The sequence below is a fragment of the Mastigoproctus giganteus genome, chromosome 13, assembly GCF_048544385.1.
Source record: "Mastigoproctus giganteus isolate SK-2022 chromosome 13, ASM4854438v1, whole genome shotgun sequence".
In the NCBI taxonomy this organism is placed as follows: Eukaryota; Metazoa; Arthropoda; class Arachnida; order Uropygi; family Thelyphonidae; genus Mastigoproctus; species Mastigoproctus giganteus.
In genome coordinates, this window is record NC_143587.1 from 53,739,960 (window position 1) to 54,028,317 (window position 288,358).

General features: G+C 37.8%; 3 protein-coding genes across 4 annotated transcripts; 1 reads left to right on the top strand and 2 right to left on the bottom strand.

Moving 5' to 3' along the window:
* Positions 1-13,234: 13,234 nt before the first annotated feature.
* Positions 13,235-54,752, bottom strand: DCTN6-p27 (dynactin subunit 6). 2 transcript variants are annotated; one of them, XM_090388167.1, is made up of 7 exons: positions 54,627-54,752; positions 49,616-49,680; positions 46,178-46,283; positions 43,900-43,976; positions 24,856-24,903; positions 20,488-20,630; positions 13,235-13,515 (listed from the first exon to the last, which is right to left on the bottom strand). In XM_090388167.1, the coding sequence occupies exons 1-7, from the start codon at positions 54,647-54,649 to the stop codon at positions 13,426-13,428; spliced, it is 552 nt and encodes a 183-aa protein (XP_090244293.1). In that variant the 5' UTR covers positions 54,650-54,752; the 3' UTR covers positions 13,235-13,425. The 2 variants fall into 2 exon arrangements, with proteins under 2 accessions (XP_090244293.1, XP_090244294.1); XM_090388168.1 differs by having other exon boundaries at positions 46,178-46,308; positions 54,627-54,656.
* A 6,128-nt stretch (positions 54,753-60,880) lies between these two features.
* Positions 60,881-120,141, top strand: Txl (Thioredoxin-like). Its single transcript, XM_090387996.1, has 8 exons — positions 60,881-61,124; positions 74,065-74,332; positions 76,499-76,621; positions 84,498-84,564; positions 92,127-92,220; positions 101,807-101,885; positions 106,463-106,567; positions 119,693-120,141. Exons 1-8 carry the CDS (start codon positions 61,030-61,032, stop codon positions 119,720-119,722), a joined length of 861 nt encoding a protein of 286 aa, XP_090244122.1. The 5' UTR covers positions 60,881-61,029; the 3' UTR covers positions 119,723-120,141.
* Positions 120,142-131,696: 11,555 nt separating this feature from the next.
* On the bottom strand, positions 131,697-222,100 carry LOC150076062 (glycine receptor subunit alphaZ1-like). Its single transcript, XM_090387246.1, has 9 exons — positions 221,925-222,100; positions 171,055-171,143; positions 153,632-153,699; positions 146,692-146,915; positions 142,884-142,966; positions 141,570-141,710; positions 137,015-137,229; positions 132,497-132,670; positions 131,697-132,295 (listed from the first exon to the last, which is right to left on the bottom strand). The coding sequence occupies exons 1-9, from the start codon at positions 222,098-222,100 to the stop codon at positions 132,050-132,052; spliced, it is 1,416 nt and encodes a 471-aa protein (XP_090243372.1). The 3' UTR covers positions 131,697-132,049.
* Between the last annotated feature and the right edge of the window lie 66,258 nt (positions 222,101-288,358).

Sequence of the window (288,358 nt, forward strand, 5' to 3'; positions counted from 1 at the left end):
GTGACCCCAATTCACAAAGGAGGACCAAAGGCTGACACAAGTAATTATAGACCTGTGATTTTAACTTTTGTTCCCGGAAAATTAATGGAGGCACTGGTTAAAGAAACACTGCAGGATCATCTAGACAAGACTTCAGTTATAGCTCGGACACAGCATGGTTTTGTTAAGGGGAAGTCTTGCCTGACCAATTTGATTGGATACTATGATGCAGTCACAAAAGAACTGGATTCAGGGAATAACTTTGATACTGTACTTGGATCTTAGAAAGCCTTTTGATACTGTTGCATATGGAAGACTGCTGCACAAATTGGAGCAGTGTGGAATTGGAGGCAAATTGCTGCTATGGATAAAGGGGTGGTTGAGGGGGAGAAGACAGAGAGTGGTAATCAATGGACACTGCTCATCATGGACTAATGTTATTAGTGGAGTCCCTCAGGGTTAGTATTGGGTCCATTATTGTTTTCTGTATTTATAAATGATATTGATGATGGTATATCAAGCTTAATGTCCAAGTTTGCAGACGATACAAAGGTTGGAAGGGTTGTCAAGGACACTACCGACACTATGCTGCTGCAACAGGATCTGGAAAGGTTGAGCAGATGGGCTGAGAGGTGGCAAATGAAGTTTAACATTGACAAATGTAAAGTACTACATATGGGAAACAGCAACCCCAGAGCAACGTATCAACTGTGGTACTACACTGACAGTGGTAGAGAATGAAAGGGACCTGGGGGTAGTTGTGCAGGCAGATATGAAGTTCTCTGAGCAGTGCAGACAGGCTGCAAGAGTAGCTCATGGTGTATTGTCAATGATATAAAGGAATTTTTCTAGCAGGGATAAGGAGGTGATTATTCCCTGGTATAAGGCAATGGTCAGGCCACACCTAGAGTACTGTATACAGGCCTGGAGGCCTCATTTCAAGAAGGATGTAGAGCTGCTGGAATGAGTACAGAGAAGGGCAACAAGATTAGTGAATGGAACAAAGGGGTGCTTTTACGAAGAAAGAAGTTTTGCAAATTACAGTGTCTAGAGACTAGGCACCAGCGAGGTGATCTGATAGAGGTGTATAAAGCCTTAAATGGTTTGAGCATGCTCAATGCTGATGGGATTCTTCCTCTTGCTCAGAATAATCACCTGAGAGGGCATAAATTCAAATTGAGGAAAGACAGATGTAGGATGACGTGCGGAAATTTGCCTTTAGCCAGCGGGTGGTTGGTTGGTGGAACAGACTTCCATCCCTTTTATGTTGATACCTAAATAAGTTTAAGGCTCAGCTGGACAGGTATTTCGAACGAACAGAGGGGTGAAGTGGAAGTGGTTATTTTTTATTTATATATATATATATATTTTTTTTTGGCTGATGTTGCGTAAGCTTGCTTTCTTGCATCAAATGCCTCTACTAATGCTAATGCATAAGACCTGTTTCCCCGTCCACAGAGGGTGTCCAGATATTAATGGTGGGGCAGTGTATGTGTTAATGACTTCTGTGATTATTACTTTAGAGGCATTCCATAATTCTAATATATTTGCTCTACCTCTGCAACGCAACCAATTCATAGATGCCACGTGGTGTTTTAAACTATCATAGTTCCCTTTCTTTATATTAAACCACGTGACTACCTTTAACTACTGCAACATCTTCCTTTATCTTCCAACTAAAGACTGCATAACTACCTGCTAATGGTTCCTGTACTGTAGGCTGTGATTTCATTTGATTTGTAAGTAATGATCAAGTCTGGAATATTCTTACCTGTAATATTTTCTCTAAAATGCTGGTTCAAATAATAATCTAGTTTATTTAAAAATTTTGTTCACCATGGTGAATTTCCTTTCCACTTGTTCAAATCGATTAGGAGCAAATTAATATCAGCCACAATAAGACACTCACACCTGTTCGCTCATTCCATCTGCAAATAGACTCTCGTCATACTCTTCTCAATCTTCTGGTCTGTATATTTACGCTCACACCTGTTTCCAACTACTTTGCACAACATAGATTCTATGCTGGCAGCAGAGGTGTATTGCTAAAAAAATAGTACCGGAACGCTCGTCAATTAACTACAAATAGTTACCTACGCTTTTCTCACTTGCAAAAGTAAATAAATCAAAGATTAGAATATTTGTTCAGTATTTATTTATTACTATTAAATAAAAATTTCAAAAGTAAAAAACAAAGACAAAAAATTAAAAATATCATTAAAAACAAAAAACTAAAACAAAAACTCCAAAATAATAAAAAAAAATACTGTTCAGAAGAATCATAGAAATTCCCATAGAGGATCGATTATGTATTCTTGTGTGACTGCCCTTTTTTGTTTGTTGGTCAACAGCAGAACGATGCGACTGCAACCAAGTTCGGACAAAAATTTGGATTCCATAATTCTAATGGTAGACCGTGTAGGCTAATAAACAACAAACTTTCCACATGTTCGACAAGAATACTGGATCTTTTCTCAGTTAATATTAAATTCATACTGCTGAAGCCACGCTCGAATTCAGAACTGCAAGCTATAATATTGTAATAAGTTTTTAAATGTTCCAAATCTGTGGGCACGCCACGACCACCTTTAGCTAAATGATCCCTGTAGGCATTCAAACATTTTGTGAAATATAAATTAAAACGTTTACAGAGAGATTTTATTTCATTTTCTCCAAATCCAAGATCAATTTCAGATGGCCATTTGCTTGGTACAAGAATTCGCAACTCTTTTATAATGTTTTTCGCAACTCTTTTATTTTGTTTTCTACATCAGCATGTTCGGGAGGCAACTAGAGGGAGTAATACTCTTGATTTGATTATCAGCAGTGATTCTTCATGCATTAAGAATCTGCAGATAAATGAACCACTAGGTGGCAGTGATCACAGTGTGCTGAAGTGGGATTTACTCAAAGAGGTAACTACCATTAGGGGTAAAGGGAAGGGTTATTGCTTCCGTAAAGGCGACTACGATGGACTGAGACAGTATTTAAATTCTATACAGTGGGACCAACTGATGATGTTACCAACAGCAAATTCAAAATGGGAAGCATTCAAAGAACTTATCTTGGAAGCTACTAATCTTTACATACCAACTAAGAAATATTGTTCAAGGTTTAGGCCAAAATGGATGTCAGATGAACTAATGAGGCATATGGCAGAGAAGAAAAATGCATGGGATACTTACAAATTAACACATGGCACACAAGCCTATGATAGATACAAGTTGATATGCAACCAAGTTACAAAGGAGGTTAGGCAGGCGAAGGCAGATTACGAGAAATCGTTAGCAAGGGATGCAAAGAAAAACAGCAAAGAGTTCTTTACTTATGTAAACTCTAGAAGGAAGGGGATGAATCAGATTGGTCCACTTGATATTGATGGGTCAACTGTTGATGATCCTGCTCATGTAGCTAACAAACTAAATGAATATTTTGCATCGACATTCACACATGAGGAGTTATTCAGCGAGGGGAATGCCAGAGGTGTATTCAACTCTAGCAGTAAGCTTCAGAATCTTGAAATAACTGGGAGTAAAGTGGAGGAGAAACTGTTGAAGATAAACACAAGAAAGGCACCCGGGGTGGATGGGATCTATCCAGTTATATTAAAGGAGGCAGCAAAGGAAGTAAGCAAACCCTTAGCCATAATTATGAGAGCTTCCTTGGACTCAGGGGAGGTACCCATAGACTGGAAATGTGCAAATGTGACCCCAATTCACAAAGGAGGATCAAAGGCTGACACAATAATTATAGACCTGTGAGCTTAACTTCTGTTCCAGGAAAATTAATGGAGGCACTGGTTAAAGAAGCACTGCAGGATCATTTAGACAAGACTTCAGTTATAGCTCAGACACAGCATGGTTTTGTTAAGGGGAAGTCTTGCCTGACCAACTTGATTGGATACTATGATGCAGTCACAAAAGAACTGGATGCAGGGAATAACTTTGATATTATATACTTGGATCTTAGAAAGGCTTTTGATACTGTTGCACATGGAAGACTGCTACACAAATTGGAGCAGTGTGACATTGGAGGCAAATTGCTGCTATGGATAAAGGGATGGTTGAGGGGGAGAAGACAGAGAGTGGTAATCAATGGACACTGCTCATCGTGGACTGATGTTATTAGTGGAGTCCCTCAGGGCTCAGTGTTGGGTCCATTATTGTTTTCTGTATTTATAAATGATATTGATGATGGTATATCGGGCTTAATGTCCAAGTTTGCAGACGATACAAAGGTTGGCAGGGTTGTCAAGGACACTACTGACACTATGCTGCTGCAACAGGATCTGGAAAGGTTGAGCAGATGGGCTGAGAGGTGGCAAATGAAGTTTAACATTGACAAATGTAAAGTACTACACATGGGAAACAGCAACCCCAGAGCAACGTATCAACTCTGTGGTACAACACTGACAGTGGTAGAGAATGAAAGGGACTTGGGGGTGGTTGTGCAGGCAGATATGAAGTTCTCTGAGCAGTGCAGACGGGCTGCAAGAGTAGCTCATGGAGTATTGTCAATGATATACAGGAATTTTTCCAGCAGGGATAAGGAGGTGATTATTCCATTGTATAAGGCGATGGTCAGGCCACACCTAGAGTACTGTATACAGGTCTGGAGGCCTCATTTCAAGAAGGATGTAGAGCTGTTGGAACGAGTACAGAGAAGGGCAACAAGATTAGTGAATGGAACAAAGGGGTGCTCTTACGAAGAAAGGCTTAAGTTTTGCAAATTACAGTGTCTGGAGACTAGGCACCAGCGAGGTGATCTGATAGAGGTGTATAAAGCCTTGAATGGTTTAAGCATGCTCAATGCTGATGGGATTCTTCCTCTAGCTCAGAAAAATCACCTGAGAGGGCATAAATTCAAATTGAGGAAAGACGGATGTAGGATAGACGTGCGGAAATTTGCCTTTAGCCAGCGGGTGGTTGGTTGGTGGAACAGACTTCCATCCCTTGTGGTGGAGGTTGATAGCCTAAATAAGTTTAAGGCTCAGCTGGACAGGTATTTTGAACGAACAGAGGGGTGAAGTGGAAGTGGTTTTTTTTTTTTGGCTGATGCTGCATAAGCTTGCTTTCTTGCATCAAATGCCTCTACTAATGCTAATGCTAATGCCTGAAGTTGAAATTCCTTCAGTAAATTCAGTAGAATCTGTACTAACGCTCAGCGTATGCTTCATATTATTAATAATACTGTTTAGAAATTGTTTCTATGAATTAATGTTATTTTGTTATTGTCCGTTAATGTTACTGAAAATAATTACATTTTTTCAATAGCATCTGAGGCTTCTAACAACTTTTTTTCCTTTTTGAGGATCTTTCAAAAATTCCAACGAATTGTACGATGAATCAATTTGTCTGCATATACCATTGTCGTATCTCTGTTGCTATGACGCAGAAAGAATCAATAGCTCAAACATTACATCATACATCAGGGCTAAATTTAGAACAAACTGTTTGGATGAAATTCGTTTATATAATCCGTTGAACACGGATTGTTCAGTTTTGTTTTGGTTATCTTTACTCGCATTTTCAAAATGATGGCATAAAGATGCAAAATTTTGCCAAACTGCTGATACGTTCCTAAAGGAGCTGGCCAGCCACCTTACATACCCAGATATAAGGAATGCAGAACTGGAATTTGGGAAGAACAATGTGTACAGAAGATAGATAGGTTAGGAAGGGAGGAGGTGTTATGCTGTTAATTAAAAAAAACAAAATCAAAAGTGCATCCAGTTGATATAGAAGAACAGTGCACTGCTGAGTCAGTTTGGTGTGACATAAGTACTGAGAAAGCAAAAATAAGACTAGGAGTGTGTTATAGGTCTAATGACTCGAATGAGTACAATGAACAATTGTACAGAGAAACAGAGTGGGCTAGTAAATCAGAATGTCTTATAATGGGGGATTTTAACTTCCCAGATATTGACTGGAACTTGTGGGTTGGTCACTCACACACCAGTAAGACTTTTGTGGATTTATTGGATGATTGTTTTCTGCAGCAGCACGTTCGAGAGGCAACCAAAGGGGGTAATACTCTTGATCTGGTTATCAGCAGTGATCATTCGTGTATTAAGAATTTGCAGATAAAGGAACCACTAGGTGGCAGTGATCACAGTGTGCTGATGTGGGATTTACTTAAAAGATATAATTACCATCAGGGGTTAAGGAAAGGGTTTTTTCTTCCGTAAAGGTGACTATAGTGGTCTCAGGCAGTTTTTAAATTTTGTACAGTTGGACCAACTGATGATGTTACCAACGGCAAATTCTAAGTGGGAAGCATTCAAGGAATTAATAGTGAAGCTACTAAAGGTTTCATACCTATTAAGAAATATTGTTCAGGGTTTAGTCCTAAATGGTTGTCAAATGAACTAATGAGACTCGTGGCAGAGAAGAAAAATGTATGGGATGCATATAAATTATCAGTCGACACAGAAGCCTATGATACATATAAGCTTTTCTGTAATCAAGTCACAAAAGAGGTTAGGCAGGCGAAGGCAGATTACGAGAAATCTTTGGCAAAGGATGCTAAGAAAAACAGTAAGGATTTCTTTACTTATATAAATTCTAAAAGGAAGGGGATGAATCTGATTGGTCCACTAGACCAATATTGATGGTTCGGCTGTTGATGGTTCGGCTGTTGATCCTGCTCAGATAGCAAACTGAATGAGTATTTTGCATCTACATTCACACATGAGGAGTTAAGGTTTGAAAATGCCACAAGGTTATCAAATTGTAACAGGGTGCTTAATGATTTTGTAATAACAGAACAAAGTGGGGGAGAAATTGTTAAAGTAAAACATAAGAAAGGCTTCTGGGGTGGATGGGATCTATTAGAAATCTATTAATTTTAAAGATCACTATTAATATATATTTTTAGTAGCAATGGGGAAAATATATATTTCTCCCTCCCCTTTGAGTATGCCATTGCTTCATAATATTAGGTGTATAAATTTAATGATTTTCTATTATGACATTTAGAAAAAAGTACCGGAACATCGTTCCGGCCCAACTACATCACTGGCTGGCAGACATCTTCTGAGTCAGCAAAAGCTCATTTTTGTGCTCAGGCTGCTTTTGATAAGAAGCATGACCACCAGGCCCTTCTATGGAAATATGTATTTTATGCTAAAACATGATCTGATGCAACGAGCACTGTAAAAACTTGTTTCAAGGAAAATAAAGGCCAACAACTCACCTGACCAATCTAGTGTCTGGACCTGAAACTGAATCCAAATAAAAATTTTGAAATGAACTCAAATGCCAGATTGTGGCCTGGGCAATATGACTGTCTACAGCTTTCCTGGTGACTGTACTGGAGGAATGAACAAATTCCTACTGTCTGCAAGGAACTAATCACAACGATTAATACTATCATTCAGTTGTTCACTAAAACATTAAAATGTGGTGGCCAAATACTTTTGGTAGGGTAGTATAAAGTAATCAAAATGATTACCGCAACTTACAAACACTGAAATTAAAGGGCAAATCTTTATTAAAAGAAATTTATCATAAGTATGCAATATACATACCCACTAAAGCATACAAAAGGTATAGAAAATTGTTTCTTCAACAACTGATGCACTGAAGAACATTTTAAAATTAATTTTCAAATGACCAGAAGTATGATAAACTGACTGCATTTAGGTCCTTGAGGTTGTCAGAGACATTCTCTCAGATATGCCAGACAAGCTGTACTTGCTACCTGGGAGTCTAAAATGCTGATGGAACTGATATTCGGGTGACACTCAAGTCAAGTGGACCCAATTTCAGCGAAGTCCAAACATTCTGTGGCAGCCAAATCCTCTGCGTGCACCGTCACAATGGTGGTACTGTTAGTACTCCTGGGTATAACCTCCATGCACAAGCGCATGGTGGGTGACCACCCAGTTATGAATCAATGTAAGCAGGGGTCGAGGTGTAGCGCCCACACCACAGGGAGGAATGCCACCCCCTCTGTTACCAGGCAGTACTACGTGGTTCTTTGTTATTTGGTTTTTAAGAGCATTAGCAACTAAGGCCATATTGCTCCGGGATATGCGGTGGTCATTCCCTGACCTTTCCGCATCCTCCATATTTGGTGGTGATGGGTTCGAACTCCGGTCTAATCAAGAAGCGTGTGCTACGCACTGCTGCTCCTTCCCACCTGGCTACGGAGGCGCCTACTAGGTGGTAGATGACTCTCATCAACCAGTGCAATACCACCACTTTGCTTATTGGAAGCTTGAAGTGGTGGAACTCATGTTTAGTCTCTAGAGCTAAGTTCCGGTCAACCCTTCCCCATCTCTTCCATCATGCAGTATGATTGATGACTTTTGAGGTTATGATGAACATCGTGGCGAGATCCAATCTTCCTTACATTTCGAGCGTACAGCTCTAAAATGGCGTTTGCACACCAGCCGCTGGTTAGTACACGGGACCGAACCTATTGGTAACTCTCTGGGAGGCTTCCGGATCAGTTAGTGTATAATCTTGCTACCTCTACTCTGCCAGATAGTGACTGGAGGGAGTCCGAGTAGTATGCAGGGGGTATTGTCGAGGCCACATTATGCCAAGGATCTGGATATATTCTTACCATGCGTATGCCATATCCAAAAGTTAGCATTAGCATTAGTAGAGGCATTTGATGCAAGAAAGCAAGCTTATGCAGCATCAGCCAAAAAAAAAAAAAAAACCCACTTCACCCCTCTGTTCGTTCAAAATATCTGTCCAGCTGAGCCTTAAACTTATTTAGGCTATCAACCTCCACTACAAGGGATGGAAGTCTGTTCCACCAACCAACCACCCACTGGCTAAAGGCAAATTTCCGCACGTCTATCCTACATGTCTTTCCTCAATTTGAATTTATGCCCTCTCAGGTGATTATTCTGAGCGAGAGGAAGAATCCCATCATCAAATTTCATTACTTCATACAGCATGTCCCACCCACCTTTTCTTACCATTGAATACACCATGAATTGCCAAATAGAGTAAGCTTATCTGCAAAAAGATCTAAACCTCCCAAACACTTCCTAATTCATTTCACCAATATACGTAGTTTATCCTAATCTCAACGATGTCCATTTCCACTTACAGTCTGCCAAACCCCATGTACTTTGTCTGACAGCATCTCTGTTATTGGTTGATTCAACTACTGCTCATCTCAGTTGCCCAAATTATTCGCTGTATGATTCCTTTCGCCTCAAAGGTGGTACTTGTGCATATGTCCATTCCGATATTTCCTGAGAGACTTGGTAATTTGGAATATCCTCTTTTCAATCTTCTCTGGCTTAAAATCTCTCTACCTCATGTCAAATTCATCTGTTGTCTCTACCATTCTCAAAATTCCACTAATCAATTGGAGCTCTTTGACTTCCTCTCTTTGCAACTTGACTTTCTCCAGTCCAACTTTCCTAACAGTGAGGTAATTTTCCTTTGTGATTTTAATGTTCACAACTCCAGCTGGCTTCCGTTTTCTAGTCACACCGACACAGCTCGTCGAGATGCCGAGGCATTTACAATTACTAATGACCTTGCACAGATTGTTCATTTACCTACAAGAATACCGGACAGTCCTAATCATACAACCAATATGCTTGATCTTTTTCTCACAAACAACCCTTCTAAGTACATGGTCGATGTGAGAGGTCCTTTAGGCACTTCAGATCACAACTTGGTGATTGTCTCTTCTCCAATGGAGTATTTATCTCATGGCTATTCCCAACCTCCTATTGTTTGGCATTACAATAATGCAAAATGGGATGACCTGTGAGATTTCTTTTCTTCTTTTCCTTGGTCAGATTACTGTTTCAAAACTTGTGATGTCAACGTTTGCTCAGATCGTGTCAGTGAAATTATTCTTGCAGGAATGGAATCCTTTATCCCACACTCAACTTTAAATCTTGTCCTTTATCTAAACCTTGGTTTTCCAATAAATGTGTTAAGGCTGTTCAAGAGAAGAATGTTGCATACCATAATTGGCTTGTTTCTAATTCTTCAGTTTCATTTTCTGCCTACACAAAAGCTCGCAACAATTGTAAAACAGTTATTAATCAGTCCAAACTAGAGTTTGAACAGGCTAAGAGTAGAAAACTTACTCCTTACCTTAACGGTAGCCGAGCATTCTGGTCTCTTGCCAAAGCTATTGGCCCTAACTTTTGCCCATCTCTGCTCTCACCTCTGTCCAAACCAGATGGTTCTGTTGTTACTTCAGCCAAGGATAAAGCTGACCTGCTAGCATCCCATTTTCCTTCCAACTCATGTATTAATGATCTTGGTAAAACACCTCCCAACCATACCCAATGCGCTCCATTCAAAAATCTCCCGTGGTCTTCCGTCAAAAGGATTTTGACAAATCTTGATGCTAAGAAAGCTCCAGGTCCTGATGGTATTTCTCCAATTGTTTTCAAAACCTGTGCTGCGGTTCTTCGTCGCCTTTTTTTCACTTTCTTATTCCAAAGGTGTTTTTCGTTCTGCTTGGAAATTTGCTGATATCCAGCCAGTTCCTAAAATGGGTGACAAATCTCTCCCATCCAATTATCATCCCATTTCAATTACTTCTACTCTTTCTAAAGTAATGGAGAAATCAATTAACCGCCAACTCTTAAACTAATTAGAAACCTTCCGTCTGATCAACGATCACCAGTATGGATTCCGTCAGTGTTGATCCACTGGTGATATTCTGGCTTATGTTACCCATTTATGGACTAATTCAATGGAAAAGTTCGGTGAAACACAAGCAGTGGCTCTTGACATCTCAAAGGCTTTCGATCGTGTTTGGCATAAAGGTCTTCGAAACAAGCTTCCATCTTATGGTTTTCCAACTGTTTTTGTAATTGGTTATCCAGTTTTCTCTCCGTTCACTCACTGAGTGTGATGGTAGATGGCTCTCTGTCTTCTAACTTCTCCACTAATGCTGGTGTCCCCCCAATGTTCAGTTCTTTTCCTCTTGTATATTAATGACCTTCTTCCTTTGACTGGAAATCCTATCCATAGTTTTGCCAATGATAGCACATTGCATTCTACTTTCCATTTTAAGAAACCTTGTCCTGCTCAAGCTTCAACTTCTCGAAAATCTGTTACCAATTCCTTAAATGCCGATCTCCAGGTAATTCTCAAGTGTGGCAAAGACAATTTAGTTGATTTCAATCCTTCTAAAACTCAGTCTTGTCTTATATCTCGCAAAAAGGATTTTTCTGCTCCTATGCTTATCTTTGGTGACACTTCGATTTCTAGGCAAAATGATATATCTCTTTTGGGGATTACCCTGACTTCTAATCTCTCTTGGCACAAGCACATTACGAATATTGCTTCGTCTGCATCTAAAAATCTTGGTTTTCTCTTTCGCTCTCGGCGTTACTTTTCTTTCAAACAGCTGTTCACTCTGTACAAATCGCAAATCTGCCCTACCATGCAATATTGTTCGCACATCTGGGGTGGTGCACCCAAAATTTCTCTCGGGCTTCTTGATTCCGTTCAGAAGAGGGCAGTTAGGTTAATTAATGATTCATCTCTAACAGAGTCTTTCCACTCGCTGTCTCATAGACATACTGTTTCTGATGCATGCCTCTTCTACAGATATTTCCATGGGCACTGTTCTGAATTTACTTCTATAATTCGAGCTCTCTCTTTCAAAACAGTCCGAACAAGTGCCGCCACCAGCCAACATCCATTTACTGTCCAACTTCAAACTCACAGAACCAACTTTTCATCTTCCTCATTTATTCATTCAACTGCCATTTTATGGAACAACCTTCCTTCGTACGTATTTCCTGAAAATTACAGTCTACATAAGTTCAAGTCTAATGTCAACAAATATCTTCTTTCGTCTTCTCAACCTCCAACCCAAGCTCGGTACTAAGTACTATAGGTTCCAATACCTCTCGTGTTTGGGGTTTAAATAAAAAAAAAAACTCATTTTGTGACATTCCAGTCTTAAAATACCATATACCTTTGTATAACAATCATATCTCAAGTTTGAAGCAGAAAAATAGCATGTAAATTTTTATCTTTCCACATAAGTTCAAACCAGCATTCCGTTAATTTGCAATTTAAAGAGTGCAACTGTATTCTATGTTCCTTAGTACTGAATTGTTGCCTTTTATTTTTATTCTCATTTGTAGCTGCCACACATATTCAAACTGAGAAGGAAAGTCACATATACTAGAAAACAAAAATTTAAAGATGCATGACTTTGTCAGTTACAACTTGGATGACAAGTAACAACTCCAACTGAATTTAGCAGCACACACGGCTGTGATATCAATTTGGTTGAGTGTACTTGAAAGTTTAATGGTTTAGTGTTTCTCACACACAAGTGGTGTCGAGAAAGCAGTAAAGAAATGCATGCTTACTCTGGCTAAGATTAAAGATCTAACAAGGAAATAGGATAGTGCTGAGAAAAATAGCAATGAAAAGCTGATAGTCCAGGAGGGATATGTGGATTGAAATCAGTAGTATAATTGTACTATTATAATGATCTGTAGAGATCATTATGATAGTACAAAGATACTACTGATTTCAAATGCCTTAAAATCATGCTATCCTGATATTTAAACGAATCGCACAGATTGCCAGAAAACAATATTCATTTCTAAAAGAGAGACTAATTTTTCTCTCCAAGTCATGTTTTAATAACGATCAGTTATAAACAAAACATTTCTTTCAGGCTATGGTCAGATGGCTGAAAAGCAACACTGAAATTAATAAAAACACAGCATCTGTATTTGCTCATCTGGCCATAGCCTTAGAAAAAATCTCAAGCTTTAGATTAAATTTGCAAATAAGCCATACATCCAAAATGTTTGATTTTCTTTTTCAATTTTTTTTTTCGAAAAGACGTGCATGGGTATTTGAAAAATACAGTATTTTTTTATTAAAGTGAAAAGTTTTTTTAATATAGTACCTTTCTTTTATTCCAAGCAGCTTGTTTTATTAGGTAATTGACTAATGGTTAAGCACCATTTATTTCTGTTGTACTGGTATTGCATTTATATGAAACAGTGGTTAACAGCTTGTGTAATTTTAACTGCAATCACTGGTTAATGTTTTATTCTTTTTTTTAACTGAAAATTTTATGGTTACAAAATGTTCACTAAGCAATGAAATAGAATTTTCTACTCTGTAGAAAGAATACAGAAACCAGATTTAAAGGCTTACCCTCTTTCTATTTATCCTAGAAATGGTAAACTGTGTACTGTAAGATTGTATTATATTAATCTAGCTGAAGAAGGGCAATGGTATTTACATATGGTATACATAACATTTTGAAAATTTCCAGCATAATATTTTCACTACTATTTTCAGTTACTATTTGCTTGCATTTAAATATTGACAAAAATAAATATGCACTGAAATAAAACGATAAAATTTCTAAAAGATCTATTCAACAAATTAAAAAAAATACATATTTCCAAGAAATAAATTAATAATAAAACAACATGTAAATCAGCAGTGAGGGGACTTAGTTTTCTTATTTTGCAACTTCCATCTTGCTAGGCTTCCTCAAATGATGATAATTTGGTAAAATTTTGGTCAAGAAATCTAGCTGAAGTGTCTGTGGCTAAAGGGGAAAAAAAAATTAAATTATATATTATTCATGTTAACAAGTCCAACAATGAAATCAAATCTAAAAAAAAAAAAAAAAAATATTTGTGATTTAATGTTAAATAAAAAAAAAAAAAATCACCAGCTTCAAAATCACTAAATCAAACAAAAATAAAACCCACAAAGTTTCATATATTTAATTTAGCCAAGTTTAACACCTTTTTCTTGCTACTTCGTACATTACATCTTTTTCTGTTCTGGGTTGTATATCATGAATTTAAACTCTTACTTTAATTTCCTTTTTCTTTTTTTTTACTGCTTGAGGTGTCTTATTGTCTTAAATATTGTCCTAGTCTTACATTCTAGATACTCCAATTACATCCAACTTCTGGTTTGGCTTAGTTGGTTAGGTGTTTTGTACATTTTCCTTTTGTTCCTGTTGAGTCAACCATTAACCACATGCCTGCAATATGTGCTCACAGCCATATATTATATATTTATCAGCTTTTGGCCTTAACCTCATAAATTTCGTTTCATTAAATTATTAATTTAATAAAATTTTATTAAATTCTTTCTAAATTGACCATTTTTTAATTCTTTATTTTGTGGCATGTGCATTGCATTAGAAACTCTATATTGTCATCTTTCGTGCAATCTTGGTCATTGCCTCTTGTAACGTGTGTGTGTGTGTGTGTGTGTATACAGGGTGATTCATTACCAGTGCAACAAACTTGCAGGAGGTACAAAGACGAATCGGAATCACATAGTCCGAAATTCCTTCGTCATGCGGTAGAGGACGTTGAATGAGAGGTCGCGTGAACAGCGATCCCACTGGAAGTCAGCATTTGCAAACTGGTTCCCGGGGCAGTAGGATGGACGAGTATTCAAACGTTGAACTGGCCGACATGCACCTAGCGCATGGAGCTGCGGACTGTAATGGGCGCACCGCTCTTCACTTGTACCAGGAATGTTTCCTGCACAGGCATGCTCCTCATCATACCATTTTAATCGTATGATGAGAAGGTTAAATGAGACTGGTTGTTTCACGAGAGGTACCATGAATCGAGAGCGAATGACGAGGATGCCAGACAATGAGGAGAATGTCCTACGTCTTGCAGAAAGCAATCCGAGTACGAGTACTCGAGCGATAGGCCAACAATTGGGTATTTCCCAATGCACTGTATGGAAGATACTGTCAACAAATCAAACGAGTTCATACCATCTGCAACGCATCCAATCATTGGAGCCTGCGGATTATCCACTCCGGAGGACTTTTGCTACTTGGTTTCTTCAACAGAAATGGTTCGCAAATGCTGACTTCCAGCAGGATCGCTGTTCACGCGACCTCCCATTCAACGTCCTCTACCGCACGACAAAAGCATTTTGGACCCTGCAATGCTATGTGATTCCGATTCGTCTTTGTGCCCCCTACACCTCCTGCAAGTTTGTCGCACTGGTAGTGAATCACCCTGTACACACACACACACACACACACACACACACACACACACACACACACACACACACACACACACACACACACACACACACACACACACACACACACACGTGTGTATATATATATAAAATATTTTGCTTAATATTGAAGACAATTCAAGAAGACAATACCAAGATGGATTTAAAGAAACGCAAGGGATAAAGTAAGGTTCGTATATAAATATATATATACAAAAAAAAAAAAAAAAAAAAAATTAAAATATATCCATAAAACTTATTGTTGTCTACCCACAATCTAGGTGATTTCAACTGGGGCCAACCACCCAGACAAAGCAAAAAACAACAAGGTCATTTCTGTAATGATTAATATTTGCTAAGATATATAAATTTAGAGATTAAGTAATTTGAATCTAAACTAATTAAAAGTAATTAAAAATTTTTAGAATCAAAAGAAAGATAATATAAAATATTAATGCAAGCACACATTGAACGTCGTTGACCCGACAGAGAACATAATTTAATAATTAAAATAAGAATAAATGTAAAGTATAAGGCATATCTTCTGTATCCAGGACATAATGTAGTAACAACAATAGTGTCATAAAAGAAATAACAATCCCTCTAGTGAGTTAATATACATGTGGTGACCCCAATGTGATGGATATGGTAGAAATAAATAAATAATTAAAATTAAGTTAACACAAAGAGAAACATGTGGATAGTAAGATGAATAAAACTAATAGAGTAGGCATAATAGAACTTCAACTCCGTGAAGGCGAAAATATAATAGTACAAATAAGAAGTAGATTCTCCTACATCCTCGGATTACCCTAATAATTTCGAAGAAATAAGAACAAAGAGTGTAGGACAGCTTAAAGACAATGCAAGATATAAGTTGTAGCTCGGGTAAGCCCGGGATCGCAAACCCGTTCCTATAGTAGGGCCCCGAGTTGAATTTGCATGTCACCTTAGTGTGAACTTAAGTATATACAACAGTGTTATTATAAAAAAAGATAAAATAACATAAAATAAGATAAAATAAATGATACACTATAATTTGCAGGCCAGTGGGTACAAGTTAACTTGTACCCATCAGCCATTAAATAGTGAGCACACCTCACAAACTCATTGGTTTGTTGTTTATGTTGATTTTTCTGGCACGTCAATGACTTAAGATCATTTTCTTCCACTATATGTTATGTCTGCAGGATGCATGTTTATGGACTGATTTGTATGTTGTGCAGGCTGAAAAATGGATATGGTAGAAATAATTTATTTCTACCATATCCATCATATAGGGGTCACCACATGTATATTAACTCACTAGAGGGATTGTTATTTCTTTCATGGCGACTATTGTTGTTACTACATTATATCCTGGATACTGTAGATATGCCTTATACTTACATTTATTCTTATTTTAATTATTAAATTACTTTCTCTGTTGGGTCAAAGATGTTCAATATGTGCTTGCATTAATACTTTATATTATCTTTCTTTTGATTCTAAAAATTAACTACCTTTAATTGGTTTAGATTCAAATTACTTAATCTCTAAATTTAATATATCTTAGCAGATATTGATCATTACAGAAACAGAGAACTCCTTGTTTTTTGCCTTCAGTCTGGGTGGTTGGTCCCAGACTCATTGACTCATAACATAAAGCAGCTAGCATGCTGACATTACATTACAAAGAGTGGTTGTGTTGCTCTTCATTTTCACTGTTTTGTCTTTTTTCAAATTTATCGGCTTATTAAGGGGGATAAATTTGAAGGATTTCAAGAACCAGCAGAGATCGTACAAAATGAAACAGAAGCAGTTGTTAATATTGCTAACCAACTGCAGCTTGAGGTTTCTACAATTGATATCACTGATCTGTTTCAAGAACACAGTGGAGAGCACACAAATTGCCTTCTTGAAAAGGCAAAATGTGAAGAAGCTGAGGAAGAAGATTTTAACAGCTGAAACTCCTGTTCGTTCCTTCATTCTCAAGGGGCTTGGAGTTACACATAGAAAAAGCAATTGAGATTTGAGTCACATTCAAATTTCAAGCGCACTGGCAAAAAGTTGCTAGAGATTTAAAAAATGCTTATGCATGCTTTTATGAAACTTATAAAGAGAAGACTGTCTTGGAAAAAAACGACTCTTGAAGCATTTCTGAAGGAAACAATGACTCCTTATGCTTCCAACAAACCAACGAGTGCTGAGCCAGCAATGAGTGTTGAACTAGCAATGAGTGTGCATTTTAGAAGATGATGATGAAGAATAAACATTTTTTAACATTTGTATGATATAAATAATTTCTTTATTATTATAATTTGCTTCATTTTAAAGGCTATGTTTTCATTTCTTTGGATAAATAAATCATTGTTTATGTATAAGCTTTCATTTTGTTGACCTTTATTTAACATTACTATGTAAAATTTAATTTTTGTGAATGTAACCCCTGTTTTGAACATTATATCTATGGGAAATAAATTCCCACTTTATGAGTTTTCGCTTTACGAGTGCATGCTAGGAGCAAATTAACTTGTAAAGTCGGGAACTACCTGTACTATATAAATATTGTATATATTAAATGCAGTAATAACCAAGCATTCAAAAAAATAATGGCTGTACTTTCAAAGAATAGTTAAAATTCACAATTAATATAAAGGATGATATACAAATTAAAATAAATTACCATGATGTGCACTCTAACATTTCAAAACAACAGAATCTGAGCATGCTGGTGAGAGCCTCTAAAGATGATTAAGTGATTGATAATCACACAAAGCAGATTGTAGAAAGCAGAATTTTAATTTTGTTTTCATGGAGGTATTTTGCACATAACTTCACAGCAGCATATATTAACATTTCCACAAAATAACTCCATGTGTGCAGGGTGTATACTGTTTGTTGCAATTCTTGCAATGAGCAGTATAATTTGTACAGTTTGAAAACTTCCTTAACAGAATATCATTTATATTAGAATTCTGATGAAATCTACAATCGGTGTATATGAAACATATCTCAAAGTTGGGTAACTCAAGGGATATCTGTAATATACATATGTGTATATAGCACAAAAATACCATGCAACAATGTAAGAAAATCATATTTTTTTATACAGATAAAATATTTCCTGTATTAAATATTATGACCTGAGCTTGAAGGGAGCAAAAAAATCTGCTGTGGGATTATGCAAATAATTATGCTTTATTAAAAATAAATGTTAATACACTGTATAGCAACATACACACATTAGAAATTAACTTTCAGAATGCATAGTCTTTATTAATATTCCCAAATGAGTATTTCCTTGGTAGGACTGATATGAGAGTTCTCAATTGCGGGTGGGGTGGCCTATGTCAACTTAATTTTTCAACTAAAATCAAAACATGCTACATGATTACTGCAGAACCAAAGCATTCCAGATTATGGAAATGATCCCATACTGATGTGACAAATAACATTTTCAGACATTAATTTAAACATTATCATTCATTATTCCATTAAATGAGCACACATCACGAAGTCATTGGTATGTTGTTGATGCTTTGGCACATCAATGACTTAAGATTATTTTCTGCCACTGTATATGTCTGCAGGAATGCATATTTATGGACTGATTTGTATGTTGTGCAAGCTGAAAAACCAGGAATAACTCAGGGAGAAACTTTATATCGTCTACTTGAGATTGGCTAACTACAGCTTCAATTAGAGAAGCCTTTAAATATTCCTCCTGTCATCAACGGGAATCAAACCCAGACTTCTCTAAATGAGTGACAACTAGCAAATTCACTATAATGTCACAGAGGACAAACTTGCTAGAAATACATTCTCTACTATTTCACTGCAGGAGAACTTAACTGTTTCTTGCAATATTCACCAAAATGTTTGTATCATCATATTTTAGTTGAATATCTAATAATACATGAGGTTCCTCATCATAAGTCTCTTCTGCTCACTTAATTTTTTAAAATCAAATTTGGAGAGTAAAATCTGTGGTGCATGTAATTATTAACATGTGTACAACAATGAGCAGTATAATTTGTGCAGTTTGAAAACTTCCTTAACAGAATTTCATTTATATCAGAATTCTGATGAAATCTACAATTGGTGTATATGAAACATATCTCAAACATATCAGAAGAAAAAGGAAATAAAGATTAAGAATACATAAAAGGCATTCAGTTGTTATTAAAAAACAGGAATGTTTTAGTGGAAGACAATGCTTACTTTTTAAAAAGTAAGCATTGTCATTGAACACAGTTTTGTTTAAACAAAACTGTGTTCAATGACAATATGATGGGCTGAATGATGGGAATTGAAAGACCAGCTGAATAAGTCTTCAAAACCACAATATAAGTATATATGATCACAGGAAGAGACAAAAAATTAATGTCTACTTATTCCTGAAAACAATGTACTGTTTGGCCTTTCTTTCTCACTGAACAGTGAATAGCAATGTGTTCTTGGACACGTCAGAAAGATCTGATACCAATTTTGAATTGGATGGAGCATCTCCATCCATTATCTAAACTGCATCATTTCAAGAATGCTTTATTATCATCATTATTATCATTATCAGCCATATGGTGCAAGGAAGCCTGAGGCTTTTGCTGCACCAGGCAAAAAAAAAAAAAAAAGAAATTCTGAGTTACCCTAAGAGAGAGAGAAGGGAATTACCAAGAAAGAGAAGAATGATGATATCCAGCTCAGGATCCTGGGTGTGCCAAGCCCATACTCACCAGATGTGAGCCCCTGGGGTTGATTGGTGTGGTTCCAATTCTGCCAATCTGTGTAGGGCCATTTTCATGATTGCCATCCTTCAGACTTTGCCCAACCAGGTACTTTTTTTTTTTTTTTTTTTTTAACTGAACAAGGCAATTTGTCTAGTTATGGAGATACATAAGGGAGAGGGTGTACAGAGTAAAAGTGAACATGTTGAATAAAACTGAAAGAGTGAATCAAAAGTTCCAGATATGTAAAAAGCTAAATTATGAAATGGATACATGCTGAATTTACAGTAGGCATTGAAACCAAACAATTATGAATGCCTATCATAATCGTTTAGTAAATATTTGCTACAATTTAATTTATTACTATTCCAATTCACTCAATATACATAAGGTATACCCATCGATAATTCTCAAATACCTCAATGTGTAATGTATAAAGATTTCTTTCATTAGTGTTCTGGTAATTATACTAATTTCTGGCAAAGATTTAAATTAAATTATTTTAAATAATAATTCAATATCATTTATTAAATCTAAGTTAAAGGTGTAAAACAAAAGAAATCAGGGTTGTTAATCTAAGCTGTACCAGTAATGGGAGAATGAAGTGCACATTTCAACTGCTACATATCCACAGCAACCACGAGATGCCTAAACAATGTTTGGCTGAGTTTTCAGCTAGTAAGGAAGAATCCACACCAAGAACCAAAGCTGTAACTACTGACCAAAGTGGCATTTTCTTCAAAAGTTTTACATTAAAATTTTCTTTTGTAAACAAAATAGTAGGAAATACTCAAAATCATACTCACTGCAGGCTTCTCTGCTTGGAACCTGCGCTTACAGTCTTGCCCAAATAGCACAGTATTTTCTGGAATAACTTCATTGCTAATCACTTCACACATGGCTCCAATCACACATCCTGAGGTTAACTGAACATTCCTACCCAACTTACCTTAAAGAAAGAAAAAATATAGAAAATGCAAACCAGTTCATAAAAAATAAAAAAAAATTCATAAAATTATTGTATATTGCATTCTATCTGACATTAGCTGATGGATGCAATTACACAGGTTTAGGCAAAAGATCAAACATTTTTTTATGGTACTATACACAATAGCAATAATTTTTTTAAATTCATAGAGAGCAAGCGAGTATCCATATTTTGAGTTATTTGCTGTTTAATGCTTGTAATCCATTACAAAGAGGCAACATTACTCTCTTTTAGCACTATCTATCACTCAGTGACCTTTGTAACTTAGTGCAGACTATTTGCAAATTACATAAACCAGTCAGAGTGTTTGTGTTAATCGGTGACCACTTTGACTTATGTTAAGAGACAGAAAAATGCTTAGTATGTGGGCACAGACAGAAAAATATACATTTGATTACAATTGCGAAATTTTTCTGTAGTTGTGTGGAATTAAATTATTTTTTGTGTGTGTAAATTAAGTCACTATCTACAAAATAATTGTGGAAGTAGCTTTAGGATCTTTCTTCTCATGTTCAATACTGCTTTGCTAAGTTAAAAAACAAAAGATATCAATTTTATCACATATCTCCATGTTCAAAATGAAAAATTCTAACATCCTGCAAATCTGTGTATGTTTTTTTTTTTTTATTATTATGCTTTATTTTAGTAGGTGAAATATTCTTTAGTATGTATAGTTCTGTATAATGCATTCCTTTCAACAGCTTCCATGTAATCACTTCTGTAAATGGAAACTTATTTACATGCAAAAAAAAGATTTACTTTATGACCAATGTAATATTTCCCAACTATGGGTGATGTCAAACTGGTTATCAGCTCACGAAAACAATGTATAACAAGCTCACATAACTGTAACTTGCAAGAGCAGTCTGCACCAAGCTATGAAGTTCACAGAGTAAGTGAGAGTACTAAAAAAAAAATACACAAAAGAGTGTCACCTTTTTTTGCATGAATTAAAAGCAAATAATATCCAAAAATATGGATACTATATCTTTAAAAGAATAGGTACAATTACACATAATAGACAACACAGCACTTATTTTAATGTACAGCTTGTATACATCACACTGTATTATTAGCAATGGCAGCAAAAATAAAACTTTACAATTCATTATTATGCACAAGAAATTGATTAAATATCTCCATAACACAACTGTTTTCTTTCACCTACTGACTAAATTCATGTATTAATCATCTATTCAATGTATTCTACCAAAACAAAAGTAGGAGATTCATAACATTTTAAATGAGATTTTAATCATGAAAATTCAGTATAATAATAATAATGTTCTTGTTTATACTCTGGCACGACCACCAAGTTGGTGGAGTTTACAATAAATCAATCAATACAAATATTAATCGTATTTAGTAGTCACGGGCTTGAACTCTGGTCCACTCAAAGAGCATGTGCTACTGCACTCATGCTCCTGACCGCTCAGCTACATCAAGAATGTTAATAAGAGTATTTGACTATAAATTTCTCTTTGACATGTTCACTGCCTTTATGCATATATGCATAAAACAGCAATAGGAGTGATGTGCACATCATTTTTAAGCACACAACTGAGCACCATAAACATAAAGGAACACGAAATTAACAATTACAGTAGAACTTCGATTGTCTGTCACCCTATTTACCATCAATTAACCCTACAACACCATAATGCATTGTGATATTGGCATCATGTGTCACTCAGTCTTTGTTTATAACTCACTGTATACGGCTGTACTTTAACCTCTTGTTTCATATTTTAATAATTTTTATTTAGTAAGCCCATTGAAATAACAGAGAAATGTAAGCGAGTAGTGTTGGGATTATTACAAAAAATTGAAATAATCAATTGTCTAGGAAAAGGTGAAAGTGCTACAAGTATAGCATTGGTTTATGGAATGGGAAGAACAACAGTAAATGAAAAAAGCACGATGCAGACAAATTTGAAAACGTGTCGAAAATGGAAACCACTGACGGTAATGTTAAAAGTCGTAAAACAATGAAGCTTGCTAAAAATGAACAATAGGATACTGTAATATTTCAATGGTTTGTTCAAAAACGTAGTCAAGGAATTCCATTGTCGGGACCTACAATAATCGAAAAAGCCATTGAAATCAATAAAAAACTAGGTGGAGATCCTTCATTCAAGGCTAGCATCGGAGGGTTGGATAAATTTAAGTTTTGCCATGGTATGCGAAAGTTGCTGATCCAGGGTGAGAAGCTAAGTGCAGATAGCGTAGCAATTTCTGTTTATCATGAAAAACTACAGAAGGAAATAACTGATTGAAGTTTGGTTAAAGACCAAATATACAACTGCGATGAAACTGGCCTTAACTGGAAGGCACCACCTCAAAAGACACTGGCCTCAATGACTGAACATATGGCACCGGGATAAAAGGTTGCATCACTATAATGGTATGTGCTAATGCCAGCAGTAGTCATAAACTGTCTTTGGTTGTTATAGGAAAACCAAAAAGGCCTAAATCATTTAAAAATATTAATTTAAATGCTTTGCCAGTTAAATATTTCTCACAAAACATGTGGATGAGTCAAGATATATTTCATGGTTGGTTTCATAAAATATTTGTACCATGTGTAAGATCACATTTGGCATCAAACAGTTTACCATAACATGCAATGCTACTGATGGACAATGCACCTACTCATCCTATACAGGTATGTGATTTAAAAAGTGATGATGGCAAAATATCATGCAACTTTCCCCCAGCAAACACAACATCTCTCATTCAACCGATTGACCAAGGCATGACTGAGAGTATGAAACATCATTATCGCAACATGTTCATTGAAAAACTTGTTTCAGCAGAAAATAAATTAGATGTGATACAGATTTGGAAAAGCTACACTATAAAATATGCAATTTAATGAGGTTATAAAAGAATCTGGAATACATTGTGGCCAGAAATATATTCAAGTGATACAAAAACCATTCCAAAAGAAACTGAAATTTTGCAGTTATGTTCGAATGTCCCTGGTTTTAAAAATAATTCTATGGAGGAAGTAAATGATTGGCTGGATATGGACAAAATGGACATCGGATGCAAAATTTTAGTCAATGAAATCGTGCAAAGAAAGAGTGATGACAATGATGATGTCCAAAATGCAAAATTCTAAATGGGATGATTCTGAAACTGAAGAAGAAAAAGCTGGTGCTGATGGAACAACAAACATAATTAGCCACTGTGAAGCTGAAACTATGTTGTCAAAGTGCATTGAGTGATTCAAGGTAAAAGAAGAAGCAGATGCTAAGCAAGTGTTACTTTTGCGTAAAATTCATAATGTTGCCTCCCAAAAGGCTCTAGGGGGAATGAAACAAAAGAAACTGGCTGACTTTTTTAGAAAAGAAATTTAATTATGTAATATTGTTTTCTTTTAATTTTTTTTTTATGACATTATTAGACCAATGTAATGTCAAAATATTAAAAATAGGTATGTATACAGATATCTGTACTATGATTTTTTGATGACTCGGTAAAAAATAAATAATAATTAAAGTTTAGTTAAATTTCATTAGGTTATGTATTATGTAATAAAATAAACAAGTTAAATGATCCGGTCTATTGTATGTATGTTTTTAATGTACATATTCTATTACTCGACTATTCGATTATCCATCATGGTCTCGGTCCTGCATCCTGACGAACAATCGAAATTCTACTGTACTCCATGTTGGCACACAGACTGAATGCTTTGCAATAATGTTTAGCTTTTGATGCCTTGGCATTTTTTTTTTTATTTCTTTTGTTTGTGTACATGAAAATTTTTTTTATAAAATTTTAAGATTTGTTCTGATTTACAACTCAGCAAAAAAGTGTTTTCTATTAACAATGAATTCCAAACTTAATTTTCGACCATTATGCATGAATTTTCAGAATGACGAGGATGTTAGAATGTTGATTTTTTCAGAACATTCCAAAAATTATGGCATATTGAACAAGTTCTCTCACATTTGAGTGGCAGTAAATGCGTTAAATAGTGATGTACTTATGAAGATTCATATTCTGATATTAATAAGGTTTTTACCGTACATATAGTCTTGACTGCTTGCTTGTCTACCAGGTTTTCACTGTATTAATAAGCACTTAATGTTTTTCAACCACTATAAGTAAATTTTAATAGTCTCAATTTTTTACAAAAAAATTAAAATATACATACACATTTTCTGTTTATACTTACATTTTGACTCCAAAACATTATTGTCACCAATTTTCAAAGCTTCACTATCTGTCAAGAGAGTTAAGTTTCCATTTTAAAGAGAAGGAAATAAGAAACTTCATCTTTTATTGACATAGTTGTACTTCTATTTAATGGGCACAAGCTTAGTAGTCAAAATCAATACACTGCATCAGTGGTTACCAACCTGTGAACTGCAGCACTTTGGTGTGCTGTGACCTTCTTCAAATGTGCCACCAGATTAGTTAATACTCCACTAGACATCATGACTTTGCCAAGAAAAAAATGTTTTATTCTTCATAAAGTTTAAACACAAAGCGTAACTCAAAATTTAACTAATGAAGAACAGAATAACCTTGATTCACAAGAGCATTGGTAACAATCTATATTTGTTAACATTTTAGTATTAGCAAATAATGCAAGAAAGCAAGCTTATAAAAGAATGAGCGGAAAAAAAAAAAAAAAAAAAAAAAAACCTCCCCACATCACCTGTCCATCCCCTACAATAGTCTATCTAGTTCTTCCTTGAATTTATTCAAACTACCCACTTCTGCAACAACAAATAGAAGTTTGTTCCAACAATCAACTACCCACCGGCTGAAGGCAAACTGCTGCAGATCTATCATCAATCTACATCCCCTCGTGTGTAGTTTGAGCAAGAGGAAGAACACTATTAGCATCGAGCTTGCTCAATCCATTCAAACCCTTGATGCCTCAATCAGATCACCTTGCAGGTGCCTAGTTTTCAGACACCGCAATTTGCAGAATTGAAGCCTTTCTTCATAAGACCATCATTTTCTTCCCCTCACCAATCTCGATGGTCATCTCTGCATCTGTTTCAGCAGATCAACATCCTAAAACAAGGCCTCCAGACCTGTATGCAGTATTCAAGATGAAGCCTAACCACTGCCTTGTAAGTGGGACTTTTGCTTACAATTTTAACATATATTTGACTAAACTAACTTCTAGCTACATCATAAATGCAATTAGAGAAATATCAACTTACATCATCTATGTAATGATATCATCCCTGTTCAAGACAGTACAGGTACAATGTCAAAAAACCAGATGTCCAAACTCCAGATATTTTTAAGATTGGGTTTTTTTTGTTGAATATTAGTAGTGGCAAATGATACAAGCTTACACAGCATTAGTAAAAAAAAAAAAAAATCCCATTACTTCCTCAAATCTATATGGAATACCCACTTCCACAACAGATAGAAGTTTGTTCCAACAATTCATTACTCTCTGGCTGAAAGAAAATTTTTGCACATCTAACCTCCAACAACCATTCTTTCTCAATTAAATTTATATCCCATTATGCGAGTTATCTGAGCTAAAGTAAGATGCCATTAGCATTTAGTTTACTCAATCCATTCAAAGCCTTAAACATCTTAATTAGGTCTCCTCACAAGTGCCTAGTTTTCAGATGCTGCAACTTGCAGTCCTTCTTGGTAAGAGTATCCTTTTTGTGCTACTGTCTAATCTTGTTGCTCTTCTCTGTACTCACTTCAACAGATCCACATCCTTCATGAAATAGTGCTAAACTAGTTAGTTTAGCACTATGAAGTGTGAAGCTACTCACTATCAGAGAGAGAGAGAGAGAGTAGTTCTGCTGGCTGGTGAATTAGGTCTCTGAATACGATTATATTTAAATCAAGTTAAATAATTAGCTTAATACTTCTGAGAACACAGTTGGCAGCCTTCTGCACGGTGCTCACTGTATGAATGAGCACATACTTTCTGCTATGTTTCTAACATAAAAAAAAAGCATATGACTTTATAAATAAATAACTGGACCATCTTATATTTGGAACATGAAGGGGTACTACTTCACTGGATCGAGTCAACACACAACTGCTTTGAATGGCAAAACATTCACAAAACTGTAATAATGCTATGTCCATTTAAAACTACAAAGGCAAAAGAAAAACAAGTTATGTGCGAGGAGATTATAACCAATGACTCCACATTTTGAATAAAACAATACCACAGTGTTTTTTGCACTAGATTTGTTTGGTTTTTTTTTTTTTTTTTTTTTTGCACTGATTGTAGGGCAACTAATTGTTCCAGATTAGAAACAAGTGGTCAGGAAATGAATTTTTTTTGGAAAATAAAAATGCGATTTTGTTGTGATTATTTCACAGGACTGAGTTCCTTTATAGTTTTCTCATTACAAAATTTTGACCATTCACCCAAAGGGATAAAAGAATAAACCAAAGTAAAAATAATTAGAGTTCATAAAGTTAAATAATATGCTAATCATGCAGAGAAACTGACAAAACACAGGTAATGTAGTGGTCTCTATTCATGAAGTTGCAACTGATTTGCCAAATGGGAAAGTTACTGAGGCTAGTGATTGCATTCTCCATTTGCCAGTGCTTGGATTTTGACAATTCCTGCTTGGTTAGATTTATTGTCCAAAGTTCAGAAAAATACAATAAAATTACAATATCTAGTTTATTAGGTTTAATTTTGCACTCTGCACTTAAGACATTGTATATTTTATTTTGTATGGATTTTAATCATCCAATCTGTACATATTCAATTCTTTTTTTTTTTTGGCCTGATCTTTACAAGTCATGTTCAAAATACAAGGTCTCCAAATTTATTTTCCATGAAATACACAAGGTACAGAAATGAAACAAGTCATTTTTCTATATAATCTGCAAGAAGGAATATATTTTTCACACCTTTTCTTCCAAGCTGTGACAGCTGTCAGAAAGGTTTGTTTGGAGGGGATGTTTAGGTCACTGATGAACAGCTAAAGCAGCTCTTTGTGGACTAGGAAAAGTTGTGCACCAGTAGATGAAATTGCTACAGCTATAAGCATTTTTGTTGCTCCATGCAAACTATTCTTCATAAAGATCTCAGAATGTATCAGCCAGTAATCTTCTACATCAGCTTTCTTAGGAACCAAAAGACATTCATGACAAGTTGTGTGAAGCAATGCTCACTCAGGATGCTTCAATGAATGGTAATTTCCTCTGTTCAATTGTAATGATGGATGAGATGCATATTCCACTTTTTAACCAAGAAACCAAGTGTCATCCAATGGAAGCAGGCTGAGTCACTTTGAATACACCACAAAAAGTTGTGTTGCTGAGAGTGCAGAAAAAAAATGATGTTACTGATTTCTGGAATATTGATGGAATAATCCTTGCATATTGTATTTTCACAGGCACTGCAGTGACAGGATATTCATATGAAGAGATCCTGAAGAAGTTTCTCTCAGCATTTCAGAAGAAATGTCTACACAGACTGAATCGCATTCAATTCCATCAGAACAATGATCTGCCCCATCATGTTGCCAAGGTGTGAAATTTTTTGTAAATAAAAACAAAATTGAGGTGATTCCACATTCATCACAATTGCCTGACTTTGCACACAGTACCTTTGGTTGTTTCCAGCGATGAAGAATGCTGTTTGTGGCAGAACTTTTCCTAGATAGTTGTTGGTGACTATTGTCAGGGAAACGAGGAATATGCTTTGTAAAAAGGATAGGTGGAACAGGACCAGGGTATGTCTGCCAGGGGCAAAGGTTGATGACGTTGTAGAGCGGATATCATCTTTTAAGGGTACAAAAGGTGATATAGTTGTACACATTGGCATTAATGATATTAAGAGTAGGAGACTGGCAGAATTACTTAACAAGTACAGGTCACTGTTGACAAAAAGCCATGAATTAGGGTTGAATTTGAAAGTGTCTGCAATCCTGCCTAGACACAATAGGAGGGAGTATATGATGAGAGCCTTGTTGATCAATTCGGCCCTGGAAAGATTGTGCAAGGCTCAAGGGGTAGAATTTTTTTCAGCCTGGTCTGTACTTGTTAACAGGAGACACTGCTTCTACAGGAATGGGATACACTTAAGTAGAAAGGATGCAAGAATATTTGCTGATGCTATCAAGGCAGTGTTAGGTGTTTCGGAAAACTGTTAGCTTAGGGGGATACAAGGACTAATAGATTAACAGTAGCCACTGGCAGAGGTGAAAGTCATTCTTGCACTGCTTCTATTGGAATGAGCAGCAGCCTAGAAAACAAGATTCAGGATATTTCAGAGACTGCTGGGAGTCATTACAGTACAAGTAAACACATGGGTTGTGTTAGGGTAGCTAAGAATAGGAACAGGTGCATGTATACTTGCATGTACACCAATGCTAGGAGTTTGGTAAAGAAATTTGATGTATTTGAGTTATTGCTCAAAACATCAAAGGCATATATTGTTGGGATATCAGAGACGTGGTGTCACACAGATATAAGGGAATGCAGAACTGGAATTTGGGGAGTACAATGTGTACAGAAAGGATAGACAGGATAGGAAGGGAGGAGGGATTATGATAGTAGTTAAGAAACACATAAAATCCAAGGAAGTGAAGCCAATCAACATTGCTGAACAGTGCAGTGTCGAGTCAGTTTGGTGTGACATAAGCACTGGGAGATCACAATTGAGAGTAGGAGTGTGCTATAGGCCTAATGACTCTGATGAGTATAATAAGAAGCTGTACATAGAGTCTTATAATGGGGGATTTTAATTTCCCAGACATTGACTGGAATTTGTGGGTTGGTCACTCACATACTAGCAAGGCTTTTGTGGATTTATTGGATGATTGTTTTCTACATCAGCATGTTCGGGAGGCAACTAGAGGGAGTAATACTCTTGATCTGATTATCAGTAGTGATTCTTCATGCATTAAGAATCTGCAGATAAAGGAACCACTAGGTGGCAGTGATCACAGTGTGCTGAAGCGGGATTTATTCAAAGAGGTAACTACCATCAGGGGTAAAGGGGAGAGTTTTTGCTTTCGTAAAGGCAACTACGATGGTCTGAGACAGTATTTAAATTCCATACAGTGGGAACAACTGATGATGTTACCAAAAGCAAATTCAAAATGGAAAGCATTCAGAGAACTTATCTTGGAAGCTACTAGGCTTTACATACCAACTAAGAAATATTGTTCAAGGTTTAGGCCTAAATGGATGTCAGATGAACTAATGAGACATATGGCAGAGAAGAAAAATGCATGGGATACATATAAATTAATGGGTGACATGGAAGCCTATGATAGATATAAGCTGGTCTGTAACCAAGTCACAAAGAAGATTAGACAGGCAAAGGCAGATTATGAGAAATCCTTGGCAAAGGATGCAAAGAAAAACAGAAAAGAATTCTTTACCTATGTACACTCTAGAAGGAAAGGGATGAATCAGATTGGTCCACTGGATATTGATGATTATACTGTTGATGATCCTGCTCAGGTGGCTAACAAACTAAATGAGTATTTTGCATCTACATTCACACATGAGAATTTATTCAGGAAGGGGAATGCCAGAGGTGAAGTAAACTCTGGCAGTGAGCTAAATGATTTTATAATAACTGAGAGGAAAGTGGAGGAGAAATTGTTGAGGATAAACATAAAAAAGGCATCCAGGGTGAATGGGATCTATCCAGTTATATTAAAGGAGGCAACAAAGGAAGTAAGCAAACCCTTAGCCATAATTATGAGGGTTTCTTTGGACTCAGGGGAGATACCCATAGACTGGAGATGTGCAAATGTGACCCTAATTCACAAAGGAGGATCAAAGGCTGACACAAGTAATTATAGCCCTGTGAGTTTAACTTCTGTTCCAGGAAAATTAATGGAGGCACTGGTTAAAGAAGCACTGCAGGATCAAGACTTCAGTTATAGCTCAGACACAGCATGGTTTTGTTAAGGGAAAGTCTTGCCTGACCAATTTGATTGGATACTATGATGCAGTCACAAAAGAACTGGATGCAGGGAATAACTTTGATATTATATATTTGGATCTTAGAAAGGCTTTTGATACTGTTGCACAAGGAAGACTGCTGCACAAATTGGAGCAGTGTGGCATTGGAGACAAATTGCTGCTATGGATAAAGGGATGGGTGAGGGGGAGAAGAGAGAGTGGTAATCAATGGACTAATGTTTTTAGTGGAGTCCTTTAGGGTTCAGTGTTGGGTCCATTTGTATTTATAAATGATACTGATGATGGTATATCAAGTTTAATATCCAAGTTTGCAGACAATACAAAGGTTGACAGGGTTGTTAAGGACACTACTGATGCTATGCTGCTGCAACAGGATCTGGAAAGGTTGAGTAGATGGGCTGAGAGGTGGCAAATGAAGTTTAACATTGACAAATGTAAAGTATTTTTACATATGGGAAACAGTAACCCTAGAGCAACATATCAACTCTGTGGTACTACACTGACAGTGGTAGAGAATGTAAAGGACCTGGGGGTAATTGTGCAGGCAGATATGAAGTTCTCTGAGCAGTGCAGACAGGCTGCAAGAGTAGCTCATAGTGTCTTGTCAATGATATACAGGAATTTTCTAGCAGGGATAAGGAGGTGATTATTCCCTTGTATAAGGCTTTTTGTTGTTATTTGGTTTTTAGGAGCATTAGCAACTAAGGCCATATTGCTCCGGGATATGCGGTGGTCATTCCCTGAATGACCTTTCCGCATCCTCCGTATTTGGTGGTGACGGGCTCGAACCCCGGTCTAATCAAGAAGCGTGTGCTACGCACTGCTGCTCCTTCCCACCTGGCTACGGAGGCGCCTCTTGTATAAGGCAATGGTCAGGCACACCTTGAGTACTGTATACAGGTCTGGAGGCCTCATTTCAAGAAGGATGTAGAGCTGCTGGAACAAGTACAGAGAAGAGCAACAAGATTAGTGAATGGAACAAAGGGTTGCTCTTACGAAGAAAGGCTTAAGTTTTGCAAATTACAGTGTGTGGAGAGCAAGCACCGGCGAGGTGATCCGATAGAGGTGTATAAAGCCTTAAATGGTTTGAGCATGCTCAATGCCAATGGGATTCTTCCCCTTGCTCAGAATAATCACCTGAGAGGGCATAAATTCAAATCGAGGAAAGACAGATGTAGGATAGATGTGCGGAAATTTGCCTTTAGCCAGCGGGTAGTTGGTTGGTGGAAAAGACTTCCATTCCTTGTTGTGGAAGTTGATAGCCTAAATAAATTTAAGGCTCAGCTGGACAGGTACTTCGAACGAACAGAGGGGTGAAATGGGAGTTGGTTTTTTTTTTTTTTTTTTTTTTTTTTGGTTGAAGCTGCATAAGCTTGCTTTCTTGCATCATATGCTTCTACTAATGCTAATGCTAGATGACAAGCAGCTACTTCAGTCACCACTTCAATTTGGTGTTTAGCCAGTGGACTAAACAAACCTCCAAAAAAATCTTCACAGTGGCATTTACAACTTGGAAGAAAAGTGTAAAAAATGTGTATTCCTTCTAGGAGAGTATGTTGAAAATCGACATTTCATTTCTGTATCATGAGTATTTTTGGAGAAATAAATTTGGAGGCCTTATAACTTGAATGCACCTTATATATCTCCCTTCTTATTTATTTAATGTTCTGCTTTAAAAATTAATGAAGTATGACTATTAATTGCATTCTTCTTATAATTTTGAATGTGCTGTGTGTTCAAATCCAGGTGATATCACAAAATATAGTAATATTTATGTAGTGTCTTGTGCAATCCTCTAACCCCATACAGTCATTCTAGAGTATAAAAAGACAATTTATGTTATGCTATCTCTGATCTAGATGTTCTACTGAACCATTCACACTTTTAATGTTAAGAATTGGTTTTTATCAGCCTTTTGGTCTGGCCAATGTATATCCATAGCAAAATAATTTCTTATTTCTTGTGTTTTTGTCTCCTTATTTTTATTTGTTTTTTGAATTTACTGGCCATTTCACCCATCATTTTAAAGCCAATTTCTATATTGTTCTGTTTCCCTATTCTTATGCTTTACTGTGTTCAATTTTTATAGTGTGAACTTCTGCTTCCACTGAAGAATGAGGCAGAGCATTGAGCCTTAAGGCTAGAACTTACATGTTCAACTTAGAGACAAATATTGTTACACATAGTTCTGCCTAAGCTGCTAATATCTTTATAAATTGTACAGCATCACCTGAAAAGGTAATTCCACTATACATTTAAAAATGTGAGGTGCAACCAGGACAGGTGTTCTGAATTTCATGACTTCTCAATAGTCACAGTGGTCTCTCTCTGAATAGAAACAACCTGCCAGCTGACACCAGTTGAGTTCTGCTATTTGCATTCTGCTGGACGGGTGGAAGGTCACTAAATCATCTTTTAAGCTATTTTGCTTGGGAAAGAGACAAAAATGAAATGAGGCAAGGTCAGGTGACTTTGGAAGATAGGATACTAAAGGTATTTTTTTTGGACCAAAACTCTTCAATGAAGAGCATGATACATGTGCATGCAGGTGCACTATTGTGGCAAAGAAACCATCCACAATTTTCACCAAACCTTTCCCCTTAACTAAATCACAAGTTACTTCTTCAAAATAGGCCTTATTTATCATCTGATTCCAAACAAATTCAAAATGAATGATATCCCCGAATGTCAAAAAACACTGTTTTCACATCTGACTGAACCAGTCATGCTCAGTTCATATGACTAGTTCAGTAATATGCCCACTCACTTGGATACTTTCTTATCCAGGAGAGTATGGTGACTTCACTATGATAAATGGAATTTTATATCAGGGTCATAGCCATATATCTGTTTCATCACCAATAATAATACAAAAGAGATGGAGGGCAAAATTAGGGTCCATTCCTACCTTCTATCCAGCTGTTAGTACACATTCCAACTCAGAACCATTTGATCATCATTCAGAAATCTTCAAAAAACTTTTCTGACATTCAATTCATGCCAATGTTCTTGTTCAAAGTTGTTCAACGTGACCCAGAAGAGATTCCCAATTCATCAGAAATTTTTTGGATGGTTAGTCAGCAATCAGAATGAATTTTTTCGTGTACTTTATAAACCAACTTCTTCACGTCTTGAGCTGAAGATTGGTCATCTTTGGCAGTTTGTCAGCTGATCTGAAAACATTTCAGCTACTGATAAATGACAGCCTTAATTAAGCAAGCATCACCAGATGCAATTCTTAACATTTGAAAGATTTCTCCTCCAAATGTTAAGATTCACTTCACTTTTCTCAATCTTCACATAAAACAAGCCCAGACATTGTTCCATTTTCATATTCGTTATGATTGTGATATAGATCTAAGATATGTCTCAACTACAACATGCATTATTCACTACTAGTTTGACAGATCAAGAAATAGCTTGAACCCAGTAATGTGGCAACTTCCTGCTCTATTTATCATTGGTCTCCTACCTCTATGCTTCTTTTGTAATAATAAAGAACTTTTAGCGCTTTTTGATCAGCCCTCATATGTATGTCTCTCAACCTTATATACACAGAGTGGCTGGTTTATTAGGTACACACCATCATCCATAGAATGATGGGATGAGCAGCATGTGTTTATTCCAAGCTATGTACGAGGTGCTACCCAAATGTTTCCGAAATTTGACACTGCAGTGTTACCAGGAATGGTAACACTGAATGCATCCTTTGGGAATTAGTATGCCACGTGGCGTCGGGCTGCATAGTCATTGAATATTCATGCACAGTTCTTTGGTGGTGTGTTTCGCGTAGTTTGTGATTGTTGTGATGGCTGGCGTAAGAGAGCAACGTGCTTGCATTGAGTTTTGTTTCCTTCTTAACGATACAGTAGCAGAAACCCATAAAAGTTGAAACAAGCTTTTGGTGACAATGCTTTAGGCCAGATGCAGACTGGTTTAACTGGATTACTGGTTTAACCATTTTAAAAATGGTCAAATGTCAGTTGATGATGATTGCTCTCAGCGTCCATCAGCCAACTCCACCCTGGGAAATGTTGCAAAAGTTCAGGCGGTGTTCCATGATGTCTGCAGGCAGACCATCCACAACATTTGTGGGATTGTAGGACTATCGCACGGCACGTGTCAACTGATTTTGTCAGACGAGTTGAACACGGGAAGGACTGCGACCGAGTTCGTGCCACAGTTACTGAGTAAAGACCAAAAGCAGCATCACACGGAAGTTAGCAAAGATCTTCAAGAATGGGCCAGGAATGATCAAAACTTCCTTTCTATGGTTGTCACTGGTGACAAGAGTTGAGTATATGGGTATGATCCAGAAACCAAGCAACAATCATCCCAGTGGAAGAGCCCATCTTTGCCCCAACGAAAGAAAGTCTGACAAGTGAGGAGCAATGTGAGGTCAACGCTGATATGTTTTTTGGACATTGATGGGATTATCCATAAGGAATTTGTCCCTCCTGGAGACCGTCAACTCAAAGTTCTACTGCAACATCCTGAGGTGGTTAAGGGAAGCCGTCCATCCAGAGAAGTGGCATGCAAGAACTGGGTCCTTCATCATGATAATGTGCTGACCCACACATCTCTCATTGCGGCACAGTTTTTGGAATCCAACAACATGACAATCATTCCCCCTTAGAACTCTGCGACTTCTTCCTCTTCTCAAGAACGAAAATCAAGCTGAAGGGTTGAAGATTTGACAGCATAGAGGATATCCAAACACTATGACGAAGAAGGATTTTCAAGATGCATTCAAATCATGGGAGACAGGTTGGGATCGGTGTTGACACTCTCAAGGGGACCACTTCGAAGGTGATGGTGGCGAATAAGACCCAGGGTGAGTCTAATTTATTTTATGAATACATTTCAGGAACTTTTGGGTAGCACCTCGTACAGCAGACAGCCAGATACCAAAGGACACATTGTGCACATAGCACAGAGGGTCAAGTGGCATCAGTGGTTCCCACAACTCTGCCAGATACTGAAGAACAGTGTCTCTGTGTGCATGCACAATTTAGTAAGAGAATGGGCAAAAAGCATTAACTAAGTTACTATGAGGACAGCATGACAGTTGGCACCAGATGTGCCAGTGCAACCGTCAGGGACAATGCCACCATGCTGGAGTATTCATGCATATACAGAAATACCAAAGATGGACCAACAACCATCCAGCCAGTTTCTTATGGTTGGAAACAGCCAGCTTTGTTGATGTGAGAGGCTGGTCTCTCACATCAACAAGAGCTGTGCAGTTCAACAGAATGGGCTACAATCTGTAAAATGATAATGCCACACAAGAGCAAAGACACTATTCCAACAGAGAGGAAAACAGAACAATGATAAAATTACATAAGAAATAAATTATATTACACAAGAGCCCAAGCTCATGACAACACACTACTGAGTGACAGTGCACATCTAAAGTAAAAATATCTTGGAGAATTTTTGACTCGGTTAGCTTCTCCCTTCCCTCTCCTCCCTATTTTGAATGAAGGGAACATCCGTATCATACACTCAAGACGGGGAAACAGGAAGATAGCATTCAAATAACCTTTGAAAGAGGAACTAATCAGAAAGTTAATGGTTCCAAATGTTTTATAGCTGATGCTGTCAGTTTTTGTCCTTGAAAAGAAAACTACTATATCTTGCTTGCTTTCATTTGTTTGCAGTGCTTTTTTTTTTTTTTTTTTTGTTTGCTTTTGTTATATATAATTTTGCACTGATTTTTCAAAATAAGCAGTAACATCATAAAGTAATTATTTATTAATTTACTTTATTAAAATTATTTTTATATATATATTTCACATTTAGAGTGATGTATGGTATGAGTAACCAAGAAAATAAATTATAAATATTCATAGAGTGTCTAAGTCCTTGATCTAGGTCCTTGAGGTTGTCACAGACATTATCTCAGATATGCCAGACAGCTGTACTTGCTACCTGGGAGTCTAAAACGCTGATGGAACTGATATTCAGGTGACACTCAAGCCAAGTGGACCCAATTTCGGCAAAGTCCGGACGGTCTGTGACAGCCAAATCCTCTGCTTGCACCTTCACGATGGTGGGACTGTTAGTAATCCTGGGTATAACCTCCATGCACAAGTACATGGTGGATGACCACCCAGGTGTGAATCAACGTAAGCAGGGGTCGAGGTGTGGCGCCCACACCACATGGAGGAATGCCGACCCTCTATGTTACCAGGCAGTACTAGGTGGTAGATGACTCTCATCAACCGGTGAAATACCACCACTCTGCATATTGGAGGCTTGAAGTGGTGGATCCCATGTTTAGTCTCTAGAGCTAGGTTCCGGTCAACCCTTTCCTATCTCTTCCATCATGCAGTATGATTGATAAATTTTGAGGTTATGATGAACGTCGTGGCGAGATCCAATATTCCTTACATTTCGAGGGTACAGCTCTAAAACGGTGTTCGCAGGCCGGCCGCTAGTTAATACACCGGACCGAACCTATTGGTAACTCTCTAGGAGGCTTCTGGATCAGCTAGTGTATAATCTTGCTACCTCTACTCTGCCAGATAGTGACTGGAGGGAATCCGAGTAGTGTGTATGCGGGGAGCATTGTCGAGGCCACGTTATGTCAAGGATCTGGGTATATTCTTACGACGTGTACGCCATATCCAAAAATTTCATTACTTCATACAGCATGTCCCACCCACTTTTTCTTACCATTGAATACACCATGAATTGTCAAACTAATAGAGCAAGCTTATCTGCAAAAAGATCTAAACCTCCCAAGCACTTCCTAATTCATTTCACAAATATACGTGGTCTCAGTTCTAATCTCAATGATGTCCATTTCCACTTGCAGTCTGCCAAACCCAATGTACTTTTTCTGACAGAATCTAAGTTATCGGTTGATTCAACTACTGCTCATCTCAGATGCCCAAATTATTCGCTGTATGATTCCTTTTGCCTCAAAGGTGGTACTTGTGCATATGTCCGTTCTGATATTCCCTGTCAGAGACTTGGCAATTTGGAATCTCCTCTCTTTGATCTTCTCTGGCTTAAAATCTCTCTACCCCATTGTGTCAAATTCATCTGTTGTCTCTACCGTTCTCCCAACTCCACTAATCACTTGGAGCTCTTTGACTTCCTCTCTTTACAACTTGACTTTCTCCAGTCCAACTTTCCTAACAGTGAGGTAATTTTCCTTGGTGATTTTAATGTTCACAACTCCAGCTGGCTTCCATTTTCTAGTCACACCGAGCCAGCAGATCGAGATGCTGAGGCTCTTGCAATTACTAATGACCTAGCACAGACTGTTCATTTACCTACAAGAATACCGGACAATCCTAATCATACAGCCAATACGCTTGATCTTTTTCTCACAAACAACCCTTCTAAGTACATGGTCGAAGTGAGAGCTCCTTTAGGCAGTTCAGATCACAACTTGGTGATTGTCTCTTCTCTACTGGAACCTTTATCTCATGGCAATTCCCAACCTCGTGTTTTTTGGCATTACAAGAATGCAAAATGGGATGACATGCGAGACTTCTTTTCTTCTTTTCCTTGGTCAGATTACTGTTTCAAAACTTCTGATGTCAACATTTGCTCAGATCGTGTCAGTGAAATTATTCTTGCAGGAATGGAATCCTTTATCCCACACTCCACTTTAAAATCTCGTCCTTTATCTAAACCTTGGTTTTCCAATAAATGTGCTAAGGCTGTTCAAGAGAAGAATGTTGCATATCGTAATTGGCTTGTTTCTAATTCTTCAGTGTCATTTTCTGCCTACACCAAAGATCGCAACAATTGTAAAGCAGTTATTAATCAGTCCAAACTAGAGTTTGAACAGGCTAAGAGTAGAAAACTTGCTTCTTGCCCTAATGGTAGCCGAGCATTCTGGTCTCTTGCCAAAGCTTTTGGCCGGAACTTTTGCCCATCTCTGCTCCCACCTCTGTCGAAACCAGATGGTTCTGTTGTCACTTCAGCCAAGGATAAAGCTGACCTGCTAGCATCCTATTTTTCTTCCAGCTCATGTATTAATGATCTTGGTAAAACACCTCCCACCATTCCCAACACACTCCATTCAATGCCTCCTGTGGTCTTCCGTCAAAAGGATATCAGAAGGATTTTGATGAATCTTGATGCTAAGAAAGCTCCAGGTCCTGATGGTACTTCCCACCTCTGGTATGGGTGTTGCAATTGTCCAATATTTTTTAATTGGCAGTATAAATGGCACAATCAAACTACTTTAAAAACTAAACAGGTACTGTATTTCTATGAAAAACCACCATGTAATGTCCTTCTCCAATTATATTAAATAGGTACTACTAAGTGCTATACTGTAAGTTGGTATTGCTTGTCACACAAAATGAATAATTTTATATGTTGCAAATACATATTAACAATGATATACAGTCTAGGAAATATGCAAAATGGAAAGAAATTGGTGTTTGGAAATTCCGTTATAATTTCCAAACACCAATGCATAAATCCAGCACCAGCAGTACTTCTTTTACATCCAAACAGCCTATTTACCTTCTATCCTTGTATAGACTCACACAGAAATATTCAAAAATACCAGATTTTTAATAATTCTAGATTTTGAGTTCAGATTTACGAGTTTTTACTTCAGTACAAAAAAACAATATTCTTCCTGACCTTTTAGTATAAGTATTAGTATACATATTTGCTATATAGTGAAAGGAAGCTACAGGCTTTTGCTACCTTGTCTCAAACAGTCATAATTTGCATAAAGTGGTGTTTACTTTTGCACAATTGCCCATATGTTGCTTTAGCTTAGCATTACAAAAATTGTTAGCTCACCTCTCACTTCAATTTTCTTTCTTCTTCAGAAAGTTCAAAATCTACCTAAAAACAACTGGTAGATGCAACAATACAACCACTGTTTATACTGTTAGAACAATTTGCATACTCCAACCAATTTTGGAGGTTAATATTAGTAATGACCGCATGGTGCAAGAAAGCCTATGGCTTATGCTGCACCAGCCAAAAAAAAAAAAAATCCGAACAAAACAATGATAAAAACAAAATAAATAAATAAATAATAATAATTAATAAAAAAAAAAGGAAATTAAACCTATCATCCTATGCGCTTCCCTTACCCGAAAGTACTATCCAGATGACCTTTGAATTTCCCCAAACTATTGGCTTCTACCACCCATGAAGGCAAGTTATTCCAGTAATTTATAACTCGCAGGCTAAAATAAAACTTCCTGCAGTCCAATCTAAACATTTCCCCCCGTAACTTGAATTTATGTCCCCTAGTTCTAGCATCATTTATAATCTTGAAAATTTCGTCCTCATTCATTTTACTGATGCCTCTCAGAGCCTTAAACACCTCAATCAAATCTTCTCTAAGGTGTCTAGTTTCCAAACTCTGCAACCCACATATTCAAAGTCTTTCTTTATAAGGATGCCCTTTTGCTGATCTCACCAGGCGAGTTACCCGTCTTTGCACCCTTTCAAGAAGCTCGGTGTCTTTCTTTAGGTGCGGTCTCCATACTTGAACACAGTATTCCAAGTGTGGTCTAACATAAGCCTTATATAATGGGATTATCACGTTCCTATCTCTACTTGCAAAAGTTCGATAGGACACCATGGGCCTTCCTTGCAACCTGTTTACAATGCTCAGAGAATTTCATGTCTGACTGTATCGTAACACCCAAGTCCCTTTCCTCCAGTACTGGGTTTAGTTGAACTCTACCAAGTGAATAAGTTATTTTGGGATTACTGTTTCCCAGGTGTAAAACCTTATGCTTTGTTGGATTAAAGCATAGCTGCCATTTTTCTGACCATTCCTGAAGTCTATCTAGGTCTCTCTGAAGAAGCTCAGCTTGACAGTGATCATTAACTACTCTACCAATTTTAACATCATCTGCAAATTTAGACATCACGCCCTCTATCTCTTCATCAATGTCGTTTATGAAAATTAAAAACAACAGTGGCCCTAATACTGATCCTTGGGGAACCCCCACTTCTTACATCAACCCAATCTGAGGAATAGCCATTTATCACAACCCTCTGCCTCCTGCCCTGAAGCCATCCTTCTATCCATCTAAGGATTTTCCCAGTGATTCCAACCTGTTCCAGCTTATAAAGCAACTGCTCATGTGGGACTGAGTCAAATGCTTTGCTGAAATCTAAATAAACAATGTCGAAATTATTCCCTAAATCCAGCTCGTGAGTGACCTTTTCGAAATAGCGAACCAGATTTGTTAAACATGATTTTCCCTTTACAAAACCATGCTGAGTATCCTTGAGAATTTCAATTAGATCCAAATGATCCTGAATTCCACCCTTGATCATTGCCTCCATGATTTTCCCTACTACTGAAGTCAGACTGACAGGTCGATAATTTCCAACTTCACTTTTAGAGCCACCCTTATGTATGGGAGATACATTTGCACTTTTCCAATCCCAGGAAATCTCCCCAGAGTCTAGTGATGCTCGCATAATTAGCCTCAATGGTTCAATGCACTCGCTTGCCGCCTCCCTTAAGATTATAGGGTATATTCCATCAACTCCAGGAGCCTTACTGGTCTCTAGGCTCGAAAGTTTTTTCATTAAATAATCTTGCGAAATTTCAATATCATTAATTACATATTTTTTAACTTCGCTCCGACAATTTCCCATTGCCACAAAAGGTTTTTCATTTGTAAATATCGATGCAAAATAACTGTTGAGTTCATCTGCAACGGCAGCTGGTGTATTTAATACTATCCCCTTTCCCTTATGTGAAGGTCCGATCTGGTTTGTCCTGCTCTTCTTGGCATTTATATATGTGAAGAATTCTTTATCCCCCCCCCCCTCTTTGCTCTGTTTGCTAGTGATTTCTCATAAACAGCCTTTGCCTGTCGAACCTTTTCTGTGGCTCTATTACACATCATCTTGTAGCAAGTATAGGCTTCAGTACTTTTTATTGCTCTGTAACCTTTCCATGCCACCTTTTTCTGCTCAAGTAATGTGGCAACTTCACTATTCATCCAACTTGGAACCCTCCTCGTGGAGTATTTTTTTAATGATATATATGCATTCAAGGCATCTGTGATTAATGTTTTAAAAGCGTACCACAGTCCAAATGTATTCATTTTCTGCACAATATCTACCCAGTTAATAGAGGCCATGTAGTACCTTAAGGCATCGTAATTTCCTTTTCTGAAATTAAAACCCATTCCTTTGCCTTTTACTTCTGCTACCTCTCTCGTCATTATCCATCGCAGAACTCTGTGATCACTTCCTGCTACTGGTTCCTCTACTGTCAGCCCTGTTATGTCATCTGATTCATGTGTGATGATGAGGGCTAGGATATTCTTTTCTCTAGTACTTTCCCTGACATGTTGATACAAATAACAGTCATCTAGTTGATTTAAAAATTTTGTTTCCCATGTCAAGTTTCCTTCCCATTTACTCCACTCAATCAGAGGCAAATTGAAATCACCCATAATAAGACATTGACGCTTACTTGCCCATTCCATTTGAATGTAGAGGCTTTTGTCATAATCTTCACAATCACCTGGTCTGTAGATTACTCCTACTCGCATTATACCTTTGTTTCCAACTATCTCACACCATACAGACTCTATACTAGCATGTGAAATGTCTGAATCCGGGAAAGCTATCGTCGCACTCAAGCTGCTTCTGATAAGAAGCATTACCCCACCACCCCTTCTATCTATCCTATCCTTCCTAAATACATTATACAAGCTGTACTTAAACTCATCATCCCCAATTTCCGGGTGCACTACGTCTCTGTAAGCCCTATTATATCCGCGTTACTTGTTTTAACCAGCAGTTCGAATTCGCTCATTTTATTGACGACACTTCTAACGTTACTGTATAAACAATTAAGATTTACTGTTCTTGTATATTTAACAACCCTAACACAACCCTTGAAGTTTTTTAGGCTCTCTTCCCTGATATTAGCTACCTGCTCACATGAAACGTTTCTGCCCCCAGAACATTTAGATAATACGTCCAGTTGGGGTAACAGATAAGAACTCTTAAGGTATGTGCAAGAGTTACTTTGACCAATATTATCAGATAAATGCGTGTCAGTATTACCCACATCCCCCCTAACTAGCAGTTTCCCTGAACCTTTAAGGTATCCTCAATAATACTGGCAAAAACTTTTGCACCACCTTTGTTTAAGTGTATCCCATCTCTACATAACAAATTCCTTCTACCTACAAGTGTGGGCCATGCCGATAGAAATTTCCCCCCTAAAGCCTTGCAGATTCCTTCAAGTCTTGAGTTAATCCACAAGCCTCTTAACATATAATCCCTCCTATCGTGTCTGGGCACAATTGCAGACACATAGACATTATGGCCTAGCTCGCGACATTTCCTCAGCATGGTCCTGTATTTTTCCAACAAATCGTCAGATCGTGTACATTTAATATCATTAGTCCCCACATGAATAATAATATTCTCTTTACCCCCTTTAAAATCTGACAATCTGTTGGTGACATCATCAATAGTTGCTCCCGGCAGACATACCCTGGTTCTACTCCACCTATCCTTATTACAAAAAATATTCCCCGTTTCTCTGATAATGGAGTCTCCTAATAAAACAATGTCCTTTTTAACCAGAGTAGTTTGCACTTGGTTTTTCTGTTTTGAGGCTCGAATCGGGTGTGCATCACTTGGTAGATTGCTGGAGTCTTGAGTCCCTGACGAGCTCCCAGATGCATTATTCTCGAGGGCAAGCACCCGTTTTTTCAGGGACTCAAATTGTTCCATCAGTGCACCAAATTGTAATTTAAGATCAGTGCACTCCTTACATCGATCACAAAGAAAAGAATCCCCAGGTGAGGTAGGATTAGTCACCAGGTCGACCTTGAAAAACATTCCACAGGTTCCACAATGGATTAAATCATTACTCACCCGTAAATCACCATCGGCTATTTATGTGTGAGTCACGATACCCTGTGACGTGTTTAAGGCAGATCTCGTAACTACCATTATAAAATTAAATAAATATCAATGAAAGTTAACTTTAAAAAATTATATCTATAATATTATTAAAATCAAACTGTTACAGGAAAGCCTATAACAAAATAATCCAACAATATCTAAATAAATCAAATATTTAAAAGCACTATCCAAAAGTAAACCACTTAACTGAGGAGCCCTGACTAAGTGCCAGGATGATACAGAAATGAATTAGTGGCTGATATAAAAAAAGATTACATGCTCAATCATTCTTATGTAGTTAAAGATGTTAAGTAAAATGAATAATATGCACAGATAATCTAATCAAGTAGGATAAATAAAAAAAATAAAAAAATAAAATGTTCATATGGTTTATGGAAAAAAATAAATGAAAATAAAAGGATACAACATCCTACTTCAAATACATTATTAGCTCCAATAACCACTGGAATTGCAGATTCTGGATGATTTCCATCACTGGTTCTTTGATAAAATAAAATAATTTAAAAGTTAGATATCATTTTTAAAGAATAGACAAAAATCAATGGACACATTCACCACATGTAGAGTAAACAATCGTTAAGAATTTTTATTAGAAATTAATAAACATACATACATTCCATGAATTTTAGAGTGTAGGTACTGTACAAGAAAAGCAGTTCCAAAAAAGGAGCTATAGGACTTTCCAATTTATACATCTATTACACATGGGATAGCTCCATTGGGTTGTAAAATCCAACATCAGTATATGTCAGTTATGTGTTATTAGTTTTGTTTGTATATCAATTGGATTGCTAGAGGGTGTTATGATTTCTAAAAAATTATATTGTTTGGAGTAGGTTCCAGAATATTTGACAGAGCAAATTTCTGTGAGTGACATTAACAAATTGACAATAAATTTTTTATTTCTCAGTGTTTAAGTTCTTACAATATGGCATTTCCTCAGAAAGATATGGTCTTGTAAATAGCCTTAGAACCTGCAAGAGTTAAATCTGCAGTGCTCCAAGGGAAAGTATACTTTTCCACTGGAGCAGTACTACGTAATAATTTAATTTTTTTATTTTAATTAATGCAATACTGAGAGCTTACACACTGAGATTGATGCACTACATGACAATGATCTCAGTGTGAGTAAAAGGTACCTAACAAATGACTGCTAGAAATATGATCTTGGGGACTTTATCTCTTGTTTAAATTTGCTCTTTTTTCATGTATTTTAACATGGAAAAAAAAAAAAAAAAAAAAAAAAAAAGGCGGGTCCTGATCTTACATGGCACTTCTCTGATCACATTGGCCATCATGCTAAATCAGTATCCTCCATGACATCATAGCGAGTAGTTTCACTACTTGTTACTCATTTGGAGAGGTTGGGTTTGAGTCCTGTTCTAGACTGGAGAAATTTAAAAAGGATTCCTCAATCAGAGCTGCACTTAGTCTGCGGCAGAGAGAGAGAGAGAGAGAGAAGAGTTTTTCCCTGTGACTTGTTCTGGGTTTTCAGTCAGACAACAATAACAGCTAAATTAGTAGTGATCAAATAACAGCTAAATTAGTAGTGATCAATATGCAACACTAGAGTCACAATGATTTTAAAAATGGCACATGGATATTCAACATGGTAATTTAAAAAAAAAAAAAAAAAAAAACCTTTGAAATTCTATAGTCTAGGAAGACAGAATTTGTATCTAATAATTTAAATTGGCTGGTAAAGATAAATGATTCAACAATAACTACATCGTTATCTGACTCATCATTATAAGATCATTGCCATGTAGTGCATCGATCTCAGAGTGTAAGCACTTTGCACTGCTGCAGTATTGCACTAATTAAAATTAATATAAATTACTGCTCCAATGGAAAAGTATACTTCCCTTTTTAGCCGTGCAGATTTAACTCCTGCAAGTTCTAAGGCTATTTAAAGACCATATCTTTCTGAAGAAATGCCATATTGTAAGAACTTAAACACTGAGAAATAAAAAATCTGCAGAAAAATTTGTGTTAGGTTTGAAAATTTGCAAAAATGTAGAAGAAAAGGCTGCTTTTATGCACTAAGGCTAAAAAGGCACCATATTGAAGTTTAACATACTCTTCTATATAACCATAAAATATTTTTGGGTGTTTTTTAAATAATAAAAACTTAGTTTTTATACTTTTCCAAAGTACTTAAAAAGTATATTCTAACTTCTCGGTTCATATTTAAAGGAAAAATTTCTAAAAAGCCCTGAAAAAGAGTATGGAACTTAACAGGTTAAAAAATGAACTCTTCAAAAATTCTGTAGAGAACCTGATTAAATATATATTTAATTACATAATTTGTTTAGGGCAATAGCCTCGAATTACGAAGAAGCTAACTAACGTATAGGTTGCTACAGCATCATGTTTATATGTAGCCAACTACTCATAACTACAAATTGGCATCATTTAAGTATATCTTATATTGTGAATGCCTTCACAACGAGTCGCCATGATATTGCACTACCTCAAATAAGTAACACAAACCTATATGTTAATATATATTTAATATATTTTCTGAAGTTGATTAAATTTCCATTTCCTTAAAATAATTTTGAACTATGAAAATTAAAAACTCCAAACTTGGGGAGCAAGGCAGAATATTTCATCTGAAATTTTTCAGGTGCATAATAAAGATATCAAAAAAAAAAAAGGACTAAATAAGAAATACTTACCTATTTACAATTTGAACTTGTTCTTCAATCAAATTATTTTCACCTATGATTATGGGCCCTGATTCAGCAATAATACGAGCTTTGGGATGGATGACAGTACGAAGACCTGCAATGGCCATACATTTTTGTTACTATACAAAAAATCTGAGGCTTTTATCCATGCTAGACCTTACTTTAATTCTTCAAAATATTCCTATACATATAAATGTCGATGTCTGTCATTGGATCTGTAATGCAAGTTCTTTTTCATATAAGGAATATCAATACCATTCCTTATATTTAATATTTTTATAAAAAAAACATTTGAATTCTTTAAGTTAATGGGCAATAATATGTAAGTTTACTACCCTAAACTTCGATAGCTACTAAGCACAAATTTATTCAAAAACCTTTCCACCTCCCTCTCTAAGATGGCTTTTATAATCATCTAATATCATTCTGCTAGGCTGTATTTCACAGCCTGACAGAATTATTTCAGTTTTAATTTATCAAAATTTAATATTGACTTTTAATAAAAAGTTATTACTCCTGCTTTCATTAATTTTCTTAAATAAAATCTGGTTTAAAATCTTTAAATTAATTATGCATAATGAAATATAAGTTTTCTTTCTTAATTTTAACAGTTATTAAATGCAAATTTATTTAGACATTTTCACCAACCCTAAGAAGTCAACAAATTTTTCATCAACCCATGCAACCAATAAAGGGTTAAAGGAGTGGAGCAATTGAAGGAATAGACAAAAGGAATGGTTCTTTATGGTAAAAAGAAATAAATTTTACTCACTGCTTTGAACAATCCTTCTAATAATTTTTTATTCCCAAAACACCCTCAGCATCTCCTAAACCCCAGAATAAGCAATAATGACTGACAGTCTCATTTTTTAGGGAATTTTGAATTTTGGCTGATTGATTACAGTTTGAGAAAATAACATTATTCTGCATTATGTTTTTTTGTCTTTACTGTTTGGGGGTACTACTGTCCCTTCACAGATTTTGAGTTCAGTCACATAGCTTCTACACTGATCTGTAAAATAATTTAAAAAAAAAAAGTCCCCACAGAGGATCTTTTTATTTTAGGTACCATGATGAGCCAGTAGCCAGAATCTGTCAAGTTTTGGGTTAAGCCACAATGTAAATATCATATAGTCCCCACATAGATATCTACACTCAAAGTGTCTAGATGTCTATGTGGGGACTTTATCAAAGCATTTAAGGTTCGAAATGCTTAAGTAAATTAAATAATAGAGATAACTTGTCTTCTGAAGGTGGCACAAACATAGGGCATATACTGAAATTAAGGAAGGATAGTTATAAACTGGGTATAACAAAATTTTCCTTCAGCCAAAGGATCATAAGGATCATTAGAGAAAATTACTAGCTTATGTAAATTTAAGGAACGACTTGCCAGATATCTGGATGAAATCATGTGATTTTTTTTATTTTTTAAGATGACACTAAATAAACCTGGCTTCTTTGACAATTTTCATTTAATGCAATACCGACCTTCTCTTTGAAACCTTTATGCAGAAAAACAAATGTTTTAAGTTTTTCTGCATAAAGGTTTTAAACTACAATATATAGTTTTCTTCTTCTTCTTCTTCTTCCAGTTTAGGGTTGATAATCCTTTATTTCATTAACTATATTGGTTAAATTTAGTTTTTCTTATACCTGTGTTTTAATTTTCATATAACCTTGTTATACCCAGAAAAGAACATAAGAATTTCACCTGCGCTAACTCCAGTCTCCATCTATCTTTGTTTCAAAACCAAATTTTTGCTTTTATACTTGCAAAATTTGTGAGGCAGAGCTGCTTTGTCTCACAAATGGCTGGTTCAGAAGACACACATTAGCAGCCCTACCACTGAACTTATTCTGCAAAACATTGGTAGCCTATCCAGAGGAAATTATTACTTACTTGAAATATAGTAAACCCCCGCGAATAGCGGGGGTTACGTTCCTGAGAAATTCCGCGAATACTGAGTTATGGCCCCCATAGTAATACAGGGGTTCTGTTCCAAAGTATGAAATATATAAGAAAAACTAGTCTAAAATTTTGTCTATGTATGTATTATATGTACCTTGATAATATGACTATGTACATAGACAGTACATAGTGAAATGCAAGCATAAGGCATCGAAATGAAAATAAGAAACAATTTAATATTAAATGTAATATTTATTAGAAATTTCAAACAAATCTTTCGATCCAGCGCCTTTGCTATAGCTAAAAAACATATCCCGCCAGTGCTATCACCAGTTTCACTAAAGTGTTGATAAAGGTGTTTTGCCTTTTCACGAATGATGAGTGAACTTAACGGAATTTTATTTTGAGTTCGGTCTTCTATCCACAGATTTAAAGCCTTTTCCATTTTTTCAAATTTAACATCATGAGTTACAGAGCAAATTTTTGAAGCAATTAGCGCGTTTTCACAGACACTATGGCGGATTTTTTTCTTCCGATTTCTTGATTGATCATACGGTTGACTCATTGATTTTATAATGTTTTGCCACTGACGAGACACTTTCACCATTAGAAATTTTGTCTAATAACTCAATTTTACTCGCTAATGTCATCACCTTCTTTGATCTTTTCACAATTCCCTTGTTATTCGTAGCAATATTTTTGTAGGGGTTAGAAAAGAATTTGTCCACAATAAAGTCAATTTCTAACGTTAATACACTCGAAAAAGTCTGTTTACACTAACACACTGCAAAACGGTAGATTTTTCACTTTTGTAAGCATATCAATTTATAAATTGATAAATTTATTCAATTTATAAGCATATAAATTAAAAGCAAACGACGAAACCTTCCATGACAAGCGCATAACACATACTGAACAAGGATTAGCGAGAAACATCCACGCTCGCGATTTTGCCACCCCTCTCCCCCACCCACTGAGCGCTGTTTTGACTGGGAAAGATGATTTTAGCCACGCCCATGTTTTTTATGGCGGAAAATGTTCACAGCGATTTAAAATTCACCTTTTTTTAGGTTTCATTTTATATTAAATCAGCGACCGCGAATACAGATACCGCGAATAGCGGGGGTTTACTGTATTCCCAAGATGAAAAATATATAATTTTATAGTTGTACTAGAGGGCTTTGCCCCCTGCTCACTGCACTTGCTTCTTTTGATAAAATAAAATACTTACAGAAGCTTTCGACATGTGTGTCTCTTCCTCTGCTATGAATATATAAATACGTTATATATGGAAATCAAGCATGGTACCATATGATCATGTTAAATAAACAGTGCGTAAGCATGCTTAAACAGAAGCTTGTTTTACCAGTGTAAAACAAGCTTCTGTTATGTATTTGTTACATATTACCACATAATCTACATCTCTCTTCTCCCGTTGGCTGAATAAATATCACTAGGAGGGAAATTATTTTAATGTATAGAAAGATAATGATATTTGGGATTGTAATACCTACCAATTGTAATATCTCCTCGTAATTCACAGTCCTTGCACACAATAGCACCAGAAGCAATTTTAATGCTGGAAAAAATTTAAAATTGATATCATGTAAGAAAAAAAAATATCAAGGCAAAACAACTTTTTTAGTCAAATAAAATAACACATGTAAAATCAGATAATAACATATATAAATAACAGCATAGAGAAAAAACATGAGTGGTATAAAATGGGAAAATAAAAAAGTGCTTAAATGAAGATACACCTGGGCATAGTTTCAATACCTGAAATCAGTTATGATTAAAGCACAAGCAAAAATTCCATAAATGACTGGTGTATTTTGAGGAAAGGGGAGAATGTTGTTAAAGAGTCTTTTCTCCATTATTTTGCCTATTCCCCCATACATTTGAACTAAAGTGAACTAACATATGGATTCATTCCAACAAAAATTTGAAATAGGAATTCTATAGGTAATTTTAATAAATTACACGTTAATACAAATGCACTTTTCGGAGAGCATGAAAAACAAGATACACTTTGTATTTCCCATGGTTCCTTCTTGTTTACTGGTGCAGTATTCTGGTATAGTGCACCAGGAACATGCATAAGCAATGTCAGGCTGATTTAGCTTTTCATTATTACAATAAATCTAGCATACTCAGGACCAAGCACATCCCAGATTTTTAAAAATTCTGGATTTATGAAGGTTATGCCCATAGCCAGTAGCTATGATCCCTATAATCTCAACAGAATGATAGCTGCCAACGTTAAGCCAAAATCTTAATCCATACTGCCAGACTGATCCAGTAAGTAACATACTTGCCAAAGAATAAAGGTTGCAGGTTAGAGTGCTGCCTCCAGTATGGGCATTGCAATTGTCCAATATTTTTAATGAGGTATAAACAGTGCAGTATAATTTCAGAAATCAAACCATCTTAAAAACTAACTATACATTATCATACTATTAAGTACTATACTATGAACTAGTATTGAATGTCTTATAAAATGAAGTATTTTATACATTGCAAGTACATAACAACAGTGATATACAGTTTAAGAAATATGTAAAACATGCAGAAATTGATGTTTGGAAATTATTAATGGAATATAATGCATACACCTGGAACCTGCAGTATTTTTTTTTTCAAGTCTTGCCAGGCTATTTTTACTCTGTCCTTGCATGGTCAACTACCCTCAAAAAAAATAATTATTGAAGCGATATGAAACTTTATATTTGCAATTTTGATAGTACTGGGAATTTTTTCTCAATTATAAAAAAAATGTAACGGTTGTCTTACAAATGTTTTCAAAAATTCATAAAAAACTACTACAGTCATACGATATTTCATTTCTATAACCCTTATGTATTTCTAAATCAATAAAAAAAAAAATTAATGAGAAATGTCTACTTCTGGCCATGTTACAACACTTCTTCAAAAGGTGTTAAAAATGCCACTTAGGTTCAAAAACTGTTTTAAAAATAACTGCTAACAAATACAAAAATATTTTTGGTAGCAATATCATGAATCCCTTCCCACGAGATTCACAAAGGTTCTCCTAATGAACTTTAACAGGTCAAACCAACTGTCTGTACCCCTGACTTCCAACCCTTCAAACACCCTCCCCCTCCAAAGCAGCAAATATGGTTGTAAGGCAGTTTGGCCAATGGATAGAGTCCATTATACTACTGAAATGGCCTGCACTATAGGAGCTTGAGGTTACAAAATGTCCTTATGACTTTTTTTTTTTTATCCTCGCCTTTTCCCATTATATATGGGGTCAGCATTTTTACAGTTTTTGGCAAGCAATTTTTACGGCCGGATGCCCTTCCTGACGCCAACCCTCACCCTTTATCCGGGCTGGGAATATGCGGTGGTCATTCCCTGACCTGTAGCATCCTCCGTATTTGGTGGGTACGGGCTCGAAGCCCCGGTCTAATCAAGAAGCATGTGCTATGCACTACTGCTCCTGACCACCTGGCTACGGAGGCACCACAAAATGTCCTTATGGCTACTTACATTATACTTATTTTTGTGTGACAAGTTAAAGGCTGAGCGACAGGACTGCAAAAGCAAAGCATACCCATGATTTTCAATGACCCTCTTTGTGATCTTCATCAACATTGATTAAATTATTTACTATGCCACGATACTATTAATTTATTTTGCAAAGAATTACACCACCAGAATAAATATTATATTAGTGACGTATGAGTGAAAAAAGAAGCTTTGTAATTTTTCTTTACATCAGTTCAAAGCAGCATTGCATACGAGGTGTGACAATAAAGTTTTGAGAATAATTTTGTTTCCGCAAAAGTGGCCACCCTGTAAACCGTTACGTCATCCCACTGTGTAGCCTGAACCTCCCCTCTACCTGCTGCAAATGGTAAACATCGTCAGTTGTTTCAGTCATTGTACAAGTTGGTTCATGTAAAGACGTGTTTGAGTTCGTTCTGTGTTACGTGAAAAATGGAAGGCAATTTAGAGCAAAGAGTTGTGATAAAATTTTTGATGAAAAGTGGCAAATCCTCAATGGATATTTATCAAAAGTTGACCAGAGTTTATGGAAATGATACCATGTTGAAACCATGCATTTTCAATTTGGAAAAACAGTTTTGAGAAGGACGTGAATCGGCTGAAGATGCTGAGCGTTTGGGGCATCCTTTAACAACTCGACATGACAAAAACATTGTTTGTGTGCGTGATCTTGTTTGAAGTGATAGGCGGTTAACCACAAGAATGATTGCCGAAAAACTAAACATTAATTGGGAAAGTGTTAAGATTAATTTTGACTGAAAATTTGTTGATTAGGAAAGTGTGTGCAAAGCTGGTACTGAAAACCCTCTCTCATGAGCAGAAAGAAATTCGGTGTAGTGAAGTAGTTTTAACTTAAAAATCGATCACAATGTTGCAGCACCCTCCATATTCGTCTGAATTGTCTCCTTGTGACTTCTCTTTATTTCCTCGACTAAAAAAAGCCATGAAAGGAATGCATTTTCAGTCAGTTTCTGAAATTCAGAGTAATGTAATGTGGGTATTAAAACAGATACCAGAAAGTGAGTACCAGAAATGTTACGATCAATGGATCCTACGCTGGAATGCGTGTATACAGTCTGAAGGGGAATACATCGAAGATGATGGACTCACATCTGTATAATTTTCAAAATAAATTTTTAAATGAATTATTCTTGAAACTTTATTGTCACACCTCGTACAATCAGCAGATTAATTCAACTCTCATAAAATTACTTATTCTGTTCCTGTGATTCTTCAGAGTAATTGTTACTGTACTTCATTACAAGGAGAGACATGGTGATAAAACAAGGATGTGCTATATTTGTAATGTGGTTTAGTGTTTTATTTGTTAATAAGTCATTAATTGTTATTAGTATCAAAAGTGCAGAGTGTAATTTAATTAGCATACTTTACAAAATACATTCATATTCATAGCAAAGTATTACCAGTAGCAAATAATGCAAAAAAGCAAGCTTATTCAACATCAGTAAAAAAAAAAAAAAAACAGCACTTCCCATATAACCTGTCCAACCTTTAAATAATTTATTGCATTCTTCCTCAAATATTTAAACCACCACTTCTGCTGCACCAGATAGAAGATAGTTCCAACTATCACCTACCTGCTGGCTGAAAGCAATTTCCACACATCCTTCTCAATTGTGCACCCTAATAAGTAAGGATTGAGTAAGTTAAATACCATCAGCATTTAGCTTACTCAAGCCTTTCAAAGCCTTAAACACCTTGATCAGACCTCCTCACAGGGCCTAGCTTCCAGATACTACAATTTGCAGAACCTGAAGCCTTTCTTTGAAAAAGTACCTTTTGTTCCCCCCCCCCCTCATTAATCTTGTTGCCTTTCTCTGTACCCATTCCAAAAGATTCACATCCTTCTTAAAATGAAGCTTCCAGACCTGTATGCATCTCAATAGCTATCACTGAGAAGATATTCAGTACACTATAAAATTGTTGCTTTCAATCATGAATTAGTATCAGAATGCAACAGTGCAAGGTAGCAGATAAAAAATATTCTTGTTTATACTCCGGCATGACCATCAGGTCAGTAGAGTTTACAATAACTCAATCAATACAAATTGTTAATTGTATTTAGCAGTCAGAGGCTCAAACCCCAGTTAACTCAAAGAGCGTGTGCTACCGTACTCATGCCCCTGACCACTCAGCCACATCAGAAAAAAAAAGAAAAAAAAAAAAAACTTATCCAAACACTCATACCTTTTCCATCACCAAAAGGGGACTGAACTTGCTCACATTTTTGGATTGGCCTCTGGTCACTCTTCTTTGAATTCTCAAAGAAGAGTGACCAGTCTCACCACAGTCTTATAAAGAGGAGTGATATCCTTCTCCACGTTTGAAAAGATAAATCATTGAAAAATCCTCTTGTGTAAAATACAGTTACCATTGGTATCTTTTATAGCTCCCCTCACTCCTAACAATCATTGAATGCCATGCACCAACCTTATAAGGGACACTTATTACTCCTGAAACACTGTTTTGCTACAGGCAGTTCAAATGCACAGGTGAAACTGGAAGAATCTTTTCCACTATTAAACAGCTTCCTCTGAAGAAGACTGAAGGCAACTTCGAAGCTGATGATCTTTACCACCAGAACGTTCAGCTTTGGAAAATAATTTTGAACCATACAGTTCAATTAATTCCAAAAACACTAACACAACAGCTGCATTGATCCTACCCCACACAACCCCTTTTGACAACCGACAACTAAACACTTCACAATCGCAAAGCGAACTGCCAGCTCAATCTTCTTTACTGAAGCGGCACCCGAGCTTCGGTACTAAAAATGCTTTTAATACACCCCCCCCCCCACCACCACTATTTATGAGACTTTGTTTAATTAAAGTTATAGGCAAAGGAACAACTGCTGGTGCGTGATATCTTCCACTTGCCACATCAGCATAGCAGATGATTAATCGAAATGTTTCATTCGTAAGAAATATTTCTTTCTTGTCGCATATAGTAAATTTAAAAATAAGCACTTACTTCCCCTTGACAGGAGTCGCCATGTTGCATGATATTAATTAACCTTACTTCCTCTCAAAAAAAAAAAATTAAAACCACAAAATACTATATGTATATTTAAATACTAATATGTTCACAACAGTGTTTACTGTAATTGTATAAAGCTAACCCTAGCACACCCTCTAGTGGTAAAACCACTAATAACAGTAGTAGTAGTAGTGGCTTGTGATGCAAGAAAGCAAGCGTATGAGCTTATGCAGCATCAGCCTAAAAAAAAAAAAAATCACACCATTCCCTCCAAATGCCTGTCCAGTTCCTCCTTAAATTTATTCAACCTATCAACTTCCACAACGACAGATGGAAGTTTGTTCCAGCAATTAACCACCCGCTGGCTAAAGGCAAATTTCCGCACATCTGTTCTACATCTGTCCTTCCTTAATTTGTTCAGGATTGCGCCTTTCTAGAGTTCTTTGTAGGTGTTCAGTGGGAGAGCTATTGCAGCTAGGCTGTTATCTAGGTTCTTTGGCACCATGCCTGTGGTTGATACGATGATCGGGATGGTCGTTACTTGTTGCATATGCCACATCTCTTTGATCTCCTGTCTTAGATTCATGTACTTCCTGATTTTTCCCCATGTGTTTTCTGCAGGTTGCCAGCATTGGTACTGCTATGTCAATCAGATAGGTAGCCTTTTCCTTCTTGCCCACAAGGATTATGTCCGATCTGTTGTGTAGGATTGTCCTATCCGTTATTATGGCGCCGTCCCAGTACAGCTTGTGGGTTCGGGTCTCTAGTACTGACTGGGGTTCGTACTTGTAGTACAGTACACGTTCTTCGATCAACTGGTATTTCCTTGCTAGCTTCTGATGTATTATCCTGGCTAGCTGGTCGTGTCTATTAGTGTACTCAGTCTGCGTGATCATCTTGTATCCCGCGATAATGTCTTGGATCGTTTCTGAGGCCAGGTGGCATCGTCGACATGTGTATTCGGACACTCCGGGCTCCTTGGCGATTTATTTTCTATAGTTCTTGGTGTTGATTACCTGGTCTTGGATGACTTAAGGCTCAAACTAAGCGAGGAGTCTCTTCCTGGCTGGGAGGAGACTCCTCGCTTAGGTTGAGTGTGGTATACCGCTTGTCTATCTTCCTTCAGTCTTGGGGAAGAGCGTCACGTTCCGCTCGTGAGCCATGCATTAGAAGTACATTTATCTATGTCATCTTGATGAAGATCATTGTAGTGTCTGCCCTGGAGCGTCTTCTTTGCCCATCTTTCTAGCTTCGTTTGTGCCTCCTGGCTTGGAGGAGACTCCGCGCTTAGGTTGAGTGTGGTATACCGCTTGTCTATCTTCCTAATGGCCTGCTGGAGTAGTGCTGTGTGTTTCTGGAAGCAATACTTCAGGTTAGCAATCGCTGTCTTTTGTTGCTCGATGAGGTCTCTCAGGCCCCTTCCTCCTTCTTTCTGGGCAATTTTCAGTCTCTCCACGGGTTATTTCTGTGGTGTTGGCGGCTCTTGGTCATCATTGTCCTTATCTCTCTCATGATATCGTCCAGCTCGGTGTTAGTCCAATCTATGACCCCAAAGAAGTATGTTAGTACTGCAGCTGCATAGGTGTTTACGCTTTAACTGTGTTCCCTCCCTTGAATTTTGCTTTCAGCATGCTTCTGAATCTCTGATGATATTTTTCAGTCAGGCACTTCTCGATTTCCTTGTGCTCTATCTCCTGAGCCTGCATCATCCCCAGATATTTGTAGGCCTCTCCCACTGCCATGGCTTCGAACTCTTTACCAGTCTGCAGCTGGTAGTTTCGGTTTACTAAATTTCCCTGGTGAAATCCCTGGGTCTTCATTAGTCTAAACCAAATTTAATCCTAATATCATTGCTGAATTCTTCGGTGTTCTGGAACAGTTGCTGGAGCTGCTTCTAGTTTCCCGCATAGAGCTTGATGTCATTCATATACATTAGTTGGGTGAGGGTGTATAGGCTCTTCCTTCCTTCTTTGATATTATATCCGTACTTGCTTCTGTTGAATATAGTGGATAACGGGTTAAGTGCTAGACAGACAACAATAAGCTCAGGGCATCTCCCTGAAAGATTCCTCTCCTGATGGGGATTGGGCTGGTTGTGATGTTTTCGACTTTAATGGTGGTACTCCATTTCGCCATAGTATCTCCTAGGAAGTTTATCACTCTCGGATTGGCTTTGTAGATGTTCAGCGCCTCTATTAGCCAGCTATGAGGCCTTGCGGTAATCGATGTAGGCGGTGTACATGTTGCGGCGCTTCTTGTGTATGTATAGTCGTCGTGTACCATTGTTCCTTTGGTTATGTAGCCGCTGAGCCCCTAATGGGACCCAAACGCTGCCCACACTCTGCCCCGTGGCGGCAGACCATGTACACCAGTGTTATAGCTATTTACTCTGGTAGTCCTGCTATCTTATATCCTGAGATTTCAGTGGCTAGACCCTAAAAAAAAAGCTATAGTTAGCGGTCAGCCAAAACGAGTACTGGTTATGTGATTTTATGTTATTAAGTTTTTTGGGTGTAGGGCTTAAGCAATTTAGAAATGATTCAGGCGCTAGTTGTAACTTAGAGAAGGGAGGAGACTGAAGGGTGGGGAGAAACACAAATACGGGGTCCATAGAGAAGATGACCGCCAAGTCAGTAGAACAGGCCCAAGCCCCACCATACGGAAAAGTTGGACAGCAGAGGGAGGAGACCAGGGGTGACCCTTCCCCCCTTCCGCCCATGGAGTGGAGGCAAAGGACCACACAAGGGAGCGTGGTAGATACACCACCAGCAGCAGCTGAGCTGTGCTGGTGGTGTATCTACCTGGGACGAAGGTCCTGTCCTGGCCAGTGTCAGCATCCCTCACTATGCCGGCTACGAACAACAGCGAACAGCATAACGTCAGCAAGGATTACTTTGGGTTCCATAAAGTTCCCATGGCCATCCTTCTATCTGGTGGAGAGGCTGGAATAGAACATGCAATTTATATCATTCGCTCACACATCATTGTCCTTTTTTTATATATTTTCAAATTGAGGAAAGACAGATGTAGGATAGATGTGCAGAAGTTTGCCTTTATCCAGCGGGTGGTTGATTGGTGGAACAGACTTCCATCCTTTGTTGTGGAAGTTGATAGCCTAAATAAATTTAAGGCTGAGCTGGACAGGTACTTGGAACGAACGGAAGGGTGAAATGGGAGCGTATTTTTTTTTTTTTTTTTTTTTTTGGCTGATGCTGCATAAGCTTGCTTTCTTGCATCATATGCCTCTACTAATGCTAATGCTAATTTTATATTTTATAGTTTTTTTTTACCTTACATTTCAAGGCAACATTTTATAGTTTTTACTTTTTACAAGTTTTATCCCTTTTTTTTGTTGTTCCATTTATCCATCATTCTCATTCACATCAGGGGTGTGCTGTCAATTTAAAACAAAGCAATAATTAAACAAGTAACCAATTTAAAGAAAGCTCACACTAATTTAAATCACATGCAAATAATCAAATTTAGGAGAATATTTATCTGTCTATCTAATTGAACAATGAAACAAACCCACACACATTTAAATAACAATTATACGTACTAAATAATACCAAAACGTTTTTAAGCAAACTTCCTATCGTACATTTACAATCTGCTTTCGACATTTATACATTCAGCACACTCTATTTCTTGCATTCATTCACTCGTCCAGTCACACACTTTTTCACTCTTACATTCACACAACCCATTTCACTTAGACTCCTCAGTCATTCCCTCAGCAACACACTCCGACTCATCCTTTACTTTTACACGACAAATTTCACTCAATTTCCACATTTACTCTTTCAGCTCTCACCCTTTCTCACGCATTCATCCCCAGAGTCAGACATTATCATTCATTCACCCTTCCTAGTATTTCCTTTCATACTCTCACCTTTACATTCACTCCAGTTCTCATTTATTCATCCCCTAGCATATTAGCATACTTCAAAAACATTCATTCATACTAGCATACTTCAAAAACCTGTAGCTTGCTAGTTTTTTTTCTAGCTGACAGGTAACCTTGGCAGCATGTCTATAGCAATCTCTTTAAAGTCCTTTCCGTGAGTGTTGTCAAGTTAGGGAATTCAGTCTACTTTGGTCTGATGTATGTTATGATGAGGGTGGTACCAGCCTGCCTTTATTCCCATCAGTCACATTTAGTTATTTTCCTACCTCTATGGTCCTCAATGAGCCAAAGAGTTACACAGAGGCAGGATTTCAAATCTATAATTTCTGAGTCAATTCAGGTATGTTCAGTCACGTGGAGATTTTGTCATTCACTGAGCATGGAGATGGAAATGGATTGGTTATATATTTGGTCTACTGATTTGGTACAGGGACTAGTTGAATAGTTGAAGAACCTGTCTCTGCAAGTTTCGACGGATTTCAAAAATGTTTTGAGCATACTTGGTGAAGGCCTTGTAAAAGGCCTCATCCATGATTTCAACTGCTGTATTAAAATGCCCGTGTAGTCCTATAGTATTATACATTCAATGCAAAAACAATACCATACAAGTATTGTACATATAGGTGAAGGGAGCAAGGCTTTTACTGCATCAGACAGAAAAAAAAACCCATCTATATGTAATCAGCCAGTCAATCAGTATTCGTTTATTGACTTTATGCGATAAGCAAATTTGTCTCATCTTTCCTTATTAAAAAGTATAAGCTGGGAACACACACATAGAAAGTTGTACTTTCATTAACTTGTAAAGCCAAAGATAGCAGCATGGCTCAGATTGACAGTAGTGAATGGATTTGGACTATACAAACCAAATCAAGAACTTGGCAAATGCCACCAAGCTGGATTAAGATGGTTCTTTTAGTATGTTATGGTAGATAAATACCATGAAAATGCCATTAAAACTCCTTCAGAGATATTGAGGTCCCGCATAGAAACAAAATACTCTATTCCTGTTTAGTAAAAATCGACAGAAATCGAAGTTAGACCTTACTAAATGGCTCATAAGGGGTGAAAAAGCTGTAGAAGGCTTATCAAGCACTGAAGGACTTAAGGACATTATTATTATTATTATTAGCCATATGGTGCAAGGAAGCCTGAGGCTTATGCTGCACCAGTAAAAATAAATAATTTCTAAGTTACCCTGAGAGAGAGAAAGAGAGAGAGAGAGAGAGAGAGAGAGAGAGAGAGAGAGAGAGAGAGAGAGAGAGAGAGGAATCACCAAGAAAGAGAATAATGATGATATCCAGCTCAGGACTCTGGGTGTGCCAAGTCCATACTCACCAGATGTGAGCCCCGAGGGTTAAATGTGAACACGTGTCGCATTACTGAAAGAAACAATACTGTTTTAGGGTATTAATTATCGCACAAAAGTACTTGATTTGGTGAACAACAAGAATTATGGAGATTCGTATAGCATATGGATGTCTACTGATAATTTATTATAAATCAACAGGGATTACCTTTATTTTATATATAGGAAGCTTCTTCACAAACTGGTTCACAAAATTGATGTCGTGAGGAAGTGAGGATGGCGATATCAATTTTGTGAACCTAGTTCACAAAATTGATATCGCCATCCTCAAGAATTATTAGCGAGTAGTAGTAGTAGTAGTAGTAGTAGTAGTGGTAGTGGCACATGATGCAAGAAAGCAAGTGTAGGAGCTTATGCAGCATCAGCCAAAAAAAAAAAAAAAAAAAAAATCATCACGCCATTCCCTCCAAATGCCTGTCCAGGACTAGGAGAGTTGGAAAAGAAGCTGCCTATATCTACTATAAAGGTAATCCCTGTTGATTTATAATATTATAAAAAATAGGAATTATCTAGCACTTAATAGCTCTCAATTATCAAATCTATTGATAATTTATAAAAGTTAGTCTATCCTCTTTAGCACTATGAATTTGTAAATGTTGATACTTTGGTAGTGCAAGATATGTTTTTGGGTTTGGTTGATATTGATTGACGTTTTCTTTTTTTATATATCATTGAATCATTCATTTACAGAGAACATGTAGTTTTAATAAAATTAAAATTGCCTTTAGCCAGCGGGTGGTTGGTTGGTGGAACAGCCTTCCATCCCTTGTAGTGCAGGTTGATAGCCTAAATAAGTTTAAGGCTCAGCTGGACAGGTATTTTGAATGAACAGAGGGGTGAAGTGGAAGTGGGTTTTTTTTTGGCTGATGCTGCATAAGCTTGCTTTCTTGCATCAAATGCCTCTACTAATGCTAATGCTAAAAGGGGGGGGGGGGAATGGTAATTTTAGTTCATTCAAGAGTCGCTTCTCAGTGGTGGTGCTATGGTAGCATGCGCTTATTCTCTAGGACTGACGAGTCATGGTTACGCCGTATAGGAATTGTAGTAATTGAGGCCGGTATCCGGTAAAAGCGGGAGTGATTTTACGTTTATTTTCTGTGTGGGGTATTTTCTGTGTAATTATGCCAGTTATAGTCATTCCAGATGATTCCAGGTTCAATGCTGAACTTGTTCATGCCGGATCTAAATTAGTTCTGGTAGATTTTATGGCGAGCTGGTATGTATAAGTAGTTATATTTATAGGTCGAATCATTGATGTTATATGCAGAAATCATAACTGTTATAGTAAGCAGAATAGTATTGTGTGCTTATTTTAATTTCTAATATATTCGCCTACTTACTACGATCTTTGTAATTGTTAAATACTTTTCTGTAGGCTTTATTTAGATGTGTTATTTTGTTATTGTAAAGCAGTCGGTGCACTTGCGCCAATACTTGACATATTGATTGACATTTTATTTTTTTCACACGTGCGTTGTAATTCACTTCATACATGTCCAGTGGCGCATCATCCTGTGGTGCAGTTGCCCCAGGACCTGAGCTAGGGGGTAGAGAATCAAAGGTAACGAGAAAAGTGAAAGTTGGATAAAAAAAATCGCGTTCCACCAGGACTGAAGTACACGATGATGCACCACTGATTAAAGCAGACTTGCGTGATTTCTGATTGAACCGCAGAGTGATTTAAGCGTTTTCTTTGGGATAATTTCAGTGCATTCATAATTAAACTAAGGTCACTCCCGGTTTCATTGAAATTCGAATATAAATCCATAAAATTTTCTTTTAATTTTGTAAACCTTCAGTAGGGCGTGGCTTGCGTAAGTTCTTAAAATGTCAATTGCTTTGGTTCGATGCCGTTGCGCATAGCAATGTTTTCTAAACGAAATGCGATTTAACTTCTAATGCGATTTTCTGACTGGATGGATATTTAGCAAGTAAAAATTTGTGCGAATTAAGAATTTTAAAACAATGCTTATACAGATTCTGATCACCTCGCGGTATTTGTGTGTAGTTTTTCTTATCACAATAAAGATTATATTTATTAGCTCATCTTTGGAAAATACAACTTGACATGAAATTACATTACATGGAACTAATGTAATTGTTCAGTTAAGTTTAATCGTTTATCCATTACTTAATTTATATGAAACCTGATCCGGCATAACTTGAGATATAGTATTATAACACTGTAACTGTATGGTCTTGCTATAGTGTTATAACTCGAGATTCTTGGCTTCATAACATAAATTGCAATATTGTATGCTCATTAAGATTTTAACGAAAAGAATATATAAAATTCTTGTAAAATATATAAAATACTTAATATAAAATTTCATGTTAAGTATTTAACAAGCATTAAAATTGTCTCTTTACTGAGGAAGGTGGTTATGGAGCAGGCTAATAGAAGGGATTTTTGCATCCTTTTGCTGGGTTTTTGAAAGCTTGCTCACATAAAGGCTATATCGGTAGTTGCCCTTCTTATTTTTCTTGTAATGCTTTCTGTAGTTGTAGTGAGCAGTTCTGTTAATTCTTGATCTTATGGTATCTATTAGGATTATCTTGACCAGAGATGACCAGTATGTCCAAAAACATCTCTGAGTGATCTGGATTCAAATAACTTAGGTTGTTATACTCAGTCATCATCTTCACCTCCCCTCATAGAGCTTATTGTTGAACTTCTTTTAAGTACTAATTAGATAGTACTTCTTCATAAGAAGAAAGTAATCCCTCTGAGTATCCTTAATGCCTAACTCGTCCACGTAAATTTTTTGATCATTTCTGAGGTGGTGAGTTGATGAATAAGAACTGGGCTAGTTGTAAATTAATGTTGGAATAGCTTGAACAGGAGACCAGGGGTTCCAATTCCTCATTGTGTATTGCTCCCAGTGGTTATAAGGGATCTGTTAGTCTTTATAAGGGCCAGTAATAATTAAAGAATTCTGCTTACGCTGTTTGTTGAACTACATAAAAAATTAATAACAGAGAACCAGTTGCAATTGTGCTTATCTATGGCACAAAAGGAACTGAAGTATAAAGGGTTAAGGCTGCATTGGAATATTGTCCTTGAGAAGAGTTGCTGCTCTGCCGACTCACTAATTGCATTGCAAACATATCTTTCTCTGGAATGCAGGTGTGCCACTACCAGTCTTTTGGCAATATATCAGGTTCCTGGAAAAGGCGGAGTTGATTGACATTTTTTGTAATATTTTGTGTATAGTTACTTAGTGAGTTGGTAGGCCAGTATGGTTTCTAACTCTGTTTTCAGTGAGAATTGTTCTGTTGTAATTCTGTCTGAGGTGAGAAGTTGCTATCTATTGTAGTGGAGGGGGATGCATGTTTTCCCCATTTCTGTTGATAGTAGATGCATTTTCTTGAATCAGAGCAAATTACTTCCTCTTCGGCTAAGCTTATTGGATTGTTTAGATTAAATTTGTGATTCTCTATGTACAAATGATATGCAGTGTTGTTTATGTGGATGTCTCCTTTTTTGCATGTTTTCTGGTTCTTATTTTCAGTTTCCTGTGTTTGACTCGTGTAGCACTGATATGTTAGTCTATATACATTGTTCCATGTTTCTGTTGGAGAGGGAAACATTATAGGATGCACCTTGGTTTAGGGTTGGCTTTGAAAAATATTTTCATTTTGTTTCCTAGTGATTACTGTCTCATTGAAATATGGGGGTGAGGTTGGTATGGAAGAGTGATGGGTGATCGTTTTGTGATTTCGTTGATATATTGTATTTGAAATCATTCCTCATGGAATTTGAGTCATATTTTTGAGTTTTTTCCAAAAGATAACTTTTGTAAGTTGCAATCAATTATACGTTATCAAAACTGTTCTTGAATATGTGTTTGTTCATGATATCGGCCTTCAGTTTGGCATCATTTGAAAAGTTTCAAACAAGAATTAACTTTATAATATTAATTGCTTACTTCAACCTTTACAGAATTTAATGAGTTATTTTTTAAATATGAAATTAAGTAATTATTGTATTTATCTAAATGACTGACATTGTAAATCAGGATGTTATGAGCAACATAACAGTTGAACAAATAGTGTAATAGATAAAACAGTTTCATGCATGTTTATTACTCCAGGTATATTTATCAAATCCAGATGTCATTGTTTTTTTCACTAATTATTCCATGATTCTTTTGACAGAAAAATTGAACAGAGTGATATAAACAAGAAAGAAAATTTGTTGATTAAATAAACTAACTACTGAATTTTAAAGTGGAACTTTATTTTTGACTTTATTTACTCATATCTTTAATCTGGTATTAAAATATTTTAGAAAATTTTACTTTATTGAAAGATGTTTGAGGTTGCCTATTATTAAATGTTAGGATTTAGTACTATAGTTACAAGTTTAGTATTCTTTATATATAAAAAAAAAATCAGTATGCAGAGTAATACTTTAAATCTTACCCAGTGATACACCAGGTTTGGTTGATTATGACATTGTATTGTCCAGATTTAACAATTATTTATTGACATGAAAGGGTATAAACCAAGTCTTAAAAATGGTTTGGGCCATCCATGCCTTTTTATTGTTTTCCATAGATATAGCACTATGTATTTGCAAAACCTGGTGTGTTTTCTATATAAAACTTGTATTAATAGAGAAAGACAAGTAGCCCAGTATGTGATGGTCAATAAAACCCAATAATACTTTTCATCTAAGTGAACTGACCCTATTACACCCTGCATATCTTCTTTCTCCTTCCACAAACTTTGGTAAGTTTAGGGAAGGAGAAAGGAGATGGCTTACAAAATCTTCATTGACTTTTATTCTTCTTTTCCATGGTTGAAATAATGTTATAAATCTCCTGATCTAACATTTTCTCACATAGTATAATTGAAATTATTATTGTATGAATGAAATTCTAAATAATCATCTTTTATCTGAATCATGGTTTTTCCAAAAAGTGCACTGAGACTGTTCTGGATAAGAATATAACATATTGTAATTTTCTTGTATCCAAATCTCCAGTTTCATTTTCTGCTTACATTAAAATTCATACCAGTTGCAAACAAGCTATTAAAGAATCTGAACCTGATTTATTGGTAGCTTGTTTAAATAATCTGAATCCCCTCCATAGCTATTATCCATAATTTCTCTTTATCTATATTTTCACTTCTGCTATATCCTTGCAGTTCTGTTGCATCCATAGCTAACTTAGCATTAGTGTCAATAGTGAAAAATAATGCATGGTAGTAAGCATATCAGCCAAAAAAACAAAATAAAAAATTCATCCATATATCCCCTCCAACAATTTGTCTAATCCTTCCTTAAATTTATTAAAACAATCAACTTTCATGACATCAGATGGAAGTTTGTTCAACAATCACATACCACATGGCTGAAAGCAAATTTTTGCACATCTGTTCTGAAACCATCCTTTTTAAATTAAAATTTGTCTTTTTATATATGTTTTCCAAGAAAGAGTAAGGATGCCATCAGCATTTAGCTTACTCAACCATTCAAAGCCTTAAATGACTCAATCTGGTTCCAAGCAGGTTCCTGGGCACTGTAATTTGCAAAACTTAGTCTTTCTCGGTAAGAGTACTCTTTTAGTCCCTGATTAATCTTTTTGTTCTTTCTCTGCTCATTCCAGCAGATATCCATATCCTTCCTAAAATAAGGCTTCCAGCATGTATGCAGTACAGTAATACCCCGAAGTTACGCGGTAGGTGGGTCCGACGAAAATCACGTAAGTCGGGGTACAACTTTGCATATAAATACATATAAATTTTGCTTAATTGGGACCAAGGACTAACAAAAACACTAGTTTAGAAGAAAAATATTAATAAAATTGCAGTTCTTTATACATATTAATACAAAATATGTATTAAAAAAACAAATGACTTACGTTAAAAAGTTATTTCGATGTCGATGGCTTCATAAAATCTAACAAATTCGTCTGATGACACAGCGCGTTCTTTTTTTCCCGCAGAATTTCTTCGTAGCAAGCTAATAATTTTTTTATTCCTTGCTTTGTAGCTATAACGCGTTCTTCGTTGGAGTCTGTTTTCTAAAATTTTTAAGCCCTTTACAATTGAGCCCTTTTCAATTTTCAACCTCTCAAGTTTGCAATTGTCATGTGCTTTTCGCCGTTGCTTCGTTTAGGCCTGTAGCACGTGCAATATCACATGGTCTTTCATTTCGCTCAAAGCGTTTCACAATTTCATATTTTTTCTCTATCGACAGAGGCGGACTGGCCATAAGCCTTACCGGGGAAACCTCGGTGGGCCAGTGTGATTTTGGCCATAAACCATAGTATGAGGCCACTATAAATTTTCCCGGGTAAGAATTTTTGATCCAGTCCGCCTCTGTTTATCGATAATTGCTTTTCTTTTTCTCTCTGAATCTGCAGTGTCTTCACCAGGACGCTTCCTTTTCACACCTTTTAATTAAGTATTTTACTCATTTTTAGGGAATAAAGCACAATTACAAAACGAGGAGGCACGCTTGATATGCATAAACAAAGCTGCGCGCATGTAGCAACTGAATAAACAACACCATAAAGGCAGAGATACACTATTAACACCTCACATTTCTAGGGGTTACTACCATAAAACAATAAAAATCCAGTTGCGTTTCTGCTAGTGAAATCTGTTATAAACTGGTAGTAAACTCGATCTAATTGCACTTGCGATTATACCGATAGCTGGAATTGTGTTGGTTTTTACGTTATTATGGTGAAATGTGTTTCCCCTTCACTGATATAAAAAACAGAAAAGCAGCAAAGTTGAATTTTGTTCATCTTTCGCTCTCATTCTCCGCCGTCGCACCGTATATCGATAACATATGAAAAACGACCTTGAAGATAGTGGGTGGCAGCGTTGCCAAACGAAAAAATCAAGAACCGCGTAACTCCGAGTTCGCGTAAGTCGGGGTATTACTGTACTCAAGGTGCAGGCTAACTGCTTTATACAGTGAGATGGTCACCTTGTTCCTGCTGGTAAAATTTTTGTATATCACTGACAGAACCCCATGAGTTGTGTAGCAACCTGTCTGCATTGCTCAGAGTATTTCATGTCAGACTGTACAATTACCCATAGGTTTTTTTCATTCTCCACCACCTTGAATGTGGCACCACCAAATAGTATATTATTCTGGGATTACTGCTACCCACATGCAGTACCTTACATTTATCAATGTTAAACCTTAGTTGCTACTACTCAGCCCATCTGTCTAACTTTTCTAGATTGTGTCGCAATAGTATGCCTTGATTTTTATCATTAGCCACCCTGGCAACCTTTGTCATCTGAAAACTTAGAAATTAAGCTTGATACGCTTTCATCAGTATTATTAAGAAATACTGAAAACAGTAAGGGTCCAGCACTGAAGCCTGAGGGTTTTCACTAATAACATTAGCCCAAGAAGAGTATTGCCCATTAATAACCACTGTGTTTTCTGCCACTTAATCATCTTTTTAACCATACCAGTAACTTGCTCATAGCACATATTCTTCCAGTTTGTACAGCAGTCTTTCATCTGAAATAGTGCCAAAAACTTTAGTGAAATCTAAGTATATATGCGATATCAAAATTATTTTTTGACTTATTAGCATCTTATTTTTCTTTCAGTTCTTGCATTTACACTGATCAGCAAAACATTATGACCACCTACCTAATATGACCTCCATGTGCAGACAAAACAGCTCATACCTGGCAAGACACGGATGCTACAAGGTTTCTAAATGTGTCTTGTGGTATCTGGTACCAACACGTAACCAGCAGATCCTTTAACTCCTGTAAGGTCCATGGTTGAGATGCTGCAGATCAGAGTTGCGTTTCCAACACAAACCACAGATGCCCTGGCATTGGTGCATTATCCTGCTGAAAGACAGCACCGCATGAAAGGGTGTACCTGGTCAGCAGTGATGTTCAGGTAGGTGGTAGATGTCAGAGTGCCCAGCACATGGATGACTGGACTCAGGGTATCCCAGCAGAACATTGCCCAAAGCATGACACTGCCGCCACCGGCTTGTTTTTGTCCCATGGTCCATCCAGGCACCATCACTTCTCCAGGTAAACATTGCACACGTACCCGGCCGTCCACATGGTACAACAGGAAACGTGATTCATCGGGCCAGACGACCTTCTTCCAATCACTCAAGGTCCAGTTTCTATGCTTGCATGCTCATTGTAGGTGCTGTCGCTGATGAACTGTGGTTAGCATGGGCACTTGGAGCAGCCTGTGGCTATGCAGCCCCATTTTCAGCAGGGTTCGATGTATACTGTGTGTTGTGACACATTACTGCCGTCACCAGCATTCCAATTACCAGTGAGTTGAACCACAGTCACCTTTCTGTTGCCACGTACCATCCGGGAGAGCCTTTTCACACCTCGAGCATCGATGAGCCATGGTCGTCCAACACCTCATTAGCGGTGTGTGGGTTTCCCCTCCTCGGACCACTTTTGGTAGGTACTAACCACAGCTGACTGTGAGCACCCCACCAGCTGTGCCATTTCGGATATGCTCTGACCAGCCGTGTGGCCATTATAATTTAGCCTTTGTCGAACTCACTTAAGTCCGCTGCCTTTCCCATCTGAAGAACAAGAGTAACACTGATTTACGGAGCTCAGTATCAGGTGTTTTTTATACCGTGTCCTGACCCATGCATGCACTGTAGTTCACCTGCAGTTGCTTCAATATGCATAACAACTCGCTAGTCATAATGTTTTGGCTCATCGGTGTATATCACCTCCAAACAAGAATGGTGAAGACTGAAGGATCTAGATTGAAATATTTACACCATAATCAGAAAGATGGTTTATGGGTACATCTAGTTCTTACGCTGGGTACATCTAGTTCTTTCTAATTTGTTGGTAATGACCCTTGTGAACAACTTGTAGATGTGGGACGACAAGCTAATTGGTCTATAATTTCCAATTTCTGATTTATCTCCTTTCTTACGCAGCAGAACTATGATTGCATTATTCCACTCCTCTGGTGTGACACCTTTGCTAATGCATTTTGTGAAGTCTTGCCAGTTTTTGTGTCATGTCTCTTCCTCCCAATTTTAACAGCTCTACAGTAACTTTATCTTCCCCTTCTTTCTAATTCATTTTCTTTAATGTATGTTCTTCCTCATCAGGAAGGATATCAGGTATGTCATATGTGTTACTAATTTGTGATCCATCTTCTCCACTGCTGGCATCATTACCTCGCTCCTTGTATAATTCTTTATCGTAATCTTCTGCTTCTGGTGTTTTTTGTACTGTGTCCCCGCACGCGCCATAGTTCACCTGCAGTTGCTTCAATTTGCATAACAACTCGCTGGTCGTAATGTTTTCGCTTATTGGTGTATGATCTTGACAGATTTTTTCCACTTTTCTGAACACATGCCATTCAATGATGCATGCCTTGATTTTCCAATAGAAAGAGCTTAGAATCCAGAATAGTGCAGAGCCCAAGAAGGCTCTAAGTCTGTATGGCATTTTTTACACATTTCTTAACTTCTATTTTTGTACCCAACTTTTTATACTCTTTTAAACCTACTTTTTTTTTTTTTAATCTATCATGCTGAACATATTTCATCTAGTACTCTTCTTAACTTAATTGATTATTTTTTTATTCTGAATGGAAATTTGCCAGTATCTGTCAGTTCCTAAAAAGGCAGAATTGCTTCCTCCAGTCATCAGTTCTGTTGTATTTTTTGCAAAGCTCTTTTGCAAAGCAGTTATGAAATTCATCATTATCTCTTATACTATCTTATTACCTTCCATTTATTTTAACCTTCAGCCATATGGATTCTGTCAGTGCCAATCCCCAAGTATCTTGACTTATATACTCATCTTTGGATAAATTCCAGAGAAAAGTTTAGAGAAACTTAAGCAGTAACTCTACATTTTTAAAGCATCAGATTATTTTTGCATGAAAGTTTTCAAAACTCCACTCATTAGTATTAGTAACGGCCGCATGGTGCAAGAAAGCCTATGGCTTATGCTGCACCAGCCAAAAAAAAACCGAACAAAACAATGATAAAAACAAAAAATAAGTAAATAAATAAAATAAATAACTAAATAATAATAATTAATAAATAAAAAAAAATAATAAAATAAAATATAAATAAAAAGGAAATTAAACCTATCATCCTATGCGCTTCCCTTACCCGAAAGTACTATCTAGATGACATTTGAATTTCCCCAAACTGTCAGCCTCTACCACCCATGAAGGCAACTTATTCCAGTAATTTATAACTCGCTGGCTAAAATAAAACTTCCCGCAGTCCAATCTAAACATTTCCCCCCGTAACTTGAATTTATGTCCCCTAGTTCTAGCATCATTTATATATATAATCTTGAAAATTTTGTCCTCATTCATTTTACTGATGCCTCTCAGAGCCTTAAACACCTCAATCAAATCTCCTCTAAGGTGTCTAGTTTCCAAACTCTGCAACCCACATATTCGAAGTCTTTCTTCATAAGGATGCCCTTTTGCCGATCTCACCAGGCGAGTTACCCTTCTTTGCACCCTTTCAAGAAGCTCGATGTCTTTCTTTAGGTGCAGTCTCCATACTTGAACACAGTATTCCAAGTGTGGTCTAACATAAGCCTTATATAATGGGATTATCACGTCCCTATCTCTACTTGCAAAAGTTCGATAGATCATCGATAGAACACCATGGGCCTTCCTTGCAACCTGTTTACAATGCTCAGAGAATTTCATGTCTGAACGTATCGTAATACCCAAGTCCCTTTCCTCCAGTACTGGGTTTAGTTGAACTCCACCAAGTGAATAAGTTTTTTTGGGATTACTGTTTCCCAGGTGTAATACCTTACACTTTGTTGGATTTAAGCACAGCTGCCATTTTTCTGACCATTCCTGAAGTCTATCTAGGTCTCTCTGAAGAAGCTCAGCTTGACAGTGATCATTAACTACTCTACCAATTTTAACATCATCTGCAAATTTAGACATCACGCCCTCTATCCCTTCATCAATGTCGATTATGAAAATTAAAAACAACAGTGGTCCTAATACTGATCCTTGGGGAACCCCACTTCTTACATCAACCCAATCTGAGGAATAGCCATTTATCACAACCCTCTGCCTCCTGCCCTGAAGCCATCCTTCTATCCATCTAAAGATTTTCCCAGTGATTCCAACCTGTTCCAGCTTATAAAGCAACCGCTCATGTGGGACTGAGTCAAAAGCTTTGCTGAAATCTAAACAATGTCGAAATTATTCCCTAAATCCAGCTCGTGAGTGACCCTTTCGAAATAGCAAATCAGATTTGTTAAACATGATTTTTCCTTTACAAAACCATGCTGAGTATCCTTGAGAATTTCAATTCGATCCAAATGATCCTGAATTCCACCCTTGATCATTGCCTCCATGATTTTCCCTACTACTGAAGTCAGACTGACAGGTCGATAATTTCCAACTTCACTTTTAGAGCCACCCTTATGTATGGGAGATACATTTGCACTTTTCCAATCCAAGGGAATCTCCCCAGAGTCTAGTGATGCTCGCATAATTAGCCTCAATGGTTCAATGCACTCGCTTGCCGCCTCTCTTAAGATTATAGGGTATATTCCATCAACTCCAGGAGCCTTACTGGTCTCTAGGCTCGAAAGTTTTTTTCATTAAATAATCTTGCGAAATTTCAATATCATTAATTACATATATTTTTTAACTTCGCTCCCACAATTTCCCATTGCCACAAAAGGCTTTTCATTTGTAAATATCGATGCAAAATAACTGTTGGTTCATCTGCAACGGCAGCTGGTGTATTTATTATTATCCCCTTTCTCTTACGTAAAGGTCCGATCTGGTTTGACCTGCTCTTCTTGGCATTTATATATGTGAAGAATTCTTTATCCCCCCTCTTTGCTCTGTTTGCTAGTGATTTCTCATAAACTGCCTTTGCCTGTCAAACCTTTTCTGTGGCTCTATTACAGATCAACTTGTAGCTGTTATAGGCTTCAGTACTTTTTATTGCTCTGTAACCTTTCCATGCCACCTTTTTCTGCTCAAGTAATGTGGCAACTTCACTATTCATCCAACTTGGAACCCTTCTCGTGGAGTATTTTTTTAATGGTATATACGCATTCAAGGTATCTGTGATTAATGTTTTAAAAGCGTACCACAGTTCAATTGTATTCATTCTCAGCGCGATATCTACCCAGTTAATAGAGGCCATGTAGTACCTTAAGGCATCGTAATTTCCTTTTCTGAAATTAAAACCCATTCCTTTGCCTTTTACTTCTGCTACCTCTCTCGTCGTCATCCACCGTAGAACTCCGTGATCACTTCCTGCTACTGGTTCCTCTACTGTCAGCCCTGTTATGTCATGTGATTCATGTGTGATGATGAGGTCTAGGATATTCTTTTCTCTAGTACTTTCCCTGACATGTTGATACAAATAACAGTCATCTAGTTGATTTAAAAATTTTGTTCCCCATGTCGAATTTGCTTCCCATTTACTCCAATCAATTAGAGGCAAATTGAAATCACCCATAATAAGGCATTGACGCTTACTTGCCCATTCTATTTGCATGTAGAGGCTTTTGTCATAATCTTCACAATCACCTGGTCTGTAGATTACTCCTACTTGCATTATACCTTTGTTTCCAACATATTGTCTACCTTCTGTATTTTGCAGTTGCATAACATTTTCTGTTTTAACAGGCACTACTTGCGTTGACAGATAACAAGAACCAAAGCTGTGGCTCTCCGGCTTTCGATGAAACAGACGAGAGGAAGTGGTACTGGCAAGACTCAGAATTGGACACACTCATCCTACCCATCTGTTCCTGCTACTGGGAGAAGATCTGCCACAGTGTTCATCCTGTGACAGTCAACTTACTGTTAGGCATTTTCTCTTTGATTGTTCCTTATACAAATTTGATTGTCCCTTTGTATTCAACCATACAGTCAAGCACTTTTCTTTAACATATTCAGTGGTATATTTCGACTAAATAAACTATGAGCAGACACAATTTGGACTCAGTAGCCTTTGTGTTGTTAAGCCAAATAACAACAACAACAATTGACAGATAACACTGTTTTTTAACTGCTTAGTTAATACTGAAGTTCCCCAAGGTTCCTTTGCCCATTGTTTTCCTCCTATATATTATGACCCATGCCCCCTTATGTTGAATGGAAATTCTATCCATAATTTTGCTGATGATAGTACAATAGTTGCCACTTTCCAGTTCTACAAACCCTGCTCTGCATAAACAGCAATAACATCTCAAACATACACCACCTTTCTGATTTCCAGGTAAAATTATCTGGAGGGGTGAAGAAAATTTAGTTAATTTTGTTCTAAAACCCATCCTGTTTTATTTTTCACAAACCAGTCTATTCTTCTTATGCTCATCTTCAGCAAAGTTGGATTTCTAAGCATGATCCCACCTCTTTATTGGGAAAGCTCTCTCTTCTAACCCTTCCTGGTATATAATGTATATTGCTTCCTTTGCATTGAAAAAAAAAAAAAAAAAAAAATTCTTTAATTTTCACTTTCAATCTAAACGTACTTTCTTCCTAAACACCTATTGATGCCGTAAAATCACAACCCTACCTTACCATTGAATACTGTTCCTATATTTTGAGTTGTTTCCCAACTCTTAAAACTCCTTCACTCTATCCAAAAAGAGCTAATTAATAATCCTTCACTTACAAAATCACTCCATTGGTTAGCACACAAATGTTCAGCTTTGTTTCATGTATTTTGAACAAATACTTTTTTTTTTATGTAAACCCCAAACACGAGAGGTATTAGAACCTTTAGTACTGTGCTTGGGTTGGAAGTTTTATATGTTTACTGTTTCGAATTATCATCTGTAATTCCACCTTTGTCTTTTGAACAACTACAAATTTATTTGTCAAAATTCCATTTGCTCGAATCAAACCTAACATATAGATTTCAAACAGCATCTTTCGTGTTTTGGATCATCTTAAAAATGTTTCTCTCTCTCTCTCTTTCTCTCTCTCTCTCTTTCTCTCTCTCTCTTTCTCTCTCTCTCTCTCTCTCTCTCTCTCTCTCTCTCTCTCTGTATATATAAATAAACAATATAAATTGAAATAAGCTCACTGTTCACTTATAGTATATAATAAACAAATTAAGTAAATAAAAGCAAATAAATATATATATATATTTATTTATGATTATTTTATTTAACAGTATTATAATTTTTTCAAGGTGTGGACCGTGTCATCAAATAGCACCGTTTTTTGAAGAACTTAGTAAAAAATATGCCCAGGTTGTTTTTTTGAAAGTAGATGTAGATCAGTGTACTGAAACTGCAGCATCTCAGGGAGTAACAGCAATGCCTACCTTTGTATTCTACAGAAATAAAGTAAAATTATGTCATGTCCAAGGTGCTGATACTCATGCACTGGAAAACAAGTTAAAAGAACTAGCAGGTGGTGATGGTGATGATGTTTCAGAGAGTGGGGTACAAGGACATGTAAGTTTTTTCCTTTTAAATGCTGTATAACCTTAACACTGAATTATAAGTTAGTTTAATGAGTTAGGTAGGCAATACTGATCAGAAGATCATTTTTGCTTCACTGGATATTTGTTTCCCCAAGATTTTTTTTATATTTTCTTCATTTGTAATATGGCTTTGCCATTGTTGCTTCTATCTGTTTCATTTATTTTTATTACCATTCTCATTTCTGAATATTTTAATTTTTGATCAATTCTTTTATTTTTTACCCAGTTCTTAGATCATTAAGTTAAAGATTATTATAAACAACTGATTTTTGTCTTTCACAATTTTTTTTTTTTTGCTTCAAATAAAAATGTTTAATTGTCTTCCTACACTTCTTGCTTTGTTTCATATCTTAATTTTTCTATTGTTATTTTATTGTTTATTTCTCTGTCTAATTTTCCATCTTCTTTAATGACTGTTCTGAGGTTTCTACACAAAATTGCTAATTTGTTCCAATTTTTGTTTATTTATTCCACACTTACTTTTCCTAACAGTATTATCCACATATAATAATAAAAATAATGTCATTGAATTTTATCTTATACACTGTGGAGTGAAAGTTTTGTTAACTTCCACATTTAGCTTTATTTGTCCCTTTTATAAGTGGTCCATTAAAATTATAAAAAATGGTGATAAGGTTCAGGCCTACCTCATTTCAAGTTTAGCCTTAAACTATGTTCCAGTGTTTCCTTCAATTCTTACTGCAGATTTGCTATTTTTATACAAAATTTTTATCCCCTTAAAAGATTATCCTCTATGCCATTTTTTCCTAAAATTTGATAGAACAGATTTGTAAGTACTTTGTGATATGCTTTTTTTCAAGAACATTTAATCCTATACTATATATAGGTTCTTGTTACATTCTCATGGCTCTTCTGTAATTTGTCTTATGAATATTTGGCCTCCCCTGTTTAGCCTAAAACCTGACTGTTCCCCAAGAAGCTTAAAACAATATTTTCGATACTCTTTTCTAAGATACTTGCATAGCTCTTACCTGGTATACACTAAATGAATGAAATTCCTCGTAATTTCCACATTCAGCTTTATTTTCTTTTTTATATATTGGTATATACGTCTGAGGTAAAATTTATGCTTTGGTCCAGTCATTTTAGCATTATCAAAGGCACATGATGCGAAAGCAAGCTTATATAGCATCAGCCAAAAAAAAAACCCACTTATTTCACCCATCCACTCGCTCCAAATGTTTGTCAAGTCCTACCTTGAATCTATTTAAGCTATAAATTTCTACAACGAGAGATGGAAGAACTTGGCCTTCAAAAAATGACACATAATGTTATAAAGGCATTGCGATGCTATTTTGCCCCTGACTTTCAGCATTTGAGGTCTAATTTCATCTACATCTGCCATTTTTTTTTTTAATACCTGATATTTTCTGTGACTTTTTTCCCCCCCCAGATTTCCATTTGTTTTTTCCTTGTTTTTCACTGATGTCTTTAACACCTTCATTTAGTAGTTTAACAAACTAATTCACTAAAGATATTTTGAAATATAGAATTATTGGATTATTAGATATATTTACTAGAAATTATTTATAATATATATTATTTTCTCTAAGGGCATCTTTTAAGTTCTTTGAGCCACTATGGTGTTTTCAGTTTCTTGTCTTTTTAGACTTCTCCACACTTTTTTTTTTTTTTTCTATTTTTACAGCTTATGCTAAAATTCTGTCTTAAATTTTTGCCAAGCTTCATCTAAAGTCATATTAGCTTATCTGCCAACTCTTCTGATATGATCTGAAGTTTTCCAATAAATTTAATTTTCTTCCCTTATTATTTATTTATTTTTTTAATTACAGGTTACAGAATATAATTACAGAATATAATAACAGTCATTAATTTGGAAGAAAATTCTGGAAATGTTTGTTCAGTGAGTTTTGGAACATTCCATGTTCTCTATTAAAAGTATTCCATTTTTCAGTTTATTAATGTTGGTAATTATGTATTAGTATAAAGGGTTTTTATGTGAGCTTTTCAATTAGAGAAATTAAAGTCTTACTTTGTTTGTACCAGAAAACTTGGAGTTCTTAACATTTTCCACTTTTTATTTTTTTTATTTCAAATAGTGGTTTAATTGAAAATATTAGACTTAATTTAATTTGTGTTATGTATGTCTCTTTAGGTTGATCTCATTACTTTTATCAATAAAACTTCCTGTGAATGCCTAAATGAAGCTGATGACCATCCGCTAACTGGTTGTCTTTCTGCAGGTAGTGGGTATTTGGAATCAGACTGCGATGAACAGGTAAGTTAGGAGCAGAAAAATTAACTTATGTGATAATGAAATTAAAAGTTGAATTAGTTCGTGATTGATTTATTTATTCTATACATTCATTCATTTATTGTATAGTTAAATTTATTATTTATTTATTTCTCCAGTGTGGCAAAGAAAACCTAGTTAACTTCAGTCCTAAAACTTAGTCCTGTCATATATATATATATATTGAGTTACCCTGACTTCTAATTTCTCTTGGCAATTAGCACACCAAAATGTTGTTTCCTCTGCATAAAAAAAAAAACTGGGTTTTCTTTTTCACTCTGGCATTACTTTTCTTCTAAAGAACTATTCACTCTGACATTACTTCTTTTCTACAGAACTATTCACTCTGACATTACGGCACATTATAGCCAAAGCAGCTTATGTGCCATAAAACCCCCACAACAAAACAAAAACAACTCTGACATTACTTCTTTTCTAAGAACTATTCACTCTGACATTACTTTTCTTCGACAGAACTATTCACTCTGTATAAATCTCAGTTGTTCCCTACTTTGGAATATTGTTCCCACATCTGCAGTTATAAGTCCCCCCCACCCCAACCTTGAGAGTATTCTCAAGCTTTTGACTCCATTCAGAAGAGGGCAGTTGTGTTAATTAAAGTCTCATCTCTTAAAGCTCCAAGCCTGTCAAGTTAGTTTAAAATAAAATGTTTAAGGGCAAAGGCCTCATGCTACGAGGTAGAATGACTAACATGTAGGTTAGTGCAAAAACATCATTTTAATATAGCTGTCTACCAAAGTAGTTTAATTAATTAATTAAATTGGCATTGTTTTGGTTATATCTCATATTGTGAATGCCTTCACAACGAGTTGCCATGGTATTGCACTACCTCGAATAAATAACACTTCACCAGTGGAGAAGACTACTTATTTATTCTCAGTGGATACAACCACTCAGACGGCACCGCTTCAAAGCTTGTTGGCTTCTCTTCGGTGGGTGGGCAGGTACCCTGGTGTTTCAATAGTGAAAACCCAGTTATGAAGTATAACTTTACAATATAAAGACTATAAAATATTTAAGGGCAAAGGCCTCATGCTACGAGGTAGAATGACTAACTTTAAAATGATGCTTTTAGACTAACCTACATGTTAGTCATTCTACCTCGTAGCATGAGGCCTTTGCCCTTAAATATTTTATAGTCTTTATCACTGCACACCATTAGGCATCTCTCATATTGTGAAGTTATACTTCATAACTGGGTTGTCACTATTGCAACACCAGGGTACCTGCCCACCCACCGAAGAGAAGCCAATAAGCTTTGAAACGGTGTCGTCTGGGTGGTGGTATCCATTGAGAATAACAGTAGTCTTCTCCATTGGTGAAGTGTTATTTATTCCACAACAAAAGATGGAAGACTGTTCCACCAACCAACTACCCGCAGGCTAAAGGCAAACTTCCGCACATCTATCCTATAACTATCTTTCCTCAATATGAATTTATTCCCTCTCAGGTGATTATTCTGAGCAAGAGGAAGAATCCCTTCAGCATTGAACTTATTCAACCCATTCAAGGCCTTATACACCTCAATCAGATCACCTCACAGGTGCCTGGTCTCCAGACACCGTAATCTACAAAACTTAAGCCTTTCTTCGTAAGAGCAACCCTTCATTCCATTCACTAATTTTGTTGCTTTTCTCTGTACTCGTTCCAACAGCTCTACATCCTTCTTAAAATGAGGCCTCCACACCTGTATACAGTACCCAAGGTGTGGCCTGACCATTGCCTTATACAAGGGGATAATCACCTCATTATCCCTGCTAGAAAAATTAATGTATATCATTGACAAGACACAACCCTTGCAGATTGTCTGCACTGCTCAGAAAACTTCATATCAGCCTGCACAATCACCGCCAGGTCCTTTTCATTTGCCACCTCTCAGCCCATCTGCTCAACTTTTCTAGATCCTGTTGCAGTAGCGTACTGTCATTAGTGTCCTTAACGCCCCTGCCAACCTTCGTATCGTCTGCAAACTTGGACATTAAGCTTGATATACCATAATCAATATCATTTATAAATACAGAAAACAACAATGAACCCAACACTGAACCTTGAGGGACTCCACTAATAACATTAGTCGACGATGAGCAGTGTCCATTGATTACCACTCTGTCTTCTCCCATTCAACCATCCCTTTATCCATAGCAGTAATTTGCCTCCAATGCCACACTGCTCCAATTTGTGCAGCAGTCTTCCATGTGCCCCCTTCAAAAGCATTTCTACGATCCAAATATATGATATCAAAGTTATTCCCTGCATCCAGTTCCTTTGTGACCACAGCATAGTATCCAATCAAATTGGTCAGGCAAGAATTTTCCTTAACAAAACCATGCTGTGTCCAAGCTATAACTGAAGTCTTGTCTAGATGATCCTGCAGTGCTTCTTTCACCAGTGCCTCCATTAATTTTTCTGGAATAGAAGTTAAACTAACAGGTCAATAATTACTTATGTCATCCTTTGATCCTCCTTTGTGAACTGGTGTCACATTTGCACATCTCCAGTCTGTGGGTACATCCCCTGAGTCCAAGGAAGCTCTCATAATTATGGCTAAGGGTTTGCTTACTTCCTCTGCTGCCTCCTTTAATATAACTGGATAGATCCCACCCACCCCAGGTGCCTTTCTTGTGTTTATCTTCAACAATTTCTCCTCCACTTTACTCTCAGTTATTACAAGATTCTCTAGCTTACTGCTAGAGTTGAATACACCTCTGGCTTTCCCCTCGCTAAATAACTCCTACTGTGTGAATGTTGATGCAAAATATTCATTTAGTTTGTTAGCTACCTGAGCAGGATCATCAACACTTGACCCATCGATATCAAGTGGACCAATCTGATTCATCCCCTTCCTTCTAGAGTTTACATAAGTAAAGAACTCTTTGCTGTTTTTCTTTGCATCCTTTGCCAAAGATTACTCATAATCTGCCTAATCTCCTTTGTGACTTGGTTACAGACCAGCCTATATCTATCATAGGCTTCCATGTCACCCATTAATTTACATGTATTCTATGCATTTTTCTTCTCTGCTGTATGTCTCATTAGTTCATCTGACATCCATTTAGGCCTAAACCTTGAACAATATTCCTTAGTTGGTATGTAAAGCCTAGTACCTTTCAAGATAAGTTCTTTGGATGCTTCCCATTTTGAATTTGTTGTTGGTAACATCATCAGTTGGTCCCACCGTATAGAATTTAAATACTGTCTCAGACCACCATAGTCACCTTTATGAAAGCAAAAACCCTTCCCTTAGTTGTGCAAGAATCACCTTCAGTGATTCTTGCACAACGTCTATTAGAATAAGTAGCGAAGGGTGCTGGGGGTTTCAGGGACTGATAGCAGTCATCATGAAACAGGTGGGTATATGGGATGTGTCAGGATAAATAGGAATAGGTGCATGTATGCTTGCATGTATACCAATGCTAGAAGTATAGTAAATAAATTTGATGAATTTGAAGTGTTGGTCAAGACATCAAAGGCGGATATTGTTGGGATATCAGAGACGTGGTGTCACACTGATATTAGGAATGCAGAATTGGAATTTGGGGAGTACAATGTGTACAGAAAGGATAGACAGGATAGGAAGGGAGGAGGTGTCATGCTGTTAATTAAGAAAAACATAAGATCAAAAGAAGTGCATCCAGTTGATATAGATGAACAGTGCACTGTTCAATCAGTTTGATGTGACTTAGCACTGCGAAAGCAAAAATAAGAGTAGGAGTGTGTTATAGGCCTAATGAGTACAATGAACAATTGTACAGAGAAATAGAGTGGGCTAGTAAATCAGAATGTTTTATGTGGGGTTTTAACTTCCCAGATATTGACTGGAACTTGTGGGTTGGTCAATCACACACTAGTAAGACTTTTGTGGATTTATTGGATTATTGTTTTCTGCAGCAGCATGTTCGAGAGGCAACCAGAGAGGCTAATACTCTTGATCTGGTTATCAGCAGTTATCATTCGTGTATTAAGAATTTGTATTAAGTGGAGTCCCACAGGGTTCGGTGTTGGGTTCACTGTTGTTTTGTATATTTATCAATGATATTGATGAAGGTATATCAGGCTTAGTGTTGAAATTTGCAGATGATACAAAGGTTGGCAGGGTTAGTAATGGCAGTGTGCTACTGCAACAGGATCTAGAAAATTTGGGCAGAATGGTTAAGAAGTGGCAACTGAAGTTTAACCTTGGCAAATGCAAAGTACTGCATATGGGTGGAAGTAACCCCAGAGAAACATACCGACTGTGTGGTACTACACTTAAGGTGGTAGAAAATGAAAAATACCTGGGAGTAATTGTGCAGTCAGATATGAAGTTTTCTGAGCAATGCAGACAGGCTGCCAGGGCAGGTCATGGAGTTTTGTCAATGATATAAAGGAATTTTGCTAGAAGGGAAAAGGAGGTGATTGTCCCTCTGTATAAGGCAATGGTCAGGCCACGCCTTGAGTACTGCGTACAGGTCTGGAGGCCTCATTTTAGGAAGGATGTAGATTTGCTTGAGCGTGTACAGAGAAGGGCAACAAGATTGGTGAGAGGAATGAAGGGATCCTCTTACCAAGAGAGGCTTAAGTTCTGCAAATTGCAGTGGCTGGAGACTAGGCATCTGCACAGTGATCTGATTGAGGTGTATAAGACTTTGAATGGGTTGAACACGCTGTATTCTGATGGGATCCTTCCACTTGTTCAGATTATGAACCTAAGGGGGCATAAATTCAAATTAAGAAAAGATAGATGTGCAGAAATTTGCCTTTAGCCAGCGGGTGGTTAATTGCTGGAACAAACTTCCATCTGTCATTGTGGAAGTTGATAGGTTAAATAAATTTGAGGAACTGGACAGGCATTTGGAGGGGATGGTGTTTTTTTTTTTTTTTTTTTTGGCTGATGCTGCATAAGCTCATACACTTGCTTTCTTGCATCACATGCCACTACTACTACTACCTCTTTTAGTAAATCCCACTTCAGCACACTGTGATCACTGCCACCTAGTGGTTCCTTTATCTGCAAATTCCTAATGTATGAAGAATTACTAATGATAATCAGATCAAGAGTATTACTCCCTCTAGTTTCTTCCCGAACATGCTGATGTAGAAAACAATCATCCAATAAATCCACAAAAGCCTTGCTAGTGTGTGAGTGACCAACCCACAAATTCCAGTCAATATCTGGGAAATTAAAATCCCCCATTATAAGACTCTGATTTACTGGCCCACTGTATTTCCCTGTACATTTTCTTATTATACTCATCAGAGTCATTAGGCCTATAGCACACTCCTACTCTCAATTTTGATCTCCCAATGCTTATGTCACACCAAACTGACTTGACACTGCACTGTCCAGCAATGTCGACTGGCTTCACTTCCTTGGATTTTATGTGTTTCTTAACTAATAGCATAACCCCTCCTCCCTTCCTATCCTGTCTGTCCTTTCTGTACACATTGTACTCCCCAAATTCCAGTTCTGCATTCCTTATATCTGTGTGACCACGTCTCTGATATCCCAACAATATCTGCCTTTGATGTTTTGAGCAACACCTCAAATTCGTCAAATTTAATTGCGAAACTCCTAGCATTGGTGTATATGCAAGTATACATGCACCTGTTCCTATTCTTAGCTACCCTAACACAAACCATATGTTTACTTGTACCACAATGGCTCCCAGCAGTCTCTGAAATATCCTGCATCTTGTTTTTCATGCTGCTGCTAATTCCAATAGAACTAATGCAAGAATCACTTTCACCACTATTGTTAATCTTTTAGTCCTTGTATTCTCCCAAGCTAGCAGTTTTCCGACCCACCTAACTAATGCAAGAATCACTTTCGCCACTATTGTTAATCTTTTAGTCCTTGTATTCTCCCAAGCTAGCAGTTTTCCGACCCACCTAACACTGCCTCGATAGCATCAGCAAATATTCTTGCACCCTTTATATTTAAGTGTATCTCATCCCTGTAGAAGCAATCTCTCCTGTTAACAAGTACAGATCAGGCTTAAAAAAAATTCTACCCCTTGAGCCTTGCACAATCTTTCCAGGGCCAAATTGATCAACAAGGCTCTCATCATATACTCCTTGCTATCGTGTCTGGGCAGAATTGCAGATGCTTTGAAATTCAACCCTAATTCACAGCTTTTTTTCAACAGTGACCTGTACTTGTTAAGTAATTCCACCAGTCTCCTATTCTTAATATCATTAATGCCAACGTGTACAACAGTATCATCTTTTGGCCCTTAAAAGATGTTATACGCTCTACAACGTCATCAACCTTTGCCCCTGGCACACATACCCTGGTCCTGTTCCAACTATCCTTTTTACATACCATGGTCCCCGTTTCCCTGACAATAGAGTTCACTAGTTCCTATGGGACCAGGCATCTGCCTTGGGGGTTGCGGCTGTGTTGCGTGATGATCAAGTGAGTGCAAGTTCTGGAGTTGATGTGGGCAGCTGAGAGCTTAGTGGGCCCCTCAATTTAGATTCTTCGAGGGCATCTACCCTGTCCTTCAAGCTCTCATATAGGCCCATAACAACACTGAGTTGTCGCCTGATTTCCTCACACTCCTTACATCGTGCACACACAAAGACATTTCCCTTGGCAATATCATGTCACATACCTGATTGCTCCACAAACATCAAGCAAGCAGTGCATTTTAAAAGGCTGTGTTTCAGAGAGCAACTGCCCTCCCTCAGTTCTCCCCTGAGCCACAGCACTCCCATTAGCTTGAGCCTTTTGCTTTGCTGCTCTGGTCTGATTGTCATGATTTCAATTCAATTTCAATAAAATTTCAATATCAGTCCCCATCCACCTTCTACACATCTAATTGCAGTGTGACTAACTTAATGGAAATTATACAGCTTGCAATAAAATTATGAAAAGGCTGCTCATTTATCACTGGAAACGTGAAATGACTTTGTAATTAGTTTCTCTGGGTGTTAAACTGTCCTAAAAAAAACGCAAAAAAAAAAAAAAAAAAATCTGTTTTATCTAATAGGAGATACTACTGGTAATTTTCACTTTCAGCATTTGTGCTTGTATTACATTTTACTAAAAATATACTTTAGAGTGCTGTGTTTAACTGCATGTATACAATGTTAAATACATAATATGTATTTAACATTGTATATTGTAGTTCAGTATACAATGTTAAGTACATAAAGAGTTTAAAATATTTTTGTTCCTGCCTGTTTTTCCTCTCGAAAGGTGATACTTCATGAAGTCACAAAGTTTTTAAGATTGCGATATGAATATGTAATTTGAATGTCTAGTGTCAAATTTTTGTTTGTAAGGTTGAAAGGTCATAAATCAGATTTTTATAACCTAGAAGTTTGCTGCTTTTTCCTAATGAGTTGAAGGCTTAGTAAGTACAAAATATAAAATCCCTTGAATCTGTGTTAAATAATTGTATGATCCTTAGATTAGATGGTAGTTTTTGCTTCACGCCTCCGTAGCCAGGTAGGAAGGAGCAGCAGTGCATAGCACATGCTTCTTGATTAGACCGGGGTTCGAGCCCGTCATCACCAAATACGGAGGATGCGGAAAGGTCAGGGAATGACCACCGCATATCCCGGAGCAATATGGCCTTAGTTGCTAATGCTCCTAAAAAACCAAATAACAACAACAATAACAGTTTTTGCTTCAGTAGAAAAAATAGAAAATTAACTTCTTTTTTTTTTTAATGTTTCAGGAATTATTTACTTTTAAAGCACACAGATTGACATTTGGTTATGGAAATCACTAGTACTGGGCTATTCAGGACTATTGACATTGATATTTGTTAGTATTTTTTTTTTAATAAATAGAGAATTTATTGACCATTGATCTTAAAATGTATGACCTTTGGATTTTATTTTTTTTTTCCAGCTAATTATATCACTTGGGTTTAATCAAGCTGTGAAATTACACTCCTTGAAAGTAGATGCTCCACAAGGTAATGGTTATATAAATTTACACACACACAAACTAATTATTTATATTTTTTTGCAGTTTGAATCTCAAAGGGTTTAGTGAAAGTTGTATTTTTTGAGATTTAAATACATTGTATGCTTTGTTCTGTTAGTAATAAAAACATTTCATTGAAAACCACACAGTACAGTTTACACAAGCTTACACTTCTTGGTTAAACAAGGAAATTATGAATATAAGATGACTTGTTAACTTAACAAAAAAGGCTAAAGTTCAAGGTTGTCTTCTTACATGGAGTGAGCCTCCTATTGGACATTCACAGTAATCTAGACTTTCTTCCTCAAGAAATAATTCATATGTACATATGACAAAGAAGACAAAATGCAGTTGAAATAAACAAAAATAATCGATTATTTTGTAAAAGTGAAAAGTCCAGTTTTATGAAATGTTGAAAAATATTTAGTTGAAGTTTTCAGTTTTTCATTAGACTGTTATCTGTGGCTGAATGACTGACTGCACTGGCTCTGCTGGGAGAGGAACATGCTAATATGACATTTGAACTTGTTCATTGAGTCACATAATATACTTCTGACATAATGTTTTCTCTGCTGTAATATAGTGATATTTTGAATAATTGATGAGCCAAAACAAAAACATGCAAAAATTAATGTCATTGAAAGGGAAAAGTCTACAAACGATAGCAGCCCAGAACAAAAGAACAATGGCTTAATGGAATGGGCAAGGCAATGTTTCTTATATGACTAATAATGTATATATCAAATGAGGGTTATTAATGTTTATCAATTTTGTTAATTTGAAATTATAATTTGTTAGAATTAAATGATTAACTCTGCTACATGTTGTTATTTCTCACATCCCACAATCATCCACCAAACTGGAATGTGAAGTAGCATAAACTTTAAAAAAGAAAAACTACTGTTTTTTTATGGATATTATGCATCCAGCTTTTGCTTTATACAAGTCATTGATGAATAATTACTTTATTAGTTACTCCTCAGCAAAAATGCAGCTCTGTGCATTATATCAATGTAATAATGGCTGTGGAGAGACATTTTTTGTGGTGAGCTGAAGCAGCTGCTGATTCACAAAGTCTGAGATTACAGTAAATGGATAATAAATATATATTTGGATATCATTGATGGGAGGAGGAGTTAACATTAGAGAGCACTGACTAGGTGAGGCACGAAGGATTATTAGTTATCCAGTAAGTATCTTGTAGCCACGAATGATGGCTACCTGTCTGGAATGGCTTAAAGCTGTACCCCTCTAGTTGATATGCCCAATTCAAATCCAACATCAGGTACTGGTGAGTTTTGTACACTAATCAGATTTTTGGGGGGGGGGGGCAAGAAATAGTTTAAAATGGGAAAACTTCAGAATTTTATTCTTAATTTTGACATTATATTAAATAAGATTGAAAAAACCCCATGAAAAATGACAGTTTGGTTATCTAAAAAAAATTCTCAATTAACTTATAGCCAGATCATGGCTTAATAAAGTGGTTGAAATAAAATAAAGATGAAACCAAAACTCTATTATGGAAAATTAACACAAGAATGGGACTTTGAATTTAGCGGCCATAAAGGATTTTGTTTACATTAATGATGCAGATTGGAAGCAGATGCCATTCTGGAGGAATATTAAATAACAATCCCATTGATTGTCTAATAAATATTTTAATTTTTCTGTTTTTGGTGAACAAAATATACCTATACCCTCTTAGTTAGTTAAGGGGTTGGAGTGAACAATAAGGAATAATCTGGTTATTGGGGATGCTACCAGTTGCTGAGGACAGAAGTGGTTGGATTGGAACAAGAACTTCAGAATTTTTTGGAGTTGATGTGACATCTTGGAGGTTTATCCATTGGGAATGGAAGGTAAGGTTTAAGACCCTGTCTCTCTTTCTGTTTATTTGTTGAGATCATTTCTGAATGAAGAAGGCATCAATATATTCCACGGTTGACAGATATGAGTCTGTGGCTTAGATCATCATTTCCCAAACTGTGTTCCTCAGAACACTGGTGTTCTGTGAGATTCGAACAAGTGTTCACTGAAGAATCATAATTAATAATTTAAAAAATAATAGTAAAATAAATATATTTTGCATATTTGTAGCATACACTACTTTTGTATCATGATTTTTAACATAATTTTTTTTCGGTTATTAATATACTGGGATAGACTAATAATCAAATAGATTGCAGAACACTTTATTTTGGCAGGCTTTTGCATTGAGAAGTATGTGTAGAGGTAATGACATCTATGAAAAAGTAGCAATGCAGTGATCTAATATGCCATTTGTATGCAATTTAGCCTGGAGTACACTGGTTGAAGGAGGGGGGAAGCGAACCAATATTAAAACGAGAAACAAGTACTAGTAGGGCAACTGTGGTTGATGAAAACGAACACAATATTATCGCACTTCAAAGTGAGGATGAACAATCGCAGCCTTTTGTTCCCCAAAAATCTGAAGTGAAAAAACAGGAACCAACTAATAAAAGACCAAAACGAAAGTATAACGATAGTATAACAATTTGAATTTTGGCTTTACATAGGTTGGAAATAAAGATGCTCGTGATGCACGGTGTGTCGCATGAAATAAAATAAAGTTTAACTTGGTTATAACGAGCACGGAAATAATGAGATCACAGCTGTAACGAGCAAAGAGCCATAATGATTTTAATTTATGCATATTCCCATGCAATCACTCACTGTTATAATGAGCGTACTACATGGATATACCGAACAAATTTTGGTAACTATGCAAACATTCTTAATTGCTTGGGTAGTCAGAAAAATCCAATTCTTGGAATAGACAAAAATGAAAAGGGCAACTTAGCTTTATGACCTGCATTGGATTAGCAGCCGGTTTATGACGTTGTCCTCTGGGGACTGCATTGGCATTCCGCTTGTCGCATTATCCTATTTACAGATTGTCTTGTATTCACTCAACCATAAATTTATTTCAGAACTCTTAAGAATTTTCTATGCTCATTTTATCATTTTAAAGTAAAATCAGTTAGAAACGAACCCTTCCTTCGGAAACATGTCTACTAACAAAAGAAAGTCTCTCTCTCTCTCTCTCTCTCTCTCTCTCTCTCTCTCTCTCTCTCTCTCTCTCTCTCTCTCTCTCTCTCTCTCTCTCTCTCTCGATTCGTGAAAAAGTCAAAATTATTTGCGAGTTAGAATATGGTGCAAAAAATGTTGAAGTGTGTAAAGTTTTCTCTGTCCTCTTCAAATGTATCAACATTGTGGACGAATAAAGACGTTTACATATCGACACTGGAAAAGAAAATAACCGGGGGAAAAAAAAAAATTAGAATGTGTGAGGTTACAAACATTGAGGAAGCATTACTTCAGTGGTTCACCACACAAAGAAGTGCTGGATTTTCAATTGATGGTCTGATCTTGGGCTCAAGTGAAAAAATTTGCTAAACAATTTGGACGCGACCATTTTGTGTGTAACAAAATTGTGTAACAACAGTTGGCTGGATCGATTTAAAAACCGACATAACATCGTTTATGCAAAAATTAGTGGAGAATCTTGATCTGCAGATCCAGTAATGACAAATAAATGGATCGACCACGTTTGGGCAGAAATCAGGAAAGATTTCAATGATGAAGACATCTACAGCAGTTGTGCTACTGCAACAGGATCTAGAAAACTTGAGCCGATGGGCTGAAAAGTGGCAACTGAAGTTTAACATTGACAAATGTAAAGTACTGCATATGGGGAATGTACCAAATGTGTGGTACTACACTTAGGGTGGTAGAAAATGAAAACGACCCGGGAGCGATTGTTCAGTCAGATATGAAGTTTTCTAAGCAATGCAGACAGGCTGCCAGAGCAGGTCATGGGGTATTGTCAATGATATACAGGAATTTTGCTAGCAGGGAAAAGGAGGTGATTATCCCTTTGTATAAGGTAATGGTCAGGCCATGCCTTGAGTACTGTGTACAGAGTTGGAGGCCTCATTTTAGGAAGGATGTAGAGTTGCTTGGGTGTGTACAGAGAAGGGCAACAAGATTGGTGAAGGGAATGAAGGGGTCCTCTTACCAAGAAATGCTTAAGTTCTGCAAATTGTGGCTGCTGGAGACTAGGCACCTGCGAGGTGATCTGATTGAGGTGCATAAGGCTTTGAATGGGTTGAGCATGCTAAATTCTGATGGGATTCTCAATCTGCCTGCATAGATTACGAACCTGAGGGGGCATAAATTCAAAATGAGGAAAGACAGTTGTAGAATAGATGTGCGGAAATTTGCCTTTAGCCAGTGGGTGGTTAATTGCTGGAACAATCTTCCATCTGTCATTGTGGAAGTTGATAGATTAAATAAATTCAAGGAGAAACTGGACAAACTCATACGGATAAGTTTATACTCTTGCTTTCTCGCATCACATGCCTCTATTATTACTACTACAAAGCCGACAAAACAGGACTTTTTTATAATTTGACACCTGACAATACATTTAAATTCAAAGGGGGAAAATGTGTTGGTGGAAAAAAAATCAAAGGCTCGCTTGATGGTGCTCGTATGCGCAAATATGACAGGAACTGATAAAAAAAAACTGTTATCGGAAAATTGTTAAAACCTTGGTGTTTAAAAAACGTAAGGAAACTTCCTGTGGATTACACTACAAACAAGAAAGCTTTGATGACTTCAGATATTTTTCGGCAATACATAAATGATCGGAATAAGGAGCTATTCAAAAAGACTTGGTTTTGGGTTTTTTTTTTTTTTTTTTTTTTTTTAAGGAGCATTAGCAACTAAGGCCATATTGTTCCGGAAATATGCAGTGGTCATTCCCTGACCTTTCTGCATCCTCCGTATTTGGTGGTGACGGGCTCGAACCCCAGTCTAATCAAGAAGCGTGTGCTACGCACTGCTGCTCCTTCCCACCTGGCTATGGAGTTGCCTGCCATCCAAAAAGAAGAAAAATATTTATTGTTAGGTGATAACTGCCACGTGCATTCCCCAGATTCAAAATTTGTCCAACATTAAGCTAGTGTTTCTGCCTCCCAATGCGACATCAATTTTTCAAGAGTTTGAAAGGATTTTATACAAGATTTCTAGTTCTACATCTGATCAGTCAAAGAGAACAGAAACTTACCAAGTCTATATCGATATTGGATGCTATAAATTTATTGAATGATGTGTGAAACAACATTACTTCGACAACCATATCAAATTGCTACAAGAAATTGAAATTAAATTCAAATGAAATTTCAATTGTAGATGAAGAAGATGGAAACGAAGAAAACAACTTAATGTTATCGGAATGGTTTCTACGTAAGAATGTTGTAGGTTTTAATACAGATAACATCAACGAATTTTTACGAGTCGATGACAACTTAACTAGTGGTCTTCCTACAGAGAGTGACATTGTAGATGCTGTGCTCAATAATGATGATGGTAAAGACAATAATTGTGAATATATGATGACAACTGAAAGTGAATCAAAATCAGTGCTGACAATCTCACAAGCTGAAGGTGCAGTGGACACAATTTAGTCAATTTGTTTTAAGGAACTGAGGCAAGTAATGAAATTTTTAATGCGTTGAGTGTTTTAAGGGGAAACTTAGGAAATATCGAAGTGAAATTTTTAAAACAAGCATCAATTTTAAGATTCATAAATAAAGACTAATTGAAATCCTGTTTATTATTAAATAGTATTGTTTTTAATTACAGAGAAATAAGTATGGTTTTAAAATTACAGACAAATGAACTGTGTTTAATGTTAAGTGTATTGTAGTTTATACAAGCCTATTAATACAAATAATATGTAGGTATATAGTTATATTATTTTTTTCTCTCTAATATTTCTTTTGTTTCTTGAATCTCTTTTTATCAAGTTATTGAGAATTTAAAAAAATAGGTAGATTTAACTCATCACTGATATAAAGTGTTCATTGTTTAATGGCCCCAGGGGTTTCCCCATCTCTGCTATCACTGATATAGCGAGTAACAGTTATGACAAGGAAATTGTCGGTCCCTTGATGCTCGTTATAACCAAGTTCGACTGTATTAGCAAACAGTTCTTTGGCTCCAGCTAAACAAGTGTTCCGTAAATATATAGTGAGACAGAAATGTTCTGTGACTAAAAAAGTTTGGGAAAGTCTGGCTTAGATAAAGGGCACAGCCTTCATGACCTTCATTTATCGAATGTAAGTGATGTTATTTGTTTCTCCTGAGATTGTTGTGGGACTGCATAATAGGTTTTATAGAATTGTTAGTTATTATGTGTAAATAGAAAATCTCCACTTTATACTGAATGAGTAATTTTTATTGAGACTTTAGAATAACATACTTTAAAAAATAAAAAAATATATAGAATTGCTGCATTCAGCCTTATAGCAAACTTGCTTCTTTTCAATGGTTTAAGAAATTCACACATTTAAAATATAATTAAATGTTAAAAGCTTTACCTAATTCTGTATTCTTAGTTTTAACTAACGAAGTAAAGCACATATATATTTATTTTTGTAATATTTGAATATGTTTGAAATATATAAGGACAGATTAAAAAAGCATTGGACTATACCTGCCATTTATAGTCAGAGATATTTTTGGTCTTGACATTAGTTTCTTTTTCAAAATATCATCGTTGACACTCTATGCACTATATACAATGGCTCAGTAATGTTTCCAAGACCCATTGCAGGCCATATTTCAAGAGTGTTTTTGAGTATAGCAGCTGAGGCATTTTTCACTCACTTCCACACTATTTGTGAATTTTCACCCATGTAAATATTTCTTCAAATTGGGAAAAGCCTAAAAATCAGAAAGAGCCAGGTTTTGAATGATATGGCTTCAAAATGACTTTTTTTTTTTTTTTTTTTTTTTCCCCTGCAAAAGAAATTTCAGTGTTTCTTCAGTTCTGGCCGTTTTTGAAATAGTCCTACGCAAATGCACTCACAATGTGTTAACATAATTACGATCCATTTATGGCTTGATTTCCTCGGAGAGAGTGCTGTAAAATTATTCCTTTAGTGCCAAAAAAGAGAATCAGCATTAATCAACATAGAATCCATCATGCATTACCGAAATAAACATATTCAGTTCTTGAATATGTTTGTTTGCAGTCATTTAATTGATATTAACTTGAATTAATTTATAATTATGAAATTACCTAATTGAATGAGATAGAGGCCTCCGTAGCCCAGTGGTCAGGAGCGGGAGTGCAGTAGCAGACGCTCTTTGAGTAGACGGGGGGTTCAAGCCCCTGACTGCTGAATACGGTCGATCTGCCAACCCGCACTGGACCAGCGTGGCAGATTATGGTCCATTTCCCTCAGCATGAATTGTTGAGGAGGCTTCCATCCTGCAGTGGGTTGACAATGGCTGCACTTTACCTTTTTGAATGAGATAATGAACATTTGTGGTAAAGTTATGAGAATTACACAAGTTAGCACTTGAGATGATTCAGCCTGTATTGAATTTCTTATTTTTCAATAGAATTTTAATAAATAAGGATTTCTTATTAATCATTAGTAAATGGAGCACTAGTTTTCAGTTGAATATTGATAGTTTAACATAAAGGTCATTCTGTTTTTTTTAATATAATAGATATGGGTCCAAAAACATTAAAATTATTCATCAACCAACCTCGAACACTTGATTTTGATCAGGCTGATGGCATGGAACCTGTGCAAATGGTTGAGTAAGTACTGACTTTGGTAACTTATTTTTAAGTAATAAGTCTATGTTAAAAAAAAAAAAAAAACTCTCTCCCAAAATCTTTTCATGTAGTAATTAAATTTTGTTAGATTTATAATGCATAATTATCTTTTAAAACAGTTAATCTTGTTTTAATTATAAACTGATCGGGCATTAAGTATCAGTTTTAGACATCAACCATACAAATTCTTTTACTGAACTGGCCAAAAAAAAAGGAAAAAGTAGATTAAGAAAAGAGGGAAATTATACAGTTCCCTCCTTGCATAAGTAACTATCCAGTTGACCTTTGAATTTCTTCAAACTGTGAAGACTCAACTACCTGCAGAGCAACTTGTTCCAGTAATCAATACCCACCTCTCTGGCTAAAAGAAAACTTTCTATAATCTAGTCTAAACCACCTCCCCATAATTTGAATTTATGGCTGCTAGTTCTGAAATTCTTTATAACAGTGACTACAGAACATACTGCAAATACATGCCGCACTGAGAACCAAGCATGGCCAGTACACACCAGTCTACACAGATGGGTCTAAAACTGGCAATCACATTGGTGCAGGAGCATTATTTCCCAATATTACCATATCCAAGAAACTCCCTACCGAATGTAGCAGCTGCAGAACTCTGTGCTGTCTATATAGCCTTAAATTACACTCTCAACAACCATACTGCACAGTGTTATATATACAGGCTCCATTAGTGCTATCCAAGCTATACAACAGAATATGAAGAATGATAACCCCTTACTTAGACAGATCTAGAATACTCTTAAGTTAAACCAGAAGAAACAAGTTCTCTTTTGTTGGAGCCCTGGTCATGCTGGAATTGCGGCGCCTCCGTAGCCAGGTGGGCAGGAGCGATAGTGCATAGCACACGCTTCTTGATTAGATCGAAGTTCGAGTCCGTGACCACCAAATACGGAGGATGGGGAAAGGTCAGGGAATGACCACCACATATCCCCAGAGCAATATGGCATTAGTTGCTAATGCTCCTAAAAAACCAAATAACAACAACAGCTGGAATTGCTGTAAACGAACATGCCAACCTAACTGCCAAAATTAGTACTGATCCTCTAGATCAGTCCTTTACTACACCTGCATCTGACTATAAGTACATTATACAGAAATGATGTCTTGACCAATGGCAACTCATCTGGCAGAATCAAGCCAGTAATGAGCTATTCAGTATTAAAAAAGGTTTCAAACCATGGAAATGCAGTACAGGAACTCCCCGACTTAATGGAAATTCGACTTTACATAAGTTTTTGCCGGCTGGTACAAACTTAAAAAAAATCATGGAAACGTATTTTGTGTCCCTTAGGAATAAATGGAGGTATCATGAAAGTATTGTAATGTGAACCCAATAACACATTGTTTTTTTTTTTTTTGTAATTCATTCCAAGTCCTTGGAAGTTGAAAATTTCACTATATTACTAAGCTATTTATCTCTCTAAAAGGTCATATTTATAATGGAAATTGCACTACACTTTCGTCATTATCATATGGTTCCCATTATAAGAATCAATTTTGAACGCCTTTGTGATATTTTTCTAAAGCAAGTTTCTGGAGGTCACGACCATAAAACAATTTGCACTTTCCGATTTATTGGGCTTTTATGTTAGTTCATCTAATTATAAACGGGTAGTAAACTCGATCTAATGCCATTTTTGATAATACCAATAACTGCAATTGTGTGGATTTTTATGCTGTTATGGTGAAATGTGTTCCCCTTCACTGAAATCTTCAATCATATAAAAAACAGATCTTCAGAAACTTCCTTTCATTCCTATTTACGTATTACAATGATGAAGGGAAAGCGACCAACGAAAAGTGCAAGTGGTGGTAGTCCAAGGAAATGAAACAAAATTGATTTAGAAATGAAGATGAAAATGATTAAGAAGTACAAAGCAGGACAAAGCTTGCCATCTGTTGCAAGGGAATTAGGTCTCGTTGCTTCAATAGTAAATACTATTTTAAAGGACAGTGCATGTATAGAAGAACATGTCAAAGGATCAATGCTCTAAAGATCAACAGCGATCACAAAACAGCATTCAGGTGCTATATCGAAGATGGAATAGCTGTTAATAATATGGATGGAAAATCAGATTCAGAAGTGAGTGCCCCTGAGTATGTTATGAAGTTGCCAGTGCTGATTCTGTAGCTGCAGAGAAATTTTGTGATGTGCTGGAAAATATTATTGATGAAAGCTGGCTATTCAATGCAGCAAATTTTTAATGTTGGCAAGACTGCTCTGTATTGGAAAAAAATGCCGGATCGAACATACATTGCCAAAGAGGAAAATTTTTTATTTTTTTATTTTTATGTGAACCCCAAACACGAGAGGTATTAGAACCTATAGTACTTGGTACCGTGCTTGGGTTGGAGGTTGAGAAGACGAAAGAAGATATTTATTGACATTGGACTTGAACTTCTGTAGATTGTAATTTTCAGGAAATACGTATGAAGGAAGGTTGTTCTAGAAAACGGCAGTTGAATGAATAAATGAGGAAGATCAAAAGTTGGTTCTGTGGGTTTGAAGTTGGACAGTAAATGGTTGTTGGCTGGTGGCGGCACATGTTCGGATTGTTTTGAAAGAGAGAGCGGGAATTATAGAAGCTAATTCAGAAGAACAGTGCCCATGGAAGTATCTGTAGAAGAGGCATGCAGCAGAAACAGTGTGTCTATGAGAAAGCGAGTGCAGAGACTCTCCACAGAGAAGAATCATTAATTAACTTAACTGCCCTCTTCTGAATAGAATCAAGAAGCCTGAGAGAGGTTTTGGGGGCACCACCCCAGATGTGGGAACAATATTCCATGGCAGGTCGGATTTGCGATTTATACAGAGTGAGCAGCTGTTTGGAAGAAAAGTAACGCCGAGAGCGAAAGAGAAAACCAAGTTTTTTAGATGCAGAGGAAGCAATATTTGTAATGTGCTTGTGCCAAGAGAGATTAGAAGTAAGGGTAATCCCCAAAAGAGATATATCATTTTGCCTAGAAATTGGAGTGTCACTAAAGATAAGCATAGGAGCAGAAGAATCCTTTTTGCGAGATATAAGACAAGACTGAGTTTTAGAAGGATTGAAATAAACTAAGTTGTCTTTGCCCCACTGGAGAATTACCTGAAGATCGGCATTTAAGGATTTGGTAGCAGATTTTCGAGAAGTTGAAGCTGATTGAGCAGGACAAGGTTTCTCAAAATGGAAAGTTGAATGCAATGTGCTATCATCAGCAAAACTATGGATAGGATTTCCAGTCAATGTAAGAAGGTCATTGATATACAAGAGGAAAAGAGTGGGGGAAAGAACTGAACCTTGGGAGACACTGGCATTAGTGGAGAAGTTAGAAGACGGAGAGTCATCTACCATCACCTCAGTGAACGATCAGAGAGAAAACTGGATAACCAATTACTAAAAACAGTTGGCAAACCATAAGATGGAAGCTTGTTTAGAAGACCTTTATGCCAAACACGATCAAAAGCCTTTGAGATGTCAAGAGCAACTACTTGTGTTTCACCGAACCTTTCCATTGAATTAGTCCATAAATGGGTAACATAAGCCAGAATATCACCAGTGGATCGACACTGACGGAATCCATACTGGCGATCATTGATCAGATGGAAGGTTTCTATGTAGTTTAAGAGTTGGCGGTTAATTGATTTCTCCATTACTTTAGAAAGAGTAGAAGTAATTGCAATGGGACGATAATTGGATGGGAGGGGATTTGTCACCCTTTTTAGAAACTGGCTGGATATGAGCAAATTTCCAAGCAGAAGGAAAAACACCTTTGGAATAAGAAAGTGAGAAAAGGCGGCAAAGAATAGGAGTAGGTTCAGGAGCACAGGTTTTGAGAACAAGTGGAGAAATGCCATCAGGACCTGGAGCTTTCTTAGCATCAAGATTCATCAAAATCCTTCTGATATCCTTTTGACGGAAGACCACAGGAGGCATTGAATGGAGCGTGTTGGGAATGGTGGGAGGTGTTTTACCAAGATCATTAATACATGAGCTGGAAGAAAAATGGGATGCTAGCAGGTCAGCTTTATCCTTGGCTGAAGTGACAACAGAACCATCTGGTTTGGACAGAGGTGGGAGCAGAGATGGGCAGAAGTTGCGGCCAATAGCTTTGGCAAGAGACCAGAATGCTCGGCTACCATTAGGGCAAGAAGCAAATTTTCTACTCTTAGCCTGTTCAAACTCTAGTTTGGACTGATTAATAACTGCTTTACAATTGTTGCGAGCTTTGGTGTAGGCAGAAAATGAAACTGAAGAATTAGAAACAAGCCAATTACGATATGCAACATTCTTCTCTTGGACAGCCTTAGCACATTTATTGGAAAACCAAGGTTTAGATAAAGGATGAGATTTTAAAGTGGAGTGTGGGATAAAGGATTCCATTCCTGCAAGAATAATTTCACTGACACGATCTGAGCAAATGTTGACATCAGAAGTTTTGAAACAGTAATCTGACCAAGGAAAAGATGAAAAGAAGTCTCACAGGTCATACCATTTTGCATTGTTGTAATGCCAAATAACACGAGGTTGGGAATAGCCATGAGATAAAGGTTCCATTGGAGAAGAGACAATCACCAAGTTGTGATCTGAAGTGCCTAAAGGACCTTTCACTTCGACCGTGTACTTAGAATGGTTGTTTGTGAGAAAAAGATCAAGCGTATTGGCTGTTTGATAAGGATTGTCCGGTATTCTTGTAGGTAAATGAACAATCTGTGCTAGGTAATTAGTAATTGCAAAAGCCTCAGCATCTCGACCTGCTAGGTCGGTGAGACTAGAAAACAGAAGCCAGCTGGAGTTGTGAACATTAAAATCGCCAAGGAAAATTACCTCACTGTTAGGAGAGTTGGACTGGAGAAAGTCAAGTTGCAACGAGAGGAAGTCAAAGAGCTCCAAGTGATTAGTCGAGTTGGGAGAACGGTAGAGACAACAGATGAATTTAACACAATGAGGTAGAGAGATTTTAAGCCAGAGAATATCAAAGCGAGGAGATTCCAAATTGCCAAGTCTCTGACAGGGAATATCAGAACGGACATATGCACAAGTACCACCTTTGAGGCGAAAGGAATCATACAGCGAATAATTTGGGCATCTGAGATGAGCAGTAGTTGAATCAACCGATAACTGAGATTCTGTCAGAAAAAGTACAATGGATTTGGCAGACTGCAAGTGGAAATGGACATCGTTGAGATTAGAATTGAGACCATGTATATTTGTGAAATGAATTAGGAAGTCCTTGGGAGGTTTATATCTTTTTGCAGATAAGCTTGCTCTATTAGTTTGACAATTCATGGTGTATTCAATAGTAAGAAAAAGTAGGTGGGACATGCTGTATGAAGTAATGAAATTTTTGGATATGGCGTACATGTGGTAAGAATATACCCAGATCCTTGACATAACGTGGCCTTGACAATGCTCCCCGCCTACACACTACTCGGACTCCCTCCAGTCACTATCTGGCAGAGTTAGAGGTAGCAAAATTATACACTAGCTGATCTGGAAGCCTCCTAGAGAGTTACCAATAGGTTCGGTCCGGTGTACTAACTAGCGGCCGGCCTGCGAACACCGTTTTAGAGCTGTACCCTCGAAATGTAAGGAATATTGGATCTCGCCACGACGTTCATTATAACCTCAAAAGTCATCAATCATACTGCATGATGGAAGAGATAGGGAAGGGTTGACTGGAACTTAGCTCTAGAGACTAAACATGGGTTCCACCACTTCAAGCCTCCAATAAGCAAAGTGGTGGTATTTCACCAGTTGATGAGAGTCATCTACCACCTAGTACTGCCTGGTAACATAGAAGGGCGGCGTTCCTCTATGTGGTGTGGGTGCCACACCTCGACCCCTGCTTACGTTGGTTCACCCGCCATGTACTTGTGCATGGAGGTTATACCCAGGATTACTAACAGTTCCACCATTGTGAAGGTGCAAGCAGAGGATTTGGCTGTCACAGACCGTCCGGGCTTCACCAAAATTGGGTCCACTTACTTGAGTGTCACCCGAATATCAGTTCCATCAGCGTTTTAGACTCCCAGGTAGCAAGTACAGCTTGTCTGGCATATCTGAGAGAATGTCTGTGACAACTTCAAGGTTTCAAGGCATCAAAAGATAGGACCACGCTCTTGCATGAGGCTAATACAGCGGGAGATTACAGATTAAAACCACTGCTTATGTACCATTCTGTAAATCCTTGTGCATTTAAGGGCGTCAATAAAGCCACCCTACCCTTGCATTTCCAATCGAACCAGAGAGCATGGATAACAGTATCTTTCTTTGAGGATTGGTTTAAATGCTGCTTCATTCCTGAGGTTGAAAAATATTGTAAAGACAACAACGTTCTTTTCAAGATTTTGCTTCTATTAGATAATGCTCCTGGACATCTTACACATCTAGATGATTTCAATTTGAACGCGAGAGTCGTATTTATACCGCCAAACAAGACTTCACTCATCCAACCTATGGATCAGGGTGTTATTTCGAATTTAAAAGCATACTATTTACACACAACATTTGCTCAGGCGTTGTCTGCAGTAGACGATGAGAAAAATTTTATGTTAAGAGACTTTTGGAAATCTTACAGTATTTACCACGCCATCTTAAACATTAATAAGGCCTCGGTGGAAATTACTAAAAGTTGTTTAAATGGTGCATGAAAGAAAAATGCCCACAGCACATAAAAGGCTTCGAAGGATTTGAAAAAGACGAATCATATGAAGAGATTACAGATAAGATTGTAAAGGTTGGAGGTTGATGCCAAAGACGAGGAGTTAACAGAGAAGAAGAGAAGGAATTATCTAAAGAAGAACTTATTGACTTGCAGGCCCTGATTATGAAAGAAGAAAATGCTGATGAACCAAATGAGGAGCCAAGATGCTTCATCACCAGAGAGATGGCAGTGACATTTCGTGAGATTGCATCAGCAATGGTGAGGTTTGAGAAGATGGATCCTGACAGTGAACGATTCTTAAAAATTAACAGAGGGGTGAATGATATGTTTGCTTGCTACAAAGAAATCTACGATGAAAAGAAAAACGCCCCCGTCCAGTCATCCATTAATATATTCTTTCATAAGGTTGAGTGGTGACCCCTTCTAAACCTCCACAGTGGCATACTTATCAGCTGAAGATGTTTATTCTGGCAATGATGCTCGAGAGGTAAAACTTACTGATGTTATGCCTGTCTCCTCTCTTTTTTTCTAATTTTATAATTTAGAAATTTTTTAAATTGCATGCTTTTGTAATTTTTCCTGTGCATGAGATAAAAAATTGAATAAATACAATAAATAATTCTGTTGGCATGTTCGTCGAACATTTCATTTTTGATTCAATCAATTCAGCGAGTGCTGCACAAGCAGGGCAGAAATTCCGACTTACATAGTGTTCCGCGGAACGCAGCCTTTACATAAATCGGGGAGTTCCTGTATACATGAGAGCAGATGTGAAGAAGTTGTATCAGCCCAATTACAGATGGCCACACACATCTTACAGTCCAACATATACTCATTGATTGCCCCATTAATAGTAAGTGACAAACTCTTTGCTTCATTTTGAATACTCAGTGCTTTCAGTATCTTATTTTCAATACTCTGAGTATTGCTCATCTCCTAGCAGATATGCCACATGTGGACAAAATCCTTACTTCCTCAAATAGATAACTCTATAACACACTCTAAACTTCAACTGCAATCCATATTGATAAAAAAAAGTGCTGAACTTTACCATAGTTAGGTGCATTATGGTCATTTTCCCCTTGTACTGTAAAGCCCACAAACACACATTATAACAGTGAAATTTTGCCTTCATTTTGCTAACCTCTCTCAGAGCCTTATGAACCATAGTGAGGTATCTGGTTGCCATGCTATGTAGCCCACTTAATCAAATCCTTTCCTTATACAGTCACCCTTTTACAGATATCACTGTACAGGTTGCCTGCCTTTCGATACTTTCAAGAAGTTTAATGTCTCCATACTTAACCACAGTATTTCAAATGCAGTCTTACAATTGCCTTATACAGTGGGATTATGACCTCTATCTCTATAGGATATTGTTTGATAAATCTTTGATGGATGGTACACCTTGGACTGCTCAGTATACTTAATAAAAACCATATTGTTTTTATTTCAACCCCATCAGTGTATGCATTATTTGGGGTTGCTATTCCCCAAGTGTAAGACCTTGCATTTTGCTGCATAGCAACATAGCTGCCACTATTCTGACCATTCTTGGGGCTTGTCCAAGTCATCCTGAACGAGCGCTACTCCACACTGATCATTAATGACTCTCCCAATCTCTACATCGTATGCAAATTTTGACATCATGGTCTCGATCATGTCCTTCATCAATGTGTGAAAATTGGAAAACAACAGTAGTCCAATAACCGATCCTTGGGGACTCCACTTCTGATGTTACACCAAGCTGAAGAATATCCATTAATCACAACTCTCTGCCTTCTGCCCAGCAACCATTCTGCAGTCCATGTGAGAATCCTGCCAGTAATCCCAACGAGTTCCAGCTTGTACAGTAACCTCTGAGAGACTGAGTCAAATGCCATGCTAAAATCCAAATAATCTGTTGAAATTGTTCTCTACATCTAGCTCATCAGTAACTGTGTTAAACATAATTTTCATTTAACAAAACCATATTGTTTGTCCTTCAGAATGCTGTTTTTATCTAAATGTCACTGGATTACACTCTTAATTCATGGTAGGGAAAATCTTGGATTACGTCTAAGATTTTGCCTACCACCAAAGTCAGACTAACCAGCCTATAGTTAGTGACTCCACTCTTAAAACCACCTTTATTTATTGGCAATACATTGGCACATCTCCAATCCAAAGGAATCTTTCCCAAATCTGACAGTGCCCTCATGATTAACCTCAGTGATTCAATGCACTCTATTGCTATCTCCCTCAGAATTACTGGGTATATGCCGCTACTCCAGGAGTCTTATTTGCCTTTATGCCTGAAAGTTTTTCTAATAAGTTGCCTTCTGAAATTTCAGTATCTCTAATTTTATGCTTTCCAGCTTCACTTGCACAGCCTCTTCTTGCTGCAAAGGGTCTTTCTTCAGTAAAGATCGATGCAAAGTACTTATTATCACCAATCTCTGCTGGGTTATCATAAGTCTTTCCTACACCCTATAAACAAGGGTCCAGTTTGATTTGTTTTTAATTCTTCTTTGTATCCACATACATGAAAAACTCCCTATCTCCATTCTTTGCTATTTCTTAGCCAGTGCTTTCTTATTCATCCTTGACCATTTCTTTGGTATTTACATGATCTTTTTTTAAATGTTAATTTTTACCTAACCTTGTAAGTTTTTTAGTCTCTGATATTGTTTTGTAGTATAGATGTATATTTTATAGATAGTATAATTCCTTTAGCATTTACTCCATACATATATGGTTATTTAATTTTGTGCATTAAATGTTTATCCTTTATATAGAGTACACAAACTTGTTTCATATTTTATGTTTTTAAAAACATTTATGACTTTTTCTGACTTTTTTTTTCACAAAGAATATTTTTTTTTAATCTATATTTTAACTTTTAAAACTGTTATAGGCTTCAACCAAATGATCTTACAGATGGAAATATTGTACCACTTCGTTACGTTAAGTTCCAAAATGTACAAAATTTACAGGTATGGGTTTTAATTTATTATTTTTTATTTATTTATTTATTTATTTTTTTGCTTAGTGTTGCTGTATAGGGTATATCAGAGAAGAATGGCATATTTCTTTTTGTTGAAGTTCTTTTAAATAACTTAGACATGATAGTTCTAATGAGATGATATAATAAAAATATTGAAAAAATAAAAATTAATGAAAACTTGCAAAGAAACAAAACAATCTTATGTAATTGTCATCAGCATTAATATTGAATATGTATAAATTTTAGTTTATACTTAAGGAAGGAAAAGTTGTCCTCTTGGACTGACTTCCATACATTTCTTTGATATTAGGTCATGAAGATTGACTTCTTCTCACATAGCAAAGAATTTTTCTAGGTGTTCTTAAATGACCTCTATCATCTTTGGAAGTATTCTGTTCAGTTCTTCAGCTGTGGACAGGTCCCAGTTAAAATGAATCACTTACTTATATTTCACCTCTCTGGCAGAATAATGGCTGTGTCACTGCTATGTACTCATAAAGGCCAAGTTTGAATCCTTTCGATAACGTAAGACTCTTGTCAAGGACTCATTTACACATACATTTATAGAAATGAAACACTGGTGCTTCTTGGTTGTGTTTGTGTAGGTGTTTCAAAAAATGAAACTTGAATCCAAAAAAAAAAAAGTTTTTCAACTTAGAGAAATTTTCTTTTACCTTTTAATAAACAGTATTAATAAATGCTGTTTAAAAATATATGTTAAATGAAAAATTTAAAGGTGTGAAACAAACATTCCCAACAAAATCAGTATTCATACTGAAACAAAAATTGTATATGCACCATTTATTGTTAAGGAATTCAGTTGGTCATTCTTGTCAGATTTTTATCTCTAAGAACCAAAAAAGAAAAAAAAAAAGCAAAGTTGATCTGAGTCTGATTGCCAGTTATTGAGAAGAGAGTTATTATATGAGGTGTGACAAAAGTTTCTAGACTGGTGCTGTTGTAGTTATATTTTCAGTGAGTTTGAAAATAAACAGATGTGGTATGTTGTTGATCAAACTTTCTGCAACAGATGGTGGTACAGAGATTGTCCAGTAGACTGACAGGTTGCAAGTAACAACCAGTTTCATTAGTAGCCTTAATATTCCGTGTCACAGTTTTGGCAGTGGAACAACAAACAAATATCAAATTTGCTTTAAACTGGGAAAATCTGCAACAGAAATGGATGAAGTGTTAAAAACTGTTTATTGTGATGAAACATTAAGTGGTACCAGTGTGTTTAAATGGTGTAAGCAGTTCAAAGATGGACATGAAGATGTTCACGATGACGAAGAAGTGGACATTCATCAAACTCTTGAAATGAGGACAGAGTTGCAAAATTTCTGAAAATTGTAGCAAGAAATCATTGTTTGACCCTCAGAATGATGGCCAGTGAGTTAGATATGAATAAGGAGACAATTCATCAAATGCTGCATGAAGATTTAAGGAAAAGGTCTATGCAAAATTTGTGCTGCACAGCCTCACGTATCAGCAGAAGTAATGAAGAACATCATCATGTGAAGGCTTGGCAAGATAATCCTAATTTTATCGACTGTATTTTCACTGGAGATGAGTGTTGTGTGTTTCAATACGACCAAGAGATGAAGTGTCAGAGCATGCAGTGAAAATCATCACCAAGGCTGAAAACGTTTAATTTATAGAAGACCAGGGTAATCACAATGCTGACTGTGTTTTGACAAATGGAGGTGTGGTTCACAAGGAATTTGTACCTGAAGTGGGGAGGTTCAATGCTGCATTCAATGTCCAAGTCCTTTTTCTGGGCTAAACTGCAGTTTCAAGAGAAGATCAGCCAGGTTCTGTTGCATGACAATGCTTCTGCCCGCCACCACCAAATACGGAGGATGCAGAAAGGTCAGGGAATGACCACTGCATATTCCCGGAGCAATATGGCCTTAGTTGCTAATGCTCCTAAAAACCAAATAACAACAACATCTGCCCATTCTGCACTTGTGAAAACATTTATGAGAAACATGTCACTGTACAGATCAGTCATGCGCCCTACTCTCCTGATCTAACTCCAGCGGGCTTCTTTTTCTCCCAAGTTGAAAACTGCCCTCAAAGGAAAGAGGTTTTAAGATGTTGAAGACATAAAGAAAAAAGTAACTGCGTAACTGAACATCATATCTGTGGATGCCTTCACTGACTCTTCAGAAACTTTTAGAACACTGAAATAAGTGCATTCAGTCAGGTGGTGATTACTTTGAATAAAAATAAAATCATTTTTGACTGTTTCACAAAGTGAAACAGTCAAACTCTTTTATTGCACCAGCCTAGGAACTTTATTGCCACACCTCATATGTTCACGATTTCTATTTTTATGAACTGCATTACATTATTACTTTTGATGTTACCATGTGAAATAATTTAGTAAATTGAGGAACATCTTGTCCTTTCATGTATTTCGTGGCCAGTAGCTTTACAGCAGCTATACTTTGCTATGTTTAGTACTCGTGATTGAAAAATTGCCTTTAACCGTTATTTGTATAAGTGCAACTTTTTAACAAGAATAAAAAATTCACTGGATAACAAACTAGCCATTTAATGATATTATTTGTGATGTAATATTAATTTTGTATAATATAAGTTAATAATTCTGATGGATAGAGGCAGAACGTGGATATTTGTGCATACAGAAATCTAAACATAGCCTTTAAGAGTTTTTACAGCTTAATAGTTTTGAGTTGCATAGTTTGGACTCTGCCCCTTAAAAACTAACCATAGCAGCAGGGTTCCCTGTAATTTTGTAGTGAGATACTTATGCTAATATTAAGCAGTTAAAATCAGTGCATCTTTTTCTCTGAATAACTCATATTCTTATTTTCATCAGTGGTGGCAAAAGGTAAGCATTTGATTTTATATATGGTGGTTGGTGGTTTGTTGTTTAATGGCACAAGGTCTGCTAAGGCCATATTGTGCCTTTATTTATGGTGAGGAAAAACCAAAGGAACAGTGCTGTTTTCTCTATCGTACTTATCTTATCAGATATGGAATGTAATGATATGTGTTGGAATGTTTTGCCATACTTATTGGTAATGTTACTTGAGCTCATTTGCTCTATACCTGTAGTGAACATCTTTTTTTTTTTTTTTTTTTTTTTTTTTTTGTGACTGCATTGAGATCTTTGTGGGGTCTCATTAATAAAGGCAATTTATCTTCTAGAAATCGAAAAGAGTTGAAATTTAAAATTTGTACTCCAGTTTAGTGTCATGTACTCTGAATATCTAGTAAGTCTTTTTTTTTTTATACTCTACATTATACTTTTTGTTTTACTTTTTTTAAATTATGCTTTTAACTACGTAACCATTTCATTCAATTTTACTCATTTAACAGCTCTGTTAAATTTTATCTTTCAAAAATTTTCCTACATAAAAAAAATTGTTCCACAGCATCTTAGGGCTATAAAAAGCCTTGGGGATCATGGGTTGCTCACTACTTCAGAATGTCTTCATTTCATTTCTTGAGATATCTTCAAAATGTCATCATTTCTTTTTCTAAAAAAGAAAAGAAAGGGCAGTAGTTGCTTAATGCTACTATAGATAGTGTAAGTTTAAGCAGTGCCATTTGGTAGCAACATTATTATTTTTTTGTAAGAGATTTAAAAAAAAAAAAGATGATATACTGTTGGATTGCCTGTGCTGATTATTATAATTTCTGAGGTCCTGGCTGGAACTGTCCTGAAATGTAGATGTGTTTTACATAATGGAATTAATGCTCATGTTTGCTAATTGAGACTACTTTACCAAGGAGTTAATTTATTTGTGTCAGAAATTAAATTTTTACCTTTACTGAACTGATGAGGGTTGTCTAAAAAAACTGGATCCACATGATATTAGTCGTTTTTAAAATTATATTCAACTTGCATTGCCTCACTTAATATCATTTCAGTTAAATATTGTTTTACTATAACATTGTTGTTTCACTATAACGATGAGACAAGACTAGCAGCAGGTATTGCAAACTTGTATGGCATAGATAATAATAGTAGGAGTGGCTACTTGTATCTCTACTTCCAGCATGTAAAGATACATGCCACTGAAATGAGGACTCATTTGCCTTTCGTCTCAGTACCTAGTTTGGCAGATTCCCCCTTCTTAGTATATTCTGATGTTGTATTTATGTTAAAAAAAAAAAATTATTAATGCAGGAATGAAAGTTGTGCTTGTGTGTGGAAAATTCTGGATTTTTTTTTTTTGTCCTGATAGAATGCATTTTCCATTTATACAATATTCTAGGAAAAATCAGTTTACAAACCACTGCAGTTTTCAAGAATGCACCTGTGATGATGGGCTAAGGCTATCTTCATGTACAGTAGGCACTGTGATGTTTTTTAAATTTTTTCTACAATTTGAAAACAATCATTAAATTTTGGTTCTATAAAACATAAAAGGTTAAAATCACCTAGGTTAAATCACTAAAATGTTTTTCAATACATTTATTTATTTTTAAATTTTTGCTGTTTTTTTTTTTTTTCCTCATTATGCCGAATACTTGGCCCTCATTTAATTCTGGTTAATCTGTGTTCTGCTGAATTTATTTATTTACTTCCAGATATTTGTTAAGGACAATCAATCAGCAACTGAAACAACAAGAATAGACCACTTAGTTATAATTGGAAGTCCCATTTCAACTACAAACATGAGTGACTTTAAAAGGGTAAGTTTTAAAAGAACAGGAATAATATCTTTGAGACTATAAATTAGCATGTTACATATATTTTTTTATAATAAAGATAGGTGGATCAGAACCAGGGTGTGTTTGCTGTGAACAACAATTGATGATGTTACCAACAGATTGTCAGATTTTAAGGAGGGTAAAGAGAGTATTATTATTCATGTGGGGAGTAACGATATTAAATGAACATGGCCTGACCTTTGTTGGATAAATATAGGACCATTCTGCGAGTTAGGTCAGAATATGTATGTGTCTGCAATTCTGCCCAGACACAATATGCAGGATTATTTGCTGAAAGCCTTGTAGAGCCTTAATTGGAAATTTGGAAATCTGCAAGATTCTGGGGGTAAAATTTTTATCAGTGTGGCCTGCACTTGGAGAATAGAAGGAATTTTGTAGAGATGGTATTCATTTGAACAAAGGTGGTGCAAGGACTTTTGGCAGTATCATCGAGGATACTGTAAGGGTTCAGGGAAACTGCTAGTTAGTGGGGGAGGGTAATTTAGATCTGCATTTATTTGATGATATTGGTCAATGTAATGATGCTTGCATTCACCCCAAGAATTCTTGTTTGTTGCCACAACAGCTGACATTGGCAAGATGCTCTGAAGGTAGCAATGTTTCAAATGAGTGGGATGAGAAAGATAGGGAAACAAGCCTAAATAACTTCAAGGGGTATGTCAGGGTAAACTATAGAAGAACATAGTCTTAACTGTGTCCACAAAATTATCAGGAGTATTGTCATTAGTTCAAAATCTGATTTTGAACTAATACTGACATAATAGAGCTAAAAGAAACATGGTGCCACCCATAGTAGTAGTAGTAGTGGCATGTGATGCAAGAAAGCAAATGTTATGAGCTTATGCAGCATCAGCCAAAAAAAAAAAAAAAAATCACCATTCCCTCCAAATGCCTGTCCAGTTCCTCCTTAAATTTATTCAACCTATCAACTTCCACAACGACAGATGGAAGTTTGTTCCAGCAATTAACCACCCGCTGGCTAAAGGCAAATTTCCGCACATCTGTTCTACATCTGTCTTTTCTTAATTTGAATTCATGCCCCCTTAGGTTCGTAATCTGAACAAGTGGAAGGATCCCATCAGAATTCAGTGTGCTCAACCCATTCAAGGCCTTATATACCTCAATCAGATCACCGCGCAGGTGCCTAGTCTCCAGCCACTGCAATTTGCAGAACTTAAGCCTTTCTTGGTAAGAGGATCCCTTCATTCCCCTCACCAATCTTGTTGCCCTTCTCTGTACACGCTCAAGTAAATCTACATCCTTCCTAAAATGAGGCCTCCAGACCTGTATGCAGTACTCAAGGCGTGGCCTGACCATTGCCTTATACAGAGGGATAATCACCTCCTTTTCCCTGCTAGCAAAATTCCTATATATCATTGACAAAACCCCATGACCTGCCCTGGCAGCCTGTCTGCATTGTCACTAGTTCTTTGAATACGCTCTAAAATATTGTTGACACTAGTTCTTTAAATCGTCACTAGTGACAGGTTGTCACTAGTTCTTTAAATACGCTCTAAAATATTGGAGTCACTCAGATATTCAGCTACTATGACATATCATTATCAACTCCTAAAAATTTATCAATAACAATTTCTTCACTCGCTTGGAACTCTTCCCAAGATTTCTCATTGTGTAGTAGTTCATCCCTGTCATTGCTATTAATTATCATTTTAGCAAAACAATTCTTAATTGTTGTTTCTGTCACATCTTGACTCTGCACTCTCACCAACTCTGACATGCACATCTGCAAATCTATAACAGAATCTATAGGTTGATTGGTTTCTATTCTCGGCATAATTTTTTTCAGTATGTGCCTTCAGTAGTGCATTTTCAAATTCTTGATAATGCCTTGGTCCATTGGCTACAGTTTAGACGAGGTATTCAAGGGGAAGAAAACAAGCTTCACACTTGTAAATTTTGAGATTACCAGTTGAAGGTGGGCAGGGCATTGTCGACAGTTAATGCAATTTTTCTGTTTTCTTTCATCATCTTTCTATCAAAATTTAAAATCCACTGCTCAAAAACTTGTCATCCAAGATTTTTTGTTGTAGTTGTAGTCCAACTCTTTATTCCTTTGAAATGCTGGGGTTGTTTACTTTTGCCCAATACCAAAAGCTTCAGTTTTTCATTACCAGCCATATGCACCAGCCAAGACTGTAATTCTCTCCTTACTATTTTTATCACCTTTAAAAGTCAGTCTTGTTCGGCAGACATTTAAAAAATAGACATGTTTCATCATTGTTGAATATATCTTTGGGCTCGTAGTCCTCCATAATTTTTTTCAAAACTGTTTCTTTTCAATGGATATAGTCTTCTTTGATTGCAAATCCACTTTCATCAGAAATAACTTTTTGGAGTAAGCCATGGCATTCTTTAAATTTGTCCAGCCAACCAGAACTGGCTTAGAATGTTTTATGCCCCAGAAAAGATGCGTATTCCATAGCCTTTGCTTTTATTAATGGCCCTGATATTGGCACGTTTTGGTCTCGAATCAACTTCTTCCACTTAAAAACTGCTTCATATACATCTTCACACAGGCATAATTTCGCCTGCTTCCAAATGGGTCCCATTTCCTGAAACAGTTTGAAAATCGAAACAGTTTTTCAGAATGGTTGACACTACTGGCAGGAATACCAAATTTTAAAGCAATTTCTTTCTTTTTTTTAATGCCCCGATCTACACTATTAAGCACTTCCACTTTTTCACACTGCACTCAAGGATTTCCTCTTAGACACCATAAGGTTACTTGTACAGCAGCTAAAACAAAGCTGATTAAGGACCACTTGTACCTACCATGTAAACAGAGACAGGTGAAGGTGTAGATGACTCATTTCTGCGAAACAACAGATGAATTTCCTGTATAAAGGAAAATCACTTTCTCCTAATTCTCTAATAGGATGCTTACAGTGAAAAACAGGTTGACCAGAGCCAATGTCTGCATCGGGAATATGCCTTAATCTTTGCCAATGGCTGTGGACACATAGATAGCAGTTGACCAGTGCAACTTCTCGGTACAGTAGTGGTGGTTGTATAGGTCTTACTTCTCCTTCTTAGTCATTGCTGGGTAAATGCCTCTCCCAAAACCTTCCATTTTTTCTATCCTGTGCCATGTTTCCTCCTGTGGGGGCTTGACTTGGCACATTATGGCCTTAGCTGCCAATGCGCCATTAAAAACCAAACCAAACCTCCTGTGGGGTTTACGGGCACTGCTAAATTATAGAATGTTTTAGCTGTTAATTTGTGGAATTAATCCCTTTATCTCTGAAAAGTTAAATGGATTAATTCTTAATCCTTAGCTCTTAATTTTTGTTTTCTACAGTATCAGCTTTATTCCCTAAAGGTCAGAGATGTGTACAATACCTACCCATGTCTCTTGAGATCAGTGTTCGTTATATGGAAATTTTCTTCGTTGTACAGAAACTATTTTCAATATAATGACCAAAGAGAAATCAAAAAAGTTCATTACGTAGAAAAATTTGCTATATGGAAGTTCGAGAGAGGTCCAACTATATATTGATAATTAATTCAGTTATATGTAATACAATCATTGGAAACAACTGTGCCAGAGATTGCTGAAGCAGCAGCACTGTGATTCTTTATGTTAATCAGACATGCTCTGGTGATGTTTTAAAAATTGGCAGCAAAATAATTTCTAATTATGCTGTATCTAAACATGAAACTAACAAATGCCATTGATTACAGTTTGCTATGCCTGCATCATGCTATCACTGCAGTTGACGGGAAGAAAATGCTGATGAGTGACATATCACTTACTGCCAGTGCATAGTCATCTCTTCATGCAGCCCTCCAAAATCTGTCCTTTTCATAACATATTTGTATTCATAGGCATATGGATATGCCATGAATATGCCTATAAACATTTTGAGAGGGTGTGCCTGGGCACACATGTCTCAAAAAAGTGGCTTTGAGTTTTAATTTAATTGCACGACATGCTCTTTTAGTTTTGAAGTATGGATTGTTGTTTTATACAATAAGTGCCAAATTGCATAATATAGATGTTGTTAGAAATGTATAGAAAACCTGCATTTGCTCACAGCATGCATTCCTACTACTGCGGTACCTTATTATCTTATACTTTGAATAAGAATTAGCTTTGTCAGTTAATTACAAATTTGATTGTAGAATTATGTTAATAACACCTGGTTGGTGAATGGCATCTCATTCTCCATAATAGGAAGATGTAGAATCTTGATCTGTTTTTGTCAGTTTGGTTAGCTCATTATCTGGTTAAAATTGACTATCTTTGTATACACCTGGTTATCACTACAGCCTTATTTGGTATTTTGTGCCATTTTTTTTTTTAAAGTAAAGTTTGGTTGTTAATTTAAAAAAAAAAAGTCTTTAGTTTGTTTGATGAATAAAAATAATGTCCTTTATGATTGAGTATTCGATAAATGTTCACCTTTAAAAAAATAAAATTCTCTGGGTGTACACTCTAATGAAATGTGCTGTGCATACCTATGTTTATGTTAGTATATATACAGTAAACCCCCGCTATTCGCGGTTTCACGTATTCGTGATCGCCGATTTAATATAAAATGAAACCTAAAAAAATGTGAATTTTAAAGTGCCATGAATATTTTCCGCCATAAAAAACATGGGCGTGGCTAAAATTATCTTTCCGCTCAAAACAGCGCTCAGTGGGTGGGAGGAGAGGGGTGACAAAAATCGCAAGCGTGGATGCTTCTCGCTAATGTTTCTCCTTGTTCAGTATGTGTTATGCGCTTGTCATGGAAGGTTTTGTCATTTGCTTTTAATTTATATGCTTATAAATTTATCAATTTATAAACTGATATGCTTACAAAAATGATAAATTTACCGTTTTGCAGTGTAAAACAGACTTTTTCGAGTGTGTTAACGGAAGAAAGTGACTTTATTGTGGACAAGTTCTTTCTAACCCCTACAAAAATATGGCTACGAATAAAAAGAGAAATGTGAAAATATCAAAGAAGGTGATGACATTAGCGAATAAAATTTCTAATGGTGAAAGTGTCTCCTCAGTGGCAAAACATTATAAAATCAATGAGTCAACGGTATGATCAATCAAAAAATCGGAAGAAAAAATCTGCCGTAGTGTCCGTGAAAACGCGCCAATTGTTTCAAAAATTTGCTCTGTAACTCGTGATGTTAAATTAGAAAAAATGGAAAAAGCTTTAAATCTGTGGATAGAAGACTGAACTCAAAATAAAATTCAAATTAAGTTCACTCATCATTCGTGAAAAGGCAAAACTCCTTTATCAACACTTTAGCAAAACTGGTGATAGCACTGGCGGGATGTTTTTTTTGCTAGCAAGCAAAGGCGCTGGTTTGAAAGATTTGTTTGAAATTTCTAATAAATATTACATTTAATATTAAATTGTTTCTTATTTTCATTTCAATGCCATATGCTTGCATTTCACTATATACTGTCTATGTACATAGTCATATTATGAAGGTACATATAATACATACATAGACAAAATTTTAGACTAGTTTGTCTTATATATTTCATACTTTGGAACGGAACCCCTTTATTACTATGGGAGCCATAACTCAGTATTCACGTTTTTGGTATTTGCGACATTTCTCAGGAACGTAACCCCAGCGAATAGCGGGGGCTTACTGTATATATATTACATTTATATATAAAATCATTCATTACCATCAAATAGAGTAATGACAATATCCTGGTAAAGCCAACATAGAGCGGTTTGCATAATTTAAATGATAATAATCAGCTATAAAATTGGTGAATATGGCTTTAACAAAGGAATAAAAAAAAAAAAAAAAAAAAAAGACTGTAACAAGCTCAATGAAACTGGAGATAACAAGTCTGCAAAAAGTTAAGTTTGATATGAACGAAAATCTAAAATACTTTTTCTGTACACCTTGTCATAATCTAGTCAAGGCTCAAGATCGAAGGTGGTGGCTAGCTTGAATGAGTTGTTGATGAATGAAGAATCAAATATGTTTATTTGGAGAATTTAGACTGAATAGATTGAGTGTCTCTAGTAGTCTTGGGTTGAACTTGCCACTGAAGGAAGTCCCAGATATTAAGGAAGTCACTGTGGCCAGTTCAGAGTTACAAAACACTGAATTGCTTTGCATTGCCAACAAACAGGAAAAGGCACTATTTCAGTTTATTAGTAAGTTGATGTTAAGATGACACAAGAGGATGTCCAAGCTTGGAATTTAAACATCATTTAATGACATTTAACCATTTTAAAGGATATTAGTTAAAAAATTATGAATGAGTAATATCAATTGAGTTCATTTGAATTTGGTACTGAACTATTTTTCATAGTTACTATTTACAGGCATGAAATTAATTTTGGAATTGTGTGATACAACAGTATTCAATTATGCATCATCATCATCAGCCATTTTCAATCCACTGCAGGATGAAGGCCTCTCCAGCAACTTTCCAGTTCCTTCTGTTTTGCGCAATGCCCATCCATTTACTACCCACAAACTCATGAATTTCATCTATCCATCTCCGCTTTTGTCTTCCAGGTTTTCTTCTAGCTCCTCTTGGGTACCATTCTGTTATTTTCTAAGTCCATCTGTCATCATGTCTTTGAGCTATGTGTCCTGCCCAAGACCATTTTAGTTCTTTAGTTATGATAAGAATGTCCTTTACTTGAGTTTGCTGCCTAATCCATGTCTTTCTCTTCTTATCTAACAGTCTGATTCCCAATATAATTCATTCCATTCTTTGCTGTGTAGTTCTCAGCTTCTCTTCCATTCTTTTGGTGAGTGCCCAGGTTTCACTTCCATAAGTCATTGTGGGGAGTATTCATTGGTTCATTATTTTATGTTTCAGACAAACTGGGATATTGCTCTTCAGTATGTGACTATATTTCCTGAATGCTATCCATCCAAAATTTATTCTTCTCTTGACTTCCAGCCATTTATCATTATTACAGCTAATAACTTGTCCCAGATAAGTATACGACTCCACCTTTTCAATTACTGCTCCTTCAATCATTGTCCCTTTCTATGGCATACTTGTTCACCATTACTTTTGTTTTAGCCATATTCAACTTTAGTCCAAAATCCTTACTAACTGTGCATAACTGATTAAGATTCTCCTCTAATTCTTTAGGATCGTGGCTTATGACCACAATGTCATCTGCAAATTATAAATGGTTTAGGTACTCTCCATTCATATTGACTCCTTTCTGCGACTAGTCTAAAGCTTCCTCAAGGGCAGCAGTGAACAGCTTCGGAGATATTGTGTCTCCTTGTCGAACTCAATCTCTCTACCTCATTGTGTCAAATTCATCTGTTGTCTCTACCGTTCTCCCAACTCCACTAACCACTTGGAGCTCTTTGACTTCTCTTTGCAACTTGACTTTCTTCAGTCCAACTTTCCTAACAGTGAGGTAATTTTCCTTGGTGATTTTAATGTTCACAACTTCAGCTGGTTTCTGTTTTCTAGTCACACCGATCCAGCAGGTCGAGATGCTGAGGCTTTTGCAATTACTAATGACCTAGCACAGATTGTTCATTTACCTACAAGAATACCAGACAATCCTAATCATACAGCCAATACGCTTGATCTTTTTCTCACAAACAACCCTTCTAAGTACACGGCAGAAGTGAGAAGTCCTTTAGCCACTTCAGATCACAACTTGGTGATTGTCTCTTCTCCAATGGAACCTTTATCTCATGGCTATTCCTAACCTTGTGTTGTTTGGCATTACAAGAATGCAAAATGGGATGACCTGCGAGACTTCTTTTCTTCTTTTACTTGGTTGGATTACTGTTTCAAAACTTCTGATGTCAACGTTTGCTCAGATCGTGTCAGTGAAATTATTCTTGCAAGAATGGAATCCTTTATCCCACACTCCACTTTAAAATCTCGTTCTTTATCTAAACCTTGGTTTTCCAATAAATGTGCTAAGGCTGTCCAAGAGAAGAATGTTGCATATTGTAATTGGCTTGTTTCTAATTCTTCAGTTTCATTTTCTGCCTACACCAAAGCTCGCAACAATTGTAAAGCAGTTATTAATCAGTCCAAACTAGAGTTTGAACAGGCTAAGAGTAGAAAACTTGCTTCTTGCCCTAATGGTAGCCGAACATTCTGGTCTCTTGCCAAAGCTATTGGCCGCAACTTTTGCCCATCTCTGCTCCCACCTCTGTCCAAACCAGATGGTTCTGTAATCACTTCAGCCAAAGATAAAGCTGACCTGCTAGCATTCCATTTTTCTTCCAACTCATGTATTAATGATCTTGGAAAACACCTCCCACCATTCCCAACACGCTCCATTCAATGTCTCCTGTGGTCTTCCGTCAAAAGGATATCAGAAGGATTTTGATGAATCTAGATGCTAAGAAAGCTCCAGATCCTGATGGTATTTCTCCACTTGTTCTCAAAACCTGTGCTCCCGAACTTACTCCTATTCTTTGCCACCTTTTCTCACTTTCTTATTCCAAAGGTGTTTTTCCTTCTGCTTGGAAATTTGCTCATATCCCGCCAGTTCCTAAAAAGGGTGACAAATCCCTCCCATCCAATTATCATCCTATTGCAATTACTTCTACTCTTTCTAAAGTAATGGAGAAATCAATTAACCGCCAACTCTTAAACTACCTAGAAACCTTCCGTCTGATCAATGATGGCCAGTATGGATTCTGTCAGTGTCGATCCACTGGTGATATTCTGGCTTATGTTACCCATTTATGGACTAATTCAATGGAAAGGTTCGGTGAAACACAAGTAGTTGCTCTTGACATCTCAAAGGCTTTCAGTCGTGTTTGGCATAAAGGTCTTCTAAACAAGCTTCTATGTTATGGTTTGCCAACGGTTTTTAGTAATTGGTTATCCAGTTTTCTCTCTGATCGCTCACTGAAGTGATGGTAGATGGCTATCTGTCTTCTAACTTCTCCACTAATGCTGGTGGCCCCCAAGGTTCAGTTCTTTCCCACACTATTTTCCTCTTGTGTATTAATGACCTTTTTTCCATTGACTGGAAATCCTATCCATAGTTTTGCTGATGATAGCACATTGCATTCCACTTTCCATGTTGAGAACCCTTGCCCTGCTCAATCAGCTTCAACTTCTCGAATATTCACTACCAATTCCTTAAATGCCGAACTCCAGGTAATTCTCCAGTTGGACAAAGACAACTTAGTTGATTTCAACCCTTCTAAAACTCAGCCTTGTCTTATATCTCGTAAAAAGGATTCTTCTGCTCCTATGCTTATCTTTAGTGACACTCCAATTTCTAGGCAAAATGATATATGTCCTTTGGGGATTACCCTGACTTCTAATTTCTCTTGGCACAAGCACATTACAAATATTGCTTCCTCTGCACCTAAAAAACTTAGTTTTCTCTTTCGCTCTCACCGTTACTTTTCTTCCAAACAGCTGCTCACTCTGTATAAATTGCAAATCCGACCTGCCATGGAATATTGTTCCCACATCTGGGGTGGTACCCCTAAAACCTCTGTTAGGCTTCTTGATTCCATTCAGAAGAGGGCAGTTAGGTTAATTAATGATTCATCTCTAACAGAGTCTCTCCACTCGCTTTCTCATAGACGTACTGTTTCTGCTGCATGCCTCTTCTACAGATACTTCAGTGGGAACTGTTCTTCTGAATTGGCTTCTATAATTCCCGCTCTCTCTCTTTCAAAACAGTCCGAACACATGCCGCCACCAGCCAACATCCATTTACTGTCCAACTTCAAGCACACAGAACCAACTTTTGATCTTCCTCATTTATTCATTCAACTGCCATTTTCTGGAACAACCTTCCTTCATATGTATTTCCTGAAAATTACAATCTACAGAAGTTAAAGTCCAATGTCCACAAATATCTTCTTTCGTCTTCTCAACTTCCAACCCAAGAACGGTACTAAGTACTATAGGTTCTAACACCTCATGTTTGGGGTTCACATAAAAAAAAAAAAAAAAAAAAACTCCTTTCTCGATTTTAAATTTGCTATTGTCTTTGTCTAGTCTAATAAAGGAGGTAGTGTTCTCATATATTTTCTTCAAAATCATAATATATGGGGTATCTATGCCTTGTCTTTTTAGTGCCTGAAACATTGCCTTATGCTGTATGGAGTCAAATGCCTTTTCATAATCCACAAATGCCAGGCATAATGGTGTTTTATGTTCATTTGCTTTCTCCATTAGCTGTGATATTACGTGAAGGTGATCCATAGTTGAGAATCCTGCCCTAAAGCCAGCTTGTTCTTTCAGTTGATTCTCATCAAGTATCCTTTCTAATCTGTCAGTAATGACCCTTGTAAACAACTTCTAGATGTGGGATAACAAGCTAATTGGTCTATAATTTCCAATTTCTGATTTATCTCCTTTCTTATGCAGCAAAACTATGATTGTATTATTTCACTGCTTAGGCATCACTCATTTTCTAATGCACTTTGTGAAAAGCCTTGCTAGTTTTTGTGTTATGTCTCTTCCTCCCAGTTTTAACAACTCTGCAGTAACTTCATCTTCCCCCAGGTCTTTCTGTTTCTTCATTTTCTTCAATGCATGTTCTACCTCATCAGGAAGAATATCGGGTATGTCATATGTGTTGCTAATTTGCCATCCATCTTCCCCCCTGCTAGCATCATTTCCTCGCTCCTTGTGTAATTCTCTACAGTAGTCTTCTATTTTAATTATGCCTTCTCTGCTATTTATAAGTACACCCTCGCTATTCTTCAGTTTCAGTATCATTTGTCTTTCTGTATTACTGCTCATGGCTGCTGATTTAAGTCCTTTGTTTTCCTTTAATGCCTGTTCTACTTTTCTTGTGGTAAATCTTCTTATGTCCTCTCTGAGTCTCTTTCTAATGGCTTTGCATAACTCAGTATACTCAGTTTTCTCCTTGTCAGTGTTTATCTTGCTCTTCATTTGTCACCTTCGATTCATCATAACAAGTGTTTCTTGACTAACTTTTTCTTCTTTGGATTTCTTTTTCCCTATAGATTTGTTGGGCTTTATCACTTTCAGAAAGTTGTAATATTCCTCGTTGATATCTTGGTCCTGAGCAGTCTGCAGAAGCTCAGACTTGTTCTTAAGTTCCTGTACATACTGCTTTTTCTCCTCTTCTGTTATCTCAAAGACCTTTGTATTATTTACTCGAGTCAGTTTTTTCCTTTCCTAATTCTATATCAAGTGTACACTTACCATTCTGTGATCATTTCTGACATTTAGCTTATTCAGGATGGTAACATCATTTACGATATATCTTCTGTTAGTGAGGATGAAGTCGATTTCTTTCTTTGTTAATCCAGTTGGACTCTTCCATGTCCACTTTCTGTTCACTCTTTTCTTGAAAAAAGTGTTCATTACTGACAATCCTTGAGATTCTGCAAATTCCACAAGTCTTTCACCTCTTTCATTTCTTTCACCAATTCCAAATTTTCCTATAGTTCCCCTTTCTGCACTGTTTTTGTCTTTTTCCAACCTTAGCATTGAAGTCCCCCATAATAATAGTGTAGTGGGTTTTCTGCTCATCTAGAAGACTCAATTTTGATGTACATTTTCTTCAATCTCTTCATCATCATGGCTCAATGTTGGTGCATAAATCATTATAACCTTTAGCTTGTACCTCTTAGAAATCTAGAGTATTATTCTTGACATCGTTGGTGATGTACTTTTGAATTCCAAAATATTGTTTTTTAAATCTTTATGGACCAGGAACCCAACTCTACCTTCACTCCTTTCACTGTTTCCATAGGTGTACAGCAGTTTGCCACTTGATAAATAAACTTAAGTGATTCACTTCTTCTTCTTCTTTCAGCCAAGCTGATGATATTCCAATTCAAATTTTCTAATTCCTTTTCCAGCTCTAATATCCTGTCTTCACCGATGAGCGATCTTACGTTGTAACAGGCCAAATTCAGTTTCTGTGCATGGCAGCCTGGTCATACCCAGAGATTCTTAGCACCCTATGCTTCCACTCTGGTCTTCTCGCTGCCGTAAGAGGGGGAGTGAAAGCCCCTGGGGACTGAGGGCCATTTGTTTCGTCGTGCTGTCATATGCTGGAGTGTTTGGTCTTTTCCTCTTCACACTGACCAGGTGTCTTGAAGAGAACCACTCTACACATTCGTTGCCACTTAAGTGACGTAACCGGGCTTACCATCGAGAAGGTGTGCATGAGTGGGTTTTAGGGAGGCAGGCCAACTGGACTTCTCCTAAATCTTCTGTAATAGAAAGATATTGGATCCATCAGTGTTTTAGACTGAGCGTCTGATAACACACAGGATACCTGTTCCCCTTATGCAGTACTTATCAATTAAAAAAATGTTTGTACAGATAATATTTAATATACTGAAAAGTCCAGTGAAAGAGCAGAGAAAGATAATTATAATACAAGTTGCTATAAATGAGCACAAAAATTGAGTTTTGTGAAGTGCCTGATTGAATTCAAATGATTTGTACTAAATGCATCAATGTTACATATAGTAGAACATTAGGTGTAGAGGTTAATTAGTCACTACTGTAGTGCAAGAGGTGAGATATGCAGGGAACAAGCATAGAAGAGTTCTGTATATATGGTGAAAAAATGGAATAAATAAATAATATGCTGAATGAATGTAATGTATGCTAGCACCTGATTAGACTGTGATTTGTTGTCTGAAACAAAGAAAAGGCTGAAATGTGGCAACCTCTTAGAACATCAGGTTTCCAATTTTGAGACTTTTTAATGATTTTAAATAGCATGGATATTAATTTAATTTCATTATATTTTAAATAACATCTTCCATGACATGGAAAATGGAATATTATCATCTTTATGTTAACTAAATTAATTTGTTAACCATCTGCTAATAAATGTTTATCACAGAAAAACTAAAGGTTATTAATAATTTAAATGAGAAATATGGAAATTCTTCACAGTTTTGTGTATCTGAATAAAATTTTCTCTTGGTTAGCCAACTTGTCCAGGTACTTTGAACTAATTTAGGTAAAAATGGATGTATTAAGTGTATAATGAACAAGCCTAGGTGTAATTCAATTATTAAATGTAAAATGTGGTACAGATAAAAATAATTAGATCAAAATGCTTTACTTGAAGGTTTCATTTTATATGTTCTGATTTTATTCTTATTATTTTTTTAATTCTGCAGGTTGCTGGAAAGAAAGGAGAGAGCCACTGACATCTACTCAAATTTTTCCCCATTCAGCTAATAGCATAAATAAGCTTTTTATCCTGAACAGCAGCAGCAGCACTTCTGTAGAATAATAATGACTTGGTGGAACTTCCACCAGTGTACCATAGTTTTCTGTAAAACTGTTATAGACACCTTGACTTTTTTACAGGCCAGGTTTTAATATGATTAAATAAGGCTTCTTTCTGTGATGCCAGTATAAAGCAGTGTTAGAAAAATATAAGCATTGGCTACCTAAAAAAAAAATGCATGAATTTTGTGTCATGCTTTATCTGATAGTGTAATTCTTACTTTTTAAAGAAACATTGCTGAATATGTAAAAGGCTGTTTTATTAGATTTGTACAAATTTCCAGTGCAGATGCATTAAAATGCATATTTTCCATGAATTCATTAAATGTCTACCCAATGTAACTTCTTTATCTTTGATTATGATAATTGTTTTCTTTTGTACTTTCTGTTATGAAATTAAGTTTAGTTTACAAAAAAGAAAAAAACAAAATTACTAAAAGAAGGCATTTCAAGGTTTTGAGTGAAAGATTCATGTTATGATAGTGTACAATACAATAATTAGGGATAAACTCTAAAAACAGTGCTTCTCAAGCTGTGTAAACAAAACTGAATTATGTTTAAACACTGTATTAACTTAATTATAATTATTTATTAAATCAGTTATGAATTAAATATAAAATTCATGTTCAAGATAATAGCAGTTAAGATATTGTGTCATCTTGCATCATATACTGTCAGGTGCAATATGTTTGCTAGGTGTATGACCTATGAGAGGTCATCAGTTACAGAGTAAGTACTGGCCAGCTGTGATGGTCTTTCTCAAATATTCCTGAAAATCGCATGTATTTTATAGTTTTATGGAAAGTTTATTTTTCTTCTTCATTTCAGTCAAGATTGTATTCTTTTTTAAAAACTCATATGTTATTAATTTTTTTTAAAAAAAATTATGAAATAGCTGCCTATTGTGACCATGGATCTGTTCCTGTTCAACAATGGTCACTTGCTAATTATGTAGCTGTAAGCTTCACATTTAGCTTACAACAAATTTCCCTCCCTCCCCCTCTCAATTTAGTGCTTGCATAAATATGTAAGCTGTGGGTTTGATTTTGTCTGCTGGACAGTTTTGATGTTTTCTGTAATTCATCTGTCTTTGTATACTTATCTAGTTTTTCTAAAATATTTTAATTGTCCTAATTATTTTCTCTTGGAAAAAAATTCTCTGATATCATACATGGAGAAAATGTGTTATTTATTTTTCATTCCAAGTATTTTACCTCACGTGGTGACCTACAGATTGTGGTGTGTTTTTTTTTTTTTTGGTAGATGCATGAGTGTGGAAAAAAAACGAGATTACTATCTCATTACTTAATACAAACAACAGTGCCAGATGACAAATATTATATTCAAAAAGAGAATAGAATGGAATTATATGCTTCATTAATACATTAGATCCTGTTATTTTAATATAGTATGAACTGCTTATAAAATAGATTAGTAAATTGAGGACTATGTTGTCCTTAGTTTACTAATTTACTTTTAAAAAAGTAGCTTTATTTTTAGAATGTAAAAAGATTGGTGCTTCATTGTGAACAGATAGTCCAGATTCCACCTCCCTTCACAAAACAAAAAAAAAAAAAAGCTTTTGTTACTCTGAAGTGTTCCACATCAAGACAGTAGGGGGGGAAAAAATCTTGTATTTCTGTGAATTCCTCATTTCAGTTTGCAAGTAGCCCTATGCTAGCACAGGAGATAATCTCAGAGAAATTTTTGAGTTTTTTTTTTTTTCCCCCCCTCTCTCTTGCAGTCTCTTCCAGTCAGTGCAGTGTTTATTGAATTAATATACAGCAGTACCTCGCACAGTGCGGCTTCAATCAGTACGGAATTCACAATAGTGCTGTTTGTAATCTGTGACTGATTATGTTTCCCCGTTTAGTGCTGATTCAGTCATTGCGGTAGTTTTTCCCAATGCTTTAACCGCACTATGAGAGGTATTGCTGTACTCCTTGATGGATTCATTTTATTCTTTCTTTTAGCATGTGTAAACAAAGAAAATAAAATGTTTGGTTGAATTCCATAATAACGATAATTTTTACACTATCATATGGCACTCATTAATTACCTATTATTAATTGGAAAGCAGTAGAGCTGTGATAATAGTTTAGTTTCTAATTTAAAAAAATTGGCTGATATTGACAGTAAAAAAAAAATTAAAAAAACAAAATAAACAAACTATTTGTTTCCTTCCTAATATAAATAACTATCCAACTGATCTTTGCTACTTTCCCCAAGCTGTTAGCCTCAGTGACCCCCAAAGATAACCTATTCCAGTAATTAACAGCATGCTGGCTAAAAAAAAAAAAAACTCCTATAATCCAGTCTGAACCTCTTTGCCTGTAATTTGAATTTATTGTCTCTAGCTCTGGAATCATTTATAGCAGATGAAAAGTTTGCCTTCATCCATTTTACTATCTCCTCTCAAGCCTTACAGACTTCAGTCGGGTTCCCCCTTAGGTACCTGGTTGTTAGGCTCTGTAGCTCACGTGATCAAGGTCTTTCTTCAATTGAGTATGCTTTTGCTGATAACACTAAGCAGATTGCCATCTTTGAACCCTTTCAAGAAGCTGTCTTTTTTAGGTATGATCTCTCCATACTGTACACGAAATTCCAAGTGTGGTCTTACAATAACCTTATAGAGTGGGATTGTGACATTCTTATTTTTACAAGCAAGTGTTTAATAAGTCTTGAATGGGACACCACGTACTCTTTTTCATGCCTGTCTATGTTGCCTGGAGGGCTTCATGTCTGACCATGTTCACAGTTTCTAATTCAGCCACACTAAGTGTATAAGTTATTTTGTACTAAATTCTTGAAATGTGAGAATATGCATATTGCTACATTAAAACATAATTTCCACTTTTCTGACTATCCTAGAAGCATATCCAAGCCATCCTGAAGGAATACTGCTTGGCATTGATCATTAACCACTTTACCAATATTTACATTGTCTTCAAATTTTGACATCACATCTGTCCATTTGTTGATGTCATTTAAGCAAATCTAAAACAACAGTATTCCCATAACTGATCCATGGAGACCTCACTTCTAACGCTTGACCAATCTGAAGAGTAATTATTAATCACAATCCTGTCTCCTGCCCTGCAGCCACCATGCAGTTCATCTTAGAATCTTGCCCCTGATTCCAACATGCTCCATCTTGTATGGTAACTTCTCTCATAAGAGACTGAGTCAAATGCTTTACTAAAATCCGAATAATGTTGAAATTATTTCCTACATTCAGCTTATGAGTGACTAATGTGGCAGGAGGGGTCATAACATTTTCTCACAGCTCAAATTTGATTCTCCATCCATAATTTTCATATCTTCAGGCCAAAAAAAAAAAAAAAAAAATCACTGAAATAACTGTCATTCCAGTTGATCATCGAAGTTCTCCAAGCTGTCTACTATTGGTTTCATTAAAAGCCAAAGAAATTCTGAGGGTGGTATCCTCACTTTGATTAAACTAAAATGCATGTTGGGTGAAACAGATCACTTAAGAGTAAGGGTGTCTGCACGAATCATTCTACTAGATCAAAGGCAGGTCTTCTTCAATGAGTTTTTTTGTTCCTGCCTCAGTTATAATTATAAAGATAATATAATCACAAATACATGGATAACATGCATATTTTTTTTTTTTTTTTGAAATTTGGAAGAATGGACTTCACTTTTGTTTGCCATTCCTGCCATTACAAATGGCTTAGTCACTGGGCACTAGTCATAAACACCCAAAAATTATCCATAAAGTAACCTTTTCAGAAAAGTTAACATGGACCACTTAGTTATCTACCTCAATAATTGAAAGTAGCTTATTTTTATATTTTTTCTTAATATATCCATCCACTTGAGTTCAATAAGCATTCTCCATTTTGTGGGCAAAGAGGAAATATCTGGAAGATAGTCTTTGTTCTGGTCATTGAAAAAGTCATTTTAATCTTTCCTGAGATTGTCATTACTTCAAAATAGATGCAAGGTTTTCTCAAGCGGAAATAATCACTGGAGGATCCTAATCTGGAATGTGGATCAGTGATTTAACTCCACAACCTCTCAGTGCTGTAATTGCCTAATGGATCCATGTCATGAAGAAGTGAGACACCTCATGTCAATTTTCCCCTTCTCTGTTCCTTTGTACCTCCCCTAAATTTTTGAGAGCATAAGCATTTTCAGTGATTTCCTTATATGGCGTGTAATCTATCGAAAGAATTTCTATTACAGTGCAAGAAATGGTGGCTGTGATTTTCCTGGTGGAAGGGTTGAGGCCTGATTTTTTTGGTGGTGACAATCCATGATGTTATCATTGCATGACAGACTCCTGTTTTATTATTTTCTGATACCATTGATGAAACCATTTCATCACCAGTTACAATTCTTGAAAAAAACTTGTGGATTGGCATCATGCATATGTAAATTATCCTAACAAATTTGAGCCCTGCACTGTTTCTAAAGAGGCATCTTCATTCTTGGTACCCAGGAAGAACTAACACTTGTGGCCAAGTATTAGTAGAGGGTGGTCAGAAATATTTCATTCTCTGGTAGTCAGAAACAGTTGAATATATCTATCTGCATAACCACATCTTCAGTTTGTTTGGCACATTTCTAGAGTTATCACTTCTGTTGGTAGTTCCAAACAGGAGTCACCTGTGGATTCTCAATTCCATTTAAGCTGATTGATTGTGCCAAAATTTTATTGGTATTCAGAAGGAGCAGTATCACCATTTACAGCTTTCATGTGTTCATGAATAACATGGTCCATTTCCTTTTGTCAAACATTTGATGATTGCCTTGTGCTCTTTCATGACATCTATGTTTTCCTTTGGGTAGGCTCTTAAAATCTCTTCTGTACTTCACTGTATTCAGCTGAACCTGTGCAAATAAGATAGACATTTATGAGAGTATGCTAAAACCTCCAGTTTTTATATATGAAGCATGTTTATAATCAAGGTATAAAATTTATTGTATGCTACCTTGTATTTATAATTTTGTAAGTTGAGTGTTTAAATAGTTAATTTGCTGGCACAATGCAAAGCATATATTCAATTCCCCCACTTTTCATGTGAAAGCTTGTGGTAGCCAATATCTTAGATACTCCTGGAACATAAAATCAGTTACCATTAAGAATGTTTACATCTTTCCATGATTTCAGTTTAGTTGCCAAAAATTCAGAAATTTTTGTGACTAAACCTCAGGGTTTAATATGTTAGCACTTCCTGAAAAGCTGCTTCAGTTTTAATGATAATTTGGTCGATATCAACAAAGGTTTTGAATCAAATAAAAATGTGTGCCTTTAGATAATTTTCATGTCATGATTTCAAAAAATGCATGCAGATAAGGATTTGTTGTTTAGAGTTTTAGATATTACACAGCAATGCCATTATTTTTGGAACATATTATTTAAATTTTGTAGAAGCAGTTGAATGAAATATTAAAGTTTTGGGCTGTTAAAGCTTTTCACAAAAGGAATTTTTGGAAGCTATTCATTTTTTGTAATTCATCAAAATTCTAAATGTATTACTGGGCAGTGTAATAGACAAGTGATAATTTTTTGAAATGTTTTATTTTTCTTTTAATCTTATTTCAAGTATTTTAATATAGTTAATAGAAGTTTTCTTTATTTTGTATTCGAGGTATTCAACAATGCTGGATTTGTAGCTTTATAAACAATTTTGATGATTTATGTTTATGGGGGAGGGAATTTGCTACAAAATCACAATTCTTCCAACTAATATGATTTTTAATTTGGAGGGATCCGCATGTATGCTATTTCTTGTGCAGTAATGCTAGGGCTAAAACAGTCACTTAAGGGCAGTTTCATTCCACATCATTTGTAGTTTTAATGATTTGATGACAAGAAAAAGGAGAAGAGTATTGATTGCTACTTTTTCCTCACAAAGCATTAAATACATACTTCACTCAGCATTCCAACATCTCATTCATCATTAGCTTTACTATAAGGAACTGTTCTTATCCCAACAAGATATACACTCAGTGAGCACTGAATTATGATGACCCCTATGAAAACAGTGCGACCCGTTGACCATGTGAGGTACGAGAGAGCAGTTAGTCGACCTACATAGCATAGGTGTCAGTGGTTCAGTAGGTAATAAAATTCCGAGCGTGATGGGTAAAAGGAAGGATTTATCAGACTGATAAAGGAGAGATTGTGGGAGCTCGATGAGCTGGTGCCTCGATTTCCCAAATGGCTGAACTAGTGGGGTGTTCGAGAGCCACCGTAGTTAAAGTGTACCAGGACGTGTCAAAATGGTCAAACAGCGACCTGATGGCAAAACCGCAAAGGTCAGCAAAAGATTGATGTTAGAGGTGAGTGCCGGGTCTGATGACTCGTACAGGCACAGCAGTGTTGAAGAATTCGCTACCCAATACAACATGAGCCAACCCGGAACAATATCTGGCATGACCATGCTTTGCATATATGTGCTATACCGGCAGATCCCTACAGTATTCTCTAACCACGGTTCATCGGCATAAAAGACTCCTGGTGCAAAGAGCATGGATGTTCTTTGAGCATAGAAGACATGAAGATGTGCTGGTCGGATGAGTCGCGTTATTTACTCCACACTGGATGGTCGTGTACAGATTTGGCGTCAAAAACAGGCTCTTGATCCAGCATGCATGGTATCAAAAGTGGAGGCAGGTGGTTTTATGGTGTGGAGCATGTTTCATTGGGAGGAACTTGTACCCCTGGTGCATGTGGAACAATGTATCACTGGTCTCCACTATTGTCAACTGCTTGCTGACTGTACGCCCTGCTACATTACACTTTTTCCCAAATGGCAATGGTGTCTTCCAAGATGACAACATGCCGAGCCATCGGGCACTTGATGCGCTGGAATTGTTTGAGGAACACAGTTCTGACTTCCAGCATATCGAATGGCCTCTGAACTCCCCCTCGATATCAATTCCATAGAGCACTTGTGGGACACTATGGAAAGGCATATCAAGCATCTGGATACACTAATCACCTGCATTGCTAGCCACTATATACAGCTTGGTTGGCTATACCTCCCAAACACTTCAGACATTTTGTTAAATTAATGCCACGTCGAATAGTTGCTGTACTGAGGGCAAAAGGAGGACCTACGGAGTATTGGGTAGATGGTCATAATTCAGTGATCACTCAGTGTATGGTGACAGAAGAAGATAAAGTTTGTCTTCGACAAAGTCGGTCACTTTTTTGATGGGATGTAATGGAACTTTTATCAAGGAATGAAAAGTTTCCTATGAAGATGACTAGTTATTTAATACACTGGTGTGGAAAACGTAAGGACCAACACTATTTCTAAGGGTTACAAACAAAATCTTTATTTATGGTACTCTTTACTGATGATTAGATTCAGTCTCAGCAGTGATTCTGGACATCAGCTAATCTGGCAAGAGGTTGGCATGTGGTATTACCCCACAAACCACTGAAAGGGATCGATATGGCAGTTGAGACATTCTTGTCTGGGTAGGCGTTATCTTGGATGGACGTACACAACTCCAGATAAAAAAAAATAAATTTTTCTGTTTATACTCCAGGATGACCAAACGGTCAGAGGAGTTCACAAGATAGACAGAATACTAGAAACAGCACAGTATTCAGTAGTCACGGGCTTCAACCCCGGTCACTCAAGGCACGTGTACTTATGCACCTGGGCGCCTGACCACTAGGCTACGACGGCCTTACTGGAGGGCGGTACTATAACCAGTGCATGCTACTGTACTGAGGTAATCCTTCCCCATGCATGTCTCTTCCGAGGTTCCATTGCCCCGAGTTCGTGGTTATGGATGACGCCACACCCCATCGCGCTGCAGCTGTTGATTATGCTTTTGGAAAGTGAGGACATTGTTTGTATGGATTGGCCTGCCCGTTCCATTGATTTAAATCCCATGGGACACTCTTGGGAGATGCCTAGTGGCAAGTCCACACCAACCAGAAAATGTTCACCAGCTGAAGATGGCACTGACAGGAATGGACGTTGTACCGCAAGAACTTAACAACATTGTTCTAAGTATGGACAGGCGGTCAAAGCCTGCGTGGACATTTCCTACTGAGGACCACTGCTTCCCTTTGTTCCATCTTTGGCAGTGATGCATCTGTATCATGCAGACAGTGCTATGTTGCCATTTTTGAATAAAGTCTACCGTTTTGTTTCTGTTGTGTCGGTGTTTCGTTCATCATTTCTGTACCTCATGAAGTTCCTTTGGTATGCTTTTCCCATATCCAGGCTACTATGAGAAGCTAAGGACCTGACTGGTCCTTAAATTTTGATCAGTGTATTTGATATTTAAGATATGTGTGTGAGGGAGAATAGATGGTTGTGGAAAGGCATGTACGTCACCAAGATTAAATATGGAAAGCCTACACCGTTTTAATGACACATCAAATATTTGTACTAAGATAAAAAAAAAAATAGATGTGTCATTGACTTAATTTGAAGCTATATTTAGGATTCATTGATCTTTAAAAAAACATATGACAAGTACTTTGAAATCGACTCAAATTTTAGAAAATATGGTATCAGGGCTAATTTTTAAGGGGAATAAAAAGTTTCTGTTAAAATAGAAAATTTGCTCAAAAGATTTCAAGAAAACATTGGAAGATATAAGGTTAAAGATCAAATGAGACAGCACTGCACCTTATCACCACTATAATTTTCATGAATCTTAATTGAAGGAGTGGAAGTTACTGACAAAGATTATTATGGGAGATGCAAAAATTGTATCATCATCATTATATGCTGATGACATGTTAAATAGCTTGAAGATATTCAGTAATGTCTAAATAAATAGACATGTAAAGAATCGGGCATGAATGAATAAAGACAATTTTCACTGTTATAAATGATTCTTTGTGGACAGTGCAGTGATTATGATCACCATCCTTCACATGCCTGGTTCAAATCGCATTGATGATGTGAGGAACTTTTATGAGCTTTTTCACTCTGGCTGAGTTATTTGGTCTGTCTGACAGCAAAGTTTTTCATCTGGCAAACTGACCAGAGAAAACATGAAACTTAAAGACATACACACAACTGAGGAAATTCTCTGATAGCCCTAATATGACTACAGCCCGAAAACTAGGAGCTGTAAATTTAAATTATGAGGAAAAGATTAAAAGTAAATCGCAAAAAAAAGTTTTCTTTTTAGCCAGTGAATTTTTATCTTTAATTAGTAGCATGAGTTACTTCCACAAGTAGTTCAGGCTGACAGCTTGGGGATATTCAAAGGTCAACTGGACAGTTAATCTGTGTAAGGAGGAAAACAGGTTATTTTCTTTTTTTATGTATATTTTTATGGCTATTGCAGTAAAAGGCTGTGGCATCCTTCTATACGGATGAACTGATACTAATTAGAATCTTCAGAAGTGAATTTTAATACGAAAAATAGATGGAAGCAATGGTAAGACCATATTACTAATGAGGAAATAACAATGGGTAACATAACCAATCAAAGTCTTTGCCGCGTTTGCAAGAGATTGAAACTTTATGCTTACAAAGTGCAAATTGTTCAGCAAATTAGGTCTCACGACAAACCACAATGAGCCGAATTTTCTGTTCACATTCTTAAGCAGATAGACGAAGACGATTACTTTCTGGAAAATGCTTTTAGTGATGAAGCCACATACCACTTGTCTGGTATATTAACGCATTTATCACATATGGAGATCTGAAATTCCCTCTCAGTTCGTGAATGTTGTTGTTGGGTTTTAGTAGCATTAGCGACTAAAGTCATGTGGCTCCGTGTATATTGTCTGTAAATTGCGAGTGTTCTCAGGTCGATTTTCTGTTTTGCTGGATGAAAAACCAGAGTTTTCGAAAGAAAAAACCATGCTACCTTCGCCAGAGACCGAATAACTCAGCCACGTTGTGAAAAAGACCCATAAAAATTCTTCCCATTATCGACGGGACTTGATCAGTTCTTGAACGTGAGCGTAATAGTCTCAAGGTGAACGTGTAGTGCTCACTGACTAGCCAGATGATTGGGCCATTTTTCTTCCAACGAAACTATTATCAAATCTCCTAGAAATGCTCGAATTGTATGCTGCGCGTCAGCTGGAAGATATTTAGCCTCATGTATTCTATCAGCAAGATGGGCACCACCACACTGGAGCTTACATGTGCACGATTTCCTCATTAAAATTTTTCTAACCAATTGGCTAGGAAGGTTCACTCCTAGTTCTTCAAATATGACACCTATGGATTGCTTTATATGGGGCAATGTAAAGGACAAGGTTTATACAATAAAATAAATAATAACAGTGTCACAGAGTACTAAAAAGGGTTTAGTGCCGAAAGCCTCAGACTACTGGAAATTAGAATGAAATTGGCTATCGTCTTGACATTCCATGTGCTACCAAAGCCTCCCCATGTGGATGTTTGCTGAAGTACGGTTGTGTGATAAATCCTTTGAGTTGCTTTATGAAGTGCAGTAAACCGTTTTACAGTATTTATTATAATAAAATTTTAATCTAGTTTCATAATCAGGTGAATAATTTAGAGACACACACTGTATATCACATTAAATAGAACTATAATATATAAACAAATATGCACAGGAATACCAGCTGTTACTTTTTGAAGACATTTTTCTTCATCAGAACGAATGTTTAAATAGTCAGAGGCTACAATGTTTAAACGAATGTTTACATTGTCAGAAGCTACAATTCAAATTCATAATACTGCAATTCTGAAACTGTTAACTCAATTTCAGTGCTTGTATTTTGTGAGTACCATTAATTGGCATATAAAGTTTAGTGCACTCATTGTTGCTGCTGTATCTGGTTATCAGGTTGTTCATTCTGTGTATTGTTTATTGTGCTTGGTTTTACATGAACATGAAGTTTAATCATGTAAAAATGTTTAAATTTTTAAGAGAATTTGCGAATTACGGTAGGTTACTTTGAATGTATTGAGCGATGTGACTACGCTGTGGTAGTCAATCCAAATAAGTTGGCAAAGTGTGCCACAGTCAACTTAAACCACGTTAAGAAATGTATAAAGAATTTTGCATTAGTTTATACCATGTAACTGAACAGAACAAAAAGTTGATAATAAAGGAAAAATTAAAAAACAAGTACAATTTACTACATTTCACAATAAGTAATTTATCTGCTGCAGTATATGGATATGCAATCGATAATTGCCAGAATGCTGTTGTCGATTGTTCCAGTTAATAGTACTGTAATTCCAGAAATTGTAAAAATGGGGATTGGAAAGTTTATAGAGTGCCAAGCAGGGAGCTCCGGCGAATGTACCCCTTTTTTTAAAGTATAAACCCAAAATGTGGTAATATGAACACTTGTGTTTTTATTTAGGGTTGAACGTTTTTTGTATGTATGTTCTGTTCGAAATAGATGTAATTATTAAAAAGGCGAAACTCTCCCAAACTTTAGCACCTTTATTACTGCCCCATATTTTATTCAACAGGATAATTCCCCATGCTATACCACCGGTGCTGTTCGAGAATAGTTCATGGGCATGAATACGTAAAAGTTGAAGTGGCCGGGGCAGATTCCAAATTCAACTTTATGGAGCACCTTTTAGGATGAATTGGAACGTCGGTTGGTGGAAGATAAAGTCGGTTGGTCGGTTGGTAAAGTAACTCCGATATCTAACAGAACTACCTCGATTGAATTGGTTTCGAAGTTGGTACCATATTATAAAATTTTTCATCGTAGTAATAAAAAGTAAAGAAGTAGTCCAACGATAAATGAAGATCGGCAAAAAATGAGTTGTTCGAAGAATTCATTTATGATACATGTCACATAAGTTATTTTTTTGAAAAAGAGTGAAGACTTTCTTAAGTGTATCAAGTAATTTTTTTATTAGTGTTTACACAAGGAATTGAAAACATCAAATTATGATATTTTACACATCATTGAGAAATATAGGAGCTGAACAAAAACAAATGGAAACACCTAACGCGAACCTTTGAAATGGTTTGGCCACCACTAACATACAGGACGGCACTCATTCGACATGGCAGTGAATCCACAAAGTATTCAGATGGGAATGCAGGCAATGCTTCAATGAATTTTTCGTGGACATCGAAAGTATAGGCAGCTATAAGTGTGCTTTCCAGTTTTATGTCCAGCTCCTAACCATTCTTATTTTAATGAATGGTGACTGCAAACTTTTTGCTGTAGTGTATATACAAAATTTTATGGTCCTCTCGTGCATTATGTGTATGTATTCATCCCTGGGATTCGTTTTGTAGCCGAGACTAATATCATCATCTAATACGAAGTGTGGTCAAGGGACCCAGTAAAACCAATAGGCAAGGTTGAATATCACAAATACTATAGGAAACAGAAAACGACACACCCAGTCGATGTTGCGTGCCAGAGTTTCACTATATTTCGGCAAACAGTGCCTACATCCGTTATCACTTTCTTCATTTTCACTACTACTGTTCTGTTTGTTATCAAACTGTCGGAGCGAAGGCTGGTTCGTCAAAGATGCTGATACTTTGTTAGTTGCTGTTGGTTGTCGAACAATCTACAAAAAGAAATAATTAAAACAATTAAGGCAACACTTTTAAATGTAAAAAAAAAATATTTTTTAAGCTAACTTAAAAATACAGTAGAAATTATAAGAGAAAGAGCTTTGTTTGGGTTTTGGGGGTACATTAAGAACTCTGGCTATAGCACCTAAAAGAGGGGGAGATAAAACAAATTTTTGATTTCTTGACGTACTTACTTGAAATAATCTGTTAGAAGAATTTCCTGTTTGTGTACTAACGTGTGAACAGCTGTTGAGTGCTTCTTTTGCTTTTCTGGCAATGAAATTAACGAAAGGAAACTCCAAAAAGGCACAGAAGACAAGCCATGTACACATCTCGATCCACACGTCTACAGCTTTTACGTAAGACACCTAGTTACAAATTGTAATATAATCAATTACTATTGCAACTTCATTAATTATTTTTGTTTTTATGTCTCTGTGTGTTAAGCGCTAAAGCAACTAAGACTATGAGGTGACAGTATATTGTGTTTGTAAATTGCATGTATTCTGTTGTTGATTTACCTTTTTGTTGGACGTTTAGTCCAAGTTTCCAATTGAAAAAACTATACAGCCTTTACCTGAGACTAACTAACTCAACGACGTTGTGAAAAAAGTCCATAAAAATTCCTATAGTAATCGGCTGGAAAATTCAAGTTCAAGCCATTGGTCATCGGTTGGAAAATGCACGGGAAGTGAACCCAGGCATTTTCCAACCAGTATGAAGTGGACGGCGATTACATCACTCTACTACCCGCAAGGGCATTTTATGATTGAAAAGTTTTCTTCTAATTTAAACATGATCTGTATTTATTACTCTTCTGTTCAGTCGGTATTACCACTTCACCCAACTTCTGAGAGTTTTTTTTTTTTTTTTTTTTTCTTTTGGCAGTTTAAGCTTTGCTTCCTTGCATCATTTTGCCAATACTAATATTTATATCAATTTTGTACTATATGGACTTTGCACTCGTGCGAACAAAGAAATACAAAGCATTCCTTATCTTTAAAACCTTGCTCAATTAACCTTGTTGTCTATAAAAACAAGAAAAAAAAATGAAGGACACATATTTCTTATACTAGGAATTCTTTTTGGAAAATTTTTAAAAACGGTTTATATTTTCACTTAATTACACTTTTGTTTATTATTTCTGCATTCCACGAGGTGGCGTTATTATCGATGTTACGAAATGGTTTGTGCGTGACTTAGAAATTTTTAAGTTACCTACTAATTTATATTTACTAATGAAATATTCCGGCAGCAAGAAGAAACTGAATTCGAATGTAACCTTTATACGAGAAAAGAATGAAGTAGTACTTTTGGAACTGATTACACTGGCCTTGATTTACGAATACAATATCTAATTTACATCTTGCTTCTTCGCGAGAATGCGTTACAGATGAAAATCGGAAGCTAGCAGTTACACTATTTGCAAATATTTCTGCAGTAAGTAAAACAAAAAAATAATAATAATGATAATAAATAAAAAAAAATAATAATGATAAGAAATAAACAAAATAATAATGAACGTTTACTGATTGATAGAGATTAATATAAGCTATCCTGTCAGTATATATTATAGAGAATTCGAAGCTACATTAATTTACATCGGTTCCTCTTTAATCTATAAATGCACTGAATTTAAATTAAAAAAAAAAAAAATTGCAGTCTACTGTATTTGAGAACATGACGCCATTATGTCAAAGTATTACAGGTGATTAGTTTATTAATAGGTATTGCGTGCATGTTAAAAACCATAGAAGATCCGTCTTACAACTGGAAGTTATGACGTGAAGCCTTTAGAAAGCATCCTGTTAGAAATTTAACCATATTATGAGCCAGTCCCTTGAAGGTTTCCTTTAAGACTCGGTTTATAGTTTCAGCATAACATTCAAGGTTGTTTTATCGAATAAATATAAAATTCATGACATAAAAGTTGTTTTAATTGTTTTAAATAATAAATCTTAATTACAGGGCTAGCTGTTGGAATAAATTACTACATAATCTTGTAGGAACTGTTGAGTTTATAAAAATTTCGAAAGGGTTGCTCCAGATAATTTTTTTTTTTTTTTTTTTAAGGATGGTGCTGAATGAACTTAGGTGTCTTGCATCGATTTTTCTTTTTAACTATGGCCTCATAGACGCCGAATAAAGTTAAAGATTATAAAATCCTTTCTAGCAGGATTTTATATTTATTTTTAAAATGAATTATAAAGTGAATTTATAGATCATTTTAAAAAATATGAAAATTGTAATTATGTAAACCAGACGTTCCCAGAGTGTGAGGAACCTCTGTGGGTGCACACTTAATTTTTGGGGAGCTTTTTGGAGATAGATTTTATATCATATCTGTTTGTTTACTTGTTCTGCAGGGCGCCTCCGTAGCCAGGTGGGAAGGAGCCGCAGTGCGGAGCACACGCTTCTTGATTTTACCGGGGTTCGAGCCCGTCACCACCAAATACGGAGGATGCGGAAAGGTCAGGCAATGACCACCGCATATTCCTGGAGCAATATGGCCTTAGTTGCTAATGCTCCTAAAAAAAAACCAAAACTTGTTCTGCAAGATAATGGACATAGAATTTATGAAATACTTTGGGGGGGTGCAAGGTATAAAAGTTAAGAACTCTGAACCCTTATTATAAAGGTGTAGTTTTCTTTCTTTTATTGTACAAAACTTTGAATAGTAAATGAATAACTATTATTTTATTTTATTGTTTAATTAATATTATTATTAATTAGTTAAAACCTATTTTAATCAATTGATATTAAATGAATATTAAAATTATAATTGTAATTTAATTACACTAATGAAAAGAAAAGGTGAATTTCTGATAAGTTATAATTGGTGGTAAAAAGCGCCAAAACATATATGGGAACTGGTAATTAAGAATTAATTCAATACTAACTATGTTGGATACATATATAATGCATTGGTGTTTGAAGAGATACATCAGAATGACTGAGTGGAATTAAGAGTTTCATCTACTACAAAGGATTTTATAAGTAACCTTATCTTATTGGCTATCCGAGAGACTGGTGAGTCGATCACGAAATTTTGAGCTGACGTCTCAGTAACTGTCGCTACATTAAAATTTTTTTCCACACCTGGTGTAAAAGGTTTGAGTTTGAATGCCATAAATGGCGCAAGGTACTTTTATGGGCTTTTTTTCACAACGTGGCTGAGTTAGTCGGTCTCAGGCAATGACCGCATGGTTTTACCTCCCGAAAACTCGGTTTTTTTCGTCCAAGAAAACAAAACACAAATCGACCGCAAAATACACAGAATACAAACAGAATAGCTAATGCCTCATAGCCTTACTTTCTTTGGCGATCAGCTAGCACACACGCACATTAAGATTTTTTTTTTTTTTTTTTACGGAGAGGTTTTTTTTTTATTTAGACTGGAATAAAAAATTGGACAGATAAAAAAAATTATTTTAATATGTACTGTATAAGAAATGTGTAGCTTAATACTAAAAATAATAAAAACCCCCTCATAAATCAAAATTCCGGCATTTTTACAATTTTTACATTTTTAAAATTTTGCAAGTAAATTAAAAATCCAGAAATTGCCCCTCAAGTCCTACTCTTCCTTGATTTCTGTTACTTCTGCTATTATTATTGGGATTATTAAAAATTCGGATTATTAATATTAGTCGAGTCTGGGCTTGATAAAAAAATATTTGTGGAGCCAAACCAAATTTCATTAAAATCGAACAAATACTAAACGGCAATTATATCTTTTTTTTTTTTTTTTTTTTTTTTCATACAATTTGTATGGAGAGTCCGTGCAAGCTTTGCGTGTATTGGTATGGAAGAAATTGGTGAACATAATATCACTTGTGAAGAGATACGTATACAGAGAAAGAGAAAAGAGACCACTTCAAAAAAGAGTAGTGATACGGGAGGAGAATAATAAATATTTTACACTTGTATTCAAACTAAATGGCTAAAGTTTAGCGAACGTAAACCTATGGAGTTTTGTTAAGTGTCTATAAAGTTATTACCTTTATAGAATTTGAGAAGTAATTTCAGATCGACCAAGATGTTTAGAAGTCAGTTTTGCTTACACTTTTTATTTTTGACGCGCATCACTGTAAAATATATTTTCCTCTTATCCTAATGTATTTTCTTATCACCTCTCGTATAAATAAGTAAATAAAAAACACATATTCCAGAATTAACTTTAAAAAAAAAATAGAACTTTTCATAGAGTCACACAATGAAATCGGCAGCTATCAATTTACGCATTCGCATAGCAGTGTATCTGCTTGAAAGCATATTAGAAGTGGACGTAATGTGAACTATAATGGTTTGTCTTTAAATAAAAATCAAATCTGATGGCTTAATTTTTTGAAAAGGTCAGTAAAGAGTTTTGTTTCTAAAAGGAAAGAATATTTAGTTCAGTGGTTCTGCTATTACCATTGGTAGAGGTGTGGAAAAAATTTAACATTTGCCGAAATGTGAACACTCCAGATCATCAGTTTCATCTTTGTGTTGACAGTTCAATTAAGAATGGTCAATAATTGAAGATGGATGGGTCCCCAGACAGACCTATTGAGACTGTAGGAGAATGTGTTTGCTACTGACTACTGTCAGTGTCAAAATTCAAATGATCAATAACACTTAACCTTTACACAGAACGTGTGAAATTATTGTAAAAAAATATATTTTCATAAAAAGAAATGCAAATATTAAGTAAAGGTTGAAGTACCTACCCTGGGGATTGATTCCTTTATACCTCTGGAGTTTGTGATGATGGTGAGAATTGTAGTGATGCCGAGGGCTGTGCGAGCAGGAACAGCGTATATATCTAGCCAAAATGACAACCATGAAACAACCACTAGAAGGCTGATGGGTAAATAAACTTCCATTAAATAATAAGGAATTTCCCTTCTGAAACTGAGGATGGCTTGAAGTCCACTAAAGTTACCTACGAGAGAAATTAAAGATTTAATTAAAAAAAAAAAGTTTTCTTCATGGCACTAGGTTAATTTTTAGTCTCCAAAACCAAGGATATAATAATTGTGCATCCCCCCCCCCAAAGGAACAAAAATAAATAAATAAACCACATTTATTTAATACGCTGTCTTAGTGATGTAAGTTACAGCACAAGTTGGTGGGCATTTTTTCTGCAGAAGCGTGTGTTTTGATGGTTCTGTGCACATGTTTGGGTGATGGAAAGCCAAGGATACCTCACTAAAGAACCCATTCACGTGTGATATCACACATATCTAAGTCCACCCATATACTATCGCCATTTTTTTTCAGTAATGATAAAGTATGAAGTGAATGCAAAATTGAGGATATAGTAACTGAACCAAGAGGTAGATGATTGTAAGTGGTAGATGACTTTCATCAACCGGTGAAATACCACCACTTTGCTTATTGGAGGCTTGAAGTGGTGAAACTCATGTTTAGTCTCTAGAGCAAAGTTTCCACCATCCCCCTCCCACCATACTTCTCCTTCAACCCATGCTTTTTTAACCCAAGCACGGTACTAAGTACTATAGGTTCTAATACCTCTCATGTTTGGGGTTCACATAAAAAAAAAAAAAAAAAGAGTGAATCAGTTTATTCTCCGATGAGGAAGTTTATTCTTCACTGAATAAGTGTATCAAAAGGACGGGTCAGCCAGATTTTCGAATATCCTGTTGTCACTCGCCACCAATCGCAACACCTTTCTCAGTCTCTTACAATCATTATTAAATCTTTTGTATTATTAATCTTTCTATCATACACCATACTTGTTCTCTAAAACTCCACGTTACTCATCCACAATATGCATTATTTCCGTGTTCTGTTCATGGAAACGTAAATGTGTAGTTAAACGTCGATTTTCAGAACCAAAGAATTGGCAGATGGTGCCACTCTCAATTGCATTTTAAATATATCAGTTTGTTTTACACCACTTAAAATATTTTAGCAAAAAAGTAGATTTAAATAACTTACAGCTGATAAGGAGACTAGGTTTGCATACTTTTACAAGTGCCACTAGACAAAACCGAAATGCGACGTTTTTATTCTGTTTACAGATTAGTGGCATATCATAGCACAGTTTTGTAAAATGCTGTGTGGTATTAGAAAACAGGCCTTGCGCGTCGGGTTGCATATCAACCAAGTTTCTTGCGACGACCGACTAACTGGTTAAAATAAATTTATTAAAATAAATAAATGATATATACATAAAATAAAACAGAGATAAAATAAGATAAAAGCGTTAAAATACAATAAGATAAAAGGGTTAAAATACAATAAGATAAAATGGTTAAAATACAATAAGATAAAAGGGTTAAAATAGACAGAAGCTTTCGAGATGAAGTGCCTCTTCATCAGCTAGTCGGTGAATGGTGTACTTCTATATATATTTATGGTTACAGTAGCAAAAGTCAGCAAAAGGTGGTGATGCTGTGTGGTATTTCAAAAAGAGTCACGTCAGCTAAGTGATGTAATGTCGTGTTTACATCTGTTGTTATACTAATTTATTTGTAAGGTTAGAATGTTTTTGTTGATGTTCCGTATGCTGTTATTTTTATTTTTATTTTTTTGTTTCAACTTGCGGACAATTAGTGCTTTTTGAACCGTTGGAGCCGCATGTAGACGGAAAGAGATTTTATTTATTATTATATATTTTTTTCAAATCTGGTCGTGTTGGATTAGAGAAAAGATTTTATGTTTTTTTCCCCCCTCCGAGAAACTCGAAATTTTCATCCTGTAAAGCAGGCAAATCGACCGTGGAATATATTCAATTTATAAACACGATATATTCACGCCTCACGACTTCAGTTGCCTTGTTTCAATTTTTATACAACTTAAACTCAACAGAAATATACATCGAAGTAACTGCCTAACCTGCATGCAAGGAAGTTTTATGAAGTTGTTAAAAAATTTCTTTGGAAATTTGGATTTAATCTAGCAATCTCGTTTAAATTTCTATTTAATTTTTCTGAACATTTTATTTTTATTTTATTCAGTTGAACTATATTGAATGAAATAAAAATAAAATGTTCAGAAAAAACAGTTTTTTTCGTATAATCAAACCTCTTAACGTTACTTATCCTGTTAATTCTTCAGTACAAGTGACTTTTTGAGGTTTCAGTACTTCATGGACTGTGTCTATGCTGTCTTGGTTTGATTGCTTAGTCGAATAAGTTACCAGGAGGGGAACCTTACTTCTCTGCCTGAGATTGATTGACTCGGTCATCACTTAAACCCCTTTTAGAAGTTATTTCCATCATCAATAGAAAATCCTCAGTTATATGTAATCAAATACTACAGTGTTATAAAGTAGAACAGTAATGTAAAGCAGAAAGGTGTGTGTGTGTGTCCTTATAACTAAAAGAATAGCGTATCATATTTTTACCAGATTTGGAGATAAGTTAATATCAGCATTAATAGTAGAAAATTATGCAAGCATACAGCAGTAGACAAAAAAAAAAAAAAAAAAACGCAAAAAATACCCACCTCATTTTGTTCATCTCCTCTAATAATTCGATTAATTATTCCTTAAATTTATTCAAACCACCTACTTCCGCAACATCAGATGGAAGTTTCTTCCAACAATCAATTACACTCTGTCTGAAAGCAGATTTTCGCACATCTATCTTGCATTCATCCTTATTTCAATTATATCCCTTTATGGCATTGTCCAACAAAGAATAAGAATGCCATCATCATTTGCATTACTCAATCCATTTAAAGCAAAAGCCTTAAACACCTCAATCAGATCCCGTTGTAAGTGTCTAGTTTCCAGACGCTGCAATTCTCAGAACTTGTCTTTCATGGCAACCGTACCCTTTTGTAACCCCCTGACTAATCTTCTTGCTCTTTTCTGTACCCGGTAAGAGGTTAACAGGTTTTTGGAAAAATTTCGATTCACTAAAAAAAAATGATGAATATGCCAGGCGAGACGTAATGTATTCCCATTTAATGACGCACCTTCAATTGTACTATTAATGTACTGCAGTTTATTTTTAATATTGGTATTAGTAGTGGAAAGTGATGCAAGAAAGCAACCATATACAGCATCATCTAAAAAAAAAATATTCCCACTTCACCTCTCAATCCTCCTAATAATTTATCTATTTCTTTCTTAGAGATATTTAAACTACCCATTTCTACAACACCAGATGGAAGTTTTTTCCAACAATCACCTGCCCACTGGCTGAAAGCAAATTTCCTGCAACCATCGTTCCTCAGTTTAATCTTGTTTTTAAATAAATAAATCTTTATTGCGAAGTAAGGTTACAGCTTGTTACGTTTGTTATTGGGAGCATTAGCAACTAAGGCCATATTGCTCCGGGATATGCTGTGGTCATTCCCTGACCTTTCCGCATCCTCCGTATTTGTTGTATGCCTCCTCATGTGTTGTCTGAGAAAGAGGAAGGATGCTATCAGCATTTAATTTACTCAATCCCCTGAAAGTCTTAACCACCTCAATTAAATCTCGCAAGTGGCTAGTTTCCAGACCCCGCAATTTTTAGAACTGAAGTTTTCATGTTAAGAGTCCCTCTTTGTTCCTCTAACTAATCTTGTTGCCCTTTCCGACAGATCAATATCCTTCCTAAAATGAGGCTTCCAGACCTGTATGAAGTACTCAAGATGTGGCTTATACAATGGAGTAATCCAACTTATCCCAGCAGGCAAAATTCACGTATGTCATTGCCATAACCCCATGAGCTGTCTCAGCAGCCTGTCTGCACTGCTCAAGAGAATTTCACCTCTAACTGTGTACAGTCAGAGGTGTGTACAGCGCACTGTGTACCTCCATATCCTTTTCATTCTACGCTACCCTCAGTGTGGTACCACACAGTTGGTCGCAGTACATTGTAACGATGGATAAAGGACCTCATAAACGGTGATTGTATAAATGATGGCAGTGACTAACCAACAATACTATGTATAAGTGTGGGAGCCGTGGAAAATTTAATAAAAATAGTTGTGCTTTTCCCGTCTGCCATCTTGAAACAAAATGGCGGGCTGATTTTTTTTATTTTATAAAATTTAAAATTTGGTATTAATTTTATAGAAAAATTAATTAAAATTGGATATAGCAGTAGATTTAGAAATCTTAGGCGAGCTTAGGATGAGAGATATTAAGTGTAATATTTACAAATATGTAATTTTTTTTAATATTACACCTATTTTTTGAAATATTAATAGTAGAATTACTTTATGTAGATTTTTATATTATATGGAAATGTAAAACATATCTTTTTAATCTCAAATGAACAAAGTGAACGAAAAGAAAACATAATGAAGAAAAAAGTTCACCTGCTGTTGAATACATTTTGTCAAACGGGTCGCACATCACATTGTCCTTGTCCAAATAGTGTTCGGGAAGCTCTACGCTCTCAAGAAATGTCACACAGCCTTCTCTCCACTGTAGAACAAGAGCATTTTTATCGTATGACCCTAAATACAGGAAAATGTATGGTGATCAGTTTACTGTTCCTTTAATAACATAATAACTGTTGACTTCAGATCATTTTCATTTGTTACTGGTTCAAAACTTCTACTATTTTGTATGCATAACCCAGTGTCGATACAGAGGGAACTTGCCGTGTCGACACTTTCATGTACATCTTAGGGCACTTAAATATACCAGTTCAGCATTTCTCCCAAATGGGAAAATGCGTATTCTAATATACCTATATATAAATGTTAAATACCAGGTTTTTTAGAGTAGTTATTATATGTACAATAAGAAACAAATTCAAAACTTACAAATAAAAAGTTTGGAAAGTTTTGTTCAAATTCCAAAGCTGTACTTACTCTAGAATAGTTTGTTCAGTTTATATACTTGCAGTTAACTGCACAACCCTCATGAGCGTTGCGGGGTCAACAGTTAAAATACGCCAAATGATGAGAGGAACGATGCAGTGGTATGAACTGTTAACCTCAGAACGTCGCAAACAAAGGCGTGAACTGATGACCCAATCCACTCTACATCTATCGCTTCATGTCCATTATTTCATTTCTTTGATCCAATATTTCGCCATGACTTCCCCCACGTCCATATGCATCCGTCATTGGTAAACAAAAACTGGATTTTTAGGCAGCACTTCAAGTTTCTGCAGCTCCAACAAGATATCGCCTCAAATGGATAGGCCTATGTCTGTATCTTTCTCTCAGACACTGGGGGCTAACAGAATGCAATACATCTGCGTAGATATAATCTCCAGCGTGCATTGCTGATTTATGCGGTTATCTCTCGTCCAGTCTGCATAGTTGTCACGGTACTGATTGTAGTTGTTAGCTTTACTTTGTGCGCTTCATTCTCGACGTGCTCGCGATCCTGGTCAAACGATTTTCGCTACTCGATCATTAAATATCGTGATGAGAAAGCCCTACCATTCTGTGCTCAAAGCCTCTCTGAATTTCAGACCGTTTTACACCTTCCCGAAGGAGAAACTTAATAATAATGATCTCGTAAGATGATAGCTGGTTCATGAGTCTACGTCATACCGATAGTGTACACGAAATTTAAGTGAACTGATTTAGCCATATGATTAAAAAATCCAGATTAACTTTGCACTCTTTCTTTTAAATACGTACAAAAAATACAACAGACTCTTAAATACTTACAGCTCATGAGTTTTATCCTGCAGGACTGGCGATCAAAGGGATAATTTTTGAGATTCATCGGACATGATAATGTTAGACGTAGTCTGTAAAGAGAGAAACGAACCGTAAATATTATGCTACTTTTCGCATAACTTAAGTTTAAATTGAAATTAAGTTAAAATAAACAAATTTTAAATGTTTTAATATTTGAATATATATATATTTTTATTTATTTAAAACGAGCACACATGCAGTTAAGAGTATAAAAAGGGCACATGCGAAGTGTGGCAATAAAATTCTCGGAATGGTGCCATTGCACCTTTTTATTGAAAGAACACGAGGTGAAGGAGCTCAAAATTGGTTTTATTTTTTATTCAAAGTTAGCACCACCTGATTGAATGCACACTTATTACAACGTTCCAAAAATTTCTGAAAAGAGTCAGCGAAGGTGTACAGAGAGATGATGTTCAGTTCGGCGGTTACGCTTTTATTTATTCTCAAAATCCTGAAATCCCTTTCCTTTGAAGGCAGTTTTCGTCTTAAGCAAGAGCAACAAGTCCTCTGAGTTTTAGATCATTTAATGCAGTGAGCCGAATTGAACAAATTGCAGATTTCTGCAAGTAAGACCTGTTTATGGTTTTCAAGAAACAATTTAATTACGGCAGACCTCCAAGAGTTCTTTTAGGTGGTGGAGTTCAGATTCCTTATGTGGCTAGAACTAAGTATTTGGTTTAATCATAGATGACATACTTTCCTTTTTGCCACGTTTCACACCTGAATGTAAAAGTAAGGCACTTTACTGCGTTCATTGCTAGGATTTCTCGTAAGGAGTGGGGATTGAATAAGAGGGTGTAGTCATTGTATTATAAGACTATTTTTCTCCAGATGCGGCTGTTGCTTGGTTTACTGTAGTAACTGAAACTAGGATTCGATCGAAACTTTTATCACTTCAGCGCTCTATGTTATTAACTCTACTGTCAGTAGTACTAGAACAGCGTCTACAAATGCCCTACAGGTAATTTCTGGAACCATGCCATCGAATTTATTTATTATCTACAGAGGTTTTTTGTACAAATTGAAAAAGAGTAACGTTTTTTGACATCACACTCGATTTGGAGAATAATATTAAAGAAGAAAAAGAACGAATATGGAGTAAATTAATGGAATTCTGGCAGATCAGATGAGAAAGTGGTGATGTTGGAGCTGTCACGAGGAAATATGTTCCCCAAGTGAATTATGCACTGTCGAAATCAGTGGCATCTTGGTTTGCGCCTTCTATATATACTTCCTTTTTTGTTAACAGCACATGGTTCACTTAGGGCCAAATTATATGAAAGAGGATATTTCACCACATGTACAGATCCGTTCTGTATATGTGGTGAACAGAAAGCTTGAATGCATGTAATTTTCTTATGTCGGTAGTATGAAGACCAAAGGCAGACTTTGATGGGACATATTCCTGGCTTATCGTGTGATACAGTAAAATAAATAAATTTTCTGTTTACACTCCGGGACGACCAAACGGTCAGAGGAGTTCACAAGATACACAGAATACAAGAAACAGCACCGTATTCAGCAGTCATGGGCTTGAACCCCGGTCACTCAAGGCACGTGTACTTATGCACCCGCGCGCCTGACCACTAGGCTATGGCTGCAAATCGACCGCTTTAATTCATTTCAGGCGTTTTCAGCTGCTGTTTTTGCAAGAAACAATTTAATTTAAATAACTGTTCTTAGAGCCTTTCTTTGAGGGGCAAACCTGGTGACTGGATTGTCTTCACGGAGTTTCTTGTTGGACCCGATTCCTTGTGTCGGTAATGTGATTTTGGAGAACATTGCGTTCAACTATTGGATTCTAACTCTGGCTGGCTGCTAAAATGTTGGACCTGATTCATGATGTTGGGTCTGGTACTCTGGTTAGTTGTCTTTTGTGCTGCGATCAGGAACACTTCTGGATTCTGGGGTGCTGGACCTGATTCATTGTGTCCGGTATGGTGCTCTAATGGTTCTATTTTCCATGGCGGACTGTTGGACAATTGCTGGACAGTAATTTTATTGGATTTTGAGGTTCTAGTGCTTGTAGAACTGCAAATAAAGAGATATTCAGTTGAACTGTGATTTTTGAAGATTGTAGTAGTGCCATCCAGAGTATTGATTATTAGTGTTTTTTTTTTTTTTTTTTTTCCTGCTGCCTCTCTGGTATGGGCAACCGGGGAGCGGGATTGCTGGCCTCTACTGGTATTGTACTACCTCCGGTGGGTGCAGGATTTCATGCGCGAATTGCGATACAGTAAAACCAAATCCTGGTAAATCAACATACTCTTCTAGGCCCGCTTTGTAGAGACACATTCACAAGTTTTCAAGGTGGAGTTGGGTTATGCTACCCTGATTAAAGAACACACTTACACATACACAGGAGTGTTTAATGATATGTTCACACAATCTCAAGATATATTTGTAAATATATCTTGAGATTGTGTGTAATTAATAAATGAATAAAAAAAAATGGTGGTAGATCGAGAGAATAGGATGTATATTTGATATGTGTAATGCCATTTTTTTAGGCGCCTCCGTAGCCATGTGGGAAGGAGCAGCAGTGCGTGGCACACGCTTCTTGATTAGACCGGGGTTCGAGCCCGTCACCACCAAATACGGAAAGGTCAGGGGAATGACCACCGCATATTCCCTGAACAATATGGCCTTAGTTGCTAATGCTCCAAATAACAAACAAACAATGCCATTTTTCGTCAAAAATGTCTTCACATGAAGTGCGGAATGGACGGGGGTATTATTCTGCAACAAGAACTAGCTGCCTTTCTTTCTGAACTGCGCCTCACCCGGGAAATTCGCTTCAATAGTTTTTGTAGCACCTGGCCGCAGAAGCCTTGATTCTCTCCCCTTCAGGTGCCGATTCCTTGTGAATCACACCCTGTTTGTCGAAAAAACATGATCAGCATCGTCTTGATCCTGAACTTCTGTAAACGAAACCTTTTGGGCTTTTGTGATTATTATGAAGTCTGCTGCATGCTCTGACGCTTCGTCTCTGAGTTGTACTGAAACACCCAACATCTATTTCAAGTGCCAATACAGTCGAGGAAATTAGGATTGTCTTGACAAGTCTGAATGAAGTTTTGCATGATGATACTCTTCGTTGCTTCTGTTCATCCACGAGGCTATGCGGCACAAATCTTCCTTTTCCCCAAATCTTCATGCACAATTTGACGAATCATCTCTTTGTTCATATTCAACTCATCAGCCATTATTCTGAGGGCCAAACGACTATCTCTTGCCATAATTTCCCAAACTTTTGCAACTCTGTCCTCGTTTCGAGAGGTTGACGGATGCCCACACCTTGGGTCATCACGAACATCCTCACGTCCCTGTTCGAACCGCTTATACCATTCAAACACACTGGTACGAATTAATGTTTTGTTACCATAAACAGTTTTTAACATTTAATATGTTTCTCTTGCAGATTTTTCCAGTTTACAGCAAAATTTGATATTTGTTTTATTGCTAAATCGTGACACGGAATGTTAACACTCTACTGAATCTGGTTGTTACTTGCAACTTGTCAGCCTATTGGACAAAATCTGCATTGCCATCTTTTGCAGGAAGTTTGAACTACAACATTACACTTCCATTTATTTTCACACTCATGGAACATGGCCGCAACAGCACCAGTCCGGGAACTTTATTGCCACACTTCGTAATCTCATCGAAATTTTAACTGGAAAAACTGGTTAATGTTTATAAAATGCTTTGCGTAATATTTGTACATAATAATTCTAACTAGAAATTTTACAATACAGTTCTAGAATAAACTTACCTGAGAGCGAAATAAACTTCGCCAGTGGGCATTATCTGAAGATAAATATTATCTTTGGTGCTTACTACCAATTCGCTTTCCTTTTCATTAATAAAAAATAGTGTTGGTGTCCAGATACTATCTTGAAGGCTTTTGAGGCCGACAACTTTCTCTCCCCAGCTCTCGTTGAAGGCTAAACGTTCGTCTTTCCACCAGTGGCGCAATGTTGAGTGAATTTCAAATGTCTTATGAAAAAGAAAAGAAAAAAATAAATCATTATTATCTGTTAACTGGGATCTATCTTTAGAAATCCCAGTTAACAGCCCTTGACTAAAAAAACTACTTACAAAATTTACATAATAATAAACAGGTGCATTATTTTTTTACTATATTAATGGCTGCCAATCATGACTTATATCCTTATGTCTGTTGAAGTATGTGTTCACGGGTCCATATGCATGTTGTACGGACTAAATTACTTGGAATAACTCACGGGGGTAATCTCTACTCCCTACTCCTGAAGCCAGCTAACTAGAGTCTCGATTGAAGAAAATTTTTAAAAATTCCTCCGGACTTCTCCAAACGAGTGACACGTGGCAAGACCACTATGCTGTCACGGGGGGGGGGGGGGGTACAACGCAGATGTAACATAACAGCCTCACCGTCCTCCCACGTTAGATGGAAAAAGACCTGAGTTCGAATCCCGCAATAACGCAAGGAATTTATATGAGCTTTTGTCACAACTTCACTAAGGTGGTCTCAGGCGTAGGTTGAAGGTGTTTTGTTAAGAAAACTCATGTTTTTCGTCCAGAAAACAGCAAACAGACTTAACTTGTAGGTGGTAGATGACTTTCATCAACCGGTGAAATACCACCACTTTGCTTATTGGAGGCTTGAAGTGGTGAAACCCATGTTTAGTCTCTAGAGCAAAGTTTCCGGCACCCCCCCTCCCCCCATACTTCTCCTTCAACCCATGCACGGTACTAAGTACTATAGGTTTTGATACCTTTCGTGTTTGGGGTTTTCATAAAAAAAAAAAAAGAACACATGCAATTACAGACACAACATATTGATGCACCATAGGCTTAGCTGCTTTCACGGTTAACGCAAGATTAAATTAAGGTCAACAATTTCTAACATAAAGCTAAAGTAAACAATTTCTAACATTAAGCTAAATTAAACAATTTCTAACATTAAGCTAAATTTTTACCATTTATAACATGGTTCTCTCTTCTCCCATCTGAATGGAAGTTGATAGATGATTGTTCTTTTCTTGTTTCGGAGTTGTTATCTGAAACTGCCGACATTCTCGAAGATTTCCTGCCTGTATATTTTGTTTATATATAGTTTCTCTAAGTCGATTATCAAAAACGAAACAATATTTTCTGGGAAAAATCTCCCAGACTGTACAACTTAGTGATTTTGCACTTGAGGTTTATTTCTTCGCTATATGTTCTCCGTTGCACAACCTGAGGTCGAGTTATCCAAATTTCCAGTTTAGTATTAGTATTAGTAGTGGAAAATTAAGCTAAAAAGGAAGCTTATACAGCAACAGGAAAAAAAAAAAAAAAAACACCTCCCGCATCGCTGCCCAACACGTATAATAATTTGTTTAGCTCCTAAAATTTTAATTATAAAAAAAATGTTTTTCTTAAATTTTTTTAATTCCTCCAGAATTGAAGCCTTTCCTGGTAAAATACTCTTTCTTTCCTCTCTCTCTCACTGATCTCGTTGTCCTTTGAACCCGTTCCATCAGATCGACATCTTTCATAAAATCAGGCCTCCAGACATTTATGCAGTACTCAAGATGTGGCTTAACCAATGCCTTGTAAAACTAGATAACCATATCCTTATCCATGCTGACAAAATTCCTGTATACGGCCTGCTAGGACAGTTCATGGTCAAAACCCCCATGAACTGTCCTAGCAGCCCGTTTGCGATGCTCAGAAAAATTCATGTCTGATTGCACAATTACTCCCAGTTGTTTTTCATTCTGCACTTCTTAAGTGTAGTATACAGTTAGTATGTTATTCTGCTCATATGCAGTACCTTGTATTTGTCAATTTTAATCTTCATTTGCCACTTTTAAGCCCATCTGCCTAATTTTTCAAGATCTTATTGCAGTGGCATACGGTAATTACAGTCGTCAACCACCCTGCCAACCTTTTTATCATCTGAAAACAGATATTAAGCTTGATACGCCTTCATCTATATCATTAAAAAATATTGAAAACAATAATGGACCCAGTACTAAACCATGGGGGACTCCAACTAATAACATTAATCCAAGAAGAGCAGTGCTCATTGATAACCATTCCCTGCCTTCTCCCACTCAATAATTCCTTTATCCATAACAGAAACTTGCCATAATTGCTACACTGCTCCAATTTGTGCAACAGTCTTTTATGTGAAACAATATGAAAAGCTTTTCTGCAATCTCAATGTATGATATCAAAATTATTATTTTGGCATCCAGTAACTCCTCTGTTACTGCATCATAGTATCCAATCAAATTGGTCAGACAAGATCGTCCCTTAAAAAATCCATGCTGTGATTGCGATATAACTACATTCTTGTCTCGATGGCCCTTCATTACTTCTTTAATCAGTGAGTCCATTATTTTCCGTGGAATAGAAGTCAAGCTTCCTCATTTCATCCTTTGAGTTTCCCCTCTTGTGAGTTGCATATACATTCACATATCTCCAGTTCATAGGAACCAGAGCCCGCCACTGAATCGAAAAATGCCCTCACAATTATGACTAAAGGTTTGTTTACCTCTTGCTGACTATATTCTGTTTTTATTACTATACCTCCTTCATTTGAAAGGAATCACCAGTATTCTCATAGCACTCAGTTCTTTTTCCCCATTCAACGGTTGTACTGTTTCCATCAGGCTATTCAACCTGTGGTACCGAAGTATGTTTTGCTATCTCCATATCCACTTGTTGATTCTTTTTTATTCACCTTCCTTCTTTATTTTTTATATTTTAGCCCGTCATTTGTTTACTGTTGTTTCTTTTCCTTGTTTTTGTCCTCCGTATTATTAATGTGTTTTTCTGTCGTTCTGTTATTACAAATGATTTAACTTCTACTGATTTTTGTCGATGTATGATTTTACTGTTCCGCTCCATTAACTCTAAATCTCTTCATCTGTCGCCCCAGAGGTGGTTTTTTTTGTATTGGAGGCAGAAAAAAAAAAAAAAACAGCTCATCTAATTTTCTTAGAAGAACTCTCATGATAGATTCCGCAATGTCATGTTATTATACTTCAGCTCGTCGAAATACTGTATGTGGAATTATAATAATAATTATTATTATTAAAATCAGTTTATTTCCCAAGAAACCTTGGGTCACCCCGGGACGGCTCTGTTCCAGAAGGGTGTGAATATTTACAGACTAAGGTGCGAGGAACACGTGTACAATAAACAAGAGTACATGCGTGCTCGACCCGAGTAATTTACAGGATTAAATATACAAAATATACAATAATATACAGTAATATACAAAATATATAATTGCATGAAGAAAAAAGTCTTTGTCAAATACAAATAGGCAAGTTAAAAAAAAAAAAAAAACAGTCAGTCATGTCCAGGAGCAGGTGAGTATCATAGATTCATTATCTGGTAGCAGTTCTTGAGGATTTCCTTCCAGTAGAGCTTGTCTTCACAGAACCTATCAGGGTGGATCCTAAATTTATTGAAGGTCCGAAGACAATTGGCTGGAAACATGTTCTTCGTGGAATCAATGCTTGACAGCGTAAGACGCAGAGTTTATACTTATATAATATACTTAAGACTACGTATATACGAGGTTCGGCAATAAAATTCCCGGACTGATGCTGTTGCAGTCAGGCTCAATGAGTTCGAAAATAAACGGAAGTGGTGTGTTGTCGTTCAAACCTCCTGCGACAGATGGTACACAAATTGTCCAGTAGGCTGATAGGTCGCAAGTAACAACCAGTTTCGCTAGTAGCCTTCACGTTCCGTGTCACGATTTTGCAATGGAACAACAAACGCATATCAAATTTTGTTTTAAACTGAGAAAATCCGCGAAAGAAACGTATGAGATGTTAAAAACTGTTAATGGTGATGAAACGCTAATACAAATTTGTACAATTGAATTGTATAAGCAGTTCAGAGAGAGACGTGAGAATGTTCACGATGACCCAAGAAGCGGGTGCCCGTCAATCTCAAGAAATGAGAACAGAGTTGCAAAAGTTCGGACAGTTGTGGTAAAAGATCGTCTCTTGACCCGCAGAATGATGGCTGATGAGTTGGATATGAATAAGGAGACGATTCATCAAATATTTCAGTACGACCGAGAGACGAAGCGTTAGCGCATGCCGTAGACTTCCAAATCATCACCAAGGCTGGAAAAGTTTTATTTACAGAAGACATGGGTAATGACGATGCTGATAATGTTTTTGCACAACTATGGTGTAATTCACAAGGAATTTGCACCTGAAGGAGAGAGAGAATCATGACTACGTTCTACATACAGGTGCTTTTAAGACTATTGAAGCGCATTTTCCGGGCGAGGTCGTAATTTCGAGAAAAAGGCAGCTGGTTCTTGTTGTACGACAATCCCCCCGCCCATTCCGCACTTGTACAGATCAGCTATCCCGATCTATAACCAGCGGACTTCTTCCTCTTTCCCAAGATGAAAACGGCCCTCTAAGAAAAGAGATTTCAAGATGTCGAAGACATAAAGAAAAACGTAACCGCCCGAACTGAATATCATATCTTTGAACGCCTTCGCTGACCCTTTCCAAAAACTTTTAAAACCGTGTAATAAGTGCATTCAACCGGGTGGTGGTAACTTTGAATAAAAATAAAACCATTTTTGAGCTTCTTCACTTTGTGTTCTTTTTATTGCACCAATCCGGGAACTTTATTGCCACACCTCGATGTATATTTTTTAAATCATAAAAGTTCAAAAGGTAAAAGAAATATGAAGTTACATTTTAATGATAGTTACGAGCATTTGTTACTTGTCTGTTTACTGATTCTTGTCGGTAACATACTGATTAATAATTATACTTTTCCCATTATCTTACGGTCGGTAGAGTATAGGAAGAGTAGATATAATTTGTATAGACATGGTTTTATTTTTGTTTTATGCGGAAAAATCCAGCTTCCTTGCAGCTTTTTGTTGTAATTTTTTATTGTGTTGATGAAAATGGATACTTCATAATTAATTCATGTAAAACCACTAATGCTGTTGCCGTAATGGGCATTGTAGTAGTATTCATTGTATTGTATTGTGTTTAATTAAGAATGGAGGATTAAGATGGCAAAATCTTAATCCTCCTTGTAATGTGATGCATGCTGTTCGACATACCAGTTGCATTCACCGAGAAATGGATTGACCTGTTTGGATAGCTGCATGAATTTTGCTAATAAATACAAGTTTATCATAAATTTACATCCGAGGCATTATTTCAAAGTTTTTGTTGGAAAGAGTTGAAATATTTGAATATTACTATTTGTATTGCTAATAAAATGGATAATTGTGTTTCAAGAAGCCAGGCTTTTCTTGCATCTGATAAAAAAAATACAGTAGTTATCCATAATCACTTTATACTTTTCCCATAACCAAAGAGTGGCTATCGAATTCCTCTTTGAACTTTGACAAACTCTCCGCCTCGATTACCTTGGTAAATAATTTAATTCAATGATCTACGACACGATTCCCGAGGGTAACTTCATGAGGTCCAGCCTTCTGTTACCATTTAAGATTTTATATTTGTGTCCACTAGTTCTTATCTCCCCTACCTGTGAGTATCTTATCCCGTTGATCATTTTACTGATCCTCTTCGAGGCCTTATATACCTCAATCTAGTTTCCCCTAAGATATCTAGTTGTCAAGCTTTATAGTCCGCGCCTTTAAGCCAATGGATGGACACCTTTATATGGACATCCATTAGACCTCACCAATCTGGTCATCTTTATTAGAATCATTTTAAAAGCTTTATATATAATAATCTTTAAAGGATTATTATCTGATTTTAGATTTGCATAATTGCGTTGCCCGAGTTTGTGGCACCAGAGGCAGTATCGCTATTTCTCAACGTTTGAAAAAAAAGCAAAGTAACGGCATACGTATGATGATACTGATAGTGTTGTTTTTGACTTTGGCACGTTTAGAAATGCAGTGCTAAAGCTAGTAGGGAATATCGACGTGTGCATAATGTTTATAGTCAGTATTCCAATGAAGCTGTGAATAATTTCATAAAGACATTCTAGGCCACAAGCGGCATGGTTATTAAACGGCTGTTGCTGAAGTTTTCGCTGCAGCAGTGGAGCAAAAATCCAAAGGTACTGTAAGTGTACATAGTGTTTCTCTTCACTTGAAGATTTATATATCCACGGCACGGACAGCTCACCAGAAAACACTTTTGCAAGTTTCCGTATAAGATATTCCAGATACAAGATCTTCAAGCATATAACAATGGTATTGTAACTACGATCCTTCCACACCTGTCCTTCACAGACCTGTGGAAAAGGCCTGGTTTTAAATCGATTTTCGACAGAAGGAACTATTATGGCTTTTTTTTTTACACGTCATTACAAAGTTAGTAGGTTTTGGACGATGGTTGCATGGCTTTTCCTTCCGGGAACTCAGGAAAACCTGAGTTCCCGGAAGGAAGGAGTTTCCTGAGTTCCCTGAGTTCCCAAAAAAAAAGCAGACAAGCTGACAAACCGACCATATACTGACACATTGGCCTTAGTTGTCTTGACATAAAAACCGAACAAGAAAACTGAATTAAGTTCTACTTATTTCTACTCTCTACCCTGTATTCGTTAATATGTTTGTACATAACTTTATATAAATACTTTATGTATATGCCTCTGTATTTGATCATTAGAGATTATCTTGCATGCTGTTTGTATTAGAGATTCTCTTACATGCTGTTTGTTCATAAATAAATAAATACTAACTGTCCAACCTATGCACTTACCATCTCTTTAGAGTCGATGTCACCCATGTATCCCACTTCTACCTGTAGAGTCAGGGGGACCGGTATACCTAGAAAGCAAAATTATAATTAGAAAGAGAGAGAGAGAGAGAGAGAGAGAAGAGAGAGAGAGAGAGAGAGAGAGAGAGAGAGAGAGTAGACAAAGCTAACGCTGAATGCGATTATTACACTGTGAGGATCATATACAATTTAATATTACATGATATTGATAATTTTGGATATTAAAATAACAATATTTTTTAAGTTTTGAGATTTTCTTCTGTCCAGTCAGTTGTAATCGCAACTATGAAGAGGGCTTAATGGGCTTCCGTACACCCGGATACAATCTCTTTTGCGAAACTGCAAGAATGCGGATCATTAGGAAAAATTATCGGAATGATGGAAGGCTACTTGATGGTCTTCACCTTGCCTACTCACATTTTAATTTAGGGCTAGTAGGCGTAGCCTTTTGTGTGTATGTGCAGTACTGTATATATATATATATATTTTTTTTTTTAATAGAGCAAAGAGCTTTTGTGATAACTCAAGTGCATTTTAATCTATCTTCACGCATTGTCCCCTGCTGACGACATGGTTTATGGCTAAGTATGGACATGGAATTAGGGAAGACCACTAAGCTTGTTTCAACTGTTTCATACAGCTGCAGCGGTTTATTTTAGGCCAGCGAAATAGGATGTTCCTTTAAAAAATCGTTAAAAAGGATCTAACACCACGTGTGCCAGTGTGGACGGCTACACCATTCTTTGAAGAGAAAGGAATAACTGATGGATCACAAGCGCTCACTCTGTTCCTTCGAATGCTCTAGTAATATTGATGCATTTCATTCCTGGCCCTCGTAATGTAACATACATGAATAAAATAAACATATAATGTAACACGTGACATGGTTATTTTATAACAAATTGGTCATGTTGGAGCGGTATGGCATTAAGGGCAAGTTGCTGCAATGGATAAAGGGATGTTTAAATGGGAGGCCGCAGAGAATGGTAATAAATGTACACTGCTTTACGTGGACTGATGTTATTAGTGGAGTCCCCCAGGGTTCGGTGCTGGGTCCATTGTTGTTTTGTGTATTTATTAATGATATCGATGAAGGTATATCAGGCTTAATGTCCAAGTTTGCAGATGATACAAAGGTTGGCAGGGTTGTTAAGTAAAGACTATGCTACTGCAGCAGGATCTAGAAAAGTTAGGTAGATGGGCTGAGAAGTTTAACGTTGACAAATGCAAAGTACTGCATATGGGTAGCAGTAACCCAAGAAAAAAAAACGTACCAACTGTGTGGTACTACACTTAGGAAGGTGGAGAATGAAAAAGACCTGGGGATAATAGTGCAGTCAGATATGAAGTTCTCTGAGCATTGCAGACGGGCGGCCAGAGCAGGGCATGGAGTTTTGTCAATGATATATAGGAATTTTGCTAGCAGAGACACGGAAGTGATTATACCTTTGTATAAGGCAATGCTCAGGTCACACCTTGAGTACTGCGTACAGGTCTGGAGGCCTCATTTCAGGAAGGATGTAGAGTTGCTAGAACGAGTACAGAGAAGGGCAACAAGATTGGTGAGAGGAACAAAGGGATTCTCTTACCAGGAGAGGTTTAAATTCTGTAAGTTGCAGCATCTGGAGACTAGGCACCTGCGAAGTGATCTGATTGAGGTGTATAAGGCCTTGAATGGTTTGAGCAGGCTCAATGCTGATGGGATACTTTCACTTTCTGAGATTAAGAACCTGAGGGGGGCATAGATTCAAGTTGAGGAAAAACAGTTGTAGAATAGATGTGTGGAAGTTTGCCTTTAGCCAGCCGGTAGTTAATTGCTGGAACTGATTTCCATCTGTTGTTGTGGAAGCTGATAGCTTAAAAAAATTTAAGGCTGACCTAGACAAAAACATTTGAAGTGACCGGATGGGTGAAATGGGAAGGTTTTTTTTTTTTTTTTTTTGGCTGATGCTCTATAAGCTTGCTTTTTTGCATCATATGCCTCAATTAATGCTAATGCTAATGCGCGATGTGCCGTGATTACCAAGTGAGTTTATGAAAAGGACCACCTTGAATTCGAGGATTTGTACGAGATGTGGAAATAAAGTTCACAGGCTGGTGCAATAAAAAGAACATAGTGAAGGAGCTCTAAAATTGGTTTTATTTTTATTCAAAGTAATCACTACCTCATTGAATGCACTTATTATACCGTTCCAAAAGTTTCTGAAAAGAGTCTGCGAAGGCATCCAAAGAGATGATGTTCAGTTCGGCGGTTGCGTTTTTCTTTATGTGAACACCTTGAAATCTCTTTCTTTTGAAGACAGTTTTCCCATTGGGAAAGTTTACGGAGTCCGCTGGTGCTAGATCGGGAGAGTTGGGTGGATGGTTCATTTGTACAATGCCATGTTTCGTCAAAAATGTCTTCACAACAAGTGCAAAATGGGCATTGTCTGCAATACGAACCAGTTGTATTTCTCTCGAAATTACGGGCTCACCAGGGAAATGCGATTCATTAGTTTTTGCAGCACCTGTACAGAGAACGCAGCATTGACTATCTCCTCTTCAGGTAAAAATTCCTTGTGAATCACATCCTATTTATCGAAAAACACGATCAGCATCGTCTTGATCCTAGACTTCCGTAAACCAAACCGCTTTGAGCCATGGGGACGATTTGAAGTCCACTGCATGCTCTGACGCTTCGTCTCTGGGTCGTACTGAAATGCAAAACACCCGTCTCCAATTACAATACAGTCGAGGAAATTAGGACTTCTTGGCACGTCTGAATGAAGTCTTCGCACGATGATATTCTTCGTTGCTTCTGCTCATCTGCGAGGTTGTGCGGCACAAATGTTGAACAGACCTTCCTTTCCCCTAAATATTCTTGCAAAATTTGATGAATCGTCTCCTTAGCAAAATTTGATGAATCGAACTTAGCAGCCATCATTTTGAGGGTCAATCGACGACTTGTTGCCGCAATTTCCGAGCTTTTGCAACTCTGTGCTCATTTCCAGAGGTTGTCCAGTTCTTGGATTATTCCGAACATTTTCACTTCAGTGTCTGAACCGCTTATACCATTCGTATTCACTAGTACGACTTGATTTTTCTTTACCATAAACAGTTTTTAACATTTCAATACTCTGTTGCAGATTTTCTCAGTTTAAAACAAAATTTGATATCGTTTGTTGCTCCATTGCAAAATCATGGCACGGAGCGTTAACGCTACTAACGAAATTGTTTGTTACTTGCAACCTGTCTGCCTACTAGACAATCTGTGTACCACCATCTAGTGGAGAAAGTTTAAACTACAAAATATCATTTCCCGTTTATTTTCAAATTCAACAAACATGACTGCAAGAGTACCAGTTCAGTAACTTCGTTGCCATACTTCGCAAATGGAAAATGACAATGTTATGTGAAGTCGGTCGACTTTTTTTTTTCTTCTTATTTTTATATCGAGGATGAACTGGTAGTTGGGTTGCTACCTTGAATGATTGCTCTTGGATAGTTGAATGGTTTTAGGTATATTTCAATAATAAAACTGTTTATCATTGAGAAATAGTCCTGTATTCTATAAACGAAGGCAGTGCTATATGTTAATGCAGGCATATTTACTGTTGACGAATTAATAAAATCAGTAAATGTTCTTTTTGTCTTTTACTTTGCCACCCGAATTGTAAACTGCAACTGTTTTACAATTGTAGCACTTCCCTTTCATTCGTAGAATTGAGCACTCAGTTATCAAGAATAAGGGGAGGTGCTCTGCATGGCACGTTGTATTAACGGTGTACACATCTCTCATTCAACTGGGTGTGTCACTTACGCTGTTACTGTTGGCCTCATTCTTCCTTGAAGTTATTGATGTAATTTTTCCGTTCTGCCAAAACCGTTCGCTCATTTTTGATGAGTTGAGCTGTACTGAAAAAAAAAAAAAAAAAAAAAAAATGCAGCATAATTTCATTTACTTATTTATTTTTGGTTGTAGTTATATTTGTTGCTGAAGTTAAGTAAAATGAGAAGGATGTGAGTATGAGTTGAATTTGTAATGCCCAGCGAGTAATGGAGTGTGACAGAAACAAAAAATATCTTATTTTCGTTTCTATTACGTTGATTCCAAGCAGAAATCAGTTTAGCCGGGATCCAGGACAGTCTTAAGATCATGACCTGACTGTGAAGTTGGGAGGAGAACAAAGTATCATGGTCTGGACGTGTTTTTTGTGGTATGGATTAGGTCCACTAAACAGTTCTGTGTGCCTAACATTGTCGCGATTTTATGGAAACGGTCCTTACACCCTCCAACACGACAACGATCTATGTTACAAAGTAAAGATTCGAACGCATAGCTTGAATCAAATAATATGGGAACATTGCTGTGGTCAGCACACAGCATCAATCTCATTCCAGTCGAACATCTTTGGGATGAACTAGATTGTAGACTTAAGGCAAGGCCAAAACGATCGTCTTCGTTAGTGGACTCACGAAGGCTTTAAAGAAGGGGCGAAGCACAATATCACCAGCTTTCTACCAAAAATAAGTAGGAAGTCTTCCATGACGCACTGAAGTAGTTATACTTTGAATTTAAATAATATGAACATTTTTTGTTCAAAGTGTCCCATGACTTTTGGTAGGGTAGTTTACCTATACACATGTATAAATAATTACAGTAATAATAATGATCTTGATTGCTCTTTACTTGTCTTGTTCTTAACTACACTGCTCGACAAAATTAACAGAACAAAATGTTTTTCATGAATATTTTATTGTAAACATGTCGCCGAAGATACTGTTCACAATAAAATCGAGGGGTTTAGTGTCAAACAACGTTAACTACAAAATTGCATTTTATCTTTGAGATGACTTTAGTTTTACTTTAAGCAAATAATAATGCATATCATGTCATAGAACTGCATCTCTCTAGTACTTTAAAGTTAGCTTGGGCTGTAAGTTCATTTCCAGTAAACTAAGAAAATGCCAAATGACTTTTTCTTGGTTAATTACAAAAATGTTCACTACAAAATGATTTTGTAGTTAACGTTATTTGACACTAAACCCTCAAAATAGGAGTCCCATTTTAGCCTACAAACCGATTCTAAACGTTATTTCACCCGAAGACAACGAGGAATGCAGTACCATCCCTCCAACATCAGAGAAAGGGACAGTTACAGTGCAGGCGGTGTTCTTGTGTGGGGCGGAATAATGATCAACGGCCGCAACCCTTTTATGTTTTTGATAGGGGTACCGTAACAGATCATCGAACCGTATGTGTTATTTTTTTAAGGATGCGGTTCGCCCAGATTTTCTTTTCATGCATGACTACGCCACTGCACATAGAGCTCAAGGGGTGGAGGAATATCTTGAAACTGAAGATATCCAATGACTGCCGTGGTCAGCACGATCACCAGACTTAAATCCGATTGAACATGTGTGAGAGCTCTTGGGCGTCGCATTGCATGCCGATAGTCAACTCTGTGCTCTTGGAAGAATGACATTTGTTGCCGCAGAACCTTATAGACGTTCTATGTCGAGCATGGTTTACAGCTGTCAGACTTCTATTTCACCGTTGGTGGGATCATACGCCGTGTTGATGTCATGTGACCATATTTTCGAGCGCTTTGTACCGATTTCTGTAATATGACCTTTTGGCAATTCTTATTCAACCCCTATAAATGTCCTGTCCGAAGTTTCCTGTTGTCTTCTCATCCTTTCATCGTTATTCTATCGTACCAGACCACCATACCAAATATTGTCCCTTTTCAACGCAAGGTTCATGAGTTCCACCACGTTTTATACGTGTTCTGTTAATTTTGTCGAGCAGTGTATTTTCACTGGACTGGGGAATCAGAATAATATTTGAGCATTACTGATGAATTAAGACGTCTATTGGCCTTTCAAAGTATTTATTTGTTTTGTTTATTTTTTGCTTTTCAGTGCCTCTTATGTATGAGGTAGTTTATCAGAGATAAACAGCTTGGACAGTTTTATTTTACTTTGCAAAGTTAGAAATTCGAGGACAGTCACCTAGCGAGAAGCCCCATAAACCATCCTGTATACTAACAAAAGGAAATAAAGATGTCTTTGAACCTGTTTAACCTTTATCGACACTATGTCTTTTTACAGAACTGCCCACATACGAGTTTTAATATCAGAGAAAGGCGAGTGAAGTAGAAAAATCGATCTTAAAGTTACGCAAGATAATCATTGACAGACTGTCCTTATCATAAAAAAAAAAAAAAAAAAGAAATAGAACATAAGTCTCGTAAGGAAAGCCATTTGTATCTTTAAAAGGCTTCGTTTCTATCGTGACGGATATGCTGTCTCAACATTCGTGGCGCTTCTAGACTGGTTGTCTAAGCAGTCTTTCAAGTAAATGAGAATGTTCCGAGGAAGCAAGAGCGTTGTTCACGAAGAAAGATAAAATACTGTCAGACTTGCCTTTTGCATGCGTGTTGAAATTGAGGAATCAGCATTTGCTGATTAAAATAAATAAAGCAACAACTTAAATTCATGCAATGGTTGAGTTTACAGAGTATTAATAAAATAAATAAATACATTTTCTGTTTATACTCCGGTACCATCACACGGTCAGAGGAGTTCACAAGATACTGAGAATACGAGAAACAGTATCGTATTTAGCAGTCACGAGCTTGAACCCCAGTCACTCAAAGCACGTGTACTTATGCACTTTGTTGATTGACCACCCGGCAACATCGCCAATCAATTAATAACAGGGCTACTGAAAAGCTTACGCGTTAATCGAATAAACACCCAGTAAAGCCTATAGCGTGCGAAAATGTTTTATGGATGAGAGTGACTCCTTGCGCACTACTTCAACCTATATTTTTGAATATATTTTCTTTCTTTATAAAAATTAATGAACTGGTACAAGCGGACCAAACACGAGTTTTCCATTAAGCACACACGTTATCGTAACCTTGTTTTTACTGGCAAAAATAAATTCATTAACTTCGGTTATGGGAGGGGGGGGGCATTAATTTGGGTATATAATGCCCGCGAAGTTTTAGGTCAGTCTAAGTAGGATAACAAAAATAAAGACCCCCACCTTTGCCTATTGACTCAATCCATATAATAGACTGAGTAGTGAGTCAGTAGGCCGATCGACATACAAGCTTCCCCGTACTGCCATCTGGTTAAAACGGAAAACGGTTGTTCCCTCTATTAAAAAAAAAAAAAAAAAAACTTGAATTCACCAGTAAACATGAAAATGGTGCTAAAATGTCACTTTAACTAGTCGCTACTTGACTACGTAGAACTACAAGGAGAGGCCACTCTCGCTGACAAGATGATGCTTCGAAATTCAAGTCGAGGAAGGAAAACCAAGGGGTGAAAAGAGAACCTCATTGTTTGCCTTCTTTCACAAAATCGCAGCAGAAATGAGGTGCCCACAATTTGTCTTTATATAGACTAACTGTAGACCCACAGCATTCCAAAATAGGTTTTACATGCGCTGCAAAACTTGGTGCCACCAACTTATGATTCACCTGCTTCGGTTCTTTGTAATATCCACAAACATAGCAGAACGAGTCTGAAGATAAATTAAGATTCGTTTGTTAGTCATACAAACTGAAAAAAAAATTGATACGAATACTGCAGGCTCTTATACAGGGTGCTCCAATTAGAAGGCATCAGGGTCCATCTTGCTTATTTTTAGTTTTAGGCTATTTGTCGATTTGACATTTTTGTCATTTTTTGGATAAATTTAAATTTTATGTTAAAATTGGACTATTACCGTTTTGATTTTACGAATTCTTAAATTTAAATGTTCCCTAAATTTAAAGTCGTGGGATATCCCGCGACTTAATGTCCAACTCCCTCTCCCCTACGTTCATTTATTTTAGGGCCTTATGTCCCTCTGTCTGGTTGCCAAGCTTTGCAGTCTGCATCTCCTTAAGTGTGTAGAGACGGTGCACTACATCACGCTCACATGAAGTTAGGGTTGGAGGATGTGTTCCTAATGAAAAGCTGTCTCAGTGCAATTGTGAATGCGAATTTCTGTTGCACTATTCAGTCGATGGTATGATAGCCGATCTGAGGCGGAGAGCGTATGGTTCCCCCGTGTATTATTCCTGGTTTTTCAACCCACACAACATGCAAATTAGTCATTAAACACACGCGTAGACAAAAGGCGAAAAAGAAAAAAAAAAAAAAAAGAAGATTATACGGATATAAACGATAAGCTACGTGCCGTTAAAATAACAATTTGAATTTGAATTTATAAATTTTGTCAATGTGAGACAAGACCATTGAGATTTACACCATTTTTTCCAATGAACTGTCTCGGGCGATAACTTTGTTCATACCAACAAATGAGTAATTTCATTTAGTTTCATCTGGAGGGAACCAGGAACCAGATGTTGCCCCGTTAGCATTGCAGAAAGAGAGGTATATTTGACGTTGGGTAGTGAGACAACACCATCAATATTTACACTATTTTTTCCACTGAACTGTTTCTGTTTCGGGTGATAATTTTTCCTCATGTCATCGGGTTTTTCATTCAGAAAGAATTCTCATGCTTCTAAAGTATAGAGATGATTGTTATGTTCGCGTTTTGCAAGAGCAAGTAGTTCTTTTAATGGACGATAAGGCTTTTAACGGCTGATAAGGCACAGAGCTTTCCTGTTAAATCAATACCTACATAACTAGAGTATAGTCTGTATGTAATGTCCATGTGCTTTCCTAGATACCTGTTTACACTGCACAGAAAATTTCTTGTTTGATCCTCAGACCTCATTCTAGTAAAGAATGTCCGTGATGCTTATGCAAGAATGGGAACTCACACCTCCAACGCCAATTAACAGTCTTGGTCTCAGCACAAGTGGGTACTACTTCTGTATTGCTATCCACGGAGATCTCGCGCTCAGTTAAGGTATTTGGTCATGGATTATCGATGCGCCCTTTTTTGTATGCTCTTGAACTCATTTGCATAACTGTAATTTCGGATCGAAATTTGTCCATTCTTTGTCGCCCTTAGAGATTCCAAGTGTGAATGGAAAATTAGTGGTATTAGTATTTAGTATTTTGATGTCTAAATGACAGAAGGATTTGAACTTTTTTCTGCATCTGTCAAAAAAAGGAAAAAGAAATATTCATATCTTCCTCGTCGCCAAAATTTGGTTATCCAATTCCTCTTTGAACTTTAAATAAAAAAATGAATAACTCTTTATTGTGAAGTAGAGTTACAGGACAATATCCCATCATGGCGACGAGCGCCAGGGGTTCACATATAGCAGTTAGAGAAAAGCAAAATAAAGTACTGCATACAAATACAATAGGCTACAAAATACAGCGTACAAATGCAAAAAGGCTACAAAATACAGATTACAAATACAATAGGCTACAAAATACAGCGTACAAATGCAAAAAGGCTACAAAATACAGATTACAAATGCAAAAAAGAAATACCAATACAGCATAAAAACAGAGCTGAACACAAATACAGAAAAAACAGAATACAACTTGGCAATGATTCAGCAGGGCTCCAGATTTGAATATGGGGATGGGAGCATCATGATCCTCTTTTAGTAGTTCAGGGTTCAAGGGCTTTGATAAAGTTGTGTCTTTCCTGCTTGTTACTTATTAGCCTGTCAAAGTCGGCGTCCACAAAGTTCAGGGCGGTGAGCATCTGCTTGGGGAGAAACCTCTTAGAGAGTGCAAACCTGTTGTGGTGAGCCACAAGTGCAGATGTCGATCTTAGTCTTGGCTGTGGGATCTGCAGTCTGCGCGGGTAGCACAGTGGTATCGTCACCGTCCTCCTCACATCGGGTGGAAAAGGCCCGGGTTTGAATCCCGTCGATGACGCGAGGAACTGTAATGGGCTTTTCTCACTCCGTGGCTGAGTTAGTCGGTCTCTGGCGTTGATAGCAAGGTTCCTCCCCCCGGAAACTCAGGTTTTTCGTCCAGAAAAACAGGCAAATCGACTATAGAACACACGCAATTTACGGACATTAATACACAATGCACGACAGATGAATTTAATTATTCGGGTAGCCTAAAAATAATATTTTGGTTTTTTGTGAATCTTCCATTGCAACTAGTTACATTTTCGTGATTGCTGGCACCCACCAGTATTGCACTATTTCTGGTGGGTGCAGGATAAACGTGCATGATGACCGAAGAACCTGTCTGTGCATCATGGACATGGAGCTTGCACATTTCTGGCTCGGCTCCACGTGCCAGGGATGGGCACCAGGAAGCTGATTCATTGTGACACCTAGTGGCAACGTAGCCTGTTGACAACACAAACACCACACCACGCTACACAAACTACATATTAAACTGTTAGCCTATTTGTAGAAATTCTACGTGAATACAGATTTTATTGGTGGAGATATGCATTAGCCTGGGTGAAACCTAAGTCAAGTATATATACAATACAAAAAATGTGAATCTTCCGCTGCAACCGGTTACATTGGATTCATTCTCTTCTTTCTCACATTCACATATGAGAGGCCCTCGTAGGTAGCACAGATGGTAGAATTGCCGTTCTCGCCACACCGGGTGGAAATGACCTGAGTTCAAGTCCTGTCGATGAGGGGAGGAATTTTTATGGGCCTTTTTCACAACGTGGCTGAGTTCGCCGGTCTCAGCGAGGGTAGAATGGTTTTTTCTCCCGGAAACTCGGGTTTTTCGTCCAGCAAATAGAAAATCAACCACAGAACACACGGAATTTACAGACGGTATACACGGAGCAACATGGCCTTAGTCAGTGATGCTCCTACAACTCTAGTACAACAATATTTTCACATATGAGAATTCCTTCCTGTTCTTAGCTCTCTTTACTAGTGTCTTCTCGTGGTCAGATTACGCCTGTCTTATTCCAGTAGGTGCAAATGTTTTCGTGTAGCCGGTCCGCTGTACTGAAGGCTCGTCTATACTATATTAAAATGATGTTTATGGTTACTTATACGAAAGTCTTTTAGTGTTCCGTACTTTTGATAACTTAGGGTAGTTTATCTGAAGAATACGTAGAGAGAAATAAGATTTATGACCGGCATTAATGCGCGATACTATGAAAGGAATATGCCCAAGAAAAAGCGAGGAAATCTTATGTAATAGGATTCCATTAAATTGCAAACAAGGATGATAATATGGTGTAATCTGGTACTGAATGGAAGAAAGTGTAAAATGATAGTAGAGAGATTCACGGTCATGTCGATTGCGGAAACATGAACATATAAATAAATTTGATTGGAATAAGCTCATGATAGCGAAAGAGATTAATTGTGATGGCCACCAAATCACTTAAAAAACAAGATGTAATAATTTGCTTGTAGAGGATAATAATCGCTTTGTTATTTTTATGTGACATTTATTACTCATAAAGATCGATGGCGAACGTTTGGGAAATTGAAGAAACTTGGAAACCAAAGTGATGACAGGGTTAATCAAATCGTAAAATGATTCCTATGTCTTTAATATTTATAGTATTCATGGAGGCATTAGGAAATGGTCTAACTGTACGATTAGGAAAAATCAGCATGATTTGCATTTCGAAGTATTAAGAAATGTATTGAGAGAGAATTCTCTTTTTTCTCTCTCGATTCTTGCGCTATAACAGGATGAATCGGCAACTTTGTGAAGCGTCAGGTCATCCGATCCATTCTTTATTTCATCTACGAGCAGAGACCACTCGATTGGCAGACTGGAACACGGCCAAAAGTGGGTATGAAGGAACAATCTTTTAGAATTCCTTGTGATACAGTAGAAAGAACTGAAATCTCATCGTCAACAAAACCAACTATAGCTCATTAAAGAGGGAATATACCAGAGGCAGAATGTTTGATGGGGAGAATATCAGGAGGAACAGAATGAAATGAACCAATTTTATTAAGATTGATAGTATTAATATTAAAGAAAGATTCTGCCATGTTTTCTGCTCATGTTCAAACTGCTGAATACCTTAACACAGGCAACAGTTACTGCATTTTAATAGTTTATTTTATCAAACGAAAATGAGTAAGAGAATAGAATTTTTTTCCTCTAAAAGAGAGCGAGATATGTATCAGAATATTTCAATTGAGTAAGCAGTGCGTGCCTATCTATAGTGTATAATGTATAGTGTTTATTGTCTAGTGGCACTGGGGTTTCCTCTACAAACCGCGAGGTATACTCTTTGACGCAATACAAACTACACTGCCCTACCATTAATATCCGCACACCTGCCTTTAGACAAAAAAAAATAGCTTCTATTGCGTCATTTGTTGTTTTCAGCATGCATGTTGTGCTGAAAAATTTTGCTTTTATGACGGCCTTCAATCTTCGCGGCGTACTCTCAACCAGCTTTTTATAAATATCAGGTGATATGTTTCTCCACTCGGCCTTATTCTTTGGCAATTTCGACGTGCATGTACCCGACGATCAAATGCATCCCAAAGATGCTCAATAGGGTTCAGATCAACACTCTGGGCTGGCCAATCCAACTTTTCTACGCCCATGTCCTCAAACCACTCTGTTACAACCCGAGCAGTATAGCATGGCGCTTTGTTTTGCTCATACAGTACAGGCCTTCCCCGAAGTATTGCCATAATGTTGGAAGTGCATAATTGTCCAGGCTGTCCTGGTATCGCACACCATTCATGGTTTTGTCTATAACGACTAATGCCAAACCATGAAAAGCAGCCCCATATCATGACAAAACTTCATTGTTGGGAGGATACGATCAGGAAGGAACTGTTCCCTGGCATTCGCCACACCCAGGAACGGCCATCAGACTGGTAGAGTGCGAACCTCGACTCGTCTGTCCATAGGACTGTTTTCCACTGCTCTACAGTTCAGGATTCGCGCTCCTTACACCATGTTAATCGGCGTCTAGCATTTTTTGAGGTGATCAATTCTGTTGAACTCTTGAGGTAATTCTGTTGAACCTGTCATCTTGCATGCCCACTTTTGCAATTGTCTTTTCGAAGCCCAATATGCATATTTATAACAGGTTGTGTGACGTGTTGCATGCATAGGACCTGTTTCCCCATCCATGGAGTGGTGTCCGGATATTAATGGTAGGGCAGCGTATGTAAACGGCCTCCGTATCCGAGTGGTCAGTAGCGGGAGTGCAGTAGCACGCATTCTTTGAGTAGATCGGGGTTCAAGCCCCTGACTGCTAAATACGTCGATCTTCCAACACACACTGGACCTGCGTGGTAGATTATGGTCCATTTCCCTCAGCATGAATTGTTCGAGGAGGCTTCCTGCAGTGGATTCATGACTACTGCTTACCTTACCTTTTAAATGCCAGAAATGGTAAGTTTTTAATGTAAGTGTCCATTGTGTGGCGTTGGGCTAAGTTGGTCTATTGTTCCTCTGGCATTTAGCCGCCAGGCTTCTTGGTGGGATCCCGCTTTTCTATCCACCGCCTCGGTGAGGCAACCGGATAGAGTAGGGGAGTGTTTTCTGGCGGGGGCAAACCCTGGGCTGCGCCTGAGATTGCCAGGATGGACCCTAGTTAAAAAAAAAAAACGCTAGAAGAGGAAGACGATTAAAGGGGCAGGGAACAGAGCAAGAAGATTAAGGTGGACGATAGGAAGGCAATCCAAAAAGAAATAGGGAGTTAAAGGGACAGAGTGATACCTCTGTGGAAGGAGCCTATTCTTCACAGGGAGTACTGTCAAGAGAAGTGAAGGGTTTGTGGTGGTAGGATCCACAGGGCGAAAGGTGGGGGAAGGGAGGGGGTGTTTGGGAAGTAAGTGCCTATCTCTGATGGCTCTTTTTTTAGAGGCGCTACAGAGGCCCGTTTCACATTCATCTGTGTTGATAGGTTATCGAAATACTACTTTCTTCCTACGCTCTCTAGAGTGTATTGCAGGTTGCCCTTGAAAAGATTGGGTATCGGCAGCTGAATTCCTCTACTATCCTTTTTCATTTATTCTTCATTAGGAGAGTTTTTCATTTTATTAAATTTACTCTCTGCAATTTTATTTCACAGCTTTTGCCAGTCCAGGAGACGTATCCTCTCACTGGCGTTCCGGAGTTGTCACTTCTGAAAAATTTTATCCCAGTCATTCCAGTTTTTTAGGCGTTAGCATATACGCATAATACGCTTATTGTCTTCACGATGTCCGTTTGTCTGTCAGTCCTTTTGCATGTAACTACTCAACCGCCATTAATGGATTTTAATTAAATTTTATTATTTGGGCCTTTCTAGAAAGATATATTGCGCCATTCCAAATTTCTTTAAAATCAAAACAATAGAAATCAGAAAATTATTAATATACGTATTTTTTCCTCGTCCTTTTAATAGCTCAACTCCAAATGGCTGCATTTTCTTGAAGTGCTATTTTTAGGCCTTTCAGAAAGATTTGTGGAGCCCTTACAAATTTTATTAAAATCAGATTAATAGAAATCCAATAAGTATTCTTTGTTTGTCCGTCCGCATATAACAATTCGACTCCCAGTGAATGTATTTTCATGAATTTTTATATTTGGGCCTTTTTAGAAAGATTTATTGAGCCTTCACAAATTTTATTAAAATGGAATCAATAGAAATTTGCCAATTTTTTTATTTTTATATATTTTTAATACCTAGGCTATCCGTATACCATATATTGTAGCTGAAGCACTCGATATTATTTTTGTTGCCATACTGTGGTTGGAAATATGAATAGGTAATATGGCGAATGCGCAGAAACGAAGTTTTCTCGGTTCGCGCATAAAGTCGTTGCTTTTTGCTCTTTTTCTATTATAAATCATGAATTATTACTATTTGCTAACGAGTCTGGAATGTAATGCACTCAGTACATTAAAGAACTTATTTCTAGAAACCCTAAACCTGAAAAGAACAGTGCAGTTTCATTGGGTTTTAGTGTTCTCCTTCTTTTCCTGTTGAGCTTTTTCATTTATGGGCGGTTTACTGTTTTAAAATTTTTCAGTTACATTTCCTGTCTGGTCGATAAGATTATTTATCATTCTGCTTTACCTGGCTTACTGAGAATGTACGCCATTGTTTTAATTGTGACTTCACAACCATACTTCCTTAGTATGACGTCACAATCATACTTCCTGCAGTAGTAACTGCAGGAAGTATGATTGTGACGTCAATACAGTACCACAACATTTGCATTTCTCTTACATTTCCGTTATGTTCCTTGGCTTGGATTTCGCTAACCTCTTCCAAGAGAAGGAGGTTTTCACATAAAACATCTTTCGTGCGTGCAGGGTAATACACACGCTTTAATTTTATTTTTCCATTCAGAAAACTACTTCGAGCACTATTCCTACCTTTTTTTTTCTTTACTCTTTGCGTCTTTGTTTTATATTTATTTTTATTTATTATTATTATCTGTTGTTGTAACAGAGTTTTTAGGAGCATCAGCGACTAAGGCCATATTGCTCCGTGTATATTGTCTGTAAATCGCGTGTGTTCTAAGATCGATTTTCTGTTTGCTGGACGAAAATCCCGAGCTTCCGGGAGAAAAAACCACTACTCTCCCCTGAGACTGACTAACTCTGCCACGTTGTGGAAAAAGCCCATAAAAACTCCTCCTCACATCATCAACAGGGCTCGAACTCAGAGCTTTTCCACCCATTGTGCTACCCAAGAGGGCATTATTATTATCTATTTTATTATTATTATTATTAGTAGTAAAAATAGTAGTTGTAATATTTATTTATCTGCTCTGTTTCATTTTGTGTTCGGTGACCTTGTGAAATAGAATCATGAATGCAACTGTTTACTTACAGTAACTGTAATTGGGTATTGTCCATTGCTTACCACATGATGAATAGATGTTGCAAATACAGTACTAAAATACGGGAAGTTTGTTTTTCTGTTATTGCGTTATGAACTCTTTTTGGACTTGCAGTTTCGTAATACTATCATTTTCTTCTTTGAAAACATTTGACGTCATGCGTTCTCGTATTGAGAAGTGTTGCTAACGTTCTATTTGCTACAAGATGCTTTTCAGCCTATCTGATTTATATGCATCTTCAAACCGATGATTTCTACAATTTAGATATCAACTTAATATTTAATTTCAAATGATTTATTTGTCTTTTTGCAATTTATTTTATGGATATCATGATAAGTTACTATAAAATTATTATGAACCCTCTATTTATATGTTATTGCAGTAATGTTTTGACATCACTACAGTAGCACATAAAAAGCTATAACAGTGATAGGTAAAATTTACACTATCTTACCAAAAGTGGTGAGACTCCTTCTGATTGCAGGAAATTTGTGTAATCACGAAATATGCAAATGCTCTGGCCTATAATGGTGATCTGTTGATAAAAATAAAAATAAAATGGATGCTTGTAAATCGGTTCTTGAGAACGATGAATCACGCTACTTCCTTCCAGTCTGATAGACGTTTTTGGGTAAGGAGAATTATTGGAGTAATACTACCTGAGTGTTGTCCCAACGCCATAGTTGGGACATCTTGATTATTTTCTCTTGGTACAGACTTAGTCTACTAGCCACAATGTATGGAACCATGAACGTTGCATTCAGCATTGATGTGCGGGGAAATTCGGTGTATCCTGCATTGTGGCAGTTTTACGGAAGCAGTCTGTACTCGTGCAAAATTACAATGCTCCATTTAACAGAGCAAGGTTTGTGAATTTGAAGAAAATAAATCGGAACATTGAAATGGCTAACCCAGAGCGGCGATCCCAACCTAACTCAACATTTTTGGAATAAATTAGAATGCAGAATTGAGACTACGCTAAGACGCCGTCCAACCATTTGGAGGAGTATGCAATTAACAATTCAATGAATACAATCTTCAATTATATTTAGCAGTCACCTGAGCGTGAACCACGGTCCACTCACTTCTGCATTTTCCTGCTTTCCACTCGGCGACATCGTGTTGTTTCTTGAATAAATGCATCTTTTATTCTTAACTGCGATTGCTTCAATGTAAGGAAGGATTAAGCAGATACATACATGGATGAAATCAAATGAGTTTTTTATAAGGTTTATTGATGCTAAATAAACCTTTCATTTTTAGATTCCTAGTTTACTGGGGCACTTGCTTCTAGGAATATTCGTACCAATAACTAATCGCGTTGTATAAAGGTTGCCTATCTTCTTACTCTTTTCCACCTGGTTCCCTTCCTTTCTGAAGGGGATTTTCCACAACTGTATGAATATGGAAATGTTGCCAATATTGCAGTAATCAAGTAACTCCCTTTCTATATCACACAATTCAGTGATTACTGAGAGTATATAGCGGATGGATGAAAGAAACGCACATGGATTGATTTACTAAAAATAGGGCTGATTGGTACAGCCAGTAGTACTTTTAATCATACTAAAACTTAAGCTTCGTCTATTTAATAGACAATTTTCAGCTGAGAGAGATATATTTACTTCAAACACATGTCTGGAGTGAAAACAAATATGCATATATTATCTATATTTTAATGAATGGCACAGTATAATAGAATTTTTCTGTAGTCTTAAGTGACTTTCTTACCTTTTGTGATATCCGGCCTTTCTAGCTTATCGTAAGATCTGTTTTGAAGCATTACTTTAAAAGCTGTTTCAGAAAACTGTATGGAATTTCTGTAAAATAAAAAAAAAATACTTCATACATATCATATCGATTAGTATTTTCCGAATTTCCGAAATAGAGATTTACGTAATAGAATATTAAAAGAAATACAGTCATCCTTAACAATCCCGGCTTGCAAATCGAAGAAATGGGAAAAGCAAAATTTTCCCAAATGTCTCAGGATTGAGGACTTCTTTTTTCTTGTTAACAATCTATATTAACAAAATATAATAATAATACATTTTGTTTAATTCGTTAATTAATTTTATAGTTAAAATTTGCTCATACAGTTCTATTGAAAATTCATTATATCTTTAGACTACATACCCATATATGCGATGTCTTGGAAATTTGTACATCTTATAATGGGGGTCTGTTTTTGTTGTAGAGTTTTAGGAGCATCAGCGACTAAGGCCAATTTATCTGTGTATATTGTCTGTAAATTGCGTGTATTCTGTGGTCGATTTGTTGTTTGCTGGACGAAAAACCGAGTTTCCGGGAGAAAAACCATGCTGCCCTCGTCTGAGACCGACTAACTCAGCCATATTGGGAAAAAGTCCCATAAAAATTCCTCACGTCATCAACAGGACTCGAACTCAGGTCTTTTCTACCCAGTGTGCTACCCACGAGGGCGTAATGGGTTCTGTGTAACAGCGTATTGGTTTCGTCATTTGTTTGGAGGGGGTCTTGATTTGAATCACGCTGGAGACTGTAGGAATTTTTAAAATCATCTTTTGTGACCGTAGAGATTTGTGTTCTAGAGCACTTTGTCGATAGCGGGCCTGAACAGTCTTGGCCTCATATCCTGATACTGGATAACTGATCGCGAATCAAAAAAACAAAACAAAACAGAACTTTAAGTTGTAGTTCCTCTTGGATGCTAAAATGGAATGGAACCCAAGTTTTCCAAACGTGGAGAGTAGTGTAACCACTATATTTCTATGGGGTTATACAATACATATCAAAATAGAAAGTTGGGATTTTGAAGTGCTGATCACTCTACGGTTAGGAAGAATTTTTTTTGTATGTTATAAAGAGTGATTTAAATATGTTATTTTTTTAATTTGAAGAATCAATTGTTCGTTGCACGCAAGAATTAACCAAGCCGTAAACACTGAATTTTCAGGATTTGATGTTTTGAATTTGAAAATGCTGATCTGAAAAAAGGCATCCAGTCGGTAGTATCCACCGCTTATCAGATAGTGTAATCTCTATATTCCTAATACCTAGGATGATGATGATCCTGGATGATAGAAAGATGATAGAGGCTGTTAAGAACATTCTTAGGTGCGAGTTACCACGTGCACATGGTGTTACAATGCAGTACATGTGGATCAGCGCCTCCGTAGCAATATTGGGTTGATAAGATAGCATGTCTAGATATCCCAACAGCATGAAACTCGTTGGAAGGCTCTGAAGTTGGTCACATCATCATTCATACAGAACACTTAGAGAGTGAAAAAACCTCCAAGTTTCTTGGAGAGGTTTGAAAAGGCCAAAGTTGTATTAGATCACTCTATAATTTGATATGTATTTTTAATTTTATTTTTCTGCATCTTACGTTATTACAGTACTTCTGTGGATCAATGTCCAGTCTGTTGATGGGATCACTGTATTTTGGAGAAACGTTCATTTATTCACTGGTGTGCAAAACTTAAGGACCAACACTATTTCTAAAGGTTACAACCACAAAATCAAACGAAACAGCCTGTGGCGATTTGCATAACTGTGGCCGTTCAGTAGAAAACTGGTGCAAATGCAAAAATTTGAATCGTGATGAGAGGGCTCACATAAACAGATAAAAGCAGCAGTTCAGCAATTATGTGCAAATTACCGAATGGTGAGCACGATTGTTACAGACGTTCGATTGGTTTCATACGAAATGGCCAGTAGACAACATCTGGATGACTTTATCGGGGGTCGAATAATTGGGAGGCTCGAGGAAGGTCGAAGTGCGAGGAGTACGGCTGCAGAGTTCGGTATCGCCCATAACATCCTATTACGTGCGTGGTCGGCCTTCAGAACGACAGGTACAGCTGTTCTAAGGACTAGTGGTGGTCGTCCACAAAAAACAACGCCCAATGTTGACCGCTATATACTCCTACAGGCCGAGAGAGACCGACACCAGACAGCGGGAACTATTGCAAACCAGCTGCACAGGAGCACAGGACGCACGATATCGCGGTTTACTGTGGCCAGGCGACTACACAAACGTGGACTGTTTTCCCGACTGCCAGTACGCTGTGTCCCTTTAACACCTGCCCATCGGACACATCGTTTACAATGGTGCATCGAACACAAGGACTGGACAGCAGCGCAATGGGGTAAGGTACTCTTTACTGATGAGAATAGATTCAGTCTCAGCAACGATTCTGGACGTCAGTTAATTTTGCGAGAGGTTGGCACACGGTATCACCCCGCAAACATCACTGAAAGGGATCGATATGGCGGTCGAGGTGTTCTCGACTGGGGAGGCGTTATCTTGGATAACCACACCAGACAGCGGGAACTATTGTCCAGCAAACAAACAAATCGACCATAGAACACACGCAATTAACAGACATAAGACAACAGCACGGCAGATGAATTTAATTATCCGGGTAACCTAAATATAATAGTATGGGTTTTTGGTTATCTTGGATGGACGTACACAACTCCAGATACTGGAAGGTGGTACTTTAACCGGTGCACGGTACTGTAGTGAGGTAATCCTGCCCCATGTGCGTCTGTTCCGAGTTCTTATTTATGGATGATAACGCCACACCCCATCGCACTGCAGCTGTTGATATGCTTTTGGAAACCGAGGACATTGTTTTTATGGATTGGCCTGCCCGTTCAACGGATCTAAATCCCATCTAACGCATATGGACGCTCCGGGGAGACGCCTAGTGGCACGTCCACACTCACTAGAAAATGTTCACCAGTTGAAGATGGCGCTGACCGAGGAATTTTTTTTAATTAATTATTTTTATTTTAGGGTTGCCCGTAATTAAATACATTAACCCGTATTTGTGTCTGTAAATTGCGTATGTTCTATGGTCGATTTGCCTGTTTTGCTGGACGAAAAAACCCCAGTTACTGGGGAGAAAAACCTTGCTATCTACGCCTGAGACCGACTAACTTAGCCACGGAGTGAAAAAAGCCCATTAAAGTTCCTCGCGTCATCGACGGGATTCGAACCCAGGCCTTTTCCACCCGGTGTGGGGAGGACGGTGACGATACCACTGTGCTACCCGCGCAGACGCTGACAGAGGAATGGATGATGTTACCGCAAGAACTTATCAACAACATTGTTCTAAATAGGGACAGGCGGTGCATAGCCTGCATCGACATTAGGGGTCGCTATATCTCCTACTGAAGACCACCTCTTTCCTTTGTTCCACCTTTGGCAGTGATGCATCTGTATCATGGCAGCCAGTTCTATGTTGCCATTTTTGAATAAAGTCCCTCTGTATCGTTTTGTTTCCGTTTTTGTGTCGTTGTTGTTTCCTTCATCATTTCTGTACCTCATGAGGTTCCTTTGGTATGCTTTTCCCATATCCAGGCCACAGGCCACTCCTATGAGAAACTACAGGTGATAACCTGACTGGCCTTAAGTTTTGCACACCAGTGTAGTTAATTATATTTAAGCGAAGCCGTGGTTTTAGGTTTATCCTACAACCTCTCTCATTCCAGGTTTGGTAATTATTTTCTCAAGGGAAGAGACATCGATCCATCCAATAATTAGGTTAGTGAGTGCGTGAATGTTTTTGAAATTAAGCCTATCATGGCTTAATTTCAAGTGAGTTGTGTTGAGCTGACCTAGAGATTGTTAGCCATTTTTATAATCCTCTTGATCCATCTTTAGATTTAATATTCGATTCCGAAAAAATTCTTATTTGAGAAGTGGGTTTAATATCATTTAATATATTTGTTTATGGATTTGGTGTCACTGTGGAGAGTTATCTCTTGTCTAATCGTCCGTATCGCTCCATAAATGTCAGACTTTCCCATTCGAGTATTGTTGCTGGGATGGGAACTTCTTGTCCCACTTGAGTGCTAGATCAGTGCAAGTTGAAACTTATTGACAGCTTGTTCATTAACTGTAAAGTTTATGTTGTTTCTCATTTTTATTTTATTTTATTTTTGTTTGTTAACTGCACAATTTTTTTGAGGATTGAGTTCCCCGCCTGTAGAATCAGGATATTTTTCGAAATTTCTGATTTGGTGTTTTGCAGTATTTTCATCAGACGTTATGCTTTAGAGACATAAATATTTAATATTAGGGTTATCAAAAATAACAAACTCATTTACCTATGTGTATTATGTGTGTTAATTGGGTTTTTGCTTTGGTCGGTTTGCCTGTTTTGCAGGACGAAAAACCTGAGATTCCTGGAGAAAAAAAAAGTATGCTCGCTTGAGACCGACTAACTCAGCCAAGGTGTGAAAATAGCTCATAAAAGTTCCTCATATCATTAACGGGATTCGAGCCTGGACCTTTTGCGCATGTTGTTTGCTGGACGGTAATTATAACCACTTGCTACCGCGAGGACTGGTCTTTAGAAAGAACGAGGAATTTCACATCGGCAGCGTATGAGATGAAATTCGGATATGATATCAGAAAGAGCATAAAAACCACTGCAAAAAGGGACGCCGAAAGAACACTTCCTGCGGGATACCTATAATTATGCGTCGGAGCTTCAGACGTCTAACAATTTTTCATATCTCCCTAAATTTTAAAGTGTACCTGAGCAGCAGTAGTAGCTGCTGGTGATTTAGTCAGTATTGTGATTGCTGAATGATGCCAGAAAGCGGACTTTTTCTGCTTCTGTCAAAAAAATAAAATAAAAATAAATAAAAATTCTCAATCATTCATAATTTCTGTCTTCAAAAGTAACCATTCATTTCTGCTTTGAATTTTATCGAACTCTTCGTCTCGAGCACCGTCGCTGACAATTTATTCCAAAAATCTACAACGTGCTGCCCGAAGGTAAACTTCATGAGATCCAGCCTTCTGTTACTCCCTAAAAATTTGTATTTCTCTTGTATTTCTGCCCGCTGGTTCTCTCTTATGCATTTAAAATATACTTTCCTCGTCAGTGTCATTTAGGAAGATGAAAAAACAAAAGTGTCTCCAACACTTATGCCTGAGGACTCCACTTGTTGCACTTATCCACCCTGAAGAATGTTCATTTATGGCTACTCTGTCTCCCGTCTTTTAGTCAGCCAGAATCTAATCAATAATCAGATTAATAGCTTTTCATAGTTATGTGAAAAGTCTAGTCGATCTTAGCAATATGTTAGAGGCAAGTACTTTGTTTTGTCTCAAAAGCAGCGCAGATTCACGATGTGCAGGATTTCCTTTCGAGAATATTTAAATCAGGTGGAGATCCCCGTAATCGTTTAATTTCAAGGCTATCATCGTACGGCAACGACGAGAAGAATTATTTTTTTAAATAAATTACCTATCTCATTCACTGCAATTAAAAATGAAACAACAGTACGCGAGAATAGGCACCGGAGTCAGTCTTGATCTGGAACATTTATTTATTCGTCCTCAAATGAATGCCACCCTAAAACTGGCTCTCATGTGCCATATAGACAATTCTGTCTATAGCGTACTATAGACAGAATTGTCTATAGCACGCTACCGGATGCACAGTCTTCCTCATATATTGCCCAGTTCTCCTCATGAATTGTGGACGCTTTATTAGGTACATCTACCTAATAGTGAGTACCTACTCACTGTTCCTTTCCCACATTTATCCCTCAGAGCAGTTCGGATTCGCGGCATGGACTCAGATGTAAAAAGTGTGACATAGTGATGACTGTCGTACGTTGACTCAATTGCTTCCCAAAGTTGTTGCAAACTGGATGGCTGCAGATCTCTACTTTAAAGAGTTTGTTCGACCTCATCCGACATGTGCTCAATTGGATTGAGTTCTGACGACTGGGAAGGCCACCACAGCAAGGTGAACTTGTAGCATCAAAATGTTACTCCACTAGTATCAGAGGATCCATTGTGCACAATGAAAACACTTCTCACATTAACACACCACTACCACCAGCTTGCATTGTTGATCCCTGTCTCAGACGACGGTAGCATGGTTTTTTCTGCCGTAAACTCGACCAGAAAACAGCAAATCAACAACATAACACATGCAATTTACAGACAGATTATATACGACATAATATGGCCTAAGTTGATGATGCACCTAAAAGTCTACTACTTGTTGACACCGCTGGATGGATACACTCTCCCGGTAGTTTAGTAGATATAGTGGGCTTGCCACAATCTGATCTCCTCTTGAATCCCGTCGATGATGCGAGGAACTTTAGTGGGCTTTTTTCACTCCGTGGCTGAGTTAGTCGGTCTCAGGCGGGCGTAGATAGCAAGGTTTTTTCCCCAGAAACGGGTTTTTCGTCCAGCAAAACAGGCAAATCGACCAGAGAACACACGCAATTTACAGTCATAATACATATATGGGTGTATGTAAGAGATTACGGGTGGCCCTAATATAATAATTTGAATTTGACCTCCTCTTCACCGCCCTCATTGCTCCACTGGTAATCCAACAGCCGAATACCCTGGTATATGTTGTTGTTGTTGTTTTTTTTGGTTTTTAGGAGCATTAGCAACTAAGGCCATATTGCTCCGGAATATGCGGTGGTCATTCCCTGACCTTTCCGCATCCTCCGTATTTGGTGGTGACGGGCTAGAACCCCGGTCTAATCAAGAAGCGTGTGCTACCACTGCTGCTCCTTCCCACCTGGCTATGGAGGCACCTACCCTGGTATGTGCTAACAACCTAAAGATACTCATGCCAATTAAGGCAAACCAAGACGCTCACCAAATTTAAGAAGAGCTAACCTCCACTCTCTCATCAGCATCTACATACCTCAAACAATTTGGTCTGTGCGTCAATCCTGATCTTCTCGTTTAATCAACACGTAATAAAAATCCATCCAGCCTTTAATGGATTTTCATCCCGCTTGTTCAAAATCACATTGACCTAAGGATCAGATTCGACCGAAAGCTTCTTTTCAGCCAACATGTACACATCCTTCTCACAAAAGCCGTCAGACTAAGATGAATATGTAAACAGCTTCTGTAATATGTGACAGACAAATCCGCCATGGTCAGATACATTGCAACAATAGTTTATGCCCCACTTCTCTATACTGCAGAGATTTGGGCATCCACATCTCCCTCTACCTTCAATGCAGTGTTCTCCTACGAATATTGGCTCCTCAGGTGGGCTTGCCACAAGCTTAGTCTACCTATCCAGCTCCCGACTACCACCATGGCCAACTCACTCAACATCACGTGAACTCAACAATGAGCTCACGTGGCTCATTGATAAAAGGAGAATCGTCATAACGGTGAAGCTCATGACTGGTCTCATCTCCTCTCTCCTCTCCCTCCTGGGACAACTGTACACGGAGGATCCCAGTGGCGCTTCAGAGGGCAACTTCGCAGTTATGCTCTCTTCAAACACGCCTTCACCTGTCCGACCGGTTTCTTCTTCAGCAGATATTATCACGTGTGTCTAGGATCTAGATGCAGACTTCAAGTTTAGTCAGAATCGACAATATAGAAAAAGAATACTCTGTGGTGGGTGCCCAAGGCTACCAATATTATAACTTGAGTCCCGAGCAATGTATGATCTTAATCAATTCAATTTAATATACACTGTGTTGCCACTTTATTAGGTATAGCTACCTAGTAGCGTGTTGAGCCTCCTTTAGCCTTCAAAACAGCCTGAATTCGTCTAGGCATGGATTGAACAAGATGCTGAAAACGTTGTGCAGGAATGGAGTACCATGCAGATATGAGTGTGTCACGCAGTTCCTGGAGATTCGACGGAGGTGTAGGCCTCCAGCTCAACCCAAAGATGTTCAATAGGATTGAGATCCGCGGACTGAGCGGGCCAATGCAGCAAACAAAAGTCATTGTCATGTTCCTGGAACCATTCCATAGTGATTCGCGCTTTGTGCACCGGCGCATTATCCTGCTGGAAGTAACCATCTGACTGAGAATAAACTGTCAACATGAACGGATGCACTTGGCCAGCAACGATGTTTAGGTACAATGTGGCATTCAGACGTGAATCTATGGGTATCAATGGACCCAATGTGTGCCAAGAAAACGTTCCCCACACCATAACACTGCCCCCACCACCTTACAGAGTAGTCGCCAGACATGACGGGTCCATGGATTCATGTTGTTTTCTCCAAATTCTGAGCCTTCCATCAACATGATGCACCAGGAACTTCGACTCGTCAGACCAAGCAACTGATTTCCAATCCACGATAGTCCAGTGCTGGTGTTGCTATGCCCACAGGAGGCGTGCTCTCTTGTTCTTCATTGATAACAAAGGTACGCCATGTGGCCGTCGGCTGTTGTAGCCCATTCGTGACAAAGTGCGACAAGTGGTCCGTTGAGATATTTTGTTCTGCGCACCAAGGTTGTATTGTGACGTGATGTGCGACATTGTGGCCCGTCTGTTTGCTTGCAAATTCTAGCCATCCTCCTCTGACCTCTGTCATCAACAAGTGGGGTGAGTAGAAGGTCTTTCTACCCCCTCCCCACCCCACCACCCCCTCTTTTCCCTCTCGTGGGGCAAGGGCATGATATACCTGATATACCTGGGGTCGCCTTCCCTATTGACCCCATATTTCTGTCTTTTTTCCCCAGCCTTCCGTCTATCCCCCCTACTCTACCTATATCGCCAGCGTAAAGCGAATGCCCCACACAACGAAAAATTTTAAATGTCAAACTCGACACACTTGCAACCTCTTTCGGCCTAACTAGATTCAAGCGTTTATCCCCCCTTTTATATATATATATATATATATAGGTCCTAGCCACTGAAATCTCAGGAAATTAGGTGGCAGGACCTGCCAGAGTACTGTACTTATCTAAAAATACTGGTGTACCTGGTCTGCCTCCACGGGGCCAAGTGTGGGCAACGTTGGGCCTCAGTAGGGGTACAGCGGCTAAACGGCCAGATGAACAACGGAACACAACACTATACATGTACAATATCCATACACTTTTAAATCTCTGGCCTTTCCAGCGAACTGGTATACCCACAATGAAAGCAACGCGGAGATGGGGGAAACCCCTGGTGCCGTTAGACACTAAATACTCTTTACACTTTACACTTTTGTCATCAACAAGAAAGGTATTCCCACCCAACTTCTGAATCTGCATCTGGACCTCACAAATGACCATAAGCAAGAAAAAAGGCGTGTCGCCAGCCACCTGCAGCGTGTATGGCAGGAGTCCTGGAATGCAACAAATAAAGGAGAAGTAACTAAGGAGTTCTTCCTCACAATCGCCCTTACCTATCCCAAGCCTCCTCTCTGGTATTCACCTGGACTGCAGGCAACCTTTCTGCTTACTGGGCACGGCCCATTCCAGCAAAAGTTAACAGCGCTCGGTATCGAAAACAAATCTTACTGCCACTGTGGACATGAGAAGTCCTGGGTCCACGTCATGTACGAGTGCCCCTCATATGATGATTACCGCCTACGACTCTTCACCGAGATACAATCCAACCCCTGTCAACAAGAGCACATCCTCATAAACGATGAAACATCTTATGCAGCCTTCACACGATTTTCACAGGCAGTTATTAACACCAGACGGGTTTATCACACCCATGACAGGCCTGACCGGAGCATTCCTCCAGCATTGCAAACCTCAACAGGGGTAGAATAAATGCATTACCTACATCTTACTCTAATTCCTAGTGTGCAGAAAATTATAGCAACCAAGCTATAATGCAAACCCCACTCTGGGGTAGGATTATGTTGGTACCCTGTTGTGGGTGCGGAATCTATGCTGCTGGCACTCTACTGAGTGCGGGATATCCCTTCAGAGCGCAAGGCCAATCGCGCTCTTACGGGGGCACTTGCCCATGTGACTTTAATCCCCTATACCCTCTCCCCCACTTCGCCTTAAATCACCGGATGGACCCTTCACCTTGGTGTATCTTTGTTCCTTTCCCTACATTCTGACCCACTCTACTCTTACTCTAATTCCTAGTGTGCTCTCTTCAACAAAAAGGTTTTTTTTTTTTACTTGGTCTCTGTCAGGAAGCTCAGGCGACCCTGGCAGAGACCAGCCAGAGTATAACGGGCAGCCTGGCTCACCTCCCAGTGGCGGTGGCGGGTAACGTAGGATCCCACTAGGGACCCTGCGGCCAAGCAGCCAGAGACACAACAGAACAAAACACAGTACTTCATAAACCAGACATTACACTTTTTTTCTGGCTGTGCAGTTGTTCTGCATTTCATTACAGAGTACATACGGGGCAGATGTGGGAAACCACCGGTGGCGCCTGACCCAAAATACTATGCCACTATGCCATCAACAAGCTTGTTGATGACATTCATTATTTATGTTTAAATAAATAACGAATATCATCAACAAGCGATTTTTTTCCACAGGAGTGCCGTTGAGAGGATGTTTTCTGTTCGTTGCACCATTCTCGATACACCCTTGAAACTGTGGTGCGGGAAAAGTTCAGGAGAACTGCCGTTTCAGAGATGCTTTGTCCAGCACACCTACTACCATGCCACGTTCGAAGTCCGTTAGATTACTCCTTTTCCCCATTCTTGCTACAGTTTGTATGCTAAACTGATACTAGAAAGGTTGTTCTGCTGCATTTATATCCACAACTGTTGTAACGTGACTTGCAACGTTGTGGGACAAACCATTTGTGTGCACTGCAGGGGTGTACCTAATAAAGTGGCATCACAGTGTATATGATTACGTAATTCAGTGTATATTCTTATGTTATTTTGAAGACTAAATGCTCAAGACATAATACGTTATAGGTTGAAATTAACTATATAATATCGGTTTAAATACACCATAGTTTACTCATAAATTTAACTACATACGTAGTGTAACGGCATCGTTTAAATTTTATCTCATGTTGTGGCTGCCTTCACAACGAGATAACAGGTATTGCACTACTTCATATGAATAACGCTTCTCTAGTAGAGAAGACTATTGTTATTTATTCTCAGTGGGCACCACCATGACGGCATGTCTGCATTACCAGGGTACCTGCCCGCCCACTGATGAGTGAGCCAACAAGCTCCGAAATGCGTCTGGGTGGTGGGGCCCACTGAGAATAAATAACAGTACTTTCCTCTACTAGAGAAGCGTTATTTATTTGAAGTAGTGCAATACCTGGTATCTCGTTGTGAAGGTAGCCGCAATATGAGATAAAATCTAAACGTATAAAATCTAATCTAATTGTAGTTAAACTTATGGGTAAACCATGGCGTATTAACACCGATATTATATTCTTAGGTTATGTATTTTGTAACTAATGGTCTGTACACTCACTTATTGTTTTCTACTGTATATATAGTATACTTAATTCACTTCTTTATTTTCTGTTACTTTGTTTTATTTATTTGTTATCATTTTTTATTATTATTTTTATTTTCTTTTTGATTTATTGAAGCAACCTTGTCTTTATAGTACATTGTTAACCACTGGTCTCTGTGCCGTTCTTTTTCTTCTTATAAGTGGAAAATGCCCTGGTTCGAATCCCGTTAATGATGCGACGAATTTTTATGGGCATTTTTCATAATGTGGTCTCAGGCGAAGGTTATATGTTAACACACACACAGGTTGGATACATGGACCCATTGCTGTTTTTGACATATTTTGATCCTCCCATTAGCATGAAGCAAAAGGTTGTTGTTGTTTTTAGGAGCATTAGCAACTAAGGCCATATTGCTCTGGGATATGCGGTGGTCATTCCCTGACCTTTCCACATCCTCCGTATTTGGTGGTGACAGGCTCGAACCCCGGTCTAATCAAGAAGCGTGTGCTACACACTGCTGCTCCTTCCCACCTGGCTACGGAGGCGCTCTGAAGCAAAAGGAACTGGGATTCATCAGACCAGGCAACGTTTTCCAGTCTTTCATGGGTGTTCTTGACCCCACTGTAACTGTATTTTTTTTTTTTTTTTTTGTGTTTTGCTGACACGAGTGAAACCTGGTTCGGTAGTCGTTTGCCAAACCGATCCGTGACGAGGTACAATGAATTTTGCCCTCTGAAATCCCTATTTGGTTGCCATTTTTTTTAAAGTATCATATTAGGGGCACCCGAGAACTAACTTATCTGCCCATGTTTAATATGTCCATAAATTTGTGTTCTCTAGTCGATTTGTCTGGGCAAAATACTGGAGTATAGGGGAGATATCTTGCTGTCTACGCTTGAAACCGACTAACTCAGCCACGGAGTGAAAAAAGCCCACAAAAGTTATTCGCCTCATCGACGGATTACCATTAGTAGAGGCATATGATGCAAGAAAGCAAGCTTATGCAGCATCAGCCAAAAAAAAAAAAAAAAAAAAAAACCCACTCCCATTTCACCACTCCGTTCGTTCGAAATACCTCTCCAGCTGAGGCTTAAACTTATTTAGGCTATCAACTTCCTCGACAAGGGATGGAAGTCTGTTCCACCGACCAACTACCTGCTGGCTAAAGGCAAATTTCCGCACATCTATTCTACATCTGTCTTTCTTCAATTTGAATCTATACCCTCTCAGGTGATTATCCCGAGGAAGAATCTCATCAGCATTGAGCATGCTCAAACCATTCAAGGTTTTATATACACCTCTATCAGATCACCTCGCCGGTGCCTAGTCTCCAGACACTGTAATTTGCAAAAATTACAGTGCCCGGATTCGAACCCGGGCTTTCCCTCCTGATGCAGGGAGGACGGTGATTATTACAGTTGTGCTACTCGCGTGGACTGTTTGGTTAGCACTGTTGTATTGGAGTTTTCATTTGACTGATTTGCCTTTCTGTTACCCTGCACAAGTGTTGTCCACCTCCCGCATCAGCGAGCTGTTTCCAGACTAGTTGTGCAATTGTAGACAAACAGGCAGCTACAGAGCTAGTAGATCCAATAGGATTTTGAGATATCTGACAAAAGAAGACTTTTGTCTAGTTGTTCTCTCTCTAGGTGAATACTGATAGTTACTGAGCGACACACGTACTGCGGTCCTCTTTACCAGGAAACTAGACAATTCTCCTATTGTGCAATGCTATTCACTGTCTGCTTTCAACACGTTAGGATTGTGATCTACCTGCTGAGTAGAGGAACTTATTGAAAGTTAGTAAGGAGCCAGTCATGTCGATGTGTCTCTTTGTCTTTGTCTTTCTACTCCAATCAAAGCCAGCTGTAAAATTTGTTTTATTAGAAGCAAGCCTGCTTACATGGTTTTTAAGACACAGTTAAAATAAACAAATGCTTATGTTATTTTTTTATTAGCTAATTAACAAAAGGAAAATAATAAAACACTTTATTGAGGGTTTCTGGATTACCTATTGCGTGGGATGCGTCGGCGACGTTCTAAACAACAACGTCTTCCGGTTGCATTACCTCAGCATGTATTCGTCTTAGTGAAGGAGCGCGGATAGAATATTAATGAACAGTAAGCTGCCTTCAAGTGATAGTGGATCAGAGAGCAGCAAATAACAGAAGGCAACAAGAGAACAAAAGAAAGAACGTTGTTTGCTATCGTCACGTTTTATTCCTCGGCATCAGCTATTGAATGTTGGTAAATACGACGATTTCAAAATACACTGTGCACCCTGCTGGTGTGCGACGAAACTAAATGACTTAGTTGTAGCGGTATCTCTCGATGGATTTCTTCTCTCTTCGTGCATGTCTGTTTTCGTTAAACGTTTTACTCCACTTGCACCCGCTCTCTTGCATGCACACAGACAAGCAAATAGGTCTCGGTTATTAAGTGAACCATCATATGCCACTATTTAAACAAACAAACAAAAAAACTCCTATTTATTTGAATTGTAGCAACTAATTCAGTAACAGTGAGCCCTCGTGGGTAACACAGTTAGTAGAATCTCCGTCCTTCCCACACCACGTGGAAAAGACCTGAGTTCGAGTCCCGTCGATGACATAAGAAAGTTTTATGGGCCTTTTTCACAAAAAGGCTCATAAAACCTCCTCAGTTAGTCGATCTCATAAAACTTCCTGAGTTAGTCGGTCTCAGGCTATGGTAGCATGGTTTTTTTCTCCCGGCAACTCAGGTTTTTCGTCCATCATACAGAAAATCGACCAGAGAACACACGCAATTTACAGACAGCAAACACAGAGCAATATGGCCTTAGTTGCTGATGTTCCTAAAACCCTATTACAACAACAACAACCAGCAAACACAGCAATGCAGTAGCACGTGCTCCCAGCTTTCCAATATGTTTCTAACATGTGCCATGTTATTCTCTAGATTTTTCTATTAAGTTCTCAGTTTGAGTGCTGTTGACCACGAAATTGTCCGCAGATCGAATTGTTGGAATAATTTTACTCGCGAACCTCGAAACTGGAATTTCCTTGAAACGGGAATTACTGAATCTCTGAGGATTTCTTAGATTTATTTATTTACGCCTCGTTCTTGACGGACTCTCTGTGAAATTTTAAATTCTGTTCACGTTACTTGAAGGAGGGAAACAATGTCTTAGTTTTAACCATTTCTTTAGGAAGCGCGTGAAGGTCTTTGGAAAGACTTAATACAAATCTGAACCAATTCTTTAGGAAGCGCGTGAAGGTCTTTGGAAAGACTTAATACAAATCTGATGCTCTTACCCCTCATATGTTGCGACTGGAATAGCATTGCTAGTTTCTATACTTTCAACACTACTACTAATACTACGTTAGTACTGATTTTTAGAATTTTAGCTGCCATTACCGACTGGGAAAAAATACTCAAATTAGAATTTGTTTCGGGTGCACTGTGAACCTAAAGTCATTGTTATTTTTGTCGGATTTTAGGCCTATCAACAACTCAGACCATATTGCACAGTTGTGTATTATGTTTGTACATGTTGTTCGCGACTGAAAATCCCTGGAACAACTCACGTGGGTAAGCCATATTCCGTCCTCCTGATATCAGCTAATTTTTTTATACTCATGATGACAATGCTGATTGATTTTTGGAAAACTAATGACACGTTTGACCTTATGAAAATCGAATATCAGGTCAGCAGTGCAGATGTCGATCGACGATCTGTGGAGAAAGATTGTATCAGTCAATCAGTCAGACTACCAGGCAAGTTTAAAATATAGGGCCATACGAAAGATCCGTCTCATCTGAGGGTCAAGAGAGTGAGAGAGAGAGAGAGAGAGAGAGAGAGAGAGAGAGAGAGAGATATATAAAGCTGTATAATTCTGGGTGAGTAAAGGAGGCGAAAATCATTAAAAACAATTGCTGCGGTTGGAATGTTCTGTATGGAACAAATTAGGAGGATTCGGGTAGGTCTCGCTCCAACCCCAGCGGGTTTTAGTTGGGATAGTTTTTATTATAGACGGTTTTCTTTGTCACGAATCTTCAGTTCAGTTCAGGCAGTCACTGACTCATAGTGGCAAACCTATCCAGCAGGGCCATATGAAACAAGCCCAGCGACCGACTGGGCCATACATCTCTTTTCCAAGGTAGGGCAGATCCATGTATGGAGACTAAGTTTGTTCACATATGCAGTTTAAGGCTTATTCGGTGGCTATGCGTTCAGAAACATCTTCATATTGAATTCCTATAAGAGTGAAAAAGGGTAACCTAGCAACAGATTATATGCTTAAACAGGAAGAATCAGTACCAATGGAAGAATTATAAGCATGCAAGATTCATGTATTCTTTAACATATCCAGCCACCATTCAGCTGGCTTCCACCATTTGGTTGGTATTGAACACTAAAATTCTGCATAGAAGCATTCTACTTGGCACGATCTATAAATTAGCAAAATTTAAGCGGGGGAGGGGGGTTATCTCGTTAATTGTTCGTAAATGTTATTAAAATAATTATCATTGTGCAACCAGATTCATAGTCACTTCCACAGGTGAAAAGATTAGATGCACACGCGAGTTCCCCCCCCCCCCAACCTCCATCTCTCAGATTATTACGACTGTAGTTTCACAGCACTCCATCAACAGTAATTCAGATTTGCCATTTTTTTTCGGGTATCATGCAGTCGGAATTGAACACTAAAATTCTGCATAGAAGCATCCTACTTGCCACGATCTATAAATTAGCAAAATTCAAGATTGTGAATTCGATTCCAGTTGCTAGCCGAAGTTGAGAGATACACTATATCTCTAAAGTATTCAGATATTCCTGGGATTTGGGAAAAATGAATCACAGCTCCCATCAACAGGAAGAAATATAAATAAAACTGCATCCATGCTATAACTAACGAAATAACACAACCATTGTAAATAATATTTGTATTTTAAAGTGTTGTAGTTTATTAAATAATTAAGCTACAACAGTATTTGTTGTTCCCAAACGTCAGTAAAGTTTCAAAGTTGCATTTTTGTTCAGTAAACTTCAACAACCATATGGGTACCTTTTGTTGCTTGATAAATGTCCTTGCGATATTCAGCTTCTGTCCATATTCGGTTCGACATGTCTGGTGTAACAGTTGTAATGACTTCAATGATTCTTTCTTTTAGATATTGTAAAGATAAATGTTTTATTTTTATAGAATAAACAATATTTTTAATTTATCCACGTGTCAAGTCAGAATTTATACTCGCCCAGAAGATCGTTCCACTCTTTCAATTCAACGATTTAAAAATTTTCATTCGTTGTTTGGACATGTTCCATAAAATGCGGTAGGGCACCGTCCTGTTGAAAGAAAACTGGCGTTCCAAATTCATCAATTTGAGAAAAGGCGTAGAGTTAACAACGTATCCAAATAAGTCAAGCCAGTATTGTTTTTATTCGGCACAAAAGACATTAACCGTCTTACTATCGTGTACATATTCCGTTACAACACGAATATTTCACAACTACAAGTATGGCAGTTGTGCTGATTTAAGACACCATTCGGGTGAAATGTGGCTTCATCGGACAACATCTCGATTCAAAGGCATTAGGATCGTCGTCAATTTTTTTTTTTAGAAACAGAGCCAAATATACACTTCCCAGGACGATCAGCTGGTGTAATATTTTGTTTCAGCAGAAGTTTGAAAGTCCGAAGTTTCATTCTTTTACAAAACACTTTTCGGACAGCAGATTTTGGTACTCCGAGTACCAAATATACTTGCATTTTAGGACTGAAAAACTAAACTATTATATTAGGGTCACCTAGAAAGTCACTTCAACTACCCATGTGTATTGTATCTGTAAATTACATGTGTTCTCTGGTCGATTTGCTTGTTTGCTGGACGAAAAACCTTGCTATCTATGCCTGAAACCGACTAACTCAGCCACGGAGTGAAAAAAGCCCATAAAAGTTCCTCGCATCAGCGACGGGATTCGAACTGGAGACTTTTCCACCCGGTGTAGGGAGGATGGTGATGATACCACTGTGCTACACGCGCAGACTATGCATTTTAGGACTTCTTTTCAACGTTGGAATTTTTACATTATGATCGCTACAGCTAAGTAGTTCTGAAGATAGTAGATTTCTGGCTCGAATCCACGCGCCAGGGATGGTAACTGGTTGGTGGCAGCTTCTGCTGCCAGCTGGGCTGAGTGTCCAGTCACACCACACAAACAACATAACCCACTAACATATACACCACTACACCGATTCGCATTTATCTGTACGATATCAATACACATTAAACCATGGAGTAGTCAGGGCTGCAAAACACAATAATTAAAAAAAAAAAAAAACTTGAGTTCCAAACGTGAGAGACGCAATTCAGTTGCCAGCTATATAAGCAGGATTATGTGATTCACCCAACCACTTTCGCTTCCACACAAGGTCTCTCTCTCTCTTATGAAACCCACGAACACCAAAGGTTTCAGAACCTATAGTACTGAGTACCATGTATAGGAGCCCTCGTGGGTATCACAGTTAGTAGAATCGCCACCCTCCTCATACCGGATAAAAAAGACCAGAGATCGAGTCCTGTCGATGACGGGAGGAATTTTTATGGGCCTTTTTCAAAACGTAACTGCGTTTGTTGGTCTCAGACGAGGGTAGCATAGTTTTTCTCCCGGAAACTCGGGTTTTACGTCCAGCAAACGACCAGAGAACACACGAATTTAACAGACAGTATATACAGAGCAGTATGGCCTTTGTCGGTGATACTCCTAAAACCCTGTAACCACGACAACAACAACAACAACCATGTATAGATTGAAGACTGAGAAGACAGAGGATACTTGCTAACGTTCAACTTGAATTTCTGCAGATTTTAGTTTTCGGGAAATATATGGGAAGGAAGATTGTTCCAGGAAACAGATTTAGACGGCATAAATGAGGAATAGAAAAAGTTAGTTCAGTGAGTTTGGAGTTGGACAGTGAATGGATGCTACTGGTTGCGGCTTGTGTTCGAACTGATTTGTAGGAGAGTGGGCGAATTACAGATGCAGCAGAAATTGAACGTCATGAGGCAGAGATGGATCATTAATTAACTCGACTGTCTTCTTTTAAACAGAGTCTAAAATTTTTGACAGATTTTAGGGGTGCCAACCCAGATGTGAAAGCAATATTCTCTGGGTGAGCGGATTTGAGATTTATACAAATGTGTAGTTCAGAAGAACTGAACTTTGGGAGAGAAAAATTAAGTTTTTTGATGTATAGGATGCAGTGTTTCTGATGTTCTTATGTGTAGAGAGGTTAGAAGTCAGGGTATCCCCAATAGAGATATGCGATCTTGTCTAGTAATCTGAGTCATGGAAGATGAGTATAGGAGCAGTAAACTACTTTTTTTCGAGAAATAAACACAGGACAGTTTTAGAAGGATTGAAGTTAACTAAGATTTCCTCATCCCATTGGAAAATTACGTGGAGATTGACATTTAACGAATTGGTGAATGGAAAACTGGAAGGTGAATGCAGTGCACTGTCATCAGCAAAACAATGGATAACATTTCTAGTCGATGGAAATAGGTCATTAATATACAAGACAAAGAGTGGAAGAAAGAGCTTAGCGTTGGGGAACGCTAGCATTAGTAGAGAAGTAAGAACACAGCTGTGTATCACCCACAGCAAGCGGTCAGCGAGAAAACTAGATACCCAATTGCAAAGAACATTCAGAAGTAATATGTGAGCTGGTTAAAAAAGTTTCTGCCAAACAAGATCAAAAGCCTTAGAAATATCAAGAGAAACTGCTTGAGTTTCAGTCAGTTTTTCCAAAGATGAATAACATCAGCTAATATATCACCAGTGAATCGACATTGACGGAATTTATATTGGCAATCATTGATCATATGGAAGATTTTCAGACAGTTTAAAAGTTGGCGGTTGATGGATTTCTCTATTACTTTGGAAAGAGTTGAGGTAATTGGGGCCATTGGACGGGAGCGATTTGTTGGCTGGATATGAATAAATTTCCAAGCAGAGGAAAAACACTAGTGGAATAAGAATGCTTAAAAAGGCGCCGCAGAATAGGAACAAACTCAACAACACAGGTTGGAGAACAAGTGGAGAAGTGCCATCAAGGAGTTTTCTGGATGGAGCTTTCTTGGCATTAAGGTTCTTCAGTACTGATATTTTAGGAGTATACCAAGGTCGTCGATACAAGAGTTAGAAGAAAAGTAGGATTATAGTAAGTCATCTTTATCTTTGGCTGAGTATGCAATGGAACCGTCCGGTTTGTAACAGATGTGGGCTTATAAATGGACATAGTGGCATAGTGTTTTGTTGAAGGTGCCATCAGTGGTTTCCCACATCTGCGCCATAGTACTTTGTGAAGAAGTACAGAATCGCTGTAAAAGCCAGAAAAGGGTAATATCAGAGTAGTGTTATGCTGCTGTTGTGTCCCTATCTGCTTGGCTGCAGAAGTCCCCCAATGGAACCCTGTGTTGTTCGCCATCACCTCTGGGAAGTGAGCCAGGCTGTCCATCATACTCTGGCTTGCCTCCGCCAAGGTTGTCTGAGCTTCCTGCCGGAGACCAAGTTTAAAAAAAAATCTTAACATGGTCAATTTCTTTTATTATTATCTTCTTTATTTCTCCTAGATTTTAGTTACAAGAACTGGCCAGGGGGTGAATATACACATTCAATTATGGTACAGAATATATGATTATGCAATTTTAAAATACATCTAATACTTCTTATCTGATTTATACAATGTTTGTGAAAATTTGGATTATACATTGCAAAAAATACCTGTTATCTGCCTAAGGCTTACTACTTAATAAAAATCTTGTTATCCAATTAATAAAAACTGGTAAAACTATATACTGCTACATTTAAAGTATATCTTCTAAATTAAAACACGTAGTGGGAGATTCACCATATTTACACAAGCACGCATATTTACAGCTGAACAGCAGCCTATAATGTATAGCATGAAACAACATATGATAGTGATACAATATAATACAATTTAATATAAAATAAAAACATGAAAGTTCATTTTACTGTTTCCAGCAGCCGGTTTCTTCGGTGGGAGTAGAGTGCGATAGGTAGGACATATCTTGCAATATATTTCATGCCGGGAAGACGGGCGATGTTTCCTTACATCTGTATCTTCAGGTAGGAGTTTTCGAGCACTTCTTTTCTATATGATTTGCTTGTACAAAGTTTTTCAATGTTGATATTTAGGGTATTAAGCAGTTTTAGAATGTTTGTTGGAAAGAATCTTCCTAGACTATCCAGCTGTGTAAATGCGGTCCTGAGTTGCGGTTCCTTATCTACAACTCGTCTTTGTTTTTCGCCGGGTGTTATTATCCACTCTCGAGCTTTCGTTGAATCCTCTAAATTGATTATACCAATGAAAAATTATACTGCTTTCCGGTCAGGAGGATTTCTCCGTATTCGCCGCGAATATAACGCTGCACAGTCACAAAAGATTTGTGTTTAGAATAAATTAACACACACTAAGCTTTCCCTTGTACATGTGCCATGTTACTGATGCTAATACGATGAAAAACTGCAGTCGAAGAAGAAGAAGAACTCTTTATTGCATACAAAAGGCACACGCCGTACATAATACCCTTCACGGTTACAAGCCAGGGGTAACATAATACACAATACCCTTCACGGCTACAAGCCAGTCCCCTATATCGATGGTGGTTGGCTTAATCACCAAATGGAAACCTCATGGTGTTGTTACAGTAGCCTGGAAACGTTTGTGGAGACGACAGAAATTGATGGAAAGAGACAGAGGGCTCTCAGACTAGTGGTACGTATATCACAGTCCTTATCGAATACCGTGAACCAGAAGTTTAGAGAGACCATGGGAATTGATATTAGTACAAGAAGTATGAACGTAGGGAGTTGCAAGCAGTAGCATTAGATTTTATGGAAGACCTGCATCACGCAAGCCAAACATCACAGCACGAAATGCATAGTGTCGACTTGTCTGGTGCACAGCCCCATAGCAATTGATCCCTGCAACACTGGAAAGTTGTGTTGTGGAGTGGTAAATCACCGTACACGGTTTACCGATCTGATTTCCGTGTTTGGCTCTGGCGGATGCCCGGAGAACGTTTATTTACCAGAGCTTGTTGCCTCAACTACGAAGTTTGGCAGCGGTGCTGTCACTTTGGGATTGTTCCTTGTGGTGTTGCGCACTATTTATGTTAATAAGTGGCAGGCTGACTGGTCTGTATTATCGGAGACTGGAAAGGTGACAAGCGATTATTTGCCTAATGTAAGGGAATTCAGAAAAAGGGACCTATTGTGGTTTGCTCCTGGACTATGTGGAACATACCTTTTGTCAGGTCACGCAGCCTCAATAGCAAGCTATATAAACTTGGACTGTCTCCTTCCCCTCTTTGTCTCTGTGGAGGTGAAGAGGACACAGATCATATTCTTTTGGAGTGTCACTATAATACCGACTTACGGAATGAACTACAACTCATTACTGGTTCCTATGACAGGGAGAATAAACCTTTGCTGATCCAATCACAAGATGTATTTGAAGCTTTTAACTTATTTGCAACACGAGCATTTAAACGACGAGAGGAATCGAGAGCTGCTGCCCTGAGATAGCCTGAATCTGGATCAAGGACTGACATTCTCTTTGCAGACTTAAACAAGAACCGCTATCTAGAAAGAATTGATTAATATATTGGGTTTCAATATATCATAAAAGCTTCAACTGCTACTTCCTGCATTTTGTCTCACGAACTTGAGGTTATACATCGTGATGGAAGTTAAATCCTTATTGATTGGAGTGACGAACCTACTGTAGTAGAAATCGTAAATAGTGTACGTAGTATGTAGTTTGACTCTAGTGCTTCAGCTGTGCCATGCTACTGGATACCTATCTAACAGTGAAATTAAGGATTACTGCAACTACCGAACCTCCTCCTGGTCTGTTGTAGAGTTCTGATATGCCTTTGCTCCAAGAGGATCTCCTATCAAACGATGGGAGTGCTAAAGAAATCTTCAACATGGAAGAGCTACCCTTTAAGCTGAAGGATCTGTCGAGGACGCGCCTCGACATCTCCTAATCCTGCTCACAGGATAGGAATTTTAATTGTTAATCCTAATTTAGGATAGGATTACACCACGACATGTGGCTTCTACAAAGGCTCAAAATTGCCTCCACCTCCTCTTTTTCTTTTTTTTCTTCTTTTTTTCTCTTTTATCTTTTCTCAATTTCTCTTAACTTCCTTTTATTACGGCGGGTCCTTCTCTGACCCCCCACTGCACTTCTTTCCTTCCCCACCACCCCTAACTTTTCCAGCTATTCCCATTTTCCTTTTCTCATAACTTTGTCTATCTTGGAACTTTGTTCCGGTATAGACTAGCATGAAGATAGTACGTCCTGGCCACCTCCATGTGGCGGGGATGGGGGGGAACGCTGTGACCAGGTGTTTCTGCTTCCCACCTGCTAAGAGCCAGGTACCGGCCGACTACATAACAACAGAACACATCATAACATTTACACACCCAACACACTACATACAAATGGCCGGTTTTGGCGTAAGCCTCAACACATGGAGTGCAATAGCGGCTAATGGGGGAAACCCTGGGGTCCGCCACAACAATACAAGAATATCCCTGAATATCCTCCTGAATTGTGGCGTTGGATTTAGTCCATTAGTCGTCTTTCCTGGATAAATAAATGCCATGCGGTACACTGACATTCTGGACAATTCCGCTCTCCCCACACTGTGGCAGCAATACGGGGAGGGCTCTTTTCTATTTCAGCAAGACATTTCACTGTGCGATACTGCGCAAACTGTAGTTGTTGTGACTTGGTTTAAAGGCACGGGCGTGCAAAAGCTTCATTGTCTAGGGCTCTGACCTTAGCCCATATAACACCTTTCGAATGAACTGGAACGTCGACTTCGGGCCAGGACACATTCTCGCAGTTTTGCTTGTTTTTTTGTAGTGGGGTTTTAGGAGCATCAGCGACTAAGGCCGTATTGCTCGGTGTATATATAATGTATGTAAATTGCGTGTGTAGTTGTGTTCGATTTTCTGTTTGCTGGGAGAAAAGCCAGAGTTTCTGGGAATAAAAACCATGCTACCCTCGCCTGAGACCGACTAACTCAGCCAAGTCGTGAAAAAGGCCCATTAAAATTACTGATGTCATCGACGGGACTGGAACTCAGGTTGTTTCCACCCGATGAGACTTGTCTGATGCACAGCCCATCGTTATTAATCGCACAGCAATTCTACCAACTGTGCTACTTAACGAGGGAAACACGCTCGCAATTGGTAGCTGAATTGACCGTTGTGTTGAAGGAAGAATAGACAAAAACCTGCTTCCTGTTATCAGAACTTGTTTGTAATTTATGGATGAGGAATGGCTTTCATATCGGAAATCTTGCCGACTGCATTCGCAACCTGTACGCAAATTTTAGTATGAAACACCATATTTTATATAGTCACACGATTTAGCAGTTTGCTTTATCTAACACCTCCAAATTCCAAGTATGGGATGGGAATGTATATATAAATTTGGATCTTCCCATTCTACCAAGAGTGAGATCAATATTTAATTTTAACGACATTGTTTGCAAATTGAATTCAGAGCGTAATTTCATTAAAAATCATAATTCAGGTGTCGTTTAAACCGAATTAGAATTGAATTTATAATTTATTCCTCGTAGGTATACCTCTCTCCCACCTCACTGGATAGACTACGGTTAGTGGCTCACATGCTAGTATCGCTAATTACATATAAATATGGTAATTGTAAGACAGGAAAGACAGCACGGTTGAGAGATTTAAAGGGAGAGGTGTAATTTTATGGGCGTCACTCTGACAAGGACAATAACAGCAAAGGTTAAAACATGTTAGGAAATGATACGATACTGATAAAAACACAAAATTCCTCCTTCAATAAAAAAGTGTCTGGAAAATAGAAAAAAGGACACTACCATCCCATAATATTAAACTCAACTTGAGTAAGGATGAAGCTTTACTCAAGTTGAGTTATTATACCTACAATTGAACCAAGAATGACGCTTGGAAATGCTGAAAGCGGAGAGTCTTCAGTACTGAAATGTCGACACTCACTTTTGCATCTTAAATAACCATATTTATTTTTCATTTCAGAGAAACAGATGGAAATACCCATCACGACCCTCATGCCAGGTCTTTAGCTTTGAAATTTTAACAAATTACTTGAAATCAACGATAATGAATAAGGTTAAGACATAATTTAAGTAGTAACTATACACTACCATCAAAAAGTATCCGGCTACTCCTGTTTCAATAGTTCATTGGACCTTCCCGGATAAAGGAGCAATTCAAACCAGTACATAAGGATGGTGTATAAGCCACAAAAGTTAGTTGGTCTCGTCACGGCAGTAGAGCCAAGTTTACTGATTTCAAGAGAGGTATTACTGTTGGATGTTACATTTCTGACTTGTCGATTCATGCACTTGCTGACAGTGTCGGTGTCAGGAAGTCGACCGTCGGTGACGTTATCACGAAGTTGAAGCGTTTCGGTACAACCACCGTACAGCAACGTACAGGAAGAGCAGAAGTCCAATTACGGGTGACCAAAGACTACTTCGAAAGGGTAGTAGAATAGTATCCTACTACCCTACTGTCCAGGCTGTCCTGGTATTGCACAGCATTCATGGTTTGTCGATAATGGGCCCAAGCCAAACCATGAAAGGAGCCCCATACCATGACACTGCATCCACCAAACTTCATTGTTGAGAGGATACAATCAGGAAGGAACTGTTCTCCGGGCATTTGCCACACCCAGGAACGGCCATCAGACTGGTAGAGTGTGAACCTCGACTCGTCTGTCCATAGGACTGTTTTCCACTGCTCTACAATCTCGGATTCGAGCTCCTTACACCATGATAATCGGCGTCTAGCATTTGTTTAGGTGATAAATTCTGTTGAACTGTTTAGGTAATTCTGTTGAACGTGTCATCTTGCATGACCACTTTTGCAATTGTCTGTTTGAAACTCAGTGTACATATTTATAGCAGGTTCTGTGGCGTGTTGCACGCATTGGACCTATTTTCTCATCCATGGAGGGGTGTCCGGATATTAATGGTAGGGCAGTGTATATATAAAACGGTGAAATCAAAATCACAGAGTAAAGGCAATGTAAATTTATTATTCTGAATGTGTTTAAGAGATTCTACGAGTTGAAAAAGGGGTGAACTATGGTCCAATGTTTGGCTTCTTCGCCATAACAACATTCCGACCCACATGGGCCTACCCCAAAGCAATTTTTGATAAAATACACTACGTAATCATACAGTTCATTAGCAAAACGTATCTCCGAATGACTTCTAACTGTTTATATCAATCAAAGTCATCCGCAGAGGACGAAGATTTGTCATTTTTGATATTCAGAAGAATATGACAGAGATTCAGAAGTTAATTTCAAAAGAGGAGTTCCGAAAATGTTTTGGGTAATGTAGTAACATTGGAAAAGTATATAACCTTCCCAGATGATTACTTTGAATTGAATGACACTCTTTTAGACGCATAAGTTCGGGTGTGTTTATTTAAACAAAAAATAATAAATGAGTCTCATTATTTTACAATGGCAAGTTCTCCATTCATCAGTAGATGTCATATCATTTTCTAGTTACTCAAGGGGCCTGCAATGCTCCATACAGTTTATATCTTTTCCTCGATCAGTTAGTTTAAGAGGACATAATACAGTAGTCTTATTAAGTCGCCTAATGCTTTCACAAGATTATCTTCATTTCGTTACGGTAAGAAACTACGGATTATATTGTTTTACACTGTTCCAACATTTCATGGTCGATAACTGTATATTCGAATAAACAACTCTTGTTGCTTCTAGTTTCATTTTATGACTCGTATTAGTTACTTGAGCAACTAAGCGTAAAACATGTCCGTTGCTCCGTTGATGATTCTTCACATTTTTCCGCGGTATCACGGCATTACTGCTGCAAAAGCGGCAGCAAGGTCGGAAAATCTTATATGAGTAACCCCAGGTGTTAGAATACTAACCGTGGGAGGATTCCGTTGACCTCAATAGAGAACGCATTCAGCATTATCCGGTGTATTTTTGTTTTTTATGAATTCAAGTGGTGATCTGAGAATAAGATTCGTCTTTTGTCTCTCTCTCTTTCTACCACTCATCGTTTTCTACCTCTTAGTGGAAATTAACGGGATAACAAACGATCATCTGAAAATATCGACTCCATCGTGGCCAATACATTTTTCCACACTCATGAATCCAGACCAGGTAAACAAGCTGGTGACGTCATGAAGCTAGGAAAAATGACGCACTAAATCAGCTAGAACATCATTCGCTTGTCTCATTTGGTGTACATAGATACCTTGCAATTCTCATTACAGAACTAAAGGGACTGTAAGTTTTTTGTTTTTTTTTCAAGGGAAGTAAACAAGTTGTTAAAGTTGATCAATTGAAATGAACGCGATCCCAAATACCCATTTGGTTTCTAAAATACTCTTTGATGATATTTACCAGAAAGTTCAAGGATTTTGTTATTTTCTTAATGACTTTAATATCTTTAGATCAAAGTTCTATTTCTTGTTTTTAAATTCATTCAGCAAGAGTTTTCGATTAACACTAGCACGCTATTTTTACAACCGTCTGTTTGATGTTTATTCCAGATTAACAAAGACTGTATTTTGTACAAATAGCTAAATGTTCATATGCAGTGGAAACGCAAAGTGATAGTTTAGGATGATTAAACCAGAAAATATATCTTTTGTTTACTTTTCATATACTAGTTGTGTGAGATATAAGTAGAGCCTTGTTAAGGTGAGGTGTGGTGCAATCCTGTATTTATGTAGTCTGTAGCCCAGGCGCACATATTTTTAGAAGCCTTAAAATAAGGTCACAGGGACCCTGGGACAACTGAAAAAAGTTGCGATTTGGGGCTAAATTGAAAAGTGTCTGCAATTCTGCCCAAAACACGATGGGAGGGAGTATATGATGAGAGTTTTGTCAATTAATTCGGCCCTGGAGAAATTGCGCAAGGCGCATGGGATAGACATTTTCTCAGCGTGGCATGTGCTTGTTAACAGGAGAGACTGCTTCTACAGGGGTACATTGCACTTAAATAGAAATGGTGCAACAATATTTGCTGTTGCTATCGAGGCAGGGTTACCTGGGTTCAGAAAACTGCTAGGTTTGGTGGGATACACAGACTAATAGATTAACAATAGCCGCAGGTTGAGGTGGAAGTGATTCATGCACTGCTTCTATTGGAATGAGCAGCAGCTCGGAAACCAAGTTGCTGGGGATTTCAGAAACTACTAGAAGTCATCATGGAACAAGTAAATACATGGACTGTTTTAGGGTAACTAAGAGTAAGAACAGGTCCACGTATTATACTCGCCTGTACACCAATCTAAGAGCATATTAAATAAATTTGATGAATTTGAAGTGCTGGTCAAGACATCAAATGCAGACATTATTGGGATATCAGAGACGTGGTGTCACTCAGATATAACGGATGCAGAATTTGAATAGTGGAGTACAATGTGTACAGAAAGGATAGCGAGGATAGGAGAAGGGGAGAGGTTATACTTTTATTTAAGAAGTACGTAATATAAGTTAGTGCATCCAGTTGATATGAGTAGTCAGTGCAATGTGGAGTCTGCGCGGGTAGTAGCACAGTGGTATCGTCACCGTCCTCGCCACACCTGGTGGAAAAGGCTCGGGTTCGATTCCCATCGACGACGCGAAGAACTTTAGTGGGCTTTTTTCACTCTGTGGCTGAGTTAGTCGGTCTCAGGCGTAGATAGCAAGGTTCTCACCCCGCCCCCCCCCAGAAACTGCGTTTTTTTCATCAAGGAAACAGGAAAATCGACCAGCGACACGCAATTTACAGACAAAATAAATATATGGGTTGATGTAATCATTTATGGGGGACACTAATATCATAATTTGGTTTTAGTGCAATGTTGAGTCAGTTTGGTGTGACATCAGCACTGGGAAAACAAAAATGAGAGCAGGAGGGTGTTCTAGGCCTAATGATTCTCTGATAAGTACAACGAACAACTGTTCGGAGAAATAGAGTGGGCCAGTAAATCAGAATATCTTATAATGGGAGATTATAACTTCCAGATATTGATTGGAACTTGTGGATTGACCACTCGCACATTAGCAAGACTTTTGTGGATTTATTGGATGACTGTTCGCTACAGCAACATGTTAGAAAGGTAACAACAGGGAGTAATACTCTTGATCTGATTATCAACGTTAATTATTCATGCATTAAGAATTTACAAAGAAATGAATCACTAGGTGGTAGTGATCACATCGTATTGATGAAGGATTTACTTAAAGATCTAAAGACTATGAAGGGTAAATGTAAGAGGTTTTGTTTTCGTAAAGGTGACTACAGTGGTCTCGGACAGTTTTAATTCTATATAGTGGGACCAACTAATGATGTTACCATCAACAAATTATAAATTGGAAGCACTCAAGGAATTAATCATAGAAACTACACTGAAAGGACAGAATTCATGACATATCTGGTTCCAGGGCAATGTGATGCTGTCACCCCTTCTCGCTAGTGGACGAACCAACCGCTTGGCAGGTATATGGGTACACTGCAGCACTGCATTCACATAGACAGCAATTCAATGTCAGTATGGATAAACGTCGTGAGTTAACCGACTTTGAAAGAGGGATGATAAATTATTATTATTATTTTAGGGTTTCCCGTAATTAAATACATTAACCCGTATTCGTGTCTGTAAATTGCGTGTGTTCTATGGTAGATTTGCCTGTTTTGCTGGACGAAAAAACCCCAGTTACTGGGGAGAAAAACCTTGCTATCTACGCCTGAGACCGACTAACTCAGCCACGGAGTGAAAAAAGCCCATTAAAGTTCCTCGCGTCATCGACGGGATTCGAACCCAGGCCTTTTCCACCCGGTGTGGGGAGGACGGTGACGATACCACTGTGCTACCCGTGCAGACTGAAAGAGGGATGATAGCGGGTGCTCGACGCATGGGTCACTCTATCGCGCAGGTGGTACAGAAATTGCAATCGACAGTATCAAGAGTGTATCCGGAATACGCCGTTTCCTGAATAACGTCTCATCGTGGACAACGCTGTGGGAGCAGAAAGGTGGTGGTTGAACTCGTCCGTCGACGTCAGTCTCGCATTGTTACAGCCAACCGGAGAGCGACAATAGCACAAATCACCTCCGACTTCAACGAGAGCGGTGCCAGAAACGTCTCCACCAAGGCGAGGGTGCGTATCTGGCGTAAACCGCACGAAGCTATGCGCCGTCGTGTCAACAAGGAACTGTTCAGGCAGGTGAACGGTCGGTAATGGTCTGGGGCGTGTTCAACTGGCACACATTGGGACTTCTGGTACGTGTAGACTCATCTCCGAATGGTCCAGGTTACGTGTCCCTCCTTGCAGACCATCTGTATCCCTTCATGGTCATCGTGCACCCACACGGTAATAGACTCTTCCAGCAGGACAAAGCGCCTCCCCACAGAGCCGTGGCAACTAGAACATGGTTCGAAGAGCATTCCGCAGATTTTACCACCATTGAATGATCTTTCCGTTCACCGGACATGAACCCTGTGGAGCATCTTTGGGATGCTGTGGAAAGGTCCATTCGAGCTTTGGATCCTCCACCCAGGAATGCGACGGAATTATGGACAGCAGTGCAGCAAGCATGGATGGAAATACCTGTGGAACGCTTTCGATAACTAGTAGACTCAGTGCCTCGCCGTGTGACTGCCTTTATCCGGGAGAAAGGTGGGCCTACCCGTAGGCCCACCTTTTCCCATGATATCTGTCCATAGTTATTCCATGATATCTGTCCGTTCAGTGTACTAGGCTTTTCATACTAACTATGAAATAAATAGTTCTTCAAGGTATAGTCGTAAGTGGATGTCATATGAAATGAGACTTGAAATTGTTTTATGGTTGGGTTTTAGAAGCATCAGCGACTGAGGCTATGTTACTCCCTGTAACCGTCTGTAAATTGCGTGTGTTCTGTGGTTGATTTGCTGTTTACCGGACGAAAAACTCGAGTTTCCGAGAGAAAAAACCATGCTACGCTCGCCTGAGACCGACTAACTCATCCACCTTGTGAAAAAGGCCCATAGAACTCGAACTCAGGTCTTTTCCCTTCGCCTCCCAGGGTGGGGAGGCAGCGATTCTACTAAATGTGCTACCCATGAAGGCAATGAGACTCGAAACAGAGAAATGCATCGGTTGCATGCAAATTATCAGGCGACACAGAAACCTGTTGTAGATATAAACTAGTCTGTAACCAAGTCACAAAGGAAGTAAGGCAAGCGAAGGCAAATTAAGAGAAATATCTGACAAAGGATGTAAAGAAAAACAGCAAAGACTGCTTTACTTATGTAAACACTAGAATGAAGGGAATGAATCAGATTCGTCCCATTGATATCGATGGTTCGACTGTTGATAATGCTGTTCAGGCTGCTAACAAACTTCAATAAGCAGTTTGAATATAAATTCTTTAGGGAAGTGAAGGCCAGAAGTTTATCAAACTCTAACAAGGAGCTAACTGATTTTGTAATAACTAAGAGGAAAGTGGAAAATAAATTGTTGAAGTTAAACATAAGAAAGGTACCTTGGGTAAATGGGATCTATCGAATTAAGTTAATCGAGGCAGGGAAGGAAGTAAGTAAACTAGTAGCCATAATTAAAAGAACATCCTTGAATTCAGGAGGAGGTTTCCACAGACTGTAAATGTGCGAAAGTATCCTCAGGGGTCTCACCAAGGGACCCAGCCGTCAAGTAGCCAGAGACACAACAACAAAACATAGCATTACTTACACAAACGAGACATAACACTTTTCTGGCTTTTACAGAGATACTGTACCTCTTCACAAAGTACTATGGCGCGGATGTGGGAACCATTGGTGGCGCCTTCCACCAAAAACTCTGCCACTATGTATCTCCAATTCATAAAGGGGAGATCAAAAGCTGACAGGAGTAATTATAGACGTGTTAATTTAACTTCTATTCCGGAGAAAATTATGGGAGTCACTGGTTAAAGCAGTAACTGTTCCAGGGAAAATAATGAAGTCACTGGTTAAAGAAGGAATGTGGGATCATCCAGAAAAGGCTACAATTATACTTCAGACACAGCATGGATCAATTTAGGGGAAATCTTGTTTCATCAGTTTGATTGGATACTACGATGTGTTCACAAAGGAAGTGGATGAAAAAAATAGTTTTGATAACGTATTGGATTTTAGGAAAGCTTTTGATATTGTTGCACATGGAAGACTGCTGTACAAATTGAAGCAGTGTGGCATTAAGGGCAAATTTCTGCTATGGATAAAGGGATGGTTGGGTGGGAGAAGATAGAGTGTGGTAATCAATTGACACTGCTTCTGGGTGGACTAAAGTTATTAGTGGAGTCCCCCCCCCAAATTTCGGTGTTGTGCCCATTGTTGTTTTATGTATTTATCAATGATATTGAAGAAGGCATACCAGGCTTAATGTCCAAGTTTGCAGATGATACTAAAGTTGGCAAGGTGGTTAATGACAGGAATGACAGTATGCTACTGATATACACGGTATCTCAAAAATATTGGTACAAACGTTTAGAGGAGGTAGGTAACATCTAAAGGAATGTGAATCGCGTAGGAACCCATAACCGGAAACGTCACGGGAAAGTAGTAGCAGAGGCACAAGAAGCAGAAATGACACAAGACAGTAATTAGTGGCGAACATTTATTTGACATAATATTAACAATGGAGTACGAGATGGATGCATTTCATGATGTTACAACAGATGCTCGAAGGTTCCACCACGAGACGCGATGCATGCGTGACACCGACGCAGCATGGATTGGAGGACACGGTCGAACACACCTGGAGTTTCTTTGAAGCAGCAGCACAGACGAGTCTCGCCACGAGATCCATTTCCGTCTCCACAGGCGATTCATACACGATAGATTCGAGGGCTCCCCCACAGAAACAAACCAAGGCTCGATAAATCAGTTGAGCGTGGGGGCCAGACAACGGGTCCACCACGGCCAATCCATCGACTCCCAAAACGCCTGTTCAAATGGTCACGAACACACCTTCCATAATGGGCAGGCGCCCCGTCATGTCGAAACCAAGTGTTGCGCCTCACATTTGCTGGAACATCGTAAAGTAACCCTCGACACGAAATTATAAGGTCTTCGAAATTAAGCATGAAAATGATCTAATTGAGCAGATATTAGAAAAGATATTTGTTCAGTGAAACACCCAACCTACTATCTGCGTGGCAAGTTCGGTTTCTTAGTAATAAGAAAAAAACTACTTGTCTCACTAGCACATAACTTGTAAATTGTGAATAAATTTAACTAAATTTCTTACATGACGCTAAAACTGACAAAACAGATATTTGTACAGAGTCCGAAGGTGAAAGAAAAAAATAGAAATAAAGTAAAAAATGAACCTGTTTCACCGACGAATATAATGCATTTAAACAATAATCAATTATGCATTTATGCAATAAGCAATCGCTCTGTACGTGACATTTCAACGGCATTGAAGATCCCAAGGTTGACGATTTGCGATGACTGCAAATGTAAGCGGATGGTGCTGAAACGGTCACGAAACAACACTCAAAACTTCGGAAGCTGACGGAACATGACAGGAGAACCCCGCAAAGAATCATCTACTTGGAATACAGGTCGACTCTTACGTAGCACACACACAGGCCCTTAGACGATTGAGACACATATCAGCACCAGTACAATGTAAAGGAAGCTGCATAGCACCCATCCAGTTGCCATTATCAATCCACTAATGCCAGACACTGTCTAGCTTGGTGTAAGGCCCGCCGTTGTTGGACTGTAGACCAATGGAAATTGGAGCTTTTGGAGTGACGAGTCAAAATACATGGTCTAACAGTCTGACGGTCTGGTGTGGCAGATGTCTGGAGGAAGCTACCTGCCGGACTGTATTATCCCGACAGTGCAGTTTGCTCAGGTAGCGTGATAGTCTAGGGCTATTTTTCATGGTGTGGCATGGCAGGACTATTGGTTGTTTTGAACAAAATCATGACCTCAGGTCAGTTTAGGCGTCCTGGATGGCAATCCATTACTTATGTTGTGGAAACACGTAGGGGAAGCGTATCAGCAGGACAACACTCCAAATCATACTTCTCGTGTTGGGATGGAATGGTTAGAGGACATCAGCTGCGAAAAGTTGGACTGGCCAGTCGAAAGCCGTGACTTCAAGCCCGTAGAGAACCTTTGGGATGAACTGAATCGCCAGGTGTATGAGGAGAGACCATTCATAAGCAGAATGCCGACTGATAGACTGTATCGGAGGACAAAACCGTTGGAGAGTGTTCCACAGAAACTAAAGGCTGTCATAAAGGCTAACGGTTTCAGCACACGTTAGTTTGCCTGTAAATAAAGGTTGTTTGTAGATATGCAGGTGTCCGGATATTAATGGTAAGGCAGTGTATAAACTGACAGGGTAACAACACAAACTTTGTTATTTATACAAAAAAAAAAAAAAAGATAAGCTAAGTAGCCTATATAATCTGTTATGCATTATCAATACCTTTCTTGAATATGTAAATATTCATGATGGTGGCCTCGAGTTTTGCACCTATAAAAGTGAATTATAAATCATTCGAAAAGTCGCAACCGGTAATCAAGTTTATGATATTAACCAGAACTTAATGAGTTAATTTTTAAAGTGAAAGTAGCTCCCTTGTGGGTAGCGCAGTTGTTAGAATCACCGTCCTCCTCACACCGGGTGGAAAAGACCTGAGTTCGAGTTTCGTCGTTGACGTGAGGATTTTTATGGGCCCTTTTCAAAACATAGCTGAGTTAGTCAGTCTCAGGCGAGGGTAGTATGGCTTTTCCTCCCTGAAACTCGGGTTTTTCATCCAGCAACACATAAAATTGACCACATAACACAACAATTTACTGACAGTATATACGGAGCAATATAGTTTTAGTAGCTGATACTCCTAGAACCCAACAGCAACAGCGAAATTAGTAATTTATCCTTTCGGAAATGACTGACTGACATTGTAAATCAAAAAATATGTGTAATCACAGCGGTAACAGTTCAACCTGCAATGTAAATGATTAACGTGTGTTTTTAGACGTATTCCTTGATTCTTTAGAGAGAAAACTTAAAGTGATATAATGAGGGATAAAATTATAAAACCAAGTCACAGAGAAGGGAATTTACTGATTAAATGAACTAACCACTTAATGTTAAAATGGAACCTTATTTTTGACCTTTGCTTCCAACCTCCATGGCATTGTGCGGTCCACTTGGATCACAAATATCACAGGCAAGTCGATCACCGAACCGCGCATGCCACCAGGTAAAGTAAAATGAATATTTTGCATGTGTGTTGCAGAAGCACACTAAATGGGTAATCATAGTTATACATTTAAAAATATAAGACACAGCCAATAGAGCTGTTAATTTGGATAAGAAAAAAAGAAAAACTCCAAATATGGAAAAGGCATCTTATTGGCGGTATAAAATTATACAATAGCAAACAGTTTGAGAACAAGAAAGAGGAAATGGAAATGAGACGAGAAATAGCTGTCTTAACAGAAGAGACCAACTGCATCACTGTCACAAATACAGCGTGTTTCCAAACTCATCTACTTCACAGCAGCTGACGGCTGACCTCTTTTAGAGAATGTACGCCGAACCACGAATAATGTATTTTGTCTAAGTGAACAGTCATGCAGTGTGTGGAAGAAAGTCTTCTATCCAAACACATAACTGTTAACCGTATGCAATATAAGTAAATACAGTTTGTAAATACCTTTGTTTAAACTGTTTTTAAAGCCAGCACGGTTTAAAGATCAGCATGGTATTAACACCATGCTGATCCCAAAAAACTGACATCATCATCTTGCCAGCACTTCGTTACACCCTGCCTTTTTTTTTAGGGGGGAGTGATTTTGATGCTTACATTGTTTTGACATTTGTTTAGTTTCGAGATCATAGCGAAGGATCCAAGTTTCATCCACGGTGACTAGCCGTGAAAGAACTCTTCCTTTTCCTGGCATATCAACAACATTTCATGTGCACATTGTGCCCTTTCCTTTTCTTGGTAAGGGATCAGAAGTCTGGAAACCCATCTAGCAGACACTTTACTCATATGTAACTGTTGATGGATGATGTTCTCCACAGACACTCCCACTGCACTAATTTGGAGTTCTGCGACTAGCTGCCTGACGCTAATACGGCGATCTTCCAGGATTAATGCCTCAATTTTTGTAGCACTCTTTTCTGTTATACAGCAGTTGCTGGGCGTCCTGGAATTTCTGCATCATGCACTGAGCTTCTAGTCTGTGCGGTAGCACAGTGGTATCGTCACCGTCCTCCCCACAGCGGGTGGAAAAGACCCGGGTTCGAATCCAGTCGATAACGGATGGAACTTTAGTGGGCTTTTTTTTTTCACTCCGTGGCTGAGTTAGTCGGTCTCAGGCATAGATAGCATGGCTTTTTCTCCACAGAAATTGGGTTTTTTTTCGTCCAGCAAACAGATAAATCGACCAGAGAACACACGCAATTTACAGGAAAATAAATATATGGGTGGGTAGATGTAATCATTTATGGGGGACCCTAATATCATAATTTTTTTTTTTTTTTTTTTGCACTGAGTTTATTTCACATTTGAATTGTTTATACCAATGCGCAACAACGCCGTAACTTCGGCAGTCTTTTTCATAAACAGCGACCATTTCTTCGTAAATTATTTTGGGTGTTTTCCCATTGCAGAAAGAGGAACCGAATCACTGACCTGTATTCACTTCATTCAGCGCTGCAAAGAAAAAAAAATGAATTGTCAAATTAAAACCAAAATTTGTCTTTTCTAGAGAAATTTCTAGATACTAAACAAAAAAAAGTCATCTTTCTATCACAACTACTTCTGAGTGAATACAAATATTTTTTGAACCACCCTCGTAATTGTCCACACATTAAATTCTCCTAGCAGAATGGCTATCAATAGGGGGTGATTTCCAACCTAGAGAAATAAAGTAGTTTAATAATAATACTATTATTATAGGATGCCAGAGAGACGACATTTCAAACTCATTACTGCGTTAGATGTTAGACAGTAGACGAAGGCAAACAGTTTGAAGATAAAAAAGAGGAGACAGACATGAGATGACAAATGGCTGTCTGGAGCAGAAGAGACCAAACTCGACACTCTCACAAACCCAGCATGTTTAAAAATTCATTGGCTCCTTATCAACTGACAGTTGGCCTCTATTAGAGAACGTATGCCTAACTATGACTAAATTATTTTGCCAAAGTTAGGAGCCAAGCAATCTGTGAAAGCAAAAGTTCTATAAAATACACAACGCCGTCAAGTGTACTTTAACCCCCAGAATTGAGTCGCGTTTGTCTTACACGGTGCAATTCTATAGCCTCCACGTACAGTCCCTGGAACCAAAATAACACCACAATATCACATTAAGGAAGTAACCACGATGCAATCGAACAGGCTCATCGTGGGGACTGTCATCAGTGCAAGCTAAATAAGAGATCACAACAGACTCACATGCCATTAATGAGTGTTCAAGAGCTCTGAAGCCCACTTATTAAGCAGACAGATTCCTGACTCATATAAGGTTCTGAAAGAATGGCTTTACAGAGCGTCTTGTACATGCTGAATTGAATTCGTTTCTGGAACCCCCCAATGGCCGCTCCGTTTAGAGTTGACGATGGTCCTGTGGTTAGCATAAGCGATCACAAGTAAGGGGGTTGACGATTCGAGACTGTAAGCTGTCACATAGCTGCACTGCCCATTGCAATGGCAAAATTTTGGCAGTTCTTAATTCAATATGTATATGTAAACTCTCGTGGCCTCGGCAGTCTTGAGAATATTCGGAAATTTATTTATTTATTCGAGAAGTATATTCACTCTAAAGATATTCCTACTCTTTTAACGAGACGTTATTGTCTATTAGATGGAAATGACGACCTTTTGCAAGGTCTTCGAAACCTCATAGAAGTCTCAGTTCCTATCTCTCAAAGATGTTCAGCTTCGTACATGCATTGCACGTTACGACTGCCTTCCTTCTCCTTCTGATGTTTGTGGGTTGGCCTTGGTCTCTCTCTCTCTCTCTCTCTCTCTCTCTCTCTCTCTGTGCATGCGCGTGTGTGTCTCCAGGTGTGGTGCATCAATAATGGAACAATTTAATCTGGACTCATCTGTGAATTAAATCGGACCTTTTCTGTCCTTGGGTCTAATTGGCATGTTCACTATTGAACTTTAATTCTGCGATGATGAGGAGGAGGAGAGTGAGAGTTTATGGGTTATCTTGCATACAAACTTCCTTCCATATCAGCATGTTCCGTCCTTAGACAAATGCGAACACAGAAGACAGTTACCCTGCTGTCATCATCTTCCGGTATATCCTGGCAGTTAGGGCCAGTCATGTGATAACGTTGTGACCCATGGTCAACCTTGTACAGTTTTTTGGGGTACTTCTCCTTTCTCCGCAATCGTCATATCACATTTGAGTGGACCTAACTCCGCTGACCATGTGGTCATCGGGAGTATAAACAGAAAAATTATTATTTTCAAGCCTCGCTTGCGTAAATGGTCCATTACAAACTTACCGATCGATCTCTACAGCAGTGAAATGGGATCACCGTGCAACTGTACCATGAAAAGTTACTCAGATGTGCTTGGCATCCATGCACAATTGATATACGAGCACAGTTACATTTACACCAATTCAGTTAAATTGACAAAAATTAAGTGTGCGAACTCAATCAAACCTTAACTTTTGTCTATCAGTGTAGTTATAAGAAATATGAGTAATAGAACTATGAAGCAGGGTATTACAAATTATATATCTGAGGTAATATTGCAGTAGCTTAAACAACAGCCGCGTCTACACATTAATGATAATCGTGTGAGTAATTTCTAAATGCAGAGAGAGAGAACTGTTGTCAGGTAGTTATTATAATGAGAAATAAAAGTTATAAGAAAAATGAACACCGTAATATTGTTCTACGCAGAAGAAAACAAGCAGTGACATCAGCTTTAACAATTTCGAATTTTAGTACATTTGTCTCTTTAAAGATTTGCACATTTGCCTCTTTAAAAATAATGTTGACATCTATCCAGTTATATTAAAGGAGGCAGCAAAGGAAGTAAGCAAACCCTTAGCCATAATTATGAGAGCTTCCTTGGACTCAGGGGAGGTACCCATAGACTGGAAATGTGCAAATGTGACCCCAATTCATAAAGGAGGATCAAAGGCTGACACAAGTAATTATAGACCTGTGAGCTTAACTTCTGTTCCAGGAAAATTAATGGAGGCACTGGTTAAAGAAGCACTGCAGGATCATTTAGACAAGACTTCAGTTATAGCTCAGACACAGCATGGTTTTGTTAAGGGGAAGTCTTGCCTGCCCAGCTTGATTGGATACTATGATGCAGTCACAAAAGAACTGGATGCAGGGAATAACTTTGATATTATATACTTGGATCTTAGAAAGGCTTTTGATACTGTTGCACATGGAAGACTGCTACACAAATTGGAGCAGTGTGACATTGGAGGCAAATTGCTGCTATGGATAAAGGGGTGGTTGAGGGGGAGAAGACAGAGAGTGGTAATCAATGGACACTGCTCATTGTGGACTAATGTTATTAGTGGAGTCCCTCAGGGCTCAGTGTTGGGTCCATTATTGTTTTCTGTATTTATAAATGATATTGATGATGGTATATCAAGCTTAATGTCCAAGTTTGCAGATGATACAAAGGTTGGCAGGGTTGTCAAGGACACTACTGACACTATGTTGCTGCAACAGGATCTGGAAAGGTTGAGCAGATGGGCTGAGAGGTGGCAAATGAAGTTTAACATTGACAAATGTAAAGTACTACACATGGGAAACAGCAACCCCAGAGCAACGTATCAACTCTGTGGTACTACACTGACAGTGGTAGAGAATGAAAGGGACTTGGGGGTGGTTGTGCAGGCAGATATGAAGTTCTCTGAGCAGTGCAGACGGGCTGCAAGAGTAGCTCATGGAGTATTGTCAATGATATACAGGAATTTTTCCAGCAGGGATAAGGAGGTGATTATTCCATTGTATAAGGCAATGGTCAGGCCACACCTAGAGTACTGTATACAGGTCTGGAGGCCTCATTTCAAGAAGGATGTAGAGCTGCTGGAACGAGTACAGAGAAGGGCAACAAGATTAGTGAATGGAACAAAGGGGTGCTCTTACGAAGAAAGGCTTAAGTTTTGCAAATTACAGTGTCTGGAGACTAGGCATCGGCGAGGTGATCTGATAGAGGTGTATAAAGACTTGAATGGTTTAAGCATGCTCAATGCTGATTGGATTCTTCCTCTAGCTCAGAAAAATCACCTGAGAGGGCATAAATTCAAATTGAGGAAAGACAGATGTAGGATAGACGTGCGGAAATTTGCCTTTAGCCAGCGGGTGGTTGGTTGGTGGAACAGACTTCCATCCCTTGTGGTGGAGGTTGATAGCCTAAATAAGTTTAAGGCTCAGCTGGACAGGTATTTTGAACGAACAGAGGGGTGAAGTGGAAGTGGGTTTTTTTTTTTTTTTTTTTTTTGGCTGATGCTGCATAAGCTTGCTTTCTTGCATCAAATGCCTCTACTAATGCTAATCTTTTCGTGTTTTAAAGGGAACTGGACAACTTGAAAACTTATGTGGATAAGTCAGTATTAGCCCTAACAACCCTCTTTGTGATGCTCTCTATACTGATGTGAATAAGGTCGCGTAGTGTGTAAAAATTCCTGTTAAATGTTCAATTCCTGTTCAATCTATCCAAGAATTTTTCTTTTGCGGGGGTTGCTGAAATCAGATCTGCTTTAACCTAGAGAAATTCAGTCTGCTTTTTTTCGTTTTGAAAGAGTATCATGAGGAGGGACGATGTCCCCATTAGTCTTCTCCCCTTCGATAAGGGGAGATGGATTTTCTACTGCTTGCTGAGTCATCGGGAGAGTGAGGACTGGAGAGTCACAACATCCAGTTGTGGTAAGTCACAAAGATTCATCAGCAGATTGTCGAATCAGGTTCAAGAAACCCAGACCGTTCGTAGACGTCCATGTCAGGATCGTAGACCATTAAAAACTCCAAAGCAAGATCGTAGTCGCTTTCTTCTTGCCAACTGCAACCAACGCTTGAACGCTGACCAACTACTCGTACATTTTGCAGCATCGACAGTAACGCGATTGGAACAGAAATCATACGAAATCATACGAAATCGCCTGCACAGACATGGACTTTATGCTAGTGTATATGTGGTATGTGTTCCATTGAGTTCCCTTAATCGTGGGGTTAGAGAAATGCGAGCACTAGAACATCGTAATTGAACTCGCGAGGAATGGGTGTCGTCTGCTGTTCACAGATGAGTCGAAGTACAGGCTTCAGTCAGATTCTGTTGTTCCTAGTGTGACGTGAAAGAGGAACCCAAAACCAGATATACGTACAGAAACACAGTCAATTCGGTGGACATGGTTTGCAGTCTGAGACACATTGCATTAATCTCTGTGCTCTTACAGCGTGCTCTTAAGCTGGCCCAGACTACAAATCACGTCCACCGAATTGACTGTATTTCTGTATGTATACCCGGTTTTGCGTTCCTCTTGTTGACTGCCCTCAAGTATAGAGACGAGATCGTAAAACCTATGGTCCTTCTATGGTGGCGCTCGAGACGAAGAGTTCATTCTGATGGTTGGTTGGTTGGTTATTGTTGGGTTTTAGGGGCATTGACAACTAAGGCCATGTTGCTTCCTGTATATTGTCTGTAAATTGCGTGTGTTCTGTGGTCGATTTTCTGTTTTGCTGGACGAAAAACCCGAGTTTCCGGGAGAAAAACCACGCTACCCTCACCTGCGACCGACTAACTCAGCCACTTTGTGAAAAGGACCCATAAAAATTCTTCCCATCATCAACGGTATTCGACCTCAGTTCTTTTCCATCCGGTGTGGGGAGGACGGCGGTCCTACCAACTGTGCTTTCCACGAGGGCCATTCTGATGGACGGAAACGCTCAATCCTACGGGACTCAGCTGATCAACAGTATGTTGGAAGATGATGAAATTGGCCGTATGAATTGGTCTGCCTTCTCCCCGACCTGAATCCTATCGAGCTGGTCTAGAATGCTCTAGGAAGACGTATTGCACAGTACAAATCAACTGGAAACAGAACTTACACAAGAGAGGCGACTATTTCTGCAACAAATCATTGATATCTTATTTTTTTCGATACATTGCACAGGTGCGAAACATGTCTAACGATTTATGGGAGTAGTACCCCAGAGTGGATAGTAAGGTTTTTCTTCTCCAGGAAACTTTCGTTTTTTGTCCAGAAAAACAGGCAAATTGACCAGAGAACACACACAATTTATGGACATATTACACATGTGCGGATGAGTTGGCTCCTGGATGGCCCTAATTTGACAAATATGATGGTATCCCAAAGTAACGACGTTTTCCGTGAACATGCCGTCGACAACAGCGAAAAAATCTGTTCTTACAAAACTACAGTACTTTCCTTCTGGTGTGTTATGTCCCAATAAAGCTGTAATTACTGTTTACTCTGGAGTCTCTTTGAACGTTTTCAGCCTACAGTGATGAGAACTTAGCATCATATATATCTTGAGGTACGAATGCCACATTTACATAAACATCGATTGCACGCGCTGTGATTTCTGAAACTGTTTTGACCAGTGTATAATATTTATTTAGTTGTGTTTTTAAGGTATAATTTAAACATCTCAAAGAATGCTCTCAAATGCTTTATTCTTATTTATTCTTTAAGGTCATTCAGACTTTGCTGTGTTAGCGAGGACGTCTAGGAGGTTGATAACCCATACTTCAAATACCATAATCCCAGTTGTATTTTCCAGTAGGTTCAATGATTTCTAATCCTGCTGCTGACGTTGCTGTAAGACGTAATCCTAAGAAGATTATCTGTCATTTCAGTAACTATTTCTGTCTCTGTCTCTCTCTCTCTCTCTCCGATCCTATATGTAATGAAGTATTGGTGATATCGTTGTACGTGATAGTTCCAAAAATGCTGCTCCAAAAGCAGACACGATATGCAAAACATAAATTATAGCAGAATGTATAAATACTTTTAATGATTACTAAGGCAAGACGCGAATTTATACCACATAGACAGATTGCTCACTAAAGTAATTCGTGTGTCCGAGGATTTATAGAAAAATGTTGTGAGAAACTTATAAGAGAGCTCAAGGACATCTAAACAGATAAAACTTGTTATGAATTATGGAACCCAAAGATATTGATCCTGCCAGTCACCGAAGACAACATTTAAAGCATTTTGGATCAACAAATACTTGTGAAACCCATGAGGTCTATGAAGGAATTAATTATTTTTCTTTTCTACCCGATTATTCGACATTCTTAATTTCAAAAAACGGTTGAGAATGTCGAGTCGAAAGGATCAGTTAATGAAAGTTAAATAAATTTCTCGATGGTAATTAGTTTAACAGGTATATTAGAAATGGAATTCTCAATAATTAACATTTTTTATTCAAAAAATGGAAAATCATTTATGGATTTTCCTTAATGTCTATTTTAAGATTTTTATTATGAATTTAAATTAAAACATGCATTTGAACTTACAAGTTTCCCATCTTTGAAAATGATTGTTCCCCTTGAACACAAAATATTCTTTGCTGTAGTCTTACTGGCCTTTCCATTTTATCCTTTGGCTTTATTAGTTAAACATTTTAATTTAAGTGTGCTTCAGTTAAATCATTTTAACTGAAGTTATATTAATATTAATATTAAAATTTGCTTAATTACCATTTTAATCTAAGTGTGTCTTCAACAGTTGTTAACTTTAAATTCTGTTTGTAGGTGCTTTGTTTGTCTTTGTAACCCTTTCTCAACTATCATATCTTTGAACAGAGTAAGGGTTGTTGTAATAGGGTTTTAGGAGCATCAGCAACTAAGGCCGTAAATTGCGTGTGTTCTGTTTGCCCGAGTTTCCGGGAGAAAAAACCATGCTGTCCTCCTGAGACCAGCTAACGCAGCCACGTTGTGAAAAAAAAAAGGCACAAAAAAAAACCTTCACGTCATCGACGGGATTCGAACTGAAGTCTTTTTTTTACCCGGTGTGGGGAGGTACCACCTATGCTACCCACTAGGGTAAGGGGAGTTAGCGAAAGTGTAATCTATCAAGATTCATTCTCCACTTAGTCATGCTGGGATTTGACTTTTATTATATACAGTACATGAGTTTTATTTACTATGTAATGGAAGTACAGATGTCTGATATATGGTTTAGATACGGAAGGGATGCTTGTTAATTATTAATTAATAATAAATAAATGAATTAATAATTAATATTAAATTTGTTTAATTGCCATTTTAATCTATATCTAAGTGTGTTTTCTACAATTGCTAACTTTAAACTCTGTTTGTAGGTTCTTTGTTTGTCTTTGTAAATATTTCCCAACTGCTGTATCTTCGAACAGAGTAAGGGTTGTTATAAAAATGTTTCCCAACTGCTCATGTTAGCCGTTCAAACGATGAATCATTGTATAGTATGATTGCTTTGTTAATCTTAAGCTATTTAGATAACTTTGACATATGATAATGTCTGTCAATCGGACGTTGTAAAAGTCTACAGCTAGTTCTAAAGTATGGCTCGTTGAATCGGAAAAAAGAAGAGACCTCAGAAGTGGAAGGTATAGTTCCAGTTATGCTAAAGAAGTTGAACAAAATGAGAAGTGAGTGTATAGACCATGCGATAGTGTTATAAATTTGTCGCAGGACGATCTTAATTAAGCATATGAACTGCAACCACCCATTTTTAACTCAGTGCGCAATATGAGCAAAGAATTTCTGAGTTCGACATCGTTAATATAACAATGATTATATTAAGTTTGGTTTTTCATTTAACTAGAGTTAAAGGGCATCCTCAGCGCAGCATGTGGTTTGCGGAGTGCTGAAAACAGAAACACGAAACTTTCCCCTCCTGTATCGTCATTTGGAGAAATCGTTTGAAAAAGAAAATGTTTCCAAACCTAATCGGTTGTCTTTAGTAGGATTGTCTTTATCCCAACCGGGGTCTCCTGGACACACGGAATAAGGGGTGGCATTCGAACTGGGAGCCTTATGTTTTTCTAATTAATTTTTGTAACATCGTTTGTAAAGAGCTCTCTACTTGTTAACGTGTATAATTTTTTTTTTAAATTTCCCATAAAGTATTATTATTTTTATTTGTAATAATAATAGACATTAAAACTTGCTACTATTGTTGATACATCGGCTTCCATCTAATTGTAAACTCCTCTGATATAGGTGAGAGAAGGAGTTTTACGATTATCAATTTTGATAAAAATATAATAATTAACTGTATTTAGTGATCACGTGGGCTCGAAGGAGAGTTCGCTCAAATGCTTGTACTTCTGCACTCTTGTGTCGACCACCCGGCTACTTGAAGACTTTCGAATGTATATATATATATACATTCAAAAGTCTTCTTCTTTTCCAAGTTGTGAGCGATTTTATTCAGGCCTGCACCCGGGGGGAGGGATAGGTCAAGATAGGCATAATCTTTTTACAAACATCATTTCTAATTATAATCTTTGTAAACATTACAATGAAATGCATATTTTTCGTCTAAGTGACCCCTCGACAGATTCCAATCTTTCCAATTATTTACTTGATGAATTGTAGGTGACAAGGTCTACTCGCTTTGAATTTGAATTTGTGATTAAATATTTGGAAAAAAAAAAAGAAATAAGATTGACGCTTCTCTTCCAACATTACATAGCTTATTAACCGAAACTAGACTAAAACTGAATTCAACGTCTTTCCACACTGGGTGGAAAATTCTTGGCTTCGAATATCGTCAATGAGCGCGAGGAATTTTTATCACCTTTTTACAAGGTAGATGAGGCGCGCCTCCCGTAGCCAGGTTGGCAGGAGCAGTAGTGCGTAGCACATGCTTCTTGATTAGACCACCAACTAGAGAGGATGCGGAAAGGTCAGGGAATGACCACCGCATATCCCCGGAGCAATATGGCCTTAGTTGCTAATGCTGCTAAGAACCAAACAACGTAGATGAGTTAGTCGGATTCAGGCGGTTGCATAGTTTCTTTCTCTCAGAAACTTGCGTTTTTTTTTTTTTTTGTTTCTAGAAAAACAGACAAATCGACTACAGGATACACTCAATTTACAGACATAATATAGTGTCACCTCATAGCTTTAGTTGCTTTCGCGTTTAAGACACATAGAATCATTCACCTCAGCCATATTTGCTGCTAAAAATGAATATAGAAACAAATTCCACCATGAGCCTAGCTTATGTTTAAAATTAACAAAAATCACTCCGAAATAGCAAAATTTGTTTTCAGTGAAGCGAATTCATCCCTAGCATTAATTAAAAATAGTGCTGTGTCTTGAATTTTAGATTTAAAAGGTTTCATTTTAATGTGGGTTTGTCCATCAGTGATTTATATGGAGGCCCAATAATTATGTTCGTAATGTCCAATAAATTTGATGCTGCTGTATCAGAATTTTATGTTATAAAGAACTAAGGTTATAATGAATAAACAGGTAAAAATGATGCTTTTTATTCATATTCCTTTCTAACGTTTATGATTTGTTACTGAGGCGTTACAGTAACTTTCTATTTTTTTTTTAAAATAGTACTCTAGCCAAAAAGGTTGAGAATGGCCTGTGTGATATGTATGAAAAATTAAATAAATAATAATTGCTGCATGTCTACTGGTCTGATTTTAATGTAATTTCAGATGGCTTCAAAAATATTTCTATAAGAGCCAAATATAAAATTTCATGAAATCCATCACACTGAGAGTCAAGTTATTACATGCGGACAGACAGACAGATAGACATGGTTAACATAGATAGGCGCTGTGCTCATATATACTAACGTGGCTAATAATGCCCTAGGTTGACGGAATCTATCGAATATTAAAAGAAGCAGCAAAAGAGGTATGCAAGCCATTAGTCATAATTATGAGAATATACTTGGATTCAGGAAGGTCCCTAGAGATTGGAGATGTACAAATGTTTCACCTGTTCACAAAGGGGACAGGCACTTTAAAGTGCGAAGTGATTAATTACAAGTCTGCTCTTGGGATATGGAGTTAATGGGTAAAGCAGGAATGAGGATCATCTAGACAGGAATGGAGTTGTACAGCAATCACACCACGTATTTGTTAAGGGGAGATCCTGTCTGACCAATATAATTAGCTAATATGACGCCCTAACGAAGAAACCAGATGCAAAAAATAATTTTTGAACATCATATACTCAGAGTTCAGTAAAGCTTTTAGCACTGTTCTAGATGAAAGACTGCTGTACAGATTGGAGGTTTGTGGCATTATGGGCAAGCTGCTGCTATGGATAAACGGAATGTTGAGTGATAGAAGACAGAGAATGATTATTATTGAGCACTTTCTTCTTGGACCACTTTTATTTGTGGTCCAAGAAGGTCCTCAGGGTTCAGTGGCGGGCACCATATTGCTTTTAATATTTATTAAAGATACTGATGAAGGCATGTGAAGCTTATGTCTAAGTTTGCATATGATACAAAGGTTGGCAGGTCGGTTAATGGCAGGAATCAAAACCTACTACTACAACAAGGCCTAGAAAAATTAAGCAGATGGGCTAAGAAAAACGCAATAACGTTTACCAATAATGGTACACGTTTCGAAACTATGTGTTCGAACGCCCTCGAAAAACGACACCTCATTTACGAAGTTTGCTGTGAACTTACACTGAACAGTAACGTGTGGGCATTAGAGAAAAACATCATAAAGACGATGTTCCCCGTACCCGACAGTTATGGGCGTTCACACTACCGTTCATCCGTGCCAGAAATCGTAAAGCGAAGTTAAGGATTATTGGGATCATATGGAGCTAACTGATGTCGGGCATGATTGGTGTAGTCGTGGCACAGTTGGTAAAATCACCATCCTCCCCACACCGGGTGGGAAAGACGTGAGTTTGAATCCCGTCAATAACGCGACGAATTTTTATGGGCCTCATTTAACAACGTGGATGAGTTAGTCGGTCTCAGGTGAGGGTAGCATATTTTTCTCCTGAAACTCAGATGTTTCGTCCATCAAACTGCAAATTGGTCAAGAACACAAGCAATTTACAGACATGTTATATACGGTGCAATATGGCCTAAGTTTCTGATGCGCCTAAAACCCTACAACAACCAACTAACATGATTGGTGGCGCGTTTAGTGATTCTAGGCAAACCTCTGCAGGAGTCACAGTTGTCACCGTCCTCCCCACACCGGGTGGAAAAATAAATAAATCTTTATTGTGAAGTACAAAGTTACAACACAATATCCCATCAGATCTCGTCGATGACACGAGGAACTTTAATGGGCTTTTTTCACTACTTGGGTAAGTTAGTCGGTCTCAGGCGTAAATAGCAAGGTTTTTTCCCCAGAAAGTGGAGTTTTTCGTCCAGAAAAAAACAGGCAAATCGACCAGAAAACACATGCAATTTAGAGACACAATACACATGGGTAGTTGAATTAACATTCTGGGTGACCCTAATAAATAGTTTTTAAATAAATAGTTAAACCGCTGCAGGAAGAATCGAAGCATTTTGCGTACTGTTGCCCATAATATATCTAGCTGCAATGTTGCTCTGGCACCAGCGAACGATGTGCATTTTGTGTGATTCCATCGACAAGAAAAACCGATTTCGTTAACAACATATATCGCTAAGCAATGTTTTTCGAGTTTGCTTATCATTTTCTGTAATATATTTTGGGAAAGGGATCGTCTTAAGTTTTGAAACGTAGCCTGAAGGGCAGGCAATATATGCACTAAAACTGTTGTTTTGTTAAAATCTTTATCATTAAAACACAAAGTTTGATTGTGGTACCTTGTTGACTTTTGGTCTCGTTAACTTTTACAGTATTGCACATAAGACATAAGCCTTAGTAGTCATGTCATGAGATTTGCTTTTTGTGCTGACCCGTATGAGCGTAAAGTGCAGTGTAGTGTAATTGGCTTTTTAACTTCTTTTGTGCCTTTCATTTATATGGACTAGACAGTGTTCTAGACATTGTCTAGTCCATATTTATCTCTGGGATATTCCACTTAAAGGCTGCCAAAATATTGTGCTTTAATTAGAATGTAAAGAAAAACCACCATATATTTAATGAAGGGATATTTCAACTGAAATTTGCACCTGTAATCGCTGGAAGCTAGATGTATGTTTAGTAAGCGCTGGTCTCATTTTTCGATTATTAATTTATTTTTAATTTGGCTTTGAATTTGTTTGATTTTATCTATAATTAGCTGAATCCTTGATTTTAGGCCTTGCTGCTAACGAAGTGTTATAATCGCCTTTTTTTCACTTTGTGTTAGAAAAGATCTGAGCTCGAGTTTCCTCTAAGCCCGAGGAACGAATTGTTATGGGCTTCTTCACTGTGGTCATATTAGTTAAGAATAATTTCGAGGAAAGGGCTGCAATGTTTTTTTCTTCTCTCTCTCCGATAAACTAGAAATTTTCATCCAGCAAACAGGCAAATTGACCATTGAAAACATTAAGCATTAAACATTCAAGCATTAAACATTAATTTCCTTGAAAAGTATTAACAGAATGTTCCCGATTAATACAATAGAAATCCCGAACCAGTTTCAAGTAAACTGTGAACAATTATGCTCCAGTGAGGCCCACAGAATGATTATCTTTCAGCAAACAACTGAATCACATCAGTACAAACTGGAACATTATGTGGATACTCCCCTTTGGAGACACCCAGCACGATGGACGTTTTTCATTAAACTGTCAATATTTATGTAAATTTATTCTGTGTTGTAAATTTTTTATCTCCTCTGGCTTGTATGCTGTACAAGGGGCAATTGTAACTAGCAAGCAAATAAATGAAATTAAAAATGAAGTTAGCTAACTTCTAGTATAATGGTTACAATCACAGTTCTTCCACACTGTGTGGATGAAGCCTAGGTTCGAATTCAGTGAAAGCGATAGGAATTCCTTAAGGATTTTTTTTTACATTTTTGCACAGTTAGTCTGTCTCGGATGTGAATTGTAGTGTTCCTTTCTCGTTTTTTTTTTTTCATTCATAAAACCGACCATACTAAACACGCAGTTTATAGACACAACACACCGCCACCTCATACCCTTAATTTCCTTATCACAAAATCAACCAAGCAAAAATCCTTGATTTTATTAACTTCATTGCACCATCTTCATTAATTTATTATTTTCAAAGATTTATTTTTATTCTCAGCTCTTATATTTTGAAATTAAATAAATTTGGATTTCTAATTATAATGACAGAATGAGTAACAGTATCTTTACCACAGACAGTCAGTTGATGGTAGTGGTTGCACACGGGCTCTGCGCTTACAGCGATCTCGAGTTCTCTAAACACATTTTCAAAACAGTTTCGGAAATAATCATTGAAGAATGTTAAAGAAAGAGAAAACGGCACTTTGTTTCTTTATTAATCTACGAAAGATCTAATATCTTTTTTTACTTAGCAACTTAGGCAGAATCGTGGATAACAGTATTTGACTATAAGTTGAACGTACGGTATAAGCTAGTAGTTGTAGGGATTTAGGAGCATCAGCGACTAAAGCCATATTGCTCCGTATATACTATCTGTAAATTGCGTGTGTTGTGTGGTCGATTTTCGGTTTTCCGCGAGAAAAGCCAGAGTTTCCGGGAGAAAAAACCATTCTACCCTCGCCTGAGATCGACTAACTCAGCCACTTTGTGAAAAAGGCCCATTCCTCACGTCATCGACGTGAGGAATAGCAATTTTTTCCTGACCTAGCAATTTTTAAGCCGATTTTGGACAAAGGTGATAACTAGAGTATGAGACATCGGTAGGTTTATATCTTGTCTGTAAATTGTGTATTCTGTATTGGGTTTGGCTGTTTGTGGCACGAAAAACTAAGCTTTGAGAAGAAGAAAACACCGCGTGTCCTTCTGAGACCTATTAACTCGGCAGTCATATGAAAATGCCTTTTAAATATACCCAATGTCCCAGCGGGAAGACTGCTTTGGTCTGTAGTTGGAAACAAATCCAGCCCTTTCTACCCGCATGATAAGAGTAAGCACCCTTGTCACGTATGCGCAATTTCTAAAGCAATATTTACAAACTGCTTAGGTAAAGTTCACAAATTAAATAAATTTGTCGAAACAAAATGTTTAACATGCAATGTTTGAAAATCGAACAATATTATTTCAACTTATTTTCTTATACTGCTTATTAATCTGTAGTTATTTCAATAAAAGTTTTAATTGGCAATTTAGACAGCCACAATTCACAGATAGACAGGCACAACCAGCAGAGCTAGATTTGGGGATTCGTGGTCTATTAATATATATCATGCTTATTAAGAGATTACAAATGAAGAAAATGCTCTCATATATGTAACGGAAGGAAAAGAGAAAGACCAAGTGTGAATTGTACTTACGTTGATCCCATTAGCAAATAGAAGGTGATGAACCCAAGTAAATGTCCTAAAGCTTCTCTTAACGTCGACAGATGTAAAACGGGAGTTGTCCAACACTGTGAAGTTTGTGGACGTCCTTCTTGTGTGAAAATTCCAAAGAAATCATAACGAAGAGACTTCAAGGACCTCCGTAACATTCCGCGTAAACTTGAGAAGTCATCAAGGGCCTCCCTTCAAACCGATCGCTTAAAAAATGGTGCACCTGTAATCCATCTGACCTTTATAAGCAAATTTTTCACGTAGCGGCACTGGGGCAAACATCAAACTAACTTTGCTGGCACACAGTATTATCAGTTGCGTGCTGTCTAAGTATCTCCATGTTCCTTGCGCACCAGAAAAGTGTGACGCGTTTTCTGCGCTGTCAGTGTGTTGTGCTCCGTCACACCAATGCCGCACACTTTCCCCCAGCTGAATACAAAGTATGACTGGAGAAAAATTAGCCCTTTTTGTACACTTGGGTTGCTAAGCAACCCGTAGAAATTTCTCAGGGGAAGAGCGACAATGCATCGGCACTCAAATGAGGAGATGCGCGTTGAAGGATGGGCAAATATATTTATTGGGACCCATGTGATAGATATTTTACAACCTTTTTTTTTCTTCTTTTTTTTGCCGGACATGCACAGATCTTTCGGGCAAGACTGAATAAACTCGATCGATGAGGTTGATTCCATATTCAAGGCTAAGCGTTAATAGAGAAGTCCACAAGTTTGTGTTTACAACGTATTTGTGGGATATTTCCAATGTAATATCATGGACACACAATCTCTTGAGAAGAATCAAACAGGCTTCTCGAAGTAGTGATTGCAAGAGAGAGAGAGAGAGAGAGAGAGGGGGGGGGGGGTTAAGCTGGAATAGCGCAGTTTCAACTGTTAAGACTTTTAAGAGAACGAGTATATTTTTAACGCTTTGCTTATTTAGCATTTGAAATAGGTCTCTGTATTGATCAAGTCAGTTATTTTGCAGTTCTGAGAATTTTCAAGTTATTAACCCGCACTGTGTGGGTCTTATGACTTGATAGATATTAATAGCAAGAAATAAAATTTTTAATCAGCAAATATCGATTGTGCGTGACGAAACGTCAAGTTTATGGGATGAAAAACTTTGCAATTCTAGCCGTCAACTAAAATTTAGTTTCCCAACCTTTTTCTCTCCAGGGCACACTTGGAAAACTATAATTTTTGTACTGTACACAGAGATAAACTGGGGCTGATTTTGGAGTGTCTATAAGGACTTTGTGAAAAAATTTATTATATTTGCGTTATATTTTATATGTAATTATGATGAGAAAAGTGAAGCGTAAATACTCTGGAAGATATTAAATATTTAATACTAAATTCATACAAACCTTCAAAATAAAATATTTTCAAATTTTTTAAATGAGAAACTTGAGCTTACTTCTGTGAACATAACATTTTTATATCTGGTTTTATTCTTGAAATGGCTACGCGTAACTCCTCATCCAGACTTTTTAATGACAATCTCTTTGAATTCTTGATAGCAAATGGAAGAAGAGTGTCAATTGCTTTTTCTCTGATTGAAGGAAACTCCTTTCTCACCATTAACTAAAATTCGGATAGCTAGATTTCTTTAAATTGTACTTGAAGAGTGCGATCTTTTCTAAATCTAACCGCTCTTCTTTTTCTTTCGTTGATAAATGTAATGCTAGAATTTCTAGGGACAATGCGAATGGATTTCGAATCCAATCAAAATTTTCACATCAAGTATTTCAAAATAGTGATGAAGTTTTTCCTCAAGCAAACCCAAATGTTGCTCTACTAATCCCAATAATTCTTCTTTAGGATTTAAATTATAACACGGATTAAACATCATTAGTGATTTGATTTTAACCTCATTTTTGCTAAGTTGAATTTTTTCTTTGAATCCATAAACTTTATCCGTACACGTTAGCATGTTTTCATGTGATCCTTGCAATTTTCGATTTAGCTCAATCAGATACTTAAAAATATCAGTTAAGTAAGCTATTTTTTGTAGCCAAATAACTATCCTTCATTAAATCTGCGAAGTAAGAATTATGCACAAAAAAAATTTCAACTCTTCTCTTAGCTCATGAACTCTTGATAAAACTCTTCCTTTGGACAGCCAACGTACTTCAGTGTGAAATAGCAGAGAGTGGTATTCCAATCCAATTTCTTCATACAAAGCTGAAAACAGACGTGATTTAACAGCTTGAATTTTATTAAATTCACCATCTTGATAACATCATGTAATGTGGAATTCAGATCCACAAGCAAACTGTTAGATACTAAGGCCTCTCTGTGAATAAAACGATGTATTGCCAGAATTTCTGGGTTTTCAGAATGAACTCTTCATGTAAAACCTTTAACACTTCCGGTCATTACAGCTATACCATCAGTTCACAGGCTTAGGCAATCTTTTCATGATATCTTATTTGTCTCAAAGTATTCATTTATCACTTTGAATATTTCATCCCCAGTTGTGTAATTTGGCAGTTCTTTGCAGAACAAATAATGTTCTTTCAAACATTTCTCTTCAGTGATACTAAGTAGTGCTATTAATTGAACACATTTACTAATGTCTGTAGAGTCATCAATTTGCAATGAAAATTTTTTAAATTCGATAATTCTATGAATTAATTTTGTGTCTTTGTCTTCAGTGCGTCTACTAATAGTGTTATTCGAAAGTAGCACTTTTTCAATTTTTTTTTGCTTCTTTTGCCCCAAGGATAGTGTTAACAATTTCAATCCAGTCTGTTAAAATGACCTAGGGATGATAAACTCACCTTTGTCTCTCACCTCGCAGAGGCAAGAAAGAAAATCTTTGTGGCTCTGTGGCGTGTTAAAGAGGAATTGACAGGGATACGAATTTCTAATCTCGTAACACGCTATGTGGTGAGATGTGTTTCTCCCATCGCCCTTTATGCCTCCCTTGTATTGACTTCCGCGCCAGTTGACAATCTGAGGAGGTTCCTGACTGTGGAACACTGGATCCTGAGGTGGCTAAACGGCCACCTAGGAAACACGTTTACCATCTTTAGAAGTACACCCAAACCTAGATTGAGTACCCTGGGCCCCTAGCAACTGATACTAATCAAAATGAACATATCTACCCTCTCAAAACTCATCATCAAAAAGATAGAAATCCCTAGCATAGATGAGATAGTCTTTCACCACCCAACTTCCAGCAGACCCCGTCAACATAGCCAAACTACAATGCAGTCACCCAGGAACAGGATAAAATCTGTAGACCGGATGTTTCCTTCCAGTACCATAGGTACGTTCCTCACCTTTACATAGACTGTGACCGATTTTACAAAGAAAAGAACTACCAGACTGAGATTGTGCATCGTGTATACACCATCCTGCAAAACAACTACCAGATCGACGTTGGTAAAAGAAAGGTTCTAACCAATTAATCATGTGGCTGTGTTTCCCTGTTTCTATGTTCATACTATGCATTTATGTAATATTGTCATATACTATGTCGCTGAACTGGGATTATTCCTTAAATGTCACTCTCCGTGTGTATTAGCCATGTGACTGTTTGACTGTGTATACGTTCTTTGACTATTTATTTATTGTCACTCATGTAACATTTATATATTCTTAATGATTCATTCTAGTAATATTGTAAAATACTATGTCTATTGAACTGAGACAATCTCTTAAATGTTACCTTCCTTGTATATTAGTAAGAAACCTCCTGGCTTCGTATGCCGTTTCCGGGGTAAGATGTACACCTCAATCTGATTTAAATAAATAAAAATAAAATAAGCGATTCTGCAATTGTATGAGGCATTTTAGATTTGGCTACCAATTGGGTGACCTTATAACTAGCCTCTGTTGTAATCGAATTCATAAAAGAACTTTGCTTCCTATTTTGCGTTTGAAAACGCTTAAAAATTTCTAATCTTTTTTTCGCACATGCTGGACGTTTCGTGGTAAGATGGCTGCGTAGTTTACTTGGTATCATTGCTTCATTTGATTGCCATTATATTACCTAAATTCCGGCTTTATCTTTTTTTGGTCTCAGGGGAAGCTAGCATGGTTTTCCTCCCAGAAACACGGGTTTTTCGCTCAGCATGCAGGTAAATCGATTATAGAAAATACATGCAGTTTACAGACATATTATCTACTACGTAATATGGCCTAAATTGCTGATGCGCCTAAAACTCTACAACAAAAGTGCCCAGTGGCAAAAATCACGATGCATCGCTGTTTGTCACTCGTTTGGAGTGGTCTGGGTTCAATTCCTGTCGATGACTAGAGGAATTTCTCAAGTTTTCTTTATTCGAGGTTATAGGTAGCCGAACTCCGATGGAGGCTGTAAGGTTTTCCCTGCGAGCTATTCTGGGTTTTTCAGCCAGGCAACGTGCAAATCGGTCCCCGAACACACAATTCTACAAGTATAATACATTTATGGTTATGAGGGCATGCTTGGGAATCGTTAATACCAAAATACCAATATTATTATCATCCTATATACAGATCATATTTAGTGAATTTTAAGGGTTTTTATACAGTGTATTTATCGAACTATGATAATTAGCCAATAGTTTAAAATTCGAAAAGTTTATTTATATGATGAATTTATATTTCTTTTGTTGAGAAATTCTCTGTGGTTGGAAATCATCAGGAATACAATTGATGACCACTTGGATGTAGCATCAACATATGACTGCAGAAAACTATTACTATGAATCTTCGTGCCCTTAGTTATAAGTTTATGTTGCATCCAAGTTCTCGGTGGTATTCGATTTATTTCTCTCCTACAGTAGAATTGTTCAATTACTCAAAAATTTTGGAAGGAATCGACAAATATGAAAAACTATGCGGTGAATGAATGGCTAGACACCGACAAATTTTAATATATGGAATGTTATTCACTGAGGTTTATAAATTTAACAATAATAATTTAGAACAGTGTTTCCCAAATGACGTTCTCTGAAACCCTGGGGGGTTCCGTGAAGTGAAAATACGGGTTCCTCCAGAAAATAAGGAAGAAAAAAAATGAGAATAACATCTCAAGAATTTAAAAAAATATATTAATAATGTTTCTTAAAAAATTATAATAATTAGAATTAGAATTATTTATAATAATTTTAATTTAAGAAATCACAGTATATTCATGTGTTAAATTACGAATTATATGTATGTAATTTGAAATGATAAACATAATATTAATGGGAGGGACGTGGATTGCAGGGTTCTGCAATTTTTAAAATTTTTTAATTGGGATTTCGTAAATTTTTTAAAGATTATGAAAATCTTCTGTGGCCAAATTAAATTGGGAAAACACTGATTTAGAACAAAATGTTATAAAATTCTATAAAGTTTATAAAAAAAGATATAAACTAATAATATACAGTATTAGTGGATAAAATTTGCTGCAGAAAGCTGAGTGAACCGTATTTCTACTTTAGAATTCTGTCGTAATTGCAAATCAGAAGGAAACGTATTATACCATGTGTTTACAGTACATCATATCATTATCTCTGTGCTCCATTTTATCAAGTTTAATAATAGTGAAGCAACAGTGATATACACTGGTGTTCAAAGAAAGTGCATCACCCCTTAAAATTGTAATCGTCGTCCGAATAACGTAAGTATATGGCAATATTTCTTACAGATTGCATCAGATAAGATTGACACGCGTATGTGATGACGTAATATTGCATCAGCTGTTACTTTCAGCTATATAAGCACGCTCTGCAAGAGTTGCAGTCATTCCCTGTTTGTGTCAGGATGGCGAGTTACCAGTTAACGCCACAACGAAATAGTGCTATTGTTGCTTTACGTGAGGAAGGATGTTCTTCCCGTCATATTGCTTATAGAGTGTCTTGTAATCAGTCGACAGTGAGTAGATTTCTTTTCAAACTCAAGAATACTGGTTCTGCTGATAGGAAAAAAAGGAACTGGACGCCGCAAACGAGTCTGTACTCCAAAACAGGACCGCGTTTTGAAGCGCTTATGTCTTAAAAACGGTAAAGCTTTTTCGTCTGAGCTGAAAAGAGAATGGGAAGAACATACAGGAGTGGTAGCAAGTGCAGTAACAGTCAGAAGACGCCTCTTCAAAAATGTACTTGTAGCCCGTCGTCCTAAGAAGCCCCTCCTTACACAAAAAATGAAAAAGGTTCGTTTAACTTGGTGTAAGGAGCTTGTCAAATGGATCCCTAAGCAGTGGAAGTCAGTTATTTTCTCGGATGAGAAGAAATTCAACCTGCATGGCTCTGATGGGAGACAAACGATTCGCCGTAGACGTGGTGAAGAATACCATCCAGACTGTATGGTGTCTACAGTGAAATTCCCTACCAGCCAAATGATATGGGGGATGAATTTCGTATCGCGGAGTAGGTCACCTGAAGTTTATAAAAGATTCCGTAATTGCCAATGGATACCTGCCTATATTGTAAGGCAAATTGCTGCCAACCATTAGAGACCATTTCAACCTGCCAAGTAACTGCATCTTTCAGGACGACCTTGCTCCTTGTCACCGGGCGAAAAGCGTAAGTAGGCACTTCTGTAGTTACTTTAGCTTCATTTCTGCATTAGAGGTTCGACAGCAATGTGTTTACATTTGTTACAGGTGAAAAAATGGTTGGAAGAACGGTCTATTACAATTGTTAGCTGGGCAGGAAACAGCCCGGACCTGAATCCTATAGAGAACTGTTGGCATCGTGTGGAATCTGCAGTTGCCAAAAAGAAACCAAAGACCCTTCGTGAACTTCAGGAAGCCATAATTCTTGTTTATGATTATCTGAAGATAATCAACTGATTATCTTCAGAAATTGATCTTGTCAATGCCTCGGTGGTGTGCTGCTGTCATCAGGGCCAGAGGCGGTTCAACTAAATATTAGTTTGCTGGTGAACTTTTCATTTTGTTTTGCACTTAAAATGATAAACTGAAGCAAATTGAGGGCTTCTGATAACATTTCACCATAATTGTCATGTTTACCAAAACTGTTGTATAAAGATTGCAACTGCACATTTTGGAATATTTTGAGAGCACCTGTCAAATATTACTTAACTTTGCCTTAACTATTAATAAATATCTTTTGTTTATATTTATCTTTGTGATGCTAGTCATTAATGTAACATATCATCGCGAAAAAGGGTTAGAAATGTGAAATTCCTAGGTGATGCACTTTCTTTGAACACCAGTGTAAAAACTACTTAACCGTTAATGAAATTGTTTTCAAGCTATAGTCGTTCTTTACCAGGTATACTTTTATCAGTTTAATTATAAGTCCGCCAAATGTAAAAGCACTTTGACTAATTTTTCTATTTTTGAACTTCTAACCATTATGATAATTGGATGTGTTACGCGTGGTCGGCATTTCTGTCACGTATACAAAGTCCTCTTTTTGTTGATAGGATGCGGAACCTTATATTAGTGTGTATGTCATGGTTGGGATGTGCGCAAGCGGTCACCAACTGTTTACTGTTGTTAGGACTCACCTATTGAAAGACCACTGATTATAAATCTAACGAGGCTGTTGTATTTTTTTTTCCTTTCGGTAACTTGAGTTCAAATAATGCAATGGCGACTTGCATGCGCAGCTTTGAAAAGAAATCAAGTTATGAAAGTAATTCTTATGTAAATGTACTTTTTTATAGTGAATTGGTGAATACTAGGATTTACCAGTCCACTTTGGTAAAAGCGTGGAATGTTGAAGCTGTAAATCCAAGCATATAACGGTTCACCTTGGTTGATGATTGCATTTGCGAATCTTTTACATTATCTGACTGAACTCGTATATTAGGTGCTCCGAATATAGCGAATATTTTATCCAGGCAACATCGCGGGACAGCAGATATATTCCTCTATACCCTTGTTTAAACTTTTCTGATTGTTAAACAAGGACATATTATTCATACAGGAGGTTGTCTTGACGTGCATGGGCGTACATGAACCTATTCCCACAAGGTTGTCTGGGTAACATATGTTACCCAGACAACCTTGTGGGAATAGGCTCATGTACGCTCTTCCCTCTACCCTTGTTTAAAAATTAGAAAAGTAAATGAATCATTGATGTGGAAAAATTTTTGATATTTCCTTTTTAAACACGAGCTTCTAAATCCTAGGATTTAAGGTATCATAGAAGTAAAAGTCCGAATTTCGCTCTTTTACTAAAGTGAAGCAGTCAATCCCAGGATTTAACGGATTTATAGCTTTTACTGTAACATACTGTGTGTATAATTATAGACTGAATGGTCTTCTATAATCCAGTGGCCTGATCTGTAGTAAAGAAGTATATTGGATTGTCATATTTAATGTCTTGTTTTTTATTTATTTTTGTATTATCATTCACAGGGAAGTCCCTATAACATCTAAGAAAGTTAAGAAAATACATTGTACTTTATACATACACTGTTTGACAAAAGTAACCAAACACCTGCATGTTTCAAAGAACCTTTTATTTCTATTCCCTGTTCAGTTTAACTACTGTTTCAGGGAGTGTTGGCCCTGCTGGAATCGACGTTCCGGCTAATTTCAAAAAGGCGTTCTGTGGAATTAAGGTCCAAGCTCTGGACAGGCTAGTATCAAGCTTTTGCACTTCCTTCTTAAAACCAATACACTACAGGCTGCTATGTTGTATTCATATGGTGCATTGTCATACTGAATCAGAAGAGGACTCTCCCCATACTGTAGTCACATGCACTCATCGTTCATGGAACGACGACCAATGGTCCAAGAAATGGCCCACGAGAATTAACTTCAGACCCTGACAGCTTCTCCACCAACCTTCATAGGCCCTACTGCACGCACTGGTAAATAACGTTCTCTGGGAATCCGCTACTCACAAACACTGCCATCAGATAGGAAAACTTTGTACCGTGATTCGTCACTCCATAACAGCTTTCCAGTGTTTCACAGACCAGTTGCGATGGCAAGCACCAGTAAAGTTTAAGCTGTGCATTGCGTGCTATGATGTTTAGTCTGTATTCTGCAGTGTTCCACAAAAATAAAATGCCATGCGTCATTCTTGTACTAATGTCGGTTAGTTCCTGTGGCTTCCCTGAACTCCTGGTCGACAAAATTCGATGAGGACTAATAGGATACATGCATTACTCTTCTGAGCGCCCTCCAGTCTCTTTCGGTCAATTTCTATGATCTACCCACATGTTTCCGGTTAAAGTATGAAGTGGCACCATGAAGTTTAAATTTAGTGATTATTACATCAGCCACCCTTGATCTGGGGTGTTGTAGTTTTGCTGTAATGGGGCGCGTACAGATTTATTAATTGCTAATATGGCACCCTATTCCAACTCCGTTGGAAGTTGCTAAACTCAGAGCCTCTACCTATTTATTCTGTTTTGTTGATCTGCTTAATTCTAACTTGAACATAGTTGCTTTTATACCTATTCCTGACATGTGGATGGCGGTACGGTTCATGTTTTCAAAATTCCAGGAATATTATACTTTTGGCAATATAGTGTATCATGCAAGCTTTTTTAAAGAGTAAGAACCTCTAATAGAGTCTATGCTATTGTAAACGAAACGGGTTTTTTTCAAATCCATGAAAACAATAAGCAATATGAAGAAATCTATTATCTTCCAAGCATTTTCACGATATTCTTTTTCTGAAGAATAATATTTATTTTGGTGATTATGTATTTTTATGAAAAAGAAACCTAGAAATTTCACAAAAACTGTGGGTACTCGAAAATTTTGTCTCATATTTGAAATCAGCTGGAAACAAATTAGGTAATGTATGCATCGCTTTAAGGAACTCAAAACTCGATATTATTCTCAAAAGCATGTGGAAACAAAACGTTAACATTCCAAAAGACTAAAAGAAGAAAGCATATTCTGAAAACTTGGAGTCAATCTGACTTTTTCTTGTAGATCAATGCTCAAACATCTGAAACATACCGACATTTATATTGATGTGATTTTAACGAAATTTGAGATGACTTGACAAGGCTTTCTAAAAGATCCGAGTATAAAATTTCATAAAATCTGTCTACTGAGAGCCTAGTTGTATCATGTGCACGGATATCGTGAAGACAGTGCTTTGTGAGTGTGTGAACGCGCCTTAAAAAGTTAGGTGATATGCGCCTTAAAAAGTTAGGTGATATGCGCATTGCGTTATTTTTAAGGCGTGTTCGATACTTCAGAGATTAAAAACACAATTATTCAGTAAATATTTGGCAAATCCTCACTACGTGTTGTTCATGTGATCAGTAAAATTTTACTTCACATTTGTGACGTGAAATTTGGGTAAGTCATTCTTTTATTTTAAGGGAGGGGACATTCGCACAAAGAACGTGAGTTAACCTATTGACATGATATTAAGTACAAAGGTCCAGAGGAATATTCTAAATAAGTACTGGATTTTTAAAAAATCAGAGCTGCTGTTCCAGATATATCGCGACGTTTCTGTGGGAGCTATAAAATCGGAATTGGACCATAAAACTTCAGAGTCCAAAACATGCGAAGAAAATTTTGTTTATCTGAATTTTTCCTATACCGTAATGCCCGAAACATGCTTTTACTTAGATTTCTTTTGGGCGAGGGTAGGTCGATCCGAAATTTCTCTCTTAAGTAATGCTCAAACATCGAAACTAATAAAGATTTCTGTAGGATCTTAAAACCTTCCCAGGAATGAGATTAACAGAACGTAGGCTGAAATTTGATGTTCGATCATCAAATTTTCTTGTCGAGTAAAGGTGAAACATGAGCGTGCGTTAAGCTCTAAAGCAACTAAGGATATGAGGCAACAGTATATTGTGTCTGTAAATTTATATATTCTGTAGTCAATTTGCCTTTACTACACAAGTTTCTGGAAGGAAACCATGCAATCCTTGCCTGAGACAGACTAATTTAGCCACGTTGTGTAAAAGCCCATAAAAATTCCTTGAGTCACTGACGGGATTCGAACCAGGACATTTTCCGCCCAGTGTGAGGAGGACAGTGATTATATCCACTATGTATGTCCGCCAGGGGCAAAAGCTGATGACGTTGTAGAGCAGATATCATCTTTTAAGGGCACAAAAGGTGATATCGTTGTACACGTTGGCACTAATGACCTTAAGAGTAAGAGATCTGCAGATTTACTTAACAAGTACAGGTCAATGCTGGAAAAAGTCGCCAGTTAGGGTTAAATTTGAAAGTGTCTGCAATCTTGCCCAGACACGATAGGAGGGAGTAGATGATGAGAGGCTTGTCAATCAATTCGGCCCTGGAGAGATTGTGCAGGACTCATGAGGTAAAATTTTTTTCAGCGTGGTCTGTGCTTGTTAACAGGAGAGACTGCTTCTACAGGGATGGGATACACTTAAATAGAAAGGGTGCAAGAATATTTGCTGATGATCTCGCGGCAATGTTAGGTGGGTCGGAAACTGCTAGCCTGAGGGGATTTACAGACTAATAGATTAACAGCAGCCGCAGACAGAGGTGGAAATGATTCTTGCACTGCTTCTAACGGAATGAGCAGCAGCCCGGAAAGCCAGTTACTGTGGATTTCAGGTACTGCTGGGGTCATGAAATAAGTAAATACATGGGCTGTGTTAGAGTAACTAAGACTAAGAACAAGTGCATGTATATTTGCATGTACACCAATGTAGAGTACAGTAAATAAATTTTATGAATTTGAAGTGCTGTTTAAGACATCCAAGGCGGATATTGTTGGGATATCAGAGACATGGTGTCTCATAGATATAAGGGATGCAGAATTGTTATTTGAGGAGAACAATGTGTACAGAAAGGATAGACAGGATAGGAAGGGAGGAGGGGTTATGCTAGTAGTTAAGAGACACAAAATCTAAGGAAGTGCATCCAATTGATGTTGGTGGACAATGCAATGTTGAGTCTGTTTGGTGTGACATAAGCACTGCGAAAGCAAAAATGAGAGTAGGAGTTTGTTATAGGACTAATGAATTTGATTAGTACAATGAACAATTATACAGAGAAATAGACTGGGCCAGTAAATCAGAGTGATTTATAATGGGGGATTTTAACTTCCCAGATATAGACTGGAACTTGTGGATTGGTCACACACTAGCAAGGCTTTTTTGTGAATTTATTGGATGATTGTTTTCTAGAGCAGCATGTTAGAGAGGCAACAAGAGGGAGTAACACTCTTGATCTGATTATCAGCAGTGATTATTCATGCATTAAGAATTTACATATAAAGGAACCACTAGGTGGCAGTGATCGCAGTGTACTTATGTGGAATTTACTTAAAGATGTAACTACCATCAGGAATAAAGGGAAGGGTTTTTGCTTTCGAAAAGGCGACTACAGTGGTCTCAGAGATTTTTTAGGTTGTATACAGTGGGACTAACTGATAGTGTTACCAATAGCAAATTCTAAAAGGGAAGCATTCAAGGAAGCAACTTTGGAAGCTACTAGGCTTTTTGTTCCAACTAAGAAATACTGCTCTAGTATTAGGCCCAAATGGATGTCAGATGAACTAATGAGACTCGTGGCAGAGAAGAAAAATGCATGGGATGTACATAAATTGTCAGACGACACAGAAGCCTATGGTAGATACAAGCTACTTTGTAATCAAGTCACAAAGGAAGTTAGGCAAGCGAAAGCATTTTATGAAAAATCTTTGGTAGAGGATGCAAAGAAAAACAGCAAAGACTTCTTTACTTATATAAATTCTAAAAGGAAGGGGATGAATCAGATTGGTTCACTTGATATCAATGGTTTGACTGTAGATGATCATTCTCAGATAGCTGCCGAACTAAATGAGTATTTTGCGTCTACATTCACACATGAGGAGTTATTCAAGGAGGAGAGGGCCAGATGTTTATCAAATTCTAACAGGGAGTTAAATGATTTTGTAATAACTGAGAGCAAAGTGGAGGAGAAATTGTTGAAGTTAAACATAAGAAAGGCACCTGGGGCAGATGGGTTCTATCCAGTTATATTAAAGGCAGTGGCAAAGGAAGTAAGCAAACCCTTAGATATAATTATGAGAGCATCCTTGGACTCGGGGAAAGTCTCCACGGACTGGAGATGAGCAAATGTATCTCCAATTCACAAAGGAGGATCAGAGGGTGAAACGAGTAATTACAGACCTGTTAGTTTGACTTATGTTCCAGGGAAAATATATAATGGAGTCACTCGTTAAAGAAACATTGCAGGATCATCTAGACAAGACAGCAGTAATAATTCAGACACAGCATGGGTTTGTCAAGGGGAACTCTTGTCTGACCAATTTGATTGGATACTATGATGTCGTCACAAAGGAACTGGATGCAAAAATAATTTTGATATCCTATACTTAGATTTCAGGAAAGCTTTTGATACTGTTACACATGGAAGACTACTGTACAAATTGCAGCAGTATGGCATTAAGGGCAAGTTGCTACACTGGATAAAAGGATTGTTGAGTAGGAGAAGACAGAGAGTGGTAATCAATGGATTCTTCTCTACGTGAACTAATGTTATAAGTTGTGTCCCTCAGGATTCGGTGTTGGGTCCATTGTTGTTTTGTATATTTATCAATGATACTGATGAAGATATATCAAGCTTAATATCAAAGTTTGCATATGATACAAAGGGTGATAGGGTTATTAGTAACAGTAATGACAGTACGCTGCTGCAACAGGATTTGGAAAATTCGGTAAATGGGCTGAGAAGTGGCAACTGAAGTTTAACATTGACAAATGCAAAGTACTGCATGAGCAGCAGTAACCCCAGAGAAATGCACCAAATGGGTGGTTTTACATTCAGGGTAGTGGAGAATGAAAGAGATCTGGGGTAATTGTACATTCAGATATGAAGTTTTCTGAGCAGTGCAGAGAAGCTGTCAGAGTAGACAGCCTGTCTGCACTGCTTTCCTGAAATCTAAGTATATGATATCAATGTCGATGTCATGGGGGTCTTGTCAATGATATACAGGAATTTTGCGAGGAGGGATAAGGACGTGATTATCCCCTTGTATAAGGCAATGCGTACAGGTCTTAAATCGTCATTTTAGGAAGGATGTAGGGTTTCTAGAACGAGTAATGAGAAGGGAAATAAGACTGGTGAAGGGAACAAAGGGGTGCTGTTATGAAGAAAGGGTTAAGCTCTGCAAATTGCAGCTTCTGGAGACTAGGCACAGAGGAGGAGATCTGATTGAGGTGTATAAGGCTTTGAATGGATTGAGCACGCTCAAGGCTGATGGGATTCATCCTCTTGCTCAGATTACAAACCTGAGGGGGCATAAATTCAAACTGAGGAAAGACAGTTGTAGAATAGATGTGCGGAAGTTTGCCTTTAGTCAGCGGGCAGTTAATTGCTAGAACAAGCTTCCAGCTGTTGTTGTTGTGGAAGTTGATAGCTTAAATAAATTCAGGGCAGAACTAGACAAAGATTTGGAATGAATGGATGGGTGAAATGGGAAGGTTTTTTTTTTTTTTTTTTTTTTGGCTGATGCTGAATAAGCTTGCTTTCTTGCATCAAATGCCTCTACTAATGCTAATGCTAATGTTACCCACGAGGGCGGAAAATTTTCGGGTAAAATGTTTATTAATTTTTATATCTCGAAATTACGACAAAAAATTGCAGATATGTTATTGATCCGAATTTAATTAAATTTAGAGTCGCTCTACAAATTTTTCTAAAACTAATGTTGTTGACTGGTCTTATTGTATATATGTATTTCATCAATAATATTATATAAGATAAGCAAACAGTAAATGCAATTTTGCTTGATTTAAAATTGATTGGATAAAATTAGAAACAATCTCTCAAAGAAGAGTAACCAATCTGTAGCTAGAGAATAATTGTTGACAAAGTAAATCTGCTAAGTATTAACAATAACAGAATGTATCAATATAATCTCTTGATTATATTTACTAATCTAACTACTAATCATATATGAGTATAATTAAAGGAGTTATCGTAATCGAATGAATCGATTATTTCCTCTTATAGTAATTAATATTTCTCTGATGTAATCTCTCTCAATGAAATCTGGCTCTCTGTGGACCACCTGGATTTATCTGTGCCATCTATAGCAGGTTACAATTTCTTTCTCTGTAGCAGGACCTCTGCTAAAGGGGACAGCAGTTGCTACCTCGATTAAATCGGAATCGTATGCAGGTAAACAAGTGTGCTCTTCTTCTATCTCTTATATGAAGTTTTATATATTGAAGTTCTCTTTGTATATAATATAATGTTTATTTTTCCTTTCTGTCTAATCCTGAAATGTATAACGAATTTGTAATGTGGCTCATATCTTGTAATTTTAAATTCCCTTCTGTAATATACGGAGACTTTAATCATCCCTATTTCCTGTATAACGGACTTCGCAAGCTAAGTGAAAACCACTTCAACTATCTTTACTTTCTGCAAATTGTCAACTTTCCCCCAATAGGTATTCAAACTCTGACCTTTACAATAATATTAAATTCATTTTTCCGCTTGTAACTGATGTTAGTTTTATTAATTATTGTCGCGTTTCCTTTAGGTTTGGTATTGAAAAACCCATTGCTCCTTCGCTCACATGTCAGTATGTCTCTCAAAACCAGAAAGGAAGAGAATTTTCTTTCTTTAATGACAAACACTGACACGCCCTTCGATCTCTTCAAACTCTTTTCTTGGGATCTTATCTATTCTGCTCCTGTAGATTTAGCCCTTTGTTATCTGCTTGACTATCTTTTATTTAAAAAAAAAAAACTAATCCTATAAAATATCATGTATTTCGTCACTGATGTTAGTGACGAAATACATGATACTTTAGCCTGTCACTTTAGCACAGCAAAAAAAGTTATTTTTGCTGTGCTAAAGTGACAGGGAATCGAGACAGCATTGTATTTCGTCACTGTGAGTCGGAAAATTGATGATTTTGTAGATTTAAGATCATCAGCTGCCACTCAGCAGTGGCAGACTGAAATACCGTTGACAGATCGTTAACGTTCCGTTGCCACACTGGCGTCTGACAGGTGCCACTTTTCGTTTGACGTTTAACAGACGCTAAGTGATCAAAAGTGTGCATGTGGACATGTGTTTTTGTAAGGGGCGGCTCCTAGAACGTAAGTTCATCTCTGTCTCGTATCTCTGTGAAGGACAGTACTACTGTAAGAGGGCCAGAAATGTGTGTAGTATAGGTTTGTGTGTATTATATGTGAGTTCTGTTGTTCTGTTCTGGCCACTTGGCTGTCCAGAAGCATCAATCACCTGGACTGATGATTCTGAGTACTCGTCCACACTGCGGGAAGGTGGGCCAGTCCCAATGGAGCACGTACTGTCTCGATACGAGACTCTGACCCACCTGATGTTGCCAAAAGGTGGGCAAGATTTCTCTGGGGGGGCCACTCAAGAAAGGAAAAAAGAATTCCCACGGTGCAAAAAAAAAAAAAAAATAATAAATAAATAAAATAAATAAATAAAAATAAAAATAATAAAAAAATAAAAATTAAAATTAAAAAAAATATATAAAAAATTCCCCCAGGTGAAAAAAAAACACAAAAAAAAAAAAACCAAGCTGTCTGGCACCAGTGACAGCCGAAGTCCCAGGTGCCGGAACAGAGCGCGAGTAAAAAAATAAATAACAAATAATAAAATAAAATAAAATGAATAACAAAACAATAGTAAATAAATTTAATCCTGCGCCCCGGATACAGTGAAGAGGAAGAGATAGGGTGCCAGCAGAGAAAGAGAGGGGGGGGGTAAGAAAGTGGTTTTCAGTCCCGCACGGGACAGAGTGAAAAAGAAGAAAAAGTGAGCCAAGGCTGCTCCCAGTTCCACGGCAGGTCCCGGAACTAGTGCAGAACGCAGGTTGGAGGGAAAAAAAAATTTGCACTGAAGTAACAGTCAGTAGGAGTAAGTGACTTTCTGTTGGCAGTGGCACTGTTAATGATCGGGATTTCCACGTCAGTGATTGGCGATCAGTGTCCTCCTCCAGGCAAATACCTCAGCTGCGAAGGTTTGGAAGGCTTCCAGATTGTTCTGGGTACATATCAGTTGATGCAGATCTGCTGGAGTGAAGTCCTGGATCTTATTCTGGAGACGGTTTCTGATGTCGTGGTAATGTACACACTCCAGAAGCAAGTGTTTCCAATTTTCACTTTGTCCGAAAACGCAGTAGGGAGTGTCAATGAGTCCCAGTGTATGCAGTTTCTCATTTAGAGAACCGTGTCCGGTAATGTGTCCTCGAATCTTCCTTTCAGGAAGATTCGAGGCTGAGGGAGAACCAACGGGCGTTCTTTTTAGTGGTTGCAAAAGTTACCTCCGAAAGAAAACTCCGCGTTACCACCTCTACAGTAGAAGTATCCCATCTGGTCTGCCATACATTCAAGAGTTTATTGAGACAACGAGATTTCTCCAGCTTTATATCCGTAGTTAGTGAGAGTTCTATATCCAGGATCGTTGCCGGAATACTTTTTTTAATTCAATAGCAGAGCCCCTTGTAGATTGCATAAAGGTCGAGAGGGAGGGTGCCTGCTGTAACTTGGAAAGCTGCTGTAGAAACTGTACGGCAGATTCGATTGGTCGCCAATAACACAGCTCTTTGTATAGAGTTTTCCTTCATCTTAATGATGGGTACTCTGTGAAACAAGACCCCGGCAGCATAGGTTACTATTGGAAGAAAGACAGCTTTATAATAAAGAAGGGTTCGTTTTGAGAGTTCCCATTCACTTCTTGAGATCCTTATAATTGCGGCAGAGAACTTTTTGACCTTGGAACTCAGATGCTGTAGATGGGGGAAGAAAGACAGGCGGTTGTCTATTACTACTCCCAGGACTTTTGTCTGTTCTAGGAAGGTTATCTCGCTTCCATTGATTTTGACTTGGCGGGGCCTTCGTAAGTCGAGTTTGTTTTTAAATACCATTATCTTAGTTTTGGCATGGTTAATTTGCAATTTGTTCAGTAGAGTCCGGGTAGAGAGATGGTTGAGTACTTGCTGTGTTGTGGATTAGAGGGCTGCTCTGGAATCACCAGCGACCACGATGGTGAGGTCGTCGGCGAATGCTATGATTTTTGTTTTTTCAAAACTGTTACTGAGCCAGCTCTGGAGTACCATATTCCACACTAAGGGCTCCAGGACAGAGCCCTGGGGACATCCCCCCGGTGGATGGGTTTATGGACTTGGTGGTATTTTGACTTAACTATTATTATGCGTTGTGAGAAGTAGCGTCTGAACAACCAGTAAAGATTGTTTGGGCATTCTGCTGTGCGACGACGTTCCAGTGCACTTTCCTCCACCATACATTATCGAAGGCCCCCTCGAAGTCATTAAACAGAGTGAGTTCATATTTGGATTGCGAAGTTTCCAGATGCAGGATCAAATCAGAGAGGGCGTCTTCACATAATCTGCCCTGGGTGAATCCATATTTGGCTGGTGAAATCATACCTTTGAAAAGAAAGAGATTCGTGATTCGGATGGCCATTAGTCTTTCCAAGTGTGCACCCTTCTTCTAGACAAACCAAATTATGATATTAGGGTCCCCTGTAAATGATTACATCTACCCATATTTATTTTGTCTGTAAATTGCGTATGTTCTCTCGTCGATTTGTCTGTTTTGCTGGACGAAAAAATCCCAGTTTCTAGGGGGGAAACCTTGCTATCTACGCCTTAGACCGACTAACTCAGCCACGGAATGAAAAAAGCCCACTAACGTTTCCTGGCGTCATTGATGGGATTTGAACCCGGGCCTTTTCCACCCGGTGTGTGGAGGACGGTGACGATACCACTATGCTATCCGCGCAGACCTTTCTTTCTTCTAGACATGTAACATTTCACGTGTCGTCTGTTAAAACGTCAACAAAGGTGTCTAATCTTGTCGTAGAGCTCTTATTTCGCCAGCTAAATACAAGAAATACAGACCACGTGGCGTCTGGAGAAAAAAGTGCTACCCTCGTCTGAGATCGACTAACTCAGCCACATTGTGAAAAAGACTCATAACAATTCCTTTCGTTATCGACGGAATTCGAACTCAGGTCTTTTCCACCCAGTGTGGGGAAGACAGCGAACCTACCAACTGGCTACCCACGAGGGCGAGTGAGGGAAGGTTAATGTAAAAAGTAAATAGAAGTGGACCTAAGGGTAAACCTCAAAGGACACCTTGTGAAACACGAAACGAAGTTGATATAGTACCTTCTATTATGGTGCTTAACAGATAGTTTACTAATACTAAGCAGCAATTCAAACTGACTCAGTAAATTGCGAACCTGGATGAAAGGTCAAAAAGACAATCAATGTTATTAGAATCAAATGCATGTGAAATGGCAAAGGATAGGAATACTGTTTGATTTCTTTGTCCAAATTGGTTCATAAAAAATGAGATAACAGGTCCATGTTTGAAAGAGCGAACATGAATCGAAGCGATCATGGGACGAAATAAAATAACTAATAACATTTCAACAATTATTATGAATAAAAAATTAAAAAAAAGGTACATTTAGACAACCTGAAATTATATGTATAATTTCAGGTTGTCCAATAAAGATTTCTTTGCTTCTTTAACCTTATTTTCCGTCTGGATTAACCTTTATAGTTCTTTTTGAACATTTATATTATTTGAGAGTGTCAAGTCAAATGCACGTGAAAGAGAAAACGATATTTGAATAAGTGAATGCTTAGTGAAACTCGATATTTAATCAGAATTAGTCTCATTAATTAGCATGGACACCGTGACGCGTATATGAATGAATTTGGATGAAACTGAAAAAGCAGTTTCATCTAAAAACAACTTCCTAAACTGACAACAGTTGACGACTGGAAGAGATGTTGAAGTGTAGTAGTTATCCTTGATGTTAACTGATGAGTCACTATGCGACACATTGAAACAAATCTGCGCGTAAATTTTTATCCCAGTAATTGAACCTACTGGACTGGAAATTTTATATGGAAAAAGTGACAACCATTACTTAGCAGCAGGTCGGCACGTCGAGGTGTAAAACTAGAAGTAAAATGCTTTAGATAGAAGGTGAAGAGAGTGGTTGCAAAGGAAAAGGCGCAGCTGAAATACAAAACTGTTCGCTTTGTATTGAAGATATTGCAGAACAAACTTCTCTTTCTTTTCTTCCATTTAGCCATGTGGATCTCTCAGTGGGATCAAGTTATTTTCCTGATGGTACATTTTCCAGCACGGTAAATGTACACTTAAAATCTATTGAAAACACTCGAAAATCTCTTGGAGGGAAGACCAGAATTTGAACAAATATGTACAAGTGTACGATCGTTAGTGTTTTGGAAATTAAGACCAGGTGAAATAACGGTTGCCCATAAGGGTGCAAGGCGATGCATTACTTCTCCCCCCCCCCTCAATAGTTTTGAACTTCCCTTGAAGTTTTTGTTTTTGTAGTTATAGGAGCCTTCATGTTTTTATTTGCTCGTATTGTTGAAAATATATTAGAATTTTTGAAGAGTGTTTCGCATTCAGCAGAATTCGGTGACTACGAAAAGGTGCACAGCAATATTTCTCAATCTTTTTAGGATGCAGCCCATATTCATAATTTATTAACTTTTTTAAAATCAGTTTAATCAGGTTTTTTTTTACTAGTATGATAAACTAGCTATCCCGTCGGTCATCGATCCCTTGTAATTCCTCCTTGTTACTTTGTTTCAAAATGGTAGATAAAAATGTAATTCTTTTTTGTCGTGCGACCTCTGTTTATCCAATATTGAGTTGTTTATGTAGAACCACTTAACACAGATGGGTTGACTATCGATGATCATGCTAAGGTAGCTGATAAATTGAATGAGTATTTTGCATCTACATTCACACATGAGGAGTTATCAAGGGGGGGGAAATGCCAGAAGTTTATCAAACTCTAACAGGGAACTAAGTGATTTTGTAATAACTGAGGGCAAAGTGGAGGAGAAATTGTTGAATTAAAAAACATAAAAAAGGCGCCTGGAGCAGATGGAATCAATCCAGTTCTAATGAAGGAAGCAGCAAGAGAAGTAAGCAAACCCTTAGCCATAATTATGAGAGCATCCTTAGAGTCAGGATCGGTCCCCATGGACTGGAGGTGTGCAAATGTATCATCAATTAACAAAGGGGGTTCAAAAGGTAACACGAGTAACTATAGATCTGTTAGTTTAACTTGTTCCAGGGGGAAATAATGGATCACTGGTCAAAGATGCATTGCAGGATCATCTAGACAAGACTGCAGTAATAGCTAAGACACAACATGGGTTTGTAAAAGGGAGGTCTTGTCTGACCAATTTGATTGGATACTATGATGTGGTCACAAAGGAACTGAATGCCAAAAATAATTTTGATATATACTTGGATTTCAGGAAAGCTTTCGATACTATTGCACATGAAAGACTGCTGTACAAATTGGAGAGGTATGGCATTAAGGGGAAGTTGATACAATGGATAAAGGGGTGGTTGAATGGGAGACGACAGAGAGTGGTAATCAATGGACACTGCTCTTCGTGGACAAATGTTATTAGTGGAGTTCCCCAGGGTTCGGTGTTGGGTTCATTGTTGTTTGTATATTTATCAATGATATTGATGAAGGTATGTCAGGTTTAATGTCCAAGTTTGCAGATGGTACAAAGGTTGGCAGGGTTGTTAACGACAGCAAAGACAGTATGCTGCTCCAACTGGATCTAGATAAGTTGGGAAAATGGGCTGAGAAGTGGCAGCTGAAGTTTAACATTGACATATGCAAAGTACTGCATATGGGTAGCAATAACCGAAGAGAAACGTACCAACTGTGTGGTACTACACCCAGGGAAGTGGAAAGTGAAAAAGACCTCGGGGTAATTGTGTAGTCAAATATGAAATTCGCTGAGCAGTGCAAACGGGCTGCCAGGGCAGGTTATGGAGTCTTGTCAATGATATATAGGAATTTTGCTAGCAAGGAAAGGGAGGTGATTATCCCGTTATATAAGGCAATGGTCAGGCCACACCTAGAGTACTGTGTACAGGTCTGGAGGCCTCATTTTAGGAAGGATATAGAGTTGCTAGAACGAGTACAAAGAAGGGCAACAAGGCTGGTGACGGGAACAAAGGAGTGCTCTTACCAAGAAAGGCTTAAGTTCTGCAAATTGAAGCGCCTGGAGAGTAGACACCTGCGAGGTGATCTGATTGAGATGTGTAAGGCATTGAATGGGTTGAGCAAGCTGAATGCTGATGGGATTCTTACTCTTGCTCAGATTAAGAACCTGAGAGGACACAGATTCAAATTAAGGAAAGACAGTTGTAGAATAGATGTGCAGAAATTTGCCTTTAGCCAGCAGGTGGTTGATTGGTGGAACAGACTTCCATCTTTTGTTGTGGAAGTTAGCCTAAATAAATTTAAAGCTAAGCTGGACAGGCATTTGGAACGAATGGAGGAGTGAAATAGGAGGGATTTTTTTGGCTGATGTTGCATAAGCTTGCTTTCTTGCATCATATGCCTCTACTAATGCTAATGCTAAAACAATGCATTGCAACGTATAACGGTGGGTTATATCATTATTCGCAATAGGATAATTTGTGGGAGAGATGTCCTGCTTCGGGGACAAAAATAAGAAAAAAAAACAGAGGCGTTTTTTATAACCATTCGTAATGTTGTTTGTTTAATGATTCTTGACAGCATTTGTTTTTCATATTTTTCCTATTTTCTGTAAAAAAACTTCATATAATATGTGGTACATTTTTTTACGCATCTGTTTTTCGCATTTTTAGACAGCAATCGCAGCAATATTTATTTATTTATTTTAATTTACTAACATAATGGTTTTCCAAACAATCGACATGTCTATTGCTATCAACCTTTTCTGTTTCTTCCGAGAGTTATTACGTTGTTTCTCCCGAAAAAATCGGATTTTATCTGGCCAACTGACTATAAAATAATCAAACCAACTAATGCAGAGAAGGTATTTCGACTGCTTTTCACGAAAATATCGATATCAGGTTTTGATATTGTTTCACGAAAAAAATCGAAACCTGATGAATACTTTGCTTTTACATATGATAAAAGCAAATAAAATGTGACATGTGATTTTAAGCCGTACAGGTCGTCTTCTGGCACTGCTGCCCATCTTGTCAGATCTTCTCATACTAGCTAGCCGAATCTTCCCAATGTTTATCAAGGTTGTCATCATTATCGTTACTATTTTATGTAAATTGTAGAAGTGTTGTAAAAAATATCACTGCTTGTCGTATCTTCCTTCTGCAACAAACTTTTGCTCTAGTCTCCCTTACTGAAACCTGGTTACATCCACACGTACTTGACAGTGAAATTTCACCTCTCTCCTATTCTGTCTATCGTTTGGATCGAGACTCGAAGGGTGGTGGTGTTGCTATCTCTACCCATCACTTGGTCAAAGTGCTTCAGTTCACTAAACATTCTTCCATTGAAGGTATCTCTTTATTAGTTAATCATGCAGGAAAGCTTTTCTTGCTTATGCTTTTTTACCTTGCTCCCCCAGTTTCTTTAGCCACCATTCAACAATTAGGGGATATTATAGATGCAGCGGTCTTTTTGAAACCTCCGAAAGCAATACCACTTATTCATGGTGATTTTAATGTCCCAACTGCTTTTGGCTCCAATCGCTCACCAAATTCACTGACTAAGTAATTTTACAGCATTTGGCTTAGTGATTCCCTAACTCAAATCTGTAACTTTCCCACCCGGAACTTCTCTTACCTTGATTCAGTTTTTACCCATGGATCAACTCTCTTCTCAATTTCTAAGGTGATAATTTCATCCGTTCAGATCACTTCCCTATTGTCGTAGATTTCCTTTCTTTTATTTCTGAACCTTCCTTTGACAGATACTTTTTTTAGCTTTAGGCACACAGACTGGACTTTTAAATCGATTTCTGGGCAATCTTGACTGAATTCAATCCATAATTTTGGATCGATCGATCACTACGTTGAAGAGAATGAGAATATTTAGATTTAGTAATTTTCTTAACATGGAATCTAAGGGAAGTAAAGGAAAAGTAGCTAAAGTTAGTTTTCAGTTAATTACATAAGCTTGTTCGACATCCAGTGAGGGAAGTTATTACTATTAGAGTAGTAACTTCCCTCACTGGATGTCGAACAAGCTTGTGTATTTAATTCGTCGCAAAAATTACCTCCACAAAAGGTATTTAAAACTGAAAACTAACTTTAGCTACTTTTCCTTTACTTCCCTTAGATTCCAGGTTAAGAAAATTATTAAATCTGAATATTCTAATTTTCTTAACTCAGTTAAAGTCGAACTTACTCGGAATTCCAATTCGAGAACATTGTGGTCCAATCTCAAACGGCTATCGAGATCTCCTAGAATTCCTTTGCTAATTAATGATTCAAATATCTCTATCAACTATCCTTTTGGCATTGCTAATATTTTTGCTACGAACTTTTCGAAACTTTGTTCTTCCGAATAGCAACGTTCTATTCCCTGTTATCAGTTTGAATATAATACACTGGTGTGCAAAACTTAAGGACCAACGTTATTTCTAAAGGTTACATCACAAAATCTTTACTTAAGGTACTCTTTACTGATGAGAATAGATTCAGTCTCAGCAGCGATTCTGGACGTCAGCTAATCTGGCGAGAGGTTGATACACGGTATCACCCCGCAAACATCACTGAAAGGTATCGACATGGCGGTCGAGGTGTTCTCATCTGGGGAGGCGTTATCTTGGATGGACGTACACAACTCCAGATACTGGAAGGCGGTACTGTAACCGGTGCACACTACTGTACTGAGGTAATCCATCCCCATGTGCGTCTGTTCCGAGGTGCTATTGGCCCCGAGTTCGTGTTTATGGATGATAACGCCATTAGGAGAACTTAGTAATGTAGGCCCTTGGAAAGAGTCTGAAGGAAAACTCGCGAAGGAACTGCTCATGAGTTCTAGTTCCGACCACAGAGAATGAGCCAAGTATGTACACCTATGAATATGTCGTCTACACCAGAAGATGCGTCATGTCAAGAGTGCCCCAGAAGTGAACGCAAGCCTGTCAACTTCGAAGGAAAACCGGAGTACCCCCACAAGTGAACGCAAGCCTGTCAGCCTCGAAGTAAAACCGGAGTGCACCCAGAAATGAACGCATGCCTGTCAGCCTTAAAAGAAAACCGGAGTGCCCAGAAGTGAACGTATGCCTGTCCGCCACTAAGGAAGCAGAGTTCCCAAGAAAGGAAAAGAAAGCATGTCTGCCACGAAGGAAGCCTGAACGCAAAGAAATTGGAAGTAGCGGCCATTCTGGAACGTAAGTCTGTCCTTGGTTTTTTTTCTCGAATCCTGAACTCAAGGACTCATAACCTAGCTCTGTAAGAAATTGAGTGATAGTCCTTTTAAAAAAAGGAATATTCCTGTTGTATTCGGCAAGTTAGTTACTAAGGTTGAGATAATTTGTTATGAATTTTAATGATTTTGAAATAACGTAAGGGTAGTAATGAGGGATGACTAAGATGGTAATTAGAGAGTAACTAAGGTGGAATGAGTGATTTATAGTGAACGTTATTGAGGTAAGAGGTAATACATTTGTAATACATTTAATGGGTTAAAAGCTAAGAGATATAACAAAATATATAGAAAGAGTAATAATAGTTAAAATGAGTTTACTGATGTAAGAATAAAAATTGGTAATGTAAGAGAATGATTGAGTAATCATCGAGGATTCAATTTAAGTAAAATACTGACACAAACTGGTGTTATTAATTTGTAAATTGAGAATAGTTGATGAGAGAGAGAGGTATTGTATTGTACTGTAGTATGGTTCAAATATATGGAAATTGGTATGCTTGTATGTAATTATTTGTTTCTTTTATGTAAATGCTGTATATAATGTTCATTAAAAGTTGTAATTTTTTTGTAAATAAATGTGTGTCTTTAATGTTCTGCTAACACCCGCTTTACACACCCTACAATTCAGAATTGGAATTTTCTGTGAATTGCAGTCAGATTTGCGTAATGCGGGGAGTTTAAAGACGTCAGTAGGGCGAAAGTGAATTGCAGATAATAACATTTTTATCCTCCCCCACAATATTAAGTGGAATGCAAACTCATCTCCTTGTTTTTATTTATCTAGAACTTTGCATGACGCTTTCATTAACTTACGTTTATAGGCTTCGTCCTCACAGTACCGCTCGGCATCAGTTTGAAGATCACTGAAAATTCTCAGCGTGTGTCCTGGGAAAAGTCTTTTTAGAGGTTGTTTTCTTATCTAATGCAGAGCGAAAAAGCTGACCTGATTCACTTTTCTTGTGATTAGCACAAGTGACGATATTACCGACCTTAACAGTATCATCCATTTTTTTTCAAAGATCAGCTGAGCGTGGGTTTCATTATTCTGGCCCTTGACGTATATCTTTCAGGAATGACGTTTAGGATTGTGTTATGGGATGAATTTGGAGATTCAGAAGATTGGAGAAGATTAGAGATTTAGAAGAATAAGAGGTAGACTGTTATAGTTCTCCAGTTCTGTTAAATTAAATAACTAGCAGAACTCAAAACACAGTAGAAGGTGATCAATAACAGGATCAACAGAAAATAGATGCTAGTCTGGTATAATTGGTTCATATTCCCTTTCGATCTCTTCCAACATAAATTAAAATCAGCCAATTGTTGACTGGTTACCTGTAATCAGTGGTCAAACTGAGACGGAACACATCGGTACGTCAATCTCCTCTTGATACAAAGCATTCCACTTTCATACACCAAAAAGGTTTCCCAAAATGTCTGGCTTCCGAATGTAAGAATTAATAACAGTTGTCGTATATTTGCAAAATATACTATTGCAATTATTAGAAGCATTTTAATTTTGCATTATTGTGCAATTATTACATGAAAGCCTCCGTAGCCGAGTGATCAGGAGTGAGAGGGCATTAGCACACGCTCTTTGAGCAGACCGGGGTCCGAGCCCCTAGTTGCTAAATACAGTTGATCTGCCAACCCGAACCGGACCAGCTTGGGAGATTATGGTCTATTTCCCTCAGCCTGACTTGTTGAGGAGGTGTCCATCCTGCCTCATACCATCCACAATGGCTGCAAATTTATTTATATTTAGAAATTACCCGAATTTCTGGATATATCTAGAAGTTCAGGTGATTTCCGTTATTTTTCTAAACAAAATTCCAATTTAATGACAAAAAGCATCTCTGGATAAGTTGGCCATATAAGTTGGTCTTTATCCGGCGTTTCAGTTATAATAAATAAAAGTACAAATTTTTATCGATTTGTTCCTCAGTTGCGAGAATGGCACGTTCCAGAGATGAACGCAGCAGAATTACATTAATATAAATAATGGCCATAAAGCACAGTCGGGACACCTAATGAAGTGGACAGATCAGCATGACGTTGGAAGTAATGCATTGCATTTTACCACAAGGTCACAGATATGTGGAAGCTAAGTAGTGCAGTACACTCTTGCACGTGGAGGGTAAGGAGTGATCAGCAGATAACGAAATATGAGTTATTATTATATTCACCGGAATCCGATATTTAACAAGCATTATTTCTGCTGAGAAAACCCACATCTGCTCTTCGAAACTCAATATTGTTCAATTTTGTCAGCAGTAAAAAGGTTACGATTGATTTCTGTCATCCAAATAGCCGATAAATTTGTGTTATTTTGTACTGTTTATCGGGTAACCTAGTTTCCAACAGGTGGTATATGAACTTCATCATATCATCCAGTCATAAGCTGTTCTATTGGTCAAAGTTTTCTAGAATCAATAGCAGATTTAAATGTTTTCGTAAAAGAAGGTTGTAATAACATGTATTTAGTGCACCTGTTTCCCTGTTGATCCATAATTAATGTTTATCCGAAATACAGACCATAAACAAGTTAATGAAGTACGCCTTGCGTTACATTTCAAGCGTGTTAGCAAATAGTAATCATTCACGGTTTATAACACTAAAAAAAAAAAAAAGAGAAAAAAGAACGAATTTTACGCGCGAACTGAAATAATTTCTTTTCTGCGCATCCGCCATATTGCCCCTTCATTCTTCTATCCAGCGCACGGGTGGACAAACAATGTCCAGTGCTTCAGTTACAATATTAAGTATATGGATAGTCTCTGTGTGTATGTATGAAAATACAAAAATAAGAAATAATAATTGCCGGATTTCTATTGCTCCGATTTTAATGGAATTTGGGAAACTCAACAAATCGTTTTAACAAAGTGAAGGAGTCGAGTTTTTACACACGGCCATACAAAGAAATAACAATTGAATAATTGTTATTTCTTTGTATGGCCAAATTAATAAAATTTGGAAAAAGGCAAATATTTTTAAAAGGCTTAAATATAAAATTTCTTGAAAACCCCTTCACTAGGAGACGAGTTATTACATGCGGAAGGACGGATGGACATGGTGAAGATATATACTGTTCCTCATACCAATTCCAAAGCAAAAAACAACTGTTTCCCTCCAATGTCGTGTGTGTAAAACCTGGACTCGATTCTTGTCGTGACGAAAGGAATATTTTTCTCCAAAAACTCGAGTTTTACATCCCTCAAATAAGGAAAACCGATCGTAGAATACAAGAACGTACACGCAATTTACAGCACGATCTATACAGACTTCATGGCTTTAGCTGCCTGGGAGTTTATTCTGAACAACACACCACTACCAAAAGTATTCGAACGTCGTAATATTTTTGAAAAACACGAGTTCTAATGAAAACTTTAATTTCATTGCAACAAGTAGCAGGAACTGGTTGTTCATCCCTCTTTCAGTGCAGTCGCCGGCTGTAGAACAAGGACATATTGGCAGTGTCCTTATCCGGCGTTTTAGTTCATCGCACAGGTTTTCGATCGGATTCAGGTCTGGACTCTGGACTGGCTAGGCGAATTGTTAGATTTCTCTTTTCTCAAATCAGGTTTTCACGCTGCTCTGTTAAATCAAGCCGAAGCATCGTTTTCTTTTCGTCGAGGGTTAGAAGAAAGATATGGACTTTATCGAATTATATCAAACCTAATGTGGAAATAATGCAATTTTAACTTGACAATAGACTCAGTCAGTAATAAAATTGGGTTGGATCTATTACAAGACTCTGTATAATGGATGGAGCATTATCTTTCTGAAAAAGGACCCATTTTCACACTAACTGCTAGAATGTGGGCACTAACAGATTATCAGTATAGGACTTGGAATTGATTGTTTTTGGGTTGGATCTAAAATATAAAATATTACAAGTCTTAATCAGTTTGAGTTTTAAAAGAAATATTCCTCAGTTTTCATGAATCATAATGATGAAGCCATGATATAGCTAAGCAACTCTCATAACAAGCTCCGCCGATGTGTTCACAAGGTTGGTGAAAAGGCCATATGATAATAAATCCCTTTCCTCTGTATTAAGAGGAAAGGGATTTATTATCATATGTCATATTCGGGTTTATATTGAAAATTATAAACAAAATCGGGATTTTGTTTTAAAAATTAAACAAAATCCTGGTTGAAGCTTAAATATGAAGATTAGTGTAGTTGTTGGTATATATCGAATGGTTCCCCCCCATATGTGTTTTTTTTAATCATTGTGGAGTTATTGATAAAATTCGATTTGTTGTCTGACCTCTGTGTAACGACCATGGCAGGGTGCCAATATCCGATTTTGGCTGTCGATACTCGTTGCGCAACTGCGTGTATTTTAAATCTCTTCATTGCGGCGATGACAAGTTTGTCGATGGAATCACGACTGCCCAAGTTCAGTTACCTCAGTATAATTCGATTGAATACGGGAATATCTCTATGGCAATTGAATATGGACATCCCGAGAACCACACGGACATAGCTGTTGTCACATGTAGGCTTATGATCTATAGTCCATTGTTCAAGCATTCAACATCTGTCACAATTTATTCACATGAATGTATTTCGAGATGATGACCAAACTAGAAAATCAATTATTCTAGTCTTGTTGTGGAGATGAAGAATTGTAACACTATTTACACCATGGAATAAGCAACACGCTATGTCACATTAATAAAACAAACAACAAAATAAGTTACAAACTATGAATGGCTCTTTTTAGACTGTTGTTGTTGTAGTAGGATTTTATGAGAATCAGCAACTAAGGTCATATTGCTCCGTGTATAGTGTCTGTAAATTGCGTGTATTCTGAGGTCTATTTTCTGTTTGATAGACAAAACCCCCGAGTTTCCGGGAGAAAAAACCATGCTACCCTCGCCTGAAACCGACTGCCTTAGCCACGTTGTTAAAAAGACCCATAAAAATTCTTCGCGTTATTGACGAGATTCGAACCCGGGTCTTTTCCACCCGGTGTGTCGATGACGGAGATTATACCAAATGTGCTATTCACGAGGGCTAGAGCTTTTATCATAACAAGCAACAACGATATGATATTTTTGTTCTCTTGAAAGAAACATTTCAAAACGAGCAGAATTTTGTTCAATTTTTAATCGTGCATTTCCTGGGAAAAGTTGTTCAGACAACATCACGAAGCGTGATATGATGCTATCATAAATGTCTAACTTTCGTGAGTGCCACAGTGATAATAGTGATGAATATTCACGTGACATAGCGTGTCGCTTATTCCATGTCATCTGTTTATGACAGTATGAGCAACTTTCAAATTATTTCATTCCTCCTCTTAATAGTAGAACACGCTCTCATTTCTGTTCGCATATTGAGAAAGACTTCCTTCTGGACATTCTGAAGATTTTTGCCAAGGAGAAATACATTACTTCCCACGTTTCTAAGATTACTGCTTGTTATAATTTGAGCCTTTTCCGTGTTTTTAGTTGTACTGTTTATTTTAGTGTTTTTTAAGCATTTTCCTTCACTAAATTTGTTACTTATATCAGCATGGAAAACTTATCTTCATTTATAAAGATAGTCTTTCCATTACTCAGTCATCTTATATGGACATAAGAGTAGGCAAATTTGAATCTTCGTTTCTGTTTCTTATTGTTACAATATACAGTACATTGAGTAGCTCTCTTAGCAAACTCAGGGTTTTCTTCCTGCAAACAAGCAAAAGCAAATCGATCACAAAATACACATAGTTTACAGTATACGTACTCCTCATAGCCTTAGTTGCTTTGGTTGGAGCAATATGGCCTTGGCTGCTAATGCTCCTAAAAACCAAATAACAAACAAACAGTTGTTTTGGCGATTAACACACACACACTTAATGAAATCCGCAAGCTAATTGATTTTGAGCTCTGTGTTATAGTTGTCGCCAGGTATATAGGGTATATATGTGATAGTGGTACCAGTATCAGACACTACCGCTCTGTTCACGTAGAACAGTACACCTAAAATGTATGGAAAATGGTCAAACAACCATAAAAAATCTGCAATGGCAGCCTTATGACCTATCCTATCACAAATTGTTGATGCGAGAGGCCGACGAAAGAATGGACCACAGTGGACCAAATGAAAATGCATTATAACAGTGATATGCAAAGGGGCATATCAGAAAGCATATTGGTTGGGGCAGATAATGTGTAATGCAAGTACAGAGTTGCACACATTCGAGAGATGAACCGTGAGTCCCACACTGGGTGGAAAAGACCTGAGTTCAAGTCCCGTCGATGAGGTGAGGAATTGTTATGAGCCTTTTTCACAACGTGGCTGAGTTAGTCGATGTCAGGCGAGGTTAGCGTGGTTTTTTTCTTCCGAAAACTCGTTTTTTCGTCTAGCAAACAGAAAATAAATTTCAAACTTAATTTACAGACATACACAGAGTAATATGGTCTTAGTCGCCGATGCTCCTAAAATCCTACAACAAAACGACTACTCCTAAAATTCTGCAACAAAAAGCGACTGATGCTCCTAAAACCATACTAGTACTACTACTACTATTATACAGCTATTGAAGACTGGACGTCAATGTTACCAGGATTTCTTGAACACTCCCATTAATAGAATGAGAGTTCGTTGTTAGAGTTGCTTGGCTCTCAGGGGTTATCGTAATGTCTACATTCCCTTCTGCAGGATAACCATTTTTACACATGCACGAGTTAATTTGGAATATAGCAAATGTTTATTTATTTATTTATTTATTTTCAAACTTCTCATCCACAGGGCACACAGATCCTAGATAATGGTGAGAACTATAAGAATTACAGAGAATCAGTGGTATCATTAAAATATATACAAAATTTGGATTAAGAAAACAAGAGTACTGTAAAAAAAGAGCAATTAATGTGTAAAATCAATATTATGATTATTCAATACCCGAAGGAAACGGAACAGAGGCTACCAAGTAAGTGTTGAGTACGAGGGACAGGTAGTTGTAAATTAGTCTTATAATGAGAATTCAAGAGGAGTGTAGTGAAAAGTATTTGTTCAAGAAGAGATGGAGAATCGATAACAGAGTTTATGATATTGTAGACAAAAAGAGACCCATGGAGTTGTCGTCTGAAGTGAAGAGGAACGATACTGAAGCGACGAAAAAGAGCTCCATAGCTTCAACAGTGAAAGGCAAAGTGATTTCGAACGCATAAGAATTTAATTTGAATTCACTCAAGTCTGTGAGAAACGTATTCCTGTTGTGGAAGCCAAATAATATCACAATAATCAAAAATGGGAAGTATAAGCTGCTTGTACATAAGAATTATAACTTTGTCACTCTTAAAAGCAGGGGACGAACGCATAATTAAATAACGTCTCAGACTTCCAAGTTTTGGAAGTCTGAGATTTTACGTGATCGACATGGCAAGGGGAATGAAGATCAGATCGGAATAGGACACCTAAGTTCTTGAATGTGCAATTAGAACTTGAACTTGCAATTTGAGAGAGTTTCCAATATAATAATCAGTATAATTGATACCGATGTAATAATCAGGAGGTTTAACTGCACGATTCGAGCGAAAGTGACATAATTTGCATTTTAATGGGTTTAACTTGTTTCTAAAAAACACGTTATTCTTTTTGAGTCAGAGTGAATGGGAATCAAGACAGGACTGGAGCTCATCACTCTCAGTTGAAGAATAAATACGAGTATTGCACTTTGTAAAGAGTAATATCGTCTGCATAGAGTTGCCACTCAACATTAACTAACTGAAATAAAGTTGACAGATCATTAATGTAAGCAGTAAAGAAAATAGGACCCAAGGGTGAGCCTTGAGGAACACCTTTCGAAACGATAAAAGGAGTTGATAAAGTGTCATCTATTATGATGGATAGTTTACGATTTCTAAGCAGTGAATCAAGCAAATCCAGTAAAGCGTGTGTGGGGGGGGGGGGGTCGTAAGATGAAATCTTGAAGAGCAGTCGGTCGATATGAACAGAGTCAAATGCGTGTGAAATATCAAGGAAATGCGAATCAGTTTGATTTCCTTTGTTCAAATTAGTTTGTAGGAAATGAGAGAACAAGGCCACAGATTTCGAACAGTTGATTTCCTGGGAAGAAGAGCATATTGCTTCATGATACTGTATAATTTTATTGAGATTAAAGAACTAATCCAAAGTAACTCCCTCAAACGAAACATGTGGAAATGAAGTGTAGAGAGTTTATCTATTTTTGCATGCATGCCAAAGAATGTTAGCCCGGGATATCGCAAGATATGTATAGTCGAACAATCGTATCCAAGCAATTATGCTTGTTCAGATCTCCTCCACAGAGAGATAAAAAGATTTACCTCTCTCTCTCTCTTTGTATCTGCAGATTAAAGTGGAAGCAGTGAAAATCGTCGAAAATTGGTCTGTAGACTGAACCTGGACTTACCTGTAAAAATTGATAGTTGTTGTAATTGGTTTTTAGGAACGTCAGCGACTAAGGCCATATTGCTCTGTGTATATTGTTTGTGCATTGCGTGCGTTATGAGGTACATTTTCTGTTTGCTGGACGAAAAACCCGAGTTTTATGGAGAATAACACCATGCTACCCTCGCCTGAGACCGACTAACTCAGCTATGTTGTGAAAAAGTCCCATAAATATTCCTCCTGTCATCGATTGGACTCGAACTCGGGCATTTTCCACCCGGTGTGGAGAGGACGGCGATCCTACCAACTGTGCTACCTACGAGGGCGCGAAAATTGAATAACTTGTTGGGTACAGTTGAAGTGTTCATGACACCACGTTGAAATGGACCCATCTCTCATCTGTTATTAACTCTTCAAACAGTACGCGAGTCGATCCCCTTATCCTCTTTGCTGTCCACGTCTTGTTTACATTTTGACATGCAGTATAAGATAAGGGTATACATTTTCTTTTTGTGAGTATCTCTTCGTTTTATTTTTGTACGAAATCGACAAAATAGAGGGCACCCCGGAACAGCATGGAGTGTTAGTTTTACAGGCTCACCTTTAACATCGCTTTCCCTTTCATTCTATCCATTATGAACTTTGGCGAAGCCTTCATAAAACAATCGCTATTATCTCTAGCTGCAATGTAAGAAATCCGATGGGAAGGGCAAACATTGCTCTGAGTTGATTTATTCATTATTTGTACAAAACATTGAAGATGCGGTCGGTCTGCAGAGTCACTATGTACCACATCCATCATGTCTAAATGTATTTTCTCATTGTTACATATCAGTAATACAGTTGATTGAAATTGTAATTATTCTAAGGTTTAGTTTTTATTTTGATATGAGTGACAATCCAAAGAAAAGCTTATTCACGGCGTGTCATGTTTCATGAAGGCGTTGCTCTTTGTTTGCCAACTAGAGACGTCACATAAATCTAGTACATAACTCCTGTTGTGCGCCAAAGAACAACAACAACAAAAAAAGGAATTTTATTATGCAGCGCGGGCTACTTCACTCATTTCCTACCCTTCTAATCAATTTGAAATCTCGCCTTACAGATTGGTAATGTTTTTGCATGTCTGGTCAAGGACTGTTTACTGTTCCAAATGATCCTAATAGTCACGTTGTTAGAGAATTGCATTTGGAGGGTAGTCAGATATTTCTTAAAAATAATTCACCGCACGTTTTGTTCTTGTTGTTCTTCCAGTGGCTGTTTCCGGGAAATTAATTCGAAAAAACGAAAATAACCCCATGATAATGGATATATCGATGGGCTTTCAGTACCAATGTGAGTCAAAGCCAATTTCCTCCGTTTTCAGTTTTGCACGATACTAGGTAACATTTCCTGGAGACAAATAACGTTGTTCTAAACAGAACCTTTATGACTTTAGCTTTCAATATCCTCAGAAAATGTCATATTAGGGTCACCCGAGAATGAACTCATTTACATGTGTATTGTTTATTATGTCAATAAATTGCACGTATTCTCTGGTCGATTTGCACGTTTTGCTGGACGAAAAACCCGAGTTTCCAGTTGGGCCTTGCTATCCATGCATAGGATCAATTACCTCAGCCACAGAATGAAAGATCGACATTGATGGGATTCGAGCTCGGACCTTTTCCATCCGGTATGAGGAGGACAGTGTTATTACCACAGTGCTACCACGTAGTTTATTGCTACATACTTAAGTATCTAGCAATCAACTTATTTTAATTATTCAATGTCCACTGAGTAGCTAGTTAATTAGGTACATCTACATTCCGTAGACGGATCCCGTCAGGGAGTATCAAGTGTTCGTACCAGGCTGTATAAAGCAAGTAGCCAGACAGCGAGAGAGAGTGTGCGCATGTGTGAAACCGATTGAGTGATAGACCAATCAGGCCTCTTAAGTGACTTAGCACAGTATGATAGTCTATGAAAGTGTCACGGACTCCATACTGATGGGATGTTCATGCACAACAGCATGCCGGGAATGGCCAAACAACCAGAAAACATCCCAAGGGGATTCTGCGTTTCCAACAAACATTTCATTTCTGATAATTATCCAAGGAAAAATAGCACTCCGGTTGTTATAGCCCACGTGATGAAAGAAAACAAAATCTCTTATTAGGAAATCCTGAATTAATTTTCCTCTCACGTGTGTTTATTTTCCTCTCACATGAGAGGAAAACGAGTTGGCGCAGAAATCACGCGATATATACACTTTTTTATATACACTTTTTTTTGTAACTAAAGTAAATTTATAATAAAATTCAAAGTGTGTGTGGTTCTATAGAAGATGCAGCTTACCTCGCAGACACGCACGTAGTAATGTCTAATAATGTAATGTATTCATAATGACTTGCTCTTTTAAAAAGAAAACTTGCCTTTAAAACGTCCATCAGCCTCTGTAAACCCGACTGTAACTGAATAATATGAATGGCATTTAAAACAGGATCATTATTTAAATAGATTTGTTCTACCAAATCTATAAACGAAACCTCCAATGGGCTTGGTGAATGGAAGAAAAGTGCCCGGGCACTTTTCTTCCGTTCATATATGAAGAGGCCAGGCACTTTTATGAATTTTATTACATCGATGAATTTATACTAATTGTATTTTTTTTAGTTACTAGTATTTACTTGAATTCCCCTTTCTGTTGTCTTACTTTTCGGTTGTTGATAGATTTATATATTTCTCTTTGGGTCAAAGCCTCAACATCTGCTGTGAAAATCAGCTAATAAATCTTATCCTTTTAGACACGGCATCTACAGTGATGGAGTGGATGAAAATAGAAAGAGAACGAGGCTCTCGTGCAGAAAGAACAAGAGAACATTCCATCAATTAGTCAGAAGTGGACGATATATGGGAGATATTTATGGCTTCTTCGAAAGCACCGTATTGTGATTTCATACATTATGGAAGAATCCGTTGTGGCTATCACATGACTGGAGTTTACGAAGAAGGACAACATACCTCACCTAGCATTGAGAAAAAAATAGCTTAAAGCACTGAAAATTTGTAATATTTTAACGAATTTATAATATTTTTCTTTTTTTTAAATTGTATTTCCATTTGATATCTAGAGCTCCCTTAGCAATCTAGTAATATGCGATTTAAGGACACCTGTGCCTATAATGACGGAAGTTATAAAAGCACAAAATCGATCAAATAGCGGAATGACCATTAAGTACCTCGCTGACAGTCCATTATCTTTCCTGACTCCTTTTAAGTATGCATCTAATGCAAGGACATTTCCTCAAGGCTGACACTCAAAAACAGAAGAGTGGATTCACATTGGTCATTACAAATAGCCACATCATATACCCATCATCACAAATTTTCATTTATAATTATGGACAGTATCGATGTATCCAAAAATAAACTTCAAAAGAAATGAATCGTATATATTCCATATAATGATGCATCTATAGATACACTACCCAACCAAAATATTAGAAACCTTTTTTAACGCTAAAAAAATTTGAAATAATTTCAGAACAAATTACTTCTTCGCCCTTCGGCCTTAATTTTTCAACGATCTCCAGTTAAAAGGAATTTTTCTCTCGATAAGGATATCTGAAAATTCATCTCTGGCTGTGCTTCTTATGTGTATTTGCTTCCCATAATGAGTCTCCTCGGGTAGCTGCATCGGATCATCGGTAACATGCAGGCGAAGACCCTTTCTTCCCCATCTCTCTTTCTTCTTTCAGTAGCTGTTGACAGAGACAGGTCAATTGTCCTAATAAGCATCTATAAATCAACTATCTGTTGCTTTGGCCATAATCATCACTACACATAAAGGTAGACATTTTCTCCTGATCCAGTACATAAAAAGTTCACTTCCGGATTATAACTGTCAACAGCAGTCTTTCTTTCGGCTTATGGAAAGGATAATTAAGATGAGATGATATTCTATAATAAAACAAAACCTATTCGTAATGCTACAGTAAAGTGGGCGCCAACCATCATTTCTCTCTTCAAATCGATCCTGTTCAGCTAAGTTGGATCAGGAGCTCAACAGAAACCATTTATATACTTTCTTAAGAGTAATGCGTGCATTTTATGTTGCTAATATAATTCAAAATAGGGTACTTTGCTACAATTCAATGTTCTTTGTAGTCATTAACATTGGTACTGGACGTTTCGTAAGAGCTACTAGATGCTGATGTTTTTTGTGAGAACGAAATCGGGTGACGACGAGACTGGTGACGTCATAACTGTAGAAAATTATCCAATTTTGCTTCTTAATGCGTCAACTGATATTTCATAAGTACAGTTTGTGTATGTTTATGAAGAAATTTTCTAGGAGTAGTAGAGGAATAGCGGAATAATGCTTATCCTCAATTCCTTATGGTCTCATTAAAATGAACTGAAAGGATGACACTAGATCGTAAATAAAAATAAGATTTGAATAATTTGGCTGCTGTGTGGACATTACGAAGCTAGTTATAGCTGAAAATGTATAATTTGATGCAGCTGTTTACTCCTTTTAAGGATTAGGTATCTGTGTAGTAAATATGTTCGCTTCATATTTTTAGCCATCAGATCAGATTACCTAAGTGCATAACACTCCAAACTTCACACATAATTAAACTTTCACCGATTTCAAATCCTTCCTTAGCGTATATCACGAAGTCTTTACCAATACTATCGTTTAATAGACTTGGAAAATAATGCAAGTTGAATGCTAATGATATGATTTTGCTTAAAAGTTAATACGCATAATGGGTGTTAACAGTAAGGCCAAATGATGTCCACAATCTTCAGCCAACAATAATAATAAAAATTCAGATAAAACAAAATATTCATACTATTCTCATTCGCACAAAGTAATCAACCAATTGTGCTTTAAGCTAGTAATTTCCTCGGTACATATGCAAAATAATCGAAACAATCATGGATTGAAAAGCCATGATCGTAGGCCAAAGGACATATTAGTAGGACTAACTGTCAAAAGGACAGTGTTCTCCCAAATTAGCAGGCGTTTATCATCCACGGCACTGATGGTGCACATTATTAAAAGCCCTTAGTTAGTAGAGTCATTGTCCTCCCCCACACCGGGTGGAAAAGACCTGAGTTCGAATCCGGTCAATGACGCAGGGAATTTTTATGGGTCTCGTTTACAATATGGCTGAGTTAGTCGGTCGCAGGCGAGGACACCACGGTATTTTCTCCCGGAAAATCATTTTTTCGTCCAGCAAACAGCAAATCGATCACACAACACACGCAGTTTACAGACATTATGTACAGTGCAATATGGACTAAGTTGTTCATCTTTTAATCGCTGATTAAAAGATGAATAGTTTCTTTCAGATAGTTTACTTGAGACGGTTGGGTTTGTTTCAAAATAAGCCCAAGTCCGTAAAACATCACTGTGTTCTATGATTGGTTTGCCAGTGTGGAGATAAAAAACCCAGTTTCATCTCCAAAATGAGTGATCTCCCATTTTTATGGAAATCAAACAAGCATTTTCCATGGTGTGAAAAAACACAGGCTATAAACACTTTTCGAAGGCGAACCTACTCCTCTTTTCAGGATGTTCTCGTTAACTAGATGTAGGAATGCAGGTTCAGGAAGGATATATGTGTCAACTTAACGAATGTCAATTTAATTTCTTCTCAGAAACTTTCTTCGCCTATAGGGTAAAAGTAATCCAATAACGAAACTGCCTTCCATTAACAGTTACTTTCATGAATAGCAAACACATTTTAAAAATCATTTATTTATTTTCATAATTTACTTAACGAAAAGAATTATCCTTTATTTTGTTGATTATCAAATCATAATGATATCGGAAAGGATCAAAATGGCGTTATTTGTACGCAATAGTACCACGTACAGAATAATCAAAGTAAGTTTACTGCCATCAACATTTCTGCCATATTAGAGCCACCGAGAATTACCTCATCTACCATTCCCGGTCATGTACAAACCTGGTCGGTTTGCCTGTTCTGCTGGACGAAAACTCGAGTGTCCGGGGAGGTGGGGAACTTGCTGTCCTCACCTGAGACTAACTGAGCCACGGAGTGAAAAAAAAACCTAATAAAGTTCCTCGCGTCATTGACGGGATCCAAACACGGATTTTCCACTCGGTGTTCGAAGGACAGTGATTATAACCACTGGGTTACAAAATGGACCAAATATTTCGGTATTGAAAGAGCTAGCTGTTAAAAGCAGAAATGTAGAAATACTTTAAATATTATTGAACAGCTGAAATTGTTTTTCCTTCGGACCTTACATGGCACAAAATAAAATTTGCTTCAATATCATCAAACCTTTAAATAAAGAGAAAACATTGAAAATGTAAATCCAACACAACTTGTATCCGACAAATACAATTTCTAATCCTGAAAAGCTTTCCAATATAAAAACGAAACACACATAAATGTTAGCAAATGGACCGAATCCAACACTAACCTCATTATATAAAATCAGTCCAATGCTGTTTGGTACCATCATTTGCCAAATTTTAGGAATCACCGAACTGTGAACATTTTCATCATATCTTATTCGCAGCATCGTCTCTAGGTGAGAAACTGTTTGGCCCTCAAACGCTCTTATCACGTGCTTTATTAATAGGATAACCCTGAGAAAACAGCTGTGTATTTAATTATGACATTATAATATTTGTGGGCACTCTGTTAACTGTCACGTTTACAGATTCAGTTTCCTCCTCAAAATAGGTTGTGGGTGTGAAAAGCTATTGTGATCGAATGAGAAAGCATATTCTCTAACTAAAATGAGATTTGGTTCTTTTTTTTTTCTTTTCATTTATGATTCGCTTCATCTGTTTTGCCAAGGACTTAGGTTTGTCATAAGACATAAACGCTTTTTACACGACCAGTTAAATTTGGCGTCATTATGTCTAGAAATTCCACTGAATTAATGAGTTATTTACTTATCGATTTAAGGACTGATGAATTAAGAAATATATTCAATCGAATGAAAATACTTAAAGGGATGCCAATGAAGAAAATGCTTTATCATCCTAATGTCATCAAACAGAAAAATTAAAGAAATTTTATAGAAAACAAAATACAGCGTTCTTAATATATTTGTATGAGCAGACTAACAAAATATGGCATCAGGGGGATATCTGTATGTTTTTTTTTGGAATGGGCTTCTTACAAACTAGATAATGGATGGAAACAGCTTAGAAACAGCTCTTTTTGGTGTCTCAGATTTTTAAATGCTCAGTGGATTCGCCTTCTGGTAATTCTGTGTTTAAAAGATATTAGGAACTTTGGCAGAAACATGGATAATGGTATTTGTCTCTAAGTTGAATATAAGCCCACGCCTTAAAGTCGAAGCGAACATAAGCCTAAGCCTTGAAGTAGAAGTATACCGCCTTCAGTCTTCAGTAGGAGAAATGGAAAGCAGTAAAGCGTATGAATTTTATTTGATTTCAACTGCTACAAAATACATTCCTTCAATCCTGTAGTCAAAGCCAGGGTTAGGCATGGGTAAATTAAAGATAAATTGATCGAGACATTTAAAAATAATAATATGAAATGAGAATGTCTTTGTATTCTTCTGATGAAATAGGATATTTTGATGGATGCACTTCAAGTTTGAATGCGTTAAATATGGAAATTTCCTAAAAACTGTCCCATGGTAGTCTGTTCAATGGACATCACTTAGAAGGAAGGTTATAAAATGCTTGAGTTGAATTCCAGAGAAGACGCTAAGGCTGGCTGGAATTTAAAGCCAAGGCTAAAGCCTTAAAAGAGAAAAATATCGTAATACCGAGAAGGTGTAGGTGTCTTGTATATGAGGACAGCAGCAGTGTGTCAATTTGAATCGTGGAAAACATTTGTTGAAACTCAACGTAATGAGGAATCCTTGCAGCCTTATTTTTGTCAGGTTAAAAAAAACCTGACTAGGAAAAAAATAAATAAGTGAGCAGTGAATAATGTGTTCCATACTGCTAAGTTAAATAATAATGTTGCAGAAATTGTAAGGAATTTATGAGACTGATCTGAAAAAGAATATGCAATAATTGTTATATGTCCTATAGGTCTACACAACCTGAATCTAGTTTCAAATTCTTGAAATTGATTAATGCCATCGACAAGATAAAAGTTGAAAAGGTTCACGGAATTGAGCTGATCGAGCCCTGGCTTGTTAGGTTTTTCGGTTGAGGCCTGAGTGCATTTGGGTCTATTCAATATACACTAATATATATTTGAAAAAGGGTCTGTTTATGATCCTATTAAAGAATCCGGGAAAAAAAAAGTTTATGATCGTATCTGATGCCAGCCCATTATGTCGTGTTACAGGTAGCGGGGGCACTGTGGCATAGTGTTTGGGATAAGGCGCCACCGATGGTCACCCACAAATGCGCCATCAGTACCCTTGTGAAGTATAAAGAACTCTGTAAGCGCCAGAAGTGTGTGTGTGTGTGTGTGCGTGCACGCGCCATGTATGCGTACAGTATTGTGTTGGGTTCTTTTGTTTCTCTGGCTACTTGGCCACAGAGCCCCTAGTGGGACACTACGTTGTCCTCCACCACCACTAGAAGATGAGCCAGGCTGCCCATCATTCCCTGGCTGGTCTCCACCAGGGTCGCCAGATGGATGGCGTCCAAATTAAAAAAAAAAAGGTGTGAGAAAGGGTGATAGTCGAAGAGTCAAAGTGGGGAGGAAGATGGAAACACGAGAAAAATGGCATCCTCCAGATGAGGGAGGCAGGAAAGGAACGAAGGGTTGGACGGATAGCGGGTGTGGGGAGGAAATAGTATTTAACGCTCCTTAATAGGTTTTTCATCAAAATAAATAAATAATGTTAATCGAATTAGCCGAGTTGCATAGTAGCGAGTATGCAAACTCAAATGCATAGTAGATGCATTTGAGTTTACAGTGGTTCTAAACATCTGATGTTAATGTGGTGATGCTTTTGGTTCTTGTATTCACTATATCTTATAAACTCTCTGCGGCTGTTCTGAATTTTTTTATTTATTACATAATAATAAGGGGACTCCATGCATTGTGGTCTTATGAGGGAAGGTTCAGAAAAAAATCGCGTTAAAAATTCGTAAATCTTTCCTTAACGAGGTGGAGTTTAGTTTCATGATAAGACAGTGCCGAAATCTAGCAGGGGGTAATCAGGTCGCGCACCCAAAAGCTCGAATAAATTGGAGCAGATATTGGGTATTAAGCTGCAGTTCTGTAATAAATAAATAAATAATTCATTATATCACCTCCCCGAAAAAACACTGTCTGAATCTTTCAATGCAACAAACATAGGTACCGTAGGAGCTCCATACAAGATAAAACCATAGCACATCTTTCTGAGATAGAGTGATTACTTGAGTAATCACTCTATCTATTTTTTTCCATGAGGAAAAAATAAAGCACTTTATTATTATTGATAAGTAGTAGCCTTGCGTTAAAATGTCAAGGCTATGTCTAGTTCAAGTAACCGTGTGTAGAATTAAATTTCCTAGTGATAATTGCGAAAAGGATCAGTGAAGCGGAATTGAAGTGTTAAGATGTTTACAGAAAAGTTATTTCGACAGGAATAAAATACAAAGCATTTTTCATATTTTTTTTCAGAGAATTTTAGAACTAATTAGGAATTTGATAGTCATCGTTTATGACATTTCATAAATTGCAGTTCTGTAATATGTCCTTGCGGTAGTACAGTGGCTACGGCACTGTACTTCTACAACGTGTGGCGAAAGCCTGCATTCGATTCCTGTCGAAATGGAGGGTTTATGATTATTATATTATCATTAATAATAGTATTATTATTATTACTTATTTCTTGTTATTATTTGGTTATATTTTTTTATTTTGCAGTTGAGTTATTCAGTCCCGGGCGAGGATTAGTTTTTTTCATGGTAACAGTTTTAATGCATTTAATCCATAGGCTGTTGTTGTTATAGGGTTTTTAGGAGCATCAGCAACTAGGGCCATATTGCTCCGTGTATACTGTCTGTAAATTGCGTGTGTTCTATGGTCGAGTTTCTGTCTGCTGGACGTAAAACCCGAGTTTCCTGGAGAAAAAACCATGCTACTCTCGTCTGAGACCGACTAACTCAGCCACGTTGTGTAAAAGGCTCATAAAATTCCTCACATCATCGACGAGACTCGAGCTTCGGTCTTTTCCACCCAGTATGGGGAGGGCGGCGATTCTGTGATCGAGTTTCTGTCTGCTGGACGTAAAACCCGAGTTTCCTGGAGAAAAAAACCAAGAATATACCGAACCCCTCATGGCCTTAGCTGTCTCTGTGTATATTTTAACACTGACTCACTGTCGCATTTAAAACTGGCAGTTCGAAAAATCTCTGTTTTGTATTTCAATCGACCTGCTGGTTGCTGTTGCAATGTGTCTAATTTCATGTCATAACTGTCTCATCAGTGTACAATATGCACAGCATTGAGGAACAGGATGTTTGGAGTGCAATACTGTATATTGAAATTTATAGCAAATTTTTATGCATTTCGATTTATCACTTTTTATTACCTTATAATACAATTGGGAACCCCAGTCTGCCTTCCGAATGAATAGCGAAATGTGTGTCTTACCACTTATGATCAATCACGTATCCCAGATATGGTAATCTGTCGCTGATAGTGAAATAAAATCTTTCCAACATCATGGTTATCTGATCTTAAGTTCTGAACTGAATTCCATGTGGACATGTGTTTCTGTAGAGGGCGACTCCTAGAACATCAGTTCAATTCCTCCTCGTATCTCTGTGAAGGACAGTACCACTACAAAAGGTACAGATATGTAGGTAATGTAGGTTTGTGTATATTATGTTCTGTTGTTCTGTTCTGGCCTCTTGGCTACCCAGAAGCATCAGTCACCTGGAGAGATTATTCTGAGTACTCGTCCACACCACAGGAAGGTGGGCCAGTCTCAATACTACACGTAGGGTGTCAATTCGAGACTGGCCCACTTGATGTTGGCAAAAGGTGGGCCAGATTCCTCTGGGAGCCGGGTCCAGAGGAGAAGAAGAAGAAGAAGAAGAAATTGAAGGCCACCTTTACCATATCGAAATCTCTGTTATGTTATCAAATTTGGGCATTCTCCTTCAGGTCTTCACAATTACAGAAAAGAACCGCACCATGCTTGCCCATACAAAGTGATACTTGCTAAACAAGTGATAGGAAGAACAGATATCCGCTCCTTGACAAACGGATATACCAATTGACTACTGCGAGAAGAAGCTCCGATAGTTACCAAGTTAAAGAAACTGCCATACTGCAGTTCTGTCTTTTCCCTGTAGTGGCAGACGTGACGGTATGGTAATTTCGCCACTGAAGTTACTATATATTATTATTATATTAATACGAGGTGAGCCAAATAAAAACAAGAATTATCTTTTACCAAATAACTGGTACTTTAGTACAAAAAAAATCTCCACCAGAGTTTTGACTCTTACTCCATTTGTTCAACAAATGTTTTTACCCGATTGAAAATATTTTGGTTGCTATCAGTACCATTTTTGACAGCTTCCTTAATTTCCTTATCCGTGTAGAATTTATGTCCTCTCAAATCATTTTTCAGCTTCCCAAAAGATGAAAATCGCAAAGTGACAAGTCCGAACTGTAAGGTGGATGCTGAATCACTCTCGGTGTATTTTCTCAGCGGTTCCCAGTGTTAACATGCGTGTAGTCGTGGGTTGTTGTGACACAGGATGACACCGTCATTAAAACATTCCGGGTGTCTTGCTTTTGGTTGAACGGCAGAAAACAACCTTGAGGATTCGTGCATAAGTGTGAGTTGATGGTTTCATCTCTACACGTGAAATGGCATAGCAACATGAGCATAATCTTCCTAGTGCTTTTGAACGTCTACGTTTACTATACCATTATTCTTTCTAAAAAATATATGAATTTTTTACCTTATTTGTCTTACCTGTTTCTCTATTACATTTAGACACTTTTGCATGCTAAAAACAACACACTAGTATTAAAATTGCACACCCAATCGGATTACTTAGCGCTTTTAAAAATAGGTGTTGCATTTGCGCGATATTTGCTGTTTCAATAGTACTCAGTAAGCTACCAAGAAAAACGTGACACAGTTCCTAAATAGAGAGAGAGAGAGAGTTGTGACACTTTAAAATCAGGTGAAATTTCTAAATTTTATATGTGTTAAAAATGCAGTTCGATTGAAAACAAAAGTGTTTATTAAATTTCAAAAGTTAAAAAAAAAAAAAAAACACAGCTTCCATATATTTGAGAATTAAACATTCTGTTGGTGGTAACCCACGGATGGAAAAGAGAATTGCAATTGATGTCAACGTTTCGGATCCGCTCTGGGGGTTGTGTCCTCAACAGAAGTTTTATTATTATTATTATTTATTTATGAATATCCCAAACAGTAAAGGTATTAGAACCTGTAGTACCGCCCATGGTTGTAGGTTGAGAAGACAGAAGAAGATACTTCTGCAGATTGTAATTTTCATGAAATACACGTGACAGAAGGTTTTTCCAGAAAATAGAAGTTGAGGAGATATATGGGGAAGAGGAAAAGGTTCTGCGACTTTGAAGGCGAACAGGGAAGCATGTTGACTGGTTTGGAAGAGAGAAGGGGAAATTAGAGATGCCAAATCAGTAGAACAGTACCCATGGAAGCCATGCAGCAGAGACAGAAGGTCTGTGAGACATAGACTGGAAAGATATTATAAGGAATGGGTCATTAATTAACCCGATTGCTCTCTTTTGAGTCTAGAAGCCCGAGAGACGTTTTGTAGGCACTACCCCAGATGTAGGAACAATATTCCATGATAGGGTGGATGCCAAGGGAGAGATTAGAAGTCTGGGTAATCCCTTAATCGAGATTTGTGATCTTGTGTACAGATCTGAATGTCATCGAAGATAAACATGGAAGCAGTAGACTCTTTTTTTGCGAGATATAAGACGGTACTGTGTTTCAGAAGGATGAAATTAGCTAAGTAATCTTTGCCTGGTGATTAGTATTTATGGATTTGGGGGCGGATATTCGAGAAATAAAAACTATTTGTTCCGGGCAAGGTTTCTCAAACTGGAAGGTGGAATGCAATGTGCTGTCCTCAGCAAAACTATGGATAGAATTTCCAGTCAGTGGAAGAAAGTTATTAATATACAACAGGAAAATAGTGAGAGAAAGAACTGAATCTTGGGGAACCAGCATTAGTGGAAAAGTTAGAAGACGGAGAGCCATCTACCATCACCTGCAGTGAGCGGTCAGAGAGAAAATTGGATACTCAATTGCAAAAATCATTCGGCAATCCTTAAGATGGGAGATTGTGTAGAAGATCTTCATGCCAAACATGATCAGAAGCCTTAGAAATGTCAAGGGCACTTGCTTGAGTTTCTCTAAACTGTTCCATTGAATTTTTCTACAGATGGGTAACAAAAGTTGAAATAGCCCAGTGAATCGACACTAACGGAATCTATATTGGCGATCATTGATCAGATGGAAAATTTCGAGATTGTTTAGGATTTGATGGTTAATTTTGGAAAGAGTAGAGGTGAGTGAATTACTTTGGAAAGAGTAGAGGTTAGTGAATTACTTTGAAAAGAGTGCAGATTAGTGAATTACTTTGGAAAGAGTAGAGGCAAGTGTAATTGAACGATAATTAGATGGGACTTATCATCCTTTTTAGGATCTTCCTGGATATGAGCAAATTTCCAAGTTGAAAGAGCACTAGTGAAATAAGAAAGTGTAAAATCTCCGGAGCACAGGTTTTGAGTACAAATGGAGAAATTCCATAAATACCTGGACCTTTTTTGTCATCAGGATTATTAAAAATTCTTCTGATATTCTCTTTATAGAAGGCATTGAGTGCAGTGTACTGGTAATAGTAGGAGTTAGTTTACCAAGATCGTCGGTACCAGAATTAGAAAAAAAAAAAAAAAGTAGGGTACTAGTAAGTCTGTAGAAGTTGCTCTTTTGAGATAAGTTATAAACTAAAGCCTTGAAACTTGTATAAAAAGAGTCCGATTACTTCTACAATATAGCAACTTGTCTTGAGGAAGAAATCCCAAGGCGGATCAGAAACATCGATATCAATTTCAGTTCTATTTGTTAAATGAACGTAACTTTGTGCACAAAATGATAATAATTAATCTTTATTGTACGTAAAGGTACGATACAATGTACCTATCACGGCATGCTGCCAGAGATTTCACATGGATAAATATAATAAGATCTAGTAAGAAGATAATAACAAAATAATAACATTGACAATTATTAATAATAACAGTAATAAAAATGATTATAATAAAATATCAAAATTGAGTTAATAAAGTCCAATTCAGGATCAGCTACCATGTGAACCACTTCTCCATTCACCTAGATTACAGGAATTCGTGGTTCACAGATAGAGTGACACAGATTGAGTTTTTCACTGTTCAGAGATAGATTTTACAGTTGAAATTCGTCCTCCTACTGGGTGGGGAACAGATCACATGCTTTTGTTAAGATCCTTCTCCTGTACTGCTTGTTGCAGGCAAACCGGTACAGATCAACGGCCAGCGATTGCATAATTGTCAACGTTTTTGTGGGAAGAAATCTTTCAGTCATATGCAGTCTCACATGGATCGAGAAAAACTGTGGCTTTGCTCTGAGCGCAGGAGGAGGAACTCTCCAGCAGATCACGTCCTAGATGTTGGGGACGGAGGTCTTTCCAGTGAGAATTTTCACAGTAAAGGTCTGTTCCATCTTCATTGGCAATCGTTCCCATCATGGCCATCGCTGTAGTTCGCTGCTGTGGAGGTAACCAAGATTTCCATGTGGCCCATTTGAGCAACCAAAACTCGGCTGCATATAGTCGCAAAACCCAAAATTTCTGCTTCGTAGGGGATGCGTTGGAAGATGACGAGATGGGCGGTCTGCCTGGGTTTATAACGTACAGAAGATGCTTTTTCGCCATCCAGCGATTTCGCCTCATTTGAAGGCGCAGATGTTTAAGTTGATAGTTGAAGCTTAACTTTGCGTCGAAGATCACCCCGAGGTCATGATGTTTTGCTACACTTTTGATGGTTTTCCCGACTTACGTAGGATAAATGACTGTCGGATCGGGCTTCAATGAAAAGACCATACAAGCGGACTTGTCTGGATTAATTTTCGACCAAAGAATTTGTGGTAGTTTCCTAATTGTGTAAGGCTGCTGTTAATTGTGTATTCTATATCTTGCACGTTATCCGAAGGCTTTATTGTGGTTAACATCTTTAAATCGTCCGCATACGATGTCATGTCGGTCTTATTGTTTATTAGAGGGCATTGATGGCAGTAAACAGGAGGCCTGATGAAACGTCCCCTTTCGGTACCCTTGTGTTTCTTTGATAGCTCCGGCCACCCACAGTTAGCGTAATGGTCCTGTTGGTCAGTAGCGAACGTCAGGAACTTGAGCAATTTGCGTTCAATATTATAGAAGGATTGACGATGTTTTAGGAATGCCGAAATGCTGACATTCTCAAACGCCGCTTCTAAATCCAGCTTATCACTACTTCAGATCTTTCTTCGAATGCAGTGATGATATGGTTGGTTGTGATTTGGAGGTTGCTGATCGTTGATCTCTCAGGCAGTGCATAATGTATCTGAGAAGGTTTCTGAGGGAGAAGGTGACTAGTCAGTGTTGTGAACATTCTCTTTTTCACCCATTTACAATCAATAAACCATTTAATTTGCAAATATACGTGGAATCTGTGACTTTTTGTAAAATAACACACGTGGAATAATTGAATAAATTTTATTCATTTACACCTAATGACTTTCACAAAGTTATTTATTTGTAATTAGTACTTACTGAATATAAATACGGTATTTCCATCCTGTTTTAAAATGTCTAATCCTCTTCGTTTACTTTCGAAGTTCGAACTTCTTGGCCTGCATTCGAAATGGTCAATACTTAATGATAAAAATAAATAAATAAAGAAAGAAAATCGTATAATAGAGGTCGCTTTAACAACTCTCTGTACTCCATACGAAAAATAAATAAAATATACATTGAAAAATAATTGAAGTTACCTTGATAAAGTAACTCGACCAGTGCGTTGAAGTGAATGTAAAGAGGATTTGACAGCATCATCGAATTATACTTTTAATATAATTGAAGTAATTTAGGTCTTATTAATAATTTTGTTTATGATGGCTAAATGCTGCTTCATAATAAATAATTATAAATGTCCTTTATATTTGCTGCGGTTACACCATTACGGGAATTGTTGAAAGTCAAGTGACGCTGTTAATATTAATAACAACATTATGTATTATTTTTCACTGGTTTTCTCTGTCATTAATATTATTTCTAAACAAAATGAGTACGTGACTGCGTGTATCATAAATAAATAACATTTTTGATCGCCAGGCCGGAAACAGGACAAATTAAAAAGCCAAAAAAAAGGTTTGGGTAATTACTTTAAAACTGCATACTTCCTTGTCACCTACTTTCCCACTATTCTATATTTAACAATAGACAGAAAAGGCAAACAACTATGGACAGCCTCAGTATTTTCAAATAGCTCACTGGGGCTTGCTAAGCAGTGTGCGTGTGTTTGTGTGTTTCTGGGGAAAGGCGGAATCGTCCACAATCACGATAGACTACTGCGAGCAATATACACTGAGTTGTCTTTGCATTAGCAACACCCCCCTTGTTTAGGAATAGACTATTCTATGACGCTGGTGAAGGCTCGACATCGGGAACGGCTGATATAAGATTGTATTCACACACGTGGCGATCAGTTTTTGAGTGTCTGCGAGGAAGAACGGGTCGACATTGAGGCCGTTCCGACTTAGAGCATGGAATGATTTTGGAGAAAAGACATGCAAGTGCAAGTATTTCGACAACAGTCAACACGGTTAAGTGCTTCCGCTCTCTGGTGCCACGAGTCAACAGCGGTCGAACAACCAACCAAAATTCACACGTGGGACAGATGCGCATGGTCGATAGCCGTGGGGAGTGGCGTATGCCTCTTCTCTTAAGACACATCGACCCGCCTAACCACCCAGTACGACTTAGGAATAACAAGACCAATACCCACATGGACTCTTCTGAGATAACACTTCGCAAAAGCACTAGCCCCATTTTTAGCTCAAAACTGTGAACAATTTATTATATATGCTGACGATTTGAAATTTTTTGTAACCTCTAAAGAACAAGAAACTGCACCCCATCTATCAGAGGAAGCAAACGAGGCAATCAGGAAGCTAGAAGAATATCTGCACTACATTGGCCTGAAACTTAATGAAAAGAAAACTGCCCAAATGACCTTCATCAACAAAAAGAAGAAAAATGAAATTACGATTTTTGTGAACAATACCAGAGTCCAAAATCCCCCGCACATGTTGCCTTGGCCTTAAGTGGGATGAAGGATTAAACTTCATACCTCACTTCGAACACATTAGGAAAAAGACATACGCAGCACTCTGGAGCACTAGACAAGAACTCACCGGTCTCCGAAGCCCTCATCTTATGATTCAATACATCCTTAAATGCGTTACACTGATTCCGTTGTACGCATCGACTATCTGGTCATCGGCCCCTGAGAGCAACATGAAGGCCTTCTTAGGAGTAGAATACTGGCTCCTGAGATGGCTAAACAAGATCGCCGGGAAACCGTTTAACATCTCAAGAGCGGTCTTGTCTGCCAATCTGGACATCACACCCTGGAAGTATAAGGTATAAGGTATAAGGTATGTTAGTGTCTAACGGCTCCTGGGATTTCTCCTATCTCCGCGGGTGTACATTGTATCGGGGCCAGAGATTTAAAGTGTGTGGGGGTCATGTGCTGTATATTGTGTTGTGCCCTTTGTTCCTCCGGTCTATTAGCCGCCGAGCCCCTAGTGGGACCCGACGTTACCACACCATGCCACGGGGAGGCTGACCGCGTGTACCACTGTAGCTAGAGTACTCTGGCGGGTCCTGCCACCTACTTTCCTGGGATTTTAGTGGCTAGGACCGAGAAGTATATCATCATAACCAGAAACATCTTAACTCTGGCAAAGCTACTAACGGAGAGAATAGATGCGCCGAAAGTGGGAAACGTGATCACTCGCACTCGGATGATACGACCCAGAATAAACAGGGAAGAACCAAGTCTCAAGTGCCAATTGACTCAATTGGACTGTCTGGGGAGATGCAAATACTGTGAATTATTTTAATAATTTAAATATAGATCCAGAGAAACTATGTATAGGACAGAAATCTTTGGTAATGTGTACCGGCAGGTACAAATATAATAAGAAGACTAATTTAATAATTTATATAATAATATTTAGCATTTAACAACCATTCGCAATTAATTAAACCAACTTAACAATTAATTCATTAACCACATACTCTGTTTTTTCATCTCCAAATATTGTAAATAAGTTCATGTAAATATGCTTGTAAATACTGATATAATGTAACCACACCCTCTAACCACGTGCTGTCTATGGGTGTCTCGAAAGAGAAATAAACAGATAATAATAATAATAATAATAATAACTTGTAAACTATGCGCCGGACATTAGTTCGTATGGGCTATTGCAGTCGACGGCCGTCGCGAATATTCCTGCTCCCTGCAAGGCACGAGAAACTGCGCCTTACGTGGGCATGTCAGCTCCAACACTTGACCACCAACGCGCGGAGATGGCGCTTTGGCTTAATGTGTAACGCAGTGACATCTCGGCACTATGGAAACAGTTTCAGAAAACAAGAACCATTACAAGACGAGCTGTCCAAGGTCTTCCGAGGGCTACGTCAACAACAACAGACCGCTATCTGGATCTAACAGCAATACGGAACTCTAGGATGTCCTGCCATCAACTGTCTCTTGAGGTTTCTAAGGCCACAGGTGAAAACATTTCCAACCGGACTGTGTTAAGAAGGTTAAATTCAAGTGGACTCTAACAAACTTCTGCAGAGCTCGTCTGAGGTGGTACCATGAACATGTGACTTGGAGTCCTGACAAATGGGGTGCAGTTCTGTTCTGTAATGAGTCCCATTTTAGCCTACAAATAGATTCTAGACGTTATTTCATCTGGAGACAACGAGGAATGCGGTACCATCCCTCCAACATCAGAGAAAGGGACACTTACGGCGGAGGTGGTATTCTCGTGTGTGGAGGAATAATGTTCAATGGCTGCACCCCTCGTCATGTTTTTGATAGGAGTACCGGAACTGCGCTGAGGTACTGAGAATTGATCCTCGAACACTATGCGCGACTTTTTAGGGAGGTAGTTGGCCCGGATTTTCTTATCATGCACGACAGCGCCACTGCACAGAGAGCTCAAGTGGTGGAGGAATATCTTGAAACTGAACATATCGAACGACTGCTGTGGCCAGCACGATCAGCAGCAGACTTAAATCCGATGGAAAATATGTGGGACGCCCTTGCGCCTCATGTTGCACGCCATCAGCCAAATTCTCCGTCACTTGGTGAGGTAAGGTCTGTGCTGTTAGAAGAATTGGATTTGTTGCCACATAATCTTATAGACACCCTGCTATAGAGCATGGTTCACTGCTGTCAAGCCTGTTTACCCGTTGGAAGGGATGATATGCCGTACTGATATCATGTGACCATATTTTCGAACACCTTATATCGACTTCTGTAATGTGACTGTTTTTGTAATTCTGATACCACCCGTCTAAATGTCCCTTATACCTGTCCGAAGTATCTCGCTGTCTCCTCATTTCATCGTTATTTTATGGTTTACCACCTACCAATTTTTGTACCGCTTCATTGCAAGCTGCGCGAGTTACACCACGTTTTCAACGCTTCCCATTAATTTTGTCAAGCAGTGTAGAATACTCGTGGTGAATATTTCGCCAAAACTGTTTCTGAGAAGAAGTAAAGATTAATATTCTCCGTCGGCTCCCTTTGCTGCTAGCTAAAGTGTCAATGGGATGGACTCGGGTAATAAAATGACTAAAAATGCAATTTAATATTTTTTTACATGTATGACTATATCGTCCTTTAAAAAAAATAACAATTATTCCAAAAAAAATGATCAGGACCTGCAAACTGCAACGTAAAGTTGTCTATGAGCAAAAACGCCAACTTTGTTCAAAGTCTAACCCTGAGATTTGTTGAGATTACAAAAGCTGTATAAATTGTCTTCTCTTCAAAGTAAATGGCAAGTTAGTTTCACTGGGAACTAAATAAATTCTCTGGATTTGAAAATTTCTTTTTGGAATTTGTTTTATTTCTATATTACTGAGAAACAAAACCTGTTGCAGAAGGAATGTGGTCAAAAGCTTGTTTAGTCTTTGAGTTATTCAAGTTCAAAGAGCGTCACGGACAGAGGGACACAAGCAAATTATATATAGAGAGTAATTAAGTTGATGGACATTACTTATCTGACTGATATATTTATTTATTTGTCGTTTTTAATATTAGATTTGCTTTAATACATGGTTTTTCTTTGTGAAATGCATTTTTCAATAAATAATTTGATTGTAACATAACCGGCGTGAGTGGCTGAGAGACAAAATAACACCACTTCTGAGAAGGGTCACCGTGTGAATGGAAGAGTAAGGTAGAGTGGAGATAGTAAAATGTGTATTATAAAAAATGTATGTTTATACAGTGAAACGAAATAGTGTATGTAGTGAAAATTAAGCTAATAATCAATTAATAAGCGTGAAATTACCGGTTAACTTCAATAATAGCGGGATTTACATAATTAGGATGATAATTCTTCTGGAAGAAATGATTGCAGGAATTAAATGCTAAGAAGATTAAAGAATGCTCTCCATGGAAGAATTCGAAGACAATTTTAAACTTCGTAAGATCACTTCAAAGTTAATTTAAAGAGTTATGAAGTAAGATTAATGCTCATCCCAAACCATGTCTGAGCACTAAAGAAAGATTAGATAAATCATTAGAGCGAATGGGCAAATGACATCGATAGTTTTTCCTTTTTAACTTTTGGCTAGTGCTTGCTCTCTTGCATCATTTGTAACTACTAACGCTAATAGAACTAATATTTAAATCTATTGAGACGATGATTCTATAATCAAAAAGTTGGAGTCATTTTCTTATGCCATTTCTCATTGCCTATAGAGTCTCTTCAGTGATTCGTTCAGATTCGGCAATATTACGAGTATTGGTTGATGTTCGTGGGCGACCAGGCATTGTATACTGCAAGTTGCTTTTCCCTTCCTTAAACAATGCGCAGCACTTATGAACAATTTTTTGTAGACATTGCTTCTTCACCCCCATATACATCCATGATTTATGGATTTCTGTTCCTATTAACCTCTAGCACATAAGAAACAGCGACTCCACTCTTCCACTTCTTCACATGTGCTTGTCTTTGCGATTGAGAAGTTCAAATGCATCGGTTATATCAGCCACTTCTAATCCATCAGCCACTTGCTTTCATATGTAATTATACAATCGCATCTGAAAGCAAGTTAATCAGATTACTTTAATCTAATTTGTCACGTAGCATTCTATAAATGTTCAATGTTACCTTTCTACGTTGCATCAAGTCTTTAAATTATAACATTGGGGATTTTTCGTCATATATTGGGCCTCGACAGTTTGTATAATCACCATCCTCCCCACACCGAGGGGAAAAGACATTAGTTCGAATCCCGTCAATGATTCGAGGAATTTTTATAGGCTTTTTTCCACAACGTGGCTGAGTTAGTCGGTCTCAGGCGTGGGTAGCATGGTTTTTTACGTCCAACAGACAGAAAATCGACCTCAGAACACATTCAATTTACAGACAACATGGCCTTAGTCGCCGATGCTGGGGAGGGCGGTGATGCACAGTCTTAAGTCAAAACTTCGGCTTACTGATGAACGAGACAGTCTCTGAGAGATCGACTGGTTGCTGAAGAGCAACAAATCTGGGGACTTCGCAGTTACTCTCGTGTCCTCTATCAAGCCAAGAAGCGATCTCACGGAGGACCAGCATCCGAAATGGATCATCTAATTGACCATGTTGTCAAGTAAAAACTGAACTGAAACTGAAAATTGACAACCAGCAGTTGTCAAGTAAAAACTGAAAAGTGGTTAATATAATCAGTTGTCTGCGCGTGTAACACAGTGGTATCGTCACGTCCTCCCCACACCAGGTGGAAAAGGCGCGGGTTCGAATCTCATCGATAACGCGAGGAACTTTAATGGTTTTTTTTCACTCTGTGGCTGACTTAATCGGTCTCAGGCATAGGTAGCAAGGTTCCCCCAGAAACGGGTTTTTCGTCCAGCAAAAAGACAAATAGTCCATAGAACACACGCAATTAACAGACATAAGACACAGCACGGCAGGTGAATTTAATTATTCGGGTGGCCTAAAAATAATAGTTTTTTTGTTTTTTTTTGTATTCTTGCAAGTCCTATGAAGGAAAGGTTCTTTTTTCAGCTTGGCCTGCCTATTTAATAGAATGGATTTATTTTGTAGGTGTGGAATTACTTCAAAGGAGAGGTTAAAGTGTCCTTGCTTTTGCCATAGTGAAGGTCTTAAGTGTTCGGAGAGATTGCTAATTGGGGAAGTTGCTGTAAGATGCAGTGTAAGGATATCGACTAAGGTTATTTTACACCATTCTCGAGAGCACTTATGGGATACTTTGTAATTCTACACTCATTGAAATACCGACTACAATTAGATATTACAATCTCCATAGAGAAAAACTTGGGTAAATAATTCTAAGGGGAGTATTATTAGGACAGTAAAAAGTCAAAAAATACAAAACTTAGCCTCTATATACAAGATAATGCTTGGAGTGTTTTAAATAACGTGAGTAAACTTGAGCTTCTGGTCAGATCAACTAACGCTGATATTGTAGGAACAACTGAAACATTGTGTATCTCGAGTTAGGGGATGACATTTCATCTCAGCGAATATCGAGTTCAGGAAAGACAGGAAGAAGCGAAGGAGTGATTGGTGGTGTTTATTAAAAGCTGCATGAAACCAACAAGACACTTCCCAGACTCTGAAGTCCAGGCAGAGAATCGTGAAGTGAGATGGCTAGTAGTAAACGAAGGATGATAATAGGGTGTGTTAACAGGCCAAGCGATTTGGAAGAGTACGATAATAATCTCTTTAGACAAATTGAGTGAGCGAGAAAGTTAGATGGCAGACGGCATCATTCTGGGAGATTGGAATCGTGGGCATGCAGTGCACATTGCTGGAGTTCTCCTTGAATCGACTAGATGATTGTTGTTTATTTCAATACATTGAAGAAAGCACAAGGGAAACAAATATCCTCGACATAGTTGTAACTATGGTCCAAGCCGTCCTGTATCAGAAATATTAGAGCTCAGTAACCGATAGCATAGCAGAAAGAAATCACAATGTCATAATATGGGTGGTAACCAAAGAATCTTCGGGTAGTATCCAAAGAAAGGGGACAACGACGGACTCTGGTATTTGTTGAGCTCTGATAATTATAGTTATTACTATATACTGTTTGATACTAATGCATTATCGAAGTACTTATGGGACTTATGCTGGAGTCTATGAACATTCCTTACAATTGAGAAGTACTGAAAAAGGAAGATGCCAAAATAGATGACAAGAGAGCTGAAAGATTTAATTGAGCAAAATCAAAAAAGCATGAGACAGTTACAGGGTATCATACGCGTGGCGCTTTCATACGAAAAACATAGACAACTATGAAATAAAACAAATGAATGGGTAAGATTCAATATGTCTCTTTCAAGATTAAAGTGATAGCACTCGTATAATCGATGATCCAACCGAAGTGGCAGCTGAGATAAACAAGTAACAGAAAGTATCTTTTTAGTATTCAAACAACATTAGTGCTAATGGGGAACAGTGAAACCGAGTGGAACCATTGTAAAATAAGTGACATGATATCAGAGAAGTACCATTTTGAAAAGCTGTTCAAGCCGAAAGAGTAAATAGTGTATAACTAGTTGTACCAAAAAAGGTGGAAAGTGATGGATCTAACCATTAGTAATGTTAATGAGATCATTATTATATTCAAAGATTAATCCCTTAAACTGGAGAAGTGTCAGTGTCTTCCCAATCCATATGGGAGGAGCTCGCAATGATAAACAAGCGAGTTCGATTTGTGTAGTTGGTAAGATTATGGAATCTATGGCTAAAGACGCAATATAGACCATTTCGACAAGAATGGTAATTCTAAATGGTCTCAATATCGATTTGTGAAGGAGAGACCTTCTCTAACATATCTGATAGCTTACTATTACGAGGTTATAAGGCGGTTGCATGCAAGAAAATACTTGGACATTATACTGTATATCTAAATTTTAGTAACGCTTTTGATATGGTTCCTCGTAAGAGGTTTAACTTCTGGTTAATCCTATGCAGAAGTCAAGTTACTATCTAGGTTAGCAGAAGCACACTGCTGGTGTAGCTTGGAAAAGCGAGAATTCAGTGTTGAAGAGGTGACCAAGAATGGGAATACATCGATTAATAAGCGAAGAGAAGCAGGCTGCATCGTTAGTGACTTGGAGATAGTTGTGGGATGATTTGTGAAGGGAACTGATGGCAGGTTGTAGCGTCTTCGCTAGAAGAGAGAAGTAGCAAATGAGGAAAAAGCTGTGAAAGCATATTTGGAACTGATTAGTGCACTAACAGGTTACATATCAGCCAGGTTAAGATCTCTGAGTCCTGGTGGGTAGCACAGTTGGTTTGGTAGGATTGCCGTCCTCCCCACACTGGGTGGAAAAAACCTGAGTTCGAGTCACATCGATGACGTGAGGAATTTTTATGGGCCTTTTTCACAACATGGCTGAGTTAGTGGGTCTCCGGCGAGGACAGCATGGTTTTTCTCCCGGAAAATCGGGTTTTTCGTCCAGCAAACAGAAAATCGACCTCAGAACACCTGCAATTTACAGACAATATACAAGGAACAATATGGCCTCAGTGGCTATGTTCCTAAAACTCTACTACAACAAGAATAAGAACAAAAAGATCTGTGAGTAGCCATTGCCAGAAGTCAAGATAGATTGTGAAGAAGAGATTAAGTGGTTCCAGTCTTCAGTTCTCCACGGAAACATAGATTATCTTCAGAAAGGCAAAGATCATGCAGTGTTTTATTGATGAAGTCATGTCCAGTTAAGAGATGAGGTCTCTAGGTTTTGTTTAAACTATTGAAGGCACTTCTTATCGATGGAAAAGACAAAGGAACGAACTTCCTGGTAATAAGACCCTTGTCCCCTTTTGAACAAGGATTCTGCTAATTCGTCTCATTCTGGCCAAAAAAAAAAAAAAAAAAAAAAACAACGTTGGCCCAGTGGAGACAAATTTTGCTCAAATGCGATTTCTCTCTGCTTTCATGTCGCTGTTGGCCTGTGTTTGAATACCAAGGAAGAAGACAACTCGATTCTTGCCAGCACATTAAATTAAACTCTGGAAAATGTCATGAAGATCCAAGGGAAGATTATCAGTGAGTAGAGATGCCGTATTAGAGGATGTTCCACTAGCGCAGGTCATGTGGAGTAGGATGATTCTCTGTGTCACTTCCAGATGGGCTTGGATGAATCGCTTATTGGTCCGTTGGTATCATACTTCTGCATCGTAGAGAACAATTGTAATGAAGCTGGAGTGTATGAGATGAATGGATTTACCATTCAACGCCAGTCTCTCCTTGTGACACTTGAGAGCAGCAGTAAACTGCCTTGTCTTGTGTCTGATTGCTTTCATATGAGGGATAAATGGGCCTCATGACCAGATGGATTCGAACCATTGCACGTTATAGTGCTACAAAGACTGTCTGCTTCACTCTCCGTTCGAGAGCTTGGTGGACACCAGCATTGAACAACAGCTTTCAAGAAAAACAAAATCTGCATTGGAGATGGAAAGAGTCAGGCGCTATACAAGATCGTATTGCCTTCTTCAGAGCCCAGGCAGTGTTCAACCGATAGAAATCATTGCAATTAAAAAGCATTTAAATGCAACCCTACGAAAAGGCAAATCGTTTTATGACTCTCAGCATACAGGAATTCCAAAAACACTGGACCTTGAACTGTAGATGGACCACATTGCACGATTCTCAAACACTGTGTCTCCGATATATCTAGGCAACTTACCCGTCAACAACGTTCCTACTGACATGCTCACCACCGTTCGCATCACCAGGAAGCAGCTTATAACTGCTATAAATGGATTGCCGCCCACTGCCACTGCAAGCCCCGATCTTGTGCCACAATTCATGATCAAATGTCTTAGCTCGTTTATCATCGATCCTCTATTATCAATTTTTAACAGTGTCTTAACACAGCACTACTTTTCCCCTCTCTGAAACAGATATGCTGTGAGGCCACACCCTAAATGCCAATCTGTAACCCTCATTAAACAGTTCAGGCCAATCTTTCATCCTTCCAGCCTCTTGAAGCACATGGAGAAGACATTACTTTCAACTATCACCAATAAAATCACACCTCACAAACCCCCATAGATTCACTATGTCATTTTCGGAAGATTCACAGTTACCCATTTAACATCCATAACCAACACTATTCTCAGTCCACTAGAATCTAAAGCAGAGCTTGCCGTCGCGTACATCGACCTGGTAATAAGACCCTTGTCTTCGACTCAGTCAGTATGCCCTCGCTTGTTCACCTCCTAGAAAATTACTTCTACATAAAAGGTGACATGTTGTGGTTTATCACAACTCTGCTCTCTGAGAGAACCATTCTCTTAATGCGGATCAACACACAATCTGGAAAAAGATCACTGCGGGAGTTCTCCAAGACGGAGTCCTCTCCGGAGCATTATTCACTGCAGTTATTATTCCGTTTGTGCAACGGAGAAAAGATATTAAGATATATACTCAGATTAACCCCGGTGAACATCTCTCAAACATAAAAAAAAAGATCAATAAAAAGTTACACGACTCAGGATCCTATCTCCATCAATTTCGCCTCCCGATTAACCCTGCAAAATCAGCCCAAATTGTTTATCTGAAGCTCCAACCCACTGAAATCCAAGCTTCTCTAGACGGCATTCCCTTTCCAGTGGTCAAGATGCATACTGACTTGGGAGTCATCTTCGATTATAAACTGACCTTCAACCCCCCACATTGACAAGCTCATAACAAAATTCTGTCAAATGCACTGGACCACCAAACAATAACTGCTCCACGTTAGGGATCTGGATTTGACTCGTCGGTCCATATACACCTCAGTATACTCCGTCGTATTATATGTCTCGGAAATTTGGGCGCCCGCAGCCCCTACCAACATCCAGCGCGTGTACTCCGCCGAATACTGGCTTCTTCGTTGGATCACGCATAAATATCGTCGTCCACCCCAGGAAAGGAAAACTGCGATGGCGATCTCACTAAATTTTTCCCTACTTCCAGGTCTGGTATTGGAAAAACGCCTTGTTCTCACTGCCAAAATGACAACCGGAATGGGCTCGGAGCCAAGCATCTGGGAATTATGCGGCTGGAGAGTCCCTCTACCCGGGCTGAGGCCAGCTCCCACTATAACAGACTAGCCCTTAGTGACCGTTTTCTTCCCAGGGAGATGCTCCCACAATCAAATCAATTGACGGTGACCTCTGCGGGTTTGCGAAGGATAGGAGATACCGTAGACAGATCTTTAAGACCAGGAAATCTGCAAATTGATATGGGTAGCATAATAATAAATAAATTATCTGTTTATACTCCGGGACGACCAAACGGTCAGAGGAGTTCACAAGGTAGACAGAATACAAGAAACAGCACCGTATTCAGCAGTCATGGGCTTGAACCCCGGTCACTCAAGGCACGTGTACAATGCCCAATATATTGTAAATAATGTTCAAAGCACGGTGTCTTTATGAATGTGTTGTGAATAAAGTCAAGAATATATGAATATCTTTATTAATAGATTGTAAATCAAAAGCATAATATTCTGTAAATAATCTGACACTGATTCTGTTGTTGGGGGATGAGCCCGAACCTCGATGTGGGTCCTGGTTCCCCCAAGGCTATTGTCCACCAGCCAATGTAAAACCCTGTTATTGCTGCTGTTAAGAGTGTATTGTATACACCACTTTTATATACAATAAAAATTATATATGTATATAAATGACCAGCGGTCATCGAGAGTAACACCAAGAATGTTCACAGAACAGCAGTTGATGAGTGACTGCTGGCTGACCCTTATAGTTGGAGGATGACGGATGTCAAAATTGCACTTTTTGATGGAGATGGTAAACTCTGAGAACTGACAGACAAAACAACGTTGGCCTGGATTTCCAGTGCCGAGCTTCATGGAGCCTGAATGGGGGACATAGGAAAGGGTAGTAGTGTGGAAGACCGTCAGCATTTGCCCTACTCCAGGAATAATGAATGTGAATGGTCGGTCCTTGTTGGATTTTATATGCATCATTCACTTAAACCATATTACAATGTATATATGTCTGTAAATTGGTGTTTTCTGCGGTTGATTTGCTGTTTTTTGGATGAAAAACCAGAATTTTATGAATGAGAACCATGCTATCATCGCCTGAGATGGACTAACTCAACCAGGTTATCAAAATGCTCATAAAACGATGACCATACCAATGCTGCTACCCAAGGGGAATCAGGAATGTGTGAAGGCCAGCTGCAGAACGAACTGCCAATGTGGCCCATATGTATACAACCACTAGATGTGGTCAGCAGTAGACTTAGGGGTGGAACTCAAGATAGAGTAAGATCCCACGCCACTTTCAGCATGACCGCTTGTGCAGGTATTTGAAGTGTCCACAACATAGTTGGTAGCATTTAATCTGTCAAGGCTTGTAATTGTTGAGGGACAGCGGCAACTATGAAGCACCTTCTGGTTTAAACAGATTTGTCATCTAATTGAGTGCAGCTCTGAATCTGTATTTGATGGAAGTATTATTGAAAGGTAGGACAGATGGGAGACTGCTGTCTAGTAGTGGTTTTCTTTCAAGCCCAGATAGATGTCAGTTTCTCACCAGGTATAACTAGTCTTCCGTGTGGTTGCAGAGCCATTGGTCATCCTGTGTCACTCTGAGTTCCTTCAGTTCCACCTCCATGGGGCTGTGTCCAGTAATTAGGTATATTAATTCCAGATTTGGTATGTGACAGGTCCGAGTATTTTCTGTTTGCTGGACGAAAAACTGGAGTTTCCCAGAAAAAAATCATGCTACCACCCCGAAGACCGACTAACTCAGTAACGTGAAAAAGGCCCATAAAAATTCCCCACGTCATCGACAGGACTCGAACTCTACAACTCTGCTACCCAAAAAGGAACCCGGAAATTGCTTGCAGTGCTGGGGTCGATGTTGTATTCGCATTACTTTCGTAATACGTCGGAACCAGTTTGAGGACCATTACGAGACTATAAAGAGGAACACTCCCTTTGTGACCTCAGTCAGTACTGGTGACATGGGCCAGCATTCAATGTATGTATTGATCTTTTCTTTCACTTACGCGAGATATGGCATGAGAATCCATTTCTGGTCTAGTATAATTCCTAAATATTTAAATGAGGCTTGGACTTTTCAGTGATTTGACTTTTCTATAGCAATCGACGGTCACCATGGGTATCCATTCTTACTGTTTTCTCGCAGTAAAAATGGATACCTGTGCACAAAAAATGCGCCTTGCATGAGCATGTCAACACCAACATTGAACCACCAACATGTGGAAATCTATCGCCTGCGCTGATGAATCCCTTTTCAGCTCTTACATGCTGATGGGTGCATCCGCATTTGGAGTGGGTCAGCAAATCAGAATGTCTCATTATGGGGGATTTTAACTTTCCAGATATTGACTGGAATTGTGGGCTGGTCACTCAGACAGTAGCAAGTCTTTTGGATTTCTTGGATGACTGTTTTGTACAGCAGTATGATAGAGAGGCAACAAGAGGAAGCAGTACTCTTCATATGGTAATCAGCAGTGATTCGCCATGCATCAAGAATCTGCAGGTAAAAGTCCCACTGGGTGGCAACGATCACAGTGTATTGATGTGAGATTTAATTAAAGACACAATTACTCTCGAGGTTAAAGGGAAAGGATTTTGCTTTCGTAAAGGTGACTACAGTAGTCTGAGATAGTTTTTAAATTCTGTGCAGTAGGACCAACTGATGATGTTACCAACAATAAAGGAAAATCATAGGCAGGTAATTAAAGAAGCTACTATGCTTTTCATGGAAGAAATACTGTTGAAAGCTTAGACCTCAATGGCAGTCAGATGAACTATTAAGAATGAAACAGAGAAGAAAAGTGCATGGGATGCATATAATTTATCAGGTAATACAGAAGCCAATGGTAGATATAAATTAGTCTCTAAATCAAGTAACAAAGCAGGTTAGGCAAGCTAGAACCGATTATGAGCAGTCTGTGCCAAAGAATGTCAATAAAAGCAGCAAAGACTTCTTTGGCAATATTGATATTAGAAGGAAGGGATTGAATTACATTGGGCAACATGATATTAATGGATTAACCGTTAATGACCCCGCTCAGATTGCTGAAAATTTGAACAGATATTTTGCATCCACATGAGGGATTTTTTAAGGGAGAATAAGTTTATCAAACTGCCTCAGGGAGCTAAATGATTGTGATAACTGAAAGGAAAATGGAAGAGAAATTGTTGAAACTGAACATAAAAAAGTAACCTAGGGTGGATGAGATCTCTCCGATCATTATAAGAGGGGCAGCAAAGGAGGTGAGCAAGCACTTAGCCATAATGAAAAAGCATCCTTAGATTCAGGGGCAGTTCCTCTTTACTAGAGATATGCGAATGTATTTTCAGTTTGTGCTCTCGTGGGTAGTACAGTTGGTAGGATCGCCGTCCTCCCTACACGGGGTGGAAAAGACCTAAGTTCGAATGCCGCCGATGACGGCAGAAATTTTAATGGGTCTTTCTCACAACGTGGCTGACTTAGTGGGTCTCAGGCGAAGGTAGCATGATTTTTTTCCCGGAAACTGGTTTTTCGTTCAACAAACAAAACCGTCCTCAGAACACACCCAATTTACAAACAATATACATAGAGCAATTTGGCCTTAATTGCCGATCCTTATAAAATCCAATAACAACAACAACAACAACAACATCTTCAATTCATAAAGGGGAATGCACGATTTAGAAAAATTAGGTTGATGGATTGAGCAATGGCAGTTGAAGTTTAACAGTGACAAATGCAAGGTACTGCACATAGGTAGCAGCAATCTCAGAGTAGCTTATCAGCTGTATGGAATCACACCCAGGACAGTAAAAAAATTAAAAAATTCCTTGGGAAACTGCACAGTCAGATCTGAAATTTTCTGACCAGTGCAGATGTGCTGCCAGGCCAGTTCATGGAGTCGTGTCAGTGATATAAAGAAACTTTGCTGGTGGGGACAAGAAGGTGATTGTCCCTTTGTACAAGACTATGATCAGGGTGCATCTAGGGTATTGTATGCAGGTCTGGCGGCCTTACTTCAGGGAGGATGTAGATCTGGAACGATTGCAGAGAAGGGAATACCAATTGATGAAGAAAACAAAATGGTGCTCTTAACTACACTGGTGTGAAAAACTTAAGGACGAACACTATTTCTAAAGGTTACAACGACAAAATCAAACGAAACAGCCTGTGGCAATTTGCATAGCTGTGGCCGTTCAGCAGAAAGCTGGTGCACATGCAAAATTTTTGAATCGTGATGAGAAGGCTCACATAAACAGATAAAAGCAGAAGTTCAGCAATTATGTGCAAATTACCGTATGGCAAGCACGATTGTTACAGACGTTCGATTAGTTTCATACAGTGCTACAGACAACGAAATGGCCAGTAGACAACATCTGGATGACTTTACCGGGGGTCGAATAATTGCGAAGATCGAGGAAGGTCGAAGTGCGAGGAGTGTGGCTGCAGAGTTCGGTATCGCCCATAGCATCGTCTCACGTGCGTGGTCAGCCTTCAGAACGACAGGCAGAGCTATTCGAAGGACCAGTGGAGGTCGTACACAAAAAACAACGCCCAATGATGACCACTATATACTCCTACAGGCCAAGAGGGGCCGACACCAGACTGTGGGATCCATTGCAAACCAGCAGCACAGGACGCAGGATATCGCGGTTTACTGTGGCCACGCGAATCCACAAAGGTGGACTGTTTACCCGATGGCCAGTACGCTGTGTCCCTTTAACACCTGCCCATCGGAGACACCGTTTACAGTGGTGAATCGAACACAAGGACTGGACACCAGTGCAATGGGATAAGATACTCTTTACTGATGAGCGTAGATTCAGTCTCAGCAGCGATTCTGGACGTCAGCTAATCTGACGAGAGGTTGGCACACTGCATCAACCCGCAAACATCACTGAAAGGGATCGATATGGCGGTCGAGGTGTTCTCGCCTGGGAAGGCCTTAAATTTTGATAGACGTACACAACGCAGATACTGGAAGGCGGTACTGTAACCGGAGAACGCTACTGTACTGAGGTAATCCTTCCCCATGTGAGTCTGTTCCGAGGTGTCATTGGCCCCGAGTTCGTGTTTATGGATGATAACGCCACACCCCATCACACTGCAGCTGTTGATATTCTTTCGGAAAGTGAGGACATTGTTCGTATGGATTGGCCTGCCCGTTTCTCTTGATCTAAATCCCATCGAACACATATTGGGCTCTGGGGAGACGCCTGGTGGCACGTCCACACCCACCAGAAAATGATCAACAGCTGAAGATGGCGCTGACAGAGGAATGGACAATGTTACCGCAAGAACTTATCAACAACATTGTGCTAAGTATGGACAGGCGGTGCAAAGCCTGCATCGACATTAGGGGTGGCCATATCTCCTTCTGAGGATCACCTCTTCCGTTTGTTCTATGTTTGGCAGTGATGCATCTGTATCATGGCAGCCAATGCTATGTTGCCATTTTTCAATAAAGTCTCACTGTACTGTTTTGTTTCCGTTGTTGTGTCGGTGTTATTTCCTTCATTCCTGTAACTCACGGGGTTCCTTTGGCATGCTTTTCCCATATTCAGGCCACTCCTATGAGAAGCTACAGGTGAAAACGTGACTGGTCCTTA

Excerpts from the sequence above, each read along its gene's own strand:
- LOC150076062 (XM_090387246.1), bottom strand. The coding sequence starts at position 222,100 with ATGTTACGGAGGTCCTTGAAGTCTCTTCGTTATGATTTCTTTGGAATT. Across the intron at positions 171,144-221,924 it reads TATTTGCTAATGGGATCAAC|AAATTCCATACAGTTTTCTG; the intron begins GTAAGTACAATT and ends TTTATTTTACAG. Across the intron at positions 132,671-137,014 it reads TAAAGGAATCAATCCCCAGG|GTGTCTTACGTAAAAGCTGT; the intron begins GTAGGTACTTCA and ends ATTTGTAACTAG.
- Txl (XM_090387996.1), top strand. The coding sequence starts at position 61,030 with ATGCCAGTTATAGTCATTCCAGATGATTCCAGGTTCAATGCTGAACTT. Across the intron at positions 101,886-106,462 it reads AAAATGTACAAAATTTACAG|ATATTTGTTAAGGACAATCA; the intron begins GTATGGGTTTTA and ends ATTTACTTCCAG. Across the intron at positions 106,568-119,692 it reads ACATGAGTGACTTTAAAAGG|GTTGCTGGAAAGAAAGGAGA; the intron begins GTAAGTTTTAAA and ends TTAATTCTGCAG.
- DCTN6-p27 (XM_090388167.1), bottom strand. The coding sequence starts at position 54,649 with ATGGCGACTCCTGTCAAGGGGAA. Across the intron at positions 46,284-49,615 it reads ACGAGGAGATATTACAATTG|GTCTTCGTACTGTCATCCAT; the intron begins GTAGGTATTACA and ends TGGCCATTGCAG. Across the intron at positions 24,904-43,899 it reads TGTATTTGAAGTAGGATGTT|ATAGTGAAGCTTTGAAAATT; the intron begins GTATCCTTTTAT and ends CTCTCTTGACAG.